Source organism: Echiichthys vipera (assembly GCF_963691815.1).
Source record: "Echiichthys vipera genome assembly, chromosome: 8".
Taxonomy (NCBI): domain Eukaryota; kingdom Metazoa; phylum Chordata; class Actinopteri; order Perciformes; family Trachinidae; genus Echiichthys; species Echiichthys vipera.
In genome coordinates, this window is record NC_139833.1 from 33156729 (window position 1) to 33445086 (window position 288358).

Sequence of the window (288358 nt, forward strand, 5' to 3'; positions counted from 1 at the left end):
AGCTATACAGAAAAACTTGATACAAATCAACACCAAATCTGATAATGCAACAAAATCAGAAAATAAAATGTGGACTTTTAAACATCAGATCTCTGTCATCTAAAGCTGTATTAGTAAACGATCTGATATCAGATAACCATATTGATTTACTCTGTCTGACGGAAACCTGGCTGTGTCCTGAAGAATATGTTAGCCTAAATTAATCCACTCCTCCCAGTCATATTAATACTGATATTCCTCGAGGCAGTGGTCGAGGAGGAGGTGTTGCAGCTTTTTATGACTCAGGCCTATTAATCAACCCTAAACCTAAACTAAATTATAATTCATTTGAAAGTGTTGTTCTTAGTCTTTCACATTCAACCTGGAAAACTGTGCAGCCAATTATACTTGTTATAGTGTACTTTGTTCACCTGTATTCCAACCATGGAGGCCTTGGCCACGGTAAGAGAGCGGCTCACACAGGACAATTCCTTACAAAACCGAACAAATCTCAAACCAGACCATATTTGCCAACTTCTGGATCTGTGCCTGAATACCACATATTTCCAGTTTAATGGCATTTTTTACAGACAGAAACACGGCTGTGCCATGGGTTCACCAGTATCCCCTATTGTGGCAAATCTGTACATGGAGGAGGTAGAGGGCAAGGCTTTGAACTCCTTTAAAGGAGTAACCCCAAGCCACTGGTTCAGATATGTGGACGACACATGGGTTAAGATCAAATCCAAAGAGGTGCAAACTTTTACTGAACATATCAACTCAGTGGACAGTAACATCAAGTTCACCAGAGAGGAAGTTAAAGACAACAGCTCGCCCTTCTTGGACTGTGACGTCCATATGGAGAATGACAGGAGCCTCCACATAGGGGTATACAGAAAACCCACTCACACAGATCAATATCTACTTTTTGACTCTCACCACCCTTTGGAACACAAGCTTGGCGTTATCAGAACACTGCAGCATAGAGCTGATAACGTACCCACTAGCTCACAGGCTCAAGGGGAAGAAAGCAAGCACCTGAGAGGCGCCCTCACAACTTGTGGCTACCCCAGCTGGACCTTTGTTAAAACGGCAGCTGCCTCCAGAAAGAAAACCAAAGTGGTTGAGAAAGAAAAAGATAACAGGAGAAACAACATAGTCATCCCATATGTGGCTGGGGTATCAGAGAAACTCAGGAGGATTTTCAACAAACACTGCATCCCTGTGTATTTCAAACCCGGTAACACACTCAGAGAGAGACTAGTACATCCGAAGGACAGAACACCACACCACCACAAAAGCAACCTGGTTTATGCTGTCCAATGCAACAAGGAATGCAAAGATCTTTACATTGGAGAAACAAAAACAACCACTGCATAAACGCATGGCCCAACACAGGAGAGCTAACTCCTCAGGCCTGGACTCCGCTGTCCACTTACACCTCAAGGAGAAAGCCCACTCCTTTGATGACAGCAATGTCCAAATCTTGGACAGAGAGGACAGATGGTTTGAAAGAGGAGTAAAAGAAGCCATCTATGTAAAAGTGGAGAAACCATCGCTAAACAGAGGAGGGGGTCTGAGACACCACTTATCTCCAATTTACAATGCTGCCCTTTCATCCCTTCCCAGGAGATTCAACAATCTAACCTCAAAGGACAACTGTTCACACATGGCCCGGGTGACCCCAACGACTGTCATTCAGACTCAATAGAGCACTAACGAAGTCGAAACCAACTGCCCACCAACGACTGTCACTCTAACGACGGGCGTGGGCACTTGGAGCACACTGGGTGTCAGTGACATCATCGGCCTTGTGAGAGGTTTAATACCTGGATCTCCACACCAGTTAGTTGGACCAGTCCCAGCCTGGTCAGATGCGTACATATACTGATGAAGCCTCTTGGATGAGAGGTGAAACGTCTTCCTAGACAAACAACCAGTCCAGTTGTTTTTGACTGAAATTGCTTTGAGGATAACTATGACCTGGACGAATGAGAACATTCACAGGCTTTGGCAAGAAAGTCTAAAAACATATAGGAAGGCCCTCCGTAATGCCAGAACAGCCTATTACTCATCTTTAATAGAGAATAAGAACAATCCTAGATTTCTTTTCAGCACTGTAGCCAGGCTGACAGAGAGCCACAGCTCTATTGAGCCATGTATTCCTATGACCCTCAGTAGTAACGACTTCATGACTTCTTTTTAATTTTAGTTTTATCAGGGGGAAACATAAAAAGTCATTTCAGCACTGTTACACACATACAAGGCTAAGTAAAAGCATGCATTTGAGCAATTGTTGCAATTGCTAACATATTCTCCAAGCTGTTTCTAACCCTTTTATTTTATTATGTTATGTTTAAAATAGAAACAAAGAACAAAGAAAGTCACAGTTACTAATTTTCCATCAAGATTAATTGAGGTACTTAAAGCAGTTCAGGTCTCCGTATTCCTATATATCTAAACCATTTTGACCACCAACTTTTAAATTTCTCCGAATGCAATTTTAGAGCGAATGTCAGTCTCCATGTTGTAGATTTCGTGAACAATCCCTTGCCAGTCTTCCAGTGTCGGTGCGTTGGGTTGGAGCCATTTCCTTGTTATAGCTTTCTTTGTCTCAATCAATAATATCTTCATTAGATATTTGTCTGCTGTTGATTGGATATGTAATGCCATGGTACAAAAGTACATCGAGCTGACATCAAATCAAGTCATTTGAAACATATATTCCAGACAATCAAGAATGTCATGCCAGAAAGATGAAAGCTTTGGACAATCCCAAAATAAATGATAATGGTTGGCCACATCTGAGCCACACATCCTCCAACAATCGGTTCCACTACCTTGGTGTCTCTTCTGAGAAGGTGTTATAAAAAATCTTACAATGTTTTCCCATCCAAACTCTCTCCAGTTGTGTGAAGCTGTGGTTTTCCATTGTAATTTACAAATGTTTTCTAGATTTATAAATTGAAACAAAAACCTTTAGAATATCACTTCTTTGATCCTCTGTCAAAATTGTATTTATTCGGCTCCTTACTTGGAGGTATCTGAAAAAATCCTGCCTTTCTAAATCATATTCCTTTTTGAGATCGTCAAAACTTTTCACAGACCCGTTATGCATAAAGCAGCAGTAAGGCATAAGGCCCTTCTCTGTCCACCTTTTAAATCTATTGTCCATCCTATTTGGAATAAAGCATACCAGCGTAATATGTTTTCCGCATCCTTTAAATTGTGTTTCCTAACTACCATGTGCCTGGTTTTCAGTGTTACTTTTATCCAGGGGTTATCCTTATTTACAAGACTGTCTACAGGGTTTTTGTCTGCCATTACTGCCTGTAAGGGTGGATCCACAGAGCCTCCCTCTTCTATTTCCTTCCACCTGGCCCTGAACTGTGAGTCACAGAGATACCACAGGATTCTTATTTGAGCCGCAAAGTAGTAATCCTTTAAGATTGGCAGCGCCATTTCTCCTTTGTCTTTTGATAATTGCATCACTTTAAATTTTACTCTTGGTTTTTTAACCATCCAGATATATCGAGAAATTAATTTCTGCCATTCAATGAACTGGCGATCACTTATTTCAATTGGTAGTGTAGGAATTTTACACACAATACTTTAGTCAAATCAGAAGGAACTCACAGAGTATATAGTGCGTTATTCAAATTCTACAGAAGGCTTCCTGGAGTCAGCAGAGTCGTTGGCAGTTTAGTGCGCCAGCAGGCATTTATTAGCAGTTTTATCTGTCTGCTTTTGCATGCATATGTGTATTTCAAAAGTAGCCGTTCCGATTTCTCCATCTTCCTCCTTAACCTCTGTTTCCACAGGACTTTTCTTCTTTATCTGTGAAAGAAGCACAGCGCGGACGGCAATTCTCTAATCTCAACTAGTTGCCAGGTGCGTTTGTGCAAGCTGGCTATTTCATTGTCTTGTGACCTTGACTGACTGCCAAAAGTTTGTGTGCTGATGTTTTGCAGAAAGTTTGAGCCTGGCAGAGGCACACACTATCACACTTCTCAAATGATTATACTTATTGCGTCTTATTATTACACTCTCATTAATCATTACTAATACACACGCTTACACATGATTATGATACTTCACTCATTGATTATTAATTCTTCAATTCCCCCTGTTGATCACTCACCAGAGAGATCATTCCTCAGAGACCACAAAATCCTGGGTGTCTAAAGGGATGCCACGGACGTGGCCTGCCAGGTTCCATAACTCTAACAAATATCTGACCATGCACATAAAAGATAGGTTACCACTAAAATAATGAATATTACAATAAACACACTAAGTGTTCACACACACACTGTTTGTTTTTCTGCTCTTTTTTTCACGTTTTTTTTTACCCTATTTATCCACTCTATATACTGTGGTGTTTTTACTAATGGTGTATGTGGGTCAATCATAGATTATATGTATTTACAGAAGTCCCTTAACCCTGTTCGGTTAGATCTGTTCTGACTTGGTCTAGGGACCTTTTGGGCTCCTCCTCCTGTCTACACCTTGAAAGGTGGATCCACTTGTCACTTCCCTGTATTTTTACTGCTGTGGAGGTTTACTCCACCACCTTATGGGGTCCTGTCCACCTAGGGTGTGTCCACTTTCTTTTCAACGTCTTTACATACACCCAAGGTTCACCTAACAGAGTCAATGGGGCCGGTACTGGTCCTGACCCCCTTTGGCTTCCTGCCAATGTCTTTACCCAGCCTTGGAGTTGAGTCACGTGGGACTGTGCCAGTCCTGGTGTGGCCCCTGGCTGCAGCGGTTCCTGTTGTCTTGGTCCGGGTATGGTGCGACCTGTAAGTACCTCATAAGGGGTACATTTCTTTTCTCTGTTCACACTAGCCCTCAAGAGTGTAGTGCCATAGACAAACAGTCTAGCCACGATAGACCTGTAGTTGGCGGCTCTCGTCGAGTCCTGTCGTGGCCTGGACTTGGTACTTCAGGTAGCTTGACTCTGGAAATGGCTTGTGGGTTGACAAAAGTTCTGACCGGTTCTGTGGGGCTGGAGTCGCGAGTTCGATGCAATTTGCCGGCCGGACAAAAAGGCAAAGACAGCACGAGGGGTTTAACTATACTTATAAAAGATAAAAAAAAACGTGTTGTAGAAAACTTAAAAAGTCAAGCGATAAAAATAGATTAATAAACGAAAATACTTAAGTAAGAAAACAACTATAAAGTACGTCTCTTGCTAACTTTGGGTTTACAAAGGAACGAACATCAGGAGGGGAGGTCAAGCGAGGTGAAGAGAAGAGATATGCAGAAGAGTAGAGAGTGGGGAGAGGAAACAAGAGAGGGGACAAGAGAGGGGACTAGAGAGAATTTGGACACCTCTGTTTGTTCCTTTATCTCACAGTTGAAAGAAGAGGTGGGGTCTTGGGTTAACCCATCCCTTTGGCTCTGAACGAATCAACTGCTTTTTACGCCGGAATTCTAATTCTGAGATTAAACTATCTGATTTTCCATTATTAAGCTTTCTGATATCCAATTTAACCAAAATCTTTAGGCAGACAGTTTTAACAGATACAGATACTACACATCATCACACTCCCCTGGATATAGTGACAGGCCTATTATTAAAACACAAATTATTTCAGGAATTAGACAGAGACTTTGCACTTCTGAAACCACATAAACATAATCACAACAAGATACAAATAATGCATAAATATATATATGCTCTAATGCTTTTATTTTCTATTTCATGTTTTAACCTCTATGCTTTTATGTTTTAGTCCCCCGTTTTTAGCCTCCACATTTTAACCCTTTATTGATTTAGGCAACAGTTTTCAGTCTCCAGTGTTTCCTCGGGGGGCCTGCCAGTTTGGGAGTTGTCTCTGATCTTGGCCGCGGGGGGTGCTGTCCCGTGGACAGTTCCGGCCCGAGCGGCTAGAGGGCTCTGCACCTTGGTGCGGAGGCTCTTGTCTGCTCGGGTTGGGGTGGTCTCTGTGGCAGTGCTCCCTGTGACCTTGGACTGGGATGTCTCCCGGTGTGGTTGGCCCCCCAAAAGGTAGCTTCCTCTAGACTCCTCTGTACCTCAGGTCTCGCTGCCTGGCCATGTCTCTGTAGTGACAGCTAGCGTTGGTGTAAGTGTGAGTCTGTGTATCTGTGTGCCTGCATGGCTGTGTGTGTTTATGTGAATGTATTAATGAACGTATATACATTTGTGTATGTCTCTGTGCATGACTGTGGGAGGGTTGGGTTCTTTTAACTTTCTTCTCCTGATTTTATTTGTTGTTTCTCTTCTTCTGTACATCTCTGTAAAGCACTTTGCGATACTTTTCTGTATGAAAAGCGCCATATAAATAAAGGTTGATTTGATTTGATTTGATATACTGTGACACACTTGCAAAAATGTCTTTGAACAGCCAGTTGCGATGAAACATCGAACTTTAACTGATTTTCCAAACATCTACACAAAGTTCTGTTTTATTAATGAAAGTCCATCTGTCTCACAGAGACAGCTCCTCCAGTTTGAAGTGCGGTCAGATTTGACGTTGATTTAGGTTAAAAGGGGGTCCTGAGACCTGGAGTTCTAGGTTTTATTACCCCAGGAGGGTCCGAGGTTGTAAACCACCTTATCTCCTATAGACACCAGTATAAAAATGTCTTCATCTACGACTCCCTTACTGGGACACTTAGCAGACCAACCAGACTCAAAGAATTCCTTAAACATCACTTCCCTTGGAGGTCCTACAATTCCCCCCTGTTGTCGAGCAAAGGACTTGGAACCTTTGGCTCGAGAAGTCGTGAAGGGCCTCGTGGAAGGGCTCCGCTGGTCATCGATGGGGAGTTCTGCCCGTCATCGTTGAGGAGGCAAAAATGGTTATGGCACATCTCATGGTTAAACGTTGGTGTTAATTTTGTAAAGGTAAAAGGGAATAAAGAGAGATAGGGCATACCGTTAATAAAGAAACCTGACTATCTCTAGACTGATTTCTTCGGTTATTCGCAATCTGTTAGAAGGCGGAGGGGGGCTGGACAAAAATAACCTCCTGTGACTCATCGCTCCCTTCCTCCACTACACGGAGTCCGGCGGGAGGATAATTTGGTTCTTTCCCTCTGCGTCTAACTATCTTTGCTAACCCACTGGTACACTTGCTGAGCTTGCATTGTAAGCTTTGGGTGCGTTTGAGGTAGAAGAAAGCCATGGCGAAAGTTATAAAATAACCTAATACTACCGCGGCTGCGAGCACTGAGTCAGGGGTCGACCAGGCATACGTGATGGGCTGCATAGGGTCTTTCTTTTGAGAGGAGATTTCTTTAAGTACATCATCAACCGGTTTCAGATCAATGGTCCTAGTCCCTTCGTAGTGCACTTGCTGAATGGTCTCTGGGCTGAGTTCTAGAGAATGTTTTTTGAAGAACTCAGAAACCTCAATCTCGCTCTCGTATTGGTCCGAATCTGAGTAGTAGAGAGCCACGTCATCAACATGTAGGATGGCGTTCTTTGGTACGCTGATCCATAATGTCTGGTCGGGTAGAGTTATGCGGGTGGCAGTGTCATGCTGGTCGTAAGTCAGAGTAGCTGTCCTTACTGGTGTGTTAACCAACCAACGTCCTCCTACAATTTCAGCCTGAGTCGTGGTGATTCGGGATCTGGGTGTACTGGTTGTTGGGCAACGAGAGTTAATAGTCATGGCTTTTAGTCCACCATTTCCGTCTGTGTTGTCCCGTAAAAAGGGCTTACTGGGACAAAGGTAGTGAATGTCCTTCGTGAGGGTGCACATCCTCAAATTTGGGGCCAAATAGAGTTCTGGGTTGTTATCGTGGTAGGCGATGAGTGACGGGGTCTGCACCTTAACGTGCGTGTCGCCCTGCCAGAATCCCACATTCACCACGTCCTTCAATCTGTAAATGTTCTCAGCAGCAATGATAGGGAGGTTGATGATGAACCCTATCTCTCTCTGTTCTGGATTGACATAAATGGGAACAGCACAACCTAGCGAGTATGCTAAATGGGCCTGAAGAGGGGTGACTGCGTCCCTAGTGGTGGTTGCCAGAATGTTCTGCACCAGAGAAAGGGGAATGAGGTATGGGGGAATCTTACCCATTGCTAAGCTAGCCACTGACGATCCTATGTCTCTAAGCATGTCGTTCATCAGCAGGGTAACTAGTTGAATGTGAGCATGATCAACCGAAACAACTGACAGGAGAGAGTTTACGGCGCGGATGGTCTTGTTCAGGGCCTCGCTGTGAGTGTTCACCACGAGGATGGTTCCTTTCAATGATTGTCCTACCACTTGTAACTCGCGCTGTTGTCGGTTAACCTGTGCTCTGAGGTCTGGTATTTCGGCCTGTAATTCACCCACTTGGCGTTTTACCGTGGACAGGCTGACTGCGTTGACTGAGGAAAGTCCCAATCCAAAAAGGGAGCCCGCGACAGCAGCCGCCGTCAGGAGTCCGCCGATAAACTGCTTGGGTCGACGGCTAAACCCGCTCAGTTCAGACTGAGTGATGGTGAACTTCTGCAGCTGCTGCAGCATGTGGGTCACGTCTGCTTCGGCATGCATGACCACATCTTCATTCCATTGTAGACCTGCCCAGCTAGTGAGTTCTACCGTGGTCGGCACGTTTTTCCGACATACGTTGTGGGGGTTTAGTCTGACAAACACTTTCTGTGTGTGCAGACGGCAATTAGTGATCAGCAGCCCCGGTTGTTCTTTAAGAACAATCCCGGAGTTCGGTCCTGGTTCTGTTATCTCAGGAAGAACAGCAGTGGTCACCAGGCCGAGCATCAGGAGTGTCAGCAGCCAGGCCATCCTGGCGAGAAGAATACACATGATTAGATATATAATTTTAGTCTGTCGGCTACCCCCCTGAAGTGTCCAGCACTTCAACTGGGTGGCCTTGAGATTAACCTACAATCAGTTTTCTTTGAATTTGCAAACAACACAACAAAAACAAAATTAATAATAATTCTGAGATTTATTTTTTCTTTTCTACTCGCTATTAGCACCTTTGGTGCTTTAGGTGTTTTTATCCCTTTTTATGACCTAAATAGAGGCGTTGGCGTCCCCTACAAGTCCCATGGGGTTTTTGTGTGGTCTAATCTGGCTTCTATGTACCCATTTAAACCTTGGTTCTTTCTGACCTCTGCTAACCTTGATCTGGTCAACCACGGCAGCAAGTTTGTCTGTGATTACATAAGGACCAGCCCAGTGAGGGATAAGCTTGCGAGTAAGTTTCCTGGCTCCCTGGCTGTCCTTTCTTTTCGGTAGAGCAAAGATGTAGCCACGAAAGCAGAGGAAGTGAGGTCCTTGGAGTCGTGAACGAGTAGTCCCATGACGACACGCAGAGGTGGCCATGCATGGTACAGGTGGCGCAAAACAGGAATCGCGTTAAGGTGGGCGGAAGCGTCAGTCGGGAGCATTCAGCTAATAGCCGGGTCAGAGGATTGAAGGGACACAAGGTCAGGATCGGTGAACTTTGGCGCAACAGGAGCAGCCGCCGGCGCCATAGCGGGGGTAGGAGCTGCTGCCTGGGCCTGAGTGACCGCACAGACCAGTGGGTTGGGAGGGCAGGGAAAAGACTCAGCGTCGAATTGCCATTGCGAGCCGTTTCCAGCGCCCTGATAAGGGGTCAAGGAAAGACCTGTGCCCAGAGTTCCAAACGCTTGTAATCAAGCAGTGGCTCGAAGCGGTTAAGGAGGTCCTGACCGATTAGAAGAGGGATGGACCCTAGATGAGACACGTACACTGGATGGATGAGGCTCATAGGCCCGATGGTGAAGTGGATTGCCGCTTTTGCGGTCACAGTTTCACCTGTGGATGAGTACTGCTGAATCTCCAGTGAGCAGGGTTGTAGGGTCAATTTCCTGTTGGATTGACGCACCTTTCCCTGTAGTTTGTTGAAAAGCGTAGAGGACATTAGGGTGACATCTGCCCCTGTGTCCAGAAGTGCTTCGTGTTCAAGCTCATTTTCAAGGGTGGTTGACAGGTAAAACTTTTTTGCAACCCCCTTTTCTTTCAGGTCACCTAAGAACTGTCGGAAAGGTGGGTCACCCTGAATGACAGAGTGACCTCTGCTTGGGGTGTCATTTGGTTTTACCTGGACCAGTAGGACTGCGGGTGGGACTGGGTCCTCACCCTTCCTTTTTGGTGATGTAGTTGTAGCAGCTTGGGCTACTGGGGCCGGACTTGGCGGAGTCATGTTTTGAGGTTCCTCAGAACCTTGATACAAGTCTTCCTCTACCACCATATCAGGCTGGTTAGGGGGAGTGTTCGACGAGGAGGCAGGGTTTGCAGGCGCAGCAGCCATCACTGTAAACAGTCCCACCTTTTTCCTCTCCTCCTTACTCAGTTCCCGTATTAGGCGTCTTATGCTTTCAATGTCTCTTTCACCCGACTGTGGTTGGTTAGACTTACCCTTGCTTTTGTTTGCTTGTTCTTTTCGTCTGGATTTTCACCGACAGACGGACTGCGGCGGCGTCTTTCCGGGTGTTGTCTACCCCGCTCGGGGTAGTCTCTGGACCCATTTCCGTTGTAATCCCTATAATCTCGGTTTTGCCAGGTTTTCCACCGGTTAGGGGGAGGCCTACCTTGACGAAAATCCGAGGGGTACTGGTTTGAGTCAAACCGTTGTGAGTATGAGTTTCTACCTGACCATGGTGCTTGTGCGTGCTCACGTCCGGAGTCAGATCTTTGATAGGGGTAACCTTTCTGTCTGCTTTCCGACTGGTAAGACTGTGAGGAGTTTGGGGCCAGCCTTGGCTTAGCCCCTGCTGCTCCTTTCAGCTCCAGGTCTGAGGACGGAGTATTGATGTTCAAGACACCAGTAGGTTCCATGGGTTTTACCATTGTTTGTCTTTGTTTGGCAAAACCCTTCATAGCTAGGTCACGTAGCTGTTGACTGTTGAGGGTTTCCGGACATGCCATGATCCCAAGGTGATGACTGGTTGTTGGGTGAAGATTCCTAACAAAAAGTTGCTTAAAGTGGAACTCTTCTTCCATCACAACGTCATTTCTAGCCCCAAAGTAGCCGTATGGAGATGCTCATAGTACTCCAGAGGGGTTTCTTGCCTACCTTGCTTTACAAAGGTTACCATAATCACTTTTGATGTGAGAAGGTTGTCTGTGTATGAATTTGCTGACGCGTTGGTCGCCCTAATCAGATAGATTTTGTCATCTATCGAAGCATTGGGGAATTTTTGCAGATAAAACTCTATATCTTCAAGATAAGAATTGATGTCATGTACGCCACCTGGTTTAGGCTCAAATCGGCTTACATTGCGGGCCATCTTATCCAGGTCTCGGTCAGAGGGTCCACACATGGGGTAGCCGGTTGCAGGTGGGGATGGCTGAGGGGGAGAAACCCCCCTCATATGATCAGCCAACCCTATACCAGTCCGTGAAGGAGGGGCTAGAGCTGAGAATGGTGAAGGATGTGGGACTGTCGCGTCATACGAGTTGTATGAGGCGCCTGTCCTGGGTCCAGCACGATTTGCGTCACTAATCATCGGGTCAATGAAACCGCGAGACTGATACACGTTGGATGGTGGAGCAGGTTGAGGCGAGGGAGAGCACCTACCTTGTTGGAGGGGTTTCAAACCACCTTGAGAATATGAAACAGAGGCTGTCGCCAAGGTGTTTCAGGAATGACCTCAGGGGGTTTGGTTTCTATCTCCTCCTCCCGAAGAGCGGTAGCTAAGGGGTCTTGTCGATACAAAATATGCTCCCAGTAGGACGTCTTTTGCTTGAGGTTTTCAAGCTCAGCCTCTGCTAATTCCTATCGCTGTTGAGCCATCTCGACAGCATGTTGAAGCTTTTCCATGTCAGCGACTCTAGTTTCCTGACGTGTAAGCAAAGGTTCTCTAGCTAAATCAGAAGTTTCCAGCTTTACTTTAGCTGACTCCAGCTGTTTTTTTTATCTTTTCGTGACAAGCGTCAAGGTTTACAACATGGGCTGTTACCTTTTTGAGCTTGTCAACTGACTCCTGGCACTGTTGCTCACGCCACTGAAGGCGCCTAGCGAGCGCTTCAATTTCATCTTTCAGTTTGAGCTGAGATTCGCTTCTTTCCGCTGTGGATTCAACCTGTGGTTGCTCAGGGTGGTCTTTTAACTCGGAAACTCGTTTTTCGGTTTCTACTAAAGACTGCTTCGTTTCCTCAAGTTCCGTTTTGAGGGCTTGGGTCTCCAGTACTTGGAACTCATGTCTACACTTGTCCTGTTCCAACAGGTGGTTAGCCTGTTTAAGCTTGTAAAGCAACGCCACAGCCAAGGATGCCAACATCTGTTCGCGGGCCTTACCTCCCAGTGGTGTCGTTATGGCTTTGCATGAAAGTTCAGACAGAACTCCCTCCAGGCCAGGAGGCGTTGTGTTACGTATCGTGTCTACATAACCAGGTATCACCTCCTGTGTTAGGTCTACCAAGGCTGTCCCCAGGTGGTCCTGGGGGTCTGTCATGCCAATTGGTGATGAACTGCCAGTGCTTTTGTCCCTTTCTTCATTTGCACTCATTTTGTCGAAGTTTTATTTAAGAGTTACAGTCAAAGCAGAAAAATTTAAATAAAATTTAAAAAATTAATTTAAAAAAATTAAAGATAAAAAAATTTAAAAATAAATTCTATCAAGGTGTGTAAGTAATTTTAGCTGTGAGGATCCTAATTTGTTTTGAAGGAGGGCAGGTTTTGATGCCTAAACTTCAAATTTCAATTTAATTTTAAATTCAAATTCATACACCTGACATCAGCTTCACAAGGCAATGCCGTTTCAGTTAAAACCTAAGCAAAGATGTGACGGTGAATGTCAGATAATCCCTAATTCAATCAGTATTATGATAATAGCCAATATCAAATGTGTATTTGCAATTGCTATTTGAATATGTTCTTTTGTTAACACAACACTTTCTTAAAGTGTGTCTGGGTGTTGAAGTGTTTTATTCTTGTTCACTTTTAAGAAATCTAAAGTTTCTAATAGAAGGGAGACAATGGTTCTAAACCTAAGAGGTTTTACAAGATCATTTTAAATCAAACCTTCAAATTAATAATACGGTTAAATTGAAAAAGAAAAAGAAAAAATATTAAAATAATAGAAAACAAAGATTAAAATAAAATTAAAATTAAGAATAAATATTGAAGTGTGATTAATTGAAGTGTTGTTTACAAACTCAATCAATGACTGCAATTTCACACCAAAGCACACCAGTTCAACAATGCATTATGACAGCGTGTCGCTATAACGTTAACTTCAATGGGCGTCACTATTGCCTAGGCTTAAGTTTGCTGACTGCAAAGATCCAGGTTGTAATTACCGAATGTCACCACCAGATGTAGCCACTTCCAGGTTTTACAATTGACTATTCAATTCGGCCACTAGGGGCCCTAATTCCAACTTTAAGACAGCCAGCCACTGGGGCGCTGCCTTAGGTTTGCGCAGTCGCGCCCTCTTACTCCCTGTGTGAGTCTCACTTCGTGGTGGATCTCACTTCCTCCAGGAAGAGGCCGGCTGGAAGCTTCCTTGGCTCCGCCTCCTCTAATGACGCCGCTTGTCACTCAAACTACTTCACGCTAAAGAGTTAACCCTACAGCAGCTTAGCTTTGCAGTAATTCAAAATACACGCAGACCTCGGACCTCAGGATTTTCAAACAGACCTCAGAACGCAGGGAACTTCCACAACGTTCCTCAAGCACAAGTTTTCACTTTTATTCAGATGACCGGAATATTTCCTTCTGTTATGTGGGTTTGTTTCCTTCACATGCAGGAACACGAGCCTCACGCTGCGAGCAGCGGTTGATAGAGTCAGCTGTTCTCAAACAAACGGGCTATTTCTGTCTATTAATTTGTTCTGGCACAGCGCAGCAACAACAATATGATCAGAATTTATTATCCAGAACTTCTGCGCAGTGCGACAGTTCTAACCGGTTTATAAATGTGCACAATCACAGCCTGGAGCATTTACTCACTCGAAGCTCTTCACGTTCAGCGACGTGAAAAAGTTTTGGCTTAGCGTGAAGCTTTACCGTAAAACAACACACGCAGTGTTCAATCAATACTCACATTCAACAAATAAACACAACCTATTCTGACAATAATCGTTCCGTTCTTGCAGACAGGCTGGTTTGCTAGGCCTCACGCGGACGGCACCATAATAATGTAGGAGAGTAAGCCTACTTTTGTTATGGCTAAAATATATCAGTCGCTGAATTAATTATGAATTAACCCGACTTGTTAAAATTTAGGATTTATTTTACCTCTAAGTAAGGGCACCACACCAAATTAAGACAGGATGTTTATTAAACTTTGGTGAAGGTTTAATACCTGTTAGTTATTTAAGTAATTGATTGTTAAATTTTATCAGTCTCGTCTTGAACGCGTTAATTCGTACCACAGCCTTATCAGTGACCAACACTTTCTGCACAGAACGGAAAACTCTCACAACGACGTAAGGTTATAAACATTTATTTGACTACATAACAAGGAGATTATAATACAGTATAGTGCGACATTGCATAGACAAGTGAAAAAGGTTAAATTCAATTCAATTTTATTTATAGTGTCGAATCATAACAAAAGTTATCTCAGGACACTTTACAGAGTAGGTAAAGACCACACTCAATGACCTTTTTATGATTTACATAGACCCAACAATTCCTCTGTAGAGTACGGTGGCAACGAAAACCTTCCCTTTAACAGGCAGGAACGTCAGACAGACCCAGCTCTGTGGAGGACGGCCATCTGTCTTGACCGGTTGGGGAGGAAGAAAAGGAGAGAGAGAGAGAGAAAAGACACACAGATGGACAGAGAGAGACAGACAGACACACTTCCAGAGATGCAAGCAAAGCCTAACAGTAACTATAATAATATTTATAGTAATGTGAATATAACTTATATGTTAAGACGGTTAATACAACAGAATAGTAGAAACAAGCACAGCTAAGGTGACAGAATATGAAAATGATAATAATTATGGTGGCAAACATGATCAATGATGAGTAGTGGCAATAGCAGCTACGATACAGCTACAATTTTTATAGTTTATTAAACTAGTGATAGTATATATGAGTAACAGTGATAATAGCAGCAGGAAGCGTCATGTAGGACCACGGCAGCAGGCACCACCACGATCAGCAGAGACCTGCGAGACGACAAAGCACAAACAACTCCGAGGAAGAAGCTGAATTAGTAACATGCATTGATGAGACATGAATGGTACAGACAGAGAGGAGAGAAGCTCAGAGTATCAGGAAAAGTATTATCCCCCGGTAGACTAGGCCTATAGCAGCATAATTAAGCAGAATAAAATCTTATCGTAAGTCCTAGCAGTAAGCTTTATCAAAAAGGAAAGTTTTAAGTTTACTCTTAAATATGGGGACAGTGTCTGCCTCCCGAATAACACTTGGGAGTTGGTTCCACAGGAAAGGAGCTTGGAAGCTGAAGGCTCTCCCTCCCATTCTACTTTTGGAGACTCTAGGAACAACAAGTAGCCCTGCATTCTCAGAGCGCAGCGATCTAGTCGGGTAATACAGTACTATGAGCTCTTTAAGATACGACGGAGTCTGACCAATAAGAGCTATGTAGGTAAAGAGAAGGATTTTAAATTCTATTCTAGATTTTACAGGTAGCAAGTGTAAAGAAGCTAACACAGGAGAAATATGTTAGATATCTTCGATTTGGTTTAGTCAGTACACGAACGTCAGTACACGAACTGCAACAGACTTATTGGAGCAGCCTGATAATAAGGAGTTGCAATAGTCAAGCCTAGAAGTAACAAATGCATGGACTAATTTTTCTGCATCTTTCTGAGACACAATGTTCCTAATTTTTGCAATATTATGCAGGTGAAAATATAAATGTGGATATAAGAAGCTTGAGGCTTGCGGGGGGCTTAGCCTGCCAACAGAACTCGGATCAGAATCTAACTGTCACCAACGTTTAACCAAGAGTTGCATTAAAAGGCCAACCTTACTTTGCCGTTGATGTTACAGTCGCCCTGGCGTCTTACAGTACCGGTGCAGGTTTCCGTGGGTCCGCGTCCCGGTGTTTGGCGGACCCCGGCTCGGTTTGTAGACTGGGTCAGCTGTGCGGTTGGACTGGCGGCTCTTGTCGAGTCCTGTCGTGGCCTGGACTTGGTACTTCAGGTGGCTTGATTCTGGAAATGGCTTGTGGGTTGATTTTCCATTATTAAGCTTTCTGATATCCAATTTAACCAAAATCTTTAGGCAGACAGTTTTAACAGATACAGATACTACACATCATCACACTCTCCTGGATATAGTGACAGGCCTATTATTAAAACACAAATTATTTCAGGAATTAGACCGAGACTTTGCACTTCTGAAACCACATAAACATAATCACAACAAGATACAAATAATGCATATACTGTGACACACTTGCAAAAATGTCTTTGAACAGCCAGTTGCGATGAAACATCGAACTTTAACTGTTTTTCCAAACATCTACACAAAGTTCTGTTTTATTAATGAAAGTCCATCTGTCTCACAGAGACAGCTCCTCCAGTTTGAAGTGCGGTCAGATTTGACGTTGATTTAGGTTAAAAGGGGGTCCTGAGACCTGGAGTTCTAGGTTTTATTACCCCAGGAGGGTCCGAGGTTGTAAACCACCTTATCTCCTATAGACACCAGTATAAAAATGTCTTCATCTACGACTCCCTTACTGGGACACTTAGCAGACCAACTAGACTCAAAGAATTCCTTAAACATCACTTCCCCTGGAGGTCCTACACATATATACAGTCCGAAGTCAGTGTCCAAAGGGAACCCTCTACTTCCCTAAATCTTTCCTCATACACTTCTTCAGTTTGGGCGCGGTCATAGAGAAGAGTACAGTGGGGACCAGTTCATATGGTTAACACGGTTTCCATTGTTGATACAGTTTCAAAACATTGGTAATTGGCGTCTGGGTCTTCTTCTGGGTCTCGGTCTTCTTTCAATCGAGCCCAGTAAACGTTGGCCGACTGTTGCTGCTGATCAGGATCTTCCCCTAGGATCCATTGTCCATTGTTACATCTTGAAGTAATTGTCTCTGAACAGTCTATTTTTACCCCATTAGGGAAATGAACTTGCACCCCCTGTGGGCCACATAGGATAGATGCTTTCAATCTAACTAGGACATCTCCTCCTAGCAGTGAGATTGGGCATTGCCGCGAATATACATAGCTTTGATGAAACTGGTAACCAGCTATTTTAGTGGGGAGGGGTTCTGTGAAAGGGAGTGGCATTGGCTGTCCTCCAAATCCCACAAGGTCTATGGAATATTTGGAGAGCCGTTGACCGAACTGAGGTTGTATCAGAGTCAAATGTGTTTCTCCTGTATCGACTAAAAAGTTCACTTTTCGTTCGTTCACTTCTCCCCGTAGCAAGGGGTCAGCCTCTCACCTTGCCCTTGACCCTGGGCACCCCTAGTATTGGTCTGGATACCAGGTGCCTTGGGGCAACTGGTTACCTGGGGCCAGTTGTGGTAGCGGTGGCACATGCTGTTGTTGCTGCTGTGGAGGTAGTCCCCCTCTTGATGGCCCTCTCTGGTTAAGTGGACAGTCTCGTGCCCAATGTCCATGACCTCCACACACGAAACACCCATTGTCCCTAGCCCCGGGTGGTCCTCCCCTGCCCCTTCCATAACCTCCTCAAGGATTAAAGCCTCGTCCTCTACCTCCTCTATAATGTGATTGTGGTGGGCCCCATGGTTCTGGCGGGTTCAATGGTCCCTGGGGAGGGGGTCCTGCATAAAATTGGCCTGCAACTGGAGCAAATGGAACTGGGGATTCCCATTGGCGCTGGCTCCCCCTGTTGTTGGCTCATTTGTGCTTGTGTCTTTGCTTTAGCTGCTTGTTTGTGGCTTGTGCCTTCATTTCTTGCTTTTGCTAACTGTAATTTGGTCAGTTGTATTTTCAAATTCTCTACCTCTGTCTTGCTTGCCTGTCTTCTCTCATCTGCTCTACGCATGTGATGTTGGAGTGTCCTCATCTATATGTGTAATGGCTCTGTGTCTGCTCTGGGGTCATCCTCCATCTTTGCCTGCACTTCCTTATCTGTTCCTTTCATAACAGGTATTTATTTATTCTTTCTTCACACAAACTCGTTATCCGGTCAGTGGATCTAGTCCCCAGTGATCCTCCCCTCACTCAAACTTCTACTCTACCGTGATAGAGCGGAGTGAGACAATAAATCACCAGTTTTAATGACCAAAAGCCGAGTGTCACAGCCCCGTTATTTATGTACCCCCAGATAAGAGAAGACCAGTGGTGAGTTTAATCGTCAGGCTTTTCCGTGATGTCTGCAACAAGCTTCTACTGACAGTTTTTCACTATCAGCGGCTCCAGACAAGGGTGTATCCACCATCACAGAAACCTACTCACACTTTTATCTGTTTGTGTTCTCTATTATCCTCGAAACCTCCCACACAACAATCCCACAAATAAACACAACTTTTAGGTATTTCTTATACTTTGGTTCCCAGAACCTTAGGTCCCAGACCTACAATTTTTCTTTGGTTCCCAGAACCTAGCTCCCAGAGCCACAAGTCGGTGGCTTTCTACGCTCACCTAGGGGCTATCCCCCTGTGGCGCTTTTAGTCCTTAATGCCTAATGTATATTCAAGGGTCACAGTCTTTACTTCTTAAGAAGAATAGGTGACTGCTTACCTTTCTTAGTGGTGGGCGCCCATGTGGAGAAGTTCAGTCGGTCCCAGGAGGTTCCCAGTGACTCCGCTTGGTCACCGGTCCAACCTCTGCAGCTCCTTTTACCCACTCCTCCTTGTTAGAATCACGTCCGGGGTCACCAAGTTTCTCTGTAGGAATTTTACACACAATACTTTAGTCAAATGAGAAGGACCTCAAAGAGTATATATTGCGTAATTCAAATTCTACAGGAGGCTTCCTGGAGTCAGCAGACTCGTTGGCAGTTTAGTGCGCCAGCAGGCATTTATTAGCAGAAGGACATCGGATGAAACAGACGTCTGGAGAAATGTTCTATTCTCTATCTAGAGTAACTGTGTGCAACACAGTACCCGTGATCAGAGGCAAGAAGTTCTGATATCTATTCTAACTACTCCAGCATTTATGCTTGTTACAAGGCGTGGTTTATGTGTCTGCTTGTGCATGCATATGTGTATTTCAAAAGTAGCCGTTCCGATTCCTCCATCTTCCACCCCCGCGCGTCGGGGTAACCTCTGTTTCTTTCTTTAATTGTGAAAGAAGCACAGCGCGGATGGCAATTCTCTAATCTCAACTAGTTGCCAAAAGTTCGTGTGCTGTCGTTTTGCAGAAAGTTTGAGCCTGGCAGAGGCACACACTATCACACTTCTTAAATGATTATACTTATTGGGTCTTATTATTACACTCTCATTAATCATTACCAATACACATGCTAACACATGATTATGATACTTCACTCATTGATTATTAATTGTTCAGTAGCAATAGAAAAAGATACAACAGGCGGGGTAAAATCACCATTTTGACTGATTCAATCCTTGAAGTTAGACTGAGAAAAGGTAAGTGATTCCATCTTGCGATGTCAGACTTAATTTTAAGGTTGAGAGGAATATAGTTGGCTTCAAATAATTTTGTAACGTCTTCGGTAAGATTAATTATCCCAGATACTTCATTGATTTTTTTGTTAAAACTCAGGCTGTATTTATTTACCAAATCATCTGGTAGGTTAAAATTAAAGGTCATGACCTGAGTTTTCTGGATATTTATCTTATAGCCTGATAATTTACCATAAGCATCTTTTGCCGACATTTAAGTTGTTGTTGATGGTTGGTATTAAAATATAAACACGTCATCCGCGAACAGGGATATTTTTTGTTCCTGTCCTGCGATATTTATACCCTTGATTTGCTTGTTTTGCCTAATATATTGACTGAGAGGTTCTATAAAAAGGGCAAAGAGAAGTGGTGAACAGGGGCCTTCAGGAACGCTCCAAAACAAAAGAATTTGAGAGGCTACCATTTATTTGAATTCTTGCTGTTGGACTATTGTAAACAGCCTTGAAAGCTTCTATCAGAGTATAGTGAAAACCAAATTTATCTAACACCTTATACAAAAAAGTCCATCTTACTGAATCAAACGCCTTCTCTGCATCCAATACCATTTTGGTATGGATATGCCACATAATATGTAGCGTCCTCCTCAAGCTGTCTTGGGTCTGTCTCTCATGGATAAATCCAGTCTGGTCCAAATGGATAAGAGATGGCATAAGTTTTTCAATTATCCTAGCCAACATTGACATAAATTTTAGAATCTAGGTTTAACACTGAGATGGGTCGATATCGTTTACAATCTAATGAATCTTTGCCTTCCTTTGGTATTCGTGAAATTATAGCTTGCTTCCATGAGGGGAGGATCTCTCCCTTTTTGAGTGCTCCGTTACATATCTGGCACAGTTTTGGAATCAACTGTTCCTCTTCTCCTCTTCATTATCTAGTTTTGGTTGTGAATATAATTCCCTATAATAATTTTCGAAACTCTGCTGAATTTGTTCTGATCTACATTGTATTTTCTTAGTCTGAGGGCATCTTATATTATTAATAGTGGCGTCTGCCTGTTGTTTCCTCAGTTTATATGATAACAATTTCATTGCCTTGCTACCCGTCTCATAGTACCCCTGTTTTAGAAATACCAGTTTCTTCTTAATCTCTTCTGTGGCTATGTCATTGATCTCATTTTGCAGTTGTTTGGATTAAACTCTCACCATACGTCTACTATGCCAATTTCTTTAATTATTGAGTTTATTTTATTAATCATGGGTTTACTATGTCCTGGATTGGAGGTGGAAGATTACATTTTTGATAATTTTATATTCATATCTCCTCCACATATAAGCACACCATGAGCTTCAGCAGACATCTCCAATATTTTTTTATAAAAGGTCCAATCACTCCCAGGAGGAGCATATATGCTAAAGAAAGTTACCATCAAACCTTCGATCCTTCCCTTTATCATTACATATCGGCCTTCCCTGTCTCTGTTCTCTGAAATGTGTTCATATTGGACTTGATTTGAAATAAGGATGGTAAACCCTCTTCTATGTCCTGATTTATAGGATGAATAAAATACATGTTTGTAGCCCCCTCGTCTTAGTTTTGCATGTTCAATTTCAGATAAATGCGTTTCCTGATGCTACCTGAGCACCCTCCCTACTCAGTTTTGACAATATCTTCCCTCTCTTAATAGGATTAAGTAATCCATCTACATTAAAGGAGACCACTTTCATCATATTACCTGCCAGAACCATTACTAAGATTTGTTTTCCAGTTTTTAGATGGATTTCCTGTGACATTTCTATTTCTGTTTTGAACTGCAGCAAACACATGAACAGAACAACAATCAATGAGATTTTGAACTCTCATAAACTCAGAACATTTGTAAGGGTTTCCAAAGGTGGGGTTAAAAGAAAAACCCTGAGTGAGGTGTTTAAGTGCATCCCTGGGGAGGGAAAGCCTCTCTTCTAGGAGAGGGCCCTCATTTGTAATGGACTCAGCCAGAATCTCATCCCCAGGCGCATCCCCGACATATTTATCATCTTAAATTAACTTTGAAAACTGGATGAAATCAAAAAAGGGATGATTCGCACAGAGGATATGGATAATAATGTTAATATTACTAATCTTTACCCTCTCCCACCCATATCCTTCACTTTGAGATAATAGTTATGAGCGTCTATTACATAGGAAACAATTATATTACTTACAAACATAAGCCTAGAATATCAAAATAGGTGAATTATCATCAGTAAGAATCTTACACTCCTTCATTAGACAACACAGAAGTGAAAAGCGAGTCTCTGCTTCTCAGGGCGCACTCACACTGTCCTTCCGCACCGGGCCAAAACCGTTTTTTCAGCTAAAGCCTAGTGTGTTTGAGCAGTGTGAGTGCACCCGCTCCGCGCATAACTTCGGTCAGCGGGCCGTCCACGGCCCGCCTGAGAGAGATGGGCTTTTGTAGAGCCCGTTTGCACATGTACGAGCACGAGCACGCGCATGTGTACGAGCACGAGCACGAGGCCTACAACGGTTCTGACGTAATTTATGTGCGCCTGTTCGGACATAGAAAAAAGAAGGAGGGACCATGCGCGGACATTTAACAACAACAACAATGGCGGCGAAAGGTTCACGTTGGTGTGATGCGGAGGTGGAGTGTTTACTGCAGATTTGGTCGGATGAAAATATTCAAAAACAGTCGACAAGACGCACAAAAACTCAGAGGTCTATGGTAAAATTTGTAAACAAAGAGACGCATAGCGATGACATCAATCAATGCGTGTGACGTGGTACGGCGTGATGACGTATGGACAGCAAGAAGCATTTGCGCGAGGCCCAGGCAGTGTGAGTACAAACGGGCCTGGGGCGCGGGGGGAGAGGGAGGAGGGAGTACCCTAAAGCCTGGGGCGCGGTGTGGAAGGACAGTGTGAGTGCGCCCTCAGAGACAGATGGGCAATGCCCGAGCATAAATCAATGATGTCCAAAACAAATCAAACTACTTTAAGACAATACTTGCGTGGGCATTTTCTACTCTGCCGTATCTTGACCTCTCTGCTCCGCAACCTGGGTGAATCTGTTAAGCTTGTCTTTGACCTTCGGTCCCCCGCGTGTATGCGTCTGTGGACGTTCCCGTCTGCCGCTCGCCAACCATGACAGCCTCCGGACCCACTCCAGCAGCGTCTCGGGTGGTTTCAGCACTGTGACCGGGAGCCCCTTCTCTGCCATTTCCTTCGTTGCTTCCTCGGCTGTGTTGTAGGTGCTCTAAGTCTGGCCGGGAAGGGTGTCTGAAAGCGGATCCCTTTTTCCTTCAGTACCCTCTTAGCTTCATACTAACATACAGTGCATCCGGAAAGTATTCACAGCGTTTCACTTTTTCCACATTTTATTACGTTACAGCCTTATTCCAAATTGTATTAAATTAATCCCTGTTCTCAAAATTCTACACATAACGCCCCATTATGATCACGTGAAAAGTTTTGAGAGTTCTGAAAATTTATTAAAATTAAAAAACAAAGAAATCACTTTATCATAAGTATTCACAGCCTTTGCTTAATACTTTGTAGAACCACCTTTGGCAGCCTCTACAGCCTCAAATCTTTTTGAATATGATGCCACAAGCTTGGCACACCTCTCTTTAGGCAGTTTTGCCCATTCTTCTTTGCAGTACCTCTCAAGCTCTATCAGGTTGGATGGGAGACGTCTGTGCACAGCCATTTTCAGATCTCTCCAGAGATTTTCAATCGGATTCAAGTCTGGGCTCTGGCTGGGCCACTCCAGGACATTCACAGAGTGGTCCTGAAGCCATTCCTTTGAGATCTTGGCTGTGTGCTTGGGGTCGCTGTCCTGCTGAAAAATTAACCGTTGCCCTAGTCTGAGGTCAAGAGCACTCTGGAGCAGGTTTTCATCCAGGATGTCTCTGTACATTGCTGCATTCATCTTTCCCTCTATCCTTACTAGTCTGCCAGTTCCTGCTGCTGAAAAATATCCCCATAGCATGATGCTGCCACCACCATGCTTGACTGTAGGGATGCTTCACCTCGTGATGAGCAGTGCCTGGTTTCCTCCAAACATGACGCCTGGCATTCACACCAAAGAGTTCAATCTTTTTCTCTTCAGACCCGATAATTTTGTTTCTCATGGTCTGAGAGTCCTTCAGATGCCTTTTGGCAAAATCCAGACGGGCTGCCTTGTGCCTTTTACTAAGGAGTGGTTTTCGCCTGGCCACTCTGCCATACAGGCTGATTGGTGGATTGCTGCAGAGATGGTTGTCCTTCTGCAAGGTTCTCCTCTCTCCATGGAGGAACGCTGGAGCTCTGACAGAGTGACCATCGGGTTCTTGGTCACTTCCCTGACCAACGCCCTTCTCCCCCGATTGCTCAATTTAGATGGCCGGCCAGCTCCTGGTTGTTCCAAACTTCTTCCATTTACGAATGATGGAGGCCACTGTGCTCATTGGGACATTCAAAGCAGCAGATATTTTTCTGTATCCTTCCCCAGATTTGTACCTCGAGACAATTTTGTCTCTGAGGTCTACAGACAATTCCTTTGACTTCATGCTTGGTGTTCGCACTCTGACATGCAGTCAACTGTGGGACCTTATATAGACAGGTGTGTGCCTTTCCAAATCATGTCCAATCAACTGGATTTACCACAGGTGGACTCCATTTAAGCTGTAGAAACATCTCAAGGATGATCAGTGGAAACAGGATGCACCTGAGCTCAATTTTGAGCTTCATGGTAAAGGCTGTGAATACTTACGTAAGTACGTGTGATTTCTTTGTTTTTTAATTTTAATACATTTTCAAAACTCTCAAGAAAACCTTTTTCACGTGTTCCTAATGGGGCATTATGTGTAGAATTTTGAGGACAGAGATTAATTTAATACAATTTGGAATAAGGCTGTAACGTAATAAAATGTGGAATAAGTGAAACGCTGTTAATACTTTCCGGATGCACTGTATACTGTTGCCTTTTCTTCAACACACTCGGTGCATAATCATTATCCAAATTAATTTGTTTATTTTTCCACACAAAGCCCTTTTTCTGCCATGCTGTTCGTAGGATCGACTCCTTTGTGTTATAGCTCAGAAACTTAATAATGATGGATCTCGGATGTGCTCCTTCTCGTGTACAGGTCCAAGTGCCCGGTGCGCCCGTTTAATCTGGAGATCCACTTCTTCCGTCAGAGACAAGCCATGTTTCAGCAGTTTTCAGACAAACTCTATCATTGATGAGGACTCGTTCTCTGACCCCTCCGGGATAGAACAGACTCTGATGTTGTTTCGTCTGTATCTTCCCTCCTGGTCGTCCTGCCTCTCTTCCAGGTGTGTTTGGAGTTTTATCAGCTCCTCCGTCACTTCTTCGAGTAACTGCATTCTCTACTCTTTCTCTGAAACACGGTCTTCTACTTCGTCAAGTCTCTTTTTGGTTTTGATGATCTCTTCTTTGATTTCCTGGAGTTGTCATTTGTTGTCCTGTCGGAAATCTTTTATCTCAGTGACGATTGTTTTCAGGTTAGCCTCCATGTTAACTTCGTCTTCCTCTCCGCTATCGTTAGCCGGCGAGCTACAGCTAGCTGGGGACGACCCCGGACTCCGTTTTCCGTGTGGGTCAGTATTCTGTGCAAATTTCCCAAATTTGGCTTTCCTCTGCCTGTCTCGCAATGGAGTCTTGCCCCTAACCATGCTTTTCCGTCAATTTTAAATCGAGTTTGTCGAGTTAATGGACATTTAAATCCTAATAGTCGGGGGAGATTCTCTCTTAAGCTGCCATTTTAGCCACAGCTAAACCGGAAACCCTTCATGACCTTCTTTAATGACAAAATTATAACTATTAGTTAAAATCAACTCGCTTGGCACCAATTTTATTTCAAACCCAGGAACCTTAGAAACAACTGGACGACCTGATATATTCTCAGACTGCTTTTCTACAGTTGACCTTAACAAATTAACCTCTACTATTTACGCATCAAAGCCTTCTACTTGTCACCTAGACTCTATTCCAATTAGGTTACTTAAAGAAGTGTTACCTTTAGTTAGCACTCCTGTAGATATGATTAACATGTCTAGGTTATGTACCACAGTCTTTTAAAGTAGCTGTAATTAAACCTCTTCTTAAAAAGCCCAGTCTTGATCCTGAGGTACTAGCCAAATATAGACCTATATCTAACCTTTCTTTTCTCTCTAAGATCCTTGAGAAATTAGTCGTAAATCAGCTGTGTGACTTTTTACATGGTAATGAGTTATTTCAGGACTTCCAGTCAGGATTTAGAGCGAATCGTAGCACTGAGACAGCACTGGTAAAAATTACTAACGATCTTCTAATAGCTTCAGACAGCTGGTTTAGGTCGTATTTATCAGATAGATCTCAGTTTGTACATGTTAATGACAAATCCTCCATGCACACTATGTGTCACATGTCAGTCACGGACTCCCACAGGGTTCTGTCCTTGGACCGATTCTATTCACCTTATATATGCTTCCCTATATGCAATTTTCTGATGTTAAACTCAGATAAAACTGAATTTATTGTATTTGGCCCTGACGGCCTCTAAAACTCAATAGCTAAAGATATTGTTACTCTGGATGATGTTTTGTTGTCCTCCAGCACCACAGTAAGGAATCTGGGTGTTATTTTTTATCAAGATATGTCCTTTGATTCTCACATAAAATTAACGACAAGGACTGCATATTTTCACCTGCGTAATATTGCGAAAATTAGGAACATTGGCCCTCATTTATCAAACGAACGTACGGCAGAAAAACGTGCGTACGACCATTTCCACGCAAACTTCGGCATTTATCAATTTGGACGTGAGCGGGAGCTACGATCAGGATCAGGTCTGAGATCGTGTACGCAAATTTGAGCCTGTGGATTTGCGGTGCAGCACAGCAAAATCTGGCTGAAAATAATTAACAAACCTGAGCTGTCATTAAGCATAAGCAGTCACATATTAAGAACAGATCAAAACGGATTCTTAAAACAAATTTAAAAAAATAAAAATTGTGGTTGGAGCAATTGATTGTACTCATGTGCGTCTGAAGGCACCATCCATGAGTGATTATGCATTCATCAATCGCAAAAACTACCACTCGATAAATGTACAGGTGATTTGTGATGCCAAGCTATCTCTTTTAAAAGTGGCGGCCAGGTGGCCAGGGGGGACACACGATTATTCTATATTTCAAAACAGCTCCAGCCCCCCGTGACCCCGACAGGGACAAGCGGTTGAAGATGAATGAATGAATGAATGAATGTGTTGGCGCGCGGCTGCAGGAAGGCGCACTGCAGAGCCAAAGTCATCTCCTTGGTAAGTGGCTACCCTCGATAAATCGCATTAAATCAAACAAGGTGTCAGATGATTAACATTTTGGTATGGTTCTTCTTCTCTGGAAGTGTGTCTTTATGTATTTCTTTGTCTCTCTCTGTCCATCTGTCAGTCTTTTTGTCGGTTGCACCGCACTCCACGGGGGAATTGTTGGGTCTGTGTTAATCATAAGTGTGGTCTATACCTACTCTGTAAAGTGTGCTGAGATAACTTTTGTTATGATTTGGCACTATAAATAAAATTGAAATTTGGCTCACAGTGTAGCAGGAGGTCTGAAGAACAAGGTTTGTGATGTCCATCGCGTCTACAGTGGGCAAATTAGATAAATCACAAGAAAAATCCCATTTCAGTTGATATGGATCATAACCAATATGTGCTGCTATTTTGTCACGATACCTCCTGCATGCAAGTTTTGTGTAAAACATACTCCATGTCCTCCATCTCCAATCATTCTGCACATAGAATTTTCATTTCATCTGCCTATCCCCGATGGTCTGCAACCTGGGTGTTGTTTTGGACCCGACCTTTCTTTCTAGTCACACATCAAACACATCACTAGATCAGCTTTCTACCATCTCAAAAACATCTCCAGACTCCTGACCATTACTCACCGACTGTGGCAGAGACCCTCATCAACTTCCGTCTGGATTATATAATGTATATAATTTGTCCAGTGGTAAATGCAATGGAGTTCTGTTTGGGGTATGCAGCAAAACCCTAGACAGGCTCAAGAATGTTCAGAACTCAGCCAGCTGAGGTGGATGAGGGTGTGGGTGAGAACCCTGGCAGCACCCCCACCCTCATCCACTACCAGTTAAGTCCCACATCTCCTACAAAATCCTCCTCCTCACTTACAAATTACCCTTATTCATCAGTACTCCTACACCCCATCTTGAAACCTCTGGTCCTCAGACACGGGTCTGCTCGCTAAACCTCATACAAACCTGAGGACTTTCAGGGCAAGAACCTTCAGTGGCAGCCCCCACCCACTGAAACTCTCTTCAGGGAGAAATACATAATGCCTTGACCATGGACATTAAAAAAAATCCTAAAAAAAATAGGGATGCACCGATCCAATAGTAATATTGGATAATGGCCCTAATATTGACAAGTATGCTAGCTGGGGTATCGGATTATCAACCCGATCAATGGACCGATCCATTTAATGGTCATGAGTGGCACGTGTGCAGCATGCCAGTTGACTCAAAGCCAACAGCAGCAACCACATGGAGTGAGCAAAGACTCAGCTTTATGGAGGTATTTTAACTAGTTCAGTGAACTGAAATACAGAATTAAAGATACACATGTACAAATTATGTGTTCACAACACTGGAGCAATAGCCTGTAATACGATTTTCTTTTAATAATAGATGTGAAAAATGACAATTAGCATGAATGCCAACTTAACATTGAAAATGTCATAGATGGGCTAGCACAGTCAGCATTTGGCCTGGTTCATGTGTATAAAAAATGGACGTAGCCTCTCCGTCCAGGTCGGTTCTCTCAACTTGATCCAGTAGTCCTCGCCTATGGGAGTCGCCATCTTGTCAGACTTTGACTCTGACCAAAAAAGGGCATGTAAGTGCGATGGGGGGAGGGAGATACGTTCATCTGGCTGACGTTTACCTCCGAGTAGAAGTGAGGGACAGAGGCTAGCTGTCACTCAAGAGGCCACGCCCCTAATTATTCATAAACTTTAACCTCCAATAAAATAAAAACTAGCCTGGTACAAAAAATGCACTCCCCTCTGTGTTGTCATGGAGATATGAGCTAAACATACAGACTAGAATGTTTTTTTGTCCCAGGCCTTAAATTAGTTTTATGATGCTGTGAAAACGGCCTGTTTAACATGGGGGTGAATGAGAAAATGCTCTATTGTGAAACCTGCCCCTAGTGGAAACTCAGCTTGGTATTTCCACATGAACCAACAACAGTTTTAATTAAGTTTCACTTGTGGAAATGTTACATATTCAAATAAAATGTAGCGGGTTACGTAGAGACATGCGTTCCTTAATGTACAGCTGAAAAAATAATAGCAAAAGGTAAAACCATAGCTTTGCCTTACAGCCCATCAACTACGGCAAGTCTGAGTGGACAAACAGCACTGCACCTTCAAAACTCTGCCAACTCTCTTATAGGGGCAGCACATTGATTTTTAAGTTACTTTGGTATCAGGCTCAGCTGATATTTTTTATTCCTCTTTGCACTAAATATTAACAAATAAGTTTCATTACTGTTTGTTATTTAAGTTACTTTATTCTCAGGTTCAGCTGTTACATTAAATTTTTATTTTAAGAAGTTTAAGGTGGTGCACAATTGTTCATTTTAATAATAAATGAATTAATAAATAAAGAAGGGAAGGGTAGTAAAGTAATGTTAAAGTCAAGCCTGATGCCTTTAGTTTCTTCCATATGGTGAGTTGTACAGTTTATTTATTATTATTTATTCAACAATGGTATGGTATCGGTATTGAGACTGAAAAAGTTTGATGGGTGCATCCCTGCTAAAAATCCACCTGTTCATCACAGCATACGCACTCTGTTAAACAACAACAGTGTTGGTTTAGTTAACACTCAGAAACCCTGTAAAGTCAAAACATGTGCCTGTATGTTTGAAGTCAAAAAGCTCACATGCTGAGAAAAACTGATGTTTTAACATGCTTAACATTTTATCGGCAGTGCTTTGTCAGAAGACTGTACAATCTGGTCTCTGATGTCCACTAGTGGATGAAATGGAAAAACACATAGAAGGCAGTTATTCAAAGAGGCTAATTGCTTATTAAAAGTGCCTATTTGTAGACAAAAAAAAACAAAACAAGACACATTATGTGTCAATCATTAATATATTTTTCCACTGCTTCTTAAAGTGAAATTCCAGTGTAAAATCATCCAAGGGTCTTTTTAGGCAAATCTAGACATCAAATAAGCCACTATTTAGATAGAATTTTCTTTTTCTAAACCTCTTACCATCTATAATTAACTTATATTTCACCAAACTACCACAACGTTTATGTGTTTTGCTGGAATAAATCATCAATGGACTGCTTCTTCTTGCATTGCATTTGGTAATCGACAGCTTTTACTGGGGCCAGTAGGTAAGTCTTTAAAACACTCTTTAATAAACTCTGGGTTCTCTAACTACATTGTTGGTGCTTGTTTTTCTGTGTAAGGACTCTTCTCATGCTGCTGCAGAGGTTTGCGGTTTTTTGGAGCAGTATTAGTGGTTAAAAAAGACGTTTTAATGCGTCCAACTCGCCGCCCCGAGCTAATCCATGTTAGTCGCAACAGGCTGTTAGCGACTCTCCAGAAAATGTACGTTAATAATTCATACACACAAAAAAAAAGGTCTCGATGGCTTATTTGATGACTCAATTTGCCTTAAAATACCCGGGGATGATTTTACACCGGAATTTCACTTTAAATATATCAATAAAAAGATTCCATCCTTTAAATATTCATGAATCTGAGCCCTTCAACCCCCCAACCTGAATCCAAAAAAGATTAAGAATAATTGATAGAGATCAAAGTCCTAATAAAATCCTACAGTCTGTCCTGGTCTGATTCCACTGGGTTTACCGGTTTTCAGCGAACAACCCTGAGGAGGAGCTAAGGAGGACAATGTCCACGCCAAAGCTGGAGGAGCTTTGCAGGCTCAGCTAGGAGTTGTGATGTAGCTCTGGGAGGTTTGGATGGCAGAGAGCCATATGAGGATGTGTCCGAGCTCCGTCGACTTTGACCTGTGACACTTGCGTTATTTAAATAAATCTTGGAAAGAGGTACTGTAGGAGGAGGACGACTCCCACCACCACAAGGCCACAGAAGAACAGCACTAGCCAGATGGGAAAGGATCCTAGAGAAAATTGTAAACAACAGTATAAAAGGTGAGAAGGTCTGAAGTTATGATACATTGTCTTTGTGGATGATGATGTAGGACTTACTTCGGTTGGGAACAGTGTGTACTTGACAGCGGCTGTCCACAGCTACACTCAACAGGGCAGTTTCATTCATCCCTTTGATATTTTTGTCTCTCAGGGAGTCAGGCAGGAAGGCCAGATCTGTCACAACAATGCCGTGGGACTCTTGTACATAATACAGCTTCTACACACACAAAGAGTTAGTACAAGTTACATTCATACAGTGCTGCTTGGTTGATTAACAGTATGTTCTTGTATTATGAATTAGATTTGTGCCAAAAGCAAACAAACAAAAATAGGAATTTGAGAGAACATAATACTCAAAAATAAAAGTTATAACTTGCAATCAAATAATTTGTCAAATAATGTAAAATATTGAGATTATTTTGTTTACGGTTCCCTCTGCTTCTCTCTCCAAGCTCAGACCTTCGCTCTGACTCAGTTTTGCGGTCTCTCTGCTGCCCTCTCTTGTTTGCCCTCCCTGATTTTCTTTTTTGAGCAGAGCGTCCCCATTGGCTAATTCGTTTTTGACTGACACAGCTCAGTAGGCTCAGTGACCCGGGCGGCTAGAGCTCAGTGGTAGAGTGGGTCGTTCTCCATTCGAGAGATTGGCGGCTCGATCCCCTAGCTCCCCCGGTCCACATGACGAAGTGTCCTTGGGCAAGACACTGAAACCCAAATTGCTCCCCGTGCAGCGCATGGGTGTGAATGGTTAGGTTAGGTTAGATTAGATTAGATGGTATGTAGATGTCCACTGCCTGAATGTCTGTGAGTGGGTGAATGTGACAAGTAGAGTGAAAGCACCTTGAGCAGTCAGAAGACTAGAAAGGTGCTATATAAGTACAAGTCTATCCATTTACCCAAAAGTTATGTGTAGGTAGCTGGCGTGCTACAGGAAAGAAGAAGAGAAGAAGAACAGAAGAAGAAGATTGACTTACGTTACCGTTGGGACAACAGCAAGTAACAAAATATGTTTATCTAGATATAGAAATAAACACACACCCGTCAACCAGGTTGCATGTTTGTCGTTTTACTAGCCACCTTACGCACAAAAATGACCAAAGTATATGTGGATGGGCTGTAGTTTTTTTATAACGGTTGACTAACGCTCAAGTTATTTGTTGTCTAAATGAAAATGACATGAGGATTTAAAGGCTATCCTTTATTCCACTAATTTTATACCCTTACTTATTGGAATACATATGTTTTAACGGCTCTGTTTCTGTGTTATGTAGATGCATCACTTAATCTATGAAGAGGGTATAAACCAGACGAAGATGTAAACTTAAACATTCCAAAAAAGTCCTAGTTTTTTTCCTGTTAATGGGAGAGGAGGTGGTCTGAGGACGAGCGTTTCAACCTTGATGACCTGGAAAAGAGATGACCTCCGGAAATCTTTTAAGTTCAAGTTCTCCAATATCAAGGACACGTGGTTGTTTTGTGATGAGATTATTGACAAACCAGAATACTTGGCATACACTGAATGTATAATGGAGTAGTAACAGTCAATAAAAGCTGAGCAGCAACCACCAGCCTACTTTTGACCTCCACAGGAATGATTGAGGACATTGTGCCAGTTATAGTGTCCAAAACCAGCTGTAAGTTCAAAGATAACCTCTATGTTCTATGTATTGTGATATCACCGTTTTTCATTGACTGATATACAGAGCAGTTTCTGGTTCTAGTTCTACACCTGTTTCTGCAGGTGTACTTTTTGATCATTTGAATCTCTCTAAAGTAGATTGCATTGCCTTTGTGATACCATATAATTGTATATTTTTTGTGTTTACTCAGTGCTTTTGCTTTACAATACGGTATTAAAATCAATTTAAAAATAATTGTTAACTTTTAAGAAGGGGAAAAGAATGCAAATGTGTCATTTTATTTTCATTTTTATTTTTTTTAAGTGAGCACTTCCTACTTAATTTTCATTATACCATTACTTGATTAGTACCTTTTAAGGAAAATAACTGTTTACATATACATAAAAGTGCCACATATATTTATATTATTTGTAATAAACATTTGTGTGTTGAAAACGTGCAAACCAGCTTCTCAGGTTTCCTCTGTGGCTTGGGAGTGAGGAAGGTGTCCACTCATTCATATCATGCCCTAGGTTAGCACAGCCAGGGCATAAGAGATTACTGCAGTATGTACAACCCTCTGAGTAGACATTCATTTGTATCATTAAATACATTTTCCATTAGGAAATACATCCTCCATTAAGCTCAAAGTTTTTATAGGGACTAATGTCGCATAACTACAGGCTATGAATGGAGTTTATTTTGACACTTGATGTAGACGAACACAATAATAATCCTGGTGGACTTATGCAACGTATTAATTCCTGTTTTTCATGTTAGTGTTGATTAATTAAAAATAAATCAACAACAAAGCGGCTTCTTTAAAAGTATGTGCTGACATGAGCGCAGCCTGAGAGTGGAGCCTGCATGCACATGTATTTCATATAATAAAAAGGTATAAATCGAGTGGAATTAAGGACATCAAAACATTAAATCCTCATTTAATTTTACGTTACACAACAAATGAACTGAAACTAATTTATTACTAACATCCACATTCTGGAGGTCGGCAGCCAGATCCTCTTGGAAGAAGACGACGAAGAAAGGAAGAAAAAAAAGAAGAACTGCTAATGAAATGTAAGTATTTATTACATACATACTGTATATTGTCTGTGAGTAACATTTTGTTGTGTTATTAGTTATAAGTAAAGCATTGCTTTGCTTTCACAGGGAAAAAGAGGGATTTCATTTAGCTTTCCTGTCACAAAAGGCTGTAGAACAGCGAGGTAAAGCACTGAGTGAGTGACATTAGTTGAGATACTGATTATAAATGTTATAGTGCTTCTCTACAGCTCCTCTACTTTTTAATCCCTTACAGCCCTGTATGCCAAGTCCAATGCAGCGGTGAAGGTCAATGTGGTGTCTATGGTTATACAAGCAAATGTGATGATGTCATTTGTTAGAAATCTCATAATTTTCCCTGTGAATCAGGGGAGAGTGGTGGAGCTGCCTTGTTGATACCTGAACTGTCACCTTCTCTCTATTGAACAGTGCAACACTGGGAACTGAGCAGGACCTAAACAGGGCTACATGCATTTGAAACCTAGCTTAGCTTTATCTATAACTTACAACACAACAAAATGTTACTCACAGACAATATATGCATGTAATAAATACTTACATTTAATAAGTAGTTCTTCTTCTCTTCGTTAGCGTGCCAGCTACCTACACGTAACTTCCGGGTCACTGACCTACTGAGCTGTCAGTCAAAAATATTTGACCAATATGGACGCTCTGCTCAAAAAAGCCTGCCCACCCCAAGAGATTTGTGCCAAAACTGCAAACAAGAAATCAGGGAAAAACGAGAGAGGGCAGCAGAGAGACGGCAAAGCTGAGTCAGCGCAAAGGTCTGAGCTTAGAGAGAGAAGCAGAAGGAATTGTAAACAAAATAATGTCAACATATAGTTTTATTTTTGAAATAAGTTTTATGTTCTCTCAAATTCCTTTTTTTTGTTTGTTTTCTTTTGGCACAAATCTAATTCCATACTGTATTTGAGACGTGTACACAGTGTATTTACCTGAAGGGAGAAAGCGATGTAGATAGCCACTGAACCTGTCACAGTTCCAAGGCCAAGAAATGTACCGGAGTCACTGTCATGGACAAGGTTCAAGTTAACATCTTGCTTTAAGAAATATATATCTTTTTTTTTTATAACCTTTTCAAAAAAAATGATAAACATCAAAATACTTCTAAGAGAACAATGTACACACTCACCATGCACGGTTAAACATGCTATAACATAAACCAGTTACCTGACAGCCAGACTGGAGATGACCTCGGTGCCACAGGGAGCCGTTAGCATTGGCAGGAAGCTCTTGCCATCCCACTTGGTCAAGTAGCAAGGAGGAGGTTTACGGTCTCGTTTATGGGGGATCTGGACTGTGTAAAGCCTCAGGGCGTCCTTTTGGTCTTCTACCTTTCCAAACCTGAAATTCATGAAAATAAACCAATGTATACAAGGCACATCATTCAGATGAATATGGTGAGGTGAAGAGCTGGGGTACTCTTTCATAGAAAAAGTTTTAGTTTGGTTGTTTTTTTTTACCTGCAAGCCATATATCGATAAGTCTTCTCTGCTATCTGAGGCATGGTTTCCAGCCATTTCAGACTCATAGCCAACTGGCTGCCACTCCATACACTGCAGGAAAAGTCCCGGCCAACAATCACAAGGTGCTGCATGGGAACACAAGAATTATTACTTTTTTGTCTCCTTGGGGAAATTCAATTTTTCATTCTAGATTCAATTCAATTCAATTTTATTTTATTTACAGTGTCAAATCATAACAAAAGTTATCTCAGAACCCTTTACAGAGTAGGTATAGACCACACTCTATGACTTATTTATGATTTACATAGACCCCCGTATAGTACGGTCGCAACCAAAACCTTCCCTATAACAGGCAGGAACGTCAGACAGACCCAGCTCTATCGAGGACGGACATCTATCTGCACCAGTTGGGGAGGAAGAAAAGGAGAGAGAAAGAGAGAAAGAGAGAAAAGACGGACAGATGGACAGAGAGAGAGACAAAGACAGACACGAAGACAGAGAGACAGACACACTTCCGATATTCTTCAGCCTAAATTTACAGGGCTCTAGACTGCAACCACTTTGGAGACAGTGTGACTAAATTTTATTACTGGGAGGAGCAGTGTGACATGCAAATATGTTTATTTTTTAAGTAGTAAAGCAAAACAACTGTTTTACACAACCAGAGCTAGCTTGTTAAAGTAGTGGTGTTCAACATTCAGAACATTATCATAACGGCAAACAAATGTCTGCTATGTAAAGATATAGTGGAGTAAAACTGGCCTGTGTGTGTTTCTGTTTGATAGATTTGATATCGGCTGCACATGCACTTTAGTGTTTTACAGTATAGTACTATAGTAGGAGTAATTGTCAATAAAGAGAAAGCCAAAGACTGCCCTTGTGTTTGAGGGAGGAAGATAGGGTGAGGAAGAAAAGGTGAAAAGGTGTTGCATACATTGTTTCTGGAAGTTAATAACTTTACTACTTTGTCACCTCCTGTAGATTGACTTGTGCAACACTAGGATTGTCAAAAAAAAAATTGATACTTGATAAGTATCAATACTTTTTTTTGCCATCAACAGTGCCATCTGAGCCTCCTCCAGTTGAAGCTTAACGTCACCCAGCAGTAGGGATGTCACAAGAACCGATACTTGTGATACCTTTTGATTCTACAAATGATGCCTATTTTTTTGAGGCATCGGAAGCACCGAGGCACCATACATTTCGGTGCTGTGACTCTTCCAGAACTTATGGGGGCAGTATAGAGTGTTCCAGTCACGAATGCTTTCAGGAGTAGGAGGTCATGAAGAAGTGGATCTTGCGTTGCATAACAAACCCCATGTGGAAGTGAAAAACAGCGATTGCATCGTCCCTACTCGATAAAAAAAGAGTTGTGTATGGAAGTACTTTGCATATGAGGCAGATGACCATGGAGTTATCATCAGTCCACAGAAGCCACTATGCAATCGATGCTACTGTGGTCTTCAGACCAAGGGATACATTCTTTACTTTAGCATTTACAGTAAAACAAACAACGTTCAAAACACGACTGACACATTTCCTCAAACAAAACTATAAAGAGGGATCAGATACATAACGTTATGTTTAGAGAGCTACAGAGCTACAGGCTCAGATGTTGTGGACACAGCTACTGAGTGAGGACATACTTCCTCTCAGGCAGCAAGATTAGTAGAAAGAAGCTATATCACCAAGCAAAAATGGCGGTGCATTGGGTGTATGACACATGAACAGTAAAATCTGGTCTGCAATTGTCATGAGGTTCAATAGGTGGCACACTATCATAGAAAGAGAAGAAGAAACAGACACATGCGACCTGAAACACCGTCAAATGTAGTTTTTGACAATCTCAATGCATCCTGAGTGTTTTCACCTGCAGTTAGAGCTGTCTACTTGGTATCGGATCATTCAGGACGCACGTTAGTACCAGGTCAGAACAGGGTGTGTGTTTTTCATTCTTTCCAAACTTCACTCAGTACTTTAATATTATGAATAAAAAATATAAATAGTCTGGAGCCCTGTATGAAGTATCCACACTAAAAGGTGTCAATGTTTCACCTTGTTCCCTGGACTCATATCCAAGTCTTCAATCTCCCCTTCATGTGCTTTGAAGTCAAACCTCTTCTTCAGGGATGGAAACTGTAGAAGAATCAAATCATACAATCAGAGTCAAGACATCAATGTATGTGTGCAAAGTCCTGTTCATTATCTGACAGACTCGTTAAAAAAACAAAGATATGTCAAACTAGGTATTTTTGTAGTTCCACCCATCATTCCTTTTGGTTCTAACACTTTGAGAACACTTTGCTAACAAATTTCATGGCTAATATCTGGAATGAAGCTTTACAGCACAGTCCAAAAAAACATTACAACACTTTACCCTAATTATTAACTAAATGACTCTGTATGTGAACAGAACTCAAATATTTTACTGTCGCAGGCCCAAGCTGAACTAGGTAGTCATTCAGTTTGCATGCTAACAAAGATTTACAAATGTTTATATAATACATTAAGTCTCCTTTATTCATATTCATATATATTAAGTGGCCTCAAAACTGTCTATGGGCTCATGTGGCCACCCTGTGCACTTCATTATGAAACTGTGTCTAACAGGGCCATCATACCTCCAGAGCGCAGTGCTAATAATAAATAGGACACAAACTACACAAGACCCAGATTTGTAATAAACTGAATTCTCATCTCATCTCATCTTCATCCGCTTATCCGGGGTCGGGTCGCTGGGGCAGGAGCTTTAGCAACTTCCCTTTCCCGGGCCACATTAACCAGCTCTAACTGGGGGATCCCGAGGCATTCCCAGGCCAGTGTGGAGATATAATCCCTCCACATAGTCCTGGGTCTTCCCAGAGGCCTCCTCCCAGCTGGAGGGGCCTGGAAAACCTCCCTAGGGAGGCGCCCAGGGGGCATCCTTACTAGATGCCCGAACCACCTAAACTGGCTCCTTTAAACGCAAAGGAGCAGCAGCTCAACTCCGAGTTCCTCACGGATGGCTGAACTTCTCACTCTATCTCTAAGGGAGACTCCAGCCACCCTCCTGAGAAAACCCATTTCGGCCGCTTGTACCCGCGACCTTGTTCTTTCGGTCATGACCCAGCTTTCATGACCATAGGTGAGGGTTGGAACGAAGATTGACTGGTAGATCGAGAGCTTTGCCTTCCGGCTCAGCTCTCTTTTCCTCACAACGGTGCGGTAGAGCGACTGCAACACCGCCCCCGCTGCTCCGATTCTCCGGCCAAACTCACGCTTCATCGTCCCCTCACTCGTGAACATGATCCGGATGTACTTGAACTCCTTCACTTGGGGTAAGGACTCATTCCCTACCTGGAGTAAGTAATCCACCAGTTTCCTGCTAAAAGCCATGGCCTCAGATTTAGAGGTGCTGATCCTCATCCCAGCTGTTTTTCACACTCGGCTGCGTACCGATCCAGTGAGTGCTGAAGGTCACTGACCGAAGATGTCATCAGGACCACATCATCTGCAAAAAGCAGAGACGAGATCCTCAGCCCACCGAACTGCACCAGGGATTTTGACAATGATTCCCCATCAGCCTCCAGCTCTGCCTCTACAAAAGAGGGCGTGTTAGTCGGATTAAGGAGTTCCTCAAAGTGCTCCTTCCAACGCCCGACTACCTCATCAGCTGAAGTCACCAGTGTCCCGTCCTTACTGTAAAAAGCTTGGACGGTTCCCCGTTTCCCCCTCCTGAGATGTCGAATGGTTTTCCAGAAGCACCTTGGTGCCGCCCGAAAGTCCTTCTCCATGACTTCCCCGAACTCCTCCCATACTCGCTGCTTTGCCTCTGACACAGTAGAGGCTGCAGCCCTTCTGGCCTGTCGGTACCTTGCAACTGCCTCCGAAGTCTTCTGGGATAACATATCCCGGAAGGCCTCCTTCTTCAGGCGGACAGCTTCCCTGACCACCGGTGTCACTGTGGTGGACACCGGTGGTCAGGGAAGCTGTCTGGGGGTTCGAGGGTTACCGCCCCTTGAGGCACCTAAGACCTTGAGGCCACAGCTCACCGCTGCAGCTTCAGCAATGGAAGCTTTGAACATTGCCCACTCCGGTTCAATGCCCCCAACCTCCACAGGGATGCCAGAAAAGCTCCACCGGAGGTGTAAGTTGAAGATCTCTCGTAAAGGGGCCTCCTCCAGACGTTCCCAGTTCACCCGCACTACTCGTTTGGGCTTACCTGGTCCGTCCAGAATCTTTCCCCATCCTCTGACCCAACTCATCAGATGGTGATCAGTTGACAGCTCTGCCCTTCTCTTCACTCGAGTATCCAAAAAATACGCCCTAAGATCAGATGATACGATCACAAAATCGATCATGGCCTAGGGTGCTCTGGTACCACGTACACTTATGAACATCCTTATGTTCGAACATGGTGTTAGTTATAGACAATCCATGACTAGCACAGAAGTCTAATAACTGACGATCACTCGGATTTAGATCAGGGAGGCCGTTCCTCCCAATCATGCCTCACCAGGTGTCTCCACCTGGCTCCAGCTCCTCCTGTAAACACTCCACCTCTGCATCAGACCACAGCAAACTCTTCAGCTGCATCTTTTTAAATGTTTGTCATGGGGCACAGACGTATATAAACAGATATCAGGGTCAATGCTCGCGCTCGTACACGTGCGCACGCTTATACATGTGCATCCTAGTTTTACTAAAGCCCACCTCTCTCAACTGGGCCGCGGCCGGCAAGTGAGCCGTGCCTAGGCGGGAAACAGTTGTAGTCACACTGGTCAAACGAACTAGACTTTAGTCGTGAAGGGTGCTTGGGCACGGTACGGATCGACAGTGTGAATGCGCAAAATCTGAAACTAATTGTAGTGGCAACTACCACAGAGGAGGTTTTGATTATTTTGCCTCGTGTTTCTGTCTATCTGTCTGTAAACAGATTTTGGCACTAAGACAGCATCCCAACCCTGCAAGTTGCAGTCACAAAACTTCAGAAGTGTGGGATCAAAATAAAGGTCTAGTTCAAAGATGGGTGTGGACCGAGCCTTTAGTCCCCTGGCCTGATTTGGCATTGCAGCCTGTGTGATTCCATCGCAAGATGGTCTCTAGTTCCATCCATCCATCTTCAACCTCTTGTCCCTAACGGGGTCGCGGGGGGGCTGGAGCTGATCCCAGCTGACATTGGGCGTGAGGACACCAGTCTATCACAGAGCACATAGACACAAACAGAAACAGACAACCATTCACACTCACATCCACACCTACGGGCAATTTAGAGTCACCAATTAACCTAACACCTGCATGTCTTTGGACTTTGGGAGGAAGCCCGAGAACCCGGGGAGAACCCACGCAGACACGGGGAGGACATGCAAAACTCCACACAGGGACCCACACCCGACCACCGTGCTGCCCTAGTTGAAAAGCTATTATCTGCTAATATCAGTATTCAGCTTGTAAATTACTTCAACTTTATTACTTATCAAAATGTACCATTAATTTTATGTGGATTTCATGGTTTCAGCAAAAGGTAGGACTTTGTTGTGGTTAATGTTAGTGTAGGGTATATTGAACCATGGGAAAATTGCAAAAGGGACCACAATAAGGAGCATTTCCACCGGCTGGCAATCACACATCAACATCGAGTTTACATCCATATTTAAGTTCAAAAGCATTGTCCTGCTCTCCTTAATGAATCAAATTAAAACAGTACATGACACAGAGCCTACATAGACCACTCAAACAGGATGCTCTCAAAGTAAAAAGAACAATTACACAGCCTTTACCTCCCAAACTCGTATGTGTCCATCTGTGCCTCCTGTTAGCAGAAGGCTCAGGTCGGGGCTGAACCTGACCACCTTCTGGAGCGGGTCCTGGGGGTTCATGTCTGACTGCACTTCAGCCATACCAGTCACAGAGATATGAGCTGTCTCATCTTTCATATCTGACATATCTCCAGATGCTGCTGCTTCATCCTGTCCACCTTTGTCTCCTTTCCCAGCTCGTCGCCTGGCATTACCCTGCTGAGAGCTGATCCCTGCTGCACAGATGACACTTATTTGAAATGAATAACAGAAGGGAAATGCATGGGTTTATGGGAGATAAGACATAGGTTTAGATGTATAAGTGTAAGGCTAATATCTGCATTTTTTCTTACAGTCCATGCTTTGAGTCGTTTTGCGTATCCACTGCCATATCTATTCTTAGTGATATTTCTATTATTATCATAGTTGTTATTATTATATTATTAATATCAATGTTATTTTTGTGGTTGCTGTGCATCTCTGGGTCACCACTAGGCTATTTGCTCATGGGGGAATTGTTGGGTCTCTGTAAATTATGAATCAATCAATCGTATGATCCAGTCTTACTCTATATGAGAAGTGTCCTGAGATAACTTCAGTTATGATTTGACACTATAAATAAAATTTAACTGAAGAAATCCTTGCTGTGATTTAGTATCAAAAACAAGATTTGCGGGGCGGCCGGTGGCTAAGTGGTTAGAACAGCCGCCCCATGTAAAGAGGCTGAAGGTCCTCGAGGCAGCGACGTGTGTTCACGTCTCCCCCTCTCTCTTTCTCCCCATTTCTTGTGTGTCCTATATAATAAAGGCTTGACAAACTGCCTTAAAAAAATTGCATTGTATGGTGAGCACTTTTGTTCAGGGAACTTCTCTGTAAGCATGTAGGAAAGCCACACATCCTCTGAATGCTCTTGGTCCCAAGTTTGTGGTTGTAAAGTTTTAAATTATGGGAATCGTCAACACACATGAATACAAGTGCGCTCATTGAATCCACAAGAGTTTCAGCTTTCCCTTTAGACCCAATGTATGACATTTGGGATTGTTTATGTACCCCAGTATGCAGAAATATTCAAGTACATGACTTTAGATGGATTTTAGGTGGAAATAACACATTTGTAGACTGCATCAGGAAAACTGCATGTTTCCCCTGAGTTCAAGTGACCACTTTGAAAAGGGCCATGCCAGTTTTTCCTTCGCCCAAATTAAACCTGACTTTGGAGCGTTATTTAGCCCGCTCCCGACAAGCTTGCATGTAAGGGTTGGTACCAATGGATTCTTTAGATTGTCTAGTTCCAGATAGTAACAACCTATTCACTTTAGCATAGCTTTAAAACTGAGCCCAATACAGACACTGAAGGACAAAGAGTTGGCAGCCTGCCGGCAAGCTGTTAGAGCAGTAAGAAGTTAATGGCTATGATGATGTTGCACATGACTGGGTTGAGACTGTAAACCCGAGCCAGCTGATACTGACAGTTATTCAGGATCACTGATGCTAAGCTGGGTGAAGCCAGATAACCCAAACAGAAACAAACTGAGTTGGACACAAGCCCCAGGTGTAACATTTTCAAGCATCTTTGGTGTTGATTTTTTTTTCCTTCAGGTGGTGGCTCTCTGAAAGCTTACCTGTGAGAGGACTTTACTATGGTTGCCTTCAAGCAAAACCACATTTTTATAAATTTGTAAAAAAAAAAAAAAGAAAAAAAAAAGGAAACTCCTCCCTTCAACCATCCCTATAGTTAGTTAGGGTTTATGTAACCCACTTGAAAACTGGCTAGTAACGGCATATTTGAAAAAAAAAAAAAATTTTTTGCTATTATAGCTAATTAGATAAAGATGCAAACAGATGTACTTGCAATCAACAAATTAATCAGCCACACATCAAATAAATGCAATATATGTAGCATGTTGTTTTTAACAGGCATGTATGTTTCAGATTGCAGCAGTAAGCCTCACCATCTTTAGCAGCAGCTTGGCCTTCTTTCTGTGTGCAGTATTTAAACCTCATGAGACAGCAGGTTCCGTCCTGTCCTGCAGCAATCACACCATTACCTACAGCCATGTTCATGGTGGCTCGTGTGTCAGTATCATGAGAGTGAATGAGACTAGCACTGTACTGGTGTTCTCCAACCAGCCGTAGATCCAGGAAGTGCTGAAACACACAGTCATGAGTCAACTGCTACTGCTGCTGGTTTACACTCAACACTACAACTTAAGAGAACACATGCAAATGGACAAAACTAAAGCAAATGAAGAATATGGCCACAATATTCTGCTGGTTCCAGTTATATTGTAAAATACTTTGGTGAAATTTGATCAAACATTAGGCAAAATAGACAATGTTGTTCACACAGTCTTAAACTTGTACTCCATAAGATTTGAGTTACATTTTTTCTAGCTGCCTCTTTGGCAGTAAGTTGGAACTGCAGGTGAGCCTGTTGCTCTTTTGTAAACTTTATTGAACCATTCACCCCTCTACTTCCGGTCTGTCCCTATATGTTCCCCTCTTAAATCCATTCCGCAACACACACAGTAGTATATATAAAATCCAATGCATAGGTGGCTCCCATTAGAGAGCCCATTTACCATCACATTTCATTTTCACATAATTTAACAAACTGCAACAATAAAGCCAATTAACGTCATAATGCTGTACAACATTTCAGTGTGTGTTTTTTGTTTTTCCCCAAAGGTTTTATAGTACTACTAACCTTAAAAAAAGGCAAAGTGAATGCAGTGCTTTGTGAGCCTCAACGGCACCCGTAACGTGACTTCTAACATCTCATGCCTAGAATCTGTGCTCCGATCACAAGTGAATTCACAGCTTATAACCGTCACCTACTGACAAAACAAAGATATAAACTTTGTCCTCTAAAATCCTATTTTTATCTAGACTGATCTCACACATGGTCCCTCCAATTAACGGAAATAATTTGTGAAAGAGATCTTTAATCTCTGAGTTATCTCTGGGATATAGTCTCTCCGGGGACCTCAGCTCCATCCCTCTCTTAAACACAGTATCTCAGTTCAGGTGTCTGCGGTTTTAGTTTCAGGTGTAAAGCTGCTAACTGTTCTACAGCTAACGGTGTAGCTTAGGGGTGGACGATATGCCAAGAATATATCAATTTTATTTTTACAGTGAAATCATAATCACAATTTCATCACGGTCTTTTACATTAATTTTGAATTATTTTGCAAGTTACAGTGCAACCAGAGTATTTCCCTATGTAAAAATATAGCTCTAAAAGAGAAAATATATAACAGAGCATCGAGGCTAAAGAACCTTTCTGAACAGCTTTTAATAAGTTTGTGAAACTTGTGCCAATGGACACAGTGTTGATGCGATGCGATAGCCTGACGCTCGCGCGCTGTTAGGACTGGTACTTTCACTTCCTTATACTCTTTGAATTAAACATGATGGGGGATGAGAAATCCTCGTCTCTGACAGAAGTTCGCTATGATTGGTTGATCAACGTGTTTTTAGGGCGGGCATGAGGCAGACTAGCCAATAGTGTGATTTGGCTGAGGAAAAAATAACCTGATGCGTCTGAGCAGAGCATAGAACAGCAATAGATAGAATGTGCCCTACAGACGATACAACAATCTCTCCGCTTTGGCAGATCGTCAGCATGTTCTTATCCTTCACCATCTAATACCATCATATCGCCCACCCCTAGTGTAGCTGCTTCTTTGTTCCCTCATGTTGACAGACTGCAAGCTAAAGTGCTACAGTGACTCACTATCTCAATGTTTTAAACTAAAAATCTTGCCATATATTACACATTGCAGCTTTAAAAACAAATCGGTTAAGATGATTACTTTATTTTCTTCTGTTTGCTCAAAACATTTGATCCTCAGTACTTACCACAGCATTTTTTATGCCTGTCTTGGAAGCCCCCCCTCCTCCTGCTGTGATCACCAGGCCTGTTTTAGGGTCCACTTTAATAGAGTATAAGGGAAATGGAGCTCTATACAGATCTGGCACCCTCCTCTTCCCCATTGTTGTTGTGCAAGTCTCTCACACTTCTTCATAAAACTGCTGCATTCAACCACACCTGTGGAAAACAGAGAGTTTTAGTTTATCGATCCCATCCATCTACTAGGGACCAATCAGGTTGCTAAACCCCTGGAACTGTTATGTTAAGGTGTGTTGCTTTAGGACATGTGAGCATGTTAAAACACAGATCCAGATGGGTTGACATTACCAAATACGGACAGCGAATTGTTGACGACCATGTCCTGTCACTTTAACCCCACATTCTCTTTTCCCGTACTTTTACTTCACATACCAATGACATAAATAAGGAATGCAAATCTAAACATCAGAGTACCAACTTCATTGGCAGTCCTACATTTGTTTACATACATATTTCATGCAGTGTCCCGTCATTATTAATCCAGCCAAGTGAGCTAGAGGAAACATGATAATGGTACAAATGTACAAATGAATCAATGACACTGAGTTTGTTATATCGACTACAAAATACAAATAATGCACATCTGTTTTGGAACTTAAGGAATGCAGCGAATTGTCAAGCTCAATATGACTCTCCCTTGATGTCTGAAGTTGTGAGTGCCAGATGCTGCAGAATCAATTTGTTAATGCATACTCTGACACTGTGCTGTGTGGATTAAAGAACATGATTTCAAAGACTATTTTTTATTAATGGCGGCCAGTTACATTACAATGGCTTTAAGTTAGCTAATGTGTCAACGACGATGTCAATATCGTTTAGCTGTAACGTAGCTACAGTTAGCACTACAGCCTGCTACCTCTTGCCTGTGACTTAATATGGAGTCCCCTACCTTTCCAGCTGGCCCGGTGTGTCCTACGTTATTTTATCAGATAACTAATTACCACATCAGAGGATTTCATAGTAGTCATTTAACAGGAAAGGCATGTGATGAAGAGCTAAGAGTTGGTAGCTATAGTCAGTGGCTTCCCATCCACCTCGACAGCCACTTCTCCACGTACACGTCAGCCGCGTGGCGTCAGCAGCGTCCTGACGTCGGCTGCGTCCTGACGTCGGCTGCGTCCTGACGTCGGCTGCGTCCTGACGTCGGCTGCGTCCTGACGTCGGCTGCGTTCTGACGTCGGCTGCGTTCTGAATTCTGGGTTCCTTCTCATAGACATATAAAGAGTAGATGCCGCATCGAACGTTGGGCCGCGAGAAATGCGGCCGCCATCTTGGACCGGTCCTTCTCCCAGATCAGTTCTATGAGTGACTCGTTGAGCCTCTGAGTTGAGCAGCAGAAGGAACAAGATGCCAGAGCACTGTGCAGCGTATTCCTGCTCTAATCTAATATTACAATATTACAATTCATAATCAGTACGGTACAGTACAATTTTAAACAATTATACATAAATCCATGCATTTTTGAATGTTATAGTTAGTCCCTCAGGCTGTGGCAGGTAGATACATATTTAGCTGCCAGAGGAGCTGCTGTCCCTTATTTTATTATTATTATCTTGTCACAGTAGAGGCGTGGAGATTAGCCTCTGTGGGAATGTTAGTTAATTTACCCCCCGGCCAGATGTGTGTGTGCAAGCCTGTGTAGATATTAAAGGAGAAGCAGGGAGGAGAGGGGTTGTCGTACATGTGGTCTAGTGTAAATGGATTGCACATTTCCAGCATTAGGTCAGCGGAGGATGTGCTGGGGTTTCATGAGAGGAAGACACAGTTCATCTCAGGTCACCTCAGATATTCTCAGTTTTGTTTTTTTAAATATTGAACATGACATTGACATGAATTATGAGATCATTTTTCATGTCATGTCACTTTTTTTTTAAAGTTTAGACTATCAAAGGAGAAGTGACAGAATCTGATCAATATCCTTTGCTGTTAAACTGTTTCATCAAACAGGAGCAACATGATGTGGGCTTTATTATAAAGAATGAATTAGAGATTTACGAGGCAAGCGTGAACATGTATTTCCACTCTGTGCCCGATATTCTCACAGCTGAACAAAATGTTCCATACATTTTTACTTGGTTCTCCACATCTCCACTTAAAGCAGGACGAACGTCACATGTTTGTAAACCAGAGCTGATGATTCCAGGCTTTTTTAGTTCAGTTGTACCAGAGAAGTTGAAACAGTCTGAAAAGAAAAAATCATAAATTTATTTAACTAAGGAAAAATCTTAAATGGTTTGTATAATTTAAAATGGATATTACTGAACTATGCCCCGTGTTTTTGTTTGCACATTAAATACAATTACTACATAATTAAAATATGTAATAAAGAAGACATTCACATAATTAGACCTTGCCTAAAAACAAGGACACAGTCATTTTAGATACTATACAAAGTTCTCCTACAACATCACTGTCTTTACCAATTAGAGCTACACTCAAATTGGTAACTGTGCAATAACAAAACAGTGTGAAAATGATCGATTTAACAAAATGTTATATATATTTTTATACCACACACACACTCGCTCCCTCTCCTCTCCACTACCACGACTATGCGACTGGCAGAGCATGGATCATTTCTGAATATTTGTAAACATATAGGGTTCGGCTCTTGGTTTCTTTTTAGTGCTTTAAATGAAAGTGTGTCTGTTTGACTTGTATTTAGATGTGTCCAAAATGTCATCTCTCTCTCTCTGACCTAATTGTATTGATACTCTTGATTTATATGTATTTTAATTTTCTCTGAGTGTGTGTGTGTGTGTGTGTGTGCGTGCGTGTGTTTGTGTGTGTGTGTGTGTGTGCTTGCGTGTGTTTGTGTGTGTGTGTGTGTGTGTGCTTGCGTGTGTTTGTGTGTGTGTGTGTGTGTGTGTGTGTGTGTGTGAGAGAGAGAGAGAGAGAGAGAGAGAGTGAGTGAGAGAGAGATTTATGTATTCATGTATGAAATATAGCCTATTAATCCTCTATAAATGATTTCTCTTGTTGTGTTTATATTTATAGTGTTTGTAAAACACCTATCATACATCACATAATTCATATATCAGAATATTCTATTACTGTTAATCCCACTGTGAATATTAAAATACGCTGAACCGTGTCCTGTCCTTACACTGAGTGGAGCGGGCGACCGGGCCAAGATGGCGGCTCCACCGCTCGTCAGCGCCAATAGGCCCAACGTTCGGTGAGGCGTCTACTCTTTATGTCTATGTTCCTTCTGGCTTCTGCTTCTTCTTCTTCTTCTTCTTCTTCTTCTTCTTCTTCTTCTTCTTCTTCTTCTGCTTCTTCTGAGCATACCGCCACCTACTGTACAGGAGTGTGGAACGTCACATCATTTTACAATGTTCTTATGCTGCATTCCTAAACACTGGGACCTGGTGATTACGAGCTCCGACTTCAAAGCATTCCAGACAATTGAAGTTGAACGTAAGAAGGACCGTCATCAAATACGTTAATAAACATATTGTCCAGCAGTTGATCACATTGGTTGACACTAGATCGGTATTCTAGCTAAAACATCTTTATCAATTAATCTGGAGCCGTATATATAAAAGCTCTGCATATGGATATGAAATGGAACTGGGTACAAATTTCAAAGTGCCTTCAATTATGCAGCACAGCACTGCTGGGAAACTTCAAATAGTAGTATAGTGCCAAATCATAATAAACGTTATCTCAGGAAACTTTACAAAGTAGGTATAGACAACACTCTATGACACTTGAGATTTAGATTTTTATTTCATCAAAATGAAACAATGGGTATAGAAAAATATACTGTCATAGTAAATTATAAGAGTCTGCAAACTTATGTAGCCAATATAATATATATCTATTATAAATGTGAAGAGATTATAACGACATATTTTCACGCCAGAATATTTAAAACAAGTTGTGTTAAAATTCCAGTGTCTAATACAACACTACATTAAGAAAAGTAACGTGTATGTCCTTTTCTTTGAAGTTTTATCTCTCACAAATTGTGTTCTCCGACTTATCTTGGTGAGGTTGGGGTAGGTTGAGCTTCCCTGAGTTCGCAAGTTGGAGGTTCCACTTCGACAGGCATTCCAGTGCACTTTTCCGAGTTTCCCACGGCACTGGAACACAGCATTATATTAAAAAAACCTGGATCAGTCTAACATCAGAATTCACTGATAATATACTTTAAGACAAATCCATGTTTTTTTACAAGAATGTGTGTATACTTTTCAGATGTGTGTTTGCTCTTGTTTCTTTGTTTGACTAGCAGAAAACATGACAATTTGGGAAGGGTGTGAGCCATAGACATAATAATAAATGGACATAGCTTGATCCAATCTCTCCGGGAACCATCACCTTATTGTGGTGGAGAGGTTGTGTGTCCCTGTGAACCTGAGGGCTGTGTTGTCTGGAGCCTAGTGCTCCTGGTAGGGTCTCCCATGACAGATTGGTCTCAGGCGAGGGGTCGGACTAAGAATGGTTCACAAAGACTCAATGGACAAACGACGAAGAGGAAGAGAGACCCTGCCCGGAGGAAACCTGGTGCCTGGTGGCCAGGTTTGCCACAGAGCCCGGCCGGGCAGAGCCCGAATATGTGACGTGGCACCTCCCTCCTCTCCATCCTGTGGGCCCACCACTCGCAGGAGGAAGCACTTGGGTCGGGTGCGCTGCTGCAAAGGTGGCAGTGAAGGTGAGGGGCCTCGACGGACCAGACACAGGCAGCAGAAGCTGGCTCTGGGGACGTGGAATGTCACCTCTCTGTCTGGGAAGGACCCGGAGCTTGTGCAGAGGATGGGGGAAGATTCTGGTTGGACCAAGTAAGCCCAAACGAGTAGTGCGGCTGAACTGGGAACGCCTGGAGGAGGCCCCTGTCCGAGAGGTCTTCAACTCACACCTCCGGCTGAGTTTTTCTGGCATCCCTGTGGAGGTTGGGGGCATTGAACCGCGGAGTGGGCAATGTTCAAAGCTTCCATTACTGAAGCTGCAGCAGTGAGCTGTGGCCTCAAGGTCTTAGGTGCCTCAAGGGGCGGTAACCCTCAAACACAGTGGTGGACACCTGTGGTCAGGGAAGCTGTCTGACTGAAGAAGGAGGCCTTCCGGGATATGTTATCCCAGAAGACTCCGGAGGCAGTTGCAAGGTACCGACAGGCCAGAAGGGCTGCAGCCTCTACTGTGTCAGAAGCAAAGCAGCGGGTGTGGGAGGAGTTCGGAGAAGTCATGGAGAAGGACTCCAAACTGTTTACAGTAAGAACGGGATGCTGGTGATCTCAACTGATGAGGTAATCTGGCGGTGGAAGGAGCACTTTGAGGAACTCCTTAATCCGACTAACACGCCTTCTTTTGTAGAGGCAGATCTGGAGGCTGATGGGGAATCATTGTCAATATCTCTGGCAGAAGTCACTGATGAGTCAAACAACTCCACACTGGCAAAGCCCCAGGGATTGATGAGATTTGTCCAGAAATGCTGAAAGCTTTGGGTTTGGAGGGGCTGTCTTGGTTGACACGTCTCTTCAACATTGCGTAGAAGTCTGGGACAGTGCCAAGGGAGTGGCAGACTGGGGTGGTGGTTCCTCTGTTTAAAAAGGGGGACCAGAGGGTGTGTGCCAATTACAGGGGTATCACACTACTCAGCCTCCCTGGTAAAGTCTACTCCAAGGTGCTGGAAAGGAGGGTTCGTCCTATAGTCGAACCTCAGATTGAAGAGGAACAATGCGGATTCCGTCCTGGACGTGGAACAACGGACCAGCGCTTCACTCTCGCAAGGATCCTGGAACAGGATGTCGAGGCGTAGTCCTGGTGGGGAGGGGTTGTAGTTTGGTGGGCTGAGGATCTCGTCTCTGCTTTTTGCAGATGATGTGGTCCTGGTGGCATCGTCGGTCAGTGACCTTCAGCACTCACTGAATCGGTTCGCAGCAGAGTGTGAAACGGCTGGGATGATGATCAGCACCTCTAAATCTGAGGCCATGGTTCTCAGCAGGAAACTGGTGGATTGCTTACTCCAGGTAGGGAATGAGTCCTTACCCCAAATGGAGGAGTTCAAGTACCTCGGGATCATGTTCACGAGTGAGGGGACGATGGAGCGTGAGTTTGGCCGGAGAATCGGAGCAGCGGGGGCGGTGTTGCAGTCGCTCTACCGCACCGTTGTGACGAAAAGAGAGCTGAGCCGGAAGGCAAAGGGCGCCTCCCTAGGGAGGTGTTCCAGGCACGTTCAGCTACGAGGAGGCCTCGGGGAAGACCCAGGACTAGGTGGAGAGATTATATCTCCACACTGGCCTAGGAACGCCTCGGGATCCCCCAGTTAGAGCCGGTTAATGTGGCCTGGGAAAGGGAAGTTTGGGGTCCCCTGCTAAAGCTGCTGCCCCCGGCGACCCGACCCCGGATAAGCGGTTGAAGATGAAAGCTTGATCCAATTGTACTCGTCTCTGGGAGTCTCCATCTTGTCAGACTGTGACTCCTCCTCATTTCCTCTTACCAAAAAAAAAGGGCATTGATGTGACGTTGGGGGGAGGGAGATACGTCTGGGTCACGTTAACTGAATGAGCCACATTAGCTCACATTAGCTCCACCGCCCGGGAGCTAGGCTAACAGAACACATTACTAGATAAACAGGAGTGGGAGTCAGTGTTGAGATTTTTTCCGGGACTGGGAGGGAAAGGGAGTCACTTTTGGAGACAGTCACATTTGTCCCACCCAAAAATTATAAATTATATATATATTATAAAATAGAAAAATATTCGATTTTGAAATTTTGCTTTTATTTTGAAAGCGCAACACAGCATCCTGTCACCAGCCTGGCCCTGCAACAGCTCAGACTGTTTGGAAGCGTCAGTCTGAGGCCAGCGACTGGTCAGAGATGGAGAGTCAGCAGCTGCTCAGTTTAAGTAGCTTCTTTCTCACTCGGAAGAAAAGAAAGAAAGTGAGTTGCTTGATTTTAGTATTGCACTAGCTTTCCCATCACAATTTTTCTATACCTTATTCACCTAACATTAAAACCTTAGGGTGCTTGTAGTAACTGCAGTCTTGTCGCATTGTGTGACATTGTGACTGTCTTTTAGGGTGTTCAGAGCAGGGACAGAAGACAGAGTCATACGAGCCACACCCAACATTAATTGACACTCAAGTTCTGTCTAACAGAACTCTCTCCTTCCAAGAGCGGTGGTACAAGGACTTTCTCTGGCTTCATTATGATGCAGTGCAGAAGGGGGTTTTGTGTTTTTATTAAATGAGAATTTACCAGGACAAACTCACACCATTTGCTGTAAAATCAGAGGCTGCCTTTAACACTTCTGGATTCAAAAATTGGAAAAAAGCTATTGAAAAATTTAAAGCACATGAAAGTAGTCATACACACCGTCATGCTGTCTCTGTGACTGCACAAGAAAATCACCCTATAAATGCACAGTTGTCCAGTGCTTTGGCAAATAAACAAGCAGACAACAGGCACTGTGTGGGGAAAATTGTGAGTTCAATCAAATATTTGGCACGACAGGGACAGGCCTTGAGAGGGCATGAGGATGAAAACAGTCATTTTTATCAACTCTTGATAGACAAGGCAGAGGATGATGTCATTTTAGCCAAATGGTTGCAGAGGTCACAGAAAGACTACATCAGTCCACAGATCCAGAATGAAATTCTGTCTACAATAAGTGCTGGCTAGCTTGCAAGAGATGGCTTGTGGTGCCTCAAATACTGCATCTACTGCTAATGGCTTGCTGGGGCAGTTTAGGAAAGGAAAAACAGTTTTGGGTCTCATCCTTGTCTCACCAGTGATTCATTAGCTTGAATACCTGAACATCTCTTTTCAGAAGAGAACTTAGACCATTGCTGGCATGAAGGCTGCTGTCAAAGTTGTTAGGACCTCACTCAAGGCCAAAAGAGATGAGGCAAGTTTCCAAACTCTGTTTAAACAGGCGACGGCTGTTATTCAGTCTTTAGATGTTAAACCCATTACCATTCCACAGACCAGACCACCTCCACAACGCTTCATTGAAGGAGCTGAGGCATATTATCCTAAAAGTGCCAAGGACCACGACAGAGGGGATTTTTTAAAGTCCTGGATATTATAGATGCACAGCTCAGTGAGCTATTTAACCAGGATGACTTGCTGACTTTGCAAAAGTTGGAAGAGACACTTCTGAGTGGAGAGATTGATGCTGCAGTCATTGAGAAATTAGAACTTTTTGGGCAAGTAGAAAAACTGGTCAGGTTGCTTTTGGTAGTCCCTGTTTAATCCTCTGAGGCAGAGAGAAGTTTTAGTGTCCTCTGCAGGCTCAAAACTTGGTCCAGGTCCACAATGATTTAAAACAGACTTAACCATGTTGCTCTTTGTCATGTTCATCAGGATAAACTTGACTTACTGGACAAGAAGTCAATTTGCAAGCTATTTGTGGCTGCCAATGACAGGAGAAAAAAAACATTTAGGCTTTTTTGCTTAGTTACAGCCCCATACACATAGTGTAGCAGTAAATAATGAAAGTCACGTTTGAGAGAAGCAGGGTTGTATAGAAGGAAAAACTGTTCACATCCAGATGAGGGGAGACGTGTCGTCCTCACGGAGCTGTGTGGACCAGGGCAGCTACTCGGCTATCTGCCGTTAACAAAGGATGCGTTTAACGCTGTTTTTGCTGAAGTACTTCCCACATAGTCCGATATACTCATCCTGATGTTTAGGTTGGTTGACAACATATCATCTGTCACGCCGTACAGATGCCCTGCATCAAAAATAATCCTTAATAATAGCGAAAGTATCTTCGGAAATACTCATGCTTTGAAAATAGGCTCTTTTCCGGGTTTTCCATCTCTCTCCCTGTTAAAAGACAGACAGTCCGTCTGTCCAATCAGGAGGGTCCATCCTCTGATCAGAGAGACCTACACTTTCCGGTAGAAGTTAATGTTGTTGTGATTTCCAATTTGTCGTTGTGGTTTTGGGATTTGTCGTGGTTTTGGATTTGTCGTTGTGGTTTTGGGATTTGTCGTTGTGGTTTTGGATTTGTCGTTGTGGTTTTGGATTTGTCGTTGTGGCTTTTAATTTGTCGTTGTGGTTTTGGGATTTGTTGTTGTGGTTTTGAATTTGTCGTTGTGGTTTTGGGATCTGTCGTTGTGGTTTTGGATTTGTTGTTGTGGTTTTGGATTTGTCGTTGTGGTTTTGAATTTGTCGTTGTGGTTTTGGGATTTGTCGTTGTGGTTTTGGGATTTGTCGTTGTGGTTTTGGGATTTGTTGTTGTGGTTTTGGATTTGTCGTTGTGGTTTTGGATTTGTCGTTGTGGTTTTGGGATTTGTCGTTGTGGTTTCGGATTTGTCGTTGTGGTTTAGAATGTTGTTGTGGTTTTGGATTTGTCGTTGTGGTTTTGGATTTGTCGTTGTGGTTTTGGATTTGTCGTTGTGGTTTTGGATTTGTCGTTGTGGTTTCAGATTTGTCGTTGTGGTTTAGAATTTGTCGTTGTGGTTTGGGATTTGTCGTTGTGCTTTCAGATTTGTCGTTGTGGTTTCAGATTTGTCGTTGTGGTTTCGGATTTGTCGTTGTGGTTTTCTATTTGCTGTAGTGATTTGCCCCTAAGGGCCACTGTACAACCTGACGTTAATGGTTTGAACAGAAAAATTTCATAAATGAACTACACTGCAAAACATTCACCAACATACTTTATTCTACTAAAAAGATACATTTGTAAAGATATAGTAAAACACATTTTGAATTGCAGTAATGAACTAAATATCAAATCAATTCTTTAATTGCAGGCCTAATTTTTTTTCTAGTTCTGTAGATGGCCAGTGTTTTTCAACCTTTTTTCAGCCACTGAACAGTGCTATCTAACTTTTATTTGTGACAGAAAACTACATAGGAATTGATGTTTATCAGTTCATTACATCCAATCTAATGTCTTTTTTGTTAACCTTTAACTTCACACAACAGTTAGTTAGTGGAAATGTGGAAGGATATCACACTCAAGAGTAAAAACAAGTTGGTTTATATGTTAAAATTCTTGATGCCGTTTTTGCCTTTCACCTTAACCTTTGCATGTCTCTGTATCTGTTCATTAAGACATAAGATACAAATAAAATAAGAAAATGTATTTAGAAAGACAAATTTTGATCAATATATGTTATTTAATAATCTACAGAACTAGAAAAAAAATTAGGCCTGCAATTAAAGAATTGATTTGATATTTAGTTCATTACTGCAATTCAAAATGTGTTTTACTATATCTTTACAAATGTATCTTTTTAGTAGAATAAAGTATGTTGGTGAATGTTTTGCAGTGTAGTTCATTTATGAAATTTTTCTGTTCAAACCATTAACGTCAGGTTGTACAGTGGCCCTTAGGGGCAAATCACTACAGCAAATAGAAAACCACAACGACAAATCCGAAACCACAACGACAAATCTGAAACCACAACGACAAATCTGAAAGCACAACGACAAATCCCAAACCACAACGACAAATTCTAAACCACAACGACAAATCTGAAACCACAACGACAAATCCAAAACCACAACGACAAATCCAAAACCACAACGACAAATCCAAAACCACAACGACAAATCCAAAACCACAACAACATTCTAAACCACAACGACAAATCCGAAACCACAACGACAAATCCCAAAACCACAACGACAAATCCAAAACCACAACGACAAATCCAAAACCACAACAACAAATCCCAAAACCACAACGACAAATCCCAAAACCACAACGACAAATCCCAAAACCACAACGACAAATTCAAAACCACAACGACAAATCCAAAACCACAACAACAAATCCAAAACCACAACGACAGATCCCAAAACCACAACGACAAATTCAAAACCACAACAACAAATCCCAAAACCACAACGACAAATTAAAAGCCACAACGACAAATCCAAAACCACAACGACAAATCCAAAACCACAACGTCAAATCCCAAAACCACAACGACAAATCCAAAACCACGACAAATCCCAAAACCACAACGACAAATTGGAAATCACAACAACATTAACTTCTACCGGAAAGTGTAGGTCTCTCTGATCAGAGGATGGACCCTCCTGATTGGACAGACGGACTGTCTGTCTTTTAACAGGGAGAGAGATGGAAAACCCGGAAAAGAGCCTATTTTCAAAGCATGAGTATTTCCGAAGATACTTTCGCTATTATTAAGGATTATTTTTGATGCAGGGCATCTGTACGGCGTGACAGATGATATGTTGTCAACCAACCTAAACATCAGGATGAGTATATCGGACTATGTGGGAAGTACTTCAGCAAAAACAGCGTTAAACGCATCCTTTGTTAACGGCAGATAGCCGAGTAGCTGCCCTGGTCCACACAGCTCCGTGAGGACGACACGTCTCCCCTCATCTGGATGTGAACAGTTTTTCCTTCTATACAACCCTGCTTCTCTCAAACGTGACTTTCATTATTTACTGCTACACTACGTGTATGGGGCTGTAACGAACCGCAGGAGAGCGAGGACAGAGAGAGAACTCATTTACTATCTTTACTTTATCACATTTTCTAGACCAAGTGAAGCTAACAAACACTGATGCTGAGTGTCCAGCAGCTTTTAAACCGAGGTTTTGTAACAAACATCATGTTTTATATGAGATGTTGACTTATCTCTGAACTTGCAAATACGACTAAATAGATGAATAGTAACATTAAAAGAGGGTATCCTATAAATAACAGTAAATTTAAGACCATTTTAAAACTGAATCTGGGTTATTTTCTGTACTATTTTTTTAGTATGAGATCATCATTACCTATGTCTACCTTTGAAATGTTTCTCTCATTAACTGTAGATATTGTGTCCATATAACCAGGCAGTATTATAACACATCTAAGATGCAGGTCGTCTGCTTGGCCTGTGGCCGGCATAGAAAGCCCTTACCTTCACTAGGTCCAACATCAGGAGACAGTTTCCAGAAGGAGAAGGACTTTAGATTATGAAATGTCCTGTTAAGGTGACAGTCTACAAAAATACTCAGTGTCATACTGTATAAAAACATTTTATGCAGTTAAGATCAGTTACAGCATTAATGTTAGGTCTGCATACAGAAGTGAAACTATTTACCAACATCCCAAAATATACAAACTATTCATGTACTTTTATATTCAGGAACTACAGTTAAAACCATAAGAAACATTTTGCAATACAAATGTAAAATAAGTATAACTGCACCAGCAGAACTTAAAACACAAGACTGGATCTTTTTTAAATATGAATGTGGTTGTGCCAAATGGTCAAAAGTAAAAAAAAAATAAAAATAAAAAAGATGTATCCATTTAAAACTAGAAAGCACTCATTAGATTTGTACGATCCTAAATCAACTATTTTATTATTAGAAAAATGTTTTAATTGATCAAAATACATAGACAATCATGAGTTATATGGAACATTTTACGTAGTAAAATATGCAAACGTGAATAGTGACAAAGGTAAAAACAAACATCTTGCAATGTTTTAGTAAACATTTTTTTTATTCATATGAATTTTAGACTTTGGTCTGACTTTTTCTTGACGAATAATAATCTTAAGCTTAAAACTTTCACACTGATGTCCTGTGTTAAACTGCAAATGTTGTGTGAGAGACAGGCTCTCCCCTGAGGTTCTGGCAGGATGTGGACAGGGCAGGCAGCACGGCTCTCTGGTACAGCAGTCTTTGATGAGGTGATGGTGTGATGTAGACCTCTCTGTGACCCTGTTAGGGCCGACGTGAAGGCTGAGGAGGCAAACACATGCTTTTAGATCACATTCAGTGATTCAGCTTCTCCTTGATAGGGCGATCAGATGTCACCATCACTGGTTTAAAAGCAGGACTGCCAAGAGAAGCCTGGAGAAAAAGTGATGACAATGTGATAATTTGTGAAGAAATACAGAAGTAAAGAAAATATAGTATACAAATAAAATCTAGTATGTAGAACAAAACACATTTTTTTAAGGTCACTTCTGTTTTTGCACTATTTGGTCATATTTACTTATATTTATTTATTCAATACTATATTATTACAAAACAAGAACAACTGCACTATATCATGTGAATATGTAAATATGTCTATTTCTATTTCTTCCCTTTTTAAATTTAACTTTATTGCTTATTTTTGGTATTTTTTTATCTTTTATCTTATTTTGTATTATGTTTCTGCTTGTTATATTGTGTTGTTGCTGTGACAAGCGAATTTCCCCGTCTGCGGGACATTAAAGGTTTTCTGATTCTGATTAGGGGATCACTACCACTCTGATAAAACTGTTGCAATAAACACTGACAATAAATAAATAATGTAGTCAAACACAAGGGCCCTGCAATGAATTCAATATGCATGACGTTTATAATGTGTTTGGTCAAACTGTTATAGAGATGATTTAACTTTATTGTTTTTATGAGTCTGCAGTTGAATCGTATTTGAGGTGTTTATAAGTCCAGCTTTACTGAGATGAGGTCATCCCATTATGTCATTAAGATTATCATATAATATTATCATTGAGGTCAGAGGGACTGGTAGAGTTGTGTCGGGACTGCATTATAGTCAGTGGTGTTATTTTACACAGCATCATGTCAGTGGAGTGGCTATATCTGTTTACTATACAACATGTACAGTCAACAGTTCATGCTTGATAGCAGAGTAAATGCACATGTTTTTGTTCTGAATCTACAACACTAACAGCTCTGTAACTGTAGGTGCATCTGTCTCTAGATTAACGTTACCGACAGTCTCTCCATTAAACTTAGAAACTGACGTTAACACACCAACATCGCTGTTAACGTTACTTGCCTGATAACTCCGTTGGTTTTGGATTTGTCGTTGTGGTTTTGGATTTGTCGTTGTGGTTTTGGATATGTCGTTGTGGTTTTGGATTTGCCGTTGTGGTTTTGGATTTGTCGTTGTGGTTTTGGGATTTGTCGTTGTGGTTTTGGATTTGTCGTGGTTTTGGGATTTGTCGTTGTGGTTTTGGTTTTGGATTTGCTGTAGTGATTTGCCCCTCGGCCACCATTCCGATATGTGTCCCCCCCAATGTTAAACTTGTTTCCTACGCTACGGCACGTGTGTCTAGCAGAGATTACACCGACTGTGCGAGTCGAGTTCAGGCACTCCTGAGTCAGTCTAGTGGAAAACACATCAGCTCCAGGAGTGAAGTGCAGGCAGCATTTCTGATCCCTGATTTAAACTGATATTCAACACAATACCATGCACATAGACAACTTGAAGCTCATAGCGACAGAATCAGTGCGTTTAAACCGAGATATGACGAGACGATTGTAAAGAGATGGAGAAGAATAAGGCAAAAGAAAAGGGTCCTTGTTTGGGCATTGACCCAAACAAGCTGGCTGACATGTTTTGCAGCTTGTATGCTTATTAATGTAAAGTTATATCTTTAGGACCAGGAGGGAAGATCCAGACGAAACAACATCAGAGTCTATTCTATCCCGGAGGGGTCAGAGAACGAGTCCTCATCAATGATAGAGTTTGTCTGAAAACTGCTGAAACTTGGCTTGTCTTTGACGAAAGAAGTGGATCTCCAGATTAAACAGGCGCACCGGGCACTACGCAAGAAGGAGCACCTCCGAGATCCATCATTATTAAGTTTCTGAGCTATAAGACAAAGGAGTCAAACCTACAAACAGCATGGCAGAAAAAGGGCTTTGTGTGGAAAAATAAACAAATTAATTTGGATAATGATTACGTGCTGAGTGTGTTGAAGATAAGGACACAATATATGGAAGCTAAGAAGATACTGAAGGAAAAAGGGATCCGCTTTCAGACACCCTTCCTGGCCAGACTTAGGGCACCTACAACAAAGCCGAGGAAGCAACGAAGGAAATGGCAGAGAAGGGGCTCCCGGTCGCAGTGCTGAAACCACCCGAGATGCTGAAACCACCCGAGATGCTGCTGGAGCGGGTCCGGAGGCTGTCATGGTCGGCGAGCGGCAGACGGGTACGTCCACAGACGCATACACGCGGGGGACCGACGGTCAGATTCACCCAGGTTGCGGAGCAGAGAGGTCAAGATACGGCAGAGTAGAAAATGACCAGGCAAGTATTGTCTAAAAGTAGTTTGTTTTGCTTGGACGTCATTGATTTATGCTCGGGCATTGCCCATCTGTCTCTGAGAAGCAGAGACTCGCTCTTCACTTCTGTGTTGTCTAATGAAGGAGTGTAAGATTCTTACTGATGATAATTCACCTATTTTGATATTCTAGGCTTATGTTTGGAAGTAATATAATTGTTTCCTATGTATCCGTCATCAACGGTACAGAGATAACACACAAAAAGCGGGTGGACCCAATGCAGACACGGACACGGAGTAAAAGTACAAACAAACGTTTAATAATAACTAATAACAAAACGCAAACACTACAGGGAAAAACAAGCAATACAAACAACGAGACGGTAGAGGGAGAACATGAACGGGGAGATGACGGACAAATCAGGGAGACGGACGAGGAAACAGGAACACGGGAAACTACGGAGAAAAAGAACAAACACGATTAGATAAACTCAGCGACGGGAAGCGTGATACCACAACCAGAAAGGGAATGCCGCTCCGGGGGAGGGGGTGGGGGGAGGGGGCGACGGCAGGCGGGTACAACGTGCTGGAGGCTACTGGCTTTAACTGAGAAACGTGAAAGGTCGGATGGATCTTGAGGGACGCAGGAAGCTTCAGGCGGACCGCACTGGGGTTTATGAGGGCTTCAATTTCAAAGGGGCCAATGAAGCGAGGAGAGAGCTTCTTTGAAGTATCATTCTGGGGAATGTCATGTGTATTGAGCCACACCCTTTGTCCAGGTCTGTACTTCGGCGCTGGAATGCGATGTCGATCCGCCATCCTACGATTCTGTTCCGCCGTCCGAAGTAAGGCCCCACAGGTCTCCCTCCAAATCCGACGTACTCTCCGGAGGTCGTGTTGGATGGAAGGAATAGCAATTTCAGCTTCCTGGGCTGGAAACAAAGTGGGTAAGTAGCCCAACGAAGCCTCGAAGGGGGACATACCTGTAGCGGTGCAGGTCAGAGAGTTGTAGGAGTACTCCACCCATGAGAGTTGCGATGACCACGATGACGGATTGCGGGCACAGCAGTCTCAAGGTCCTGGTTAGCCCTCTCCATTTGTCCGTTAGACTGGGGATGGAACCCTGACGACAAACTAACCTTAGCTCCCAACGCCTGGCAGAAGACTTTCCAGACCCGAGAGGTGAATTGGGGACCACGGTCAGATACAATGTCTGCTGGTATTCCGTGGATTCGAAAGACGTGGTCCACCAGGATCTGTGCCATCTCCATGGCGGACGGCAGCTTGGGAAGCGGAACAAAATGCACCATTTTAGAAAAACGGTCCACAATAGTTACAATAGTGTCGTTACCTTGAGAAACAGGTAGTCCATTAACAAAATCCAAGGCAATATGGGACAAAGGTCGACCAGGTACGGGGAGAGGACGGAGAAGACCTGCTGGAGGGCCAGAACAAACTCCTGAGTATCCGCCCCCATGGTCTTCCACCAGAAGTGGCGACGAAGAAGGGATAGGGTTCTGGTGATTCCGGGATGACAGGTGAGCCGAGAAGAATGACCCCACTGGAGCACCTGGGAGCGGACGCTGGCAGGGACAGCACCAGGGTTAGGGTGAGCGCGCTCAGCCTGTCTGACTGTGGACTCGATCTCCCAGGTTAATGCTGCCATCACACCAGACGCGGGGACGATGTTATCCATGCTGGTGTCTTCCTCCTCGGCTGGTCCAAACTGCTGAGAAAGGGCATCGGGTTTGATGTTCTTGCTGCCAGGGATATAAGTCAGAGTAAAGTTGAATCGCCCAAAAAACAAAGCCCACCGGGCTTGACAGGAATTGAGTCTCTTGGCGGTCTGAATATAGGCCAAGTTTTTGTGGTCAGTCCAGACCACAAATGGGACTTCTGCCCCCTCTAACCAATGTCGCCACTCCTCTAATGCTAGCTTTACTGCTAGTAGCTCCCGGTTCCCAACATCATAATTCCTCTCTGCAGGCGACAGTTTCTTAGAAAAGAATGCACATGGGTGTACCCTATTGTCGGACACTGCCCGCTGGGACAGAATCGCCCCTACTCCCAGATCCGAGGCATCAACCTCGACAATGAATTGAAGGGCAGTATCAGGTTGGACTAACACGGGAGCAGACGAGAAACGCTTCTTAAGATGGTTGCTCCATGCAACGGCTCGAATGCAGATTTGATCAACGGGAGGGGGTATTTGTTTATATGTATGTAGTCAATACAGGGATGTAGCGATTTTTCCTTCTTGGCTACAAAGAAAAACCAGCTCCCAGTGGAGAAGAGGAAGGACGAATGATCCCTGATTTAAGTGAGTCATTTATGTATGTCTCCATAGCCTCACGTTCGGGACCAGAAAGGTTCTAGAGACGACTAGTAGCAAAAGTTGCCCCGGGCAACAACTCTATGGGACAATCATACGGACGGTGAGGAGGTAAGGAAGAGAGGAACTGGGGACACCAGATCTAGGAGGAGCTGAGCGAAGACAGGAGGAATGGCAATTGCTACTCCAGCTCACTACTCTACCAGTTAACCAATCAATAACCGGGTTGTGAGTGATGAGCCAGGGAAGACCAAGAACCACGGGAGCATTAGTGGAGGGCATAACGTGGAAAGCAATGGATTCCGAGTGGTTACCAGCCAGAGACATGGTTAAAGGTAAAGTCTCTGCGGAAATCTGAGCGAGTTCGCTCCCACTAAGACTATTAACATTTAAGGGAGTCTCTAGCTGGTTCACAGGAATTACGTTAGCCCTAACAAACTCAAGATCAGTGATATTAGTGTCAGCTCCAGAGTCAATTAATGCTTGCAGGGAAAATTCCCTGCCCTCACAACTCAACACAACATCCAGATTAATGCGTTGACGGGGACTATTTGGGACAACTGAACGACTCACCAGGACCCCGCCTGTGCCTGGTGAGTCTGACAGTTTAACTGTATGCGGGAAACACAGACAGTAAGAGACAAACTCACACAAAAGGAAGAGAGGAGGGTACTGACAGAACCGAGTCTTGACAGTAACAGACGCTCATAACTATTATCTCAAAGTGAAGTATATGGGTGGGAGAGGGTAAAGATGAGTAATTTTATTGTTATTATCCATATCCTCTGTGCGAATCATCCCTTTTTTTATTTCATCCAGTTTTCAAAGAGCCTAATTTAAGATTATAAATATGTCGTGGGTGCACCTGTGGATGAGATTCTGGCTGAGGGAAGAAGAAGAAGAAGAATTCCTTTATTAGTCCCACAAAATGGAAATTCGATTTTTTCACTCTATTATTATTTTTCATGTTACACACACACAGGCCCGAAATACACACACATGCACAAACAGGACCTATCTACATGCAAAAAATATTTGATATTATGTCTGCTGAAGCTCAGTGTGTGCTTATATGTTGTGGAGATATGAATATAAGATTATCAAAAATGGAATCTTCCACCTCCAATCCAGGACATAGTAAACCCATGATTAATAAAAATAAACTCAATAATGAAAGAAATTCGCATAGTAGACGTATGGAGAGAGTTTAATCCAACAGGCCCTGACTACACTTACTTCTCTGCACCTTAATATACTTATTCAAGGATTGACCCTAACCCTTTCTTTTAATTTAAGAGAGAACGGTTGAGAATTCAGTCATGTGATATTGGAACAATTGATGTGTCTGACCACGCACCGATAATAAAGACAGTTGATATTGGAAATAACCTGAAGTCTACTCTGTGGAAATTGAACTCAAGTTTATTGAATAATCCTCAGGTTGAAAAAGAGTTAGAAAAGGAAATAGATAACTATTTCAAAGAAAATGACAATGGAGAAGTGTGGGATTCATTTAAGGAGTCCTGAGGGGGAAAATAATCTCCATTTCCTCATCACTAAAAAACAGAGACAGGAGAGGCTTAACTCTCTATACATCAAACTCAAAGAATTACAGAAAGACCATCTAGCTAAACCAGGGACCAAAGAAGTTTCAATTAAAATTAAACAACTGCAAAATGAGATCGATGACATAACCACAGAAGAGATTAAGAAGAAACGGGTATTTCTAAAACAGGGGTACTATGAGGCGGGTAGCAAGGCAATGAAATTGTTATCATATAAACTGAGGAAACAACAGGCAGACGCCACTATTAATAAGATAAGATGCCCTCAGACTAAGAAAATACAACGTAGATCAGAACAAATTCAACAGAGTTTAGAAAATTATTATAGGGAATAATATTCACAACCAAAACTAGATAATGAAGAGGAGATGAAGAGTTTTCTCAGATTCCTAAATCTTCCCACAATCACACAAGAACAAAATAAGGTCTTGATAGCGGATATTACTGAAATAGAAGTCAAGGCAGCAATATCGAGACGGACAGCTTCACAGCCGAATGTTATAAGTCTTTCAAGGAACGGTTGATTCCAAAACTGTGCCAGATATGTAACGGAGCCCTCAAAAAGGGAGATCCCCCCCTCATGGAAGCAAGCTATAATTTCAGTAATACCAAGGGAAGGCAAAGATTCATTAGATTGTAAACAATATTGACCCATCTCAGTGTTAAACCTAGATTCTAAAATTTATATGTCAATATTGGCTAGGAGAATTGAAAAACTTATGCCATCTCTTATCTATTTGGACCAAACTGGATTTATCCATGAGAGACAGACCCAAGACAGCTTGAGGAGGACGCTACATATTATGTGGCATATCCAGCAAAACAAGACACAAGCCATGTTAATGGGATTGGATGCACAGAAGGCGTTTGATTCAGTGAGATGGACTTTTTTGTATAAGGTGTTAGATAAATTTGTTTTTTTACTATACTCTGATAGAAGCTTTCAAGGCTCTATACAATAGTCCAACAGAGAGAATTAAAATAAATAGTAGCCTCTCAAATTATTTTGTTTTGGAGCGTTCCTGTAGGCAGGGTTGTCCCTGTTAACCACTTCTCTTTGCCCTTTTCATAGAACCTTTCAGTCAATATATTTGGCAAAACAAGCAAATCAAGGGTATAAATATCGCAGGACAGGAACACAAGACGTGACAAAATTATTTTTATACAACTATATTCCTCTCAACCTTAAAATTAAGTCTGACATCTCAAGATGGAATCACTTACCTTTTCTCAGTCTAACTTCAAGGATTGAATCAGTCAAAATGGTGATTTTACCCCGCCTGTTGTATCTTTTTCTATCGCTACCAATTGAAATAAGTGATCGCCAGTTCATTGAATGGCAGAAATTAATTTCTCGATATTTCTGGATGGGTAATAAACCAGGAGTAAAATTTAAAGTGATGCAATTATCAAAAGACAAGGGAGCAATGGCGCTGCCAAACTTAAAGGATTATTACTTTGCGGCTCAAAAAAGAATCCTGGGGTATCTCTGTGACTCACAGTTCAGGGCCAGGTGGAAGGAAATAGAAGAGGGAGACTCTGTGGATCCAGCCTTACAGGCAGTAATGGCAGAAAAAAACCTTGTAGACAGTCCTGTAATTAAGGATTACCCCTGAATAAAAGTAACACCTAAAATCTGGCACAGGTAGTTAGGAAACACAATTTAAAGGATGCGTAAAACATATTACGCTGGTGTGCTTATGACATGGATTTTATTCCAAATAGGATGGACAATAGATTTAAAATGTGGACAGAGAAGGGCCTTACAGCTTACTGCTGCTTTATGCATAATGAGTCTGTGAAAAGTTTTGACGATCTCAAAAAGGAATACGATTTAGAAAGGCAGGATTTTGCTTTTTCTCCAGGCTTCTCTTGGCAGTCCTGCTTTTAAACCATGATGGCAGCTGAGAGGTTGATGGACCAGTGATGGTGACGTCTGATCGCCCTATCAAGGAGACGCTAAATCACTGAATGTGATCTAAAAGCATGTGTTTGCTTCCTCAGCCTTCACATCAGCCCTAACAGAGTCACAGAGAGGTCTTCATCACATCATCACCTCATCAAAGACTGCTGTGCCAGAGAGCCTTGCTGCCTGCCCTGTCCACATCCTGCCAGAACCTCAGGGGAGAGCCTGTCTCTCACACAACATTTGCAGTTTAACACAGGACATCAGTGTGAAAAAGTCAGATCAAAGTCTAAAATGTTTTCTAAACATTGCAAGATGTTTGTTTTTACCTTTGTCACTATTCACGTTTGCATATTTTACTAGGTTGAGAAAAAAATGTTGCATATATGTCATGATTGTCTGTGTATTTTGATCAATTAAAACCTTTTTTTTCCAATAATAAAATAGTTCATTTAGGATCGTACCTCTTCGGGAACCATCACCTTATCGTGGTGGAGAGGTTTGTGTGTCCCTGTGAACCTGAGAGCTGTGTTGTCTGGAGCCTAGTGCTCCTGGTAGGGTCTCCCATGGCAAAGTGGTCTCAGGCGAGGGGCCGGACTAAGAATGGTTCACAAAGACTCAATGGACAAACAAGGAAGAGAAAAGGAGACCCTGCCCGGAGGAAGCCCGGGGCCCCCGCCTGGAGCCAGGCCCAGACGGAGGGCTCGCCGGCGAGCACCTGGTGGCCGGGTTTGCCACGGAGCCCGGCCAGGCACAGCCCGAAAAAAGTGACGTGGCACCTCCCTCCTCTCCATCCTGTGGGCCCACCACTCGCAGGAGGAACCACTTGGGTCGGGTGCGCTGCTGCACGGGTGGCAGTGAAGGTGAGGGGCCTCGACGGACCAGACACGGGCAGCAGAAGCTGGCTCTTGGGACATGGAATGTCACCTCTCTGTCGGGGAAGGAGCCGGAGCTTGTGCGGGAGGTGGAGCGCTACCAGTTAGATCTGGTGGGGCTTACCTCCACACACAGTCTCGGTTCTGGAACCGTACTCCTGGATAGGGGTTGGACCCTATTCTTCTCTGGAGTTGCCCAGGGTGTGAGGCGCCGGGCGGGTGTGGGGATACTCACAAACCCCCGGCTGAGCGCCGCGGTGTTGGAGTTCACCCCGGTTGACGAGAGGGTCGCCTCCTTACGCCTGCGGGTTGTAGGGGGGAAAACTCTGACTGTTGTTTGTGCATATGCACCGAACAGCAGTTCAGAGTATTTGGCCTTCTTGGAGACCCTGAACGGATTCCTGCATGGGGCTCCGGTAGGGGACTCCATAGTTCTGCTGGGAGACTTCCACACCCACGTGGGCAATGATGGAGACACCTGGAGAGGCGTGATTGGGAGGAACGGCCCCCCTGATCTAAATCCGAGTGGTCGTCAGTTATTAGACTTCTGTGTTAGTCATGGATTATCTATAACTAACACCATGTTTGAACATAAGGATGCTCATAAGTGTACGTGGTACCAGAGCACCATAGGCCAAAGGTCGATGATCGATTTTGTGATCGTATTATCTGATCTGAGGCCGTATGTTTTGGACACTCGAGTGAAGAGAGGGGCAGAGCTGTCAACTGATCACCATCTGGTGATGAGTTGGATCAAGGGATGGGGGAAGATTCTGGACAGACCAGGTAAACCCAAACCAGTAGTGCGGGTGAATTGGGAACGTCTGGAGGAGGCCCCTGTCCGAGAGATCTTCAACTCACACCTCCGGCGGAGCTTTTCTGGCATCCCTGTGGAGGTTGGGGGCATTGAACCGGAGTGGGCAATGTTCAAAGCTTCCATTGCTGAAGCTGCAGCGGTGAGCTGTGGCCTCAAGGTCTTAGGTGCCTCAAGGGGCGGTAACCCTCGAACACTGTGGTGGACACCGGTGGTTAGGGACGCTGTCCGACTGAAGAAGGAGGCCTTCCGGGATATACTATCCCAGAAGACTCCGGAGGCAGTTGCAAGGTACCAACAGGCCAGAAGGGCTGCAGCCTCTGCTGTGTCAGAGGCAAAGCAGCGGGTGTGGGAGGAGTTCGGAGAAGCCATGGAGAAGGACTTTCGGGCGGCACCAAGGTGCTTCTGGAAAACCATTCAACATCTCAGGAGGGGGAAACGGGGAACCGCCCAAGCTGTCTACAGTAAGGACGGGGCGCTGGTGACCTCAGCCGATGAGGTAGTTGGGCGGTGGAAGGAGCACTTTGAGGAACTCCTTAATCCGACTAACACGCCCTCTTTTGTAGAGGCAGAGCTGGAGGCTGATGGGGAATCATCGTCAATATCCCTGGCGGAAGTCACTGAGGTAGTCAAACAACACCACAGTGGCAAAGCCCCAGGGGTTGATGAGATTCGTCCAGAAATGCTGAAAGCTTTGGGTTTGGAGGGGCTGTCTTGGTTGACACCCTTTTTTAACATTGCGTGGAAGTCTGGGACAGTGCCAAGGGAGTGGCAGACCGGGGTGGTGGTTCCTCTTTTTAAAAAGGGGGACCAGAGGGTGTGTGCCAATTACAGGGGTATCACACTACTCAGCCTCCCTGGTAAAGTCTACTCCAAGGTGCTGGAAAGGAGGGTTCCTCCTATAGTCGAACCTCAGATTGAAGAGGAACAATGTGGATTCCGTCCTGGACGTGGAAAATAGGCTCTTTTCCAGGTTTTCCATCGACAGTCGAGCTGTCCAATCAGGAGGGTCCATCCTCTGATCAGAGACCTACCCTTTCCGGTAGAAGTTAATGTTGTGTTTTACGATTTGTCGTTGTGGTTTCGAATTTGTCGTTGTGGTTTCGGATTTGTCGTTGTGCTTTAGGATTTGTTGTTTTGTTTTATGATATGTTGTTGTGCTTTCGAATTTGTTGTTGCGTTTTTCTATTTGCTGTTGTGATTTGCCCCTCAGGGCCACTGTAGCTTAGGGCCTGATCCTGGGGCAGACCGGACGTGCCACAACTAGACGGGCGGGACACTTTTTTTTCCTCTCTCAACTTTGCAGTGGAGGACTGCAGACTGCATCGTATTTGTGATTATTGGTAAGTGCATTATAAAAGTAAAATGCATTTAAAATGTTGTTTAAATGTTGGTGTCATGTTAGTCTGTTAAATGTTTATATTAAACATACAAGTTTATTAACTTACAGTAATAGTTTACACTGTCATTATGCCTACCACCCGCAGACAGTCAGACAAGTTGTGTGTAGGTGAGCTAGACTACAGTTAGATGATAGCATTAGGTTCTTTTGAACATCCACAACTAATGGGGATTAACATATGATGAATCAGTGAGATGTGCTTGTTATTCACCTAAATTGATGATTACTTCCGAAAATCTCAACTGCCTGCTTTATTATCGTTTGTTAGCTGCAAAAATCTTAGCCATGTTAGCACTATCTTAGCCACTGCTTCAAGCTTTAGTCTGTAGCGTAGCACTGGAGGTATGCCGCAGCAACAGTCTTTGAATAATATAAGTGATGGATTTAAGCATGGACATAGAAAAAAGAAAGGACAGAGGACCAAGAAAGGGGCCCCATTCATTCCTATAGAAAGCTGCTCCCCTAAGGACAGCGCCATTTTTGCTTCTCATGAACGCAGGAGGACTTACCGGATGTAGAAATGCTCCAACGCAAAGCACGAGCGAGTCTGTCTCGATCGAACAAAGCCTCTTATTCTTTAACAGTATGATATTTTCGTATTTTTTTATGTCCATGGTATCTATGGCTCGGTAGTTAGTAGATTGAGTAAATGTTGTCTATAGACGTAGTTGGCATATGTTTATATATTTATTTAAATTAGCTGAATGAATATATACTGTATAAACGGTTTGAATCAAGCAAAGTGATGTTTGTATTCTTTAGTGAGCTTTTTTAAAATTCCAATCCCCTTTCTAAAATGTGCCAAAATACCATCTAAAGAAAAGAGAAGTATTCGTTTTACTTCCCTGTCCTAAGCACTATCTTGAGCACTATCTCTATACCAGCATGGAATCCTACCCAGAATCCTCTGGCCTTCGCTCATCTACGAGGTTCCTATGACAGTGGTTGAAGGGTTCGAGCAAATGGTTGGGTCTACCATGCAGCTTAAGTAGCATTGGGCTGTATGGGAACACCAGCAAGATCAGGCTACCTTTCAGCTCTGTCAGGGAAGAGTTTATCGTGGCCCGGGAACACCTGCAGTACTCAGGATCCAGAGACGCCAAAGTGTCCGGGGCAGGAATGGTGGTGAGGACAGGGAGGAAGTGGAGGGCAGCAGAGGAAGTCCAGCAAGCTGTAACTCATCTGAAGCACAAGGCTGTCCTCAGTACAGTGGCGCAAGGCAGACCTGGACTTGGGAGCCTAAGATCAATAGGTGCGAGTCTGCCAGTTGGACGGAGAGGCAGGTGCAGAAGGAGGTGCGAGCTTCAGTTGAGGAAGGGTGAAACATCAACCAAGGGCGAATCGCTGAGGCAATCAAGGATGGGATAAAGGCCAGTTGATACGCCCAAGCTACCACTAAGGCCATCCAGTTTGTCAAGGAAGGACAGAAGCCAGAGAGACATCTAAGAACTGCCTGAGACTGGGCGATGATAGTTGATCTGGAGAGGCAACTAAAAATTCCATCACACATTGCCCAGTCCAAGCTGAGACCAGACATCATTCTGGTCTCTGATGCTACAAAACCACTGGTCTTTTTGAAACTGACAGTTCCATGGGAGGAGAGGATGGGGGAGGCACTGGAAAGGAAAAGAAAAAAGTACCAGGAGCTGGTGGAGGAATGCCGGCGGAACTGTTGGAGGACCAAAATGCATGCCAGTGGAGGTGGGCACTCAGGGATTTGCTAGCCACTCCCTGAGCGAGGCCTACAGCATACTAGGCATAACAGGGGCAAACCGGAGGAGAGCCATGAGGAGCAACGCTGAGGCTGCAGAGAAAGTGTCCAGATGGCTCTGGCTGAGGAGGGAAGAGCGGTGGTCACCTGGAAGAGGGAGTCTGTTGTGAGATCTGAAACACTCGGTGACTACTGAAAACAACACCCGGTGACTACTGAAAACAACACTGATGATGTGTCCAAGTCAATTCAATTTAATTCAATTTTATTTATAATGCCAAATCATAACAAAAGTTATCTCAGGACAATTTACAGACTAGGTATAGACCACACTCTATGACTTATTTATGATTTACATAGACCCAACAATTCCGGGTGTAGTACGGTGGCAACGAAAACCTTCCCTATAACAGGCAGGAACGTGGAACAGACCCAGCTCTGTGGAGGACGGACATCTGTATTGACTGGTTGGGGAGGAAGAAAAGGAGAGAGAAAGAGAGAAAAGACGGACAGATGGACAGAGAGAGACAAAGACAGACACAAAGACAGAGACAGACACACTTCCAGTAACTATAATAATATCTATAGTGTGAATATGACTTATATGTTATGGCAGTTAATACAGCAGAATAGTAGTAACAAGCACCGCTAAGGCGATGGATTATAATAGTAGCAGGAACGTCATGCAGGACCATGGCAGCAGGCACCACCAACATCAGCAGAGACCTGAGAGACGACAAAGCACAAACAACTCCGGGGAAGAAGTTGAATTAGTAACATGCATTGATGAGACATGAATGATACAGACAGAGAGGAGAGAAGCTCAGAGTATCAGGAAAAGTATTATCCCCTGGCAGACTAGGCCTATAGCAGCATCATTAAGCAGAACAAAATCAGCTGAAAAATAACATTGCTTAGCGCTCGTAAGCCCTAGCTGTAAGCTTTATCAAAGAGGAAAGTTTTAAGTTTACTCTTAAATATGGGGACAGTGTCTGCCTCCCGAATAACACTTGGGAGTTGGTTCCACAGGAGAGGAGCTTGGTAGCTGAAGGCTCTGCTTCCCATTCTACTTTTGGAGACTCTAGGAACGGCAAGTAGCCCTGCGTTCTCAGTGCATCAGAAGATGTTTTGAAAACTGAATATAACTGGAACTATTATATTTATATATCTTTATTCATATATTTATTAAAAATAGTACGTCTACCAAGTATTAACTAAATAAAATACCACAAGTAGCCCTATTTAGTATGGTAAGGTTTCACTACCAATATTTTAATACACTTAAATTGTACACTGGCATAGGCTACATAGCTAAAAAAAAATAAATAAGTGTAGCGTATCAACTTATGTTTATATTAGCCTACTAACAATGTTATTACGTACCCTCATCTCCATTACTGTACCATATAATCAATATATCCGTGCCTAAAACAACATATATCAATTTCATGTAGGTCATGCATGCTAGAAAAACCTTCTACTGTGTCAATGAGATAAACTATAGAAAAAGCACGGGACACAATGTTTTAAAGTGTGAGCAGCAGAGTTGTGTCTCTGCTGGAGCCTTGCACTGGTATTTTCCGGAGACGGTAACTAAGCTGCAGAATGTGTTTCACTACGGCTCCTTTTAGCCACGCACCCTCCTTCTCTTGCCCATCACTCGAATTTGGTCGGGTCTAAAATGATAAAAATGAAAAAAAAAAAATTCTGAATATAATTATAAGCCTTCCTATTTGTATCTAGAAAAAAATTTCGGTAGAGATCTCCTCTCCCCCGCATGTATGGGAGTGAATGGGCAAATATAATATTTAAACAGGAGAGTGCTGCAGTACCGCGCTTGGCCGCTAAGCCCATGGTGACATACGACGAGAGTGCCAGTCCTGGGTACCTGGATTTAAGGCCTCTACATATGATCCGTGGTAAAAACACTTTGCGCTGGCCGTTCCATTAATTTCCTAAGTAAGAGGCGGCATTCTCATTGTTTGTGTGTCAGAGTTTCCCAAACTATTTAACATTACATTAAAGTCGTTTCACGATCTGGGAAGAAGACGTAATGATGGAGTCCTCAAAGCAATTTCAGTCAAAAGCAACTGGACTGGTTATTTGTCTAGGAAGACGTTTCACCTCTCATCCAAGAGGCTTCATCAGTTCATGTACGCATCTGACCAGGCTGGGACTGGTCCAACTAACTGGTGTGAGATCCAGGTATTTAACCTCTCACAAGGCCGATGATGTCACTGAAACCCTTGGGGCTCCAAGTGCCAACGCCTGTCGTTAGAGTGGCAGTCGTTGGTGGGCAGTTGGTTTCGACTTCGTTGGTGCTCTATTGAGTCTGAACAACAGTCGTTGGGGTCACAGGAGGCCATGTGTGAACAGTTGTTCTTTGAATCTCCTGGGAAGGGATAAAAGGGCTGCATTGTAAATTGGAGATAAGTGGTGTCTCAGACCTCCTCCTCTGTTTAGCGATGGTTTCTCTACTTTAACATAGATGGCTTCTTTTACTCCTCTTTCAAACCATCTGTCCTCTCTGTCCAAGATTTGGACATTGTTGTCAACAAAGGAGTGGGCTTTCTCCTTGAGGTGTAAGTGGACAGCGGAGTCCAGGCCTGAGGAGTTAGCTCAAAACAGACCAGGTCAGAGGACAGCTGAGGAAGCTCCAGCCCAGGAAAGCAGCAGGCCCGGATAAAGTGTATCCGAGACTACTGAAGACCTGCGCTGTAAAACTGGGGGAACCACTACAATGGATCTTCAACCTTAGCTTGCAGCTAGGGAGAGTGCCTCCCCTCTGGAAGACATCCTGCATTGTTCCGGTTCCCAAGAAGAACAGGCCCAGCGAGCTGAATGACTTCCGATCAGTGGCACTCACTTCACACCTGATGAAGACGTTGGAGATATTGGTGTGGAGGATGCCATCCTCAACATGAGTCCACTCCCAGGTAGATAAGGGAAGTGGCACAACAAGGATTTTGGGAGGTCCAGACCAAGTCCGTGACCAGTCCTGCTAGAGGGAGCTGAGGTGGAGGCTGTGGACTACAAATACAAATACTGTGGCTGGACAATAAACTGGACTGGACAACACACACCAGCCCCCTGTACAGGAAGACACAAATCAAGTTGTACTTCCAGGACTGCAGTCCTTTAACATCTGCAGCAAACTGCTGTGGATGTTATACCAGTCTGTGGTCACCAGTGTCATCTTCCACACTCAGGCGGGCTGGCTATGCAGTCGGCATGAAACTGGACTCGCTGGTGACAGTGGCAGAGAGGACGACACTGGACAAACTGCTGGACATTATTGACAATGCCAGCCACCCCCTGCACACCGTCATCAGCAGCCAGAGGAGCCTCTTCAGTGGAAGGCTGCTCCTGCCCAAGTGTAGGACCAATTGGCTCAAGAACTTCTTTGTCCCTCAGGCCATCACACTCTACAACTCCTCACTCGGGGGGAGGAGAAAATAAAGAAGACAGAAGGGAAGGACTGGGGGCCACTCACTGTGCAATTAATAATCTACTCTTACATACCTGGACACTAATCATCTTTTTTTGTGCAATAGCTTTATCCACCACTTAAGTGCAATAATTTTATCTTACTGCTCATTTCTGTCGTATATAGTCATACATACTTTCTTATACATTTCCTCTACATGTAAATTATCTGATTTAATGTTCTGTGAATTTTATTTGACCTGTATTGTTACATCTACCTCATATATATTTGACTAAGAGTTTATTGCCTACTGTTTATTGTTTTTTATACTTTCTGTATTTATTTAGCTAAGAGTTTATTGGTTATCCTATACTGTATCTTTTATACCTCCCTTGTGTTTTTGTAAGCTGCTGGAAACTCAATTTCCTTGTGGGAGTCATTCCAAAGGATCAATAAAGAGAAGTCCAAGTCTATCTATCTATCTATCTATCTATTTTTTTTTATTTTTTATTTTTTTTGCACCACACTATACAGTATTCTGACAGTAGGTGTCAGTGTTTACCAAGGTTGAGGTTGTAAAACAGCACAGGGTATTTATGCTTTTTCTTGTTACCACCTCAATAGAATTTGGGAGGGTGCCTGGTGATATCCCTTGGGCAATTTAATATATTTGTCTTCAAAGTAGATTTTCCCATTGGATGGATGGGATTCTATGGATTTAGGCAGTAAAGTTTTATAGCTAAAAGTCTATATTGTAGCCTGTCCCATTAGGGAACTCTGATTCAACCATATAAACCATATACTTTCTGGAAGCATATGGATGTAATACATCACAGGAGACCTGTTATGTTGCCTATAGAATTGGTATAGGTTAATTGTGTATATATGGCTAATAGATCTTTGACCTGCACAACTTACGGAAAACTGATTCAACAACCATATATTTTCTGAAAGTATGTACCCTCAGAATGTGATCTAGCATATGTTTTTTCCCCACTCTCCCCTTCCTTCACTGTCCATGCAAGCTAGGCCCAGACAAAAGGTTGCCGGCGAACGCCTAGTGGCCAGGTATTCTACGGAGACCGGCCGGGCACAGCCCGAAAAAGTGATTTGGTTGACCTCCCCCCCTCTCCATCCTGTGGGCCCACCACTCACAGGAGGAACCGCTGGGGTCGGGTGCGCACTGGTGACAGTGAAGGCGAGGGGCCTCGATGGACCAGACACGGGCAGCAGGGGCTGGCTCTGGGGATGTGGAATGTCACCTCTTGGTGGGGGAAGGAGCCGGAACTTGTGCAGGAGGTGGAGCCAGTTAGATCTGGTGGGGCTTACCATCACGCACAGTCTCGGTTCTGGAACCGTACTCCCATATAGGGGTTGGACCCTATTCTTCTCCAGAGTTGCCCAGGGTGTGAGGCGCCGGGTGGGTGTGGGGATACTCACAAATCCCTGGCTGAGCGCTGCGGTGTTGGAGTTTACCCCAGTGGACGAGAGGGTCGCCTCCAGAATATCCACAACGCAAAAAAGAAATGAAATTTCCTCTTAATTATGATCCTCTAAATTATGATCCTTATTTGTTTTACATATTAATTATTTAACAAACATTTTCAACTCATCACAAAGTCCATTCCATAGTTTAAAAGCTCCAAAAGCTGAAACATCTCTATTTAACATTTGTTCTCACTTTATATGTTTCAAAGATGCACAACCCTCTTAAATTATAACATCCTTCTCTTGATTTAAAAAAACGTTGAATAGTAACAACTTTTATTCCTAACTCAAAACAGTATATCCATTGATTTTAAATACACAATTTCTAAACATTTTAAGGTACATGACTCAAACAACTGGTTAGTAGACTCACGATAACCAGCTTTATTTATTTTTCTAAAAACTATTTTCTGAAGTTTATTAAAGGCTCTATATTCGTTTTATATACTGTGGCAGTGGGGTGTGGTTAAGGTGTCGACTGCTGGAGGAGAGGGAGGAGTGGCTCGGCCGGTGATCAGACAGCTGGACAGAATCAGGTAATCAGTCAGCTATATAAGCACGTTTGTAACCTGGTTCTGTCTCTTGCAGTAGGCTGGGTCCTATGAGAGGACCAGAGCGGCGACGACCGAGTGAGAAACAGCAGTCACCTCCCTCCAGGCTTTAAGGAGGTTGAGGTGGTAAACCTGTGTGGCTCCGCCCCTGTCTGAACGTACAACCTCATAGTCAACATCCCCCACTCGCCGTGTGACCACAAAGGGCCCTTGCCACTTGGCGAGCAATTTGGAGCTAGATGATGGTAGCAATACAAGCACTTTATCTCCCGGTGAAAACTGTCTAAGTTTTGCCCCTCTGTTGTACAGACGCTGCTGACGTTCCTGGGCCTGGAGCAAATTCTCCCGTGATAACTGACCCAGTGAGTGGAGTTTTGCTCGCAGGTCCAGGACGTGCTGCACCTCGCTCTTGCTGGTGCTTGGACCCGCCTCCCAGTTTTCCTTGACCAGGTCCAAGACACCCCGAGGTTTTCGGCCGAACAGGAGTTCGAAGGGAGGAAATCCCGTGGAGGCCTGGGGAACCTCCCGCACTGCAAACAACAGAGGGTCCAACCATTCATCCCAATTACGGCTATCCTCGTGCACGAACTTACGAATCATGTTCTTTAGCGTTTTGTTAAACCGCTCCACCAGGCCGTCGGTCTGGGGATGGTACACACTAGTCCGGATTGAACGGAGGCCCAGTAATTCGTATAGTTCGCGTAGTGTACGTGACAAAGGATGTGCCCTGATCAGTCAGGATCTCTTTCGGGATCCCAACTCGGGAGATAACTTGAAACAGGGCCTGTGCAACACTCTTTGCAGAGATATTGCGCAGAGGCACCGCCTCGGGATATCGGGTTGCATAGTCCACTAGGACTAACACAAAGCGATATCCCCATGCACTCCGGTCTAATGGCCCGATGAGGTCCATGGCAATTCTATCAAATGGGACCTCCATTAGTGGTAGTGGGCGCAACGGCGCTTTTGGGGTGGCCGGCAGATTGACTAACTGACATTCGCGGCAGGATGCACACCACCGACTTACATCTGCGCGAATGCCCGGCCAATAAAATCGGGCCATGATCCGGTTCAGTGTTTTGTCATAGCCTAGGTGGCCCGCCATGGGGTTATGATGAGCCGCCTGGAAAATTGTTTCCCGACGGCTTTTGGGCACCAACAACTGGGTGAGTTCTTCGCCTGTCCGAGCGTCACGACTCGCTCTGTATAACCTGTCCCTAATGACAACAAAATATGGGTGAGTGAGTGCTGTGTTAGGGTGGACCTGGCAACCATGAATTTTCATCACTTGGTTAAAGGCATGACGGAGGGTCTCATCCCGAGACTGCTCAAGTGGAAAATCTTCCATGGGGGCTATCTGCAGGGCCCCCGGAGCCAGCCCGTGCTGGCCCCGCCGGCCCCACGCCCCGGCACCCCCCGGCACCCCCGTCTCACCACTAAGCACGGCACACCACTCTCATTTCCCTGACGTACGTGACCGCACCCTCATAGTTTCCCCCGCTAGGCTAGCAAACCCCGGCCAATCCGTGCCCAAGATTAGAGGGTGCGTGAGGCGAGTACTAACTCCAGCCCTAACTCTATGCTTTTTCCCTTTAAAAAGAATTTCTAGAGCCACCACCGGATAATCGTGAATATCCCCATGCACACACCTCACCTTCACCCACGATGCCTCTAGCAAAGCCCCCGGTCGAACCAAGCGCTGGTGGATCATGGTCTGTTCACAACCAGAGTCTAGCAGAGCTGTCCAGAAACGCCTCCGGATCATCTTCTGCTGTCATCCTTTGAAGGGCAACAGGCGGAGGCCGGCCGCGACTGGGCTCCGGGTCGGGCTGGGTGGCCGGCGCTGCAGCAGCCCCTGCAGGAGAGCACGATCTTCCCTCTGGGCCGCCGCAATGTCGGCCAGGGCACGGGACTGCTGCTGCTGGAGAGTGGTAGTGCTCTCCTGCATCGCGGCGAGGTGCTGGAGGGCCAGCGCCAGCGGACTTTGGGCTTCCGACATGGTCCCTGTTCAGGCGCCAGATGTGAGCCTCCCTGCTCAAAGGACAGACGGTGAATGAGGGAGAGACAGCGTTGTCAGCGGTTAACCGTTTATTCCAGGCTTCTCCCCCCCCAAACGTGACTCAACGTAACACAAGACTACACGGACGAGCAGCCGTACCTCTGACGGCTGTGGTCAGGCGTCTGCTGCCTCTCACTCGGTCGTCGCCGCTCTGGTCCTCTCATAGGACCCAGCCTACTGCAAGAGACAGAACCAGGTTACAAACGTGCTTATATAGCTGACTGATTACCTGATTCTGTCCAGCTGTCTGATCACCGGCCGAGCCACTCCTCCCTCTCCTCCAGCAGTCGACACCTTAACCACACCCCACTGCCACATATACATTTCCCCAAACTTCAACAAAACATGACGTACATTATATGGCATTAAGTAAACAATACAATATATGCAAACATTTCTTATTCAACAAATCTCTTGTTTTGTAAAAAAAAAAAAAGGCAATAGATTTAGATCATTTCCATTTGGTATATTCTATATGTGGCTTCCAACAAAGTTTATAATCTATGATCACTCCCAAAAATGTTATTTTATATAATCAATTTCAACTCCATTTAAGTTCAGTTTTATTTCATAATTAGCCCTCGCACCACTGAACACCATACTTTGTTTCATCTTCATTTAGTGATACCTTATTCACATCAAACCTTTTTTTTTTAACATAATCAATTCCCTTTCCACTGTTTTTAACAGTTCTTTCATGTCCTGTCCTGAACAAAATAAATTTGTGTCATCTGCAAATGTAACAAATTTTAATTGACTTGATACTGTACAAATATAATTTAAATGAAGTATAAATAATTTAGGTCCCAAACTGAACCTTGTGGAACACCTCAGGTTATTCTTCTAAAATATGATTCAGTATTTTTCATTTTTACATATTGGAACCTATTATTTAAATAACCCCCGCAAAAGTAAGGAATGATTGTGTCAAATGCTTTATGTAAATGAATACATATACCTACAGTGTGTTGTTTATCTATTGCTGTTGCTATATTTTATACAAATTCCATCACTGCTAAAGATGTTGAGCGATTACTCCTAAATCTATATTGGTGGTCACTCAGTAACTCATATTTCTTAATAATAGTTTTTCTAGTATTTAAGCAAACTGAGGTAGCAAAGACACAGATCTATAATTTGATACATTGTTTTTCACCATTTTTATAGATTGGAACCACCTTAGCCATTTTCATCTTGTTAGGAAAGATAGCTGTTCGAAAAGATTTATTGCATACATAAGTAAATGGCTCAATGACACAGTCAATTACTTCTTTTATAAGTGACATATCAATCGTGTTACCGTCAGTGGATTTGGAAGCTGGAAAATAAGCTCCAGCGTAACAACATGAGGGGCGTGTGGAGTGCCATGAAAACCATTACCGGGTACTATAAGAATGGTAGCACAGGGTTGGAGGACCGTTTGGACCAGGCCAATGAACTGAACCCATTTTTCAATAGGTTTGATACTGTGGTCCATCCCCCACATGACTCTCCTGCTGGCCGCCCTTCAACGATTGCCACTTAACCTTCCCCTACTCCTCCTCCTTACAGACCCCTTACAGCCCTCCCCCAACGGACACCCCAACCTATCCATTACAGTTCGCTTACCAGCCCCGCCTGGGAGTTGAGCACTGCATCACCTACCTGCTGAACAGAGTCTACAGTCATCTGGACAAGCCTGCGAGCACTGTGAGAGTCATGTTCATTGACTTCTCCAGTGCATTCAACATCATCCGTCTGGCTATACTGGGTGAGAAGATGGCCGCGATGCAGGTGGAGGCCCCCCATCGTATCCTGGATTGTGGATTACCTGATGGGCAAACCACAGTATGTAGGCCTACAGAACTGTGTCTGACAGGGTCCCCACAGGGGACTGTCCTCTCTCCCTTTCTCTTCACCCTCTTCACCTCAGACTTCAACTATTGCACTGAGTCCTGCCACCTTCAGATGTTTTCTGATGACTCAGCAATAACTGGCTGCATTGGAAAGGGGGATGAAAGTGAATACAGGAGTGTTGTGGGCAACTTTGTCACTTGGAGTGAGCTGAATCATCTGCGGCTCAACGTGACTAAAACAAAGAGCGCGTAGTGGATCTGAGGATGGTGAAAACACCTGTGACCCCTGTCTCCATCCAGTGTAGAAGAGCATAAGTATCTGGGGATGTACTTCAATAATAAGTTGAACTGGTCTAGAGGCTGTCTACAAAAGGGGCCAAAGTCGACTCTTCTTCATGAGGAGGCTGAGGTCCTTTAACATCTGCCGGACGATGCTGAGGATGTTTTACGAGTCTGCTGTGGCCAGTGCGATCTTCTTCGCTGCCACAGGCTGGAGGGGTCATACTTTTATCTGTCAACATTGACCTGACTGTCCGGTCCTGCACCACAACCACCTCCTGACTCACTGCACCAACACACAGGCCCTGTGCACCACACTCACTTTTACCCCTGTGGCAGGCCGAATTGTGCCACAATTCAAAAATTTTTCAAAATTCATGGGTAATTTTGGGCGTTCTGACCGACTGCCCGTCCCGCAATGCGCCCAAAAACGCTGTGTATTAGCCATAATTTGCATTTCCAATGCGTTTGACGCATTGCATATTAAAGGTGCTAATAATGTCCTCCCCTCAATTTTCTCAGCCAATAGATGTTTATCCGGGGTCGGGTCGTGGGGCAGCAGCTTTAGCAGGGGACCCCAAACTTCCCTTTCCCGGGCCACATTAACCAGCTCTAACTGGGGGATCCCGGGGCGTTCCCAGGCCAGTGTGGAGATATAATCTCTCCATCTAGTCCTGGGTCTTCCCTGAGGCCTCCTCCCAGCTGGACGTGTCATATGGCAGGGAAAACAGACCACACCAGTCAACGCCAGATCTCCTTTGGAAATCTTTCCTGTTGCAAAGTTTGCGCAAACTACTACTACAAGCCTACTTGTTTATGCTGTTTGTTTAGTGTAGTGTGCTTGAGAAAAATCTCATATCTAACATTTGTGGATATTTTGTGTTATTTTAAAAGATATTTTTGCAATTTAAAGCATTTTGACATTGAGAAGAACTGATAGTAGTATGGTTAGAGTGTCAGTTTGTGAGGCAGTTACCTACTGAGGTGTAGCTTCAAATCCCAATTCCCAGCACACTATAGCAGGAAATATAGGCCTATATGTGCATCAGGAGACCACTGTATCATATACCATAAGAATATGGAAGAAAACATAGTCAAAATCTTCAGTTAAAAGTTAAAATCTTAAAAGTGTCCCCTTACAAAATAAGAAGAAATATGTGAAAAGAGGTTTGAATCCTTGTTCGGGCAAAGTACATGTGACATTTTGGGCAATTAGTGTTTTTTAAACAAGAGATGTAAATATCACCTTGATGTTGGTCTGCTCTTTTGATTATGGTAGATATGACTTGCGGAGGTGTGCGATGTTTTCTTTACATTATTTCTGAAGCATTAAGAAAAAAGTAAAATGCAGTATGTGGACTAAAATACTAAAGTAAAACACAATTTGACATAATTACATTATTATAAGTCCTTGATATACTTATGGATCTTTTGATTCACTTATTAAAATGACAGTCTTCCGAAAAAATAAACAGGGAAATTTAACATCAAGTCAAGTTGAGACGCTGCAGGTGAATAGGGTAAAATATTTCACTTCTAGATATCCTCATGAAACTTTGATTAGTGACAATAAAACTGTAATTTTTTTGTATTACACACCTGGTTGTTGGGTGTCTGTCCTTTTTCTCTTTTGCTGTCCCCTCTCCTCCACCCGTTTAATAGGTATATAGACAAAATGGTTGTGGTGTGTGGGAAAGACACCAGTCACTGTCTTTTATCCTTCTTTCCTCAGTCTCTCCTTCCATTGTTCTTCTGTGTGCTTCTTCAGTGTGGTTTTCCCCCCATGTGTTGCTGCAGCTTGCAGGCTGTAATTGATTATAACCATCTGCAGCCTGTTGGGCTTGATTGAGTCAAACACCACATCCCTCATGTATGCACATGTCAGTCTCATCCTGTCAATCAAGCAATCAAGACCCTGAATGAACATAACGGTGACAAATGATGAATAGCAGCTGGATATACAGTGGATGCATGGTTTCCCAGCACCAGATGCTGTCTTGCAGTTACTATCCTACAAGTGTGTGAGGTCATGCAAACTACCAAAGTACACGTCTCAACAATGGGCTGACGTGCACAAACCTGTGCAAATAACTGGAGACTTGCTCCATGCGCGCAGCCACAACGCTACGCACTCTCCCGCTACCCTTTTCTTCATGGGTTTCTGAATCCTCTTGGCAACAGCTCGCTAAGCTCCGCTCTGTTGTTGTTCTCAATCGTTTCTGTGTGGTTAAATCACCACATCAATGTATCTTTCTTCTCTGAAAAAGAAAGGTTGACACAGCAAACCGTCAGTTCACCAGAGAATGGACGGAGAAGTTTTTGTTTCTGTCACTGTGAAGCCTGTGTTTACTCTGCAGCCATATCGGTGAGTAAAGAGGATTGAAGTTGATAAGGCATTTTCAGAAAATCATGCTACTCTGCATTTATGTTACGTTAATTTTTGTCAGTCCAGTTTTTGATGAATAAACTAATGTTTCATATGTGCTTGTAAGCCTGGTAAAGTAACTAGTAACTGAAGTAATCAGATAAATAAATGTAGTGCAGTAGAAAGAATATTTCCACTGATTTGTAGAGGAGTAGAAGTATGAAGTAGCATGTAAATAAAATACTCAAGTAAAGGAGAAGAGCCTCAAACTTTACTTTGGTCCAATAATTGAGTGAAAACCTCTGGTTAACAGGTTTGTTCATTTGACAAAGATTGTTTTTTGATAAGGCTGTTGCACTTTGAGGCCTATGACTACTATTTACATTGAGTCATTCGTTACATAAAGTCAATATATGCACTCTTATGTCGCTGCATTGTTTTACAATATCCATTAATGTGATGCTCATATTTTTCCAGCCCCTCATTTTGGCTCATTTTCGTCAACCGGCCCCAATTCACTCAATAAAACAGCCATGATGTAGCCTATTTCAGTCAGTTCAGTGATTGCTGTTCGTGCGTAAGGTATAAGTGATTATATTCTTACCTAGAAGGCAAACAATTGTTTACCTTTTTGCCAAATAAATATATTAACGCGTAAATGCAGCAATGTCTCTCCTAGTGTTTCACAATCTCACTTCACTTTAATCTAAGATTGTTACAGTAATCCCTAAACAACCTGCTTCATTATCAGAATCAGAATCAGAATCAGAAAACCTTTAATGTCCCGCAGACGGGGAAATTCTTTTGTCACAGCAGCAACAGAATATGACAAAATAAGATTAAAAAAAATAGCAAAAATAAGCAATAAAGTTAAATTTAAAAAGGGAAGAAATGGAACTTGACATATATACATATTCACATGATATAGTGCAGTTGTTCTTGTTTTGTTTGTTTTGTAATAATGTAATATGGAGTGAATAAGTATGATTAAATATGTCCAAATAGTGCAAAAAACAGAAGTGCCCATAGTACAGGCATATTGCACAGTGCAGGGTACAGGATGAGGTCAATAGTCTATTGGGAGCAGTGCTGATTGTAAAGTCTGACAGCAGCAGGAAGGAAGGACTTGCGGTACCTCTCCTTCGCACACTTAGGGTGTATCAGTCTGTTGCTGAAGGAGCTGCCCAGTGCTGTGAGAGTGACCTGCAGGGGGTGGGACTCCTGTACCAGCAGGGATGACACATTGTCCAGCATCCTGCTCTCTCCCACCACCTGCAGTCCACAGGGCATCCCAGGACGGAGCCGGCCCTCTTGATAAGTTTATCTAGCCTCCTCCTGTCTGCTGCTGACATGCTGCTGCTCCAGCAGACTACTCTGTAGAAAATGGCTGATGCCACCACAGAGTCATAGAAGGAGGTCAGGAGTGCCCCTTGCACTCCAAAGGACCTGAGCTTCCTCAGAAGGTACAGTCTGCTCTGACCTTTCTTATATGTTGCTGCAGTGTGGTCAGACCAGTCCAGTTTATTGTTCAGGTGAACTCCCAGGTACTTGTAAGATGTCACCATCGCAATGTCCATTCCCCGGATGTTCACCTGTGTGCAGGGTTGTTTGTGCCTGCAGAAATCCACCACCAGCTCTTTGGTCTTCCCGGCGTTGAGCTGGAGGTGGTTCCGCCGGCACCAGTCCACAAAGTCCTGAATAAGTTCTCTGTAGGCTCCGTCGTCACCGTCCCTGATGAGGCCGACGATAGCAGAGTCGTCAGAGAACTTTTGTAGATGGCAGTGAGGGGATTGGTGGTAGAAGTCTGCGGTGTACAGGGTGAACAGGAAAGGAGCCAGGACCGTTCCCTGTGGGGCCCCCGTACTGCAGATTATTGTGTCCGACACGTAGTCCCGAGTCCTCACATACTGTTATATCAGTTTTTGCATGACTGCATGACATGTCCTTAAGAATATCTGATTAAAAAATAATCTAATTATGAGGCTATAGATCTGATTTATGGTATTTTTAGAATCTAAAAGAAATAGAAAAAAACAACCGAACCGAAAACCGTGATATGAACCGAAAGGCCATATTAGGCCATAATTTGCATTTCCAATGCGTTTGACGCATTGCATATTAAAGGTGCTAATAATGTCCTCCCCTCAATTTTCTCAGCCAATAGGTTAATCCGGGGTCGGGTCGCGGGGGCAGCAGCTTTAGCAGGGGGACCCCAAACTTCCCTTTCCCGGGCCACATTAACCAGCTCTAACAGGGGGATCCCCAACAATCCCAGGCAAGTGTGGAGATAAAATCTCTTCCCCGAGGGGGCATTCTTAATAGATGCCCGAACCACCTCCACTGGCTCCTTTCAACGCAAAGGAGCAGCGGATCTACTCCGAGTTCCTCACAGATGGCTGAACTTCTCACCCTATCTCTAAGGGAGACTCCAGCCACCCTCCTGTGAAAACCCATTTCGGCCGCTTGTACCCGCAACCTCATTCTTTCGGTCATGACCCAGCTTTCATGACCATAGGCGAGGGTAGGAACGAAGATTGACCGGTAGACCGAGAGCTTTGCCTTCCGGCTCAGCTCTCTTTTCGTCACAACGGTGCGGTAGAGCGACTGCAACACCGCCCCCACTGCTCCGATTCTCCAGCCAAACTCACACTCCATCGTCCCCTCACTCGTGAACATGATCCCGAGGTACTTGAACTCCTTCACTTGGGGTAAGGACTCATTCGCAACCTGGAGTAAGCAATCCACCGGTTTCCTGTTGAGAGCCATGGCCTCAGATTTAGAGGTGCTGATCCTCATCCCAGCCGTTTCACACTCTGCTGCGAACCGATCCAGTGAGTGCTGAAGGTCACTGACCGACGATGCCATCAGGACCACTTCATCTGCAAAAAGCAGAGAGGAGATCCTTAGCCCACCGAACTGAAACCCCTCCCCACCACGACTACGCCTCGATATCCTGTCCATGAAAATTACAGACAGGATTGGTGACAAGGCGCACCCCTGGGCGGAGGCAAACCCCCACCGGGAACGAATCCGATTTACTGCCGAGGATCCGGACACAGCTCTCGCTTCGGTGTACAGAGATTGGATAGCCCACAGAAGTGACCCCCTCACCCCATACTTCCGCAGCACCTCCCACAGTATCTCCCGAGGGACCCGGTCATATGCCTTCTCCAGATCCACAAAACACATGTAGACTAGATGAGCATACTCCCAGGCCCCCTCCAGGTTCCTTGCGAGAGTGAAGAGCTGGTCCGTTGTTCCACGTCCAGGACGGGATCCGCATTGTTCCTCTTCAATCTAAGGTTCAACTATAGGACGAACACTCCTTTCCAGCACCTTGGAGTAGACTTTACCAGGGAGGCTGAGTAGTGTGATACCCCTGTAATTGGCACACACCCTCTGGTCCCCCTTTTTAAAAAGGGGAACCAACAACCCTGGCTGCCACTCGGTTGGCACTGTCCCAGACTTCCACGCAATGTTGAAGAGACATGTCAACCAAGACAGCCCCTCCAAACCCAAAGCTTTCAGCATTTCTGGACGAATCTCATCAATCCCTGGGGCTTTGCCAGTGTGGAGTTGTTTGACTCATCAGTGACTTCCGCCAGAGATATTGACAATGATTCCCCATCAGCCTCCAGCTCTGCCTCCACAAAAAAGGGCATGTTAGTCGGATTAAGGAGTTCCTCAAAGTGCTCCTTCCACCGTTCGATTACCTCATTGGCTGAGGTCACGGCTGTTCCATCCTTACTGTAAACAGCTTGGAAGGTTCCCCGTTTCCCCCTCCTTTTTAAATAGGGGATGGTTTTCCATAAGCACCTTGGTGCCGCCCGATAGACCACCTGCAGGCGTAAGGAGGCGACCCTCTTGTCCGCCGGGGTGAACTCCAACACCGCGGCGCTCAGCCGGGGTTTGTGAGTATCCCCACACCCGCCCGGCGCCTCACGCCCAGGGCAACTCCATAGAAGAATAGGGTTCAACCCCTATCTAGGAGTACGGTTCCAGAACCGAGACTGTGTGTGGAGGTAAATCCCACAAGATCTAACTTGTAGCGCTCCACCTCCCGCACAAGCTCCGGCTCCTTCCCCCACCTAGTGACATTCCACATCCCCAGAGCCAACCTTTGCTGCCCGTGTCGAGGCCCCTCACCTTCAGTGCCACCCGTGCAGCAGTGCACCCGACCCCAACGGTTCCTCCTGCGAGTGGTGGGCCCACAGGAGGGAGAGGGAGGTGCCACGTCGGCCTGGTGGCCGGGCTCCTTGGCAAACCCGCCCACCAGGCGCCCGCCGGAGAGCCCTCCGTCTGGGCCTGCTACTACGAAGCAGGATTAGTGGGTTAGCGAGGTATGTTGCACTCAAAGCCTGGGTCAACTGTGACAGAAAGTCGCTCTTAGCGTTGGTGTATCACCATGGTAACTGGTGCTTTCAACATAAACCTGGTCAGTCTAAGACCTAGACTTTGGCGTTAGATTGGCTCCTTAAAGCTCAGAGCAGCTTTTTAGACTTGTTTGATGAGAGATATAGGTTCTCATCAGAGGGTATTCACTATTTGATCGTTCTTGTTGGACCCTATGTTGGCATAAGGCGATGCTACACAAAGAAGCCGTGCACTTAGTGTTGCGCAGTGTGTCTCTGTTTCACTGCGATTCTTTGCCACAATACATGTTTGCATGCAGTTATTAATGCCGAAAAATATGGTTTGCCCTGCTATCAGCAGGGTTGTATCTGCCCTGTATTCATTGCTCAATATGTTCATAAAGTTTCAGAATTTTTCGCCCACTCAGACTGTCAGGAAGGATTTTATAGTGTTTCAAAAAGTAAAAGAAAACCACCAGCTCCGTGAGACAGTGGTAGAGTGGAGGCAGCACGTTAGTTTTGTAACTGTGTGCAGGGTTTGTCTCCCATGCAATGCGCATTAATGTGTAGTTTAGAAAAATCCAATTCTTATGTCACATGGAAAAGTTGTTCACTAAAGGTTATGGAATTATGGCCAGTGAGGTGTAAAAAAAATAGCATGGTGTAAATCTGTAAGTGAAAAGATTCTGTATATTGTCTTAAAATAACTAGGCCAAATGCAAAGCAACGTCCAACCTGCTTTATTTTATATTTCAGGCAATGCAAAGATGTAATTACATAATTCGATAACCTTTAGTAAATAAGGTGAATTTCCATGTGACATAAGAGTAGGATTTGTTTTAACTACACATTTATGCGCATCACATGGCAGACGACGCTCTTCCTCTACTCTATAAAATCCTTCCTGACAATCTGAGCGGGCAAAAAGCTCTGAAACTTTACGAACATATTGAGCAATGAGTTGAGTGCAGCTACAACCCTGCTGATAGCACAGCATGCCGTATTTTCGCTCAGAGTTTTACCATCACTGGCATGCAAACATGTACATTCACAGTGAAACAGAGACACACTGTGCAACACTAAGTGCACGGCTTCTTTGTGTAACATTGTCCACATAAGGTCCAACAAGAACGATCAAATAGTGAATCCATCTGATGAGACCCTGTATCTCTCATAAAGGAAGTCAAGGAAGCTGCCCTTAGCTTTAAGGAGCCGATCGAACCTAAAGGTCTACGTCACTTAGCTCTAAGTCTGAGCTGAAAACCTCCTCAAGACCAGGTTTGGTTGAAGGCATCAGTTACCATGGTGATACAGCGACGGTAAAAAAGAGCAACTTTCGTGTCACAGCTGACCCTGGCTTTGAGAGCAACATACCTGCTAACATACATAATATACCAAGTCAAGCAAGACTTCTTTTTTCTTTTTTTTAACATCAACTAGTTTTACAGTTAAAAGAGTTCCAATATGTCAGAATCCCATTCCTGGCAGTCCTTCCCTTCTCCCTTTTGTGCTTGTATTTGTCCCCCCCCCCCCCCCCCCCCGACACTGTTTGCATATAGTTTTGTCATTAAACACTCGTTAAAATCTAACTCTGTTCCCATGTCTGCATTTGGGTCCTGTTTCTGTGTTACTCCCAGTACCGATCATGACACAATATCAATCGAGAGGTAGGCTAACAAGTATTTTCACAATCGTCAGAGCTTTTAAGTTCTTAGAATATTTTATGTAGTCTAAATATTAATTGACTTCAATCTTAAACACAGGAACTAATGGTTTGAAACTATTGTGTGTAATTTAGTATATTTACAGTATATTAGTACATCCTGTCTCTTTCTGTCTAATTGAAAAACGGTTCTTCTTCACTAAGAGGAAAAATAGAATAGAACTATTCCTCAAATTTCCTCACAAGAACATTGTGAAAGTCAATAGGCTACATTATTTACTTTTTCATCGTTAATTCTTTAATTGCATTCTCGTTCCGTGTTGACTTGTTTTGTTAATTATTGTTTCTTTGTTCCTTTTCTTTTTAGTTTCCCGAGATCCCGTTCCCTCGTCTGCATCCCCGACTGTTCGTCTGTTATCCGTTCCTGTCTACCCTCGACCGCCTCGGCGCCTTTTGTTTTGTACCTGTTCCCCTGTTTTTGGATACCCTTGTTTTCTTTGTTATTAAATATTTAATTAAACCTTACTCCGTTTCCTTGTCTGCATTTGGGTCCGGTTCCTCAGTGTTATTCCCTGTACCGTTCATGACATGCAGTCAGGAAGACATGAGAGATAAGATACATATTTCAATGCAGTCGTTGCTTTTAGTTAATTTTATTGCATTATAAGTGTCATGATCTGGTTCTGTCAGTACCTTCCTCTCTTCCGTTATGTGTGAGTTTGTCTCCCCCTGTCTGTGTTTCCCTGCATGTTCTCTCCCTCGGCTCTGTGTAGGTCCGGTAGGCGTTCCCCCAAGCTGCAGCCTGTTATGCTGATTAACCCAACACCTTAAATACCTGAAGCTGACAGGCATGCAGCGCCGGACCGTCGTCGACCCTGTATTGGTAAAACTATTCCCCCAGGACTGGCATTCCCTTTCTCGTTGTGGTTTTCACGCTCCCCGTAGTAAGTTGATTAATCGTGTTTGTTTTCTGTTTTTCTCCGTAGTTTCCCGTGTTCCCGTTTCCCTTTCGTCTCCCAGATCTTCTGTCGTCTTCCTGTTCCTGTTATTCCCGTGTTCGTTTAGTTAGTCTTTGTATTTGTATGCTCTGTAGTGTTTTTGCGTTTTGTCCGTCTATTATATTAAACGTTTGTTTTGTAACTTTACTTTTTGTCTGTGTCTGCATCGGGTCCACTTTTTGTTTTATACCTGAACCGTTCATGACAATAAGTTACTTATTGGCCATACAATTGTAATCATAGGATGAAAAAAATTAATTAATTTCAATATAGAGCATTGCCCTCTATGGTTCAGCTGCCACTTGACAACTGTGTTTGGCTTTGCTTGGAAGTGGCAGGGACATTAGCAGAGCTGTGTTATCCTGTGTATTCCCATAAGCACTTCCTCATCAGGGTTTTTACCAATATGTGTTTTTGAACACAGACACTAAATTATTGGAATGACACTGCCTTCCCCATTGCACATATATGCTGACATTTGAGTCTAAACATTTTACCATTTTAACACGACAATTAGACAAGCCTCAAGTTTCATACAGCACTAATGCCTCAATGCAAAATTTCAATTGAAACCATAAGCGGCGGCGTATTTGGGCCAAGTATGAAAAAAAACCCGGACCCGGGGGAGGGGGGTAATATTTCGAGAAAAATGTTGCAGATTTATGAGATTAAACTAGCATATCTACGAGAAAAAACTTGCAGATTTACGAGTTTAAAAACTAGCAAACCTACAAGAAAAAAAATCGCAGATTTACAAGTTTAAAAATGAGAAAATCTACAAGAAAAATGTTGAAAAATTATTAGATTCAAAGTCAGAAAAATTGTGTTTTATTTTTCTCCTCCAGTGTTTTGTTTTTACGGTCCGAGTTTCTTTAGGGTCCATGTCTTATGATCACAAAAAATAAAATCACTAAAAGAAAAAAGAACTTTTTTCAAATTCTGGGAGCAGAAGTTTCCATTTCCCCAGTAAAGCAGCTGTGAGGACAGTGCTGTGTGGGAGAGGGATTTCTGCTTCTTCTTTGATATTTGAACTTGTAACAACAAATGGTTAAGGTCCTGAGGGGTTTGACTGTTGGGAGTTGGGACTGGTTTTGTTCAAAAGTCCCGTATCTATCTTTATGGCTTATTGTTGTTGTTGCCATGGCTACGGTAAACATTCAGGTAACGTCAGTGACAGAGTGTGATCATTATATGGATAAAATACAGAAGGACAACCCATAATACTTTATTGATACACTAAGAGCTATAATTAACATTATATATAAGGCCACAGAAGCTGTATCGTTGCCTTAGCTTATATTAGCTTATCTTTAATCTTCCAAACAGCAATAAAACCGGCATTTCTGAACAAAGCCTATTACAAATAGCAACAGTCAGACCTGTTAGAAGAACTGTAACAGATGTGTTATAAGTTATTTTGTCAAAGTTGAACGGCTGTTTATCTACAGTCTGTCACTGTATCACCAGTGGCCGTTCGCTGGTATGGTCCCTATCTGGACACATCCCATCTGGTGCAGTTTCCGGTCTTTTCTTGGTGCTTTTAGAATTCATTTACACACTTCTAAGAATATACAAGTGATATTTCATGTTTTCAATTCAATTTTATTTACAGTGCCAAATCATAACAAAAGTTATCTCAGGACACTTTACAGAGTAGGAATAGACCACACTCTATGAATTATTTATGATTTACATAGACTCCCCCTATAGTACACAGTGGAAACACAAACCTTCCCTGTAACAGACAGGGACATCGGACAGACCCAGCTCTATGGAGGATGGACATCTGTCTGCACCGGTTGGGGAGGAAGAAAAGGAGAGAGAAAGAGAGAAAAGACGGACAGATGGACAGAGAGAGACATGAACGGTGCAGGGAAATAACACTGGGCAACTGGACCCAAATGCAGACATGGACACGGGGTAAAAATTACAAACAAAACGTTTAATATCAACGATAAACAAACGTGAAATAACGACAGGGGATACAGAAACACAGAAGACTAGACGGTCGGGGAAAAAAGGAACGAGGAAACGACGGACGTTCAGGGAACAGGAAGAGGAAACAGGAAGGCAGGAAACTACGGAAAAAACAAAGAGAACAACGATTAATAGAACAAACGAGGAGCGCAAAAAAACAACGAACGAGTAATGGGAGCCAATCCGACCGTTGCCACCAGAGGGACACGCCTAGACAAACAAAACACAGAGGGGAGACACATGCATGGAAAAACAGACAGAGGGAGACAAACTCAAACAAAAGGGAGAGAGGAGGGTACCGACAGAACCAACTCTTGACACAGAGAGACAGTCCCAGAGATGCAAGCAACCACAAAAGTAACAGTAACTATAATAATAGCTAAAGTAATGTGAATATGACTTACATGTTATCGCAGTTAATACAGCAGAACAGCAACAAACAGGCCCAGCCAGGGTGACAGAACATGGCAATGATAATAACAATTATGGTGGTAAATAGGAAGTTAAATTAAATGTTCTACATGTATTTAATGGTGTTTAAACTAAAGTCTAACTTCTTACTTTTGTAACCATATATTGTTTTAATGGCCAAATTTAGCTTGTACATGGACATTTATACGTCTAATTAATAAAGAAAGTGACTTTGATGAGAGAAAAGAGTAAGAACATTTGGGCGATGCTCAGCCTGAGCGGCTCAGGTGGTGGTTTACTTCACTGTGTATTTTCGAGCTTTTAAAGCAGGTCATTCCTTGTGAAGGACTGAAGTGTGGTCCTGAATGTGTTGACAGACTTGTCTGGAGCTCCCAGTGTTAACAGCGAGGAGAGGACACGGCTAATGTTAATTCACCAGTGTCAGCGTCCTTTTGAACCTCCACTGTAAACACAAAGCTATATCAGGCCGCTAAAACAGTATATGGTTACAAAAGTAAGAAGTTAGACTTTAGTTTAACACCATTAAATAAATGTAAAACATCACACATCATTCATATTTGTAGGTTAAACAGACAGAAGGTTTGATAGAATGTAAAATTGTCCGACAGATGGTTTGATAGAATGTAAAATAGTCCGACTGGTGACATTAATCCGTTACATAGTGCTGTTCAAAGATACTCAAGCAATCTAATGTTAATAAATAAACTGAACTCAACCATAAAGACACGCTACCATAATAGCAAATGTAATGCTAAGGTAACATCTACCCACACAGGTAAAATAATATCAGGACCTGGTGGCTAATTTACATTTCTCTAACTTATAACACATCGGTTACAGTTCTTCTAACAGGTCTGTTACTGTTTGTAATAGGTTTTGTTCAGAAATGTCGGATTTCATGACTTATAGTTGTTTGGAAGATTAAAGCTAAGCTAATATAGGCTAACACAACGATACACAGGATGAACTCCCGCAAGGAAATTGAGTTTCAAGCAGTTTACAAAAACACAAGGGAGGTATAAAAAATACAGTATAGGAACACAATAAACTCTGAGCTAAATAAATACAGAAAGTATAAAAAACAATAAACTCCTAGTCAAATATACAGTATATGAGGTAGATGTAGGAATACAGGTAAAATAAAATTCACAGAAAATTAAATCAGATAAGTTAAATGTAGAGGAAATGTATAAGATAAAATGTGTATGACTATATGACAGAAATGAGAAGCAAGATTAAATTATTGCACTTAAGTGGTGGATAAAGTTATTGCACAAAAAAAGAAGTGTCCAGGTATGCAAGATTAGATTATTAATTGCACAGTGAGGGGCTCCCACTCCTTCCCTTCTGTCCTCTTTAGATATATAATAATAATAATGGTACTTTGTCACTAACGTTAGCTGAATGTTTACCGTAGCTATGGCAACAACAACAGGCTAACATCTCAACATCAATAATCCATAAAGATAGATATGGGACTTCTGATCAAAACCAGTCCCAACTCCCAACAGTCAAACCCCTCAGGACCTTAACCATGTGTTGTTACAAGTTCAAATATCAAAGAAGAAGCAGAAATCCCTCTCTGACACAGCACCGTCCTCACAGCTGCTTTACTGGGGAAATAGAAACTTCTGCTCGTAGAGCGCGAAAAAACAACAAAGAAAACACAGACCCACGGACCATAAAACAAAAGACTGGAGGAGAAAAATAAAACACTATTTTTCTGAATTTGAATTTAATACATTTTCAACTTTTTTCGATATGCTAGTTTTTAAAACTTTTTTCCACTTCAATCTTGTAAAACTGCGACTTTTTCTCATAGATTAGCCACTTTAATCTCATAAATCTGCACCATTCTTTTCATGTAGATTTTCCACATATTACCCCCCAGTTAATATTTCTACTTCATAATTGGCCGTGTAGCTTTTAATTCAAATTTCATGATATATTATTTTATAAAGTGATAATGTATAGCTGTCAAATAAATGGAGTAAAACGTATGTTTCCCACTGAAAGGCAGTGAAGTTTATACTAAAAGTACCTCAATTTGAATAAATGTACTTTCCTCTGACAACAGCAAAACATTTTCCATCAACTCATTTCAGCAGTAAATATGACAGTCCATCAGTATAAAAATGTTTCCAAAGAGAAGACAAAAGAGCAGTTAAGAAAGTGTGAATGGTTTGTATCTAATAGATTGATTTATTAATTCTTGTTACACGACACAATTGTGCATCCCCACACAGAAGAGCCAGGCTTCATTAGAGACAGCTTCACTGTTGGACCTCTGTGATCCAGTCAGTGAATGTGGCTGCATACATCGAGTCACCTGTGTAAAAGAGCCGCTCGAGTTCTAACATGCAATTTCTACGGAGGCTAAGGAACACAGCAAATTAATTTACAAACAGGAGAAAACAAAAACACTACCAAAACCTAAACAATTATATACAATCATACAAACCAGAAATATTAGCTAACTATACACTATTGAATGTGCTTTTTCATTTCACGTAAATATAGATTGATTTTTATGTTTGGTGGGCCACCAATTAATGTTACTGTAGTCAAATTTGCACTTATCGAACAGTCAAGTCACGAAACAGGGCGAGACAAAAGGAGGAATAAAACACTGTGCTTCCATCTTATGACACAAAAAACAGAACTCAAAGCATAGAGGTTCAGAGGAACAAACCTCCTCAAAATAAAACTAAAAGCTTGCATAAGGAGAAGCAGTGATGGACTAATATTAAGACTGGATATCAGCCAGGAAACAGAATTGCATATCACACCCTTCCATAGCCACTTAAATACTTTCTTTACACTTTCTTACATGTATATATAATATACAAACCCTCCGAGTCAGTCAACAAATTCCATCAAATCAAGAAAATGATTGCAGCCAGAAAAAAACATATTTAAGGAATATAACGTTAATTTAGAGGGACAAACTAGGAAACAGAACAAAGATCTAATTTAACTAGCAAGATTGTTGAACATTCTTTATCATGGTTACATAGACAGCACCCCTCTCTCCCTGATACTGCTTTCTGAAGTAAAGCGCATTTAATATAAGCAGCAAAAACAGTAGTAAGCAATCAACACTGTTGCAAAACAACTCTTGCCAGCTGGCTGGTTACATGATGCAGGAATCCATTGCCTTCAGTCAGAGGGTGGAGAGAAAGAAGAGTTCCTTCTCTGCTCTCATAGGACAAATAAATAACAGAGCCCGAATCAAATAAAGTTTTTTGAATTGAATTGAATTGAAATCTGCAGGTGCTCATCAAGTCCTGCTAAATCGTCAGGAGAGGAGATAAACCCAGAGCGCATATGCAGCTGCTTCAGACTTGTGGCAACAACAAAACGTACAGTAGTCTTGTACTACTACAGCCACTTCAGTCTTGGCCAGGTCAGTCACTCAACCCTGTATCTGAACGCCACAGATTTTATTCACCATTGGATTTCTGCAATAATTAAAGAAAAAAAAATCTGTCTAATGCGTTATCTGTTCATTTAGGGTTTCTCTTTTTTTCCTTGCTTGCTTTCATTCGGTCCCTTTTTTTTTTGGAACTGAAGAGGTAGTTTCAGGTTTAAAAAGAGTTTTAGTGGATGCTGACTTGGAGACACCAGTTTGTGGAACACAAATATGAACATCATTTACAAAGATAAAAATATTATCACAGAAAGTCAAATGGGCATCATCCTGTAGCACTAAAGAAATAAATCAGTTGGCTTTTAATCGCATAGACATGGCATTGAACCAGCAAAGCTGAGCCCTCCATTCATGCTCCCGCAGTCTCAAAAAGCATCCATGAACCAAACATGCTCTCATTTTTGACCTCCATATTCACACATCTCTCTGTGCCTTCCCAGAGGACGTTGGAGGATGCTGTGAGGACATAGTAGAAGTGAAAGGAGGAGGAGCTGACCCAGCAGAGACAAAGTTAGGTCTCAGGAGACTTGGCAGGCCAGCAAGCCACTGTCTCTAGCAGAGACCACAAAGAACAAAGGCCTGTGAGGGTGAGGTGGGGTTAGAGCTGAAACCCCTCCATGGGTCCTTCCTGTTGCTGGAAGACAAACTGGCCTTGACTCTGGTCCACCTGTGGAGCCAGGCTAGCATCCTCCTCCTCCACACCAAAGTAGTGTTCAATCAGGTCGAAGGCCTTCTGGTAGATCTCCTGGTTCTCGTGGCTCTGCAGGAACTCGATCTTGTCCAGGCCTGAAGGAGTGCAGCCACACAGACAAAGCATATTCTATTTCAGTACTACACTTCACACAATTATGCAAAAGGCAAAGTACAACATTCATCGACTGAACTGTAAATGATAATGCCACAACTTTAGCACAGAGTTTCAAAAATTGTATTTTTTAATTACATATTTCCTAAATTACATTGACATTTTGTCAATTTCAAACGAAAAAAGATGATAAAGAAATGCTCACTGAGCTGGTTCAAAGCTGCATTTAAATTTACTATTAAACCAGCTGTTTGTATACCTGAAACTATGATTGTTTGCCAGTTATCTGTAACTACTAGCTAATTTCAAACTAGTGAATATGCATCAGAAAAAAGTGACGTCTTAGTTAGCCTTTAGTAATGTGTAAATTGCTAAGTACCCCCTGTTGCAGCATCCAATCAGAAAGCATTCCATAATGGAAACAAAGAACTCAACTGCAGCACCACGTTTCCAGCAAAGAAACCATCATTACGTCTGATAATGTTGAAGCTGAAGGAGGCAGAATGCAAAAAAAACCCCAAAACAGTAGAATTTAAAGTGGAGATCTCTTTTCGGTTCCGGGTCGCTGCTCGTGTGGTCGACCGGTCGGAGCACAGAGCAACCTTTAGCGTTATTTGGCATTTATTACGTTTCTCTACTTGTTTTATGTATATAATTGTTACTTTTTAGTTTACCCTTTGCATGCCACACACGCCGAGTGTGTTTTTCTAACTTTTCAACTACGTTACATAGACGTAGCACACTTTTTTTTTTCCTGCCCGCCCCCTCGTGACGCTCTCTTTGTTTACCTTCCTGTTAACCCTGTGACTGCTGGACAACGCGGAAGTTCTTCTCCTTGTTTTTCTTTTCCTATTTCACCCGGCACTTTAATTCTCCACTCGGCATGGATATACCCATGTTTTTCATGGCCATTCTTCAAGTGTGGTTTCTCCTGGAGTTTGTGACGGCGAGCAGAAACAACGACCAGCGGAACACGTACTCCAGAAAGACCCTACTGCAGCTCGGACTCCATCCTCCACACGCCTTCGCTGTAGACTTGCTACCGAAGGAATTACTGCAGAGTAACTCAACCAGCCATGACAAGTCCACACACAAGAATAATAAGGTAACCAGAAGGGGGAAGAGAAAGAGCGGAATCAGGGCCAGGCTCAAACGGGAGACTTGTAAACAACGGCCGCTTCCATCTATCGTCCTAGCTAATGTTAGATCCCTCCGGAATAAAACGGACGAGCTACAAGGTAACGTTAACCACATGCATGGGTACAGGACTGCCTCGGTTCTTGCTTTCACTGAGATGTGGTTAAATAAGAACGACGATGACAATGCCCTGCACGTTGATGGCTTCGGCCCCCCTCTAAGACTTGATAGAGACAGTGAGCTCACCTGTAAACAACATGGCGGCGGCGTGTGTCTGTATGTAAACACACGCTGGTGCTCAACGATCGTCGTGAGGGAGAAACTGTGCAACCCGGACATTGAGCTTCTGGCTGTCTCCCTTCGCCCTTTCTACCTACCCAGAGAGTTTCCTCAGATCTTTGTCATCCTGGTTTACATCCACCCCAGAGCCAACGCAGTCACAGCCACTGAACACATTACAGACTCTTTAAACAAACTGGACCACATTTCACCGGACTCTCCCAAATTCATCTTGGGTGATTTCAACCACTGCTCCCTGGACAAATCATTAAAAGGTTATTCACAGTATATCACATGCCACACACGCCAGGAGAAGACACTGGACAAGTGCTATGGTTCAGTACCGGACGCATACAGATCTGTCGCCCTCCCCCCTCTGGGCTCTGCTGATCACCATGCCATCCTGCTTGCTCCGGCTTACATCTCTGTCATGAGAAGGGTGAAGAAAGTTGTCAAGAACATCAAGCAGTGGATCAACGAAAGCATCATCACACTCCAAGGATGCTTTGAATCCACTAACTGGGACAACCTCCTGGCCCCCTCTGATGACATTAATGAACATGTGGACACTGTGTCATCATACATTTCCTTCTGTGTGGACAACATCATCCCCTCCAAAACGGTCACTATCTACCCAAACAACAAACCCTGGATCACCAAAGAGCTCAAGGAGATCCTTAACAAGAAGAAAAGGGTCTTCTTCACCGGCTCCGAAACGGAGAAAAAGGAGGTCAACAGAGAGGTCAAGCATGCCAAAAAAACTGCCAAGCTGGAGTACAAGAACAAAGTGGAGGAGTGCTTCACGCAGGGTAACCTACGCTCAGCCTGGCAGGGACTCAAGAACATGGCTGCTGTGAACACTGCTGCCAGCAACACTAAAACCATCCAGTTTTCAGGCAGCAGCTCTTCATCTCTCCCCAACGACCTTAACTCTTTCTACACAAGGTTCGAGCAGGACAACACCACCCAGCTGGAAGAAGAGATGTCCAAGCTCAAGCCCAGTGACTCAGCAGCCTTCACCTTCAGTGCAGAGGACGTGGTGAAAGCCCTCAGGAAGACAAGGGAGAACAGCTCACCTGGCCCAGACAACATCAGCGGCCGCGTCCTGAAGCACTGTGCTGAGCAGCTAGGGGGCGTGTTTCAGACCCTGTTTCAAAGATCCATGGACAGCAGCATAGTCCCCCAGCAATGGAAACACTCAACAGTTATCCCCATCCCCAAGAAGAGCGCCGTCAAATGTCTGAATGACCTCCGGCCGGTGGCCCTCACCTCTCTTGTGATGAAGGCCATGGAGAGGATCATAAAACAACACATCATCAGGGAAACCCACCCCCAGATGGACCCGCTCCAATTCACTTATCGAGCTGGCAGGGGCGTCAAAGATGCAAAAACATTCATAATAGACACTGTTCACAAACACCTGGAGCGCCCCAACACCTCAGCCAGACTCCTGTTTGCAGACTTCTCCTCTGCATTTAACACCATGCAGCCCCACATCCTGGCTGACAAACTCTCAGCCCTCTTTCATCTGGACCAACAGCTAATCCTGTGGATACTGGACTTCCTGACCAACCGTTCACAGAGAGTCCTGGTCAACAGCACTTTCTCCGACCTCTAACACACCTCAACAGGCTCCCCTCAGGGCTGTGTGCTCTCACCTCTGCTCTTCATCCTCTACACCGATGACTGCAGAACCACACAGCCTAACTGTCATCTGGTGAAGTACGCTGACGACACCGTCCTCCTGTCCCTGCTGTCAGGCCCATCTCTGCACCATGGACCAGCTCTTCAGGAGTTTGTGGAGTGGTGTGACAGCTCCTGCCTGGAGCTGAATGTCAACAAAACCAAAGACATGGTGGTGACCTTCTCCAGCAAGCAGAGGGAACTGGCTGCATCAGTAAACACCGTGATCCACGGGAAGCCTGTTGAAGCAGTTGAGGAGTACAGGTACCTGGGCACCATCTTCGACAGCCTGCTGAAATTCTCCTCCAACACAGAGGAGATTCTCAGGAAATGTCAGCAGCGGAAATACCTCCTTAGGAAGCTCAATTCCTTTGGAGTCAGCAAGAACATCCTCCTGACCTTTTACTACTCCTTCATCGAGAGCATCATCACGTTCTCCATCACATGCTGGTTCTACTCCACCAGCCTCCAGAACAGAAACTGCAGAGCATAGCCACGGTCTGCTCTAAGATCATTGGACTTCCTATTAGAACTCTGTCCACCATCCATGAGCAGCGGACACTCAGGTTAGCTGGTCATGCAAGACCCCTCTCATGCTCTCTTCTCAGCGTTTGAGTGGCTCCCCTCAGGACGCCGTCTTCGATGTCCCTGCTGCAGGACACAGAGGAGAAGAGCAACCTTCATCCCCAGGGCTGTCCAGCTCCTCAACTCCTGACCCCTCTGACCATCCTCCTCCCCACTCTTGACACCCTCCCCTGGACACTTCATCCCCCCCCCCCCATCCCTGGACACCATCACATTTATTCTGTTATTATGTTCACACCGGACTTATTCTGTGACTATGTTCTTACTGGTCTACTTGATTCTGTTAGTTATTTTTAATTGATGGTATTAATGCACTACTCCACTTTACTCTGTCTATCAGGTCTTATATTGTATCACAGCACTATGGTCACTTTATTTTTCAGTATTCATCTGGTTACACAGAGCTAGCATATACTTAGACTGCTGTTTTCCTGCCATGCACCACTATCACTTATTATTTAGTATCTGCTCATAGCTTATAGTTATATATTATATTTATACTCCATTACTGCACTATAGTTCTGTTTACGTCTGCTCATTACATATATATCATGTCTGACCTCATCTGAACCCAATCACTGTCCACTTTTATCTTTTGTGCACTACAGTTCTGTTCATACCTGTTTCAACAGTCTACTGCATGTTAACATTGTTTACATCATATACACCCGTTCACATGTCTGCTTACATCTGATACACGCATGTCTGTCTACATCTCGCGCCGACGATGTTCTCCTTATCTAACCGTACTAACACACTAACTAACATCCTGACACTTATTCTACCTGTACTAACATACTAACATCCTGACACTTATTCTTCTTTTACACTTTATTCTTGTTGTTAGGTTAAAATGTTTTTGTATAATTGCACTGTCGTTATTTGCTGCTCTGTGTGCCCTGAATTGCCCCCCGGGGACAAATAACATTTTTTTTTTAATTGATTTGATTTGATTCCTGCAGCTCTCCCTCTCCCCTCTCTGCCCTGAGCTCCTCTCATCATACAAGCACGGACTTTATACAGTAATCAGAACGAGTAGTCATTCATTTCATCCCCAGGCTGTTATATAGCAGCATTTCTGTGCTCTTCTTACAAACTGGACCTGTGAAGCTCTTTGAGATGACAGACTGTGATCCAAGGCTCAACAGAAACATGAACTTGAACTAGCTGCTGCTGGGAGCCTTTGGCTACAGTTAGCAGCAGAACTTTCACTGAAGGGATGTTCACACATTTGTAGAACATCCAATAGGAACACAATCTGATCCCTAATCCTTATGAGCTGCTCATGCCTGAATGGATAACAGGCAGAAATATTTATGTCATCGTAAATATTGAGTGTGTATAGTCAGTCAGGTATAAGCTGCTGATGGCCTAATTGCTGTCAGTTTAAATTAGCTTCAGAGCTTTCCATGTCCATCTAAAACAAACATTACAAGTGTTCAGCTCTGTTCACACCTGGCAGCAGCCTGTGTATCCACGTGTCTTTAGTGACCTGTTGTGATCGGATTTCACATGACTATGTGAAGAGTGTTTTTACCTGTACTGTAGTTAGAGCTGTCCACTTGCGATCAGATCACTTAGACCACATGTTGATACCAGGTGGTAACAGGGTGTTTGTCATAAACATATCTTCATACTTCACTTTGCAGGCTGCTTAGCCCTGTCCTACTGGGCTGTCATGGGCCAGTAGTCCACGTGTCCTTGTGATTGGATGCTATGCCAAATTACGAGTGACAACTCTGCTTGGATTATTTTAGCTAAATTAGCTCAATAGTTTGCTGATTCCATCAAGCTCATGCTACGGTGGAGAGTGGAGACAGACCTTCAGTTAGCGGTTGTAGCAACTTGAATTCCATTGGGTCTAACCTGTGTAACAGCAGAACAGACAGTTTGCTGATCTGGTGGGGAGTCCAGAAGCTGATGCCCAGCGCTGGGTTATGCGCTGGCTGAATTCAAGTTGCACCAGCTGCCACATGCCTGTCTCGAATGTCATTTTTTGTTGTTGTTGCTCCAACATATGCATGTGTGTGATGTTATAGGTTGCAGGCCTGTAATGTGAACGTAGCGTAATGTAGTGTGCAACCCACTTTATTTCCCATGTGTAAATTTCGACTTTCATAAATGCGTCTGTTATAAATAGGCTAAGTTTGAAGTGACAAACAGCTGGCCCCACTGGCTCCTGAAGTCACTATCCACTACATTACAGGATGTAAATATTTGTAATGGTGAGTTAGGGTGTGGGTGTGAAGTAGATAGAGAAAGCCAAGGTGAATGACAGTTAGTACCAGTGTGTAAGAAGTTTCATTTTATGTGAGAAGAAGGGTGGTGTCACTGGCTCTCAAACACATGAAGCATTGGCTCTAAATGATCTAAAGCTGCCATCAGTTACTGCATTATTTCATTAATGTCTCGACACAAGACAAGTTCAAGTCAAGTTCAGGGTACTGTTGCAAGACAACTATTAATTATGGATAATCTATCTGATAAGCCAGAATGAATGCTTGTCTTGGATAGGGTTATCAGTGGATACTGATACCAAGGAGTCGATACCATCTTCAATACCATAGGGAGAAAATAACAAAAAGTGAAGGCAGGATTTCGAAATAAAAGTTAGAACAATTAACAGTGTAATCTAGGGTTGACAAAAAACTATAGTATAAGTATCGATACTTTTGGATTCAACGCTGCAGCCTCCGCCTCCTCCAGTCGACACATAATGTCACCCAGCTAGTTTCTCTCTAGCAGCTGAAGACCTGAACGCTCATGTTCATCACATCAACAACACTGAGCTGACTAAACACAGTTAGCGCTGCTGCTGGAGGACCTTCACTACAAGTTTAAGTTGATAATTAACATAGCAAAAGTGCTGTATTTAGCACACAAGGCTAACGACTAGGGAAAAGCTAAGCATATTAACAAAGCTAAAGTGGTCGAGTAGCACAACAAAGTTGGTGAAGCGTCTTAGCCTGTGCATCTAGGCCAGTCTTAGGGCGCACTCACACTGTCCTTCCGCACCGCCACCCCGGACTTTAGGGTACCGCCCCCCTCCCACCGCACCGCCCCCCTCCCTCTCCCCCCGCGGCCCAGGCCCGTTTGTACTCACACTGCCTGGGCCTCGCGCAAATGCTTCTTGCTGTCCATATGTCATCACGCCGTAACACGTCACACGCATTGATTGACGTCATCGCGATGCGTCGCTTTGTTTACAAATCTTTCCATAGACCTCGGAGTTATTGTGCGTCTTGTCGACTGTTTTTTAATATTTTCATCCGACCAAAATCTGCAGTAAACACTCCACCTCCGCAACACACCAACGTGAACCTTTCGCCGCCATTGTTGTTGGTGTTAAATGTCCGCGCATGGTCCGTCCTTCTAATTTCTATGTCCGAACAGGCGCACATAAAGGACGTCAGAACCGCCGTAGGCCTCGTGCTTGTACACGTGCGCACGCTCATGCTCGTACATGTGCAAACGGGCTCTACAAAAGCCCACCTCTCTCAGGCGGGCCGTGGACGGCCGCTGTCCGCAGTTATGCGCGGAGCGGGTGCACTCACACTGGTCAAACGCACTAGGCTTTGGCTGAAGAACCGGTTTTTGCCGTGTGCGGAAGGACAGTGTGAGTGCGCCCTTAATGCACAGGCTGGCCTAGGCTGCAGCCTATGGGGCGCAGGTGTGCAGGGGCCCCGGATTGGCCAGATTATTTAAATTCTTTTTAATTTACTACACTGGGAAGAAAAACTTGCCTTCATTCGGGCCCTTAAAAATATTTAAAAAATGAAGACACTGACTGGATAGATATGGGACACATTTACCCAATCAGCTGCCATCATGTGTCCAGTTTCATAAGGTCAGCTCATCAAATGATACATCACTCTCTGTTACTAGTCAGTATAGAGGACAAATGTCAGAAAGGAAATGTGATAGTGGAGCACAAAAAAGAAATGCACAACTACTGAAAGAACAACAAAGAAAATCCTAAATTGACAGGATTTTTTAAGGTCGCGGACTCTTCTTCTGTTCTAGCAGGTTTTTTTCTGATAAAGCATGATTAATAATGTTGGGTGCCCAAACAAACAGAAGCCTAGGGGCTTCCACTGTATTTATGTTGGATTTAGAGTCAGTAGAGTGTCCATTGAAGTATTAAACGGTTTTATCTGTTATCATTAAGCTAGTGTCTAGCATCAAATAATAAACATTAATGTTAACGGCAGAGCTAAGCAGCTAAAATCAGTCCTGTCCGTCCAACGTTCAGAGACGTTAATTTAACAGGACACAATAACGTGTGTGAAAGGTCAATGAGACAGAAACTGGGACAGCTGCTTTGCCGACTCTATTTAATCAGCAGAGATAACATGGAGCCAAGTCAGCAGAAACAGAAGATAAACAGGACTGTAGCTGAAGACATTAGCATGGAGCAGATCCCTGTTTGCACTGTGGAGAAACCTGACTAACAACAGCTGTTTCACCAACTGAATCCAAGGTTTAACCTTTAATTTAATGTCCACAGAAAACCCTGAGCTCTACAACATAATGAAACAAATAAGAGTTTGAAGGTATTTGTCATATTTAAACCCTACAGTTATGTGTTTTCTTTTTTTTTTTCACTACGTCAGACAACTTTTTAAAGTGTTGGTATTAATGTTTTTATTGTTCTAATCTTTATTTTTTTTAAATTCTGTCTTCATTTTGTCATTTTCTCTCTGTGGTATCGAAATTGGTATTGAGTATTTTCCTGGATATCAGTATCGATTTGAAATTCTCATATCGTCACAACCACAGTGTAAACAGGGGTCTGCTCCATGCTAATGTCTTTAGCTACAGTCCTGTTTATCTGCTGTTTCTGCTGACTTGGCTTCATATTAGCTCTGCAGATTAAATTTAGTTGGTAAAGCAGCTGTCACGGTTTCTGTCTCGTTAAATTTTCAGACACGTTGTGTCATCCTGTTAAAGGAGCAGGACTGATGTTAGCTGCTTAGCTCCGCCGTTAACGTTACTGTTATTAGATGCTAGAGGCTTGTTTACATCCTTAGCCTGTCCCTCGTCTCGTATGCTAAATTCTTCCAGAGGCATTTTTGCTTTGTTTATTTTCTACTTAAACTGGTCTTGAAGGTCCTCCAGCAGCAGCTCTAGCGGTGTTCAGTCAGCTCAGTGTTGTTGATGTGATGAACCAGTGTTCATGTGCTCAGAGAGACGAGCTGGAGCTTCTGTCTGCAGTGATGCTGGGTAACGTTACGTGCCAACTAGAGGAGGGGGAGGCTGCACTGTTGATGGCAAAATCAATACTATTGCAAGTTAGTATCTAATCCAACACTAACTTTTAGTAGGGATGGGTGTGAGTGATCAATTCCTCAAGTAGTCCTCGTTTCAAATTTACTCGATTGGTGAACAACAGCACCCAATTTTTTTTGTGTGCTCACATAGCACCTCTTGCTTCTGCGCTTGACCCTAGACACAAACACCTTAGATATTTGGAAGCAGCTCTTTGCCTCATCGTATGAGAGAAGTTGTCTGACATACATGCCGGGGTTACTGGGCAGGGCCCAGACGACATTGAGGGGGAACACTGTGACGTTCAGGGCCGCAACGTCGCAAGCACAGAGTCACTGGACACCCTCTTCGGACAGGACTAGTTTGAAAATATGGATGTCAACGAGCTAGAAGCTCGAATGAGTGAGCCATGCATTGGTCCTCAGAACAACCCAGTGGAGTGGTGGAAGTCCAAGACGCAAAAAAGTGAGCGTTGTGTCATAGAAGTTCTCCACAGCAGGATTGATCATTAACAGAATGAGAATACTGATCTAATTACATTTTGTAAGGAAACAATGTTTTGAAGTTGTGGTTGTGAAAATTCTATCCCTAAAGTGTTATTGTGACTGTTTTGATTGAGAATAACATTAGGTGTTGGTTTGCTGTATTGCCGTGCATCATTAGTCCTGCAGGAAGATGTGTTGCATTCTAAAAATAGATTCGGAAAAAACGAGTCATCAATTGGCCCTCGAGGAATTGACATGATCCCTCAAACTTGGAGTTTTTTTTGACCAACCCAGTCTTGGTTGTCTTGAATCAGATATGGGAAAAAAATACAGCTGGATCAGCGTTCACTGGATTAGTTTGAGTGTGAAGCGGCTGGGATGAGGATCGGCAGCTCTAAGGGTGAACTCACACTTGCAATTTTTACCGTGCCCAAGCAAGAATGATGGCTAAAGTCTAGTACGCTTGACCAGTGTAGTACAATTGTTCCGTGCACGGTCATGGCACCCTTCCCAGCCACAGCCCGGTTGAGAAAGGTGGGCTTTAGAAAGGCACAGATGCACATGTACGAGCATGAGCATGCACATGTGTATGAGCATAAGCACAAGTATGAGCATTGACGGCAGACGGACATTTAAAAGATGCTGTTGAAGGGTTTGCGTTGGTCTGACGCAGAGGTGGAGTGTTTACTGCAGATTTGGTCAGATGAAAATATTAAAAAACAGTTGGACATTTCAGGAAATGTGAGTACAAGCAGGCCTGGGCCATGGGGGAAGAGGGAGGGGGGGACAATCACACTAAAGCATGGCATGGATCATCTGGGCCAAGTGTGAGTGCAACCTGGAGTCTCCCTTAGAGATAGGGTGAGAAGTTCAGCCATCCGTGAGGAACTCGGAGTAGAGCCACTGCTCCTTTGTGTTGAAAGGAGCCAGTTGAGGTGGCTCAGGATCATCTGGTAAGGATGAACCACCTCTCTCAGATATTGGTACTTTCACAAAATTTGAGACCTTTGATAATTATCAGCAATATATAACTTCCTGTCACATGTGTCCAAGAAGGAAATTGAATTGTCCTTGTGAGTGCGGTGAGCATGTTAGTTGTGTGCTGTGTTGCAGAGCTCTACCGTAAGCCTCCTCAATGAGAGCACAGTATGGGTTGATGCCTGTTCCGTTCTGTTTAGCCTCTTGTTCTCCCAGTCTTAGGATGTTCTCCAGACCATTCAGAGAAACCTGCACGATCTTTGAGTCCATCACTGTCAGCAGATCACACATGGGTTTGATGGCATACAGAGACACCAAATACCTGTCCACAAAAGGAAATGTTGATCCCATAAAGTATTTAAATTTATATTCAATTTCTTTTAGATAAATTGATTGGTAGTGTGTGAAAAAATAATCAGTGTGCTGTATTACTATAATGGGTCAGTGTTCTCCTGCCTTCAGTAGATTGTAGAGAACCAGAGTGTTCAAGTGGTAAACATACCTGATCTGTGCAGGAGTGCCCCCAGAGGTGGCATTGGTAATAGCCCACGCTGCCTCCTTCCTCGTGCGGAACTCGGCCTTCTGAAGGATCTCAATCAGTACTGGGAAGATGTTGGCATCAATCACATTCTGCCAAAACAAGAAATGTTGTCAGGTACTTTAATGGTCGGCACTTAGTTTCAGAAAAAGAACACATTTTATTTACAACAACAAAGTGAAATAGTCACAAATTTTGTAAATGTTTTATCTAACAAGCCAAATGATCTGCAATTAATTAAACAAAAGACATGATGCCAAGAGGAGATGGAGCCACACGACTGGCAGGGTGGAGCGGGTTAAATAGGAAATGAGGGCACCACACAGAAGACGTGTTTCCATCTACTACACCACTGGACAAACGTGTCTACGCTACTTCGCCGTGTTGTAGTGTGTACAACCACACATCACATCCCGCTTTCTCAGGGGAGAAAAAAGTCCCTGCTGTCCCACAGGGAAAAAAACTCAAACGGCAAAGACTGCTCAAACGGCTGCTCGAGTGACACATGCAAATTAGGGGCGTTTCGGCAAGATAGACCCGCCTCATTCAGGGTATTCGAGCCCTAATGGAAACGCACCTAGGGAGAGAGGCAAGGGCTCTGGGGCCGTAACAGCTACATAGACACACAACAGCAGCATTTCTTCAGATGACTCACTAACCCAGGTGAAGCAGCACTTCTACCTGAATTTGAGCTCGGTTTCCTGCTGTGATGTTAGACACTGTCCAGCATGCCTCTTTCTTGATGGATTCCTTGGGACTGCTGAGGAGATGGAGTAAACATGGCAAGGCTGAGCAGTTTAAGATCACCTGAGGGGACAAACATACATACAAACATCAGACGTTTACATTTAACATTGTCCCTTAAGTGCAGGTCTGTAGTGTTCTGAAACCTGCCCGTTCAGACCAATGAGACGAGAGAAGACAGTGTATCATCTCCATAGCAATGCCTCTCTGTACTTCCATTCTAACCTCTGACTTTTCAGGCTTTTTTTCGTAGCTGGAAATAATTTGCATCATTGTAAAATATCAATGAGGACAGAGACAGTGAGATACTTTCTACAGCTGCATTATATAGAGATGAAATAGAGAAAATACAGTTTTATTTCCCTGAATCACTGCTTTGTTCTGAATTACTGCGCTCACTCTCAATATCTCATATTGCCACACACGCACACTCGTTGAGCCCTTTTCAACCAGCTGACAGTCTCTAGTTGACTTGACCAGCGAACTTTGCTCAGACTTAATTGGCTGTTGAAACAGGTGACGTGTGTTACGCTCATAAACCAGCTGCTGGTGATTTGACAAGTTGAATCGCTGACGACGACATCAGCCTGTTAGATTCACGAGTGGGTTCAGTTCACAAACAAAGTTCAAAAACAGTTTTGTTGCGAATCTTTGGTCTGAACTGGGCTTTACAAATACTTGTTGAAGAGATAAAGTAACTGGGCCTCTACCTGTGTCTGGATGTCATCTCCTGTTACAATGTTGCCCACCGCACGCAGAGCCGGAGAAACAACCTTATAGTCACTGTGCCTATACAAAACAACAAGAAACATTCATTGACGGTAAGAATTTTTCCCTGAAATTAAATTTGTTAAATGTTGAAAGCATAGCGAAACGTAGTAGTTAATTAAGCTTCAGTTAAAAATAAAAGTACAAAATGACTGTTGCCTGTGACTGCCTGTCTCACACATTTCTCAATGGATGTCCGCACACCACCTGAAACTCAACCTAGACAGGACAGAGTTGCTTTTTCTTCCTGTAAAAGGCTCTCCCACCCAAGACCTTACTATCACCCATGACAACTCTGTGGTAGCCCCCACCCAGACTGCAAGGAACCTGGGTGTGACACTTGACGACCAACTCTCCCTTACTGCCAATATTGCTGCAACAACCTGGTCGTGCAGATACAGTACATGTTGCAAAAGATCAGGATATTTCAGGTTCTGGTCCAGGCTCTTGTCATCTCACGCCTTGAGTACTGTAACTCCCCCCTGGCTGGTCTACTGTAACTCCCTCCTGGCTGGTCTACTGTAACTCTCTCCTGGCTGGTCTACTGTAACTCTCTCCTGGCTGGTCTACTGTAACTCCCTCCTGGCTGGTCTACTGTAACTCCCTCCTGGCTGGTCCCCCTCTCTGTGCCATCTGACCTCTGCAGCTCATCCAGAATGCAGCGGCTCGACTGGTCTTCAACCTACCAAAGTTCTCTCACACTACAACGCTCCTCTGCTACCTTCACTGGCTTCCTGTAGCTGCTCACATTTGTTTCAAGACAATAGCATTTGCTAATCATGCTACTAACGGATCAGGCCGAGCTTACATCGAGGACATGATTAAACCGTACACCCCAGCCCCATCATCTCCACTTTGCATGGGCAAATCGGCTTGCCACTCCCTCACAGAGACCAACACAGAGTCACTCGACTAAGTCACGACTGTTTGCTGTCCTGGCTCCTAAATGGTGGAACGAGCTCCCCTTCAACATCCAGACAGCAGAAAGTCTACACTTCTTCCTCTGCAGGCTAGAAACCCATCTCCTTCTACTGCACCTTGGCTAAGAAGATGAATTATTTGAAACGGAAAAAAATTCACTTATTGGATAAACACATCAACTAAATGAAATGTATTGTAATGTCATAACAATTATAATAATATTATTAATAATAATAATAACAATAAATGTTCGTTTTGTGTCCCAAAAAATGTATACACACTTAAGCAACTGATTGTACATTTTTGGACTAATTTGAACTTCCAGTTTGATTATGAAAAGGCCTCAAATGATCAAACTAAGACAAGACCTGAAAGTCTGTCGCACGGCCCTTTGTTCCTGAACACATGGTCAGAGACAAACACAGTTTACATCCAGGTATAAAAACTCTCAAAAGATCCTTACTGTCAGCCCATTTGCTGACCTGACCTCCTGAACCACGACATCACCATGTGTTTACAACTGGAGAACAGCCATTTTCTCTCTCTCTCTTCTTCTGAACTCTCGTACTGGAACACATTTTGGAACAAGCGCAGGCCTTCTTGAATCCTGGAGCCTCAATGGCCTGCACAGAGCAGAGCGGCCTGACGAAACAACAGACTGGCAGACACGTGAGCGCCTGCCGTTTTCCCTGCCAATAACTGGTCACCTCTGCACCACACGAGTGAACTGTTTTTTTTTCCAGTGTCCATGTCCAGTTTCACATGCGCGACCAGATGTACAACTAGATGTCTCCCCATATCAATCTGTAAGAAACTAAACACCATCAGAGTGACAGATAAGACAGGAACAATATGTAAGCAGTGTAAGAAAAAAAGTGCTGTCAGCACCGTAACACAAACACGTAAGCTCCAGCAGCTTCATTAACGTCAGGCTACAAGTTATAATCAGTGTCCACAACTGACGGACTTGAAGCCTCCATATGTGACGACCTGAGCCGAGTGACAGCAGAAAGTTATTAAACCAAAATAGTTTGCCTGTCGGCTCTATGGGAAGAAATCAACAGTGTTTAACTGATTCATTGACTTTGTTTTTCCGCCCAGAGCAGTGAGTGAGGCAGCAGGTGACACACAGACTGATCTGATCAGTCAGTGTAGATTCGGTTCATATGTTTAAACACATAAACAGACTGATCTGATCAGTCAGTGTAGATACGGTTCATATGTTTAAAAGAAAAACAGACTGATCTGATCAGTTAGTGTAGATACGGTTCATATGTTTAAAAGACAAACAGACTGATCTGATCAGTTAGTATAGATACGGTTCATATGTTTAAAACACATATACAGACTGATCTGATCAGTCAGTGTAGATATGGTTCATATGTTTAAACACAAACAGCAGGAGAAAATTTGTGGGGGTTTTTTCCTCCCAGTTTTTAACCCTTAAAAGTGGGGGACTTCTTTGACACAGCTTCCTTTGTCCCTTTTCAGTGGAAACATGATAATGCACATCAAACAGGATATGACTACTCCCCAATAATGTTGACCTGACAGTTTCTTACATGAGCAGCTCCACCAGTCTGCGGCACACCCCGGAGTCAATGACAGTCTGGATCTTTTCATTTGGGCCATCTGACAGGTAGGACAGAGCCCAGCAAGCGTCAGCCAGCACATCTGGATCACTGCTGAACAAAAGCCTGGACAGCACGCTGAGACAAAGAGACACCTGACACATACGTGAGACATGGACAACAAAGAGTCTGGGCCATTAAAATACATGTGCTGGACGAACAATTCAAGAATTAACGCTGCAAACGCAAATAAGGCAAATGGGCGTCAGAATCCCATTTGAGATATGACGCATTGACTCACCTTGGCAAAATCCGGTGGTGGGTTCTTGCCTCGGCACAAGTTGGAGAGAGCCCACACTGCATTACGTGTTGTTGTGAGACGGTTGGATTTAGCGAGTAGCCTGGACATGACAACAAGGTTCAAGTTGCTATCACATAATGTTGGGCACATTCAGACAAAGGAGAAACACTTACTGTTGTAGAAACGGCAGGATTCCACAGTTGAGCACATAGTCTCTGCACTCAGCATTATCACCTGCTATGTTCCCCAGCGCCCACACCGCCTGAAATATCACACCATCAACAGATTTCAGTCGTGGAGTGTCAATGTACCAGACGTTAAGATTATGATGTGACTCACTACCTGTCAAAACTCCTGATCCTGGCATGAAGACTAGGAAAACTAGATACTGAAGATATACAAATGCATGTTTCACTCAAATGCATCCTGAATAATGAATAATTAAGGCTAAGCATGTTCATTTTCTGTAAATCTAATCAGAAACTGTAGAAACAGGAAGGTCTGCCTTTGTCAAATCAGCAAATTCAGTAACCGACTAATTATGGTTCTAAATCAAGTTCAGTATTACCATCCAGTGTCCTGCTTATTGATTTACAACATGGTTTATTAAGACAATTCATTCAGACATTCTTTCATGGTACACACACTGCCACTTTTTCACCTTTTGGTATGTCGCAGCCTCATGCTGAATCATTTTAATTCATTTGTTCCCCTTATCGGTCTGCACTCAGTATAGCCTGGCAACACCAGTGCAAATCATAAATGCAAATTAGTCTGGACCATCTGAGTAATTGTTGTCAACAGGTAATCAACATGTGACTTAGCACTGAGCAACCACCCACCAGGTTGTAGATGGCCAGTCACAGGACAGAGGTAACAGCCAATAACAACACATAAGGGTGGGAATGGGTGTAAAGTGGGTGGGGGAAAAAAATGCCTGAGTGATGGAGAAATGTAAACCGACTACAGTGTGCAGGGATGAGATGGTATAATATGAGTTGGTATATTAAACTTTTACCAAATCCTGCCATCTGGTTCTGAGGCAACAGTACCCCATAAGGACCAAAACACAGGGTTTTAGATTTTTTTGCAAATTTATTCAAATGAGAAAACTGACAGACCCTTAACTCAGTACCTATATGAAGCACTACAGTAACGCAGCAACGCACCTGGTTTGGGGATTTTCTGCCATTCTTCTCTGCAGACCGTCTCAAGCTCTGTCAGGCTGGATGGGGGCTGTCGGTGGACAGAGATCTTCAATTGGGTTCATGTCTGGGCTCTGGCTGGGCCACTCAAGGACATTCACAGAGATTCCCTAAACCACTCCTGCGTGATCCTGGCTGGGTGCTTAGAGTCATTGTACTGTTGTTAGATGACCTTTAAGCCCAGTCTGAGCTCCATTGTGCTCTGAACAAGGTTTTTAGAGATGCACAATATATCTGCCATCATATTGGTACCGGCTGATGTCATTTATTTTATTTTTTTTACACATTTTTTATACATCGCCATTGGTCCAATGAGCATTACTACTCTGATGTTAACTGACAATTATTTCCAGCTAGCTGTCTTTGTGTGTGTTAGGGCTGCGCTGTTGCAGCACAGGATTTAAATTTAGCAAGGACAGCACAGAGGCGAAGTCGATCACAAATAAAATAATGGGGATGATTGCTCTTGACGACCAACCATTTTCCATAGTGGAGGATCTAGGACTTCGCAGGTTGATAGAGAACACTGAGCCCAGCTACAGCCTTTCCAGTCCGCGCTGCTTTTCTGACATCTCCCTTCCCGCTTTGCATGACATGGTAGCTACACAAATCAACAAATTGTTCAGACAGCAGAGTGCATGACATTAACTCCACGATGGATATATGGAGCCTCACTGCTCAATGGATCGATGATAATTTGAAATAACAAGAGCAGTGCTGCATGCGGAAGAGTACCCAGGCTCAAACAGGGACTGCCATAGCTAGTGCACTTTCTCAGTGGAAAATACCAAAAGATAATGTGCATGTTATAGTTCTTGACAACACCTGAAATATGAAGAAGGCGATGGACGGGTGTGGTATTAAAAACCTGGGCTGCATGGCTCACACACTGCAGCTAGCAATGGATCTGATTAGACTGGAATTAGGGGTTGTCATCACAAATAGTGTCCCCTTTCTTTGATGACGACATATAGGGAAATATTTCCTAAACCTTCTACAACACTGGATGGAAACAAACTGTTGTTGGTTTTATGGTTCTTGTCATAGAAACTTCATCCTGCTATATTGCGCATTCATGTGTGAATTCACGAGAGCCGGTGGGGGTTGACAGATGGCAAGGCACTGAGCCAACACGCAGCACAGCTGTTCTGCAACAAATCTGGTGGAAATTCTAGGTTACAATTAAGGCCAGACTGTTCAGTCTTGGTTTATCAGACCAGAGAATCTAGTTTCTCATGGAAGGAGTGTTCTTTAAGTGCTTTTTTTTATTATCTCCAGCCACTCTGCCATAAAGCCCAGATCAGTGGAAGGTTTCAGAGATGGTTGTCCTCCTAGAAGTTTCTCCCATCTCCTTACAGGGTCTCTGGAGCAAAGCCAGAGTGACCAGCTTGTTTTTTGCCCTGCGTAGTCAGCTCTTATACAGTATACATACAGGTTTGCCCTTCCAAATCATGTCCAATCCATTAAAATGGATGTGCCAATACAATGGACTTAAGGGAGTTCTAGTGTGCAAACCTTTATTTATGTTTCCAATCAATTTACCACAGATGCAGTCCTATCAAGGTGATGATTGAGAGAAAAAGGATGCACCAGGACTCAATTCCAAGTGCCATAGCAAAGGTCTGAGTACTGATATTTCCTTTAAACGTGTGACAATACTGAGTGAAGGTTGATGAGGGGAACAAATGAATTTTAAAGATCGTATCATAAGACTGCAACATCACAAAATTTGAAAAAAGTCAAGGGGCCTGAATACTGTATGAATGCACTGTATCGTGTGTTTGTACAGTCAGATGCATAAAGTTTTTATGTTGATTCTGAGTAAAGGAGAGAGCTATCAGCCATCTAGTAAAGGCTAGTTGATGTCTGTTCCAAGTTCATTCCTTTTTGTGCGTTACTAGTAGGGATGGGCACAAGTAGTTAATTCCAAGCTCGAGGGATCACGTCAATTCCTCGAGGGCCAATCGAGTACTTGTTTTTACCAAATCTATTTTTAGAACGCAACACATCTTCCTGTAGGACTAAAGATGCACAGCAATACAGCCGACAAACACCTAATGTTATTCTCGAACAAAACAGTTTTTTGTCCCGTTGCCTGTTGGACTTCCAGTGAGTTGTTCTAAAGGACCAATGCATGGCTCACTGAAACAAGCTTCTAGCTCGTTGACATCCATATTTTCAAGCTACTCCTGTCCAAAGAGGGTGTCCAGTGACTCTGTGCTTGTGACGTTGCGGCCCTGACCGTCACTGTGATCCCCCTCCATGTCGTCTGGGCCTTGCACAGTAACCTCTGCATGTATGTCAGACAACTTCTCTCAGACGGTGAGGCGAAGAGCTGGTTCCAAAAATCGAAGGTGTTTGTGAGATACGTGAACAAGGGTGCTGTAGTTCACCAATCGAGTGAATTTGAAACAAGGACTCCTTGAGGAATTGATCACTCACACCCATCCCTAGACTACTACTGTGTACTACAATATATGCATTTCAATCATCTCTCATTGTGAGGTCAAATCTTCAACTGTTTTAACAAAGACATATTTCAAAGAAGTACGGTTTCGTGGTCTATAATGACACTTACGCCCATATGTGATTTGTTGTCTAGTAGGCTCTCACCTGTTCCTGGACGTCCTCGTATTCAGAGTTCAGCAGCTCAATGAAAATGGGAACAGCTCCTGTTTCAATCACTACCTTGGTGTGCAGGAAGGTACCTGAGGCGACGTTGGTAAGTGCCCAGGCTGCCTCAAACTGTCGGAAAACAGACACATCATACAGACAAAACTGGCATTTCAGGCAATCCAGTCGGATTTTACGTCATGGACCAACGCAAAACATTAAGAAATCAAAAACAATGACTTTGACTCGTTAGTTATTCTCGATGGGAACATTTGATATGTTTCACATCTTGGAGAGCCAGAAACCCTAGCCACTTTCCCATCTAAATGAAAAACCTTGTTGTTCCCCTGTGCCTCTGATTAATTGGTTTCTCTACTGCTCTTTTATTTAATGTGTTGCATTTGGGTCAACGTACCACTTATTACTGCACTGTAACTGTGTTTCTGGTCCACTACTAATGCTTTCCTTTACTAAGTCAAGTTGCTCTGATTGGTTGTAGGTCATGTTTGTTTGCTCTGATTGGTTGTAGGTGAATCCGGAGGCATTTTGCTCTGCACTGTTGATAACACTCCAAAATAAACTCAGAGGTTCCAGACTAATATGCGTTTGTGAATAAGTCTGTTGATGCCAGGCTACAGATGTTCCTCCTTTAATACTACCGCCCCCCTGTCACTCCCAAACAGGGCCATCGCGGCAGTGGGGGGAGGGCTGCACTCGATAACCTTAGACACTAGGGGGCAGCAATATGCTTGAAATCTGTTGACAGGCTTTAAGGACAATACACCCTACCAACACAAAGTGGTTTGCAACGACAGAGTGGCGCTGTCCGTATTTCTGCACGTTGACTCCACAGGAAATAAGCAGCTAAAGATGATGCTGACAGCTATAGTTAAGAGGCTACAGCTGAAAACAATAACCAAAATCTGAGAGAACCGTGTCTTGCCATGTTTCTGGTGAATGAAACTCACTGGACTTGATGTTGACCGGTGGACTGATATTCATCTTATTTATTCAGCCAATTCTCCACTGTGGAGCCAAATCAACGGTAAGACATGACCGTCCTTCCTTTCATCATTGTTTACATGTGTTTTTAAATCAATCTGTCTATCCACCAATATGGGCTCTACAGCTAAAGTTAATGTGGCACAGAGTAGATTAAAATGCATTTGCTCAGCGGTTTTTCTTGATACAATATAGGCTTGTATAGACCTCTTTCCAGATACAACAGTATATGTGTATTAACTGATTTTTATATACTTTTTAATTTTTTCTACATTAAATGAAGTTCTCATAGGTGAAAACTGGCATTGTTAGTTTACTCTTAAGCACGCTGTTGTTTAGCTTTGAAAATAGCACTATAACTAAAAAATATTGTTCTTATCCTTATCCTTATTATTTTTACTACAACTTGTATTTGTGAGACAGATATGCAGTTATGCATGTGGAACAGCAACGTGTGTGCACAGCTGGATCCTACCTTTATTATTGCAGCAATAAAGATAAAGTGTTTATTATCAAACGAAAATAAAGCATTTATAGAAAACGTTCACATTCCTGTAACAATCTGAGGGTTCCAGAGCAGACAATCGGTGCTACAGTAGCTAATAAGTAAAGACAAAGAAATCATCAAAAATTATGAAATCCTGGTTTTCATGCGTTTCCAACGCACTGTAGCGGATTGCCTCAATGTTCTTTTCTTAGGTTGGCAGTCTGTGTTTAATCAGACAATTTAATTGTTAGGTTTGTATTAAAGGTCATCCCCACATGGATAAATTAATCAGTGTTAAAAGGTGTTACAAATCACCAGACAGAAGGATTACAATTATACAGCAATAATCAGAGCCACAATGCAAACTCAGTTTAAATCAGTGTATTACACAATGAGCTACACAGCATCAGAAAATATTTGAAAAGGTCCAAATAATGTTCTCCAACAGAAACAGAATAAAGTTTAATCAAAAATCACTTTTCGGTTTCAAATACAACGGACTAAAGAACAAATTTTGGTTTGTTTAATTCTGTTTTAGTTGTTTTTTGTCATCTTCTCGAACTAAACAATACAGGATCTCTGATAAGTTTCAGTTTCGTTTTTCCCATTAGGAGTGGAGCCTCTTCCGCAACAATTAAACAAATGATCTTTAAACAAGTGAATCGCCAACGCTGTCGGAGTTTTCTGAGAATTATAAACATGCAGCCATGTAGAGACAGAATTTACATGCTGTCATGTAAATAAGATGAATAACATAAGGCTGTTTAGTTTGTTTACTTAAAGGACAAGTTACAGAGCTGTTCTATAGGAAAAGGGTCCTTAAATGACTCCTGTTGGGATCTGACGCTATTCAGAAAATACAATTAACTTGACTTTCAAGGGGGTTGGGGGTGCCCTAATATAATGGTAGGGGAAACACTGCTCTCAGACCTGGAAGCACGTCTGTCTGCATATTTTTTATACCGTCTCTGGACACATAACATGTCCACTATGATAAAGACTCTGTAATGTGTAAGTATACTGTAAAAAGTCCAGCAGATAGTTTGATAGAGTGCACCTGAATAAATCATGTTTGACCCCCTTTAATGATACTACGGCATTCATGCAGAGCTAAAGTTAAATAAAAGGAGGATTATTTGTACATTGAATTTCCTGTGTTTGAAATGTGCTATATAAATACAGCTGCCTTGCCTCATTTGCATAAATTTAGACATTTCCAGCTTTATGATGCTATTGATTAAGCCCACCAAGGCTACCAGCCACTTGCATGTTTACAGCTGATGTCAGAGATATAGCTTGTAGAGTTAGGTATCTGTATTGCTGCTTCCCATTCAGATACTCTGTGGACCCCACTCAGGGAGCAGAGAGTGAGAATCCTGACCTATATAGAGGACTGAATGATTTTCACCTTGTCATGCAGACAGACCCTGTATGAAGCTCTTACCTGCAGTGTGCAGTTTTCACTCCGCTTTAGGAACTCCACAAAACGATTCACAACACCGGTAGTGGAAATGACCTCATCTATGGGCGGGTTGGGCTCTGCACAGGAACAGGACTCAATATCACATATCACAAAGTTGCCTTAGGGTACGTCCACACGATCAAAAACAATCTTTTTTTCTCTCCATCGTTCTTAAAAAGTTTTCCGTCTACACGGCCTCGACCACGCGAAACCGGCTAAAAACGCTGTAGTACACATGCCAGGCCTGGATGTAGAGCTGTAACTGACACAGAAATAAACCAACAACAGCGACTTTCCAAATCCTTTTTTTTTGTCAAAAGCGTCTAGAGACAAATCTAGCGACTGTTCCTGGTGTTATTGGAGACTTTTGTGGTCTCTGATGTAAAAAAATCAGGTATCACTCTGCAGTTGCTGTCACACTTTTCAGACCTTTTTAGTAACTTTATTTATAAAGAGATTGGCGACAAATTTAGCGTCTTATTCAGACCATCAGGGAAGCATCCTTTCATCCCATGCACGCCGCACAGTACAGTTCAGAATCTATGTTCAGTAAACAGTCTATGGGTCCGTCGCTCTCCTCTCCCGCGGAAGCGTCGTTGTTGTTGTTGTTGTTGTTGTTATTATTGTTGTTATTGTTGTTATTATTATTATTATTATTATTATTATTATGTGACGGCCCGGGGTTAGACGTCATCGTTCAACAAACACAACGCGATCGGGGGCGTTTTCAGATCTATCCACTCTGCGACCCGTTTACAAAAGATATGCCAGCTCCGTGTGGATGGGCTCTTAAGGGGCTTCAGTTAATCACAGACCTGCAAACTCACAAGAGGTAAAAAAGGTGACAACATATATTAAAATATGCGTGTATCTTGGTCATTGGATTTTCAATTCACAAACGGATATTAAAGAACAAAAAAATTAGTGGTTATTTGATTTTCGTTTTAAAATACTAAAATCAAAATTGAATTACAAGGCGTTTTATTTGATTTCCGTTTTCTAGTTATGATAACAAAATTAAAATCACTAGAAGAAAAAAAGACAACTTTTTTTTTCATATTCTCGGAGCAGAAGTTTACATTTCCCCAGTAAAGCAGCTGTGAGGACGCTGCTGTGTCAGAGAGGGATTTCTGCTTCTTCTTTGATATTTGAACTTGTAACAACACATGGTTAAGGTTCTGAGGGGTTTGACTTTTGGGAGTTGGGACTGGTTTTGTTCAAGTCCCGTATCTATCTTTATGGTTTATTGTTGTTGAAATGCTAGCCGGTTGTTGTTACAGAATGACAACCCATAATACTTTATTGTAGTGCTAAGAGCTATAATTAACATTAGATATAAGGCCACAGAAGATGTATCGTTGTGTTAGCCTATATTAGCTTAGCTATAATCTTCCAAACAACAATAAATCAGGAAATCCGACATTTCTGAACAAAACCTATTATAAACAGTAACAGTCAGACCTGTTAGAAGAACTGTTACCGATGTGTTATCAGTTATTTTATCAAAGTTAGAGAAATTTAAATTAGCCATCATGTCCTGATATTATTTTACCTGTGTGGGTAAATGTCACCTCAGCATTACATTTGCTATTATGGTAGTGTATCTTTATGGTTGTGTTCAGTTTAATTATTAACGTTAGATTGCTTGAGTATCTTAGAACAGCACTATACTTTATAACGTACTGTAGATTAATCAAAATAACGAAGAAAGAAAGAATTGTGAATTGAAGTTCAAATGACCAAAAGATACACAGAACAAAATGAGCCATACCTTTATCAGCTGCAACATTAGATATTTACCTTACATTAATCTATTATAATCTAATATTCTGAAACAGGAAACTCTGCATAATGACTACTTTTACTCTTTGTACTTTAGGAACATTCTGATGCTGGTGTCTGTCCTTGGACCTGGCATGACGTGCACGTTTATTTCTTCCTACAGCCGTTTAACAGCTTGCTGCAGTTCCATATCTGACCAGATTTACATGGGGGCGCAGTGGCTCTGCCCCACATGAAACCTACTATATTTGTCAGGATCCCATTCCTGGCAGTCATCCCCTTCTCTCTTTTTTTGCTTGTGTTTGTCTCCCTCTGTCTGTTTTTCCCTGCATGTGTCTCCCCTCTCAGTGTTTGTCTGTCCGGAGCTGGAAGGCGTGGTTCTGCCGAGCTGTATCCAGTTCCACTAATCACCTCCCAGAGTATAAGAAGCCGGATGTGGGACGCAATCGGCGCCAAACCATTTTTCGCATTTACGTGGTACCATGTCTTGCTTTGTTGGCTCCCATTCTAATTTATGATTGTTTCCTCGCTCTGAGTTTACTTGTTCGTCGTTAATTGCTTCTTTTGTTTTAGTTTCCCGAGATCCTGCTTCCCTGTCTGAATCCTCGCCTGCTTGCCTACCCCCCGTTCGTGTTTTTCCCCTAATAGCCTCGTCATCATTTCTTCACCTGCACTTAGACCTCATTCGTTTTCCCCCCGCTCCCTGGACACTGTTTGTATATAGTTGTTTGATTAAACACTCGTTTATTTCCTACTCTGTGTCCGTGTCTGCATTTGGGTCTCGTTCCTCTGAGTTATTCCCTGCACTGTTCATGACAATATTAGTGAAGCAGAATTGAATTACATTAGATATCATGGAGGTGAACCTCATTAGCAAATATAACACAACCGTTGTTCAGTGACTTAGAAACATGGGTCTCGTCTCATACTGTGTTTGTTATTATTTCCCTCATAAGTGGTCGTTGAGGTAACTCAGAACTCTGATTCATTCTTAACCCACGTTGGAAAACATGGGTGTCAGCTGAGAGACATGCTTTCTAACAGCCCAAAATAAAACCTCTTTGGATCTACAGTATTCTCGTGAATGACACGTTTTGACTAAAAACGGCGAATTTGGCTGAAAAGCGACTAGTTTGCAGGTATGTTATCAACCAATGTTTGCATAGCCCTCAAAATACTGCTTCACATTGGTTTTCTTTACTTTCATTTAAACAGTTTCTGACGTGGTCATTACTGTGGTGTTTTTACAGAGACTATTCATTTGTTTGACAAATTATGTTCATCGATGAAAGAGCGGTACAACACATACTTAAAGCTGTGAAAAAATGATTTTTTTCAAATTTATAATGTAAATATCTGAATCCTGAGAGCAACACAAACCTTTGGATAGTAATTTCCTAAATTTCTGTGTAGCTATCAGCTGCTGGTCTGGGTCTTCAGAGAAGATCATCTGAATCATATCTGGAGTTATGACCCCATCCTGCACAAATGTCAACATTAGATAAGTATTCTAAAATATATGTTCAGATCGTAGCCAAGCACAGTTATGGAAAAACATTGAAAGTAAGACACAGATACGTTTGAAAATGGGGTTATAGCTTTACATACACAACATTAAACTTACACCTGGAACAGGTACTGTGGAGCTGATGTCTGGATCCTGAATTGGACATTCCAGCATTGATTCATCATTTAAAGGTACGCATACATTTCTCCTCTTGAACAACTGTGGGAACAGAGTCAATGCCACAGAATTAACTGGCGGCATTTTTAATGCTTAAACTGATTATGACAATGAACACACCAGCACATATGAAAGAAATGCACAGACATTTAATTATAATTGAGACATAAAAGGACCTGGATTAGGAAAACGCAATGCAAAGCATCTTAAGACCTTCAGACACTTGAATAGATACAAGCAGTTACACTTAAATAAATATGGCAGGCATAATAATCAATTCCACTGATGTCCCTTCCCAAATCAAACCTGACATGTCTCCCTGTTTATGTTTTCAGACAGAACTACGAAAGGCGGTGCGTTTCCAGACACCAACAGTGAGCTGGGAGGATATCTGGGCATTTAACATTGCTACAGCTAAATCAGAAAGTGTTTCTTTAATGCACTGGTCGACTCGTCAAATTGCTCAAAGATGTTTCAAAGTGTAATGTACAGGGGTGTGTAATCAAGTGGCTCACGATGAAACAGTTTACCTGCTCCTCTCTTTTCTGTTTGCGTAGCTGGATTCCTTCCTCCTCTCTCCTTCGACGCATCTCCTGAGGATTCAGCGCTTTGTTCTTATAGCTTTTCATCCTGTAGTTGTCTTTCCCCGGACTCGCCATTGTGTCTGAGCTGTGGTGAAGGACAGGCATTTATGATCACAGTGGATCGCTCACCAGATAAACATAATTAAATAAAGGATCTATGACAACATTTGGTTCAAGAGGGCAAAACTTTAGTATCAAACATAACTTTCCACACAGAACGCTTTTACAGGCAGGTATGGGGCTCCTATTGAAAAGTGTCTCAACAGTGACATGTAGGTAGCTTTGCAGATAATTATTTTATTATTAAATTATCATAACATTTCTATGTAGAAAAAATGTCAATCTCAAACAAGAGGCACTTTTGACAGATTTACCAACTATCGACTTTCCATCTGCAATCTTTTAGTAGGAAGACAATCGCTATATCTCCGCAGATCAGGTTCAGACTGACTTCCCACATGGTGTGTGTGTGCGTGCGTGCGTGCGTAAAAGTGTCTAAACAGGGCTGTACAGTCCACATGCTCCATCAAAACATGCCTGTGCTAAGAGTTAATCTGCCCTGTAGTGTTAGGTGCTATGGGGGCAGATTTAGCTACAACAAAAAAAAAAAATTCCAGACGAATCGCACTGGCCACAACAAACTCATAAAACATCCTCAGCATCATCCAGCAGATATTAAAGGACCTCAGCCTCCTCAGGAACAAGAGTCGACTTTGGCCCTTTTGTAGACAGCCTCTGCGTTTTTAGTCCAGTTCAACTTATTATTGAAGAACACCCCCAGGTACTTATGCTCCTCTACAGTGTCCACAGGGACCCCCTGGATGGAGACAGGGGTCACAGGTGTTTTTACCCTCCTCAGATCCACTACATAAATCCTTTGTTTTAGTCACATTGAGCTGCAGATGATTCAGCTCACTCCAAGTGACAAAGTCGCCCACAACAGTCCTGTATTCACTTTTATCCCCCTTTCCGATGCAGCCAACTATTGCTGAGTTATCAGAAAACTTCTGAAGGTGGCAGGACTCAGTGCAATAGTTGAAGTCTGTGGTGAAGAGGATGAAGAGAAAGGGAGAGAGGACAGTCCTCTGGGGGGCCCCAGTGTTGCTGACCAGCCTGTCAGACACACAGTTCTGCCCATAAGGTAATCCACAATCCAGGACACGATGGGGTCATCCACCTGCATCGCAGCCATCTTCTCACCCAGTAGAGCCGGACGGATTGTGTTGAATGCACTGAAGAAGTCAAAGAACATGATTCTCACAGTGCTCGCAGGCTTGTCCAGATTACTCTGTTTAGCAGGTAGGTGATGCAGCGGGGCTGGTTGGCGAACTGTAGTGGATCAGTGGACTTCTCCTATTGCCTCAGTGGTGTATAGTGTCCTTGGGTACTCGGTTACCCTTTTTCGACCAACCCAGACCTGGTTCTAGTGTTAGGCTGGTGCTGGTTCACTGTTGGTTCAACTTGGGAACCTTCTCAGAACCTCTTCAGTTTTTCACAGGCTAGAGAGCCCAGAGAGCCACGGCATTACGTTACTGTCTGAGGTTTCCCCAGAAATGCCAACGCCCACTTCAAGCACAACAACAACAACAACGGTGGACTACAGCACACTTGTGCTGCTCGTCTTGAATACAACGGATTTACTTTTTTTTAGAAGAAATGTAGTTGTCTAACATGTTTTGATTCTTATCAACACTGAATGTAGATATTAATTTTAGCCTTTGTTGGAAGCTAAAGTTTGAGCTAGCCCGCTGGCGCTAACATTAGCTAGCCTTACCTAGCACAGATTACCTGCAATTGATTACATTGCAGTTCAAATTAATGATCCATGTCTTTACAGACAACGTCAGAATCAAAAGACTGCAGCTGGAGCTGTGTTCAATGCAAACTGCTGTTACACCAGCCATGTACATGTTCATGTTCATTTTAATGTTCTTTGATTTTCTGAAAGGAACTGTGTAGAATCAGTGCATAACTGTGAATAAACGTTTTTTTAAACTTTAACCGTGTTTCTCTGTTGATTAGGCATATTAAAGGAGATATGTCTCTGTAGAAAAGTTGTTTATTTTGACAAAAAAACAAAAACAATAAAAAAGACAAATTCTAAAGTCACATAATTTTTTAAAGCATGCAAGAAGTGGTGCCGTTTCAAGACCAGCAAAGAGTTGGTGCTGATCTGGAACCAGTTTTCCTGGCCCAGAGCCGGTTCTTCGGCTGTGGAAACAGAAAGAACCAGCTCCGGTTCTCGGGCACCGGCTCTGAACCGGCTCTCAAAGTGTCTTGGCCGAAAAGGGGTATGTGGGGAGCATTGATCCTGCAATGTAGTACTTGATGGGTACATTTTTTAATATGAAGATTTGAATGATTCAGAAAATGCGTCACCGTCTGGAGCAAAATCCTCTTGACCGACAGCTAAGAGACATCAAGACCGTCTGAACAAACTGCTGCTTTTTTGCCCGTGGCCAAATAGTGGAGAGTTGTAAGAACTTTAATCTGCGGTGATATTGGTGGTTTTTATTGGTTGGTGATGTGATAGCATTACTGAACAACTGTACCATAGATCAATTCTATTCCTAATGTCTTCTTTATCCATTTGAAAGTTAAAGTTTCTTCTAGTCAGACAAATTAGTTGTATGGTAAGGATGTCCTCTTCCCTTTTCTTAGCGGACAGTTTCGGCTGTACTCCAGCCTTCCTCGGAGCTGCTGTTTTCTTCCGGGTATGACGCGTTTTATGAAACAGCTGACCGGGCCGGGAAACTTCAAAATAAAGTTCCCCAACCCGGTTGTGTACGTACGTCAGGGGAACAACAGAATCCATACAACGCAGCATGAAAAAACATCAGATAAACACAGCCGTAAAACCATACAAAAATCGTGCAATAAAACATACATTGGAGAAACCGGACGAGCTTTCAGTACAAGAAAAAAAAAAACATCAGAGGGAATGTGAGCAAGAGACACTAGGCAGGCTTACCAGAACAAAGAAACACACAGCAGAACAAGAAAACAAAAAATCAGCCAGAACAGACCATTGCAGAATAAACAACCACATCATGGACGGGGGAAAAAATCATCACATCAGAAACAAACAGATACAGAAGATGGATAAAGGAGGCCATAGAAATAAGGAGGCATGAGGGCAACACCAAGAACAGGGTCGAGGGGGCATACTTGCTCCCACACACCTGGGACACCATTCTCTGCCAGCGGCACCAGGGCGAGGAACGGACACAACCGGGTCAGGGAATTTTATTTTGATGTTCAGCCCGGTCAGCTGTTTCTATAAAACACGTCATTCCCGTAAGAAAACAGCAGCTCTGAGGAAGGCTGGAGTACAGCCGAAACTGTCAGCTAAGAAAAGGTAAGAGGACGTCCTTACCATACAACCAACTTGTCTGACTAGAAGAAACTTTAACTTTCAACTGGACCATGTTCATAATGCCGTCTCCATTAAGTTGATACCTTTTTAAAGCTCACGATCATTTAATCTCTCCAAAATGTTGACTGCAGCAGCCATGTTAGCTCCGTCCTGATTTTTTTTTATAGATTTAGGAGCTACTTTTAGCGCTAATATGCTCTTTGAGGGATTCATTCCCTCTCAGACAATCACTGTGGGCATAGAAGGGATGAACATGATGTCATCCATATCAACGAGGTCAACCCCGCCCTCTGCTCTTATTTTAGGAGTCCGTCCCACTCCTGAGGAAGAAGGTGGTCTCAGAGGCTCTGGGAACAGGTTTGAACTCAGAACTTTTAGTGCTCCTAAGGAGAACTCTCAGCGCTGAGATCAAATGTTTTGGGAATACGACCCCTAGGATCTGAATGCTTCTAAAAGAATATAAATTAGCTCTCACATAAAGTGTGTGGCTCTTAAAAGAGCTGTTGTTATTAAGCTTGTTATTCATTTATTACATTATTTTATTATTATGTAATATTTAGTGTTTAATAAATAATCGTTCAATGTAGTAGAGAGTCTGTAGTCTACATCACACAAACATGACCCCCCCAAAGTCGTTGTTTTTTTTACCATACATTGTCCAGTCTGCTCAAAATGTATCATGCATGACAAGAGTCCAGGCCTGACATCACAATGTTGTCTCATCGTGAAAGCGCCCCTGCTAGCATCCTCTAAATACAGCCCCTACTCCAAGCTTTTCCTACATTTATGAAAACTTGGAGGTACCTCCAGAGGCACAAAAAAGACTGAGAGTGATGTGCTAAAGTCAACAGGAAGTCAGCCATTTTTGCAAATTTGCAAGTATTATTATACTTTAATAATAATAATAATAATAATTTATTACTATACTTTAATAAACTTCTCCGTCAGATTTAACACGATCAACTTCAAAATCAGTCAGTATCATCTAAAGACATGTCTGAACAAAGGATTCACAACACTTCTTCATTTTTTAGCTCCCTGTCGCCGTGGCATGGCGCCCATGTTTGGCCTTTTGTGATAAAACAGGAAGTTGTAAATTGAGCATACATTGTCCATTTTGCACCAAATTTCTCATGAATGACAAGAGCAATGACCTGACCTGAATAGAATATTAGATGACAGAACATGGAACTTTGATTAAAATAAGGTCAGGATCTCACCATTCAATAAAAATAAGATGTACAAGACAATATTGTAAGGAGGCATTTGAGTTTAAACTAGCTGAACAGGATGGGTGTACAGTTACTGAAAGTAATGAAGCAGACCTGACATGGGAACTGTTTAAGGGGAAGCTCTTAACAGTATTGGATATGGCTGCACCAATAATAGAAATTAGAGTGAAGCAGAAGGGAGCCAAATGTATGACAAATGAAATCACTGATTTAATTAGACAGAGAGATCACTATTTCAGGAAGTATAAGAAGTCTAATCTAGAAGCTGATTTTGATCATAATGTGTATAACCAAAATCAAGCAAGATACAGAAAGCTAAGGCTGATTATTACTGTATGCTGAAGCAGTGACAGAATATTCACCAACCGAAGAAATTATGGAAAATCCTTAAAGCCATAGTGTGGGAAAAACCAATAGCAACAGCTCGAACACTGTGATTGACATTGATAATGCTATTTGCTTTGACAAAAAGGTTATTTCAAATTATTCCATTATGTTTTTTACCACCGTTGCTGCCAACTTGGCTTTGATCTACCAACAGGATCTGGAAAGTTTGGGGTATCCTTTCTGAACTGTGTCACCAGATACATTTGACCTGAAGGACAGTGCTAATGTTATAGGTGAGGTCATTGCACATATCATGAATTTTTTCCATAAAACTAGGTATGGTTCCAACTAAGATGAAACGGCCTGGGTACTCCCTTTGTTCAAGAAGAACAGTAGGAAAGATTTTTAAAGAAACTATAGACCAGTGTCAATACTACTGATTTGTGATAAACCAATACATCGGCGGATATTTGCGTTTTTTTTCCGTGTATCGGCCGATGCGGGCTGCTGCGTTCGCAGATAGTTTTTTCTGGCAACTTTCAAAGCATCTTTGATCTGTTTAAAACTTTGCTGAAATATTGCCATGCACTTGCCAAGTTGAAACACCAATGCCAAATGCATGCTCTATATGTTTTTGGCCTGAAACTACGGCTAAGCAAGTTTGCGAGTCCAAATGGTTAATGGGAATGCTGAATGCCTCGTCTAGAAAACTGCTGCCACTGTCTCTATGTAATTATACGGTAGCTGGTACCATCGGATTAAGTAATGCCAACGTTGTGCCGGGGTTCGTGCAGTGTTGCAGGGGTTTTATTTAGCGGGTGGTTACATGCAGCAAAAGGGCCACAGGTGGGAATCGAAACCGGGCCTACCTCACTTGTTGTTAATATTTGTTAAATATTGTTTACTTGTTCTACCTCACCTTTCTTAAGTTGAATAAATGTTGCTTCTTTTAAAAATTTAGACTCGTAACATTTGTTATCATTGTGTCAGTTTTATGATTTAAATTGAGGGGAGCAAAAGTAGAATCGGCTTCAAATATTGGCTTAAGAAAATCGGCAATCTGTACCAGCCAAGGCTGATAAAAAAAAATCGGCATTGGCCCTAAAAAAAACATATCGGTCGATCCCCACTCAGAAGGGCTGTGTGTGTTTGCATGTGTTGTATGTCCTGTCCTTTTCCATCAGGGACCATGTTGGAAAAAGGAGTTAATTGCATTCACATGTTATTCCTTGGATACTTTTGGTCTTTCTCCAAAAATGAACCAAGTCTAAGCAAAACCATAGACCACACCTACATCTCAATATTGACCCACACTGATAACGCCCCTATTTGGCTGGATGAAAAATAACAAACAAAATTGGATTTACATGAAATTTCCATTGTGGGTTCTGTACTTCATGTTTGGAAACATTAGGCATATTTTGTGCATGTTGCTTAATGGCATGGCAGCCATTTTGTGCTTCTAGTCATGAAACTGGAAGTCGCTCTAACTTCAACATACATTGTGAAAACTGCACCAAATTTGCCAAACAGGATCAGAGTCCAGACCTGAAGACAAACACATGCCAAAATTTACCAACAGCAACAGCGCCACCTACTGGCAACAGGAAGTCAGTTTAATATGGCCGATTTACATCAAATTTTCAATGTGTTGTCCTACACTTGATGCAGAACAACACAGGGCGTGTTTAGTACACACTTTATTAACACACAGCAGACGCAAGGGCCGGTTCATCACTGATTGCATCTTTAATTGTTTTTTTTACTGAAAATGTGCTATATCGTGATATCGTTATCGGATATGAAATGACCTAGGCTTATATCGTAGGGGTGGAACGGTTTATTTAAAAAATCCATCCTGTTCGGTACGCTTGTCACGGGACACGTGTGTACTGTTCGGTTTATGAAGTGCAACGTAGCGTTAGCCTTCATGACCACTGTCCTTTCTCGTATCTCGTATTTGCGCGTCCCGCAAACACAGCCACAACGCTAGGCTCGCTCGCGCTACGCACGCTCCCGCTACGCACGCTCCCGCAACGCTCTTCTTCGTGGGTTTTTTGGATCCTCTTGGCAGTAGCTCGCTAAGCTCCGCTCTGTTGTTGTTCTCAATTGTTTCTGTCTGGTTAAATCTGTGGTTAAATCACCACATCAATGTCTCTTGCTACTCTGAAAAAAAGAAAAGTTTTCACAGAAAACCGTCAGTTCACCAGAGAATGGACAGAGAAGTTTTTGTATCCGTCTCTGTGAAGCCTGTGTTTACTTTGCAGCCATATCAGTGTAAAGAGGATAAGTTGAGAAGGCATTTTCAGAAAAATCATGTTACTCTGCATTTATCGTACGTTAAATTGTGTCAGTCCAGTTTTTGATGAATAAACTATTGTTTCATTTGTGCTTGTCAGCCTGGTAAAGTAACTAGTAACTGAAGTAATCTGATAAATGTAGTGCGGTAAAAAGTAGAATAGTTCCACTGATTTGTAGTGGAGTAGAAGAATAAAGGAGCATGTAAATAAAATACTCAAAGGGAGCCTCAAACTTTACTTTGGTCCAATAATTGAGTGAAAACCTCTGGTTCACTGGTTTGTTCATTTAACAAAGATTGTTTTTGACAAGCTTGTTGCACTTTGAGGTCATGACTACTATTTACATTGATAAAATAAAGAAAATATACTGTATGCACACAGTAATTCCTAAACAAGCTGCCATATTACTTCAGTTTTTGCATGATTGCATGACATGTCCTTAAGAATATCTGATTACATTTTTTTAGGCTACAGATCTGATACATGGTATTTTTAGAATCTAAAAGAAATAGAAAAAACAACTGAACCGAAGTGAAAAACCGTGACCCCAAAACCGTGATATGAACCGAACAGTGGATTTTGTGAACCGTTCAACCCCTACTATATCGTGATATGAGATTTTGGGCATATCGCCCAGCCCTAGCATCAACTACTGTATTGAAGTCCATATGTTTATGTACTGCACGTAGTGTTGATGTGTATTCCTCTGTATCTGTGTGTGTCTATATGTCTGATCATGTTTGGTCAATGTGTGTTTTTCTAAGATTAACTGGGTTTGTGTGTCTGTCTGTGTTCATGTGTGTCACAGTGTGTGGCATGTCTGAGTGACTATGAGACTGCCTACAATACATCATCATCGTTCACATCATCGGTGTGTGCCACTTTCAAAGACAGGCTACATTTGGGCATGTACGGGTCCATGTACGGGCTCATGTAAGGGTACGGGCTCGGGTACGGACTCATTGGGCTTTCACTTTTCCATAAGAGTACTTGCTTTCTACGGGCAATATACTAGTGATTATTAATGAGCAGTTCTGGATCTTTAACCAGCAGCACAACTAGACATAACTTACTTAATTACTTATTAAGTCACTGTTAACGCCTACTCAAGTCATCTGATCAGTTATGTCATTTGACAGAATGACAGACAGCTTAATATCTGGGACCTTACACATTTGGTAGATGTCTCCGGTCTAAATGACGTTGTGTTAAGCAGCTGAATAAGTTAGCAGTCGTTTCCCAGTAACGTTAAGTAAGGAGGGCATGCCAAATTCCTTTCCAAAAACTAGCTCAAGTTAGCAGTACAAGCTAACGTTTCTCTGCAGACGGTTAGGGCACTCATCTAATAGAGCATCACCTGGATTGAACCCATTGAAGAACTGTCTGACGTTAATCCATCCAAATCGCACATTGCTTTAATGTGTTTTAGTGGCATCTCTCCATTTAACATAACGAAATGTATTTGGGTCATCCCTGTCCAGTTACTAAACTTATCGTTAGCTAGCTTTGCGGCTAACGCCGTAGCTAATGCTGCGTTTTTTGCAGGTATCTCAAATGTAATGCTATTTTGCCGCAAAGACAACATCATCAGTTCACACTACATATCCCAATGAGAATGTAGATCTAACGTTAACGTACCTGAAAATGAGTACGAGTAGTGTCTGCAACCTTTGCTGCTCTCTCCTATTTCGATGGATGCTAGAAGTTAGCGAGTAGTTGCCGAAAGTAACTAACGTTAGCATTGACATATAACGTTAGTGTAGCTCTTCTTCTGCCGTGTTTAATGTCGGATCGTAAACCATCTTTAAGTTGCAAAGCGCCACCTACTGTATCAGACTGCCACAACTTTCATCGATCTGAATATCGAAGTAACGCACACAAGCACACAGAGAAGTAGTGTATATATATATATATATATATATATACACACACACGATATATATGACAATAATATATATATATATATATATATATATATATATATATATATATATATATATATATATATATATACATTTTTTTTTTGGGGACGTGTCCAGACTTTTTTGACTGGGGTGGCCCAAGCGGGGCACTGAGGTCAGGTGGCTATGGCTATTCTATCATCTCGGCTTTTATTTTGAATTTTTTAAAAACGTCACTTCCGCTTCCTGTCTGGCCATCGTTTTACCAACCTCTTTGGTAGTTCTAATATTCGTGACGGGACCATGTCGCTGCTGTGTGAATGCCCCACCGGGGTAGAGTACTCTTTGGAAATTGTCAAAAGCTGTGTTCATTCTCAGTCATCAAACTCATCTCCTCCGAGTCATGGAGGCCTTTTGAACTCTACCTTACTGAGTGACAACACAAACTGACAGAGTCCCAATCTCAAGGCTACAACAGAGAGAAGTCAGAGGCCTTTAACAGCCAGGAGTCAAAAGAAATGATTAATATGCTGCATACACATTAAGGGTTCAGTTCTGACTCTTGTATTATGATGTTGAATGTGGTGCATTCAAGTCTGTGTGTTCACACTCTTGTTTTAAACGAAGAAACAACCGGGCAAAACGTACAGGGACCGGGTCGGCTCTTCAATCATTGGTCATTTTAGTTGTCTGTCAAGAACGTTCTACCGTGGGATTGGGTGTCTGCGCCCCTCTTGTCTGTACCTGTCTCAATGTGACAGGCTGACAGCTCTTCCTGCTGCACGCGCAGCTTCCGCCCCTTCATCCAGCTCCAAGGAAGGAAGGAGGAACTGCTCGAGCCGCATGTGACGAGTTTGCTGCAAAACCCCGCTGCTATGTGACTCTCTGGGATTATGTAGCTGCTTTTGCTGTTGGTGGGAAGTAAGGTTAGAACGTTTTTGATTCCAGACGGTGTTTTGGGGCTGCGGGCTCGTAGGAAAGGCGGTGCAAGTTGAGCGTGGCAGTGAAAAGGAGAAAGGGGGGCTTTTCTTTCCTGTGTAATACCAGATAGCTCGCCTGCTTGCCAAGACGGGTCTGACGTAGAATATGGCGGAGCATCAACCACTTTCCGACAACAAACACAAATCCTCACTTAACTCCGGAGCGTCGTACTCGGGGAACGGACGCAACACTGCAGTCGCGGAGAGAGGAAGCAACGCCGGGGCAGAAGGAGGAGGGGGTCTGTCCGGCGGCCTGTCGCAGCCAGCTGGGTGGCAGTCCTTGCTGTCTTTTACCATCCTGTTTCTGGCCTGGCTTGCCGGCTTCAGCTCCAGGCTCTTCGCTGTCATTCGCTTCGAGAGCATCATTCACGAGTTTGACCCCTGGTGAGTTGGTCTTCCCCAGACTCCGAGCTTAGTCGTGCTGTTTGAAAAGGCGACTGTTCCACTGGCACAGTGAGCTGCATTGTGAGGACGTTTCTTTTAAAACATGTCATGCTCCTACATTCACAGAAACGATGTCCTTGCTTTTTGGTTTGGCCAATAAGAACATGGGATACTGGGACAAAATGGAGCAGGGGTTACAAAGCTTTGATTGACTTATTGTTTTTGATAATTAGACTGGAGCCAATAGACAATCCTCTTTAATATTTTGTTGAAGGCACAGTGTTAAAATGCACTTCTTCATGGTTGATCTCTATCTTTCCTGATCATTATGTTGATTTAAAACACACCACTTAATGTGGGCTCAGCTTTTCAGTAACACATGCATATCTATTGTAGGTAGTTCTAAAGTGCAAAGATGGGGCTGTCACAGAAAAGTCAATGAGGACAATGGTGACAGCTTCATCTGAGCGGCTTGAACCCGGAAAGGGCTAACTGGCTGAAGTTCTTCCCAAACAGATTTGTTTCCTTGCAGGCTGCAGCAACACTGGAACTGATTGCAACCATGTGCCACACACACATTTCAGTAGGAGTCAGATGTCATTGCTCTCAATCATTGCTTAATGAACTAACATTATGTGCACAAAACCACGTCCATCTGACCTTTCTCATTCATACAACTGTGTCACCCACAGCCCAAGAACCAAAACACCTCCCTTCAAAATATCACTCACTGTTTACATTATTATTGGAGCGTCCCTCAGTGATCAGACGGTGACACTTTTTCCACTTTGTTGCAGCTTTATTTCTGACTGAACACAGGCTACTGTGGGCCGTAGCCCGCACCAAAACAGAACAACTTCATTGTATTTTCTGAATAGCGTCAGATCCCAACAGGAGTCATTTAAGGATCTCTTTCCTATAAAACAGCTCTGTAACTTGTCCTTTTAGTAAACAAACTAAACAGCCTTATGTTATTCATCTTATTTCCACGACAGCATATCAATTCTGTCTCTACATGGCTGCATGTTTATAATTCTCAGAAAACTCCGACAGCGTTGGAGATTCACTTGTTTAAAGATCCTTTATTAAGTTCGAGAAGATGATTCACTCCTACAAAAAGCATCTAAAACAGAACCAAACAAACTGAAATTCTTTCTTTAGTTTGTTGTGCTTGAACCTGAAAAGTGATTTTTGATTTAACTTTGTTCTGGTTCTTTTGGAGAACATTATTTAAAAGACATTCTCTGATGCTGAGTGTAGCTTATTGTGTGAAACACTCATTTAAAGTGAGCTTGCATTGTGGCTCTGATTATCGCACCTATAATTGTGATTTTTAATAAACGGGTTTATTATGTTTACGCTGATTCTTTTATAGATGTCGGGAGTGACCTTTATTACGAACCTTATCATTAAATTGTCTGATTAAACACCGGCTGGCACGCCAAGAAAAGAACCTCCATCCTGGGGGAAACACTGTAGTCCAAGAATGTACTGGGAAAACGTCCTTTGCGGTTTACCTTTATTAATAGCCTAAATTAAGCAAAATCAAAAAGAAATTATGATGATTTATGTGAAATAATGTGATTTTACATAAACTACTCATTCATTTGATTTACAGATAAATAAAGAAGTGCTATATCTGGATTTATATCATTATTGGGATATGAAATGACCGATATGGTGAGACGAGACTTTTGGCCTATCGCCCAGCCCTAGTTGTGACTGCTATATTTCCTGGACAGGCGAACTGGGACTCGATCACCTGTCTGTCAGTTAATGGTTAATGATCAGTTCACACTGGTTGGCTATTGGTCAGAAAAAAGAAAATCTAAATTGGCGTACCTACTCTACGAGTGAGACTTCTTACAGATACTGTCCAATCTTTTGATTTGTATACAAAGGGACAGTTCTGTAAATCTAACTAGCTGGCAAATAAAATGGAGACTCGACTGGGTAAAAAAAAAAAAACTTTCACTTAGCAGAAAATCTCCCGGTAACATCACAAAAAACTTGTCTCTCTGAAGTCACGCAGCCACAACAGGAATTTAACCCACAAAGAATTGTGTGTAACATAGTTACTTTTAACTCATGAACTCACTACTTGGAAAATGACAGTATTATCCACATGTAATAATGCAAATATGCACATTTAAATGCCTCTAATGCAAATACCCTTTTAGGAAAACTCATCAGTATTCAAATAATTAACTCAAAGTGCTTAATATGCCACATGTTAAACTTAAAAGTACAACAGAATGTAGCAGGGCTGTAGGTGAACTTTTCTAGCACATTGCACTCGTGCTACAGAGGCTGACCGTTTTTTAGCACAGGACCACAGAGTTGTAGCACACCTTAAAAATGCCTTTCACCTCTACAGAGCACAATTACTGCAGCATCAGCAAGTGTAATTCATATGTACAGAATATATTACAATTCTAGAATAATAACCCAAAATGTTTTCAGATATAGAAGCATCATTATTATACTTTCAACAACTCATCTTTACATAACAGGCAGATATTAATATATTTTATTTTAGAAAGTGAGACAATAGTCTGGAAACAACACAAACATTTTTCCAAACTCTTTTCCCTTTTTCTAAACTTAAATTAAATTCTATACTTTTTCATTCTGAACCTTACAGACAGACAGACAGACAGCTGCCTATAATGCGTTTAAACAACTTTTTCAAGGGCTGCTTTGTCTGCCCGGGCGTCACCGGTGGGGAGCGGTTCCGGGCCGCTCCGGGGTTTGCTGGGTTTTGCTGAGTGAGATCGGCATCTGGAGCCAGGATGTGACGGTGGGATATGTTTTGTTTTTGCGCGTTGTCTTTCTTGAATATGTGGTTGTCCACAACATAGGGATTCTCCTTTCTTATTTTACGCGGTGCTGTCTGACAATAGGAGCAGCACGTTACTTGCTTCTTCCAGCTGCTCCCTCTCGGTTTTGTAGCTGTACGTTTTAGCTTTCACTTTTGTCGTTGCCGCATTTTGGGTAGGTGTTGGTGGGTCGTCGTTACCTTCATTTACGTTGTTGTCTGTGTCGTCCGGGCTGACTGGGGTCTCTTTAGTTCGTTTCCTGTTCTCAAAGCAGACAGGTTGGAAAAATCCCAAGTCGACTCGTGAGAGTAACGTTGGCCAACCCTGCCGCACGGGACAACGCGTGAGTAAAAGCTGCGACAGTGAGGAATTGTGGGAATTGGCATTCAATATACAAGACATAACATTTTATCATTGACGTGTGTGTGCGTGCGTGCATGTGTGTGCGCATTAGTTTCTTTGACACTTCCTCCTGACATCTCCTTGGAAGTGTGTGTTTATCAGAAACAGTGGACACATTTCTCTCTAGGATGGAGGAGGATTTGGGAAGTCTCCAGATTTGGAGAGAAACTCTCCGGTGTTTATATTCTCTACAGCATCTCCCCGTCTCTTCTTCTCCGTTGTTGGTGTATTTCTGTGACAGTTACAGCGCCACATCCAGGCCTGGCATTTGTACTACAGCGTTTTTAGCCGGTTTCACTGGTTTTGTGTGCACGCAGATATTTCTTGAGTCCTGTCCGTGTGGACGGACAACTTTTTGAGAACGATGGAGAAAAAAAAAAAAGGTTGTTTTCGTTCATGTGGACGTACCCTCAGTCCTCCTGTGTGGGGCTCCCATACATACCATCTGAAACCAGCAGGGAGCGTAATCACCCTGCAGAGGCTGTCACTACATTTCCTGCTCATTAAAAGGTTACTCAGCCCTCACTTTGGCTGCTCTTTGGCCACGTGTAAAGAGGCATCAGAGCAATTGTCAGTGTGCACACAGGGACAAGACAGGGTTGGCAAAGGGCTTGTTATCAGAAATGAGACATCATCTTGTCCTGAACAGTAGACCACAGACATCAAATTATAGAAAGGGTGATTTTATTGCAAAGTGGACTGATTCTTAATCTGCACTGATAAATAGATACATAAAAATAATGTGCTTGGTGCACTGCAGCAGCTTAGAATTAAAGAAGCTAATTGCCAAAAGGGGCACTAAAATAATTACTGTTATAATTACATTAGGGCTGCATGATTATTGCCAAAATGATAATCAAGGGGATGGCCGGTGGCGCAGTGGTTAGAGCAGCAACCCTATGTAAAGACTCTGACCTGCGGCCCTTTGCTGCATGTCTCCCTCTCTCTCACCCCATTTCTTGTCTCTCCAATCTAATAAAACGCTTGACAAACCAAAAATAATCTTTAAAAATGATAATCAAGATTAATTTTGATCAATATTGGGCTTATGATTATAAATGTTTTTTTGGAAGTTTTTTATGCTCTAACATTTAAATCAACAGTCCACTGCTTTCACTAACTGCAAAAAAACCTTGCATTGGGGGTGTACGGCATACACGGTATAGACAGTAGGGATTTACGCTACAGTATGGATTTTTACTTTACAGCTCTGACGTTACCACACAATGTGTGCAGGCAAAACAAAAAACGGATCCGGCCTGCAAGGGAATATTTGGAATATACTTTTTTACATAGGATTCTACTCATAATGTCTGATGTTGATTGCCATCCTCTCTTACATTTATGCGAGTGCGCCCTTACAGCGTGCTCACACTGTCCTTTTGGCCGCGGCCAAAACCGGTTTTTCAGCTAAAGTCTAGTACCTTTAAGTAGTGTGAGCGCACCCGCTCCGCGCTCAACTGGGGCCAGCTGGCCCTCCACGGCCCGCTTGAAAGAGGTGGGCTTTAGCGGAGCCGTTTGCACATGTACGAGCACGAGCGTGCGCACGTGTACGCGCACGAGCACGAGCCCTACGGCAGTAGCGTTATGTCCGCCTGTTCGGACATGTAAATAGAAGGACAGACCATGCGCTGACATTTAACAACAACAACAATGGCGGGGAAATGTTCACGTTGGTGTGATGCGGAGGTGGAGTGTTTACTGCAGATTTGGTCGGATGAAAAGATTCAAAAACAGTCGACAAGACGCACAAAAACTCCGAGGTCTATGGAAAGATTTGTAAACAAAGCCACACACGCGATCAATGCGTGTGACGTGTTACGGCTTGAAGGCGTATGGACAGCAAGAAGTATTGGCCGAGGCCCAGGTAGTGTGAGCACAAACGGGGCTGGGGCGCGGGGGGGAGAGGGAGGGGGGACAAGTACCCTAAAGTCCGGGTCTCGGTCCGGGAGGATAGTGTGAGCGCGCCCTGAGTCTAAGGGCGCGCCCCAAAAGGATAGTGTGAGCACGCTGTAACTAAGGCTGGCTGCCCACTAACTGCCTCGTTGCTCCAAACCTGTTGCTTGATCATATTTTATCATCGAGCAACATTTGTACCATCAAGCAACACGTTACTCGTGTTTCAAACGTTTTAATCACATCAGGTCTGAACGCCCCATACAGGCTTACACGCTGTGACACTCAGACCTTTTAATTTGTTCTATAATATATAACATAATAATACCAAATAATATAACAACATATAAATTCGTTATAAACAAAGTGCACTTATATTAACACACCAACACTTCAGTCAAGGTTTAGATGACGGAGTTAGCATGCTAATCCTGACAAATAGCCTTCGAAGAGAAGTGACGGCCAGCGGCTAACTGTCACTCAAGAGGCAGCGCCCCCATTTATTCATAAACTTTAACCTCCAATAAAATAAAAACTAGCCTGGAACAAAAAAAAATCACCAGACAGAAGGATCACAATCATACAGCAATAATCAGCGCCAAAATGCAAACTCAGTTTAAATCAGTGTATTGCACAATGAGCTACACTCAGCATCAGAAAATGTCTTTGAAATAATTGTCCAAAAAGTCCAAATAATGTTCTCCAACAGAAACAGTCCAAAGTTAATTCAAAAATCACTTTTTTGTTTTCAAGCAGAACAAACTAAAGAAAGAATTTCAGTTTGTTGAGTTCTGTTTTAGTTGTTTTTTGTAGGAGTGAAGGGGTCTCATCTCATCTTCAACCGCTTATCCGGGGTCGGGTCGCGGGGGCAGCAGTTTTAGCATGGGACTACAAACTTCTCTTTCCCGGGCCACATTAACCAGCTCTAACTGGGGGATCCTGAGGCGTTCCCAGACCAGTGTGGAGATATAATCTCTCCACCTGGTCCTGGGTCTTCCCCGAGGCCTCCTCCCAGTTGGACGTGCCTGGAACACCTCCCTAGGGAGGCGCCCAGGGGGCATCCTTACTACATGCCCGAACCACCTCAACTGGCTCTTTTCAACGCAAAGGAGCAGCAGCTCTACTCTGAGTTCCTCACGGATGGCTGAACTTCTCACCCTCTCTCTAAGGGTATCCCATTTTGGCCGCTTGTACCTGCGACCTCGTTCTTTCGATCATGACCATAGGTGAGGGTAGGAACGAAGATTGAGCGGTAGATCGAGAGCTTTGCCTTCCAGCTCAGCTCTCTTTTCGTCACAACAGTGCGTTAGAGCGACTGCAACACCGCCCCCGCTGCTCCGATTCTCCGGCTAAACTCACGCTCCATCGTCCCCTCACTCGTGAACATGATCCCGAGGTACTTGAACTCCTTTACTTGGGTTAAGGACTCATTCCCTACCTGGATTAAGCAATCCACCGGTTTGCTGTTGAAAGCCATGGCCTCAGATTTATAGGTGCTGATCCTCATCCCAGCCGTTTCACACTCGGCTGCAAACCTATCCAGTGAGTGCTGAAGGTCACTGTCCGATGATGCCATCAGGACCACATCATCTGCAAAAAGCAGAGACGAGATCCTCAGCCCATCGAACTGCAACCCCTCCCCACCACGAAAACGCCTCGATATCCTGTCCATGAAAATCATTAACAGGATTGGTGACAAAGCGCACCCCTGGCGGAGGCCAACCCCCACCGGGAACAAATCCGACTTACTGCCGAGGATCTGGACACAGCTCTCGCTTTGAGTGTACAGAGATTGGATGGCCAACAGAAGTGACTCCCTCACCCCATACTCCTGCAGCACCTTCCACGGTATCTCCCGAGGGACCCGGTCATATGCCTTCTCCAGATCCACAAAACACATGTAGACTGGATGGGCATACTCCCAGGCCCCCTCCAGGATCCTTGCGAGAGTGAAGAGCTGATCCGTTGTTTTACGTCCAGGACGGAATCCGCATTGTTCCTCTTCAATCTGAGGTTCGACTATAGGACGAACCCTCCTTTCCAGCACCTTGGAGTAGACTTTACCAGGGTAGTGTGATAGTGTCCCCCTTTTTATAAAGAGGAACCACCACCCCAGTCTGCCACTCCCTTGGCACTGTCCCAGACTTCCACGCATTGTTGAAGAGACGTGTCAACCAAGACAGCCCCTCCAAACCCAAAGCTTTCAGCATTTCTGGACGAATCTCATCAATCCCTGGGGCTTTGCCACTGTGGAGTTGTTTGACTACCTCAGTGACTTCTGCCAGAGATATTGACAATGATTCCCCATCAGCCTCCAGCTCTGCCTCTACAAAAGAGGGCGTGTAAGTCGGATTAAGGAGTTCCTCAAAGTGCTCCTTCCACCGCCCTATCACCTCATCGGCTGAGGTCACCAGCGTCCCGTCCTTATTGTAAACAACTTGGACGGTTCCCCTTTTCCCCCTCCTGAGATGTCGAATGGTTTTCTAGAAGCACCTTGGTGCCGCCCTAAAGTCCTTTTCAATGACTTCTCCAAACTCCTCCCACACCTGCTGCTTTGCCCTTCTGGCCTGTCGATACCTTGCAACTGCCTCCGGAGTCTTCTGGTATAACATATCCCGGAAGGCCTCCTTCTTCAGTCGGACAGCTTCCCTAACCACCGGTGTCCACCACAGTGTTCGAGGGTTACCGCCCCTTGAGGCACCTAAGACCTTGAGGCCACAGCTCACCGCTGCAGCTTCAGCAATGGAAGCTTTGAACATTGCCCACTCCGGTTCAATGCCCCCAAACTCCACAGGGATGCCAGAAAAGATCCACCAGAGGTGTGAGTTGAAGACTCAGAAGAAGAGTGAACGGGTGTTCTTCTCAAACTAAATAATAATTTAGGTGCCCTAATATAATGGTTGGGGAAACATTGCTTAAGTTATCAGATAAATGTAGTCGAGTAAAAAGTAGAATATTTCCCACTGACTTGTAGTGGAGTAGAAGTATAAAGTAGCATGAAAAGAAACAAAAACAAAAAACAAGAGCCTCAAACTAGTACTTTAGTACAGTAATTTTACAGTATTTCAGAATCATCTATATTGAAATTTTAAGATGAATGAATATACCCGGATATAATACCGTTACCGTCTATGCTTCAAATTATATTGTGATATAAGTTGTGGGCCATACCGTACAGCACTAACATGCATTCAAGCTTAAATTGTGGCTTTTTATTTGTTTGTTTTTCAGGGTGGAGGAACTCCACTAGCTGCTTAGCCAATTTATACAGTATAAGCACCGAGACTCTGCAGCGCTGTGTCGCTCATCTCAGCTGAGGACAGAGAAATGTCTTACTGAATGGAGTTATAGCTGAGCATCCTGCCCTGCTGTGAGTAACATTAGACCTCTGTGTAGTGATACTGTAGCAGTCTGGAGTCGTGGAAGGTGATGTAATGAAGATAAATGCAGTGAATGGCTGCTTGGAGTACCATTGTTTGCACGGTGCTGGCTGGCTGAGTCATGCTGTTAGTTTAGGAAGGGCTTGATTTGATATGCAGCAGAGTTTTCTGAGCGCAGCACTCGCGTTGGTATCGCAGTCAGTCATGTTCATTTAATTGTGGGAAGCCCAGATTGTGATCACAATGAATATTCTGGATTCATTGTGCAGCCCTAAATGACATATTCGCACAGATAAATGTGCATTCATAAAAAAGGGGACCTGAGTTCAGGGATATGCATCACACTATGGTTTTCTGTATACAATGGCAGGATGCTACAAATGTTGCCATGGTGATTAGTCCAAATGATGCTTGCATTTTTATTTTCATTCACAGCTTGAGAATACTCCCCCTGGGGGCCAGAGCATGTGTTGCACTGAGCCCACATGGAGTCTGTTGTAGAGTATACAGGCTCTGTCACATGGTTGAGTTTCAGTGATCTGGATGTCTGTAGTGAGACAGAACTTCATCTCAGAAGAGGCATCATCCATAGAGTGGAGTGTGGATGGCAATCTAACACTCCCTCCTAAGGGGGCTGAACAAGCTGCTGTGTGTCAGCACAGTGTCTGTAGGCGAAGGGCTTGGTGCAGGATTTGTACAATAGCAACTCTATCTCCAGGCCTGTGTAATCATTAACAAGGCTGTATTTGGACTTGTTTACAGTCTTGTGGCTGTGAACAACTTGAGAAATTGTGTTTCATAACAACCTGTCTGTTAGTGAGGGTTTTAATAAAGGACTGTATAATAGTTGTTCGCTGATCCTGTCTCTAGCTTCACCCCAGGTATGTCTGCCAAAACACAGATGTTGACAACTCTTCTTATTGTGACTTTTTAATCAACTCAAGCAACAGTACAGAACATGGGCATAGCTTTGTGTGAGTGGTTCTAACCAAAAAGGGAAAACATTATCAGGTCTACATTACATACACAAACATATATTGGCATGTTCACCTTAATATTTGTAATAAACACACAACTTCTATAGATTATATGCAGTGTAACTAATTAGTATAAGCAGCACACTCACTAGCTTAAATACAGAACAAATACGTAGCTACACATCCACTTCTAGCTGACCAATTAACTGTCATGTGCTGTGAAGTTAGCTAGGTGGCTATAATTATCAACTTGTGAAAACAAAGGATAATGAACAAGTAACATAAATAATAGGCCTTACAGTAATACACTAATAAAATGTAGCAGATTAGTCTCTGACTGGCAGCCTCCGCTCTCTATCTCTCCTCTCTGCACTTTCTGCCGTCTTCAGGCTCGCATGTGCTCGCTCCTGATGCACCGCGCGCATTCCCGCGTATCCGCCCGCATTCCCGCGTATCCGCACGCTAATCACTGTCACGCGCATCCGCGTCTAATCACTGTCACGCGCCCAGAGTAAATAATAACGACGTACGTCCCTTTCGTACACTGTCAATTAACATTGAGTGGTATTTCAGCAGTGGTTTTCTCTAATTTCCCTGGTCACCTGTAGGTCTGACCTGACATGAACTGACTTCAGTGAAAAGATCTAAATGTATTTACGATCTCCCCTCACCTCACTCTGGGCCTCTCAGTCAGATCCAGTGCATACCGCCCTGTACTGATGGTATCTCAAGAACCAAACTGTAAAAAGCTTGATTGCTGAGCTACAGGAGCCGTCTTTCCACTACCGCACCACTGCGACCTGGGGCTAGCTGCCAGTCAGCCAGTGGCCCTGGACCACTAGACGGGAGAACATAACCCATGTGTCTTTCCATTATTAACATCATAAGAAATAAACAGACTTTTGTTTGACTCTTGATTTAATTGTGTTGGCTTTTGAATTAATACTTAAATTACCCTGCTTCCGAATTACAGACGGAGTCCACTTGGAAGCAGTTTATTTAGACTGCTGTAAAAACTGAGTTTGTTTGAAGCACACCAAAAAGTGAGATGTACACCTGAAAATGTGCGTGGATTACAAATATGTAAGACCATAATCAAACTTAAGTGTTGCATGAGGACACGTTTGCATTTAATCTGATTTGATACATTTGATGTTGAAGGTTCAGTTGTTCGATTGAAGTGGAGTGACCTAAAGTCAGACCTGAGCTTACTCACTTCAGTGACACTAATGCCCTCTCTGCCCCAATACAGGTTCAACTACAGGTCCACTCACTATCTCACCACCAATGGCTTCTATGAGTTCCTCAATTGGTTTGACGAAAGAGCCTGGTACCCTTTGGGAAGGATAGTAGGGGGCACGGTGAGTTTTCACTAGTCTGTTGGTGTTTGTGGGTATTTGACTGTGTGAATATACTCTTTGTGTGGGTATTCAAGGTTGGGTGAGGATTGTGCAAGTGTACCTTCTGCCTTTGTCCGTATTTCTCAAGAGACACTTCGCTGTAATGGATCTTCAATCATTCTCTTAAAATCACTCCCAGCTGCACACATACACACACACAAAATCTCATATCATTTCATACCCCGATAACAATCAATAAAGGCAGACTGCAAAATATGTTTCCCCCGTACATTCTTGGACTATTTGTTATTTTTAATTGCACTGTGAACGTAATAAACCCTCTCATTCTGGGAGGCGAGCGTTATGAGTCAAGTGCTGCCGCAGGTCACACCATTTGCTAATGGAATTATGTGATTATTGATTTCTGATACTGGCATCTTAAGTATTGTTGTAACATAAATGTGTTTTGTTTGTTTTCTTTCTTTGTCAATAGCTGACGGTATATTGAGGGCCTGAGCAGGAAAATACTAAAGGGGTGGGGGAAACGTTTCGTTTTTGGTTAAATTATTAGGGCCCGAGCACTGACTGAAAGTCGGGATAGCGAAGGCCCTTTTGAAATTGCTAGAATTATTTTTTTTATTTTCTCAAATGAATTGCATTTAGGAGGCTTTCTCATATTCAAAAACTCCCCAAACTTCACACAAAATTCAAGCATTTTCTACATTTTTTGAGATTAGCATGTGTGATATTTGAACAAACTCCTCCTATAGATTAAACATGATCAACTTCAAGATCGGTCAGTACCATCTAAAGACATGTCTCATCGAATGATACTCTGCGTTTGCGTTCTAACTGCACCGTGTGGGCGTGGCTTAGCGCCAAAGTTAAGAAACAGGAAATAGCTGTAATTTCAGCGAATATTGTTCAATCTGCGCCAACTTCATGACAAAAATCCAGGCCTGAACACACCTACATGACAATATTGACTCACAGTCATGGCGCCCCCTGCTGGCACCTCCTAGAATACAGCCCCTATTCCCAGATTGGCGTAAATTTATGAAATTGGTAGGCATATAGAACTCTTCCAGACTCTCGGAGTGATATCATAAATTCAACAGGAAGTTGGCCATTTTTTATTTTATGGCCATTTTTCCACTTTTGCACGTGTCATACTTTACAAACTCTCCTATAGATTTAACACAATCAACTACAGAACCATGTAAACACATGTCTGATCAAACGATACTGGGACGTGGCGCCAAATCAGCCGTATTGCCAAACAAAACGAAGTTGTTGAAAGCCTGGGAATGTTCTCATTTGTCCAGGTCATCATTATCCCAAGAGCAGCTGGACTTGGTTATTTGTCTAGGAAGATGTTTCACCTCTCATCCAAGAGGCTTCATCAGTTCACGTACGCAAATGACCAGGCTGGGACTGGTCCAACCATCTAGGTTGGAGATCCAGGTATTTAATCTCTCACAAGGCGATGATGTCACTGGGACCCTTTGTGCTCAAAGTGCCAACGACCGCCGTTGGAGTGGCAGTCGTTGGTGGGAAGTAGGTTTCGACTTCGTTAGTGCTCTATTGAGTCTTAACGGCAGTCGCAGGAGGCCATTGTTAACAGTTGAATCTCCTGGGAAGGGATGAAAGGGCAGCATTGTAAATTGGAGATAAGTGTTGTCTCAGACCTCCTCCTCTGTTTAGCGATGGTTTCTCTACTTTTGCATAGATGGCTTTTTTTACTCCTCTTTCAAACCATCTGTCCTCTCTGTCCAAGATTTGGACATTGTTGTCATCAAAGGAGTGGGCTTTCTCCTTGAGGTGTAAGTGGAGAGCCGAGTCCAGGCCTGAGGAGTTAGCTCCCCTGTGTTGGGCCATGTGTTTATGCAGTGGTTGTTTTTTTAGAGTAGAGATCTTTGCTTTCCTTGTTGCATTGGACAGCATAAACCAGATTGCTTTTGTGGGTGTGTGGTGTTCTGTCCTTGGGATGTACTAGTCTCTGTCTGAGTGTTATAGGTTTGTAATATACAGGGATGCAGTGTTTGTTGAAGATCCTCCTGAGTTTCTCTTATACCCCAGCCACATACGGAATGACTATGTTGTTTCTCTTGTTTTTTTTACAACCACTTTGGTTGTCTTTCTGGAAGTTGCTGACGTTTTCACGAAAGTCCAGCTGGGGTAACCACAAGTTGTGAGGGTGCCTCTCAGGTGCTTGCTTTCTTCGCCTTGGGCCTGTGAGCTGGTGAGTACGTTATCAGCTCTGTGTTGCAGTGTTTAGATAACTCCAAGCTTGTGTTCCAGGGGGTGGTGGGAGTCAAACAGTAGATATTAATCTGTGTGAGTGGGTTTTCTGTATACCCTTATGTGGAGGATCCTGTCAATCTCCATATGGACGTCACAGTCTAAGAAAGGCAAACTGTTGTCCTTGACTTCTTTGGTGAACTTGATGTTTCTGTCCACTGAGTTTATATGTTAGGTAAAAGTTTGCACCTCTTTGGATTTGATTTTAACCCATGTGTCGTCCACATATCTGAACCAATGGCTCGGGGTTAATCCTCTGAAGGAGTTCAGAGCCTTGTCCTCTACCTCCTCCATGTATAGATTTGCCACAATAGGGGATACTGGTGAACCCATGGCACAGCTGTGTTTTTGTCTGTAAAAAGTTCCATTAAACTGGAAATATGTGGTGTTGAGGCACAAATATAGAAGTTGGCAAATGTGTTCTGGTTTGAGATTTGTTCGGTTGTGTAAGGAGTAGTCCTGTGTGAGCCGCTCTCTTACTGTGGCCAGAGCCTCCATGGTTGGAATACAGATGAACAAGGAAGTCACGTTGTAGGATACCATGGTTCATCTGGATCCATTTTTAAGTCTCGGACTTTGTTCACAAAGTCTATGGAGTTTTGGATGTGGTGTGGGGTGTTGCCCACCAGTGGTGCCAGAACATTGGCAAAGTGCTTGGCAATGTTATAAGTGACAGAGTTTATGCTGCTGACAATGGACCTGTGTGGGGCCCCTTCTTTATGGATTTTTGGGAGTCCATATAAGCAGGGGGTTGAGTCCTGGGGGTAGAGCCTGTAATATTGTGATTTGCCAATGACTCCTTTTTGTAGTTGCTATAGACACTCTATAACCTTCTTTTTGTAACCACTGGTAGGGTCTCACTTCAGTTTCATAAGTGTTAGAGTCACTGAGTAATGCAGAGATCTTTGCCTGGCAATCAGTCAATTGTATTGAGAACAACTGTGCATCTACCCTTGTCTGCTGGAAGGATTGTGATCTTGTGGTCTTTGCTCAGTGCTGTTACTGCTTTTCTCTCCTCCATGTTGAGGTTGGACGAGGGGACCTTAGCTTGGGACAATGTTGCTGACACTTAACCTTAGCGGTTCAGCCTCAGTTCCCGATTCCGTGGGACCCATCTTCATCCCACCACCTGGTACCGTCACATCTCCACCCGGCGCTGGTACTGAAAGCCGGTTGGCCGTTTTACCGCGGGACAGCCGAACACCTGGCTGGGAATGCCCTCCTGTGAAAGAAATTCTCTGGAGTCCTCAGGGTTTCTCAAATCATGTCTTTACTAAACTGCATGCATACAGGAGAGACTCTACCTCAACCGGGTCTCAAATGATCTCTGCCTCTCTCCAAGTAACTTCAGCATATATACAGTCCTTTCAAAGCACCTTACAAACACAATGACATCAAAGTAACAAAAACACACTACCAAATGTTAATGACCCCAGTGGATGTTATCAGTGTTTTACGACCACCAAATGTCATCCTTGTGACCCCCATGTGACTTCTTATTCACAGCTTGACTGTTAAGTTAATCAACATACAGAAACCAAGGACCAAGATCATAGACTAAGAAACACTTACAAAGAAAGAAGGAAAACTCTGGTTATTTCCCACACTTCTCAGCTTTAATAATTATTATTAACATTTGCATGTGTTGTACTTTAATGAACTCCTTCCAAGGATTTAACACAATCTGCTTCAAAATCAGCCAGTATCATCTAAAGACATTTCTGATCAAACAATACTCAGCACTTTTTCTATTTTTGCTCCGAGTGGCCATAGCGTGCCGTCAAAGTTAGGCCTTTTTCAATAGTTAAGAAACAGTAAGTAGCTGTAACTTGAGCATACATTGTCCAATCTGCACCAATTTTCTCATGCATCCGAGCTCCGCTCTGTTTGTCCGTTTCTATCTGGTCAAATCCGTGGTTAAATCAACAAATCAATGTCTCTTTCTACTCCGAAAAAAAGAAAAGTTGTCCCAGAAAACCGTCACCAGAGAATGGACAGAGAAGTTTTAGTTTCTGTCACTGTGACGCCTGTGTTTACTCTGCAGCCATATCTGAGTGTAAAGAGGAGAAGTTGATAAGGCATTTTCAGAAAAATCATGCTACGCTGCATTTATGTTACATTACTTTTTGTCAGTCCAGTTTTTGATGAATAAACTAATGTTTCATATGTGCTTTTAAAGCCTGGTAAAGTAACTAGTATCTGAAGTAATCAGATAAATAAATGCAGTGCAGTAAAAAGTAGAATATTTCCTCTGATTTGTAGAGGAGTAGGAGTAGGAGTATGAAGTAGCATGGAAATTTTACTCAAGTAAAAGTAGAAGAGCCTCAAACTTGTCCTTTACTTCAATAACTGAGCGAAAACCTCTGGTTCACAGGTTTGTTCATTTAAGGATTGTTTCTTGACAAGCTTGTTGCACTTTGAGGTCATGACTAATATTTACATTGATAAAATAAAGACATTATATGTACTCCTATGTCGCTGCATTGTTTTACAATATCCATTAATGTGTTGCTCATGTTTTTTCCAGCCCCTCATTTTGGATAATTTTCGTCAACCGGCCCCAATTCCAAATTACTTGAAATGATTGCTGCTTGGTCGTATTTTAGTGAAAGAAAACCTATTTTCTTCATTTTTTTAAAGATTTGATATTGTGATAACCTTTTTGCCAAATAAATATATAAATGCGTAAATGTAGCAATGTGTCTCCTACTGTTCAAAATCTCACTTCACTTTGATTTAAGATTGTTACTGTAATCCCTAAGCAAGCTGCCTTATTATTTCACTTTTTGCATGATTGCATGAAATGTCCTTAAGAATATCTGATTACATTTTTTAGGCTATATATCTGATACATGGTATTTTTAGAATCTAAAAAAAATAGGAATCGAAAAACTGTGACCCCAAAACCGTGATATGAACTGAACAGTGGATTTTGTGAACCGTTCCACCCCTAGTTTGTATGTATTTTTGATCATAAAAAATGTGTTTATTATTGTGCAGCTGATGCAGCATCTCAGCGATTTGTAGTCACCCACAGTAAATCTAAGTTTTAAAACGGGTTGCAAACAGCTTTTCTTTGTTGGAAACCAGTGAAATAACAAAAACGGGTTGAGTGCATGAACAGTGGTCACAAGTTAATCTGGCTGCCTCCTGGTTTTAAGATATTGGCTGACTATGTAGTTGGTTATTTGTTTTTCTTTACATTATATGTCACAGTTTGAACATCAGTTTGAATCCCGTGAGGATAAGACCTCTAATTATTATTTGTTTACGTTTAAGTCTGAATAGCCTGATCATCTATTCTACGTAACATGTTTACTCAATCATACTCCAAAGTCAAATAGAATTTAGAAATTGTATTAGAGATGAACATTTAAGTTAAAAGTTAATTTAGTTCGTCAAGCACTTAAAAAAACGTTTTTTTTCACCGGAGTGCTTCACAGAGACAAACACAAAAAACCTATAAACTGTGGAAACAAAGCTTTCATAGCAACTAATTCACCGGAAGAGCAGCTCGCTCTTTTCCTGTTTTCCGTCACAACAAGCACCATTTAATAAAATCACGCCTGACACGTTTCCTCAAACAAGACTCCAGGGGAGGATCAGACAGCCACAGTTTTAATATTGTGATGAAAGACTAAACAAACAGGCATACAGGAGGACAGCTACGCTTTCTCTCGCCAGTTAACATGGTCGGTAAAGGCGAGTTTGGAGTTTACTGTTTAGTGTATTAAATGATGTGTTAGATTAGTAAGTATTTATTAGATGTAATCATGTAGGTGTAAGTGTTTATCAGTGTATATAATGTGTATAATGGGGTATGTAAATATTTAGGATTAGGATTTATAATTTTTATACATTAGAAAACTCCAGTATATTTTGTATGTGCCAGCCAATAAGCTTGCAGAATTGGCTTTATAAGGCGAGGTCTGTGTATACTGTATATGTGACTGTTATATGTGGCTACTGCACACTAAGGTAGAACATGACAAAGATATGTTTTGCACGTCATTTTTATATCCTCTTATTGACAGCATGCTCAAATTGAACAGACATTTCTCCAATACCAATTGTGAAGTCATGACAAACACAAAGTCTCTCAACCCCCAGAGTGATGCCTTTTTAAAGGAGCGCAATGTCTTTTCATTTGGCCTATTGTATCATGCAGAAATTGATGATTAAGGGCAGAGCTTTGGACAGAAAATTACAGAGTGCTGCAGTTAAAAAGCTATGCAGTACAGTTGAGATGGTTTGTTTTATGAGCCATACAGGGAAGTTTTCTTTGTGCTCTGAGACTGTGACAGATCGCTGTAACCCTTCCTGTAAGCTCTGTCTCTGGGAACACAGTTTCTCCACATTGAAACTGATCCAAAAAATAGGAAATGGCACATTGTTGCACCCTTTGTTGTACTGAAGTTTTGTTCACATTGTTGACACACTGTATTTTTACCCTATACTGTATTTTCCATTTTTCATTTTTTATGGCTCTACGTCTCTTGCACTTGCAACCACTCTTGTAAAAAATCAAATGGTAATATGATTTTGATGATTTAGGGCATGAGCTCCATCCATTGAGAGTGTTTTGGACAGAAGAATAAAGAGTGGTGAAGTTAAAAACTATTGTACAAATTAAATGTTTATATGAAATTAAAGTACAATAAAGTTTTTAATCTCTTAATACAATTTGTTGCCATTTTTTTCATGTGCCCCTCTGTTTAAACACTGTCCCCTCGCGGCCCCCCTAATAAAATTTGTCTAGAACTGCCACTGGTCGAGGTCATGATGCTTCTCTCCAGTACCTCTGTGAGCTAGCGGCAGTGAGCTTGTAATTTGATGCATATAACATGGAAATGAAAACAAAATCACTTAATATTTTTATCAAATATACAGAAACATTAGATTTGGGTTGTCTGCCTAATTCTACCCTTGTCTTTCCATCTGCTTCACCATTTGTCCCAGGTGTACCCAGGCCTGATGGTCACGGCGGGCCTCATCCACTATGTGCTCAACCTACTGCACATCACCGTCCACATCCGGGATGTGTGTGTGTTCCTGGCTCCGGTGTTCAGTGGCCTGACCTCTATCTCCACCTTTCTGCTGACAAGGGAGTTGTGGAACCAGGGGGCGGGGCTGCTGGCGGCCTGCTTCATCGCTATCGTCCCTGGCTACATCTCTCGCTCTGTTGCTGGCTCCTTCGACAATGAAGGCATCGCCATCTTTGCCCTGCAGTTCACCTACTACCTCTGGGTATGCCAAAACACAGTCTTCACGTAGTCCTGACCCTCCATTCTGCACTTATTCTTGACACTTCTCATTGCTGGTTCAGATGGCTGTCCTTTGTTTGAAGTTGGGGAAAAGAAATAAGTCCAGCAGTAATACCAAACTCATGTATTTTTCCTACAATGACTTAAAGCTGTAATAATCCATATTTTTATATTAACAATGACTTAGATGACTGTGTGTAATGTGAAAGTAATTGTGATATCATAGAGAGTGGAGCATCCCTCCACAGCCGGCAGCTGTTATTGAGAGAGCCTTCATAAATCCACTGTCCAGTAACCGCCCAGCACCAAATGGACTAAACAATTAGCTGGTGAATACAGTGTATTATCTAGCAGCTGTAGAGCCAGATATTTTCCTCACGATTTGATGGAGACCAAACCAGAGTGAATATTTGACTTGTCAGAGGAGCTGAAACACAATAGATGTGAAATAGGCCATTGTTTGCTCCCATGATTTTGAAGTTGATAATGTTATGGATGTTATTTTCTGTTTCGCAGCCCCCTAGTAGCTAAAAAAAATGCCTTCAGATTTAACATAATTTAATTTTACTGCAGAGAGTGGAGGAACTCTTGGGAGAAATAGCAGAGTGTTGATTTGAGATGTTTCCTAATATAATAGTCAAATATATTTTACTTTATTCAGGATAGTTTCACTGACATCAGTCACAAAAGATAGGTTCCAATAGATCATAGACATGACATATGCATTTTTTAAGGAAGACTTCTTTCCTTTCACCTCAGATGTAACCTTTTCTATCTGCGTCTACAGATTTATTCAGCTCACTGCTAATGTTATTCTTAGTGAACAACTACGATACTTCATTTAAAGAAAGAATCCACTATCCCAGTTTTAAGGCCACTTCTCTTAACATAATGTTCATTGCAGTAGGCTTTAAGGTTCACTCAGACTGAACTCCACCGCTCTGTTGGTGACTCCTTTGCTTCATGTACACGGCCTGTCAGTAGCTCTAAGCTCACAATTTCCAGGTACATGAGAACCCCTAAGCTAAAAAAGGGAGGGAGGGGGGTGGCCTCATCCTGCCTGTAGTACCCTTTTTTTTGCTGCTGTAAGCCTGTGTATGTTGAATTTGAGCAAGTTAAAAATATATTGTTTTAATTTTATACATTGTATTTTGTATCTGAGTTTGGTATATTGAATTTTTTAACATTAAATTTTTGATTCTGAATTTGTGAACATTGAAAAACAAAGGTGAAAAAGAGTTGTTCAAAATTTGAAGAGCTAAAGTTATATTTATACTTTCCTCTATTTGTCTGTTAAGTTTCTATCTAAGTTGAAACAATGGTGATTCATCATATGACCCACTAATGAAAGCACTTTTACTTGCTTTTTTTCTGAGTATTCCAATCTGCGACATTCCCTCTCTAGATGGAAATAAGCCGCCATGTTAGTGAGTCTGCTAACAGCGGTTGGTCTGTCGGCCCAGCGTTCACTGAGTCATGCTTGTAGTAAGGGTGTGTGTGTGTGTGTGTGTGTGTGTGTGTGTGTGTGTGTGTGTGTGTGTGTGTGTGTGTGTGTGTGTGTGTGTGTGTGTGTGTGTGTGTGTGTGTGTGTGTGTGTGTGTGTGTGAGAGTGTGTGAGTGTGTGAGTGTGTGAGTGTGTGAGTGTGTGAGAGTGTGAGAGTGTGAGAGTGTGAGTGTGTGTGTTTTTGTGTGTGTGTGTGTGTACATAGGGGACGGACTGGATGTAGAGAGGTGAATGTGTTTCAATAAAGTTTACAACAAAAAAAAATACATCAACACACACAGTGACTGTGAATGTGACAAGATGGAGGCTCTGAATGAACAGGCTCACCTGCACATATCTCAGTACAAGCTAATCAGATGCATAAATATTCAGATACATTATTTCAATGCATATGTGTGTGTGGGAGAGAGTGTTTGTTAATTCTTTCCTTGGTAAACCTACAGGTGAAGTCTGTAAAGACCGGCTCTATCTTCTGGTCCATCGGATGCTGCCTCTCCTATTTCTACATGGTGAGAACACATGCATAAACATTTGTTTTCTATCGTATATTCATTCAAATCTGACACTTTAACCCCTGACCCAGGACATATTTGGGGTTTTAAAACAAGCCTGAAATAAAATTTTACTTCATAAACCATTAACATATATTGTCTTTATCTCAGTTTCATGCAATAGAGATAACATACTGTATATATGTTTAATTACTGCAAGCAGTCTCTACTAGAACACAGTCATCCATGGAAATGTGATTCATTTTCTGGGGTGGATACATGGCAGAGGGTAAATAGTGGGGGACAGTGAGAGAAAAAAGCTTCTCTGTGCTTAGATCATAATAATGTAACATTATCTGTGTGTCAGCCTGTGAATGTTCTCATTTGTCAAAAGCATCTGGACTTGGTTATTTGTCTAGTAAGACGTTTCACCTCTAGTCCAAGAGGCTTCATCAGTTCATGTACGCATCTGACCAGGCTGGGACTGATCCAACTTTCTGGTGTGGATATCCAGGTATTTAACCTCTCACAAGGCCGATGATGTCACTGGAACCCTTTGTGCTCCAAGTGCCAACGACCGCCGTTGGAGTGAAAGTCGTTGGTGGGAAATAGGTTTGGACTTCGTTATTGCTCTATTGAGTCTTAACGACAGTCGTTGGAGTCACAGGAGGCCATTTGTGAACAGTTGTTCTTTGAGGTTAGATTGTTGAATCTCCTGGGAAGGGATGAAAGGGCCGCATAGTAAATTGGAGATAAGTGGTCAGAAACATCAAGTTCACCAAAGAAGAAGGCAAGGACAACAGTTTGCCTTTCTTAGACTGTGACATCCATATGGAGAATGACAGGAGCCTCCACATTGGGGTTTACAGAAAACCCACTCACACAGATCAATATCTACTGTTTGACTCCCACCACCCCCTGAAACACAAGCTTGGAGTTATCAGAACACTACAACATAAAGCTGATAACGTACCCACCAGCTCACAGACCCAAGGGGAAGAACGCAAGCACCTGAGAGGCGCCCTCACAACTTGTGGTTACCCCAGCTGGAACTTTGTGAAAACAGCAGCTGCTTCCAGAAAGAAAACCAAAGTGGTTGAGAAAGAAAAAGAAAACAAGAGAAACAACATAGTCATTCCGTATGTGGCTGGGGTATCAGAGAAACTCAGGAGGATCTTCAACAAACACTGCATCCTTGTGTATTTCAAACCCGTAACACACTCAGACAGAGACTAGTACATCCCAAGGACAGAACACCACACACCCACAAAAGCAATCTGGTTTATGCTGTCCAAAGCAATGAGGAATGCAAAGATCACTACATTGGAGAAACAAAACAACCACTGCATAAAGGCATGGCCCAACACAGGAGAGCTAAATCCTCAGGCCTGGACTCGGCTGTCCACTTACATCTCAAGGAGAAAGCCCACTCCTTTGATGACAACAATATCCAAATCCTGGACAGAGAGGACAGATGGTTTAAAAGAGGAGTAAAAGAAGTCATCTATGTAAAAGTAGAGAAACCACCAACTCTTCTCCAATGTACAATGCAGCCCTTTCATCCCTTCCCAGGAGATTCAACAATCAAACTGTTGACTGTCTTTAAGACTCAATAGAGCACTAACGAAGTCAAAACCTACTTCCCACCAACAACTGCCACTCTAACGACGGTCGTTGGCACTTGGCGCACAAAGGGTTCCAGTGACATCATCGGTGCAACGTCTTCCTAGACAAATAACCAAGTCCATTTGCTTTTGACTGAAATTGCTCTGAGGATTATCTGTGTGTGTTTGTGCATGTGTGTGGGCATGTTTCTGTGTGTCTCTGTGTATCTGGGTCAAACTGACCCCAAGACCATATGAAGGATGTAAATGTGTGGAAAATAGTAGCATGAATGCTCTATTTTTTTTGTTTTGTTTGTAAAAATGTATCTAAAATAAGCTTTAAACATAAAATAAGCTAATGAAACGACTCAGTTTGACCCGAATACCAAACAGGTAAACTCAAGCCTAATGCTATCGTTCAAATATGAGTCATAAACTGGAGGGAGAGCAATGTTTACATCACACACTGACAGTGAAACACAGAAGTACCCAACAATGAACACCATGCCACTCAAGATGGTTAACTTGGAGCATTTTGTGCATGTCTATCCATCTGTGTTTGCCTCACATCACAAAAGCTATTTCCATTACACAAAAACAGATGTTTTGGGAAACCTCTTACTCACCTTTCACTGGGCGGTATGACCAAAAACCCATATTTTTTAAGATTCTGGTTGTTTACGATATACAATGGCAATCACGCTAAGTGTGAGTAGACTCTTAGACGATAAGCGCAAAGCTTGAACAGAGGTGCGTGTGTGTTTCTGTTGTAATGAACATGTGTAGTCTGACTGCTGCAGCTCATAACAATTTCACCGCTCTCAGCTGGGCTGAGGAGCTGGACACCCTTCCTCTTGTTGTTAGCCGTCTCATTGTGGAAGTGTGTGTGTTGTGAATAAGAGACAAAACTCATCCACCCTTCAGTTCCCAGCCTACAGGGACCCGTGGACTGGTCACAATACTAATGATCTGTTGTTATTACTGCAGTTTGAAGCACTGCACAGATTCTGCAGGGTTTACAATCCCATTGTGAGGACAAGAAGCAGTAATATAACTGTGTATTTAACTGCGCATTCAAAGATCGATGTGCATGAGCATGTGTGCATCCATATTCCAAATAGTCACACACCCCTTCATTAATCACTACTGTTGCTAAAGCTCTAAATGAATAAACTGCTCTTATTTTGTTTGTCTCACAGGTGTCAGCTTGGGGTGGTTACGTGTTCATCATCAACCTTATTCCTCTTCATGTATTTGTCCTGCTTCTCATGCAGCGCTTCAGTAGGAGAGTCTACATAGGTGAGATGCAGCAACACACACACATTATGTATCAACGCTTGGAGATGATTAACAATAATAATAATAATAATAACATCCACTAGCAGCTGATGCTCTATCTGTGATGAGCCAAAGATCAGGTTTATAAAAACCTCCCAGAGGAAAAGTCAAGGAATATGTGATCAAAAGAGATGGAAAGGAGACATGCAGGCAGGAAAAAAGATGAAAGCAGTCTTCCCTTTAAAGACCTTACCTCGCACAATCCGAACTCGCCTCACTGATCTTGAAACAAGTCCTGACTGAAGGCTCACATCTCCCTTCTGATCCCGCAAAACCTACAATTGTTTCAGATTCAAATCCATAACCCATATGGACTGTACCAGATGAGGAAACATCCTGTGGAAATTATGACATAAATGTGGAATCAAAGAGCCCATTCTGAGGACTGCTGAGAAGAAATGGGAGAGGAGACAGGGTTACCTGTGGATTTTACGTATTCAAACAGAGGTAGAGAGCAGGTCTGAGGTGATATAAATCATCTGGAAGCTGGGCCTCGAAGCCAGAGGAGCGCCTGTGGTTGGGTTGATATCACTTGTTACACAGATTTGGTGCCAAATTTACCCATGTTTTACCACTCGAGGAATTGATTAAATTGTACTCTAGACTAGATTTTCATCGAGTTAATTGTCTGTTAATCTCTATCTATCACAGAGTGAGTTGAAAAGAATGGTGACCCACTAATGAAAGCACTTGTTGCGTTTTTGCTGAGTAATCCACTTGTGTTTACTTGTAATCAGAAATCGGGAACGTGCGTGCGTGCGTGCGTGCGTGCGTGCGTGCGTGCGTGTGTCCTTTGATGGCCCACCTGTGATGGCCCACCTGTGATACAGATTATTAGTGTAATGCTTATTCAGACCTCGCCTGGTTGAAACAACTGTATGTGTATCACTATTCTATACATTACATTACTGTGCAAAAGTTTTAGGCAGGTGTGAAAAAAATGCTGGGAACTAAGAAGGCTTTCAAAAATGTCAGTAATGGGGCGGCTGGTGGAACAGTGGTCATAGCAGTTGCCCCATGTATAGAGGCTGAAGGTCCTCGAGGCAGCAGTCGCGGGTTTGACTCCAACCTGCGGTCCTTTACTGCACCCTCTTTCTCTCACCCCATTTCCTGTCCGTCCTAAATAATAAAAGGCTTGAAAAACTGTATATATATACTGTATATACATACATATATATATATATACATATATATTGTTTATTTTGATTAATTTAAAAAATGCAAAGTGAGCGAACAAAAGAAAAATCTAAATCAAATCTTTATTTAGTGTTACTGCCCTATGCCTTCAAACCAGCATCTATTCATCGTGTGCGTGCGTGTGTGCGTGTGTGTGTGTTTCAATAAAGTTCACAAAAGAGCCAAAAAATAAAAGTCAACCCATAGCAACTGTCAACGTGACAAGATGGAGGCTCTGAAAGAACAGGCTCACCTGCAGTTACATCTTACTGCCACAGAGGCTGCTAGAAACAAGGGATCTCAAATTTACTGCAGTACAAGTGTAAATGGTGAAAAATCTCTCAAAAAATCCCACATTAAGACACCCAGTCCTTGAGGAACACCGTAGAAAATTCATGCTGTCATTTGGAGATTTCTGAAAGAATTTGAAGGTGAGCACTAATGTCGTGTAAACTGCTCTGAAACCTTCTTGCTGTCAGTTTCCATAGGACAGACATCCATCCTCTGAATGCTCCATGTTTGTGGTTCTAAAATTTCATGAGGCTGTGATGATCCTAGAGGTCACAACAACTCAGTTTAGACAAAAATGCTTTCACTACTATGAAGACTAACACCATCACACATGAAGACAGTTGAGCTCATTAAAGCCACAGGAGTCTCAACTTTACAGTTAGACCCAGTTTATGACATTCAACACTTTTGATGGACCCCAGTATGCAGAAATATTCAAATACACCATTTTTGAATATAAAAATAACACATTTGTACTGTCTGGATTGTCATAAAGTGGGTATGTCTGTAAAGGGGAGACTTGTGGATACGCATAGAACCTATTTTCTTTCAGATATCTGGAGGTCAAAGGACTCCTTTTAAAAGGGCTAACCAAGTTTTCCACTTGCCAAAATTAACCAAACTTAGCCCCTTATTGTCAGTAATGGGAATAACGGTGTTAAAAAATGACGCCGTGACTTTTCCAATAAAGAGTAATCCAATTGATCACTTTTCCCATCATTATAACACTGTTACCATTACTATAATTTTTTTATTAATTTTATTAGCTCATTGAAGCTGTTTTCATCAGAGCAACTAGATCTCTAAGCCAAGCGTCAAAGACTGTTCTTCCTTGGTGAGGGGGGAGGAGACAACCGCATAAATGATGATGACTGGCTGAGGTAGAGTAACATTTCATGGTAAGCCAATCAGATTTAGAGTTGGGCAGGTGTTGTTGACACAAAATCAAAAGCATGGATGGTTGCACACACAACGACAAAAGTGTCTCTTCTTCTCCATTGCTAGTGTATTTCTGTGGGCAGAGTTACAGCGCCACATCCAGGCCTGCCATGTGTGTTTTGGGTCGGTTTTAGTGGTGTGGACGCAGATATTTCTTGAGCCGAGGCCGTGTAGACAGAAAACTTTGTAAGAACGGGGGCTTGGAAACGGATCGTTTTCATAGGCTGTATTGCTGTGCATCATTATCCCTGCAGGAAGATGCGTTGCGTTCTAAAAATTGATTTTGAAAAACAAGTCATCGATCGGCCCTCAAGGAATGGATGCATTCCCCCGATCATGGAATTAACTTCTCGTGCCCATCCATAGTCCCGTCTCATGAGCTGAGGGTCTTGTCTCATGCAACTTTCTGCATTACATCCTGTCTTTAGTTGAAACAGCTGTCACTGTGATGCAATACACCACCAGTAGTGATTACAGAGTCAAATCCAAATCTGACACATTGTCAACATTTCACAAAGGTAAGATTTATTGCAGGTCTAATTTGATCACATAAGATTGCTTGGTATATGTAAATTGGAAACTGTACATTAGGACTGGTGGGGAACGATTTCCTGGCATTAATGTAACAGCCATTTTTCACAGAGCACTTTGTGACACAGGCAGCAAACTTTTTCTATTTTGCTCACTCTGGTATTTCTAATAATATTGTCATCATCAACTGCTGCTTGTAAACATAAATAACATTCTGGTCTGTGGGCTTCAAGAATCATCTCTAAAAGACTGCAGGAGTGGAGAGCAGAAGATTTGAACAAAATATTCCCCCCCCCCGGTTCCATACAACAAGCATGAAAATCACTCACCTTTCGACGAAATTCGCCGTTTTGAAACAAAAATAGGTGACCTACATGAATCGTGTAGATCCAATGAGAAAATATTTTTGTGGGGGTGGGGTGGTTTGAACGGGACATGGAGGAGATTATCAGTGAACTGCGAACGAACGATGGAATATTTTCTGGCCCTTTGAGTAGAAGCATAGACTGTATAAATGAAGCCTATGTGAAACAGTGATTCATGGCCCTGGTGGCCGAAGTTGACTGCTGTCGTCTGATCTTAGCATGCTGGTGGATGTGCTCTATGCGCGCCCTGTCAGTGCGTGGCCACAAAGCTCCCGCTACGCTCTTCTTAGTGGGTTTCTGAATCCTCTTGGCAACAGCTCGCTAAGCTCCTCTCTGTTTTTGTTCTCAATGGTTTCTGTCTGGTTAAATCTCTTTCTACTCTGAAAAAAAGAAAGGTTGACACAGAAAACCGGAAACTGTCACTGTGAAGCCTGTGTTTACTCTGCAGCCATATCGGTGTGTAAAGAGTATAAGTTGATAAGGCATTTTAATAAAAATCATGCTAACTTCAACACCACTTTCCCACTGAACTGTAAAAAATACTCTGCATTTACATTAACGTTAATTTTTGTCAGTCCAGTTTTTGATGAATTAACAAATGTTTCATATGTACTTGCAATCCTGGTAAAGTAATTAGTAACTGAAGTAATCAGATAAATGCAGTGAAGTAAAAAGTAGAATAATTCCACTGATTTTAAGTGGAGTAGAAGTTTAAAGTAGCATGTAAATTAAACACTCAAGTAAAGGACAGGAGCCTCAAACTTTACTTTAGTCCAATAATTGAGTGAAAACCTCTGGTTAACAGGTTTGTTCATTTAACAATGATTGTTTTTTGACAAGCTTGTTGCTTTGAGCCGCCTATCACTACTTGTTTCGATCAGCTGTTATGCTGTTTCACTCTGAGGCCTATTGCTACTATTTATATTGATAAAATAAAGGCAATATATGCACTCCCATGTCGCTGTAGTGTTTTACAATATCCATTAATGTAACACGCTTATATTTTCCGGCCCCTCATTTTGGATTATTTTCGTCAACGGGCCTCAATTCCAAATTAATTGAATAGCCCTGCTTTGATATACTGTATATATTCATACTTTTCCTCTCAAAATGCATCAAATTGATGCTTGTCGGGGGAGCATGCCCCCCCCCCCCCCCCCCCGACCTCTTTCACCCCTGACCTGTTTTCATTCCTGATACAATCTTCTTAAGATGATTAGGTCATCAGGATACAAAACCATTTGACAGGATTTGGTGTTCCAACAGTACATCAGGCTATTTTCACAATCTCTTGGTGTAATCATGACTACTTGTGAAGACAGCAGTGGAGATAGTTGAGGTTTGATTCTATGCCCAGACCCAAATTGGCACAGATTTTTTTCCCCTCGCCATATTCTTTTTGGTTTAATCTGGTGAGGTTTCAGCCTCCAGATGAAAAGCAAAGAACGAGGATTGGAGTCCTCATCACAGAGTGACCACCGTGTCATCTATCCCTTCTCTCAACATGAACTAAGAATTCCATTGAATGTTCTGCTCTGACTCATCAGTGATTTAGTGCATTTGGAAAATTTCACCTGTTGAATACACAACCAGAAATATTGCACTTCTTGTTTCTGCTTGGTCTTATGCTGTGATGTTTAGATGGCAGTGATAACCTCTCAATCATAATTCTTGTTTTAATGAAGCATTGCGGACCGACCAACCATGACTGCTGCTGCAAACACAGTGAATCCAGTGGTCAGAGTCAAGACGTCTAGCTAGTTCAAGTGTTTCCAGTCTGATTTGCCATTTCTCTGTCTACATTTCTCAACGTGTAATAAGACTGCAGCTTGTTCAACAGAATTAACTGTTTGTTCATTGTAGGGTTTTCAAGATACTAAGATTTCAAGAAACTCAAACTCAGTACCCAGTAAGGTACTCGATACCATTTTTGATAAGAACAAAATGAACATAAAAAACAACACCAACCAGCAACAATGACAACAGTATTGTTAAATTACCTGAGGTAGTGTAAGACCACTAAATATGTAGACATCTGATAAAAAAAGGTTAAAAAATGAACTTGCTGGGACTTCCAGTGTGGCTGAGATGGAGTAGACACGGGTCAAGCCTTACTCCCGCGACTTTTGATCATTTTTACGTTTCAGGAACCCGAAAGTCACAACAATAGTAATATTCTTCTCGTTTAACGGATACACCACCTATGCTGACACATTCGACCAGACAGACTGTAAGAGACCAGGGGGCGAAGGCTAGGCGAGATTAGAATGGCGTCCATTACTAACCTCTTGGAGCATCACAATGAAGCCCTCTCCGCCAAGATCAAAGCCCTCTCTGCCCTCTCTGCTGGCTAAAGTCAGCGACCTGGAGTCCCGGAGCCGGCGCAATGACAGAGTGATTGGATTACCAATATCTTTTGAAGGTCTGTGGCCCACAGCCTTCTTCGCAGAGCTGCTCATGGAGGTTTTCGGAGAAGGCTTCCTGGAATCCCCGCCGGAGTGAGACAGGGCTCACCGCACACTGGCTGAGAAACCGAGGCCTGCAGCAACTTCACGGGGGTGTGATGTTCCTGCAGGAAACACATCTCAAATCAGCTGGCACCCCACGTATTAAGAGGGCGTGGATGAGCCACTTATTCCACTCGAAATTAACAGTTTTCGAATTAGAAGGGGCAGCTATCATCATTCATAAAAGGGTCCTGTTTGAGCCAACAAATGTAATCCTAGATACTGACGGCCACTATGTCATAGTTTCGGGCACACTCCAGAACGCACCAGTGGTCTTAGTTTCGGTTTATGCGCCCACCTGGGGTGATGAACAGTTTTTTACAAGGCTATTACCCAAAATCCCAAATGCTGACAGTCATCGCATTATCATAGGCGACTTCAACCTGGTGCAGGATATGACTCTTGACAGATCTTCTCATACACAGGTTACGCTGTCCAAATCAGCACACACAGTAAAACCATATGCATCACAGTTGGGAATTTCTGATCCCTGGAGGTTTAAAAACCCCTGTAGGTACTTAAGGATTAATTTGATCAAAAGTGTGACTATCAAATGAAACATTTGAAAAAGAAAATGAATAAAGAAAAATTACTAAAAATTAATAACTTTAATTTATTAAAAACTTCACACAGTGAACCAATTAAATGTAGGGCCTTGACTCACTTTCAGATTAGGAGATTGAGTATTATCAATAAACTTGATTAACTTATTGTTAATCAAGTAAATATTAGCTATCACCAATAATTTTCAAAGATAATATTAAAAATTACTCTAGTTAAACCAGAGTTTCTCGGGGCACCACCGTCATAGACTAATATAAAAGTCTCATTAAATATATTAAACTACTAATTAAGGGTTGAACGCCGATAAATGTAATAGTTTAATCAGTTGAAGGATTTAAAAGTTCTTTTCTTAGTAGAGGCTGGCTCATTCATCTTTGTGTAATATTAAATAAACATACATATGGTAAACACAAACATTTATTAACAAATTAATAAATGCAACAAACAAACAATAAACTAACTAAAGCTAACAGCAAGTGTGCGTGTGTGTGTAAGACAAAGAGAGAGGCAGGAAGGGCGTGGGCTTGGACCCATGCAGAAAAGGTGTGAACAATAAGTTACACGAAAAGCCAGCAGGCTGAAGATCTCAGGAGTTCTTATTCAGGTTATACCAAAGTCACAGTTCTATGCTTAGCCGTTCATACAGTCTTATAACATGTAGTAATGCCCAGTTGGTGATTAGTTACCAGTCCATGAGATGGGAGATTTCTTGGTTGTTGCTCTTAGACAAAAGATTGCTCTTTGTTCTGCTCAGTTGAGTTGGTAACCGGTTGGTTAACCTGGCTGGTGAACCTACTCCATACGGGCCATGTTCAGGGCCTAGGAACAGCAGGAGAGGGTCGAGTTGAGTGTGGAGATTCGAAGTAAGAGTCAGAGGAAGAGATCCAAGAGAAAGTCCAAGAGAAAAGAGTGAGCAGAAAGTGTCCTACAGTTTTATAAACACTGATGATGATGTCATCACCAGAGGTCAGGTCAGCCAATGGACTGACAGTTTTGGGGTCCCTTGGAGAGTTCACACCTGGGTGTGACCTGTTGGGGGAGAGTTGCACGACAGGCCTTTGTCTGTGACCATGCCCTCAGGGACAAAGGCAGCCCTTTGTTTTGATCAGGCTGAGGCCTTCAAATTCAATCCTCATAATCAAACTGAAAGTTCAAATTCATCCAGAAATGAGCAATCATCTGTGGAATGCTGGTTGCACCTACAGCCCCATGGGAAAGCTTTCTTCCTTTGTACACCACACATTCTCTCGAAATTGATTTCTTCTTAATGGATAACAACCTCCTCGACTGTGTGAATGCATGTGAATATCACCCAATAGTCACTTCTGATCACGCTCCTACCACAGTTGACATTAGTTTTCCACAAGATACAATTCCACATTCACCAAGGAAGTTCAGTTCACACTTACTGTCGAAAAGTAAGGTTAAAGATTTTGTTTCGATTCAAATCTGCTCTTACATAGTTTATTGTCACCCCTGATGTCAGCAGTGGCACTTTGTGGGAAGCGCTTAAAGCTACTGTTCGAGGACAAGTGATATCCTATATTTCTCAAATGAAAAGGACTGAATGAGCTAGGCTGGTGGAAATTGCGGAAGAACTGCTAAAACTCGATGGAACTTACTCCATCTAAGGCGTACTCGATGCTATTAGCTCCCATCCTTGTGAGAATGTTCAGTGACTCCTTTACTGAAGGCAGACTGCCAGTGCCCTTGTATGAGGCATCTATTTCATTGCTACTGAAGAAAGACGGGGATCCTACATCATGTGGCAGCTTTAGACCGGTCTCACTTTTAAACATAGATTGTAAGATTCTTGCTAAGGTCCTCACGCTCCGCCTCTAAAGTGTGATGTCATCGCTAATTTCACAAGACCAGACAGGCTTCATATTAGGGAGACATCCATTCTTCAACATCAGAAGGCTGCTCAACATCATATTCTCACATGGATTGGACACTCCTGAGGTCGTAGTGGCGCTAGATGTGGAGAAAGCCTTCGACCGGGTAGAGTGGGGCTTCCTCTGTTTTGTTTTGGAGAAATTTTGCTTTGATTCTAATTTTATTTCTTGGGTTAAGCTTCTGTATGGAACCCCCTCTGCATCTTTAAACACTAATGGCGTCTGTTCAGCATGTTTCCCTCTCATGCGTGGGACCCGGCAGGGCTGTCCGCTCTCACCCTTGTTGTTTAACATAGCCATTGAGCCATTAGCCATCTGGCTTAGAACCCAGAATGAGTTTGAAGGCATCACTCGTTTTGGCCTGGTCCACAAACTCTTCTATTATGCCGATGACCTTCTCTTATTCACCCCACAACCTCCCTCCCCCCAGTTTTATCAATCCTGAATCAGTTTGGACACCTATCGGGGTATGAATTGAATATTCAGAAAAGTGAGTTGTTCTTGTCAACAACTTGGCGAGATCACTCCCACAATCCATATTCCCCTTTAAAACAGCTGACGAGGGGTTCAAGTATTTGGGGGTGTTTGTCACCAGCTCCTTCAGGGACCTTTTTCAAAAGAACTTCCAGCCGCTATTGGATAAATGCAAGTCAGACTTGTCTAGATGGGCGGGCCTCCCCCTGTCCCTTGCAGGCCAGGTTAATTTTATTAAGATGGTAATTTTACAAATGTTTCTGTACCTTTTTCAACACCTCCCAATTTGTCTTAACAAATCATTCTTCACTAACCTGGACCAATAACTTAATGCCTTTATCTGGCAAAATAAACCAGCCCGTATCAAAAAACATATTCTCCAACTCCCTAAACCTGAAGGGGGACTAGAACTCCCTTATTTCCACCACTACTTCTGGGCTTGTAACATTAATAAACTTTTATATTGGCTCTGCGGTGAAGTTGCAGACGTCTGTCGGCCATGGGCTCATACTGAGATAACATCTTCCTCCTACTTTTTGCACTCTACGATTTGCTCACAGCTCCCCATAACTGCCAACAAGGTCTCATCCAATCCGATTGCAGCAGTATGGCTTGCAAAGGGCTTCGGTCCCCATCCCAGTTTTGAATAATCATGCATTTCTCCCTTACTGCACCTACCCTGCATTCCGCATATGGTCGAATAAGGGCCTCAAAACGGTTAATGACCTGTATGAGGAATGGGTTTTTGCGTCCTTTGCATCTATTTCGACAAATACCTAACAACCACTTTTTTCGGTACCTTCAAATGAGACATTTTATTCTAAAGCAATTCCCACATTTTCCGAACCGTCGCCCTGAAGCTGAGATGGACCAATTCCTGTCTCTCAACGTACAACACAAACGACATCAGTCATTTATAGTAAGATTGCTCTTCTGAGCCCAGTCCCCACTGCATCACCTAAAAACACGTGGGAAAAGGATTTGAGGGTAGACATTACTGATGACCAGTGGAGGGACATTCTGAAACTGGTCCACTCATCTTCGATTTGTGCCAGGCATGGCCTATTACAGTGGAAGGTGCTTCAAAGAGCCCATTTCACCAACGCTAAATTGGCTAAGATATACCCTAGTCACAGTGATGCATGTAACCGCTATAAGCAGTCCCCAGCTGACCACGCACACATGTTCTAGACGTGCCCGAAGCTTGCTGAATTTTGGTCAGATATATTTCTAACCCTCAAATAGGCTTTTAACACAAATTTGGAAACAAATCCCCTGACTTCTCTTTTTGGGCTCCCTCCATCTAAAAATCTGCCCATTACTACACAATGTGTCGTGGCCTTTACCACCCTGCTCGCCAGACGTAACATTCTCATTAAATGCAAACATGTTTCTCCACTGACTCATAATAGTTTGATTCGTGAAATTTTACAATGTCTCCGGTTGGAGAGGGGATCTTTGGAGGCATTCCACAAAACCTTGGACCCGCTGCTGGCTTTTATGAGCAGTAGTATTACTGTTATTTCTGACGATGCTGAGGACACCTAGTGCCGGAAAGGAACGAGACAGCCCCCCCTTTATTTATTTATTTTTGTTGTCTTTCTCCTTCTTGAATTACGTTAATTATTTTTGCCATTAGTTTGTGTTTTTTTTTCCTCTTTCTCTTCCTTTTTTTAAAAATGTTTTTTACTTTAACTTACTAACTTTACTTTAACGTTATCTACTTATGTTACATGTTATTCGGTTACGTTTTGTTTTTATTTTGTTTTATTGTGACCGTGTCTGATGTGGGTTGTTGGGAGGGACAGCAGGATTCATGTTGGGGTTTTTCTGTTTTGGTCTATGATCTTCTTTTTTTTCTACATGTTTTTTTTTTTTTCAACTTATTTTTTATTTAAGTTTTCTTTCAACAATTACAGTGTCAAGTTTTACACACTCCATAAAGCAATAAATCACATATCAATGTCATTACTGTCCAGTAGTATTGGTGGTGTCCTCCTGCTGTGTTCTATAATCTGTCCATTTTTCCCATTTTTCCTGAAATTGTGTCTCTTGAAGTCGTAGTTTATGTGTAATTTTCTCCATTACATATATTTCTTCCACAGTGCTCACCCCACTGCTCCTCGGTCGGTGGTTCAGTTTTATACCATAACCTTGTAATGGCTTTTTTACTAGCAGATAGCAGAACTTTAACAAGATACTCATCTTCTTTTCATATTATGTCTTGTGTTAGATTTCCCAAATAGAGTATCTTACATGACTTTGGTATCCCGTATCCTATTATTTTTCTTAAACCCCGCCATATTTTATCCCAATATCCTATTATCCCTTGGCAAGACCAAAAATTTGCATATGGGCAACATTCATGTCTCCACATAGTCTCCAGCATGGTTGATCGTTACCTGTAGTTTCCTTCCTAATGTTTGGGGTTATAAAAAACCTGACCGTATTTTTCATATTGAATTCGCTCCAACTCCTGGAGCTGGTGGCCGTGCACTGCGTTTTACAAATAACAAACCATTCCTCCTCAGTAATTTGTTCCCTCAACTCTTTTTCCCATTTTTCTTTGATATAAAGAGAGGAGATCTTTCTGTAAGACAACAAACCTTTGTATAGGGTTGAGATTACTTTACATTTTTTCCCTTCATAGGCTTTCAAAAACACATTAATAACTTAATTGTCAGTGTCAGTTTTTATCTCCTTCTCATAATAATCCCTTATCTGTTGGTATCAAAATAGTTCATGCTCATCTAAACTAAATTTATCCAGTAGCTTTTCAAAACTCTGCAGCTTCCCCCACTCAACCATGGTGCAAAATGCTGTAATGCCTTTTTTTGTCCATTGTTTAAACCCTTTATCAATCACACCAGGTACAAACCTTGGGTCAGACGCAAACCAACTCAGAATCTTTACCTCTTTCTCCCATTTATATCTTTCAACAACCTTGTTCCACATTTTAACTGTAGTCTTGGTTATTGTATCCAATTGGTTACCTAACTCGTGCAATAGTCCTTTGTGGGCTATTAAGTTTCGTATTTCAATGTCCTTTTGCCCTAATTCTATACTTTTCCATCTTGCGACAAACTCATAATTACACCAATATATCAGAAGTCTTATTTGTGGGGCGTAAAAATATTCCCTAAGGCTTGTTAAAGCCAGGCCTCCTTTGCCCTTTGGGTGCTGCAGAGTTTTGTATCTGATCCTGGGTTTCTTTCCTCCCCATATAAATCTCGATATCCACCTATTCCATTCAATGAATTGTTTTTGTGGGATCATCACTGGCAGTGATTGTAACAGATATAGAAGCCTTGGTAAGGTATGTATCTTAACTATCTCTATCCTTGAGCCGAAATCAAAATTGGTCATTGACTATCTCTCCAAGTCCCTCATAATTTCTTGATTTATTTTTGTGTAATTCGCATCATAAAGCTTGTCTAGTCCTTTTGTGATATTTACCCCTAGATACTTTATTGACTTAGCATTCCACTTGAGCTTATATGTGTCCTTTAACACTTGAGATGGAGAATAGTTTATTGACAAAATCTGTGTTTTTGGGAAGCTTTCATTAGGTTGTTTTAGAAAGATTAATATATCATCCACGAATAGCCCTATCTTGTGCTCCTCCTGTCCTATTGTCACCCCTTTAATTTCTCCCTCCTGCCTAATCATCTGAGCTAATGGTTCGACAAACAGCGCAAAGAGACTTAGTGAGAGGCAACAGCCCTGCCTCGTTCCCCTTCCCAGGTTGAATCGCTTCATCAAACTACCATTTATTCTGATCCTTGCCATTGGTTCCTGATATATTGACTTAATACAGTTTACAGAAAGCTCATTAAATCCCAATTTTTCCAAGACCTTATACAGAAATGCCCAATTCACACTGTCAAACGCCTTTTTCCGCATCTATGCTTACCAAAATTACACTATCTCCCTCCTTTTGTACCTTCTCAATGACATGTAGAGTCCTTATTTAATGAAGCCAGTCTGATCTTCATCAATCAAATCCTGCATAAATGTCTCTAATCTCTTGGCTATAATGGAGGTGTAGAGTTTATAATCTATATTTAGTATTGATATTGCTCTGTAATTACAGCAATACTCTTTATCTTCCTTTGGAATAACAGTGATAATAGCTTCTTTCCACGAGGGAGAGATTCTTGAGACTATAGTTAAATGAGTTGCATAATAGTGGGGTTAACTCCTCTTTAAATGTTTTGTAAAAGGAGGTGCCCAATCCATTAGCTCCTGGGGATTTCCCTGATTTAGCCCGACTAATTGCCTTTTCAATCTCTTCTGCTGTTATTTTGGAGGTCAACATCGCATTCTGCTTTGTACCTATTGTTGGCAGATCTAACTGATCTAAAAACTTCCCTAAATCCTCTTCACCCACTGAGGTAGGCTGTGCATATAATGTACTGTAAGGGCGCACTCACACTGTCCTTCCGCACCGCGCCCCGGGCATTAGGGTACTTGTCCCCCCCTCCCTCTCCCCCTGCTGGCCAGCCCCGTTTGTACTCACACTGCCTGGGCCTCGCGCAAATGCTTCTTGCTGTCCAACGTCATCACGCCATAACACGTCACACGCATTGATTGACGTCATCGCGATGCGTCTCTTTGTTTACAAATCTTTCCATAGACCTCAGAGTTTTTGTGCGTCTTGTCGACTGTGTTTGAATATTTTTATCCGACCAAATCTGCAGTAAACACTCCACCTCCGCATCACACCAACGTGAACCTTTTGCCGCCATTGTTGTTGTTGTTAAATGTCCGTGCATGGTCCGTCCTTCTATTTTCTATGTCCGAACAGGCGCACATAAATTACGTCAGAACCGTCGTAGGCCTCGTGCTCGTACACGTGCGCACGCTCGCATATGTGCAAACGCGCTCTACAAAAGCCCACCTCTCTCAGGCGGGCCGTGGATGGTGCGGAAGGACAGTGTGAGTGCGCCCTAATATTCCACAAATATTTTCTCTAATTCTTCTGGTTCATATAGGCTTTTATTGGTTGTAGGATCTCTTATTTTATGTTTATTATTTAATGTTTGTTGTTTCTATCCGTCTCGCAGTATTTTTTTTGGCTTTAGAACCTCCCTCATAGTAAGTTTGTTTTATATACCAGCTTTCCTTTCCACCTCTTCCAACAGGATATCGTCTACTTTTTTCCTAACTTCTTTTATCCGATTAAGTATTGTCAAGTCTTTTGTCTGTTTATGATGGTGTTCCAATTCACTCAATTCTTCAATTTGTTTCTGATACGTTTCTAATCTGGCTAATGGCATAAGCTGTGTATGAAATCAGCCTCCCCCTTATTACAGCTTTAAGGGCATCCCACAAAATTCTTAGGTCTACTTCCCCATTATCGTTTTACTCCCTATATCTAATTATTTCCCCTTTTAATTCTTCAACTAATCCCTTGTTGTTCAGTATACCTTCGTTAAGTCTCCATACTGTATTTCTCCGAGTAGTGAGTATAATCCCGATCAACTGGGTGGAGTTCTCTCCATACATCTAACATATCCATTTCTGACAACACCGTCTTCATAAATCTATTAACTTGCTTTTTATTTCTCTTCAGACTTGTTGTGTCCAACCTGTAGTTTAATACCACATTGAAGTCCCTGCCGCATATCAATGTCCCTTCCGTTTCCAAATTTATGAGATCAAATATTTTCTGAAAGAAAGCTTTCCCGCTTTCCGGAGGGGCATACACATTGAATAGTGTCACCAGTTGATTTTCTAATTTCCCTTTAATCATGATATATCTTCCCTCCTTATCAGCAACTTCCTTGATCAATTCAAACTTTATGGTGTTAACAATCAATATTGCCACACCCCTCTTATGGTTTTGACCAAAAGAACTGGCAAATTAATTCCTGTATCCTAATTTTTTTAACGTTTCGTGCTCCTCTCGCGATAGGTGTGTCTCCTGTAAAAAAAGAATCTGCATCCTCTCTTTTCTAAACTTAGTTAAAGCTTTACCTCTTTTTTTTATTGTTCAGGCCATTGATATTTAGTGACACCACCTTGATATCATTATATTGCATTAAGCCTGTGAATGTTCTCATTCGTCCAGGTCATCGTTATCCTCAAAGCAATTTCAGTCAAAAACAACTGGACTGGCTGTTTGTCTAGGAAGACGTTTCACCTCTCAGATATTTTCCGAGCCAACCTTTCATGTCCTGCACCCTTTTTAGGGTTGCCGACCCAAATTCTTGTGCAATAAGCCTGTGAATGTTCTCATTCGTCCAGGTCATCGTTATCCTCAAAACAATTTCAGGCAAAAACAACTGGACTGGTTGTTTTGTCTAGGAAGACGTTTCACCTCTCATCTAAGAGGCTTCATCAGTTCATGTACGCATCTGACCAGGCTAGGACCGGAAGTCCCTGTCTGTACATGTGTTTTACCTTTTTCTGCGTTCTGGTCTGCAAAAATCAATTAAAAAAAAAATGAACTTCCTGAAAAGTGTATAGAATATTAAAACACAGAAGGTATTAGGGGTGGAACGGTGTACCGGAAAAATCCGTCCCGTTCAGTACGCATGTCACGGTTCAGTACACGTGTGTACCTTTCGGTTTATGAGGTGCAATGTAGCGTAAGCCTTCATGACCGCTGTACTCTCTCGTATCTGTCTCATCGCGTCAAGTCCCGGCGCGCTGGGAGGCTTGCTCCACGCTCTCCTTGTAGGCACACGGCCACAACGCTACGCACTCTCCCGCTACGCACGTTCCCGCTACGCACGTGTCCGCTACGCTCTTCTTCGTGGGTTTCTGAATCCTCTTGGTAACAGCTCGCTAAACTCCGCCTTGTTTGTTCGTTTCTGTCTGGTTAAATCCGTTGTTAAATCACCACATCAACGTCTCTTTCTACTCTGAAAAAAAGAAAAGTTGACACAGAAAACTGTCAGTTCACCAGAGAACGGACAGAGAAGTTTTTTTTTCTGTCTCTGTGAAGCCTGAGTTTACTCTGCAGCCATAGCTGCGTGTGAAGAGGAGAAGTTGATAAAAATCATACTACTCTGCATTTATGTTACGTTCATTTGTGTCAGTCCAGTTTTTGATGAATAAATAAAGTAACTAGTAACTGAAGTAATCGGATAAATGTAGTGCAGTAAAAAGTAGAATATTTCCACTGATTTGTAGTGGAGTAGAAGTATAAAGTAGCATGTAAATAAAATACTCAAGTAAAAGACAAGAACCTCAAACTTGTACTTTAGTCCAATAATTGAGTGAAACCCTCTGGTTCACAGGTTTGTTCATTCAACAAGGATTGTTTTTTGACAAGCTTGTTGCACTTTGAGGCCTATGACTACTATTTACATTGATCAAATAAAGACAATAGGGATGTCCGATAATATCGGCCCACCGATATTATCGGCCGATATTGAGTAAAAAATTTAATATCGGGAATTATCGGTATCGGGTTTTTACAACCGATGTTAGTTCTGTAGGCTTCAGCATTTCCGAGTGTACCTGAATGCAACACGGGCCGTTTACAGGCGCGTGCTTGATGACGTATAACAACAACAACACGCTTCACTCGTAGGTTGCTAACCGTGGCTAGCAAGCTTCAGCTCTCCCGGTGCATGAGATGTCCGTGGTTTGGAAGTATTTCCAAGTGTCATCTACTAACAGTGAATGTGCGCTTTGCAATGACTGCAAGGCGTTGGTTATGAGAGGAGGAAACAAGGCGTCTTCCTTTAATACATCAAATTTGATCATCCACCTCAAGAAGAATCATGCGGAGTGATACGCTACATCTGTGCAGCAAAGTGATGAAAAGAAGCAACAGCCGACACCGAGAAACAAACTTTTTCTATCTTTCAAGATGCCGGATTCACCAAACTTGTGGAGCCACGTTATGTCATGCCCAGTCGTAAGTATTTCTCAGACCAGTGTTTACCCGAACTGTACAGCATTGTTTACAGTCACGTCGAGAAGGTAATTTCTGGTGCTGTATCCATTAGATCCAATACAGGTTAGCATGTTGAGCTTAACTGCTAATTTATTGATTGTATTATTTGTCAAGTTACGGCTCTGTCGTTACTCAGTCTGGGAAAAGAGAACTATGTTTGTTTACTACTCTGGACTGAAGCTATGCATCTTCCTTGTTGTGATGTTGTCTGTAGTGTTGTTTGAGGCAAAATATTCTCTCTAAAAACACAAACAAATAAATGAATGGCACTTTTTTCAATAACTTATTTTGTACGGACTGTGTTTACATTTGAAAAGCCGTGTTGCATTTATGTATGCATCCAGTGGGGCATCACAATAACATTAGGCATAATGTGTTAATTCCATAATAGGTGATATGTGATGAATTTTGGTGTAAAAAGGCTGCATATATCGGTATTCGGTGATATCGGTATCGGAAATTAAGGGTTGGACAATATCGGAATATCGGATATCGGCAGAAAAGCCAATATCGAGCATCCCTAAAAGACAATATACTGTATGTACTCCTATGTCACTGCATTGTTTTACAATATCCATTAATGTGATGCTCATCTTTTTCTTGCCCTTCATTAATTGAATAACCCTGATGTAGCCTTTATTCAGTCAGTTCAGTGATTGCTGTTTGTGCGTATTTTGGTGATAGAAAACCTATTTTCTTCATTTTTTTCTAAGATTTGATACTGTAAAAGTGTTTATATTCTTACCTAGAAGGCAAACAATTGTTTACCTTTTTGCCAAATAAATATATAAATGCGTAAATGCAGCAATGTCTCTCCTACTGTTTCAAAATCTCACTTCACTTTCATTTAAGATTGTTACAGTAATCCCTAAGCAAGCTGCCTTATTATTTCAGAACCGAACAGTGGATTTTGTGAACCGGTCCACTTCTAGAAGGTATCATAATGCAGTCCACACTCTTCACACAGGTGTATGAACATTTAGGTGGCCTTACTGCCACTTCCAGTCTGGGACTCTAACAGAAAAATAATACTTCAGATACATATACTTGTGTTAACCTGTTAAACTGACGTCTCTTAACATTAGACAGATGTTAGATGCTTAGATCCGCCGTTAACAGTTGCGTTGTTATTATCAATAGCTGCTAGCCGCTAACGTTAGCTTAATGATCACTTAACAGACAAAACGTTAAGTGTTTAATGCCTCAATGTTGTTGCAACTGAGCTTTACTCATCTGCCGGTCGTGACGGTGTTTCACCAAGTTTGATGTGCTACTCTACTTCGTCGCAACCACTTTGTAGCATTGTTTACATATTGGCTCGTCCTGTCCTTAGCCTTTCCCTGGTCGCTAGCCTCGTATGCAAAATTCTTCCAAATGGCACTTTTGCTTTTTTCCTTTTCTACCAAAACTGTTCGTGAAGGCCCTCCAGCAGCAGAACTTGCCATGTTTATCCAGCTCAGTGTTGTTAGGGTGGATAAGCGTTCGCTGTCGTGTGCTCACCTGCTAGAGAGAGACGAGCTGTGTGTGTCTGTGTGCTTCCAGCACTGCTGGGTCATGTTGCTTGTAAACTGGAGGAGGCAATGATGTCACTGTTTGTATCCATACTTTTGCCACCTAGTATCGTATTCGATTACTTATTTTTAGTATGGATATTTATGATAACCCTAGTTCATTGGCAATTTTCAACCAGCAGAGCTTGTTTAGACACTTTTGTTATTGAAACTTTCTTTCAGTGTCTCTGACCCCTATGGGCTTGTTGTGGTGCTGATTACCAAGTGTGTAACTCTGAGGCTTAATCCTCTTAAGCCCATTTCAGACCAAAGATTTGCAACGAGTCAAGTTGAAACTTGCAACTACTTGCACAGTGCAGGTCTGCAACGTTCTGAAACCTGCCCGTTCAGACCAAGGAGACGGTTTCCCCTGCTGCTCAGCCAAAAGTTTGGCCAGAAAAAAAACCTCCCTCATATAATATACTGTACAGCATATACTGTGTATGTATAACCAATGGAGATCAAAATTGGAAAACAATTTAGAAATTCTCGATTTATTCTGAAATATTGTTATTTTTTATTGGTCAGAATTTGATAGAATATCAACTGTGGCTATACCACTGCTGTACTAGCATGTTTTTAAAAAATAACCAAGGCACTCTAATATGCTGTGAAGGTATTTCATGTTGCTGAAGAAGGTTCACATAAACATTTGCATTCACCCTGACATGTAGCTGAACAAGAGGCCCAACTCCTGCTGCAGAAAACTTCCCCCAAACCATGACACTTCCTCCTCCAAACTGAACTGACTTCTTTACACAATTTGAGTTCAGTCTTTCCCCATCCTATGTCCAACATAATATTTCAGACACAAATAAACTGAACGTCCTCTCATCACTGAAGTCCCTCTGGACCAGTTCTCCTCTGACATGTCCACTTTATAATAATCCAGAGAGTTTTGGTGAAAAACATGCAGTTTTTCACATGCAGTACGTACAAATGTTTTATTTTGTGTTATAATTGTATTCAAGTGTCATGATGTTAGTCTCCATAGTAGCCATTTCATTGTAGTGAGAGCATTTTTGAAACTTGAGTTCACTCTATAAAATGACCTCTAAGATAATCACATCCAGGATCCGATTGTCAGTGCTAAATGACTCAAGGTACAGCGAGAAGAGTAAAGGGGAGTGCGTAGGTCCATCATTTTGACTTTTATTAGGACTCAACAGATGCAACAATGCATGTGATGAAGTAAGTCGTGACAGTATGCAATCCCAGGAGCAATTGTGGTTCTCTGCCATAAAACGAAAGCAAGATGAAGCAACTGTGTAAGGTTGAAACAGGAAGTCCATGACATTTCCACCATAATCTGATGCAGAAAAGGCACAAATTGGTGCTTACAAATTCACCAGAAGGCAGATAAAGAAGTGTGTGATGCTTGGGGGAGGAACACAATAAACAAAGCCATGCCGTAGTAAGACATCCATTCCCTTTTTCACGAGTGTAGGTTTCCTTGTTTATATAACAGGCCATACTCCTATTTTCACTTTGCATTAAATTAATTTACATTATGGCGTTGGTCCACTGTGTTTAAGTAAAAGAAAAATCCTTTCAAATAAACCACTGCTGACAGATATACATTGGAGTGTTTAATAAGTATTTAGTGATAGCAGTTGAAGTCATCTGTTTCTACCTAAAGATATAATCTGTAGGATTCTCATCTAGTTAATTGCCTTTTAAGTTCCTACCTATCACAGAGTGAGTTAAAACAATGGTGATTGATCATGTGACCTACGAATAAAAGGTCTTATTGCCTTTTTGCTGATTATTCCAATAGTTGTATGTCTGTGGAGACATTGCCTCTCTAGATGGAAATTCACCACCCTGTTAGTGACACTAACTCAGGAGTTTTAGAGGTCCGTTTCAATGGTTAAGTGATTAAGATGTGTGCTTTGACTGTAAATAAGGTAAAAATGAATTGTGGACCCCCCCCTACAGAAGTCCAGGCTAAGCCCATAATGTCCTCAAATCTTAGAAAACCCTTGGTGTTAGGATGAGTTCATGGGAGTTATTGACAGTAAGAACATCACCAGACATATCCTTTAAGATGGACTTCTCTTCTACAGGGTGCTAGTTTACAGTTGGATTCATATTGTTTTAGGTCTAAGGAAGAGTGGATGAATAGTCACATGAATGTAAGTAAGTTGTGAACTGGTCTTAACTGTTTGTTTGTCCCTCCAGCCTACAGCACCTTCTACATCATCGGCCTGGTCTTGTCCATGCAGATCCCCTTTGTGGGCTTTCAGCCAATCAGGACTAGTGAACATATGGCTGCTGCAGGTCAGTAACCAATAACCTGTGGTCTGGTTGGAAAGTTCTTATAATGTGTGTTGTGCAGGCCTATGGAGTGAGTTTTCATTTATAAAAATCATTGCAAAAGCGTGTGGAAGCACAAAGAAGGTTTTTCCTCGTAAAACAACATAATCTTACCTACTTGATTTAACTCTGACTGCTGAAGCCTCATTTTAGTTTCAGATGAACTTTTTTTATCATTAAATTGAAGCGTGAGGTATCTAGAGATTCCCCACACTAACATGATACATGCATGTTATTGTTATAGACAGATTTTTTAAAAGTCTTTATTTTTAAAGTATCAATGAAGCTTTTTTTTTTATTTCCACTGCTACAAAATGAGATCCATAAATTAAATCTGTGTTTGAACCTTCAAGACCAGTTTGTCACCATTGACCTGAGACAGTTGTTTATACCAGCCCCATCAGGCAGTGCCACTGTGGCTGTGGAGGACAGTGAGAGTACAGTGTGCAGTGAGCTTTAAATCTTTTACACCTGCACGGTACTGAAACGCGCAAGTGAAGTGGATGTGATGTACTTCTTGTTAAATGCTCATTTCTTTAACAAAAGCACTGGTTCAATTTTAAATGACATGTAAAGCATGCTGACAAAGGTTTTATATAATTGATTTACAGTGCATTAGAAACTAAGTTTGAGACACTAACAGAAAATCATACAAAAGTAAACAATAAATACAATCATTTATTGACAAGACAATAAAAATAATCTAAACTGAACCCTTCATCTTGGTTTTAAAATCCAAACTTGTTTGTTCTTGTCACTGTTTTGGCCCATGTAAAACAAAGATTTAATACCTCTGCAGGAGTGTTTGTGCTGCTGCAGGTCTATGCCTTCCTGCAGTACCTGAAGGACAGACTGACCAGGCAGGAGTTCCAGACTCTGTTTTTCCTTGGAGTGTCCCTGGCTGCAGGAGTGGTTTTTCTCTCTGTCATCTATCTGACGTACACAGGTTAGTGCACACACAGGACGGTGCACTTAGTTCAAAGTAACTAATTTAAACTTTCAATTAAGCGAGCACATTTTGGTTTATTCTTTTGTGGCAAGATGACCTACCACCTTAAACATTTAAGTAACGTTAGACGAACATGACCTACCACCTTAAAACATGTAAGTACGTTAGACGAACATGACCTACCACCTTAAACATGTAGGTAACGTTAGATGAACATGACCTACCACCTTAAACATTTAAGTAACGTTAGATGGACATGACCTACCACCTTAAAACATGTAAGTAACGTTAGACGAACATGACCTACCACCTTAAACATGTAGGTTAACCTTAGACGAACATTACCTACCACCTTAAAACATGTAAGTAACGTTAGACAAACATGACCTACCACCTTAAAACATGTAAGTAACGTTAGACGAACATGACCTACCACCTTAAAACATGTAATTAACGTTAGACGAACATGACCTACAACCTTAAAATATGTAAGTAACATTAGACAAACATGACCTACCACCTTAAAACATGTAAGTAACGTTAGACGAACATGACCTACCACCTTAAACATGTAAGTAACGTTAGGTTTCTCTCTGCTCCAACACACCGGAGTCAAATGCTCTGCTCGTTATCAAGCAGCTAAAGTGACAGAATTGATTGAATGCTGATTACTGACAAGGAGAGATTTGTGCCACATAGAAAATAAGACTCAGGTGTGTTAAAGCAGGGAGAAACCTATAACATGTAGCAGGATTGGACACCCCCGTAGCAGACTAACACTTAAGAAATCTGTCCAGACAAAGGATGTGATAGCATTTGTGGCAACAACACTCTCTTGGCTAAAAATTCAAAAGTTGTATTGAAAAACCTATTTTCCTGTGAACGAAAGGAGTCTTTACTGAAGATGCTGACTATAATGTTTACATCAGCCTGATACAATATAAAGTTCAAGCAAAAATACAAAGGACCAATCAGAGATCTATTGGAAATGTCAAATTAGATTCGTTCTGTCTGATTTCTGAGCAACTGTTAAGTCATTGGGTCAGTGTCTCCATCAATCAATTTCACTTGTCACAGCCCTGGTTTCCATGGGGACAGATAAATCTGAAACAAAAATGTGTAGAAATGCTTAAATGCTGAAGCTACACTGAAAAAAAGCTTAATGTTTGCAAAAGTATAAAAAGTTTAATATTTGAAAAGAATATAAAAAGCTGAATATGTAAAAAGATATGAAACTGCTGAATATTTGAAAATAATATTAAAACTTAATAGCTGCAAAGCATTTAGAGAATGAATAATACCCATAATATATATATTTTTTATTTTTATACTTGAAGCATTGTCTAAAAGCTGACACTAATCTGCATTGCTAGTGTGTTTGGAGAAGCAGTTGATGAAGAATGGATACGTTGGAAATGTTGAAAAGGGTCTAATTAGTATGAATGGGATTCAAAAGAGGAATAATAGCACTAATGTAGGAAATGTGTGTAATGTGTAGATAAGAGTGAGTCTAGTCAGTTAGACAGACGGAGTAAGACAGACAGACATGCAGACAGACAGACAGAGAGAGTAAGACAGACAAGCAGATAGACATACATGCAGATAGACAGAGAGAGTAAGACAGGAAGAATAAGACAAACAGACAGACAGACATAGAAAGTAAGACAGTAGATGTCTCCAAGACCCACACACACACACACAGCTTGAGTGTCAGACTGCAGTGATGATGTCAGTCCTCTTTGACTCATGAGGCAGACAGAGACTCATAGAGAATGTATTGGAGGGCACCATTCAAACTCAGTCTTCTAGATCAAAGACCATAACTCTAAGCGCTTAGATCTCTGGTGGTGAGAGTAAAGACACCCTGGTGGACATTTAGTGTAAGATTTGTGTGGTGTAGTCCAAAAACGGTGAGTGTGAGAGCAGTTTTTACAAAGACCCAGAAACTGATCAACTCTTGTTCCGTTACTATTGGAGTCAATCTGGCAGTTGGTTGACTTTCTGTTACTTGGAGGCTCCCTGTGCCAAATATATGAGTCTGATTGCTTTCAAAGCTACATCTTTAGAAAGGGCACAAGTGTTTCTACATTTTAATATTGAAATGATGTAGGAAGAGTAAAAATTGTGGACACAATAGCAGTTTAAGAGAGATTTTCTTTCTGTTGCTCTCCACTCTGACGGTTGAGACTCATGCTCTGTGGCTTAACATTCCCTCCAATACACACCCATTGAAAACTCAAAAAAAGATCATTTAAAAACTGTAAAAGATATCAAAAACATCTGAATGAAAATTGAATTATTCAAAATCTATTAGGTTGTTTAAAATTTGTATGGAGTCTGTAGCTGAAAATTTGTGGAAGTAGATCCATTTCCCAGTGGAGTATGTTTAAAAGGACTTGCCTTAAAGCATTCCAAAAATAAACAAAATGGCCAAACAGGATAACAATAGTTGGAAATGCTCAAAGCATTTCCAATAATAATAAAGATTAGAATAACATAATAAGCATTTCCACCAAATAACAATAAAGCAAACAATAAGCCCGAGCAGTAATAGACCGTGTGCTTTTTGAAAGCCCACGCAATAATATCTATAGTAATGTGAATATGACTTATATGTTATGGCAGTTTATATAGAAGAAAAGTAGAAACATGTCCAGCTAAGGTGATAGAATATGACAATGATAATATTTATGGTGGTAAATCTGATCAATGACATGAATAGTATTAATAACAGCGTTGATACAACGAGATCAGGGGTTGACACCACGGTTTCAAAAGCACGTGCCCATCGGGCAAGTACAGGTCATATTCTACTTGCCTGAATGTCATGTTCACTTGCCCGAATAAAAACAAAAGTCTGTTAAGCAATATTGAGTTTATTTATACCTTTTAGAAAGTGATTTCTCTTACATGCAAACACTCCTTTACTAATCACATCCTGACCACATTAAATCAACTTGAACTGAAAACTTTGCACAGGAAAACACCATCTCCTGCTTTATGCTGCTCCCATGGAAGTTCACCGTTCCAGTCATCAAAAAGTGTGTGCTTTCTTAATTTGTATTTTTTTGTAGTGCTTGGTCCTGCTCCAGAATGGTGAACAGGCCTCTTTTTGCCAGGTACCTGGTCTGGTTTTGGGGGGCTCCGAATTCTAACTCAGATTTAAGCTGTATGTTAGCTTCAGCCTGTTAAACCTATATCACCCAGTTTTATGTGTACTGCTTTTATCTGGATCATAATATGCAAATAGACATAACTATATATCTGTGGGTATAGCAAACGTTTCTTGTAAGTGAATAATCACAATCGTGTTTGCGGTTTATAACGTGATCAGGCTGACATTTATGTGTGTAATTCATCTATTTAATTCTATTTATGTGAGACAGAATAGAGCCACCCAGTCCCCTTGATCTGCAGAAATATCTCTTTATTTGACTTAAACAACTTTTTGGCACCACGGCGGAAATGACAGACACAGTTGCCTTTTCATTTGCCTTATTAACCTATTTGTTTGGACAATCTTTAACCAGGCCAGCGGCCTGACAAATAGAGGAACTAACAATACTGCAGCTGGACCAGAAACACAAACAAAAGTGGGCAACTGTTAGTGTCATTGCCTTGAGACATACCAGTGATGGGTTTTTTTTGGCTACTAATTTTATAATTTATAAAACTAGTGATAGTATATATACCGTAATTTCCGGACTATAAGCCGCTACTTTTTTCCCTCGTTCTGGTCCCTGAGGCTTATACAACGGTGCGGCTTTTCTACGGCTTACGGTAACCAGGGGCGCGCACTACCGAGGATGCGCGAGACCGAGAAAGACATCTGGCGCCAGGTAACGAGAGCAAAACAAAGAGTAGGAGAGCTTCAGCGACAGTTTGCGCGAAGGAAGTGTTCATGCAAACACCCTCAACATGGAAAACAAACGGAGAAGTGCATATGATGCTGCTTTTAAGTTAAAGGCAATCGATCTGGCTGTCACAGAAGGAAATAGAGCTGCTGCACGTACCCTTGACATCAATGAATGGCTGGTTATTTTGATAACGTAAACGGCCGCGGGACTGCACTTTTACTGCCGTGTTACAGGCGAGCACTTTGTATTACTTTGCACCGTTGTATTATTTGTACTCTGCACGAATGCTGTTCGCCATGTCAAAGATGTGAAAGTTTGATTGAATGATTGAAAGATTCATTGTTAATAAATGGGACGCTTTGCGTTCCCAAACAGTCATCTCTGTCCCGACAATCCCCTCCGTGGTAGCAGGAACCCCTATATACTACGGTAATTACACATCAAAACGCCTGCGGTTTATAGTCGGGTGCGGCTTTTATATGGAGCAATCTGTATTTTACCCTAAATTTAGCTGGTGAGGCTTATAGTCAGGTGCGCTTTATAGTCCGGAAATTACGGTAAGTAATAATAATAATAGCAGCAGGAAGTGTCATGCAGGACCACGGCAGCAGGCACCACCACGATAGAGGTAGAGTGGGTCGTCCTCCATTTGAGAGATTGATGGTTTGATCCCCGGCTCCTCCGGTCTGCAGACACTGCGTTTCTACTATGGTTGACTACCCTGAATGAGGCGGGTCTATCTTGCAAAACACACCTTATTTGCATGTGAGTTACTCAGGAGGCCGTTTGGCCGAGTATAAAATGTCCCCTGACATTTACCCGGTTGCTGATGTAGCTCTCAGCGGGATGTGACGTGTGGTCGTACAGACGCTAACCCTAACAACACAGTAAAGTAGAGTCGACACGTCTATGTGGTGTAGAAGAACACAGCACAGAAAATGATTCTGCCCGGATTCTGACCTGTGGTACTTTGCTGCATGCTCCATATCATATATACACTCAACAAAAATATATACGCAACACTTTTGTTTTTGCTCCCATTTTTCATGAGATGGACTAAAATAAAAGATCTAAAATTCATACCAGATACATAATATTGCCATTTCTCTCAAACATTGTTCACAAATCTGTCTAAATGTGGGATAGTGAGCACTTCTGCTCACAGGTGTGCCACATCCAGATGCTGATCTGACATCATGATTAGTGCACAGGTGTGCCTTAGACTGTCCACAATAAAAGGCCACCCTGAAATGTGCAGTTTTGTCTCACAGCAAAATGCCACAGATGCCACAAGCATTGAGGGAACGTGCAATTGGCATGCTGACAGCAGGAATGTCAACCAGATCTGTTGCTCGTGCATTGAATGTTCATTTCTCCACCATAAGCCGTCTCTAAAGGCGTTTCAGAGAATATGGCAGTACATCCAACCGGCCTGACAACCGTAGACCACTTGTAACCACACCAGCCCAGGACCTCCACATCCAGCAGGTTCACCTCCAAGATCGTCTGAGACAGGCCACTGAGACAGCTGCTGAAACAATTGGTTTGCATAACCAGAAACCGTCTCAGGGAAGCTCAACTGCATGCTCGTCGTCCTCATCGGGGTCTTGACCTGACTCCAGCTCGTCGCCGTAACAGACTTGAGTGGGCAAATGCTCACATTCGATGGCGTCTGGTACGTTGGAGAGGTATTCTCTTCACAGATGAATCTCGGTTTACATTGTTCAAGGCAGATGGCAGACAGCGTGTGTGGCGTCATGTGGGTGAGCGCTTTGCTGATGTCAATGTTGTGGATCGAGTGGCCCATGGTGGTGGTGGGCTTATGGTATGGGCAGGCATCTGTTATGGACGAAGAACACAGGTGCATTTTATTGATGGCATTCTGAATGCACAGAGATACCCTGATGAGATCCTGAGGCCCATTGTTGTGCCATACATCCATGAACATCACCTCTTGTTTCAGCAAGATAATGCACGGCCCCATGTTGCAAGGATCTGTACACAATTCTTGGAAGCTGAAAATGTCCCAGTTCTTGTTTGGCCAGCATACTCACCGGACATGTCACCCATTGAGTATGTTTGGGATGCTCTTGATCGGTGTATACGACAGCGTGTACCAGTTCCCACTAATATCCAGCAACTTCGCACAGCCATTGAAGAGGAGTGGACCAATATTCCACAGGCCACTATTGACAATCTGATAAACTCTATGCCAAGGAGATGTGTTGCACTGCATGAGGCAAATGGTGGTCACACCAGATACTGACTGGTGAGTCCCCAGACCCCCAATAAAGCAAAAAAATGTACTGTACATTTCAGGGTGGCCTTTTATTGTGGACAGTCTAAGGCACACCTGTGCACTAATCATGATGTCAGATCAGCATCTGGGTGTGGCACACCTGTGAGGTGGGATGGATTATCTCAGCAAAGCAGAAGTGCTCACTATCACACATTTAGACAGATTTGTGAAAAATGTTTGAGAGAAATGGTAATATTGTGTATCTGGTATGAATTTTAGATCTTTAAGTCCATCTCATGAAAAATGGGAGCAAAAACAAAAGTGTTGCGTTTATATTTTTGTTGAGTGCATATACAGTACATATATACTGTTTTATATTTCTGTTTATCCAAATATATGATATCTGCATAATATTGTTGTTGTTAAATATGTTAAATATGTTGTTTGTGTAGCTGGAGTTTGAAACGAACAACAATTGAAACGACAATTAACTTTCAAAATCACAATTAACAATATATTGCTGGTCAATATCCTATCTCTCAATATCCTATCTCTCTCTCTCTCTTTCTCTCTCTCTCTCTCTCTCTCTCTCTCTCTCTCTCTCTCTCTCTCTCTCTCGGAAACACAGCAAGTCCATTTACCTGCAAGACGACAAAGCACAAACAACTCCGTAGTTAAATTAGTAACATGCATTGATGAGACATGAATGCTTCATGAATGATAGAGATAGAGAGGATAGAAGCTCAGAGGATCAGGAACAGTATTATCCCCCGGCAGACTACTTTTAACCTATGACCCTAATTCTGCTAGCTAATGCTTTTTTCTCTGCATCCTTCTGTTGAATATGGACCAGGCACCTGTAATTGTAAATTCAGCTTACACAAACAGAAAATATCCTTTACCCACATGTTATTTACTTTCTGAGCTTTGCCTCGACGCTGTTAGTACGTCATACGCTTTGTGATCTGATTGATTGATTTGGCCCATATGTTGGTGATAGACAGATGGTTTATCCAATCAGCAACCAGTTTTTTTTCCCCTTCCCAAAAGACCTCCAAATGAGAGTTCTCAGATGGATATGCGAATCATCCATCTGGCAAAGGCAGGTTAGCGGGACAGCTCACTGACCGTCAACAGCAGTGTATTGACAGTATAGACAGTATGGAAAGATGGACACCTCTCTCCACTGTACAAAAGTGGAACCAAAATATCCGTAATAAGGGCACCCCCAGTTGTTGTTTTGCAACCATGGTGGACATCGGGCAGTGTCAAAGTCCCGCCCATACACACTCCCAACCAATCGCGAGTTGATCAAGGCTGTCAATCATGACGTTTCACCCTGTTTTCATAGCATTAAATAACTCATTAACTCAAGCTTACTAACAAAGTCAGACGCTAGGGGGGGTGATCCAGATGTTTTGGCCTCACTTTCAGGGAGCTGTCAAGACCTCCATCTTTATACGCAGTCTGTGGTGCACACGTTGGTTTTTGTGGGCTGGTGGTTTCAGTGGACTTCTAAGTATATCCTAACTTTTCTTTATGGTTTGTGTGTGTGTTTCACCTTCAGGGTACATTGCTCCATGGAGTGGACGCTTCTACTCCCTCTGGGATACTGGGTAAGTCATCTCAACTGATATACTGGACTGGATTAGGTACCTTACAGCAGTGCTGATAATTAGATTTAAATTATGCATACCACCACCTATAAATCTGCTAAACTGTACAATTCTGGGGTGGGAACAAGTTAAATCTATGGTTTATTCCGTCTTCCACTTGAAGTCCAACCTTTGATTTAGTCCATCTGCTTGGAATAATGATTTTGTCTTGTGCAGGGTGGAAGTTGGTATCTGTTTCTACAACTGAAAATGACTTGACTTTCATTTAAACATTCTCACACTAAGATTATAATACTGCACTCTGTAACCGCCAAAACGTGTTTATGGTCAAGGTCAGTGAGTCAGTCAGCCACATCATAAATTCTTAGACAGATAATGCTCCCTTTCTTCTATTCCAGATCTTGGTTTACAGCAAACTGCAATAAAACGTGCTTCTGGAAAGTTTACAGAATTTTTTTCCGTCCCATTGCAGCCCTAGTCCTGAGCAAAGAATGTGTGTGAGTGTGTGTGAGTGTGTGAACTTTCTCTGTTCTTTGTTGTGATAGATGATCCGGCTACATGTGCATGTTAGTGTTATTTCACATGATGAGTTGAGAGCCATGTCGAGGCAATCACAGCCCGCTTTCTTCCGTTATTTCCAGTAGAGCAACTTTAAAGGAAGTTAATTTTTGCCTAAAAGTACTGAGGTCATTATCAGACCCAACTTAAATGAAATACTGAACTATTATGCTTTTTCTCTTGAAGAGAACGTTTTTTGACAACAATGATACAGTCACAATGTAAGACTGTCATTATAAAGAGCTTACTTTTTCTGTGGTGTCTTACTTCTTTCTGTCTCCCATGTTATCCACAGTTATGCTAAGATCCACATCCCCATTATAGCATCAGTATCTGAACACCAGCCCACCACCTGGGTGTCCTTCTTCTTCGACCTTCACATTCTCATCTGTACCTTCCCAGCAGGCCTCTGGTTCTGCATTAAGAACATCAATGATGAACGTGTCTTTGGTATGGGCTGTGTCATGGAATAAGTACTTTTTCTTTCAAATTCAGATCACCATTTTTGACAAATGTCATGTTAATGTCGTGGTTGTCCTTTAAATACAGTCAGACTGTGATCTGATTTTGTAAGCATAACTGTCCACTTAAGTCGCACACAAATGTGACTTTCGTGTCTGCGCGTGTGTGTGTGAGTGTGTGTGCGTGCAAGACTTGAGACTCTTCTTAGACTTGGGTTTGGGACTCGTGCACAATATTTAAAAACTATCAACGTTAGCTTGTTACTAATGTTAGCTTTGTGAGAGATTAACTTTTAGACTGGCGTTCATTAAATTACATATTTTTGAAAAGTCTTTTCTTGCTGGTGCTGCCTCCATCTGCTGCTAACGCCGTTAAACCGGGAGAAAACATGTTAATTATTAATGTCAGCTAAAGGCAAGTTTACGTTACAGGTTTATTGTTGACCACATAACATTAATGTTTCTGCGTTATTAGCTTTACCCATTACACTGCGTTTGAGAGGCCGGAGGATTTTTATTTATTAAACAGGAAGAGCTGCTGACATTAAACATCTCTTTTTTCAGAGTGCCCTGAGACAGACAGCAGCACGACTGACAACGTTTGTGACAAGCAGAATGAGCAGCCAATTCAAAATACATAATACTATAATACAATAAAAAGATATCAAATAAGTGAAAACAGCAAATATACATCAAAATACATGACTATAATACAATAAATGTATATCAAATAAGTGAAAACAGCAAATTTTCATCAAAATCGAGCATAATCCTGAATACATCAGTCAGAATATCTACAGCCAGATCGTCTGCCTCCAAGTTATTATGAAATGTCTTCAAATCCTCCAATGAGAGCAGGACCTGGAGTTTCAGGTGTGTCTAAAATTAGTTCAGGTAAACTAGATTATAAACTGTCATTAGTTGGGATACGATTGAACTTCAACTCTATTTTATTATTTATTATTTATTAAGAGATTTTTTTGAAATTTAAAAGGACCTTTATTTCAGATTCATCCAGTCAACATAAATCCTCTCCCATCACAAAACTAATTCATCCAAAGACCATCAAAAAAAACAAAAAACTGAAACAACAAAAAGAGAAGTTAAAAGTTCAGCACCAAACAATCGTCTCTGACTGAACACAGCACGTCTTTCACAGCCCACATTTTCACAAACAGGTCCGTTTTTTTAACCAGGCTGTAGAACGCAAAGTCCACTCTGAGCCGAGCTGCCAGCTGCCCGCTCAGCACCTACACCACGTCCTCAGACCCCTCCCCCTTCACACGGTTCTTCCTGGTTTTCCATATTGTGAGTTTGGCCAGACCAGAGATGAAATTTATCAGAGTGTGCACTACCTTCTTCTGTGCAGAGTAACGTGGACCGTAAATGAAAAGACTAAAAGAAAAAAGTTCTCCCAAACCCTGAAACCATGACCGCAGCCTGTTGAAGAGCGGACTCAGCCTGGAACACTCCACAAAAAGGTGCTGGATGGTTTCAGTCTGTTGACAGAAGGGGCAGCTGTCCCCTGTGCCAGGATTCAGGTGCACCAGATACCTGTTCGTAGCTATGGCCCCATGTACAATCCTCCACTGGAGGTCACCCGTCCGTTTGTCAACGGGGGGTTTGTACATGGACTGCCAACAGCCCCCCGGGGAAGATCCCCTGCCAAAAAACTCAGTCCACCTCGATAACTTCACCCCTGCCAGAGCGCGTAAGTTTAAAACCTTCACACTGATGTTGTAGGCTGCTTTATTACTCAGAGTCTCAAAGTCTCCCAGTTGTGGTGTTTTGAGAGACAGCAGAAGGTCGTCTTCATCCTTCCACTGCCCCACAGCAGGAGAGACAGCCAGGGAAGGAAAAACATACCCATGTTCATCATTCCATTTGTCAGATAGAGTACGGTCTACAGCATACGCTCTGAGGGCTCCTGGCAGGGAGGCACAGACCTCCTCCACCAGCCTGAGGAGCAGTCGGTTGGACCGGACGTCCAGTAAGTCAGCCAGTTCAGTGATGGAAAGTTTCATGAGGTGACCCAGCTTCACACAGCCGGCCTCTCTCATTCTGGATCTCATGCTAGTTGAGGACAGGACCTGAGAGGTGATGAAAGCACTGGAGATCAGGGGCTCCTCAAAGAGCCACATCCCTGGATTCACCACAGACTTCCTCTGAACCGTGAGGAAGAAGAGGAAGAATTCCTTTATTCGTCCCGCAATGGGGACATTCAATTTTCACTCACAGGACCTGTATACATGCAACTAATAGAGAGATGTTAGAGCGAGGGGGCTGCCAGTGACCGGCGCCCCGAGCAGTTGGGGGTTCGGTGCCTTGCTCAACAGCACCTCGGCAGGGACTCAAACCAGCGACCCTCCGGTTCCCAGCCAAGTCACCTATGGACTGAGCTAATGGTGCCCAGATGATCTGCCACGCCTGTAAAACAGTCTGATAGAAAGGGTTAGACCAGTTAGATCGAGGGATTGCTGCTTCAGCAGGAATAGGTGCTTGTTATATCCCAGCCGTCCAGCCCTCCTCAGCAGCACACAGGCGATGTCGATCCATGGCGAACCAAAGTTGTAGAGCAGTTTCTGGGCCGTCTGCAGTCTGAAGGCTTTGATTCGAGCTGTAATGTCTATCAGGCCCTGCCCCCCTTCCTGAACCGGCAGGTGTAAAACTGCTGACCTCAGCCAGTGATGTCCCGACCAGAAAAAGTTCACAACTGTCCTCTGAATGCCCTCAACCAGGCCTCTGGGTGGGGGTAAGACTACCAGTCTGTGCCAAAGGGGCGAAGCAACCAAATTATTGACAATTAGGACCCTGCCCCTATAGGAAAGCTGAGGTAGCAACCATTTCCATCTAGACAGTCTGGCACACAATCTCTCCATGGCACCCTCCCAGTTCTTCTCCATGAAAGCATCCGTCCCCAGAAAAACACCCAGCACCTTCAAACCTTGCCTGCCCCAGCTGAGGTTTCCTGGCAACTTTGGCACCATACTTTTAGCCCACTGCCCAACCAACACAGCTTCACTCTTACCCCAGTTCACCCGTGCAGATGATGCCCTCTGGAACAAAGATAAAACATCCCCCAAGTGCTCTAAATCCCTCTGACTCCTGACCAACACAATGACATCGTCAGCATATGCTGATACCACCAGTGGGGGCCGCTGCGGCATACCGGGCAACATTAGCCCTGATAACCTAGACCTTAAAGTATGGAGCAGAGGCTCAATGGCTAAAGAGTAGAGCTGTCCAGAGATCGGACAACCCTGTCTGATGCCCCTCTGAACCTCCACTGGACAGCTTAGGCCACCTCCCACCTTCACCGAACACAGTGCATCTTCGTACAACAAGCCCAACAGTGAAAGAAACCCGTCTCCAAAGCCAAAGGCCCTTAATGTGGACAACAGAAAACCATGGTCAACACGATCAAATGCTTTCTCCTGATCCAAGGAAATGAGACCTGCATCAATGTTACAAAGTTTACAGACGTCCCAGAGGTCTCTGATGAGAAACAGATTATCAAAAATGGATCTGTCAGGTATGCAATATGATTGATCTCGATGAATAATCAAGTCCAGGAAGATTTTTAGTCTGTTGGCGAGCACCTTTGAAAGTAGTTTATCATCAGTGCAAAGTAAAGCCACTGGTCTCCAGTTCTTCAGAAGAGCTCGGTCTCCTTTCTTAGGAAGGAGAGAGAGTACAGCATGTCTGCAGAATGGAGGCATCAGACCTATCTGAGAGGACTCCTGCAGCACCTCCCACAGGTCGGCTCCTAAAACCTTCCAAAAATGTTTATAAAAGTCTGCCGGCAGTCCATCCAGACCAGGAGCTTTACCAGACGCCATCTGAGTCACAGCAGCAGTGAGTTCCTCCATGGAGATGCTGGCAGCCAGCTCCATGTCCCTGCTGCAGGGACTTCCTCAGAGCTGAGGAAGTCCCTGCAGCAGCTGGCCCATGCTGTGCCCGTCACCGTCCTCCTTCCTGAATAGGCTGCCGTAGAAGTCCACGGCATGCTGTCTCATCTCCGTCGGGTCAGTTGTCAGTCGACCGTCAGGGAGCCGGAAAAAGACCATCTGCTTGTTCTGAGAGACCGACTTCTCCTGATTAAAAAAGAAGGATGTGGGAGCATCCATGTCCTAAACACTGGTGAACCGTGACCTGACCAAAGCACCTTTAACCCTTTCTTGTAGGAATGACCTGAGTTCCTGTCTCTTCTGATGAAGCCTGTGACTGTCTGTGCTGCCATCAGTGGCTATGCTATCTTCCAGATCCTTAATCCCTTTTTCCAGATCATGGATGACATGTCTCACTTTGGTTGTGGAATGACTCGTATATTGCTGACAGAACACTCGTATGTGTGCTTTTCCCACCTCCCACCACTGACTAATGGACTCAAAGTCCCCCCTCCTCTCTCTCCAAAGAGCCCAAAATGTCTCAAATCTCTGGCAGAAATCTGCGTCCTGGAGGAGTCGGACATTAAAGTGCCAGTATGAGCTGCATTTAGTGGTTTGTGAGGTGTGAAAATCTAAAGTGACTAAGTAATGATCTGTGAAACCAACTGGATAAATTAAGCTGTTCAAAAGTCTATTACTGAAACTGTGTGATATGTAAACCCTGTCTAACCAGGCTGCACTCATGTTCCCATCCACCACCCTCACCCATGTGTACTGCCTAGCCTTAGGATGCTTAACCCTCAACACATCGACCACATATGTCTCTGACACCACTTGTGATAACGTGGAGGGTGAGAGTAAATGAGGCTCCTGTCCTGTTTGGTCTAAAGTGAAGTCTGTGGTGCAGTTCCAATCTCCGCCCATCACTACACACTCACTCTGATCACACTGTTTAACTGAGTCTCTGATTTGATGGAAAAAGTTGACCCTGTCAGAGGAGCGAGTTGGAGTGTAGATGTTATAGAAACAGAAAGAGATGTTGCGTATTAGTGCTCTGATCAACACAGCTCTGCCTGCAACCAGCTCTGTGGTGGAGAGGATGTCCACATGGAGCCGAGGAGAGAACAAAACAGCGACTCCAGCAGACACGTTCGTCCCATGACAGAGAACATGCTGTCCTCTCCACCACAGACGGCAGTCTGTCTCATTGTGAGTGTCACTGTGAGTTTCCTGTAGGAAAACAACATCAAGGGATTTCTGTGAAATCATCTCTGAAATGACTACCCTCTTCTGTCCATCCCTCCCACCATTTATGTTTAAAGAGCTGACCCTGAACTTAGCCATGAAGAGCTGAGAGAGGAGAGCAGAGACAGTAGGAAGAAGATCGCTTCACACACAATATTTATTATCATTTTTAGTTTTTAACCTCTTGGATGCCTTTCCTCTGTTGACTGCTTTCATCTTTCTCAGACTGGTCATATGCTTCTTTAGACGGAAACGCTTCTTCTCATCTAGTAAATCAAGTCCCACTAATCTCTGCAGAGTCAACACACTTTAAATACATTTTTCACCATGTGGAAAATAATCAGCCACACTGACAGACTTTCCAAACGTCTCATCTAAAAAATCATTAATCTCATGCAGTGTGTAAAGCTCTGCACTGCCCAACTGTGAGCCATCAACGGACACCAAGTCAGAGTCATCCTCCATGTCTTCATCCTTCCCCTCACCTGGAACACTCTCCACAGCACCTGTCTCCTTTACCTGTCCAGCAGCAGACAGACTGACGTCAAATTTACCTGCTGCCTCTCCTTCCCTGATCTCCTCCACTGTCATCACCTCCTCTGCTCCTCTCTCCATCTGTTTTTCTCCTACCTGTCTATTTGCCTGTCTGCTGTCGTAGCAGCCCCTTTGATAGCAATCAACAAAGATGGCTGTGGGGCATGAACAGCGGTTGTTGGAAACTGCTTTGGCATCAACTCTAAATGACTTGAACTTTGTTTTTTCTTTCAAAAATGAAAAGAAGACAGAACTCAAATCTCAAGAAAGATGTATTTGCTGTTTTGTCGACCGGATACAGCAAAAGTTGAATTCACCAGTTAGCCCCGCTGGTGGCTAAACGTAGATATGTCACCTTATTTTTATGCATTTTTTTCATTAAGAAAAAATACACAGTTACTATTGCTTAACACTTTGATTAAAGTTTTAAATGAACAACTGAACACAGAACCACAGCCACCACAGCAAACCAATAAAATAAATTAAGGCCAAAGTCTTAACATTATGACACTTTAGATAAAAGTCTTTAGTGCAGGTTGGCATTCAGGAACACCAGCTTGGATGGGCTATGCTCTGTGTGTACCTGGCCTGTACCACTGCACTCGCTGTCCTTGGAGTGTCTGGAGCGTTGGTGTGTGGGCGTTTGTTTGTTTGTCTCCTTCAATTTCTTTATCTCCATCGGTGTCTCTCCCTCCCATTTCCTTCTCTGTTTGTCCCACTGTATCATTATCTTTGATATTACCACACAGATGCTTTGCTAATACATCTGTCTGTTCATTTAAATCTAGTAGTAGAATAATTAGTATAATAAATATATAATCAAATATATAAAGACTAAATGAAATTCCATAACATATCTTTGGTGTTTCTGTACTGTAATTCCTTGTTACTTATCAGCCGACACATACACCGATGATCTGTGATCAGCTAAAGTTGGCCAATGATTTAAAGTTCAGGCCCTACTTGTTCACAAGTCCATCTTCTACTGACCTCCCTTAGCTGAGTGAAGCCTCTCCTGTCTCCCCCATCTCTCCCTCCTCTGCCTTCTACTGCTGCCTTGTTTTCTTGCCCTACCTATTTCCCTTTGTCTCAGTTATATCATATGTGTTTGTTTCTTTCATGTTCTCTGCCTGTTTCTACCCAACCATTTCACCATGACTCTTTGATCTCAGTTTGGCTGAAAGCAGTCCTCTGAGTTTGTGTTTTATTATGTGGTGTACTTTTCTGTCTTGTTACATTTTCTGTTTTGACCATGTTTCCACCTGCGCGTTAGACATACTCTAAGCAGTGACATAGTATTGGACATGGGGAAAAGAATGCATGACAGCAGGCCGCAGAGTGGGGAGCAGCATACCTGTAATATGACTTAACAGCATCCATTAAAGTGCACTGAGTGAATGAAGTTATATATCAAATGAAAGCTGGGGTCGTAACATCCTGGTTACATGTCACCTCCTTGTCTCTCTCTCTCTCTGCTTTTCACGCACCAGTGGCCTTGTATGCCATCAGCGCTGTTTATTTTGCTGGGGTAATGGTGCGTTTGATGCTGACTCTGACTCCGGTGGTGTGTATGCTGTCAGCGGTGGCCTTCTCCAGCGTCTTTGAACACTACCTGGGAGACGACATGAAGAGGCAGAGCCCGCCTGCAGAGGACAGCAGCGATGAGGATGACAGAAAGAATGCAGGAAACCTCTATGACAAGGTAAGCAGTCATCTGAACGTGTGGGATGTCATGTTGGTTGAACTACCAAAGGTTTTCCTGTACAAAAGTGCTATCTCTGTAGATTGATGTCCATGTTACAGTTGAAGATTCATTGGCTCAGGTGCACACAAGCCTCCTGCCAGAGGGAGGTTAATTTTCAATCGTATTCAATTTTATTTATAGTGCAAAATCATAACAAAAGTTATCTCAGGACACTTTACAGAGTAGGTATAGACCACACTCTATGACTTATTTATGATTTACATAGACCCAACAATTCCCCAGTAGAGTATGGTGGCAACTAAAACCTTCCCTTTAACAGGCAGGAACGTGGGACAGACCCAGCTCTATGGAGGACGGACATCTGTCTGCACCGGTTGGGGAGGAAGAAAAGGAGAGAGAAAGAGAGAAAATACAGACAGAGACAGGTCGAGGTCACTGTGACCTCACAAAACACATTTTTGTAACCTGTAAACTTTTGTATTCCTGCTCTTATTATGACAACATTTCACACAAACGTGTAACAGGATGAAATTAAGTAATGACATTTTCTATCCAAAAGGTCAGAGATCAACTTCTCTGTGACCCAATAATGTTTCCTGACTCAGGAACAGAAGGGACATTTGGTCAGATACTGAAATAGTGACACTAATGTTGAAACTGTGCTGATTGTAGAGATCTGAAGAAAAATACATTCATTCCTTTTTCCTACAAAGTCTTCACTTCTTATATTCTGTAAGTCAGGACAGTTTGGATGTAAAATGCAACTTGACTGTTTGGTGGACACAACCACAAGGTTGTAATTCTAGTTTCTGGTGTTCCAGCTTTAACTGCTTTGATTTAATGCTAACCTGCTGAACTGGCATTTTTTCATTGACACTGGTAAATTCAAAAGAAAACCGAAGGGTGTGTGATGGTGTGTTCTGGTACACCGTTGTCTTCACTGAAGCTGATACAACCTACTCATCCAAACTTGGCAGTCCTAAAAATATCCCAGTCTGTACAGACTGATAAAATACTTCTTGCCAGATGTCATTATTTCTTACATAACATTTATTTCATATTCTCATGAAAAACCAATGTTGTAGCTTATGGTAGAAAAGTATTCAACACAAGAGGCAAACCACATCACAACACATCAAGTGTAGACACATGGTCATCATAATACAATACATAGCTATTATGATATCTGGCCAGCTGACCACAACGTATACGGTATATAAAATAACTACATAACATCTCAGTATCCAATTCACAACACTACATTGTCACCCATCTGAGGTGAAAATATTGTGTTGCGATATCTCTGATCAAAATAAAAGTTCATGTTTTATCCTTATTGCTTTCCTTTTCCTTCTTCCTCAGGGAAACCAAATAGCATTGTCTGTTTTTGACCTCCTTTTGCTGCTTTTCTTACAAATGGATACAGTGGGAGTAATGCCTTACCAACCAATCTATCACAGGTGTCCTAAAGGCAGTGACTAAATGAGACACCATAAAAGAGAGTGTAATTAACTTTACAAATGGTGTCCATTTGCTGTGTGCTCTCCTCTGCAGGCCGGTAAAGTGCGTAAACATGTATCAGAGCAGGAGAAGGCTGAGGAAGGACTGGGCCCCAACATCAAGTCCATAGTCACCATGCTGATGCTAATGCTGCTTATGATGTTCGCTGTCCACTGCACCTGGGTCACCAGCAATGCCTACTCCAGCCCAAGTGTAGTACTGGCATCATACAACCATGATGGGTGAGAGTATTACAACACACTCACACACACACACACACACACACACACCCTGGGAGAATTTATGATTTCATGAGAAATATTCTTCAGAGAATATGAATGATTACACAAAAACCTTTCCTCAACTCATGGTTATTGGTTGGCAAACATCCGTGTCTCTTTTTAAATCAAAATGACAAAAGAAAGTGCCCAAATGACCCTGATCAAAAGTTCACATACCCCAGTTGTTAATACCATGCATTGTCCCCTTTAACATTAATGACATCTTGAAGTCTTTTGTTGTAAATCTTTGCTGGTCTACCTGACTGTGGTTTGGTTTCAACAGAATCCCTCATTTTCCACTTCTTCAGCGTTTGAACACTGCTGATTGGCATTCTCAATCTTTTTATACCCCTTTCCTAATATATGCAGTTCCTTTTCATGCAGATCCTTTCTATTCCCTAATTATTTTGCTTTCTCCATGACTCAGAATCCAGAAACATCTTTGCAGCACTGGAGTAAAGATGCAATGGTCTGTCAGAAGCACAGAAACTCACTAACCTTTTATACACACAAACTAATTACAAACAAACAGATCACAGGTGAAGATGGGAACATTGATTAGCCATTCAGACCTGTTTGTGTCAACTTTTGTGCATGTTATCAGGTCAAAGTCACTGGAGTATGTGAACTTTTGATCAGGGTCATTTGGGTACTTTCTTTTGTCATTTTGATTTTAAAATGGTAAACACAGTTGTTTGCCAATAAATAGCTTCACCCTTAAGAAAGGGCCAAGAAATTATAAATTCTTCCAGCGTATGTAAACTTATGAGCACAAGTGTATATGAATGGATTCAGGGGAAGTAGTAGTAACATGCATTAATAGGACATGGATTATACAGCTAGAGAGAGGATGAGAGAGAAGCTCAGAGTATCATAGGAAGTCCCTCAGAAGACTAGGCCTATAGCAGCACAACACCTCTTTTACATCAAGGGCTCAACTAGGGTTGAACCAGAGTAGGTCTATTGTTGGAAAGGGTTAACTTATGTCAACTGACGCACCTTCACAACCCTGGTCAAGAGGTGGGTTAGATAAGGGTCAGATAATTGCACACTACCAGGGTTGCTAACTACAGAGGCGGGACAAGTTATTTCATTGGTTGCAAATGTGGGCACACAGTTGTGACACAGTTGTCACTCAAAGGACACTGTCCATAGCCATGCCTCCATGCAAACAAACAGGATGAGGAAGTAATTAAAGTTATAATCTCTAAGATTTCCATCTTCAATCCCAATTTACATGAAAATGGGACGTAAATAAAAAAAACAGAATACAATGATTTGCAAATAAGCCTGTGAATATTCTCATCTGTCCAGGTCATCATTATCTCCAAAGAAATTTAGGTCAAAAGCAACTGGACTTGAATATTTGTCTAGGAAGACGTTTCACCTCTCACCAAGAGGCTTCATCAGTTCATTTACACATCTGACCAGGCTGGGACTGGTCCAACTATCTGGTGTGGAGATCCAGGTATTTAACCTTTCACAAGGCCGATGATGTCACTGTAACCCTTTGTACTCCAAGTGCCAACAACCGTCGTTAGAGTGGCAGTCGTTGGTGGGAAGTTGGTTTTGACCTTCTGACGACAGTCATTGGAGTCACAGGGGGCCGTTTGTGAACAGTTGTTCTTTGAGGTTAGATTGTTGAATCTCCTGGGAAGGATGAAAGGACAGCGTTGTAAATTGGAGATAAGTGGTGTCTCAGACCAACCTCTGTTTAGCGATGGTTTCTCTACTTTTGCATAGATGGCTTCTTTTACTTCACTTACATCTCAAGGAGAAAGCCCACTTCTCTGAGGACAACAATGTCCAAATCCTGGACAGAGAGGACAGATGGTTTTCATTGTATTTTGTTTTTATTTACATTTTACACAGCATCCCAACTTGATTGGGGTTGTAGAAGGTCATTAGTATTTTTTTACCAGTGCTGTCTCAGTGTTTTAATTCATTTTAAATCCTGAATGGAAGTCCTCAAATAACTCATTGTTATGTAAAAACTGACACAGCTGATTGGCGACTAATTTCTCAAGGATTTTAGAGAGAAAAGGAAGGTTAGATATAGGTCTATAGTGGGCTAGAACCTCTGGATCAAGACTGGGCTTTTTAAGAAGAGGTTTAATTATAGCTTTCCTTTGAAGGTTTAATTGTGTGGCTGGTTCAGATGAATTTATTTCACTACTCAGTGGAGGAGTTCACATTAAGGCTGTAGAATATGTGACCAGAGTGGGTTCTCTGTGGGTTATACAAAGAGGTACAGGAAACACAGGCTAAACAAGGTGTGGACTGGACCAAACTAGTCAAAAGTCCGTCTGAGGGAATTAACATGGGCTCAGTATTAACATAGGGCGCACTCACACTGTCCATCCGTACGGTGCCCCGTGCTTTAGGGTACTTGCATGCGCAATGACACCAAGCTTCCTGTCTCCTGGCTATATCCATGTGTTTCCTTACTGTCCATCCTGTTTTCCCTACCCATGTGATCTGTCTAATTCAATACATAACATCCCTCCTTTCCTTGGAACTTAAGATATACCTAAAACTCTTTACTCTACTGTACTGTATAACAGTGGCTACTGTGTTATTTAGCTTTTTATAACACCAGTTTTCCTAAACTTGAAACTAATAATCACCATACAACCTTACAAACTGTCTCTTTTACAATATATATACACAACTATTTCACCATGCATCCCCGCCATGCATACAGTTCACTTTAATACAAACACTAACATGCTCCTGCTGGAGATTCAACCACAACTTCATTTTCTGTTTTACTCACAACTTTTTGTGGTGTTGCTTTGAATGGTGTGGTAAACTTGTCCACTTTGTACTGTTGTTTAACTGTGTCTCCAATGTCCACCTTGAGTATTGAGCTCCTCTTTGTTCATCAGCACATACTGTTGCTTTTCCTTTTTTCTCTGCGTCTATCTCGTACCTCCAGCGCTGCTGTGCTTGATTCGCTGACGTCTGTTAGCTTCCCCCTTATTTTTGGATTAAAGAGAAGTTCAGCAGGGCTTTTTCCTGTGGTGGCATGTTCATTGCTCCTGTACACAGTCACATATTTTCTCAGCTTAAATTTTCAGTCTAATCCCTCCCTTGAGCAATCTTTTTTCTCTTCATCAGTGACGAATTTTGGCGATCAACTTCTTTATTAGCTTGAGTCCATTTTGGAGCTGTCTTTGTGTTGGATTCCATTATTTTCACAGTACTCCCCAAATAAGTAAGATTTGAACTGAGGTCTGTTATCTGATTTACATGTGACAATTAATCCATGTCTGCTGAAGATTGACTCCAGACTGTCAGTGACTTTCTCTGTAGTTGTAGAGGTCAGAATAGCATACTTATACTAGCAACTGTAGTAATGGACTACCACAAGTATTGAGTGATTGGTTGGCAGCGGTCCTAACAGATCTATTACAATATCAGGTAAGGGTGTGGTCCTCAGTGGTTCTGGCGGGCCGGGTCTATAGTTTGACATCCATGACATGCCTTACAATATCTCTCGGCTGCTTTGTCCATGCCAGGCCACCACAACTTGGTTCTGAGGTGTTGGTTCCTACTATCCCTAAGTGTCCTTAGTTAGCTAGTGTGAGTGCTCGTGCCTGTAGATTCTGTGGCAGCACTATACGATTCCTTCTAAGCACTATGTATCCCACTACACACAGTTCATAATATGCAATTGGTGCATATGGTTTACAGTTCTCAAAGTGTCCAGTTGTGATTTCCTTGCAAATCTCCACGTGTCAGTAGCAGAGGCTTCCTCCACTTCTCGTGTAGTAAGTAACCTTAGGTGTAGTGCTCACTGCTACAAATTTCATTTGTGTATCACCTCATGTGCTGTATCCCTCAGCAGCCATGCGAGTGGGTCTGCAATGTTGTCTTTACCAGCTATGTGTACCACTCTGAGTTTATACGGCTAGAGCCTGAGGACCCATATCTCTATGCGTGCACATGGTTTGGAGCGGGGACTGTTTATACTGTTTATAACTAATGATTTATGGTCTGTGACTAGATCAATCTTTTTACCATACACATATGGGTGTAGCCTCTCACAGGCCCACACCAGAGCTAAGGCTATTGCTTTGATTTAACCTCCGTAGCTGTAGTGGGTGCTGACCTGCCTCCACGACTCTCCTGTAGATCAGACCAGTATACACTTATGGCATACGCTTCACTCTGCACTGACGTCTTTCTTCTTCTTCTTCTGGATGACCTACAACCCAGACACCATGACTCTAGCAAATTCGCTATGAAAACTTCTCATCAGCAAAAGAATCAGTTGACTTCTACAATAACACCCTGAGCAGGATCCTGGACCTCCAAGCCCCTGTCATAACAGTCACCTTCGCACACTCAACCCCCTGGTTCACTTAAGAGCTACGGACGATGAAACCACCTGGGCGTGTTCTTGAGCAAAATCTGGACTGACTGTTCACAGAGAGGCCTATAAAGAACACCGAAAGGCCTACTTAAAATCACTTACAAAAGCACAGTCACTATTCTACTCCAACATCATAAAAATCCTGGAAACTCAAAGCAGCTTTTCTCCACCATAAATCATCTACTCAAGCCACAGACCTTTTCACACACAGAGACCATAGTAGAGCATTGCAACAGCTTCATCACATTCTTCACGACAAAAAAATCGACACCAACCGCTCTCGTCTCTCCAGCTCTTCTGCTCTGTCTGTCCCTCCTGCCAACCCACAGCCTGGGACCTTCCATCCTCTGTGCTACTTTGCTGACATCTCTGAGCAAGAGGTTGAGGAAATCATCCGCAGGATGAAACCTTCTACCTGTTCCCTGGACCCTTTTCCCACAACCCTGGTCAAATCAAACATCTGCACTCTAAGTCCTCTGATTACTAAAGTCATCAACCTCTCACTCCAGGCTGGTTATTTTCCTTCTGCTCTCAAATCTGCTGTCATGAGACCCCTGCTCAAGAAACCCACCCTAGACCCAGAAGGTCCTCACTAACTACAGGACCATTTCCAACCTCCCATTCCTGTGAAAAGTGCTGAAAAAAATAGAAAGTTTCAAGACCACCTCAAGACCATCTCCCAGTCCAGTTTCCGGTCAGCCCATAACAGCGAAACAGTTCTGGTCAGAGTTACAAATGACCTGCTGATGGCGGCTGACACTGGCTCTCTATCACTACTCATCCTCCTGGATCTGTCTGTGGCTTTTGACACGGTTGACCACAACATCCTCCTTCAACGCCTCCACCACACCATCCGGCTCTCTGTCTTCACCCTGAGCTGGTTCCAGTCCTACTTGTCTGGAAGAACTGAGTATGTCCCCCTGGGAGTTGCCAAATCAAAGACACACACTGTCACCTGTGGTGTCCCTCAAGGGTCGGTTCTCGGCCCCACCCTGTTTACCTTCTACATTCTTCCCCTTGGCCACATCATCAGTCAGCATGGAGTGGCATTCCATTGCTACGCTGATGACACACAACTAAACATAAAAAGCGGCCCATTCTCATCTGCAGAGTCACTATCATCATTGCCAGCATCATCATCATCATCTTCATCGTCATCACTGAGTACCTGCCTTGAGGAGATAAAGGCGTGGATGACAAACAACATTCTTCAGCTCAATACCTCCAAGCCGAAGCCATTTTAGTTGGCACACCACACCAGGTCCGGTCATCTCCCATAACACACATCACCTTCTCTGGTCAAAACATGCCCCGGTCATCTACAGTCACCAACCTGGGGGTAAGATTCGACCCTCACATCCAACATCTCTGCAAGACCTGCTTCTACCACCTCAGGAACATTGCCAAACTCCGTCCCACACGGTTCACGCCTTTGTCTCCTCAAGGCTGGACTACTGCAACGCACTCCTCATCTGGACTCTCAACAAAGGCCTACAAAAACTGCTTTACATCCAGAACAGTGCTCCAGGATGAGTCTTTCCATGGTCTTCAAGTGGTGGGACCTCAGGGCCATCGGTCTGTAGTCCTGAGGGCCACTGGGACGCGCCGTCTTTGGCACAGGCACGAGGCAGGACAGCACAGAGACCCGCTGGAGGTGCAAGCTCAGGCTGAAGACTTGCCTCTGTAATCCAAACAGCTGTGGGGCACAGGCTTTAAGCACTCTGGGAAAAACACCATAGGGGCCTGCAGCTTTGCCGGAGTGGAGTCTTGTCATATATATCTGATATATTTGACTAAGAGTTTATTGTTTACTGTTTATTGCTTTATATATATATATATATATATATATATATATATATATACTTTCTGTTTTTATTTAGCTAAGAGTTTATTGTTTACTGTTTTGTAAGCTGCTGGAAATTCAATTTCCTTGCGGGAGTTCATCCCAAAGGATCAATAAAGAGAAGTCTAAGTCTAATGCATCCCTTGGAGAGTCTGTCACCCCCTCTGTAATATGAACTCAATCACAAACAATTGTTCTTTTGCATTTTTTTACAGTACTTTTCACATTATTACAGTCCTTTTGTATATATTACTATTGTAAATTTGATATTTTATATATATATATATAAACGTATATATATATTGTTTTATATTTCTGTTTTTCTAAATATATAGCATATTGTATGTATATGTGGTTATACAGTATGTATTGTATATTATGTTGTTAATAGGTTAACAAGTATAGCTGGAGTTTGCAACGGAATTCATTTCCCCCTGGGATTATGAAAGTATTTCTGATTCTGATTGAGAGATCTGATGTTTAAAAGTCCACATTTTATGGTCCACAGAGAAAATGTGTTGTCGTCACTTTTCAGCACAGCAGGTTTCATTGAGGGATTTATAGATATCATCTAGCCAATGTACAAATGCACGTATTTATGACTTATCCTCTTCTTTCTACGTGTCGTTCCCCTGCCCATCTGTAACTTTCTCCATCCAGCTCTAGGAACATCCTGGATGACTTCAGGGAGGCCTACTATTGGCTGAGGCAGAACACAGACGAGCATGCCAGAGTGATGTCCTGGTGGGACTACGGCTACCAGATAGCAGGCATGGCAAACAGAACGACGCTCGTAGACAACAACACATGGAACAACAGTCACATAGCACTGGTGAGAGCTGCTGTCCCCTCAACACTATTGATTACACAACAGCTTTAATAAAATAAATCTTTGATTAAAGCTGTATTCCAATTTTACACATGTGGATCCATTTACTAGTTATGTTGAGTACTACACAGCCTGTGAAAACTGTTGCATAATGTCTTCTCTGGCTCTTCTCTGGGTTTTTAATGTGTGTCTAAGGGATGTCTCAGCTTGAGCTTAGAGATTATAATTGTTATTAAAGTAAAAACGAATAAAGCTTCATTAAGCATTAACCCAGACCAACGATTCGCAACGCAACAAAACGGTTTTAGAACGTTGCAGGACAAAGCTGCATGGGTGTGAACTGACCCGTCTCCTTAAACCGGCTGATGTTGTCGTCAGTGATTCAACTTGTCAAATCTCCAGCGGCTGGTTTTAGACACCACCTGTTTCAACAGCCAATTAAGTCTGAGCAAAGTCCACTGGTCAAGTCACTGACAAACTGTCGACTGGTTGAAAGTCTGTTTTGGACGAGTGTGTGAGAGAGAGGGAGGAAAAAGTGATGGAGAGGGAGAGAGAAAGAGAGAGGGTCGAGTGAGCAATACAATGAATGAGAGCCAGCGCAGTACAAAGCAGTGAATCAGGGAAATATAGCTCCCCAATCTATAGAAATGCAGCTGTAGAAAGTATCTCACTGTCTCTGTCCTCATTTATATTTTATGATGATACAAATCATATCCAGCTACGAAAAAAAGCCTGAAAAGTCAGAGGTTAGAACAGAAGTACATAGAGGCGTTGCTATGGAGACGATACGTCGCCTCCCCTCGTCTCCTTGGGCAGGTTTCAGAACATTGCAGACCTGCACGATGCAATTAGCTGCAAGTTTCAAGTTTCTCGGGTCATTGCAAATCTTTGGTCTGAACTGACCTTTTGTTGTATTTGTTGAGTCCGCTAGATGGAGCTCTTGGTTTAAAGGGCTCATTGAATGGTGATTCAGTGTGTTTTCAACCCTTTGTTGAACAGAGAGCTCTATATAGTGGAAAACAATGAAAATGCTTCATGAAGCTTCATCTGGACATCCCTAGTAAAAACATGCTACAAACCTGTTAGCCAACAGTTGTTTATTTACACATTAAGCAGTTACAGAATAACATGATCATATATATTGAGTCGTGTTTGTGTCTACCTGATGAAAGTCTGTCCAATATTCACTGTCTTTTAGCTTTGGTTTTGGCCTTTACCAACTCCACTATGTTCACCAGCTAGTCTCTAACTGTGTCTTGTTTGCTGCCGAGCTAGAGTACGATAGAGTACAGTAGGTTTGAAAAGATGATTTTGCTGAAAACGACCTTATGAGAGCGCTGAGAATAAACCAGAACTGGACAGCTAAATGACACAGTGGGGCTGGCCCATAGAGGGCATCGCCCCTCCTGCTCTACATCGAAAATAATTTTTTATTGATTTTATTTATTCATTATTGTCACCCTTTGGTTGCAATTGTGTGGTCAATAAGTAGCGTATAATGCATTTTCTGCAATAAAATTAACTAAAAACAACAACTGAATCATATTTAATTATTATATTTATCTTATCTTTGGCCTCTGCCGTACAACGGTGCATTAAGTATGAAAAGAGATACAGGCTCATGGGAGGGGGTTAATATTTCAAGAAAAAAAGTTGCAAGTTTTTATATAAAAAGCTGGAAAATAGTGTTTTGTTTTACACCTCCAGTGTTTTGTTTTACACTCCCTGTTGAAGTAAATCGCTTCGGGATCAACACAGACGCTGCTGCATGACCTGCAGGCTCCTATGTCTGCAGCAAACTGAAAAATACTGTGTTTGAAGCCTGTGAATGTTGTCATTCGTCCAGGTCATCGTTATCCTCAAAGCAATTTCAGTCAAAAACAACTGGACTGGTTGTTTGTCTAGGAAGACGTTTCACCTCTCATCCAAGAGGCTTCATCAGTTCATGTACGCATCTGACCAGGCTGGGACTGGTCCAACTAACTGGTGTGAGATCCAGGTATTTAACCTCTCACAAGGCCGATGATGTCACTGACACCCTTTGTGCTCCAAGTGCCCACGCCCGTCGTTAGAGTGACTGTCGTTGGTGGGCAGTTGGTTTTGACTTCGTTAGTGCTCCATTGAGTCTGAACGACAGTCGTTGGGGTCACACAGGGCCATGTGTGAACAGTTGTCCTTGGAGGTTAGATTGTTGAATCTCCTGGGAAGGGCTAAAAGGGCAGCATTGTAAATTGGAGATAAGTGGTGTCTCAGACCTCCTCCTCTGTTTAGCGATGGTTTCCCCACTTTTACATAAATGGCTTCTTTTTCTCCTCTTTCAAACCATCTGTCCTCTCTGTCCAAGATTTGGACATTGCTGTCGTCAAAGGAGTGGGCTTTCTCCATGAGGTGTAAGTGGACAGCAGAGTCCAGGCCTGAGGAGTTAGCTCTCCTGTGTTGGGCCATGCGTTTATGCAGTGGTTGTTTTGTTTCTCCAATGTAAAGATGTGCGCACTTGGAGCACAAAGGGTGTCAGTGACATCATCGGCCTTGTGAGAGGTTAAATACCTGGATCTCACACCAGTTAGTTGGACCAGTCCCAGCCTGGTCAGATGCGTACATGAACTGATGAAGCCTCTTGGGTGAGAGGTGAAACGTCTTCCTAGACAAACAACCAGTCCAGTTGTTTTTGACTGAAATTGCTTTGAGGATACTGTGTTTGAAGTTTAGAATGAATGAAGGACGCTACAAGGTCCGATGACGTCATAAGCCACCTTTGGAATAATAGTGGTGTTAAAGTTTTATTGCACTTATAACCTTATAAGCACCACAATGCAGTCTCTCATCCACAAAAACAGTACGCTACTCTGCAGATAGTGAAATATTGAAAAAAGTTAAGATGAGAGCTGTCTGTATCTGTTCTAATTTTTTTTCTGAGGTTACCACAATTCTTTGGCTCAGTGCTATAAAGGAGCTCCTGGCTGAAACAAACCAGCACCTGTCATACATGATGTCATCGGACCTTGTAGCTTTAATTTTTGTAAACTTCAAAAAAGTATTTTTAAAATAAATTTTCTTATAGATTTGCCACTTTGTTTTCATAAATTAGTGACTAATTCTCAAACTATTACCCCCCTCTCCTGGGTCCATAATTTTATTTATTTTTTCATACTCATTCTCAGACGCAATTGCATCGGTTCCACATACACACTCAATAAGAGGTTGCGCACGCAGCTTGCTTAGCTCTATGGACGAATACCAAGCCCCAACCACAGAGACTTCCTGGTTGATCCAATCAGGAAGCTCCAAAAATGTCAGTTCTCTGAGTGTCCACTAGGGGCATGTTTCATAATAGAGCAGTTTCTCATTGACCCCCATGTTAAACAGGCCATTTTCACAGCATAATTAAACCTATTTGGTTGCATAATTAAACCTATATGGTTGCTATGGCACCGTACTAGGTGTCAGCCTGTAACAGCAGCACCCGTGGGTTTTTATGTTTTTAAAAAGTTTTTGTTGTGTTTGTGTTCTGGTTTTTGCTGAACTTTTGGCAACTCTTCTCTGGAGACTAGGAGAGGACGAACACCTTTCTTTTTTTTCTTTTTTGAACTTTTACAGCACTTTTTGTGATGTTTTTGCTAACCCTAGCGACGGAGGGTCAGGAGCGCATCACTGAGCGCATTGTTCACACACACGACCAGCTGATTGCGCTGTGTGAACCTGTACTGCTGCCTGGAGCCAGACCTGAGGTCCTGAAGGAGCTGCGGAGGAGACGCCGTGGCTGCAGAGCTTGAGTGAAACGGAGGGTGAAGAGGAGGAGACACAGACCGGCTGTACCGGCGATCGTCATGGGAAACGTGAGGTCTCTGGGGAACAAGACGGACGAGCCCACCGCGCTGATAAAGGCTCAGAGGGAATATCGTGAGTGCAGTGTGTTGTGTTTCACCGAGACATGGCTTCACTCACACATCCCGGACCACAGCGTGGCGATTCCCAGCTTCAGCACTGTTAGGACAGGGACGTGACTAGCAGCGGAAAGAAAAAGGAGGAGGGATTGCACTGTACGTGAGTGAGAGGTGGTGTAATCCCGGACATGTTCACGTGAAGAAACGTCTCTGTACCCCGGACATTAAACTGTTGACTGTGGGGATGAGGCCTTATTATTTGCCCTAGGAATTCACGTCTGCCATCATTATCGTGGTGTACGTTCCTCCTTCAGCTGATGCAGCGCTGGCCTGTGACATCATCCACTTCGCTGTTGCCCAGATACAGACACTGCATCCTAACACATTTACTGTCATCACTGCTGAATTTTAATCACGTCGCACTGGATAAAACCCTTCCAACAATTCACCAGTATGTTGACTGCCCCACCAGAGACTGTAACACACTGGATCTGTTGTATGCACATGCTAAGGATGCATACAGTCCCACAGTCCTCCCCCCTCTTGGAAGATCTGACCACAACCTTGTTCTGCTGATCCCTAAGTATATTCCCCTTGATCCTGAAGACATGTGCCAGCCAGCTGTCTCCTGTCCTACAACACCTCTACAACCTGAGCCTTGGTCAGGAGAGAATACCAGTGCTTTGGAAGACTTCCTGCCTGGTTCCTTTTCCAAAGAAGTCGACACCATCAGACCTCAATGACTATTGACCAGTGGCCCTCACATCTTACGTCATGAAGGTGCTGGAGAGACTGGTTTTTGTCAACCTGAGGCCGCAGGTGAGAGCCCTGCTAGACCCTCTGCAATTTGCTTACCAGCCCCACTTGGGAGTTGATGACTCTGTCATCTACCTGCTGCAACGAGCCCATTTGCACCTGGATGGTGGAGAAGGTACTGTGAGAATCACATTCTTTGATTTCTCTAGTGCTTTTAACACCATTCAACCACTGCTGCTGGGGGAGAAGCTGAAGGTGATGGGAGTAGATGACACAATGATCTCCTGGATTACTGACTACCTGACAGGCAGGCCACAGTTTGTCCGTATGGGCAATGTTCTGTCTGATGTGGTGGTTAGTGGTACCGGAGCTCCACAGGGGACTGTACTGTATCCTTTCCTGTTCACCTTATACACCACTGACTTTCAGTACAACACTGGGTCGTGTCACCTGCAAAAGTTTTCTGACGACTCAGCTGTTGTTGGGTGTATAAGTGAGGGACAGGAGGAGGAGTACAGGGCACTGGTAGACAACTTTGTGAAATGGACTGGACAGAATCACCTGCGGCTGAACATCAGCAAGACCAGAGAGATGGTGATAGATTTCAGGAAGAAGAGGAAGGCGGCTTTCTAACCTGTGCATTCTGGGAAAGGATGTGGAGGCGGTGGAGGATTACAAGTACCTGGGTGTTTCCATCAACCACAGACTGGACTGGAGATCTAACACTGAAGCTGTTTACAAGAAGGGGATGAGCAGACTTTACTTCCTGAGGAAGCTGAGATCCTTCAACATGTGCAGCAAGATGTTGGAGATCTTTAATCAGTCTGTGGTGGCCAGTGTACTTTTCTTTGCTGTGGTTTGTTGGGGAAGCATCATTGGAGCCAGCGACACCAACAGACTCAACAAACTGATCAGGAAGGCTGGCTCTGTGATTGGCTGCAAACAGGACACTCTGGAGGCTATGGTGGAGAGGAGGACACTGAATAAACTGTTATTCATCATGGATAATCCTCTCCACCCTCTCCAACTCACACTGGTCAGACAGCGGAGCACCTTCTCCAGAAGGCTGCTTCAGCTTCGCTGTTGTAGCAACAGATTCAGGAAATCTTTCCTGCCACAATCCATCACTGTATATAATCACTCTCTCACCTCTGCCTGACAGAGAACTGTTTTGTTGTATATATTATTATTGTTATAGTATATTTTGCATATTTTTTTGTATATATTATTATTGTTTGTTTATAGCACACTGTACACTGTATATATACACTATGTATATATTGGATTCTATTTATGTTATGTACAAAGTGTTTATTTTGCTGACCCACAAAATAATTTCCCAGTCTGGGATCATTAAAGTAATTCTATTCTATTCTATTTAAGGCTTGGTACAAATGACCAAATGTTTAGGCCATATCCTCCATGACAACACTGAGGGGGGGTGAATTGTTTTGTACCAGGCTAGTTTTTATTTTATTTTATATATTAAAGTTTATGAATAATTAGGGGCATGGCCTCTTGAGTGACCGCTCGCCTCTGGCCCTCGCTTCTCCTCAGAGGTAATGGTCAGCCAGATGGATGCATCTCCCTCCCCCCAACGTCACATACATGTCCTTTTTTGGTCAGAGGAAATGAGTCAATGTCTGACAAGATGGCGCCTCCCAAGATTGGAACAAGGGACCTTGACAAAAATGTCTTTGGTGAATACATGGGACCTCGGTACCACTCCCCGAGTCACGCCCGTTGTGTTTCTGATGGTGACCGAAACGATAGTTGTAGTGGGAGGGACCACAACATGGAGCCGACTGGTGTTCTTCACTGTCAAATTTCTCAAACTTAATCAGATAAACAACTTGGACTGCATCAGCGGGATGTTGCAGTTGTCAGGACAACCAGTGAGAGAGGAAAAGAATACGATTGAGGGTTTAACAAGAGGTTTGTAAAAACTTGACAGCTAACTGTTGTGATGCTCAGAAATTATCCGGCTTTACTTTCCACCTTTTCCAAATCAAACTAACAGATAAAGTCTGGATAATACTGGAGCAAGTGACCTAAAGCACCTTTTTGAAAAATATAGATTGATAGATATTTGAGAAGAAAAGAAAATCCTCATTGAAAATTCAGTAAAGTTTTTGCAAAATGAAATATGGAAACATTTAAAAGAAAACAAAGTATGTTTAGTTATGTTCACTTCAGTAACAACGACGTGTTTATCCTTATCTTAAAAGTATGGTTTTGAGGTTATTGATAGGGACAATATAAACTGTGTCTGTGTACCTTATAGTGACACAAAATCTTCTCACTGTTTCTGAACACAACAGGTTGAATATCTTATTTTTTACATTAATATACGTTATAGCCAGTTTCAATATAACTTGGCTATAATGATTTTGTTTCCTACTACTGACTTTTTTGCCTCCAGGGCATTTCTCCATGGTTACATAATATAACAGCTCCTAGTTGAGCTATGTGGAACTACACTGCACTCTACCCCGATAAAGGTAGGATCTCAAAAACCTGATGGTGGACACTGGATGGGCGTACTCTGTGTGTATTTAATGGCACTCCTAATGAATTAGTGCTACATATTCAGCCTATATATATATACCTGACTTTGCATCACCAATGGGGAAAGCTCCGAGATAACCCCATCACGATGATGCTATCAGGGTTATTCTCTCACACTTGACAAAGTTCCTTCAAAGCTCTACTGTTTTCAGTGCCCCTTCCCTATCCATGGAGTTTCCTACGGTAGTTCTATTGAATGGAAATTAATGAACTGCTGTATCTTTGTTCCCTCAGGTGGGCAAAGCCATGTCATCCAATGAGACTGCAGCCTATGAAATAATGAGGTCACTGGATGTTGACTACGTCCTGATCATCTTTGGCGGGGTGATTGGCTACTCGGGCGATGACATCAACAAGTTTCTGTGGATGGTGCGCATCGCAGAGGGGGAGCACCCCAGGGACATCAGGGTAGGAGAGGTTACACACACTCAGTAGCATTAGTGGGTAGCTTTTGTCACCAGAGACATGAGAGAAGGTGAGCCCACTGCAGTAGTTCCACCCTTAGTGCAGAGATGATGGATGCATGCTTAGGGGAATTCATATGAATGTTTGATGTGCCTCCTGAGGGAAATCAAATTAAATCATACCCTGGAAATCTAGACCCTCCACCAGCAAATTTCAGTTAGCTCTGCCCTTGGCTCTGGCCACTCTCTGGGAGCTCATTAACTATGTCAGAAAATCCAGAATCACCAGTCAAATCATGCTGTGTGTTATGGGCTGGCGTACCTGATGATGACAGTCATGTTCTGTCGTAGCAGCCCCTTTGATAGCTCAGTTGGAAGAGCACAGGACTGTAGAGCAAACAACAAAGATGGCTGTGGGGGATGAACAGCGGTTGTTGGAAACGGCTTTGGCCTCAACTCTGGTGGCTAAACGTAGATACGTCACCTTGTTCATTGCTCTGATTGGTCATAGTGTATATCCAATTGCGTGCAGTGGTATTTTGAACTGCCGCCCGCTGAGTTGGGAAGGTCTGTTGATCGTTCCCAGACCCTACGTCTGGATAGATGTGGGTCTGGATTTCCAGGCTAATGAAATCATGGATCAAAGCATGTGAGTTCACTTTTTCTTTCTCCATCTGTCTCTCTATCTCACCTCTCAACCCAGGAAAGTGACTACTTTACCCCGCAGGGAGAGTTTAGAGTGGACAAAGCTGGTTCCTCTACCCTACTCAACTGCCTTATGTACAAAATGTCCTACTACCGCTTTGGAGAAATGCAGGTACCAATATTCATTCTGCACAACATGTACCCCTCCTCCACTGAGAAAGTATCTGTATCGTAGGTTATACTGACAAAACTGACAAAAGAATTGATGGCATGAGTAACATTAAGCTTGACAAAATAGTTTCAAATGGACAAATAGAATTCAGACTTAAACAACTTCATCTCTTTTAATTTCTGTACAGTTGGACTTCCGGACGCCACCAGGCTTTGACAGAACACGCAACGCTGAGATCGGCAACAAGGACATAAAGCTGAATCACCTGGAGGAAGCCTTCACCTCAGAGCACTGGTTGGTCAGGATTTATAAGGTCAAAAAGCTGGAGAACAGAGACCGCATAGAGCACAAGCTGCGAGACACTGACACCATTAAGCAGAAGTACACCTCCAAAAAGGTAAGCTGGATCCTCCTTGACCACTGGAGTGAGTCTTGTCCACAGTAGGCAGAAAGTAGTTTTATGGTAGGGTTAGGGCAGGCTCGTCACTTTTCTTTACAAATACATGAGCAAAATAAAGGCTGTATTATCAGTTTTATATATGTATGTATGTATATATATATATATATATATAGGTTTTATCATATATATATATATATATTTGATTAATTTAGGTACATGCTGTAATTATTATTGTATATATTTTGTGGCTGGCTAAACCTATACATATAATGGTGTATAATAGAGGTCAGTAGGAGAAAAAACACAGAAAATGAAGCCGTTATGTAAGTTACAGATATTTTTGTTGCATAGACATAAAGAGTCTTACAGTCTGACTTTTGATCTAATTGAAAAAGTTTGTCCTTGTCATGTAGCACGTGTATTTGTGTTCTGAAGCTGCAGTGGTTACTGAAGAGTTTTAGAGCCAGGCTTGATTTTGAACCTAGAATGATATGATTCCCTCTGCAGACAGCCAAGAGGAAGCGTGGCTACATCAAGAACAAGCTTCTCCTCAAGAAGGGCAAGAAACAGACCAAGAAATCTTTATAGAAAGTCCTCCACCCACAGGCACATTGTTGATGGGAGAGAAACAAACACAAAACTTTCAACAAAAACATGCAGCAACAGTAAATCACCAATCAACAACAGAGCTTTTCCAGACCCCCGTCATCCCTCACCTGGAGGTCCAGGCTGGAAATGTAATCATCACCTTAGAGAATGTGTGGAAGCCCAGCTGACCTTTGAACCTAATAAGCAGGGTCCAGGAGATGTTGGCTAGTCCCAGATCCACCCTACACCGGTTCTAACGTGAGGAGCTGAGAACTTTGACCTGCTTTTCTTTTTCTACTTGAATGTGATGGGAGAGAGCAAGATAGATTAGCTGTCCTTAACACAGGGACTCAGTGTGGGACTGCTCTATGCACTGCATCATTCAGAGGAGAGGAGGGAAATCCACCACACCTAGCTTTTTTCCAACTACTGTAAAGCCCAAGTAGCCACGCCCTTACCCCGCCCCTGATTTTAATGATCCCTCTGGCTGCATGTTTACTAAACCGTCTGCTTTGGACTGAGAAAGATTGAGTGCCATGGAATGTGAGGTTAACTGCAAATCATTTGGGAGTCAATGCCACTGGAAAGTACTTTCCATTTGTTGCTAGTAGCATATGGTAACAAGGGATGTGTGTCATGTCTGCCGGTGTGATCATTAAAGCTCAGCTCAGACACTTCAGCTGTCGGTGCCCAGGAGCATTTGAACACACTCTTCAGTTGGTGTCTCCACACACCTCGCTGTCAGCAGGGCTGTCACTCTGTCGTGAGTCCACCGCTGTATCTGATCTCCGGTCAGATCTTCCACTGCACTCTGATAGATGTCCCCCCACCCTCATTTAGAAAAAGGTCTCTGAGCTGACGAGCCTTTCACAGGATTAAAAACATTACACTCTAGTGCTTCTTTCTAATTGGCTGAGTTTCCACATTTTTTTCATTTTGACCTTTATAGTTCTGTCATGCAACCAGTGACATAACATTTCTTCCAACATGTGAAACATTGTGATTTGAGTGTCATTTGATCCCCCTGTGATATAAAATGTTCCCTACAATTGAAAACTCTTTATTTTTGAAGATAAGAAAACCATCCACTCTGCTTAAGCTGACTTTGATTTTGTTGTGAGGTTTTGTCAGAACACCAACTTAAGCCAGCCCAGGTGAAGAGCACAACATTGGCCTTAATAGAAATAAATGGCATATTTCCCAAAGTTCAGCAGTCACTGAGTGTATTTATGACATGGACGATGGAGGCTGCGGTGACTGAAGGCCATGTCCCAACAAGCAAAGCAAGAATTCTGTCCAGTTTGGATTTTCTAAGTCAAGGTTTCTTCCATTAATTGTAATGATCTGGATGCTGGTGTGAGAATAAAACATGCCTTTTTGAATAAATAGGTTGAAATAACACTCTTGTTTTTATTTCCATTGGCTCACACAGCTGGTTAGGTTAAAATGGACTTACTGTATATTCAAAATGCATCTTTCAGTTCCAGTTAAGTTAGCCTCGTGATCCTTTAAGGTCTGCAGTGCCTCATTCACTCCTTGTGTGCAACTGATGTGTATGTCATGTTATTGCGACCCAAGTTACTACTTTAGAAAGAAAAGCTGATTTGCTTTCTCAAGTGTGATCCCACTCTTGTGTTTGCACAGTAAAGATGGAGTTCCAGCTGGTTGGCTTAGCATAAAGACTGGAAAGTGGGAAACGGCCTTGCTCTGACCAAAGGGAATTAAAACGATCTCTGACCAACCAGGGATGAAAGTGGCAGAAGCAGCTTGAGAATAGAACAAAGACTTGATCTGCAGTAGATGAAGTTAGGCCGTTCTCTCATGTGGCTCTCAGGACATTAACAATTCAGTCAGTTTCCTCTCGACCAGTCACTGTAAAGTCAGTACGACCTGAACAAGCTACAGTACAGCACAACTGTGCCGGCCCAAAAAGGGTCCAACACAGCATGTTGTACAGTATATTTAATGTTTTATTTTTCAAATGTTACGCGGTCATTCTCTGAAAATACACACAAATTTTTTTTTTTAAATGTACAATTGCATTAACAAGAATGCATGGTTTCTACATCAACTGTTCCAGTTCCTTTGTCGAAGCTAGAACATATTCATACATCAATAAATGACACACACACATTCTACAATAAGCACTTGCAAACACTGTTCTGAAGACACCACAGGGGATACAAAGCTATTCAGTATGAGAAGCATCTTTAAATGTGTTTGGACTGCAGTTATGGAGAGTCTGGAGCCATGTCACGTCCCCAGGAGGGGGTGAGTGACCAGGAACTGGAACGTGTTCTTTTTGGATGGAAAGGATGGTGAAGGGACCAAAACCAAGGGGGAATTGTCATCAAAAGTGTGTCACTGGATTCAACAACAGAATACCTTTTCTTTTTTTTTGTAAGTGCATTCTCAAAAAGAAGATTATTGCTAACAATTGTATTCACCCAGGTCAGTGTACAATCTTATTATTTAACTACCAATAATCTCCCACATTTTGTACCTGGGGTTGCTTCATTTCCATTTATCAGAATAAATTGCATAGTTTACCAACCAGATGTTTGGAGGAGCACCTTGAAACCCCAGAAGTACAGCTTCAGCCTCGCTCCTGTTGTTTTGGACTACACAAATGTGTGGAAAACATGCACTGATTTCTTAGCCCTGTTTCATTAACTGCTGCTGATGTTCTCTTGCCAGATCTTTGATGAAAAAGGACATGTTATACATAGAATCACACTGTTGCTTTTCCATTTATTCAGCCCATTAACTACAATTTGCATACATCTGTACTGTTGGCCAAAGGTTTTACTATGGGGGTCATTTACAGAGACTTGAAAGTTGTTTGAGGTAGGTAAACAAAGTTTTGGCACTGTACGCCACTGAAGTGCTGAGCTGTACCATTTCTGAAGACTCACTGCTGGTGCACTTACGTGACAATACAGGCACATGTGCGTTGGGACTTTGCAGACAGCTCAATAATACAATGGGGTTCATAAGGCTGAATGGTTCAGGGGTTTTATTATTAGTGACCTTTGCCCTTATTACCATACGTATGCTAGCCGTTTTCTGTAAATATGATTCATTTGACTAATTTCATTGAATAATGTTAAACAGACAATGTTAAAGGAGAATTTCAGTAGTTTTTAACCTGGACCCTATTCCCCCATGTATTTCTGTATAAGTGCCTTTTATTTAAAATGTATCCAGTATTGAGCGTGAACACTGCGGTCTGGCCCGTGTAATCAAACGGGGCACCTGCACACCCACTGTATCCATCCACCTCAAGTATTTGTTTTTGCCACTGACAGGATTAAGGAAGTCGCTCCTGTCTGTTTCTGTTCAGCAGACTGAATTTGAGCTTGTCTCAGTGTCCCTGGGGTGGAAATCATCCCTGTTCTCATATACAGTGATGATGAAAAAAACAAAAAAGATGCCTTCAAGAAGTTCATTCTTGATGACAGTAAACAGTAAAAATCAAGTGTAGACTTTTTGGAGTCCCTGGGCTTGAACATGCAAAAACACCTGCACTGTCATTTAAAAACTAGAGTGGACAGGCTGCACACTGTTGATGGACTCCGGACAGAACTCATTTCAAGATTGAGATCATAAAACATTTTACCATTAATATTCAAATGTCACTTTGACTCCTTTATATCACAGGGGTCAATGACAGTCTTATATTCCACCAGCATAAATTATCCAACATTTAGTCCTCCTCTTCCTCCTCATCCCCTCCAAATGACAGCAGGCTGTTATTTTTGACTTTCTTTGCAGACTTCACCTCCTTCTTCTCCTCCTCCACTCCCCCATCACTCTTCTTCTTTTTGCTGGAGCTGGCAGTGATGCCCTGGAATTTGTCAGAGGAGCGCTTGGCTGGTTTCTTGAATAGGATTTTACCATCAGGAGGGGGTCCATCATCTGTGGACAAGACACATTTCCTCTTATGAAGTCTGGACAATGTCAGCAGAAACACACACCTTCATTTGGTAAAACACAACTGAGTTACTTGCTGTTCATTGAATTTGTCTGATGTTTTCAGTGTCGCTTCTTACTGACACAAGTTCCTGAACCTCATCCTCTCCCAGTTTTTTACCTGTGGGGGTCACGCACGCACGCACGCACGCGCGCACGCACGCGCGCACACACGCGCGCACACACGCACGCACACACGCACACACACACGTGTGTATATATATATATATATATATATATATATATGTGTATATATATGTGTGTATATGCGAGAGAGAGAAAGTGTGACACCGCTGCTGCAGCAAAAGACAGAGAGACTGCGCGAGAGAACATTGCTGCTCGGGTCAGTGCGTAAGTTCAAATGTAGTCCTTTGCAATCACAATAATCAATTCAAACTTTATTTATATGCCGCTTTTCATACAGAAAAGTATCGCAACGTGCCTTACAGAGATGTACAGAAGAAGAGAAACATCAAATAAAATCAGGAGAAGAAAGTTAAAAGAACCCAACCCTCCCACAGTCATGCACAGAGACATACACAAATGTATATACGTTCATTCACACATTCACATAAACACACACAGCCATGCAGGCACACAGATGCACAGACTCACACCTACACCAACGCTAGCTGTCACTACAGAGACATGGCCGGACAGCGAGACCTGAGGTACAGAGGAGTCTAGAGGAAGCTACCTTTTGGGGGGCCAACCACACCCAAAAGGATAGAGGCTAAAACATTAAATAGAAAATAAAAGCATTAGAGCATAAGACATGAGCATAGAGCATAAAAGCATGAAGGCTAAAACACAGAGATTAAAACAGTAAAAAAGGATAAAAAGTGCTCTGATTAGCACTGCCTAAAAGAAATCAATTAATTAAAAGCCTGGTTAAAAAGATGGGTCTTAAGCCTCTTTTTAAAAACCTCAGCAGTCTCAGCGACCCTGAGGCTCTCCGGCAGGCTGTTCCACAGTCGGGGCCCATAATAACTGAAAGCCGCCTCCCCGTGCTTTTTTGAACTTACCTGTGGTATGGTTAAAAGGCCGGTGCCGGAGGACCTCAGGGTCCGCATCGGCCGATAAGGTAAAAGCAAATCAGATAGGTAAGAGGGCCCAAGACCTTTAAGACACTTAAAAACTAGTAGAAGAACTTTAAAATCATTCCTGAAACGCACGGGGAGCCAATGCAGCGACTTTAAAACTGGTGTTATGTGCTCCCGCCCTCTGGTCCTTGTCAGCACTCGTGCAGCTGAGTTTTGTAATAATTGTAGATTCGACATGCTCTTTTTGGGAAGGCCAGAGAGCAGGGCATTACAGTAGTCTATACGACAAGAAATAAAAGCATGCATCAGCACCTCCGTGCTGGCCTGAGAGAGAAACGGGCGGACTCTGGCTATGTTCTTAAGATGGTAAAAACCTATTTTGTTATATTTTTGATGTGTGGAATAAAACTGAGCTCAGAGTCAAAAATCACACCCAGATTTTTTACAGATTGTGATAGTTTAAATTTCTGTAACTTTGGTAAAAGTTTCTCTTTCTGGCCCTCAGGACCAATGAGTAAAATCTCTGTTTTGTCCTGGTTGAGCTGTAGGAAATTTCCTGCCATCCATGTCTTGATATCTAAAATGCAGTTAAAAAGGACATCAATAGGTCCTGTGTCATCAGGAGACACGGCGATATACAGTTGCGTATCGTCAGCATAACTATGAAAGCTGATGCCGTGCCTCCTGATGACGTCCCCAAGGGGAAGCATGTAAAGATTAAAAAGAGTTGGACCTAAAATTGACCCTTGGGGAACACCACACTTTATTTTGTGGGTTTCTGAGGAACATGTATCCATACTTACAAAGAAGTGTCGATCTGTGAGGTAAGAAATGAACCAGTTAAGAACAGTACCAGAGAGGCCGACCAGGTTTTTCAGTCTATCTAATAAAATGTGATGGTCTACTGTATCGTAGGCGGCGGTTAGATCCAGTAGTACCAAGACTGTGAGTTCATTGTTATCCAAGTTGCACCTGATGTCGTTTAAAATCTTTAAAAGGGCTGTCTCTGTACTGTGGTTCGCCCTGAAACCAGACTGACACTTCTCAAAAATGTTGTTTGCAATTAAAAAGTCATTTACTTGATTGAAAACAAGTTTTTCCCAAATTTTACTTAAAAACGGTAAGTTGGATACAGGCCGATAATTATTAAAGATGTTGGGATCTAAATTGCTCTTCTTCAGAAGGGGCTTCACCACCGCCGTTTTAAAGGAGGCGGGGAAGACCCCCGTCTGAAGAGAGCAATTCACCATGTATAAAAGCTGATCCTCAAAGAATCCACAAAGTGTTTTGAAAAACGGTGTGGGAATCGGATCTAATAGGCAGGTTGTGGACTTTACTTGGGAGAGGACTCGACCAAGTGTCCCCGCATCAACCAGGGCAAAACTCTCCAGTGTTTCCTCGGGTAAAATCAATGATCCAGGTGTGTCAACATTGGAAATCTGTTAGGGTAAAAGACTCAATCTGATGTCATTGATTTTATTTCTGAAGTGGTCTGCAAAGTCCTCACAAAGGGCGTCAGTTGGTGTTTTGGAGGATCTATTAAAATTTTTGTTTGTTAAAAGGTCAATTGTGGAGAAGAGGAATTTGTGGTTGTTTTTATGTTCGTTGATTAGTTTATGGAAATGGGAGATTCTTGACTGTTTGATTGCGTTATTGTATGTTTTGAGATGTTCACGTAAAATTTTATAGTGAACTGTAAGTTTTGTTTTTCTCCATCTCCTCTCAGCACTCCTGCAGTCTCTCTTTAGTTTTCTGGTCCGGTCTTGTCATATTTCTTTTTATTGAGAGTGGAGCCACCAAGTCCAGTGGTGATTTCATTTTATGGTTAAAATTGTCAACAATAAAATCACATGGTGCTGGTAAAATTTCTGCAGGAGTGCTCTGTAAAATCTGGATAAAATTTGCAGCCACTTCAGAAGTTAGGTAGCGTTTCCTCACTGTTCTCACTGGGGCCTCCTGCTGGTTAAAACTGATGATTGTAAAAAAACACACAAAAATGGTCAGACACAGCCAGGTCCACAACAGAGGGTGCACCAATGGACAGGCCATAGGTTATGACCAGGTCCAAGGTGCGCCCCCTGCTGTGGGTCAGCTGCGTGACATGTTGATTAAAATCAAGGCAATGGAGAAGGTTTAAAAATTCTCTCGACATAGGATCTGAGGAATTATCTATGTGTAAATTAAAATCGCCGGTTATTAGTATTCTGTTATAAGTGCTATATGTTATTGACAGTAGCTCTGAGAGTTCACTGTTAAAAGAGGTGGAATAGCGGGGTGGTCTGTAGACTGTCATACAGAGGATGGGGGGGCTGCTAAAAACAAAGGCATGATACTCAAATGATAAATATTTGTTAAAAAAGACTTCATTTGACTTCAGTCTTTGGTGATTGACGCAGTTCCGCCTCCTCTTTGTCCCCCTCTGGTAGAAAATAAAAAGTTAAAATTTGGTGGGGAAGCCTCAGTGAGAACAACAGGTGCATCAGTGCCAAGCCATGTCTCTGTAAGGAGAATGCTGTCTAGGTTGTTATCTAAAATTACATTGTCAATGATAAAGGATTTGTTTAAAAGAGAGCGCACGTTCAGTACAGCTATTTTAATGTCTGTGTTGAACGTGCGCTCATCATGTAATATCACAGGGGAAACTGCTTGAGTGGTAGCCTATTCATTTATTTAATTTAGGTGCATTCCCACAGGGGAGAAGCGCACTTGGCAGCAGCTTGAGATGAAACATAAAAACATTGTTCAAACAGGTAAAACATCGGCACAATCTCATGGTGAGCATGTTTTACATTGTAAAGTAAATATTACCGTAAGTGGCTGTTTTATATGTTGTATAAAAAAAACTCCCATTTGCAAAAAACACAGCGCAACACACAATATCTGCTGGGATGTGAGAGCATGACTTTGGTTGTTAATTTTGGAAATGAGGGACGGATGAGGTGTGTATGTAAATGATTGACTGTGACATGAAACGGTGTTGTGCCGTATTCAGCACCCCTGCCGTGAAATGCACCCCCTCGCATTATAGGTGATATTCTGGATCAGAAGGCTATATAGGAGTAGTTTATATACCAGTAACCCAATTAAAAGCACACACTTTTGAACCTATGAGTTGCACGAAAAGCTGGGATTATATTTAGGAAACGCTAAGTCAAATACATTCAACTTCAACTTACTTCATTTTGTAATTATTATTATTATTATTAATCATAATTGTAATTAATTAATCATTTTGCTGCAGTATATTAACGAACGTCTGATAATCGTTTCCCGACGAATATTTAATTCTCTGTGCAGTAATGCCACACCTTCATCCACGGGATCGTTATCAAAAGGATGGTAGTGAAATAGTCACCACCTAATATAATTTCTAATGTAGGCCTACTGAATGAATTTTATAAGCTGTATAAAAAAACTCCCTTTTGCAAAACAAACGCAGCGCAACACATAATATCTGCTGTGATATGAAACGGTACCGCTCAAAAAGATAATTGCCTGGAAATGCAAGAACATCTATAATCAATAGTTTGATAATCATCTCCCGACGAATATTTAATTCTCTGCGCAGTAATGCTGCACCTTCATCCACGGGATCATTATCAAAAGTACATGCCATGGTAGTGGAAATAGTCGCCACCTAATATAACTTCTAAGGACTGATTTTTGCAATGATTTTCTGAAAAAACAGACGACAGAACCATACTACGCCAAAACTCGCCTGCTGACTGAATGAATGAGGAAATCAAACACTGTGTGTGGCTGAAAGAGGGCGGAGACAGAGAGAAACTCAAGGTTTTCTGAGAAAAACCTGGTCCCGACCAGGTTAGGTTCAGAGAGCATGTTACCATGGTAACTGACCGAGAGTTTAAGTTACCTCTCTCTGTGAAACAGGCTAGAGTTACCCCTCTTTCTCGGGTTTGAGTTACCTCCCTTTGTGGAACGGAAAACTCAGTTTCCCTCATTTCAGGGTTAACAGACTCAAAGTTTTCACTAAACCTGCTTTGTGAAACGGACCCCTGGTCTCGTCTGGGCCTTCTCTGGTCTCGTCTGGACCTGCTCTGGTCTCGCCTGGACCCGCTCCGGACCAGGCTAACAGTACAGAATAATTCTCCATCGGAACTTTGGTGCCTGTGCTTTCATGCAACCGGATTATTGATAAAGTAATAAAGTAAACCAGGATAACCGGAATATCCCGGCTCAATCCCTTATTTAGGTTTCATGCAACAGCCCTCTGACCTCTAAATAGTAGGCTGTGTGTTTGTAATCCTGTACCTCTGCATTTTTGTATTTTCTTTCTTTTGACCAGGAACACCTAACCAAATTGTTCTTTTGTAGTATGACCCCTTGTAGCAGGTTTATAAATACAAACTTAAATTACAAAAAATAAACTGGACCACAGCATTCTGCATGTCTAGTAAGAAAGAGGGCCGCTAACATAAAGAGATGCTTCCTGCTCATTCAGTCTGACCTTTCTCTGCAGCACCACCTCCAGGGCGGACTCGGTCCTTGATCTTCTTCACGTCCTCCGCGGTCAGATCTCCTCCTTTAAGAACCACAACCTGAGGGAACTCATCCTCCCGGTCACTGCCGCTGTCATCCTCCAGTGTTGGCAGCAGCTGCCTCTGAGCGGGAAACAGGGCATAGACAGAGGTCTTGTTTATCAGAGAACCAACAAACGCGTTACAACATTCACACATGGATCCACTTCCGTCAGTCACGGCGCAGCGGCGTTAACGGGACGTGGTTGGAACGAACCTGTTCCGTGACAGTGAATGACTGAATCCGACTGTCACAAAAACCCATAACAGACCCACAGAAGGCTGCTCAGACACACGGCTAAAGCTAATATTTCTCTTAAGTGTTCTTCTGGTCTGTACTGCTAGCTTAGCGTAAAGTTAGCAACAGAACGTTACCTTCGTATCAACAGTCGGCCCTTCCTTATAACCGACATCAGTTTTAAACTTCTTGAGAAAGGACGGTTCCGCTGGTTTCACCCACGACACGCCGCTGGCCTTGTTTTTGTTCATGGCGAAACAGTGAATGGCCTCCAACACAAACACGAAGATGTCCCAAACAGATCTTGCGATGAGCACGGCTTCAACATGTACGTCATCTTTTTTCTTCTTCTGGATTAGATTGGCGGCTGGCATCCAGCTTATAGTTGCATTGCCGCCACCTATCGGACTGGAGTGTGGAACATTATGTACGTCATCTTTTTTTTTCTTCATAAAACTTTATTCAGAACATTTCGGAATCAACAAAAACATTACGCACATATTCATACGCACACATTGACAACACACTAAAGTACATCCAGAAAACCAAAGACAAAACAAAAATGAAAATAGAAATAAAATAAAGTACGCAGTACATATGTAATAAAGTAAAAATATTTTAGGCCTTCTTTTTTCCTTTTTTAAACAAGAGGGAAAACAGTGTAATTAGTGAGCGGACTATCATTTTTGTGCTTTAGTTCCATTCATCAATTTTAGAGATTAAACATATATTTTAAATTCATTCAGGAAAAAAAAATAAAAATTGGGGGAAGATTTCATAATTCTATTTTTGTGGATGAAAAATTTACACCAAATAAAATTACGTTACAACAGAGTTCATGGTTTTTGTTTTGCAGAATAAAACCAAATGTGATATTGTCTCTGGAGATAGAAGGTGGAAATTAAGAGATATTTATTTTCATCCAGTTGTGGATGTCAGAACAAAATGTCTGTATTACCCTGCATGAGAAAAATCTATGGTCCGTCATCTTAATATCACTTTCACAGAGTGAGAACATGTTCTGATTCTGATATAATAGGATAGAATATAAACACATTGATGCCACTTCTTTCCCCTGGTTATCAGTTGCCCTTCTGAACTCTCTGTGGTCAATGAGGTGGAAATACATATCTTGCACCATACAGGATAATGGTCACTGCCCAATGACCCTTCATTATATACTGACCAGTTACAAGATGGCAGGGGCGGAGTGGGACACAAAAATCCACTGGGACAATTCTGACTGCACCAGCCCACAACGGGCCCAACCCATCCCCTCCACCAGGACAGGGGGGTGTCTCTGTGTGTGTGTAAAACTCTCGGTGCAGACTGTGATATGACGACACCGCCCCACTGAGGAGGAACTATGAAGAACTCAGCTTAAATGTTTTGCTACAATGTCAAAGCTTGAGCTAACCGTTTTCCTCAACTCACCTGCATCACTAGTTGATGCCTGGTTGTTTCGGAATAAATCTGTGATTTTTGACCATTTTGATGCACTCTACTCCAGCATCTGCTTCTTCTTCATTCTGGCCTTTTCAGCCCCTCCTTTCTCCTCTTCTTCTTGCCCTCCATCAGGTGTAACTGAGCAAATCAAACACGTAAATCCGGTTCCTTTTCGACTGTAAGAAAATCCACTACTCCAACCTTGCCCGCTTTCTCTCTGTCTGACAACCGCTCATTCATCCCCATTCATTCATTGAACGCGGAGCGATCATTAGAGCGATATGCGGTTCCCATTTCCCGTGCGAGTGTTACTTCCATCATTCAATTCAATTCAATTCAATTTTATTTATAGTGCCAAATCATAACAAAAGTTATCTCAGGACACTTTACAAACTAGGTATAGACCACACTCTATGACTTATTTATGATTTATATAGACCCAACAATTCCCCCGTAGAGTACGGTGGCATTGAAAACCTTCCCTATTACAGGCAGGAACGTCAGACAGACCTAGCTCTGTGGAGGACGGCCATCTGTCTTGACCAGTTGGGGAGGAAGAAAAGGAGAGAGAAAGAGAGAAAAGACGGACAGATGGACAGAGAGAGACAAAGACAGACACAAAAGACAGAGACAGACACACTTCCAGTAACTATAATAATATCTATAGTAATGTGAATATGACTTATATGTTATGGTAGTTAATACAACAGAATAGTAGAAACAAGCACAGCTAAGGTTATAGATTATAATAGTAGCAGGAAGCGTCATGCAGGACTACGGCAGGCCCCACCACGATCAGCAGAGACCTGCGAGACGACAAAGCACAAACAACTCCGGGGAAGAAGTTGAATTAGTAACATGCATTGATGAGACATGAATGATACAGACAGCGAGGAGAGAAGCTCAGAGTATCTGGAAAAGTATTATCCCAAAATCAGCTTGAAGATAACAACATTGCTAAGGGCTCGTAAGGCCTAGCTGTAAGCTTTATCAAAAAGGAAAGTTTTAAGGTTACTCTTAAATATGGAGACAGTGTCTGTATTCCCAATAACACTTTGGAGTTGGTTCCACCGGAGAGGAGCTTGGTAGCTGAAGGCTCTGCCTCCCATTCTACTTTTGGAGACTCTAGGAACGAGTAGCCCTGCATTCTCAGAGCGCAGCGATCTAGTCAGGTACGGAACTATGAGCTCTTTAAGATACGACGGAGTCTGACCAATAAGAGCTTTGTAGGTAAGGAGAAGGATTTTAAATTCTATTCTCGATTTTACAGGAAGCCAGTGCAAAGAAGCTAATACAGGAGAAATATGTTCTCTTCGATTTGTTTTAGTCAGTACACGAGCTGCAGCATTTTGGACCAACTGGAGACTCTAAACAGACTTATTGGAGCAGCCTGATAACAAGGAGTTGCAATAGTCCAGCCTAGAAGTAACAAATGCATGGACTAGTTTTTCTGCATCTTTCTGAGACACAATATTCCTAATTTTTGCAATATTACGCAGGTGAAAATATGCATTCCTTGTCGTTAGTTTTATGTGAGAATCGAAGGACATGTCCTGATCAAAAATAACACCCAGATTCCTTACTGTGGTGCTGGAGGACAACACAACATCATCCAGAGTAACAATATCTTTAGCTATTGAGTTTCGGAGGCCTTTGGGGCTAAGTACAATGACCTCAGTTTTATCGGAGTTTAACATCAGAAAATTGCAGGTCATCCAGCTTTTTATTTCCTTAATGCACATTTAAAGTTTATCTAACTGATCGGTTTCTTCTGGTTTCATCGACAAATATAATTGTGTATCATCAGCATATCAATGAAAGTTTATGGAGCGCTTCCTTATATTTCCTAATGGCAATTAGATCCTCCAGTCTCTGTAGCAGGATGCAATGGTCAATCCTGACTGGAAGTCCTCAAATAACTCATTATTATGTAAAAAGTCACACAAGCTGATTGGCGACTAATTTCTCGAGGATCTTAGAGAGAAAAGGAAGGTTAGATATAGGTCTATAGTTGGCTAGTACCTCAGGATCAAGACTGGGCTTTTTAAGAAGAGGTTTAATTACAGCTTCTTTAAAAGACTGTGGTACATAACCTGTTGATAAAGACATATTGATCATATCTAATACAGGAGTGCTAACTAAAGGTAACACTTCTTTAAGTAACCTAGTCGGAATAGGGTCTAGGAGACAAGTAGAGGGCTTTGATGCGTAAATAGTAGAGGTTAATTTGTTAAGGTCAACTGTAGAAAAGCAGTCCAAGATTATATCAGGTCGTACAGTTGGTTCCTGGGTTCCAAGCAAGTTGATTTTGTCTCTAATAGTTATAATTTTGTCATTAAAGAAGGTCATGAAGCCGTTACTACTGAGGGTTATAGGAATACATGGCTCAATAGAGCTGTGGCTCTGGCTCTTCAGCACTGTCAGCCTGGCTACAGTGCTGAAAAGAAATCTAGGATTGTTCTTATTCTCCTCTATTAAAGATGAGTAATAGGCTGCTCTGGCATTACGGAGGGCCTTCCTATATGTTTTTAGACTTTCATGCCAAACTAACTGAGATTCCTCCAATTTAGTAGAGCGCCATTTACTTTCCAATTTTCGCGATACTTGTTTAATTCACGGGTTTGTGAGTTATACCACGGAGCTAACTTCCTCTGTTTCATTATCTTCTTTTTTAACGGAGCAACAGATTCGAGTGTTGTTCGTAGTGAGCCTGCAACACTGTCAACAAGGTGATCAATTTCAGAGAGACAAACGTTAGTGCAGGAATCTTGAATATAAGGATAAGGCATTAAAGTAAATGCAAATGGAATCGCTTCCTTAAATTTAGTTATAGCACTATCAGATAAACATCAAGTGTAGAAACTTTTGCCCAGAGGCTCTAATATAGAGATAAACGCAATACTAAGGCTATTGTTATCAACGTCCACGTGAATATTAAAATCTCCTTTAATGATTACTTTATCAGATTTAAGGACTAAATTTGACAGAAACTCTGAGAATTCAGATAGAAATTCAGAGTACGGACCAGGAGCACGGTACACTATAAAATGTTTAATCGGCTGCACAGTTTTCCAGGTTGAATGTGAAAAACAAAGAACAAGACATTCAGATTAACTATAGTTTAGTTTAGGTTTAGGGTTGATTAATAGGCCTGAGTCATAAATAGCTGCAACGCCTCCTCCTTGACCACTGCCTAGAGGAATATGAGTATTCATATGACTGGGAGGGGTGGATTCATTTAGGCTAAGGGTAATAAATCTACCAGCGATAATCCTCCCTGGAACATACTTGGGGCAAAGCCAAAGAGAAGACCGACTCCCTGCGACAAGGGAGAACGGACAACCGGGAGGACCCAGCGCCCCGATATCTCTGATCTGACGGGTTGGCCTGCGCTACCATCTCTATCCAGGCATAGCGCTTCATCAACTCCCATGCCACGGAGGACACAGCAGCGGACAGCTGAGAAGAGGAAAAGTACCAAGAAACTTCCCCAGCAAGCAAGTGTTCAACTAAAGAACAGGTTTGCTCCACTGTTGTCGGACAATGGATCCCCCTCTGATTGCCTGAATAACCCACCATCACCACGCAGAAGGGTAAGACCTGCTAACTTAAAACCACCGAGAAAGCTAACAAGTGGGCCTGAAAATCTGATTGTGGGTGACTTTTCTGTAAAAGATATGAAAAGCAATAATAACACCAAAGTACTCTGCTTTCCGAAGGACACGGTGTCTGACTTGGAAAAAAGAATCCTGGATATTGTGGCTGCACACCCAAATGTGAAAAATATCATTCTGCACATTGGTTTTAATGACATTGAAAAACAACAATCAAGTGAGCTGAGAGAGCACTACAATAAACTCTTTGAAACAGTCAGCGCTGTGAATGCTGAGGTGTTTATCAGTGGTCCTCTACCTCCGATCAGGAGAGGAGCTGAGAGATTCAGTCGACTTTACTCGCTGAATGAGTGGCTCTCCAGCGTTTTTCTTGCTCGTTCGATGCATTTTATTGACAATTTTAGCTTTTTCTGGGACCGCAGGCATCTTTTTAAGGCAGACGGACTTTGTCTAAATAAGCTGGGAGTAAAGCTTTTCATGACCAACATGTCTTACTTCCTGCGTCATCCATCTATTAACACTGCCAAGGACAAGAGACAAGAGGAACCAACGGAAAAGACAGACACAACACAGCTTATCATGAACGTCGAAGGAGGACCGCCATTGCAAAAGGAGAGCGCTGACCATGAGAGACACCGGAGCAAAGAGGAGACGTGTCCATCCCCCTCTACCTCCCCTTTCATTTCAAATGGGCTTGAAGATCCCTCCCCCACACCCCCCAAGCCTAAATCCAGGTCTCCATCCTTCTCCCTCCCTCAAGTAAGCCTTTCTCCCCCCTTATCCCCTTTGGAGTTCCGGGAGCTACCCCCACCCACTCCCCGCCCTACTCCTATTTTTACTCCCCTTGACCGACCTCAGCGATCCCCCCCTCAGCGTTATCTCAGTGGCACCTCCCTCCCACCTCCTCCCCCCCCTCCACGAAAGTGTGCTTCACAAACCCTCAGCCCTACTCCGCCCCTCTTACGTAAACCCCCTCTACTCCCTCAACGTCCACTTCCAGTAGTTCATTCCAGCTCTGACGCTGCCCACTCCTCCCCCCCCCCCCCTCATGGCCACCCCCGCCCCGCCCTGACAGCAGTCCTGAATATTATTGATACAAAACAGGGTTCAGCAGTAGACCACATTATCAGCTGGGCCCAAGGCTGCCTACGTCAAAGCTTGGCACCTTCTGCATTCCTGTTGTGACGACCGAGAGAGTGAACATTGGGAAACGTAGACACCCTGCTAACCTGAACAATCTCATTCCTATCCTCTCCAAATCAAAGTCAACATCGAAGCCTGTCAATAACACCATCAGGATGGGTCTGCTCAATGTTAGGTCTCTGAATAACAAATCATTTTTAGTCAACGATTTTATTACTACTTCCAAACTTGATTTTATGTTTTTAACTGAAACATGGCTGGAGCAATATAACAGTGCAAGCATTCTGATCGAGACATCACCCCCCAACTATAACTTTATTGATGTATGTAGATCTGGGAAAAGGGGGGGAGGGGTTGCTGCTATATTTAAAAACATATTTCAGGGGAAACAGATGTCACTTGGTGATTTTACATCATTCGAATACCTGTGTGCTGTGTTGAAATGCTCTCCCAAAATTCTTCTGTTAATTATTTACAGGCCACCTAAATACTCAGCAAATTTTTTCGATGATTTTACCGAATTATTGTCTAGTATCTCCACTGACTTTGACTGCCTAGTTATAACTGGTGACTTTAATTTTCATATTGACGATTCGAATGGCAAGGGTGCAAAGGAACTTTTTACTATTTTAGATACATTTGACCTGTCTCAACATGTGAAAGAGGCTACTCATTGTAAAGGACACACCCTGGACCTGATTATCACAAAAGGTCTCAATGTTTCTGATGTTCTTGTGACTGATCTTTCATTGTCTGATCACTTCTGTGTTTTCTTTAATATTTCTTTAATTCCGGAGACACAAACAGAATCAAAGAATGTCAAAAAGCGCTACATCAATGAACATGCTAATGTACTCTTTAAAAATGCCATCTCCTCGCTACCACCTCTAAACCCATGCCATGCTGATGATCTTGTAAACAACTTTAATTCCAAAATTGTGAATATCTTAGATGTCATTGCACCGGTTACAGTTAAAACGATTTCTGGTAAGCAAAAGGCACCCTGGAGAAAAGCTGCTGTTGTAACAGCCCAGAGAAGAGAGTGCAGGAAGGCTGAACGAATCTGGCGAAATACAAAACTTCATATTCACCATGACATCTATAAAGAGAGGCTCCAGGCCTACAATTTAGTCTTAAAAAGTGCTAGAGAAACATTCTTCTCCAATATCATAAACAGCAACACTAATAAGGCCAAAACCCTATTTGCAACTGTCGACAGACTGACCAACCCCCCAACACAAATACCAGCCGAACTCCATTCCACACAGAAATGCAATGAGTTTGCATTCTTTTATACTAATAAAATTGAAGGCATCAGACGTGCCATCAATATCTCAAACAAAAAAGTTGGATCACCACCCCGTTTAGGCCAAAATAACACAGCAATGATGGCAAGCTTTAATGCCATAGACTCTAAAACTCTAGTGGAAACAGTGACGGATCTAAAGCCAACCACCTGCTGTCTCGATGCTTTACCTACCAACTTCTTTAAGAATGTTTTTGACTGCCTATCAACAGACGTATTGCAAATAGTTAATAACTCTATTCAATCGGGCAATTTCCCAAAGGCCTTCAAAACTGCAGTCATTAAACCTCTTCTAAAAAAGCGGAGCCTAGATGCCTCTATTATCAACAACTACAGACCAATTTCAAATCTACCATTCATAAGTAAAATAATTGAGAAAGTTGTACTCCAACAACTAACTCACTTCTTGGCTTCTACTGGCTGCCACAACAACCTCCAGTCAGGATTTAGACCTTTTCATAGCACAGAGACGGCCCTTATTAAAGTTATAAATGACATCCGTCTTAACACAGACTCTGGCAAAACTTCAGTACTAATGCTATTGGACCTCAGTGCTGCATTTGACACTGTCGACCACTCAATACTTTTGGACAGGTTGGAAAACTGGGTGGGGCTCTCAGGCACAGTCCTAAACTGGTTCAAGTCATATCTACAAGATAGGAACTATTTTGTTTCCATTGGCGACTTTGTATCAGAACAAACCAACGTAACGTGTGGAGTCCCCCAAGGTTCAATCTTGGGGCCGACTTTATTTAATATCTATATGCTCCCACTAGGACAAATCATGCAAAATAATAACATTGACCACCATTGCTATGCCGATGACACCCAAATCTATGTAGCGCTATCACCAAATGACTATCGCCCCATAGATCTTCTGTGCCAGTGCATTGAGCAGGTCAAACACTGGATGTGCCAAAATTTCCTTCAACTAAATGAGGATAAAACTGAGATAATTGTTTTTGGTGCTAAGAAAGAAAGGTCTAAAGTCATCCAACACCTTCAATCACTGTCCCTGAAAACCTCAAATAAAGCCAGAAATCTTGGGGTTATTATGGATTCTGATTTACATTTCAACAGTCACATCAAATCAGTAACAAAATCGGCCTACTATCACCTTAAAAATGTAACAAGACTTAGAGGGCTCATGTCAGCTCAAGACTTAGAAACACTTGTCCATGCCTTTATAACCAGTAGGCTAGACTACTGTAACGGTCTCCTTGCAGGTCTTCCCAAAAAAACTGTCAGGCAGCTACAGCTCGTTCAGAACGCTGCTGCTAGAGTTCTAACAAAGACCAAAAAATGTGAGCACATTACACCAATTCTTAAATCATTACACTGGCTTCCTGTACGTCAGAGAATTGATTTCAAAATCCTCCTGCTCACATATAAATCACTTCATGGTCTAGGGCCGAGGTATATCACTGATATGCTCCCACTACATAAGCCTTCTAGATCACTAAGATCCTCTGAGACCAATCTGTTAGTGGTTCACAGAGTAAACTCAAATCAAGGGAAAGCATCTTTCAGTCATTATGCAACAAACAGCTGGAATAAACTTCCTGAAGATTTGAGACTTTCACCCACTCTGACCACTTTTAAAACTAGACTGAAAACTTTTATGTTCACCTTAGCTTTCTGCTAAATCTTGGCACTTTTAACGTCCGCACTGTTTTGATTATTGTCTATGTTTTTATTCTCTTTGTCTTCCTGTAATGCATTTGAATTCATGACATGTTGTGCTGTGAAGCACTTTGAGTCTGCCTTGTGTATGAAAAGTGCTATACAAATAAAGCTGCCTTGCCTTGCCTAATATATTCTTCATGACACAGCCAGGTTTCAGTCAGACAGAGTAAATCATATGTTCATCTGATATCAGATCGTTTACTAATACAGCTTTAGATGACAGAGATCTGATGTTTAAAAGTCCACATTTTATTTTCTGATTTTGTTGCAACATCGCAGATTTTGTGTTGATTTGTTTCAAGTTTTTCTGTATAGCGCCTCTTCTGTTCATTTCTGATCTGGTTAATTTAGATGACCGTGGGGCACACAGCGTCTGTATAGGATACTGAGCTGGAAAATGCTCCAAAGGGAGCGCAGAGAGGTGTGTAAGAGCCTACTCACACTGTCCTTTTGGCCGCGGCCAAAACCGGTTTTTCAGCTAAAGCCTAGTACCTTTAAGCAGTGTGAGTGCACCCGCTCCGGCCACAACTGCGGCCAGCGGGCCGTCCACGGCCCGCTTGAAAGAGGTGGGCTTTAGCGGAGCCGTTTGCACATGTACGAGCACGAGCGTGCGCACGTGTACGAGCACGAGCACGAGCCCTACGGCAGTAGCGTTATGTCCGCCTGTTCGGACATGTAAATAGAAGGACGGACCATGCGCGAACATTTAACAACAACAACAATGCCAGTGAAAGGTTCACGTTGGTGTGATGCGGAGGTGGAGTGTTTACTGCAGATTTGGTCGGATGAAAATATTCAAAAACAGTCGACAAGACGCACAAAAACTCTGAGGTCTATGGAAAGATTTGTAAACAAAGCCACACACACGCGATCAATGCGCGTGACGTGTTACGGCGTGATGGCGTATGGACAGCAAGAAGAATTGGCCGGCCCTGGCAGTGTGAGTACAAACGGGGCTGGGGCGCGGGGGGGAGAGGGAGGGGGGACAAGTACGCTAAAGTCCGGGTCGCGGTCCGGGAAGTCAGTGTGAGTACGCTCTAAGACTGCAACTCTGCTTCCTGGGCATCTGTGATAAGGGCAGTGCAGAGAGGTGTATTAAACTGCGACTCTGCTTCCTGATCCCAACACTGGGTTGGCATGGTTTTAGACCGCTAAAAAGTGCGTCCAGGTTATGAGAGCGGCACCCTCCAAAGTAGGATGAATACCATCTCTCCTAATAAGACCAGGTTTTACCCAGAAAGACTGCCAATTATCTACGAAGCCCACATTATTTACCGGGCACCATCCAGACAACCAGCGACGGAATGATGACATGCGACTATACATGTCATCGCAAGTCAAGTTGGGCAGGGGACCAGAGAAAATTACGGAGTCCGAAATAGTTTTTGCATATGCATACGCCGACTCCACATTAATTTTAGTGACCTCAGATTCACGTAATCGGGTGTCATTACCACCGACGTGAATAACAATCTTACCAGTAGAACAGTAGAGAGACCAGAGTTCTCTGTCAGGCAGAGGTGAGAGAGTTATTATATACAGTGATGGATTGTGGCAGGAAAGATTTCCTGTATCTGTTGCTACAACAGCGAAGCTGAAGCAGCCTTCTGGAGAAGGTGCTCCGCTGTCTGACCAGTGTGAGTTGGAGAGGGTGGAGAGGATTATCCATGATGGATAACAGTTTTTTCAGTGTCCTCCTCTCCACCACAGCCTCCAGAGTGTCCTGTTTGCAGCCAATCACAGAGCCAGCCTTCCTGATCAGTTTGTTGAGTCTGTTGGTGTCGCTGGCTCCAATGATGCTTCCCCAACAAACCACAGCAAAGAAAAGTACACTGGCCACCACAGACTGATAAAAGATCTCGTACATCTTGCTGCACACGTTGAAGGATCTCAGCTTCCTCAGGAAGTAAAGTCTGCTCATCCCCTTTTTGTAAACAGCTTCAGTGTTAGATCTCCAGTCCAGTCTGTGGTTGATGGAAACACCCAGGTACTTGTAATCCTCCACCGCCTCCACATCCTTTCCCAGAATGCAAAGAGGTTGGAAAGCCGTCATCCTCTTCTTCCTGAAATCTATCACCATCTCTCTGGTCTTGCTGATGTTCAGCCGCAGGTGATTCTGTCCAGTCCACTTCACAAAGTTGTCTACCAGTGCCCTGTACTCCTCCTCCTGTCCCTCACTTATACACCGAAAACTTTTGCAGGTGACACGACCCAGTGTTGTACTGAAAGTCAGTGGTGTATAAGGTGAACAGGAAAGGAGACAGTACAGTCCCCTGTGGAGCTCCTGTACCACTAACCACCACATCAGACAGAACACTGCCCATACGGACAATCTGTGGCCTGCCTGTCAGGTAGTCAGTAATCCAGGAGATCATTGTGTCATCTACTCCCATCACCTGCAGCTTCTGCCCCAGTAGCAGTGGCTGAATGGTGTTAAAAGTACTAGAGAAATCAGAGAATGTGATTCTCACAGTACCTTCTCCACCATCCAGGTGCAAATGGGCTCGTTGCAGCAGGTAGATGACAGCGTCATCAACTCCCAAGTGGGGCTGGTAAGCAAATTGCAGAGGTTCTAGCAGGGCTCTCACCTGCGGACTCAGGTTGACCAAAACCAGTCTCTCCAGCACCTTCATGACGTAAGATGTGAGGGCCACTGGTCGATAGTTATTGAGGTCTGATGGTGTTGACTTCTTTGGAACAGGAACCAGACAGAAGGTCTCCCAAAGCACTGATATTCTCTCCTGACCAAGGCTCAGGTTGTAGAGGTGTTGTAGGACAGGAGACAGCTGGCTGGCACATGTCTTCAGGATCCTGGGGCTGATACCGTCAGGGCCTGCAGCCTTATGCTGGTGGAGTCTCTCCAGCTGTCTCCTAACCTGGCCTGCAGTCACAGTCATGCGGGGGAGGCTATTGGTGTCTTCAGTGGAGGACGAGGTAAAGGTGGAGGAGGAGGACGCCGAGGAGGAGGAGGTGGAGGAGGAACAGGTGGAGGAGGAGGAGAGGTGCTGCACAGGAGAGCTCACAGCAGGGGATTGAGGGGGGAGGGGAGGAAGCATTTGGGGCGGTGAGGGTGTGTGGGGGTCAGGAGGTGTCATGGAGATGACAGAAGGCTGTGAGCTGAACCTATTGAAGAATCTGTTCAGCTCGTTTGCCCTCTCCAGGCTGCCTGATGACTGTCTGCCGCTCATCTTACACCCAGTGATCTGCTTCATACCAGTCCACACATCCCTCACATTGTTCTGCTGGAGTTTGGCCTCCAGCTTCCTCCTGTAGACGTCTTTACAGGTCCTCAGCATATCCCTGAGTTCATGCTGCACTCTCCTCAGTTCTTCCCTGTCTCCATACCTGAACGCCCTCTTCTTCGTGTTAAGAAGGGTTTTCAGGTCATTGGTGATCCACGGCTTATTATTAGGGAAGCGGCGTACAGTCCGGGTTGGCATGGTGGTGTATTCACAGAACCTAATGTATTCTGTAATGCAGTCGGTCATGCTGTCTGGATCCTCTCCATGTGGCTCAACAAGTGCATCCCAGTCTGTCGACTCAAAGCAGTCCTGTAGAGTCCACCTCCTCTCTACCCCCTCTTCCAAGAGGGGGAGGGCTGTGGGACTGTATGCATCCTTAGCATTTGCATAAAACAGATCCAGTGTGTTACAGTCTCTGGTGGGGCAGTCAACATACTGGTGAAATGTTGGAAAGGTTTTATCCAGTGAAACGTGATTAAAATCCCCAGTGATGACAATAAATGCGTTAGGATGCAGCGTCTGTATCTGGGCAACAGCAGAGTGGATGACGTCACAGGCCAGCGCTGCATCAGCTGAAGGAGGAGCGTACACACCGATAATGATGGCAGACGTGAATTCCGGGGGCAAATAATAAGGCCTCATCCCCACAGTCAACAGTTCAATGTCCGGGGTACAGAGATGTTTCTCCATGTTCACGTGGGATTACACCAACTCTCACTCACGTACAGTGGGATCCCTCCTCCTTTTTTCTTTCCACTGCTTGTCACGTCCCTGTCCGCCCGAACAGTGCTGAAACCGGGAATTGCCACGCTGTGGTCCGGGATGTGTGAGTGAAGCCATGTCTCCGTGAAACTCAACACACTGCACTCACAAAATTCCCTCTGAGCCTTTATCAGCGCTGCGAGCTCGTCCGTCTTGTTCCCCAGAGACCTCATGTTTCCCATGACGATCGCCGATACAGCCGGTCTGTGTCTCCTCCGCTCCAGCTCTGCAGCCACGGCGTCTCTGCAGCTCCTTCAGGACCTCAGGTCTGGCTCCGGGCAGCAGTACAGGTCGCGTGTGTAAACAATGTGCTCAGTGATGCGCTCCTGACCCTCCATTGGGTTGGCAAAAACATCACAAAAAGTGCCGTAAAAGTTAAAAAAAGAAAACAAAAAAAGAAAGGTGTTCGTCCTCTCCCAGTCTCCGGAGAAAAGTCGCCAAAAGTTCAGCAAAAACCAGAACAAAAACTTTTTAAAAACTTAAAAACCCACGGGAGCTGCTGTTACAAGCTGCCACCTAGTACGGCGACATAGCAACCAAAAAAAATAACCAGTGTTGTTTCCTCAGCAGGTGTGTCGCTGAGTGGAGAAAACTTGTTTGAAGAGTGAACGGGTGGATGGTTAACCATGGGCTACAATTTAGAGCTATGCTTTCCTCTCACAGTCACCCAAGAGGACCCTGGCTGCTCAGGAATTGCCGGGGGACGGTTAGCAGAAGCTAACGCTACACTATGTGACTTTGCACCGGCTTAAGTTATAGGTGGCCGGCTAGCTACCGTAGCACAAGACTGAGCTTCCATGGTGCGGAGCCGTGCCTCTAACTCACTGAGCCTCGCCTTAAGTGCTACAAATACACTACACTTATTACATTTACCATTATCACTAAAGGAGGCAGAGGAGTAGCTAAACATAAGACACTCTGAGCAAGAGAGAGCAGGAGAGAGAGTGGGGGTAGCCATCACCAGCCGTGAAGCTAACTGCTATGCTAAAGTGGCTAACAGCGTGTAACGTTAAACACTATGGAATTAGCGAGAAAGCGGCTGAAAGAAGGAGAGCTGTGAGTGCTTGAATAGAACAGGTGGATGTTTAAATGTTAAGTGGTTACTCTCTCTCTTCCTGTTACCGTAACAACAAGCAACAAACAAAACGCGACTGACACATTTACTCAAACAAAACTATAAAGACTGATCAGATAGGTAACACCGACATGAAAAACTAAACATAGAGGCATCCAGGAGGACAGCTAATGTTACCCAGTCTCTTCCTGTTTATCCGTCACTACGGCAACCTCGTTATTGATTTTTATGAATGTACTAAAAGTAGATTTAGTACATTGACCAAATTAATTTAAAAATAAATAAAAATCAGATTTAGTACATTGACTAAATTAATTTAAAAATGAATAAAAATCAGATTTAGTACATTGACTTAATTAATTTAAAAATAAACAAAAAGCAGATCTAGTACATTGAATAAATTAATTCAAAAACAAACAAAAAGCAGATTTAGTACATTGACCAAACCAATTCAAAAATAAACAAATAAAAAGAAGATTTAGTACATTGAATGAATCATTTCAAAAACAAATAAAAATAAAAAGCAGATCCAACACATTGTCCAAACTAATTTAAAAATAAACACACAAAAAGCAGAGTTAGTACATTGACTAAATTAATTTAAAAATAAATAAACAAAAAGCAGATTTAGTACATTGACTAAATTAAATTAAAAATAAATAAAAAGCAGATTTAGTACATTGACTAAATTAATTTAAAAGTACATTAATAAAAAAGATAATGATAAAGTAATCCTGTGTTTCCACTGCAGCTTTGATACACACACTTACAAGCGGCCTCTCCTGGTCAAGGAGATGTCTGCAGGATCTAACTAACTGTAGAGTGATTGGCGCATAAGAGTCCAAAACATCACAAAAGTCTCCACTAACACCAGAAACAGTGACACATTTCTCTTTAGGATGGAGGAGGATTTAGGAAGTCTCCAGATTTGGAGAGAAACTCTCTGGTGTTTGGATTCTCCACAGCGTTCATTCAGACATACCAAGTTCTTTTCATAAGCTCCTCTATTATTTGACCTGTTCAGACATCGTATGTGTAATCCAGGACAGATAATAACTGGGACCAGAAAAGAACTCTTCCATTTCATTAGACACCAATGTACATTTTTCTACCTGAAGCCGTATTACAGGGGCGGGACTGACCAGCCCTACATCTTACAGCCAAAGAGGCCGCTAGAAACAATGTCTCTTAATACTTATGGAGTCCAACTTTAAAAACAGGAATTTAATCAACTGGTTTTAAAATCCATTAACCACTCTAATATTAAATAGAGGAACTAAAAAAACATTTCTTAAACTTTAAAACAGTAAAAACATAATTTAAAAATACATGAATTGATTTCTAAATATACAAGAGCATTTATAAAAACATTTGACAATGCAATTTTAAAAACAGGAATTAACTGAATTCACAAATTGAATTAAGAGGACAGCTTTTGAAAAAAAAAAGAGCATTAAAAAATCAATTTGGATATGCACATGATTTATTGGTGTTAATCTCAAACCCTTCAAAATCAATGCCTGCCATATTGTCAACCTTAGGAAATCTTGGCATAGTAGCTGCATTCAAGCGAAACCTTCAAAAAATAATCCCAATTAATCGAAAAAGCCTGACCAGGCATACATACTCAACTCTCTTTCAAACCAATTTAAATTTAAAAAATACTTTTTTATTCGTATTACAAAAGGTGTACCTCAGGGATCAATCCTTGGACCTGCTCTATTCTCCTTGTATATTAATGACATTGTAACTCCTTCTACTGGCTCCAACATTCATCTTTATGCGGATGACACTATTTTGTATTGCATTTTCTGACTCTGTAACCTCTGCAATTGAATCTCTTCAGCACTGTTTCAGTGACTTACAAGTCGTTCTCAATAAGCACAAACTAGTTCTTAATGCAGGTAAAACCAAAATTATGCTTTTCACCAAATCAAAATATATCACTTACCATAATCAAATCATCTCCACTAATAATACAACTATTGAAAGAGTCTAAGTACAAATATCTTGGAATTTGGATCGATGACAAATTTACATTTAAACATCATGTGTCAAATCTGGTGACAAAACTAAGAAAAAAATAGGTTTCCTTTACAGAAACAAATCATGCTTTCCTCTTCACTGCAGGAAGAAACTTACTGAGGCAACTTTATGTCAGGTTTAGATCATGGAGACATTTTATACATGCATCAGCTACAACTCTACACCCACTTGACACCTTTAGGATCTTTCAATGCAAGTCTCCATCATACATGCTCAAAGGACTGGATCACGCTGTAGGTTCCCTCTGTTAACACCAAATTAGGAAAGTCTTGCTTTTCTTACTGCGCACCTGGAACACTCTGCAACACCACCTGAAACTTACCACACTCTTATTAGGTCAATTTAAATCCATAACTGCATTTTTATTCTTCTGTGTCACTTAATTTTTCTGATATTTCAGATTTGCTCATGTATTTTTCAAATGTTTTGTTTTTATCTCGGCTATATTGCAAATGACGATGCTCCTCAATGTTTTCCCCGGGTTTAAATAAAGGTTATAAATAAAAAATATCTGGGAAATAAACATTCCCGAAACTTTCTGATTTATTTAAACATAACTTCTTGAAAATTGTATGACCAAACAATGCATAACTTTGACAAATGGGCAAACCTTTCAATCTTCCTTGTGGGTCGAATTAATTGTGAGAATGATTTTACCAAAGTATTTATTTCTCTTTGAGTGGATTCCTATTCTCTTTAACAAAGCCTTTTTTGACAAATTCGACAGCCATATCTCAGGGCGCACTCACTGTCCATCCTTACCGTGCCCCGTGCTTTAGGGCACTTGTCCCCCCCTCCCTCTCCCCAGCGGCCCAGGCCTGTTTGTACTCACACTACCTGGGCCACATGTCACATGCGTTGATTGACGTCATCGCGATGCGTCACTTTATTTACAAAAGCATGCGGTCTTTTGGCCAATAATGGAAAGCAGTGCGTCTCGTCCAACTGTTTTTGAAGATTTTCATCTGACCAAATCTGCAGTAAACACTCCACCTCCGCATCACACCAACGTGAACCTTTCGCCGCCATTGTTTTAAATGTCCGCGCATGGTCCGTCCTCCTTTTTCTCTATGTCCGAACAGGCGCACATAAAATGACGTCAGAACCGCCGTAGACCTCGTGCACGTACACGTGCGCACGCTCGTGCATGTGCAAACGCCGTGAAACGTGCTTGGGCACGGTACGGATGGACAGTGTGAGTGCGCCCTCACTTTATCTGGAGAAAAACACGAAACAAGAAAAAAAAGTATAGGATAACCAATAAACTCTTAGCTAAATAAACACAGAAAGTATATAAAAAATAAAGAGCAATAAACAGTAAACTCTGTCAAATTTATATGAGGTAGATGTAAGAATACAGGTCAAATACAATTCACGAAAAATTATATCAGATAAGTTAAAAGTAGAGGAAATGTATAAGATAAAATATGTATGACATAAATGAGCAGTAAGATTAAATTATTGCACTTAAGTGATGGATAAAGTTATTGCACAAAAAAGAGGCTAAGTGTCCTCAGGTATGTATGAGTAGATTAGTAATTGCACAGTGAGTGGCTCCCAGGAGCACTTTTTCTGCTCAACCAACGCCAAAGTTGAAAATTAAATATTTCGCTCTTAAATGAAATTTGTTCCCTAATACAGAGGCATTTTGGTTGGAAGAATTGTTCAGCAATATTAAAAAAAAAATCCATTTCCTCCATCACTTTCCGATCAGTCATTTCGCAAGAGGACAAGGAATATGGACAATTCAATTTTATTTACCATGCCAACTAAAAAGTTCAAGACACTGCAGCAACAGGTTTTGCTCTCTAATAAAAGTAATAATCTATACAGTATTAATCCAGCAATCTTGTGCAACGAAAACCTTCGTGGAACAGACTCAGCTCTATGGATGACGGACATCTGTCTGCACCGGTTGGGGAGGAAGAAGACAAAAAAAGACAGACAAAGACAGTCCCAGAGATGCAAGCAACCACAAAAGTAACAATATCTATAGTAATGTGACTTACATGTTATGACAGTTAATATACCAGAGTGATATGAATGGAAATCAGTACAGCTAAGGTATATAATAATAATTATGGTGGTAAATATGATAAACAATGAGTAGTGATAATAACAGCTATGATACAATGCAAAATATGACTGAACGTTTTCATGGTCATTGTAGGAGCCTGCATGTCGTGATTTAGTCTTGTACAATTATTTTTTCCCAAGTGGAAAGACCCAAAAGATACTACGAAGGCTTCACAGAGAAAACAGCCAGAGGGCCCTCCGAGAGGCGGGATGGAAGAAAGGCCCACCAGGATGGATAAACCGGTAACGACTGCAAGGACAACGACCAACGATTCAAAGATTCATAGGAAGTGCGGGTGCGGATGGGAAAAGGTAACAACACTCAGGGGGCTGCACATCCACATGGGGAAGATGAAGTGTGGAGGCAGGGGTCAAAAGCAACCTCGCGCTGCTCAGACAGGTCAGACAAGCGGGATCCAAGGCCGGGTCAAAAACCACAGTGCTAGCGGGCCCAATGTTGCAGAGGCAGGAGAGGATGAGACGAGAGTGGAGGTGGATGACCCCCAGGAGTTGACCCATGAAGCACCCCCAAGCAACCCAAGAACCGAGTCAAACCTGGTTGAAGAGATTCTCTACGAGGAGTGCAGCGATAGATATGGGGAGGTGACGAGCAGGAAAGCAGGCGAAAGAAGGAAGGGAAGGAGGGAGAAGGAGATCGAAGACCTGGTAGCAGACAGAAGGCAGCTTCGTAGGCGCTGGAGGAAAGCAGAGGCTGCAGAAAGAGAGGGCCTGAAAGTCTTGTGGGATGACATAAGAAGGAGGCTTGCCAACCTGAGGAGGGCAGAGCACATTAGGCGGCGAAGGAAGAGGAAAGAAAAGGAGAGGGCAAACTTCTATAAGAACCCATTCCGATTCGCACGAGGGCACCTTCAGGAGAAGATCGGTGGATCGCTTGAGATCTCTGAGGAAGATCTGGAGGACCACATCCATGGTCAATATAGCGATCCTGCAAGGAATGAGCCTCTGGGCCCACCAGGCTACGTGCCAAAGTCAGAAGAACCATCTGTGCTCTTCGATGCTTCACCACCCAAGCTCTCTGAGATCAAGTGGGTAGTGCAGCGGGCAAGATCCGCATCTGCTCCAGGGCCAAATGAGATACCATACAAGTTGCATAAAAACTGCCCAAGAGTGTTGCAGCTTCTATGGACCCTGATGAAAACAGCTTGGACCAAGCAGACCATCCCCTCACAGTGGCAGAGGGCAGTGGCAGTGTTCATCCCAAAAGAACAGAACTCCAAGACCATCGAGCAGTTCAGAAGTGTAGCCTTGCTGAATGTTGAGGGGAAGATATTCTTCTCGTGATGGCGAGAAAAATGACTTCCTACTTGATGGCGAATGGCTACATTGACACCAGCTGCCAGAAGGCCGGGATCCCAGGTTTACCTGGGTGTGTAGAACATGCCACCATGATTTGGGAGCAGATTCAGTCTGCCAAGAAGGAAAAGAAAGACCTGCATGTGGTGTGGCTGGATTTGGCAAATGCCTATGGCTCAGTGCCACACAGCCTGATTGCATTCGTCCTCGACTTCTTTTACATCCCACAGAACATCAGGGCCATGGTGAAGAGCTACTTCCAGGACCTGCACATGTGCTTCACATTGCCGAATTCCACCACAGTCTGGCAACAGCTGGAAGTTGGGATCGCGATGGGATGCTCCATCTCCCCCATCCTCTTCATCACAGCCTTTGAAGTCATCCTGATTGGAGCAAGACAGGTGGTGGGAGGAGCCCGCCTACCTACAGGATGGAAGCTCCCCCCACTAAGGAGCTACATGGATGACATCACATGCTTGCTCCAAACTGCCCCGTGCACATCCAGGCTTATGAAGAGACTGGACGAGTTGATCATCTGGGCCAGGATGAAGTTCAAAGCTAGGAAGTCAAGGAGCCTGTCCCTGCGGAAAGGGAAGCGGAATGACAGGGTCACATTTACCATTGGCGGGGAAGACATTCCACTCATCGCGGATCAGCCTATCCTGAGTCTGGGGAGGCAATACACATCCAGCCTCTCAGACAAGGAGATAGGAAAGACCATACTGCAGCAGCTCTCCTCTGGCCTGGCTAAAATCAAGCCAGTTGCCTGGAAAGTAAAAGGTCTGGTGTTTCAACTTCACACTGTACCCAAGGGTAATGTGGCCTCTGAAGCTGTGTGAATTTACTTCGTCAACTGTAAGCAAGATGGAAGCAAGAGCCAGCTCATTCGTCCGCAAGTGGCTAGGGCTCCCAAGGTGCCACTCATCCGCCAGCCTGTATGGGAACAACACACTTCAGCTCCCACTGAAATCGATCACCGTAGGATACAGGTAGGAGAAGGCAAGGCTGGTGATGGAGCTGAGGGACTCTGCAGATGAGATGGTGAGGGACATGAAAGCCTGTGTGGTGACTGGAAGGAAATGGAAGGCTGAAGAGGAGGTGCAGAAAGCAGTGGGCAGGCTCAAGCTCCAAGAGGTGGTGGGCAGAGTCCAGACTGGACGTGCTGACCAAGATGTGGTCCAGGGCTAACAGAAAGGAGAGGAAGGACCTTGTGGTCGCTGAAGTGACGAAGATGGCTGAGGAAGAGTATAGGGTCAAGGCAGTGGCACAAGGGCAGCAAGGTCGCTGGACAACATGGGAGGGGGTCGTGGGTCGGGTTGTAAGCTGGGCGGACATTTGGAAGCTGCCACAGGGCAACTTATGACACTCTGCCCTCCCCTCAAAACCTCCAACAGTGGCTGGGCACAGAGCAGGCTTGCGACCTCTGTCCGACCATCAGTGCTTCCTTACAACACACCCTGGCAGGATGCCCTGCTATCTCAGGGCAGGTACAGATGGCGGCACGATCAGGTGCTGAGGAAGCTGGCGGAGGTGGTGGAGAAGAGAAGGCAAGAGGCGAGCAACGGGAGCCAAAAGGGCATGCAGCGGTGGACCCAGTTCCTGAGGGAGGGGGAGGCAGGGGAAACTGTCCCTAGGAGACCTGCACCCACCCTTCTGTCGCCAGGTGTGGAGTGGAGAATGGAGGTGGACTTGGGCAGACAGCTCCATTTCCCAGGAGAGATCTGCAGCACCACACTTCGGCCAGATATGGTGCTGTGGACCAAGGCAGGGAGGTCGGTGCTGCTGGTGGAGCTGACGGTGCCATGGGAGGAGGGGATGGATGGAGCCTACGAGAGGAAGAGAGCAAAGTACACCGACCTAGTCGCTGAATGCAGGGAGAACGGTTGGAGGACACGACTCTTCCCAGTGGAGGTGGGCACCAGGGGCTTTGTAGGAGACTCAACAACTCGCCTACTGAAAGATCTAGGGCTGAGGGGTAAGGAGCTACACAAAACCACCAAAGAGCTGGCTGAGGAGGTGGGAAAAGGTGTGGGGAGTGAGCAACTCCTGAGGACAGCCAGCCGCAGGGGGTGACTGGGAGACGTCCCTGTTCCCTGCCCCGCCACCAGGAGATGTTCTGGGTTAAAGGGCGAACCATCTGTGAATGGTGGTCCCCAGCTGATGACCCCGCAGCTAACGTAAAGGGAGGTGCGGCAGGCCTAGAGCCTAGCAGGTGAAAACACCTACCTGTTCAAACAATTTGGACACATGGTGGCAGTCATTGGGAGCACAGGGTTGTATGAATAGGGCCAAAGGTGACAGAAAGGGGCAAGCACAAATAGTTCTCCGCGGACCGGCAACAGAGGAACACCACAACAAGAATTACATTATCTGGTACGCTTTACTCAACTACTTCAACAACCCAAACTCCATATAACTCAAAGACAATGGGCCTCATTTATCAAACTTGCGTGGAAACGGGTGCAGATCTGAGCGCATAAATGGTCGTAGGAAAGGACCCACGTGTGATTTATGAAACATTCGTATCGGACCAATCTCAGGGTATGAATGAGCGGGCCTTGATAAATGCGGCGGCTGAATTCGATCGTCATTAACATGTTACGCCCTTAAATATTCCTGTTTCGGAGGCCTCGCCCACTGAGGTCAAACATGGAGAGGAAGAACGCTGGTTAGAAAAGAAACTTTTCCGACACACAGATCGGCATCCTGACATCCGAGATGGAGCAAAATAAGGACGTGCTTTTTGTCAGTCTTAAGAGTGGAATAAAAGGGGCCCATAAAAACGCTGTATGTAAAAGAATAATGGAGGGAGTCAAACCGAAACAGCGCTCCACTGTGACCCGAGTGCGCGTGTGCGCACTGTTGGACAGGTGTGCCGTATTCAGCACCCCTGCCGTGAATTGCACCCCCTCGCATTATAGCTGATATTCAAAAGATTTAATTTAATAAATTGTATAATTATGGCTGCAGTTTATTTCCACAGAACATACAAAAAGGTGTTGTTTTGTGTTCGCTATTATCCAAGTTTGGGATTTAAACTCTTTAAAATAGTTTAAAGACTGTAAGTAACCAATGTTCTGACCGTTGTGGGTTACCTGTATATAAATTACTCCTACAGGTGGAAACAACAGCCTTCTGATCCAGAATATCACCTATAATGCGAGGGGTGCATTTCACGGCAGGGGTGCTGATTACGGCACAACACCGGCGCTACCGGTGGGTTATTAGGTATTCCGTAAGAGGATACCTTTGTCATCTAGAAGAACCATACCAAGATGTTAATCATCTGATACCTTGTTTGATTTAATGCAATTTATCGAGGGTAGCCACGAACCGAGGAGATGACTTTGGCTCTGCAGTGCGTCTTGCTGCAGCCGCGCACCAACACATCCATTCATTATTTCATTGTCGGGGTCGCGGGGGGCTGGAGCCGAGCTGAAGAATTGCGTGTGTGTGCCCACCGGCTCCGTGGCCACCACGTTTAAAAGCGATTTCTGAGCATCGTACATCACCTGTACATTTATCGAGTGGTAGTTTTTGCGATTGATGAATGCGTAATCATTCACAGATGGTGCCTTCAGACGCACGTACAATAAAACGCTCCAACCACAATTTTTATATTTTTTTTATCCGTTTTAAGAAACCGTTTTGATCTGTTCTTAATATGTGACTGCTTATGCTTAATGACAGCTGAGGTTTGTTAATTATTTTCAGCCAGATTTTGCTGTGCTGCACCGCAAAATACACAGGCTGAAATTTGCGTACACGACCTCAGACCAGACGTGAGATTTGATCGTAGCTCCCGCTCACGTCCATATTGATAAATGCCGACGTTCGCCAGGAAATGGTCGCACGCACGTTTTTCTGCCGTACGTTCGTTTGATAAATGAGGCCCAATCTGTTTAGCAGCGTCTATAAGAGATCACTCCAACCACCTGCGTGTTAATGGCAACTGGACAAAAACATAAGATAAATATCCATTAGAGCTCTGAATATTATCAATAAAACTATATGAACGATGGTAATAGCAGCAGGAAGCATCATGCAGGACCACGGCAGCAGAGACCTGCAAGACGACAGAGCACAAACAACTCCAGGGAAGAAGTTAAATAAGTAACATGCATTGATGAGACATGAATGATACAGACAGATAGGCGATAAGTTCAGAGTATCAGGAACAGAATTATTCCCTGGCAGACTAGGTCTATAGCAGCATCATTAAGCAGAACAACTGATCACCATCTGGTGATGAGTTGGGTCAGAGGATGGAGGAAGATTCTGGACGGACCAGTAAAGCCAAAACAGGTAGTGCGGGTGAACTGGGAACGTCTGGAGGAGGCCCCTGTCCAAGAGATCTTCAACTCACAACTCCGGCGGAGCTTTTCTGGCATCCCTGTGGCGGTTGGGGGCATTGAACCGGAGTGGGCAATGTTCAAAGCTTCCATTGCTGGAGCTGCAGCGGTGAGCTGTGGCCTCAAGATCTTAGGTTCCCTTAAGGGGCTGTAACCCTTGAACACCCAGGTGGACACCGGTGGTCAGGGAAGTTGTCCGACTGAAGAAGGAGGCCTTCCGGGATATCTTATCCCAGAAGACTTCGGAGGCAGTTGCAAGGTACCGACAGGCCAGAAGGGCTGCGGGTGTGGGAGGAGTTCGGAGAAGGACTTTCGGGCGGCACCAAGGCGCTTCTGGTAAACCATTCGACGCATCAGAAGGGGGAAACCGGGAACCGTCCAAGTTGTTTACAGTAAGGACGGGACGCTGGTGACCTCAGCTGATGAGGTAGTCGGGCGGTGGAAGGAGCACTTTGAGGAACTCCTTAATCCGGCCAACACGCCCTCTTTTGTAGAGGCAGAGCTGGAGGCGGATGGGGAATCATTGTCAATATCTCTGGCGGAAGTCACTGAGGTAGTCAAACTCCACAGTGGCAAAGCCCCAGGGATTGATGAGATTCTTCCAGAAATGCTGAAAGCATTGGGTTTGGAGGGGCTGTCTGGGTTGACACGTCTCTTCAACATTGCGTGGAAGTCTGAGACAGTGCCAAGGGAGTGGCAGACCGGGGTGGTGGTTCCCCTATTTAAAAGGGGGGACCAGAGGGTGTGCGCCAATTACAGGGGTATCCCACTACTCAGCCTCCCTGGTAAAGTCTACTCCAAGGTGCTGGACAGGAGGGTTCGTCCTATAGTCGAACCTCAGATTGAAGAGGAACAATGCGGATTCAATCCTGGATGTGGAACCACGAACCAGCTCTTCACTCTTGCAAGGATCCTGGAGGGGGCCTGGGAATATGCCCATCCAGTCTACATATGCTTTGTGGATCTAGAGAAGGCTTATGACCGGGTGGCTCGGGAGATACTGTGGGAGGTGCTGCGGGAGTCGCTTCTGCGGCCCATCCGATCTCTGTACACCCAAAGCGAGAGCTGTGGCTGGATCCTCGGCAGTAAGTGGGATTCATTCCCGGTGGGGGTTGGCCTCCGCCAGGGGTGCGCTTTGTCACCTATCCTGTTCGTGATTTTCATGGACAGGATATCGGGGCGTAGTCATGGTGGGGAGGGGGTGCAGTTCAGTGGGCTGAGGATCTCATCTCTGCTTTTTGCAGATGATGTGGTCCTGATGGCATCGTCGGTCAGTGACCTTCAGCACTCACTGGATCGGTTCGCAACCGAGTGTGAAACGGCTGGAATAAGGATCAGCACCTCTAAATCTGAGGCCATGGCTCTCAGCAGGAAACTGGTGGATTGCTTACTCCAGGTAGGGAATGAGTCCTTACCCCAAGTGAAGGAGTTCAAGTACCTCGGGATCATGCTCACAAGTGAGGGGACGATGGAGCATGAGTTTGGCCTGAGAATCGGAGCAGCGGGGGCGGTGTTGCAGTCGCTCTATGAGATTTTCGAACCAGACTGGCGACGTATTTGGTGACTAAACAGTCATTTGTCGTCATGTCTTTGGCCGTAGCTATTATACTATTGTACCAATAGTTCTGTGCGGCTCTGGCCTCAAGCTCATCTTTAATCTCTCTATATTCTTTTGGCCGTACCCACTTGGGTTTAAATGCTCCTTGACCTGCCACAGGAAATGCTCTTGGATTTGATTTGTTATAGCCAGAGTGTACATAAACCTACTCACTGTTTTAATCACACCCTCGACCTTGTTTTGGCTTATGGTGTGGAAATCAATGACTTAATAGTCCTTCCACAGAATCCTATTTTATCAGACTTCTATTTAATAACTTTGAATTCATATTATAGGACTACTCACCTCTGGGCAAAAGTTTCTACACTAGATGTTTATCTGATAGTGCTGTCACTAAATTTAAGGAAGCGATTCCATCTGCATTTAATTTAATGCTTTATCCTAATATTCAAGATTCCTGCACTAACGTTAGTTTTTCTGAAATTGATCACCTTGTTGACAGTGTTGCAGGATCCCCACGAACAACAATCGACTCTGTTGCTCCTTTAAAAAAGAAGATAATGAAACAGAGGAAGTTAGCTCCATGGTATAACTCACAAACCCGTGAATTAAAACAAGTATCGAGAAAATTGGAAAGTAAATGGCGCTCCACTTAATTGGAGGAATCTCGCTTCGTTTGGCATGAAAGTCTAAAAACATATAGGAAGGCCCTCCGTAATGCCAGAGCAGCCTATTACTCATCTTTAATAGAGGAGAATAAGAATAATCCTAGATTTCTTTTCAGCACTGTAGCCAGGCTGACAGACAGCCACAGCTCTATTGAGCCATGTATTCCTGTAACCCTCAGTAGTAACGGCTTCATGACCTTCTTTAATGACAAAATTATAACTATTAGAGACAAAATCAACTAGCTTGGCACAGATTTTTCTTCAAACCCAGGAACCTTAGAAAAAACTGTACGACCTGATATTTTCTTGGACTGCTTTTCTATAGTTGACCTTAACAAATTAACCTCTACTATTTCGGCATCAAAGCCTTCTACTTTTCTCCTAGACTCTATTCCAACTAGGTTACTTAAAGAAGTGCTACCTTTAGTTAGCACTCCTGTATTAGATATGATCAATATGTCTTTATCAGCAGGTTATGTACCACAGTCTTTTTTTAGTTTTAGTTTAGTTTTTTTTTAGTTTAGATAGTTTATTTCGAATATGTGAAAAAACAAAATTGTCATACATTCATGGGCAATCATATAGAAAAGGAAAAAAACAGAGAGAAAAATAAATGTACAATAACAAAGTTTAACAAAGTAAACTGAAAAAATATAAATTCTGTTTACATATCCGAAAAGGAGTGGGAAGAAGTTGTAAACTTATTTAATTCCACCCCTTTTTAATAAATATTACTGAAATAACACGTACTGAAATATTTTGCCTTTCTATCTATATAGTAATAATAACAACAATAATAACTTGTCATCAATAATTGACCATTTGTCATTCTTCAATTATCCTTGTTTTATATCTAACAAAGCATAATTCTATTACAAAGATATTTATCTTAATAAAATATTATATTGTTCTTTATATTATTATAATATATAACATACATACATACACACGGACGTACACACACACATATATATACACATATACATACATACATATTACATACACACACACATACTGAAGATAACACATAGATACATAAATAAAGTAAATAAACAATATACACACAGTAATAATCACACACCCTCCTCATTTCTGTACCTTGTAAAAATCATCTCCTTATATATATTTTTAAACTGGTTTATGTTTGGACATTCCCTAAGCGTTCCCTCCAGACTGTTCCATAATTTAACCCCACATATTGAAATACAAAAAGTTTTCCTTGTTGTGCGTGCCTTCAGTGTTTTGAATTTAAATTGTCCCCTTAGATTATAACCCCCTTCCCTTCAAGTGAATACTGTCTGAATGTTTTCTGGTAGTAGATTATTTTTTGCTTTAAATAGTATTTGTGCTGTATAAAATTCCACCATATATTTTAATTTTATTAGTTTTGAATGTAAGAATAGTGAATTTGTGTGATCCTTGTATCCAACCCCATGAATGATCCGTATTGCTTTCTTTTGTAAAATTAAAAGTGGATGTATTGTAGTCATATAGTTGTTGCCCCAAACTTCTACACAGTAAATAAGGTATGGCAGAACTAATGTACAATATAGAGTACGCAGTGATTTATGATCCAGTGCATGTTTTGTTTTATTTAATACTGCGTTGCATCTTGACATTTTGGTTTGTACATGTTTAATTTGTGATTTCCAACTAATCTTCTCATCTATGATCACCCCTAAAATTTTGATTTCACTTACTCTTTCAATACTAACCCCATCTAATAGTATCTCTGGTTGTACATTATTTCTGTGATTTCCAAAAAGTATTAGTCTTGTTTTGCTAAGGTTTTATGATAATTTATTTTTGTCCAACCATTCTTTTCTTTTATTCAATTCAGTATTGATCACTTCTGTTAAAATTTGTAGATCACTACCAGAACAAAAAATATTTGTATCATCTGCAAACAAGACCAACTTTAACACTTTTGATACCTAACATGTAAGATGGCGCTGCGTGAGTGGCAGCCTGTTACAGCTTTTTCCTCTTTTTATATTTCTTTTGCACTTTTTTTAACCATTCTTTCTTAACACTCTTTTGAGCTCTCTCTTGGGCAGTATGGAGACCAGACTAGCCTACTTCGTTCTGGTCTCAATACTTATTTTTTCAACTTTTTCAGGGGGGGCCCCACAGGCAACGGTCCTGGCTCCTCTCCTGTTCACCCTGTACACCGCAGACTTCTACCACCTATCCCCTCACTGCCATCTACAAAAGTTCTCTTATTCAGGACTTTGTGGACTGGTGCCGGCGGAACCACCTCCAGCTCAATCCCGGGAAGACCAAAGAGCTGGTGGTGGATTTCCGCAGGCACAAACAACCCTGCACACAGGTGAACATCCGGGGAACGGACATTGAGATGGTGACATCTTACAAGTACCTGGGAGTTCACCTGAACAATAAACTGGACTGGTCTGACCACACTGCAGCAACATATAAGAAAGGTCAGAGCAGACTGTACCTTCTGAGGAAGCTCAGGTCCTTTGGAGTGCAAGGGGCACTCCTGACCTCCATCTATGACTCTGTGGTGGCATCAGCCATTTTCTATGGAGTAGTCTGCTGGAGCAGCAGCATATCAGCCGCAGACAGGAGGAGACTTGATAAACTCATCAAGAAGGCCCGCTCCATCCTGGGATGCCCTGTGGACCCAGTGCAGGTGCTGGGAGAGAGCAGGATGCTGGACAAGTTGTCATCCCTGCTGGTGCAGGAGTCCCACCCCCTGCAGGTCACTCTCACAGCACTGGGCAGCTCCTTCAGCAACAGACTGATACACCCTAAGTGTGCGAAGGAGAGGTATCGCAGGTCCTTCCTTCCTGCTGCTGTCAGACTTTACAATCAGCACTGCTCCCAATAGACTATTGACCTCATCCTGTACCCTGCACTGTGCAATATTCCTGTACTATGGGCACTTCTGTTTTTGCACTATTTGGTAATATTTACTCATATTTATTCACTCCATGTTATATTATTACAAAAACAAACAAACAAACAAAACAAGAACAACTGCACTATATCATGTGAATATGTATATATGTCTATTTCTTCCCTTTTTAAATGTAACTTTATTGCAAATTTTTTGGCATTTTTTACCTTATTTTGTAATATTCTGTTGCTGCTGTGACAAAAGAATTTCCCCGTCTGCGGGACATTAAAGGTTTTCTGATTCTGATTCTGATATCATTGATATAGAGTATAAAGAGTTTGGGGCCCAACACTGACCCCTGAAGGACGCCACAGGTAATGTCCAAACACTTTGAAGAAGCCTCACCCAATTTCACAAACTGCTTCCTTTTTGTCAAGTAGCTCTCGATCCACTCTAATGCTTTCCCCTGATTCATTATCGGTCTAGTTTCTTAAATGATATATCATGGTTTATTGTGTCAAAAGCTTTTTTTAGGTCTATGAATATCCCAACTGTATACTCTTTTTGATCTGTTGAGTTTGTAATTTCCTCAACTGAATCGATTAATGCCAGTGATGTTGCTCTGTTGGATCTAAATCCATACTGACTTTCAGTCAGTAATTGGTGTTTATTGATGAAATTGTCCAGTAGGTTATTGAAAAGCTTTTCTAAAATTTTAGAGAACTGAGATAGTAAAGACACAGGTCTGTAGTTTGTGCACTGGTGTTTGTTCCCAGTACTTTGCTATTTTCATTTTGTCTGGAAATGTACCGGTTTGGAATGATTGGTTACAGATGTATGTTTATGGTTTTGAAATCCCCTCAATCACCCTTTTCACAACAGTCATATCAATATCATCACAATCCTTAGATGTCTTATTTGCACATTTGGTAACAGTATTTATAATTGATTTCTCATCCACTGCTGTGAGGAACATTGAGCTCAGATTCCGGTCTATTAAACTGTCGCTCTCCTCCACAGATGTTACTGAATCTGGGATTTGTTCTGCTAGGTCAGGTCCAACACTAACAAAGAATTTATTAAAGCTATCGGGTACTTCATTCATGTCATGCTTTTCAGTGTTATTGATAATAAAATACTTAGGATAACTTAATTGTTTAGAGCTATTTTTATTACAGTGTTCGGTATGTTCCATATACCTTTAATGTTGTTCTTGTTATTATCTAATAGTTTGTTATAGTATTATTTCCTTGCTATTCTTATAATGTTAGCTAACTTGTTCTTATATTTCTTATATTTATTTTCTGCCTCCTTGGTTCTCTGTCATATACATTCTCTGTATAGTGTATTTTTCTTTTTGCAGGCATTCTGCAAACCCTTTGTGATCCAAGGATGATCAGCATATTTTAGTTTCCTATTAATTTTTTCTACAGGACCGTTTTTATTATACAGTATTTCAAATATTTTTAAGAAGTCATCATATGCACTATTTGTATTATTGCTATTGTATACAATATCCCAGTTTAGGTCATTTTTGAACGTTGTTATTGATCCTTCTGTTCTCACTCTCATGTACAGTTTTATTGTCAGGTCGATTAGTCTTGTAGTCATTTTCATATACTGTAAAAACTGGCAGATGGTCACTGATGTCACTGATGATCAGCCCGCATATTCTGTTGTGAACAATGTCATTTGTGAATATATTGTCTATAAGAGTTGCACAGTGGGAAGTTATCCTGCTGGGTCTGATGATTTTTGGGTATAGGCTCATACTATATACTGTGTTAATGAAATCATCAGTCATTTTATGTTTATTTGGATTAAGGAGATCAATATTGAAGTCTCCACAGATAAAAATTGTTTTATGACTCTTATTTGTGAACATTTCCTCCATCCATTCCTTGAACAGTTCAATATATGAGACCGGTGTTCTATATATACAACTAATGATTACTGGTCTATTTTTTTCTTTGCACAGTTCAATTGATATGCATTCAAACATGTTGTCTACAACCATTGACATATTTTCCAACACCTTAAAGTTAATGTTTCTGTCCACATATATTGCGACTCCTCCTCCACCTTTATTTTGTCGATCCATATGCACAAACTCATAACCTTCCAATTCACAGTCCACCCCTTTTCCTGCGTTAATCCATGTTTCAGATATTGCAATGATGTTGAATGATTGTTTAAACTGATTCACGTAATCCTTGATACTTGTAAAGTTTGCATACAGACTCCTGCTATTAATGTGTATAATTTACAGTTTTCCATCCTTACTGATTTGGTTATATTGTTCATCAGTGTAATAGCAACAGCTATTATTGATGGTGTTGAAGAGGTAGTTGTCCGGGTCTATGTCATGTTCCATATCCAATAAGTTGTGTTCCGTGTATTGAAAATGTTGTAGTTCAGGGTTATCATGATCATTGATCCTCTGTGTTGTGTTGCTGTTGTCTCCAGGACTAAATAAGTGAGTTCTTTCAACGTGCATCATATTTTTGTGTTTGTTACCTTACAGTCCAGTCCAGCCCATGTCGATCATTGGTATTTGTCCAGGTCGTTAATACTTTTAACCATCAGTACTTTTGCATCTTCTGGCGTTCAGTTGAGTTTGATGAATACTTTGCAGTTAGAAGTCCAGGTATGTTGAATTCTTTTCTGTTTCTTCAGGTAGCGTGCTTGTTTGGCGAGGTCTGCGTTGTGTTTGGTCAGGTGTTCGTTGATATATACGTTTTTACCTTTCAGTTTCCTCCCCTGTTTCAGCAGTGCAATCTTGTGCTTTCGGTTCACAAACCTCATGATGACAGCTGTTTTTTATTTGGTGTTTCGTCTGGGCAGAGTGTGGCAAGCCTCGATGTTTTCACAGTCAAACTCAATGCCTCTGGTCTGCAAAAATGCGGCCACCTGTTGTTTCGTGGAGCTTACATCCAGGTCTCTGCACTCTTCCCCGTTGGTGATGGCCACCGCACGAGCGTATGACCGGGGTTTAATATCGAGTCCAGAGATTATGATGTCATTTATCCCGGTGTATTGCTCCAGGTCTGCAACTCTGTTTTCAAGGAAGGCCATTTTCCTATCCTTCTCCTCATTCTGGATACGAAGGGCTTTTACCTCCTCCACCAGTGTCAAGATCCCCTTCTGCTGCAGCCTGACAGCAGAAACTTCTTCTACTAAGAAGTCTAGCGACTTTTTTATGTCGTCGACCTCTGGTAGCTTCTTTGGACCCATTAATTGTCCATTTGCGCTAGTTGCTAGCTGTAAAACAGCAGCTGCTGTTAGCTAGACAGCTCACAGTAGCTGTGTGACAGGACGTCAGGTGACCGTGTGACAGGTCTGAGGGTGGATAGCAGTATGCTACAACTTCACAGCCATCGAGGCAGCAGTGTGCCTGCTCTACGGAGGAGCAAATCAGGTTTTAAAGTACCTGTAATTTAACTTCTTCTTAAAAAGAACAGTCTTGATCCAGAGGTTATAGCCAACTATAGACCTATATCTAACCTTCCTTTTCTCTCTAAGATCCTCGAGAAATTAGTCACTAATTATTGAGGACTTCCAGTCAGGATTTGGAGCGAATCATAGCACTGAGACAGCACTGGGAAAAATTACTAATGATCTTCTAATAGCTTCAGACAAAGGACTTGTCTCTGTACTTGTTTTACTAGATCTTAGTGCGGCCTTCGACACTATTCACCAATGCATCCTGCTACAGAGACTGGAGCATCTAATTGGCATTAAAGGAACCTGCATTAAGCTGGTTTAGGTCGTATTTATCAGATAGATCTCAGTTTTATACATGATAATGACAAGTCCTCCATGCACACTAAAGTCAGTCACGGAGCCCCACAGGGTTCTGTCCTTGGACTGATTCTATTCCCCTTATATATGTTTCTCTTATGATACACAAGTATATTTGTCGATCAAACCAGAAGAAACCGGTCAGTTAGCTAAACTTCAAATGTGCATTAAGGAAATCAAAAAAAGCTGGATGACCTGCAATTTTCTGATGTTAAACTCAGATAAAACTGAAGTAATTGTACTTGGCCCCGAAGGCCTCCGAAACTCAATAGCTAAAGATATTGTTACTCTGGATGATGTTGTGTTGTCCATCAGCACCACAGTAAGGAATCTGGTCGTTTTGATCAGGATATGTCCTTCGATTCTCACATAAAACTAACGACGAGGACCGCATATTTTCACCTGCATAATATTGCGAAAATTAGGAACACTGGCCCTCATTTATCAAACGAACGTACGGCAGAAAAAACGTGCGTACGACCATTTCCTGGCAAACTTCGGCATTTATCAATTTGGACGTGAGCGGGAGCTACGATCAAATCTCACGTCAGGTCTGAGATCGTGTACGCAAATTTGAGTGTGTGGATTTGCGGTGCAGCACAGCAAAATCTGGCTGAAAATAATGAACAAACCTCAGCTGTCATTAAGCATAAGCAGTCACATATTAAAAACAGATCAAAACGGATTCTTAAAACGAATAAAAAAAATAAAAATTGTTGTTGGAGCAATTGATTGTACTCATGTGCGTCTGAAGGCACCATTACATTACGCATTCATCAATCGCCAAATCTACCACTCGAGAAATGTACAGGTGATTTGTGATGCCAAGCTATCGCTTTTGAACGTGGTGGCCAGGGGACACACACGATTCTTTTATATTTCAAAACAGCTCGGCTCCAGCCCCCTGCGACCCCGACAGGGACAAGCGGTTGAACATGAATGAATGAAAAGGAAAGCGCACTGCAGAGCCAAAGTTATCTCCTCGGTTAGTGGCTACCCTCGATAAATTGCATTAAATCAAACAAGGTATCAGATGATTAACATCTTGGTATGGTTCTTCTAGGTGACAAAGGTTATCCTCTAACGGAATACCTAATAACCCCGCTGGCAAACCCCGCTACAGAGCAGGAGCGCAGATTCAGCAGTGGGCACACACGCACACGGGTCACAGTGGAGCGCTGCTTCGGGTTGGATGCCTCCGTTATTCTTTTCCATACAGCGTTTTTATGGGCCCCTTTTATTCCACTCTTAAGACTGACAAAAAGCACATCTTTATTTTGCTCCATGTCGGATGTCAGGATGCCGATCTCTGTGTCGGAAAAGTTTCTTTTCGTACCAGCGTTTCTCCTCTGCATGTTTGACCTCAGTGGGCCAGGCCTCCGAACCAGGAATATTTAAGGGCGTAACATGTTAATGACGATCGAATTCAGCCACCGCATTTATCAAGGCCCGCTCATTCGTACGCTGAGATTGGTCCGATACAAATGTTTCATAAATCACACGTGGGTCCTGTTCTACGACCAATTCTGCGCTCAGATCTGTGCCCGTTTTTACGCAAGATTTATAAATGAGGGCCATTGTGTCTCAGAAAGATGCGGAAAAACTAGTCCATGCATTTGTTACTTCTAGGCTGGACTATTGCAACTCCTTATTATCAGGCTACTCCAATAAGTCCATTAAGAATCTCCAGTTGGTCCAAAATCCTGCAGCTCGTGTACTGACAAAAACAAATCGAAGAGAACATATTTTTCCTGTCTTAACTTCTTTGCACTGGCTACCTGTAAAATCTATATTAGAATTTAAAATCCTTCTCCCTACCTACAAAGCTCTTATTGGTCAGACTCCGTCGTATCTTAGCAATGTTGTTATTTTTAAGCTGATTTTGTTCTGCTTAATTATGCTGCAATAGGCCTAGTCTGCCGGGGGTTAATACTTTTCCCGATACTCTGAGCTTCTCTCCTCTCTGTCTGTATCATTCATGTCTCATTAATGCATGTTACTAATTCACTTCTTCCCCGGAGTTGTTTGTGCTTTGTCGTCTCGCAGGTCTCTGCTGATCGTGGTGGTGCCTGCTGCTGTGGTCCTGCATGACGCTTCCTGCTACAATTATAATATATATCCTTAGCTGTGCTTGTTTCTACTATTCTGCTATATTAACCTCCATAACATATAAGTCATATTCACGTTACTATAGATATTATTATAGTTACTGGAAGTGTGTCTGTCTCTGTCTTTGTCTCTCTCTGTCCATCTGTCCGTCCTTTCTCTCTCCTTTTCTTCCCCCCCTAACCGGTCAAGACGGATGGCCATCCTCCATAGAGCTGGGTCTGTCTGACATTTCTCTCTGTAAGAGGGAAGGTTTTCGTTGCCACTGTTCTCTACAGGGGAATTGTTGGGTCTATGTAAATCATAAATAAGTCATACCTATTCTGTAAAGTGTCCTTAGATAACTTTTGTTATGATTTGGCACTATAAATAAAATTGAATTGAGTTGAATTGACGGTGGTGTAGTGGTTAGCACTGTTGCCTCACAGCGAGAAGGTTCGAGGTTCGCATCCCGACTGGGGATGATGATCATTGATCCTCTGTGTTGTGTTGCTGTTGTCTCCAGGACTGATTAAGTGAGTTCTTTCAACGTGCATCATATTTTTGTGTTTGTTACCTTACAGTCCAGTCCAGCCCATGTCGATCATTGGTATTTGTCCAGGTCGTTAATACTTTTAACCATCAGTACTTTTGCATCTTCTGGCGTTCCGTTGAGTTTGATGAATACTTTGCAGTTAGAAGTCCAGGTATGTTGAATTCTTTTCTGTTTCTTCAGGTAGCGTGCTTGTTTGGCGAGGTCTGCGTTGTGTTTGGTCAGGTGTTCGTTGATATATACGTTTGTACGTTTATATACGTACTGTTTCAGCAGTGCAATCTTCTGCAATCTTTGGTGTTTCGTCTGGGCAGAGTGTGGCAGGCCTCGATGTTTTCACAGTCAAACTCAATGCCTCTGGTCTGCAAAAATGCGGCCACCTGTTGTTTCGTGGAGCTTACATCCAGGTCTCTGCACTCTTCCCCGTTGGTGATGGCCACCGCACGAGCGTATGACCGGGGTTTAATATCGAGTCCAGAGATTATGATGTCATTTATCCCGGTGTATTGCTCCAGGTCTGCAACTCTGTTTTCAAGGAAGGCTATTTTCCTATCCTTCTACTCATTCTGGATGCAAAGGGCTTTTACCTCCTCCACCAGTGTCAAGATCTCCTTCTGCTGTCGCCTCACAGCGAGAAGTTTCGAGGTTCGCATCCCGACTGGGGGCCTTTCTGTGTGGAGTTTGCATGTTCTCCCTGTGTCTGCGTGGGATAATCTTGGGATGTCCTTGATGTATTCTGGGTATTTGGTCCCCAGTATCTCAATTGGTCGTGCAGTCATTGTTGTGTTGCCGTGTTATTATGGCGATGCTAATCTTTGATAGCACTTTTGCAGAGGTGAATGCTATTTCTATGTTGTACTGGTGGTAAGTTTAGGCCTAGCTTACCTTGGTTATGCTCAGCTCGTCTTAGTGATACTTGAAATCAATTGAAACATCAATTCTTTAGCTTTAATGCTAGCTAGTTTAGCCTTAGCTATATTGGTTATGCGAAGCCTAGCTATGGTAATAGCTAAAGTCTAATTTTAAATGCTAGTTTTTTAGCTCAATGCGAATTAGCTTAGCCTTAGCTATCTTAGTTATGCTAAGCTAGGCTATGGTAATAGCCAAAGTCTAATTTGATATGCTATTTTCTTTAGCTCAATGCTAATTAGCTTAACCTTAGCTATCTTAGTTATGCTAAGCTAGGCTATGGTAATAGCCAAAGATTAATTTGCTATGCTATTTTTTTAGCGCATTGCTAATTAGCTTAGCCTTAGCTATCTTAGTTATGCTAAGCTAGGCTATGGTAATAGCCAAAGTTTAATTTGATATGCTGTTTTTTTAGCTCATTGCTAATTAGCTTAGCCTTTGCTATCTTAGTTATGCTAAGCTAGGCTATGGTAATATTCATTCATTCATTCATCTTCAGCCGCTTATCCCGGGGTCGGGGTCGCAGGGGGTGCTGGAGCCGATCCCAGCTGACATTGGGCGTGAGGCGGGGTACACCCTGGACAGGACGCCAGTCTATCGCAGGGCACATAGAGACGAACATAGACAGACAACCATTCACACCTATGGGCAATTTTAGAGTCATCAATTAACCTAACACATGCACGTCTTTGGATTGTGGGAGGAAACCGGAGTACCCGGAGAAAACCCACGCAGACACGGGGAGGACATGCAAACTCCACACAGAAAGGCCCAGAAAGAACCTGGAACCTTCTTGCTGTGAGGCGACAGTGCTAACCACTACACCACCGTGTAGCCCTACTATGGTAATAGCTGCAATCAATTTTAAATGCTAACACTTAGCTTAGCCTTTCTGGTAGCCATGCTATTTGGGCCTATAGCTAACTGCTAGGTCCTCTCAGCTGGTGCTATCTGTTGCACTCTTCTCTTGTCTGGCGGTCTTCCATACCACTCCTGGCAAAAATGATGTCTTCCAAAATGGCAGGCTTCCAAGCCCTCCTGGCAGAAATGACGCAACGTTGGATTCAAAATGGCGATTAGGCTTTAATATGGCCGGCCTCCAAGGCACACCTAACTCCTAAATTTCAACTGCGCCACAAATTCAAAATGCCGGTTGATAGCACAACCACACCTATTTCCAATTTTATTCTGCTCCACTGCTTCAAAATGGCGATTGGCCTTTATAGTCACACCCAACTTCTGAAGTTCAACTGCACCACAACTTAAAAATGACAACGCCCGCAAAACCCAACTTGTTTAACTCGCAGCATGTCTCCGCCCAATTTTATTTTGCTACTTGTCCTCTGAATTTGGATCACACCTGAGCCATATTAACTTTTCTACTTGGAACCCTGTGAGCCAGCTGCTCAACATGCAGATAGCAGTTTGCCAACGCATACAGTATGTCTATACTCCTCTGCCCAGTCAAAACACATCTCACACACACACACATACACAAAGGCCTTTAACACTCACTCCCACACGAACATCCTTGTTGAAAGTGGGCCAGTCAGTGATTAACCCGTTAAGTCAAAGATTTTCTAGAATTCAGTTTTATGGATCTACATATATATTTATAGGTTATAGATAGATTTTCACAGATCTGTATATAGATTTTATTATTTGTTCATTTGTTTATTTATTTTTTATGTTATTTTGACACTTTTTTCCTGTTTAGAAAATAGTAAGACAGTAACTTTCCCTTATTAATTGGTGCTTTACATATCGTACATGCAGTGGTTATATGAGTTCATATATATTTCTGTGGGAGTTTTCATGAGCAGTGTGTTCCCCTTACCAACTGCATTACTTCATTTGTGAGCCTTCCAATAGACCTTATGAGACACTTTTTTCTCTTTGCTGTGTGTGTGTGTTTTCATATCTTTATCCAGTGCTCAAACAGATCCTGCTCAATTTCTAGTGAATTTCCTTTCACGTATATATAAATGATTTAGTTGTAGTACCACGGCGATCAGCCCATGCAGGATCGGTCAGCATGTGCGTTTGGCCTACATAGACGGACTATAAAGTGCACGCCCTTCCATATTTTATTCCCAAACTCTTTGGAAATATTCTCTGAAGTCAATTCCACAATTCAGTCTTTTTCAGTTTTTTTCTTGAAACACTCATCCACTCTCCCTATAAATTAAAAAAAATGACCGGTCATCACACAAACACACAATTTCCCACTTTTTCTGGCCAGTATCCTTTTTTCTTTTTGTATCACAGCTGCTGACACAGTCCAATGTTTCAAAATTCTTGTTACATTATAGCAAATTTTAAAGATTTACAGCAGCTGTCCTGCACGCAGGAACACACAAGACAGCCAGAGGCCTCCCAGCTGACTCAGCCTCTTCAGCTTGGAATGAACCTCAAAAACACTACCCTGAGTCGAGGCTGAGCATCAACAGGCATACAACTGTGCGAGATAGGAAAAAAGTTCCTACCTTTTTGGCGCCTTCTGCACAGCCCCTGCAATGGTGAGCTCAGCCGTCGCCCCAGCGAGCAGGTCCAAACCAATTGAACGTTCGGGTCACCAATTTATAGTAGAACAATGTATCATAAAATAGAAAGTTCTACAAAAGGAGTCAGCAGAGATGACTCACAGCCATCGAGGGGAATTTATTGAATCAAGATCAACACACTCTCATCACAGAATTCCAAGTGTCTCTTAACAGAACTTCCCCTCTCATACTGAGGTTCGTGTTTACACGCCCCATCGGGTCTTTCCAATACACACTCATAAATTTACCATTAGTAGCGTCTACTTTGTGTTCAGACGTCATCATGCGCAAACAGTTCTGTTATTCTCAAAATAGAATGTGTGCTTATCAGGCCTATGTCCCAAGTACATTGTGACCTTGTTGTTCTGAAATAGTTTACTGTTATTCTCCCTCTCAGTCATGTTTTCTCCACAAGAGCAGGGTCAAAGATGTGCTGTACAGTGGGCTCTGCATGGAAGGAGAAAGTTTCTGTTTAGTCATTTTAAAAACTCTGGACTTTTTCACAAGACCAGAGGGAGGCAGTAATGCCACTTGTAGGATGCTAATGTGTTCACATTTGTGTTGTTTTGTTTTTGTTTTAGCCTAATGAATAACCATTATGTCTATTTTCGACATTGTCTTAATGTATAATTTATTTGAATTATTTTTTGGTAATGAGATTCTTTTATTTTTTTATAATGTGCGCTTACAAGAAACGAGAGAAGTTCACTTGTATGAGGCAGCAGTGAGCAACGTTCGAGTTTTTGCTGGTTGCTGCGGGGACTGATAATAGAGCGGCACTTACGCTGTTTTCTCAGTTGCAATCTGGAATGACATGAATGAGCTGCTTCTTCATTACTTCTCCTTTTATACAGGAAATTATAACCCATTCACCGGGTGCCAGTCAGCCCGGAACACTAACTGTCGTAAAACCCTGAAGAAGAAGAAGAAGAAGAAGTGTGAAGAAGTGTGTGTGTGTGTGTGTGTGTGTGTGTGTGTGTGTGTGTGTGTGTGCGTGTGCGTGTGCGTGTGCGTGTGCGCGTGTGTGTGGCACGGACTGCAGTCCTGGTGATGTATCAGTCAAATGTGGTTCCAGGGTCGGTGTTCGCGGGGCCGCTGCCTCTCTGTGTGCCAAGCTGTCCCTCGGTGCAGACTACCTGGCAGAGATGTGTGAATCTGGGCTCAGCGGCTGGACTGAAACACCCCGTGGAAGTCCTGGGTAAATATCCCACCTCTCGTCTGTTCCTTTACTTTTCCTTCTGCCTACTATTGGCGCTGGGCAGGCGCGTCGTTAGCTTGGAAAACAGTCGGGGCTGTAGCCCAGAAGTTAGAGACAGTTTGAGAAGGAAAGGAAAGACCTGTGGTCATATTTTCTCTAAGTTTGATTTTGAAGTTATCAAGTCAGTCTGCTTTAAGTTTGATTCTGAAGTTATCAAGTCAGCCTACTTTAAGTTTGATTTTGAAGTTATCAAGTCAGTCTGCTTGAAGTTTGATCCTGAAGTTATCAAGTCAGTCTGCTTTAAGTTTGATCCTGAAGTTATCAAGTCAGTCTGCTTTAAGTTTGATCCTGAAGTTATCAAGTCAGTCTGATTTTAATTCTGAAGTTATCCAGTCAGTCTGCTTTAAGTTTGATCCTGAAGTTATCCAGTCAGTATGCTTTAAGTTGGATTCTGAAGTTATCTAGTCAGTCTGCTTTAAGTTTGATACCGATTATCAAGTCAGTCTGCCTGAAGTTTGATTTCTCAAGTTATCAAGTCAGTCTGCCTTAAGTTTGATTTTGAACTTATCAAGTCAGTCTGCTTTAAGTTTGATTTAGAAGTTATCAAGTCAGTCTGCTTTAGGACAAAAGGAGAGAGAAAGAGAGAAAGACAAAAAGATGGACAGAGAGAGACAAAGACAGACAAACAGACACACTTCCAGATATGCAAGCAACCACAAACGTAACAGTAACTATAATAACATCAGTGTTTCTCCTACCATTTTTATTAGGGGGGGGATGAGAACATTCACAGGCTTACTTAACAGGAATCATTTGAGGATCCCTTTCCTATAGAACAGCTCTGTAACTTGTCCTTTAAGTAAACAAACTAAACAGCCTTATGTAATTTATCTTATTTACACAGCAGCATGTACATTCCGTCTCTACATGGCTGCGTGTTTATAATTCTCAGAAATCTCCGACCAAATGGAAAAATGTTAAGTGGTGTAACCACAAAAGAATAATAAATGTTGAATATTTCATCCACCTCATTTTATGGGAGTGTAATCACCAATAATGACTTATATTTCAAAATAAAACCCCCAAATAGATCCTGTAGAGCAGGGGTGTCCAAACTTTTTGCAAAGACGGCTAGATTGGATAAAGTGAAGATGCCCGGGGGCCAGTAGTTCATTCTGATGTTTTTTTAACAACAGAGTCGCATGCAAATGAGCACTATTATATCTTTATTTTTTAAATGGCAGTGTAAACAAATATAAGCCACTCAGGCAGAAGTGAACAACTCTAAAAAAACAATTCTGCCTTTAATTCACATCTGGAGAGTCAGATAACATTGAACATTGAACTGTACGGAATACCTTCATTTTCCTTGAGTTTGATAAATATCTTTGCTTCATGACCATTTTAAACAAGAGTTATATGTAATGCAAAGTTGTCTGTTATCATTAAAGTTAAAAACAACTTCTTTTTGCTCTTGTCTTTTACAAGATCTTTCAGAGAGTACACATCTACAGGTAGACAACATCAACAGTTATAACCAAATCTCATTCAAGATGTTTAATAAAATAAAAAAAAAGTGGCATGGGTCCAAGTGCATAAGTATGCTTTTGGCTTTTCACTGTTAATAGTGACAGATTTAAAACATTCAATTTCAGATTACTTGCTGTCACTAATGAGAAGGGTGATACTGAGATCTGGATTTCAGTAAGGAGGTGAGGTCTGGTTTGAGGGAACTCGTTGAAATTGTTTAAGTTCATGACAGAGAATGTTTGCTCACAAAGATATGTGGAGCCAAAAAAGCTCAGCATTTTCTTAGCAGATGTTCGCATTTCTGGAAACCTGCCTTTATCCAGCTGCCTGTAAAAGTCAACAAGAGTACGCTGCTGGTGTTTACCGCGCTGCTCATCATCACACTGCAGCTCAATGAGCTCCAGCTACAGCTGTGAAGGAGCATCGTCAGGGTCCACGGAGAAGGGAGAAGAGAAAAGCAACATGTCCTTTTCAATAGTAGCAAAATGCCGAAAGCGTCTGTTAAATTCCATAGAAAGAGATGCGATAGCTGTTGCATATCTCATCATTTGCGCACCGATGTTGTCCTGTGGGAAACTGTCCATGACCTCTTTCAAAGCTGGGAAGTGCGCAGTGCAGGGCTCTGTTTGGGACAATTGTCTTTGGAAAAGTTGCAGCTTGGCTCTAAAGGCCTTGATGTGAGCGTACAGCTGGCTCACCACTGCTTCCTTGCAGATTAACATTCAGCGCATTCAGATGCTTCGTTATGTCAACCAAAAAAGCCAAATCTGCCAGCCTTACAGGATCGGACAGTTCTCCCATCGGTTGCATCTTTTCACATAAACAACGTCCAATTTCCTCTCTGAGAGAGAAAAATCGCTGCATTGCGGACCCCCGACTTAGCCACCTCACATCGTTTTGATATATTACGTCTCCATATTCAGCCTGAATGTCAAGCAAGAACTGCTAAAACTGTCGGTGGTGTAGAGCTTTAGAGCGAATAAAATTGATAGCCTTTAACACGGGTTTCATAACATGGTCAAATTGGAGACGTTTGGCGCAGAGAGCCTGCTAGCGAATTATACAGTGAAGTTTAATGGCGTGACCTCCTTCTTCGCTGACTTTATTGCAGATCAGCGTGGACAATACACTTCGCTCACCAGCCATGGCAGGCGCACCATCGGAAATGATCCCAGAAACTTTACTCCATGGTAGTTTCAGATCATCAACAGCTTCACAAACAGAAACTAATAAATCTGTTCCTCTGGTTTGGCCTTTGAGGCTCTGGAGGTCAAGCAGCTCCTCTGTTACGTTCATGTTGTCATCAACTCCTCTTAAAAAAATCAAGAGCTGTGCAGTGTCAGATACATCGGTGCTTTCATCACAGGCTAATGAGAAATAATCAATGATTAGGTCCTCGACTCTCCGTGCCACGGTGTTATGTGCCAGGCAAACATTCATAAATTCTTCCTTCTTTTCGGGGCAAACGTTCTCCACCATTTTCAGGAAACAGTCTTTGATAAATGTACCTTCAGTGAAAGGTTTTCCATGTTTAGCTATTAACAGGACCACTTCGTAGCTTGCTTTGGTGGTACATTCCTTTGACTCACTGGCCCGCGTGAAAAATCGCTGTTGTGATGCCAGAGCAGCTTGCAGTTGTTTCACTTTTTCAGCGCGGTCACTCCCTGTTAGTTTGTCGTATATGTTAGCATGTTTAGTTTGGTAGTGTCTCTGTATGTAAACAAGGCAACAGTCCCCCTCTATCAACTTTCCTCTTTTTCTTTGCAGTCGCCATGGCAGTAATGACCGGAGAAGGGTTTGCCACAAGGATGCATAGCCAGGAAGCATTATTTGGTGGTGCTGCCACCATGTGGTGAAAGGAGAAATTACATTTTAAAGTTTTGTGATTTATTTATTCTGTTAGATAGTGCTAGCGGGCCATAAATAATATATTATTAGACCAAAGTTGCGGGCCGTATGACATCTTACCGCGGGCCGTGATTGCCCCCCGGGCCGGACTTTGGACATGCCTGCTGTAGAGGATTAAATTTGATCGATCATTAATTTACTGACACATGATCATATTTCTAACAAAAATATTTCCCTATTTGAAAAAAATCAGTTCCATCACCTGACCCTGTGTTGCATCTACAGACTAAAAAGTTATTTACAGTGACACTGAAATCAAACACTTCAGTCATGACAGTGACTTGATGTTTCATTTGATTTCAGTGTAGGAAAACATTGGACAAATAATTTCATGAAGGTGACCATTCATTAGTAGATAACTCATTAGAATCATTCTCTGTGATTAACCACTTTTTCTTATTGAAAGTGGCATCTATTGAAAGAAAAGTGACTAAACTATTATTATTATTATTATTATTTTAAAAATGAAAAGACTTCAATTTGATATTCTTTTAACAGCAATGTTATTATTTAGGTACAATTTTATACTATCCTTAAATAGTTTGAGGTGTTTTAAAGCTGCTGTTCATGTCCCACAGTAGGGGTCACCTGCTTCATTCTGCTTTGTAATTAAATATTTATGAATTGCGAGACATTCAAAATTGCTTAGAATTGCAAAGGAATGATATACAAATTAGCATTAAAGCTAATTAAAAAACAAACATACACCAAGGCCTTGCCACATATTGATTTTATCATAGCCTTAACCAGCTTTGATCATAAAGTTTTACCTTTAATTAAAATTACCTCAACTTTTAGAAAACAGAAACAATAAACACCTAAAAATAGTTCCTTACAAGTTACTAGTTACTTACAAAATTGTAAGTGATCTAATATTACATCTTAAACCAGTATTATTGACTGATATTTGAAAAGATTGGCCAGAAATTGAGAAGCTTTTAATAGGAGGATAGAAATGCCAAATGGTGTATCCAGTTACACCATTTGACATGTCAATTTAAAATCTAATTTGACAGGCATTATCATGGGCACATACTATATCAGCACATGGTCTCCCCCTCATCAGGGGTCTTTTTCTCTGATGACATTTCATCAGCACATGGTGCTGGAAATGATTCATTTAATATCCAAGGTTTGGAAATGAAAGTCAAGTACATCGGCAGCTCTACAAACGCCCACTGCAGTCAAGTGAGCCGCCACTCGCTTCTCCGTAGTCAAACCAGCCGGCATAATAATGTTTCCATCAGACCCAAATAAACTGAACGTCCTCTCATCACTGAAGTCACTCTGGACCAGTTCTCCTCTGTCCACACAACATGCTCCTCAGCAAAGGCAAGTCTAGCCTTTTTATTCTTTCTGCTGATGAGAGGTTTGGTCACTGCAGTGTGGCTTTCACTCCAAAAAGTCTTAAAGATGAGACACTGTGTGCAGAGACAGATTCATGTCTTCTCATAATCCTGTCCTCTTGTGCACTTGTTTTACGTGGATGACTGGCCTTTTTGAGGGACTTAAATTAATTTAAATATCCTTGAAATCACAGACTGTGAATGCCCAACCTCTCTCTGATGGCTGAGAGGGTCATCACTTTGGCCTTCATCTGGACAACCTGCTGTCTCAGGGTTTCAGTCTCGTTAGGGGCCGTCCACACAAACTAAGGTATTTTTGAAAGCGTGTGTTTCTCTGCCCGGTTGGCCTTTCATCCACATGTAACCACAGTTGTTGCTCCTGAAACTGGAGTTTTTTGTAACTGGAGTCCAGGGTGAACTTTTTTGGAAAAGTCCGGTTTCAGCAGTCATGTGTGCGAAGGAAAACGTTCCACTGTGCGACGGTAAACAGTCAGTTGTATCCATGGAGACTTGTTAAGCCCTCTAGACGTGACCAGGTGTCCGTTTCACAAAGCAGGTTCAACAAACTCGGAGTCTTACCCTGAACCCTGAGTTGATCTACTCTGTGACAGGAAACTCTGAGTTTTCGGTTCAAGAACAGCTGATTTGAATTAGTTTTATCAACTCAGAGTAGTTTCACCTGGAGTTAAGCTTGTGCACCACAAGTATAAAAAGACAACATCAATGGAGCCCCGATTCGACGAGTCACCATGGCAACGGGGAAGAGGAGGGCTACCCTACCACTGGAATTGGAAATATTAATGGGCTCATATGGTGAGTTTGAGCACGTTTTTCGCCAAAACACCCCTGCAGCAGCAAAAGAGAGGGAGACGGCATGGGAGAACATTGCTGCACGAGTCAGTGTGTAAGTTCGAATGTAAACAGGTAAGGTGTAAATATTAAGGGGCTTTTTGAATGTACAGTTGTTTTATCCCTAACATAATTGTTTTCACACACATACATGTCTTCTCATCTATATCATGTTCTGTTAATTAACTAAGCCTGTTTAAACACAAACTTCTACTCAGCCAACAGAAAGAAAGCAGATCATATAATATACAATTATTATTATTTTTCTTTTAGCCTATCCCTTATTTGACTTTTTTTTACTTTTGTCCCAACAGATTCTGATGGTGCTTTCTGCCTGGTGGAGCCTCCTCACGCCACAACAGACCTTGTAACTGTAAGTAGGAAATACTCCGAAGATTTTGTCAAATGGTAGTTTAAATATACTGAAATCTATCACTCATGTAGGATGAAGAGGAAACTGTATCCGCTGCCTTTACAGAGGGGGATCCAGAAAAGCATACCGAGGTATCATCTTGATATGTTACTGATTGTTTTTCCATTTACATTTCTCAACATTCTGGTGGAATATAGAGTGACATTTAGCCTACACTGAATTATTAACACATTGTGAACTAGGCTCTTAATTCAATTAAATTTTATTTATAGTGCCAAATCATAACAAAAGTTATCTCAGGACACTTTACAGGGTAGGTAAAGACCACACTGATGCCTTATTTATGATTTACATAGACCCAACAATTTCCCCGTAGAGTACGGTGGCAACGAAAACCGTCCCTCAGGCAGTAACATCAGATAGACCCAGCTCTGTGGAGGATGGACATCTGTCTGCACCGGTTTGGGAAGAAGAAAAGGAGAGATAAAGAGAGAAAAGACAGACAGATGGACAGAGCGTCGCACAGGACCACGGCAGCAGGCACCACCACCACCTGAGACCTGCGAGACGACAAAACACAAACAACTCTGGGAAAAGAAGTTGGATTAGTATTTTTTTTCCTAATTTTAGGAATGACAAGTAGCCCTGCATTCTCAGAGCGCAGCGATCTAGTCGGGTAATACGGTACTATGAGCTCTGTAAGATACGACAGAGCCTGACCAATAAGACATTTGTAGGTAAGGAGAAGGATTTTAAATTCTACATTTAGCACACGTTTTGGCTCTTAGAGCCTACTCACACTGTCCTTTTGGCCGTGGCCAAAACCGTTTTTTCAGCTAAAGCCTAGTACCTTTAAGCAGTGTGAGTGGACCCGCTCCGCGCTCAACTTCGGCCAGCGGACCGTCCACGGCCCGCTTGAAAGAGGTGGGCTTTAGCGGAGCCGTTTGCACATGTACGAGCACGAGTGTGCGCACGTGTACGAGCACGAGCACGAGCCCTACGGCAGTAAATGTGTAAATAGAAGGACGGACCATGCGTGGACATTTAACAACAACAACAATGGCGGTGAAAGGTTCACGTTGGTGTGATGCGGAGGTGGAGTGTTTACTGCAGATTTGGTCGGATGAAAATATTCAAAAACAGTCGACAAGACGCACAAAAACTCAGAGGTCTATGAAAAGATTTGTTAACAAAGCCACACACACGCGATCAATGCGTGTGACGTGTTACGGTGTGATGGCGTATGGACAGCAAGAAGCATTGGCCGGCCCTGGCAGTGTGAGTACAAACGGGGCTGGGGCGCGGGGGGGAGAGGGAGGGGGGACAAGTACCCTAAAGTCCAGGTCTCGGTCCGGGAGGACAGTGTGAGTACGCTCTTAGAGGGCACTATAGCATGTGTTTTGGCTCCTAGAGGGCACTTTAGCACACTTTTTGGCTCTAAGAGGGTACTTTAGCATGCGTTTTGGCTTCCAAGTGGGCACTTTAGCACACGTTTTGGGTGCCATCAGGGCCCTTTAATGCATGTTTTGGCTCCCAGGGGGCACTTTAGCTCACTTTTCGGCCCTTAGAGGGAATTTTAGCATGCGTTTTGGCACCCATGAGGGCACTTTAGCGCACGTTTTGGCTTCCAAGAGGACACTTTAGTATGCGTGTTGGCTGCCATGAGGGCACTGTAGCACAGGTTTTGGCTCCTGGAGGGCACTGTAGTACATCTTTTGGCTCCAAGACGGCACTTTAATGCGTGTTTTGGCGCCCAGGGGCACTTTGGCACACGTTTTGGCCCCCATGAGGGCACTTAACGCAAATTTTGACTCCCAGGGGGCACTTTAGCTCACTTTTCGGTCCTTAGAGGGAATTTGAGCATGCGTTTTGGCCCCCGTGAGGATACTTTAGCACATGTTTTGGCTTTCAGAGGGCACTTTAGAACATGTTTTGCCTCTTAGAGGGAACTTCAGCTGGAATTTTGGCTCCTAGAGGGCACTTTAGCACACGTTTTGGTTCTTAGAGGGCACATTAACACTCGTTTTGGCTCCTAGAGGGCACTTTACTACACGTTTTGGCTGTTAGAGGGTACTTTAGCATGAGTTTTGGGTCTTAGAGGGCACCTTAGCACGAGTTTTGACTCCAAGGGGGCACTTTAGTACACGATTTGACTGCCATGAGGGCACTTTAGCGCACGTTTTGGCTTCCAAGAGGACACTTTAGTATGCGTGTTGGCTGCCATGAGGGCACTGTAGCACAGGTTTTGGCTCCTAGAAGGCACTCCTAGTACATGTTTTGGCTCCAAGATGGCACTTTAATGCGCGTTTTGGCTCCGAGGGGCACTTTGGCATGCATTTTGGATGCCATGAGGGCACTTTAGCACCCATTTTGGCTTCCAAAAGGGAACCTTAGCACACGTTTTGGCCCCCATGAGGGCACTTAACGCAAATTTTGGCTCCCAGGGAGAACTTTAGCTCACTTTTGGCCCTTTGAGGGCATTTGAGCATGCGTTTTGGCCCCCATGAGGACACTTTAGCACACATTTTGGCTCTTAGAGGGCACTTAAGCACACGTTTTGGCTCCCAAGAGGACACTTCAGCACACGACTTGGCCCTTAAAGGGCACTTTAGCTCACTTTTTGGCTCTTAGAGGGCTCTTTAGCACGCGTTTTTGGCGGCTTGAGGGCACTCTACTACATGTTTTGGCTGTTAGAGGGCGCTTTAGCATGCATTTTGGCTCCTAGAGGGCACTTTAGTACGTTTTGATTCCTAGAGGGCGTTTTTAGAATGCATTTTGGCTCCTAGAGGACACTTTAGCACATGATTTGGCTCTTAATTCAATTCAATTCAATTTTATTTATAGTGTCGAATCATAACAAAAGTTATCTCAGGACACTTTACAGAGTAGGTAAAGACCACACTCAATGACTTATTTATGATTTACATAGACCCAACAATTCCTCTGTAGAGTACAGTGGCAACGAAAACCTTCCCTATAACAGGCAGGAACGTCAGACAGACCCAGCTCTGTGGAGGACGGCCATCTGTCTTGACCGGTTGGGGAGGAAGAAAAGGAGAGAGAAAGAGAGAAAAGACACACAGATGGACAGAGAGAGACAGACACACTTCCAGAGATGCAAGCAAAGCCTAACAGTAACTATAATAATATTTATAGTAATGTGAATATAACGTATATGTTAAGACAGTTAATACAACAAAATAGTAGAAACAAGCACAGCTAAGGTGACAGAATATGAAAATGATAATAATTATGGTGGCAAACATGATCATGATCTTAGAGGGCACTTAAGCACATGTTTTGGCTCCTAGAGGGCACTTTAGTAATGGTTCTGGCTCCCAGGGGGCACTTAAGCACGCGTTTTGGCTGCAATGAGGGCACTTTAGCACACGTTTTGGCTCCTCGAGGGCACTTTAATGCGTGTTTTGGCTCCCAGGGGGCACTTTAGCTCAGTTTTTGGCCCTTAGAGGACATTTTATTATGTGTTTTGGCCTCCATGAGGACACTTTAGCATATGTTTCGATTCCCAAGAGGGCACTATAGCACACGTTTTGGCTCTTAGAGGGCACTTCAGCACGTGTTTTGGCTCCTAGAGGGCACTTTAGCATACACTGATGTGCAGAGGTGACCTTTATCAATACAGCATGTACATTCCAACACAGGGTGGACGTTGGGTTTCGTACAGGCAGGCATTCTATTTGACTTATCTGATAAGATGTAAAGAAATACCCTCATGGCCAGCCTTCCCTAAAGCATCTTGGCACCCTCTGCTGGATAATTTAATTTATTGTCTGTTCTTGAAATATGTAGGAGATTAAGCCTACTTTTGTTATGGCTAGAATATAGTAGTCACTGAATTAATTATGAATTAACACGACTCGTTAAAATTTAGGATTTATTTTACCTTGAAGTAAGGGCACCACACCAAATTAAGACAGGATGTTTATTAAACTTTGGTGAAGGTTTAATACCTGTTAGTTATTTAAAGTAATTGATTGTTAAATTTTATCAGTCTCGTCTTGAACGCATTAATTCGTACCATAGCCTTATCATTGACCAACACTTTCTGCACAGAACGGAAGACTCTCACAACGACGTAAAGTTATAAACATTTATTTGACTACATAACTAGGAGAATACAGGACAGTGCAACATTGAATAGACAAGTGAAAAAAGGGTTAAATGTGGATATAAGAAGCTTGGGACTCGAGGGGGGCTTGTTTATAATATCACTGGCGGATACAAAAACTTGCTCTAATTAGCCTGCCAACAGAACTCGGATCAGAATCTAACTGTCACCAACGTTTAACCAAGAGTTGCATTAAAAGGCAAACCTTACTTTGCCATTGATATTACAGTTGCCCTGGCGTCTTACAGTACCGATGCAGATTCCGTGAGTCCGCGTACCAGTGTATAGCGGACCTCGGCTCGGTTTGTAGACTGGGTCAGCTGCGCGGTTGGCTCGGCGGGTCTCGTCGGGTCATGTCGTGGCCTGGATTTGGTGCTTCAGGTGGCTTGCCTCTGGAGGTGATTTGTGGGTTGACAAAAGTTCTGACCGGTTCTGTGGGGCTGGAGTCGCGAGTTCGATGCAATTTGCCAGCCGGACAAAAAGGCAAAGACAGCACGAGGGGTTTAACTATACTTATAAACGATAAAAAAAAAAAAAACGTGTCGTAGAATACTTAAAAAGTCAAGCGATAAAAATAGATTAATAAACGAAAATACTTAAGTAAGAAAACAACGTCTCTTGCTAACTTTGGGTTAACAAAGTTAGACAAAAAAACAAAGGGAACGAAGAGGGGAGAAGAGATAAGTGCAGGAGGTGAAGTAACAGAGGGGGGTCAGAGGTGCAGAGGTGCAGGAGAAAGTTGCAGAGAGAGGAGACAAGAGAGTTTTTGGACACCTCTGTTTGTTCCTTTATCTCACAGTTGAACGAAGAGGTGGAGTCTGGTTTAACCCATCCCTTTGGCTCTGAGCGAATCAACTGCTTTTTACGCCGGAATTATAATTCTGAGATTAAGCTATCTTTGGTTGATTTTCCATTATTAAGCTTTCTGATCTCCAATTTAACCAAAATCTTTAGGCAGACAGTTTTAACAGATACAGATACAACACATCATCACACTCTCCTGGATATAGTGACAGGCCTATTATTAAAACACAAATTATTTCAGGAATTAGACAGAGACTCTGCACTTCTGAAGCCACATAAACATAATCACAACAAGATACAAATAATGCATATACTGTTACACACTTGCGAGAATGTCTTTGAACAGCCAGTTGTGATGAAACATCGAACTTTAACTGTTTTTCCAAACATCTACACAAAGTTCTGTTGCTTAGATTTTATTAATGAAAGTCCATCTGCCTCCCAGAGACAGCTCCTCCAGTTTGATGTGCGGTCAGATTTGACGTTGATTTAGGTTAAAAGGGGGTCCTGAGACCTGGAGTTCTAGGTTTTATTACCCCAGGAGGGTCCGAGGTTGTAAACCCCACCTTAACTCTTATCAAAACAAGCATACAAATGTCTTATCTATGGTTGTCTTCCTGCGACGCTGAGCAGACAACCAGACACAAAAACTCCTTAAACAGCACTTCCTCATGGAGGTCCTACAAATATTATTAGTAATTTCTTTTTTTTTTAACTATTCTTCTCACGTGACTCAAGGGGTCAAACATTGTTAGTTAAGGGAGGAGACCCCTGAAGTAAGCTGCGAGCTGGAGAGCTTAGAAGGTTTTTTTTAACCCTCAGATTGGTCACAATTGTATTCGTTTCAGTTACCTTTTTATGTTGTTTTGCTCTGTTTTTTTGTGTGTCTGCCCCCCCCCCCCCTTTTTTTATTCTGTTTTACCCTTCCTCCCCACTCTCTTCCTCCACTACTACAGAAGACAGTCATGCAGTACCATTCTAACTTACTATTATTGTTCCTATGGCTAATGCTGTAAAGACAGGTACTGGAGTGCGTCTGATTTCCTGGAATACTAAGGGAATGAACAAAGCAATCAAAATCGGTAAGGTCCTGACACAGTTACAGCACCTTAAGGGGTATGTGATGTTTCTGCAGGGAACACATCTCAAAACAGCCGACACCTCACGTATTAAGAGGACGTGGATGAGCCACTTATTCCACTCAAAATTAACAGATAGAGTTAGAGGGGCAGCTATCATCATTCATGAAAGGGTCAACAAATGTAATCCTAGATACTAACAGCCGCTATGTCATAGTTTAGGGCACACTCCAGAACACACCAGTGTAGGAAACATTGCCTTTATACCATACGTCGTCATAAGAATGGGGACACATTTTGTTATAATGCCCCTAGATTCCAGTCTGATCCGAAATCCCTGATGCCTTATCAAAACTCTCATCTCTCTCCCTCTCTGGCCTGCCTTTGCCTTATCTCTGTTCCCTCCCTGCTCCACTCTCAGGACCTTTTGACCTTTGGGAGGAACCTCAAACGCATTGAAGAGTGAACAAAATTACTTCACAGTCATTAAATGAAGAACCATGTAAGACCAATTTATAGCCAAAGTTACAGAAATGCGGTGACATTTAACCTAATCATGTAAGTATTGATATTAAGAATCCACCAAGGATTATATTTTAAGTTTGTCCCAGTCTGTATGCATGTATCATTCAATCATACTATATATTATCATTGAGGATCTTATTTTAACACATTATCAAAATATACCTAGACTACTATCCAAGATTGATTATTTTAACATATGAAAATGCTATTATTTTATGTTACTGTGTCACTGACACTTCCACAGGATTATTAACTAAGGCATGGGTGTCATGGGTGTCCCAGTGGGCCAAATTAAAAAACTGGGACAAAGTTGCGGGCCAAACTCAATATTTACTAATAAAAAATTAAAAAAAGACTGCAACTGTGCATGTTTTCCCTTCTCTCCAGATATGTAATGTTGAACCTTTTCAGTGCAGGTCCTTGTACTTGTCGTGGTGTTTCTTATGTTTATTCTTTCGTTACAGTCATGGTGGCTCTGCAGACAAGACAAACAGGTCTTTACATTCATAAACAGATAATCTGCCTCCCACCTGTGTTGAAAGCTCCTGTTTTCCATCTTTCTTTTGGCCATTTTTTGGGAGCTTTAGTCAACAGCGCAAAGTTACTCTTTCGAAGTTTATATCAAAATCCAGTTTTCACCAAGAGCTCACAAGAAGAGACCAACTGACTCTCATCCACCTAACTCAAAGCTGTCGAAGCTGTAGAATCCAGAAAGACTCTTTTTGGCTTAAAGCTGAAGATTCAGGGTTCACAACGAAAGTGACCCTTTGACGCTGAATATCTGTTGTTATGGTGAAGTGTCCCCTATCGAGATATATTGCATGTCGCCCTGTTGGACAGCACGTCCACCCCCTTTTTGATGAGTGTAGGAGATTAAGCCTACTTTTGTTATGGCTAGAATATATCAGTCGCTGAATTAATTATGAATTAACTCGACTCGTTAAAATTTAGGATTTAATTTACCTCGAAGTAAGGGCACCACACCAAATTAAGACAGGATGTTTATTAAACTTTGGTGAAGGTTTAATACCCGTTAGTTATTTAAAGTAATTGATTGTAAAATTTTATCAGTCTCGTCTTGAACGCATTAATTCGTACCACAGCCTTATCAGTGACCAACACTTTCTGCACAGAACGGAAGACTCTGACAACGAAGTAAGGTTATAAACATTTATTTGACTACCTAACAAAGAGAATATAATACAGTGCAAAATTGAATAGAGAAGAGAAAAAGCGTTAAATGTGGATATGAAACAGTTTAAGACCAGAGTGATTCTGACCTACGGGCTGACATATAATATTACTGGCGGACCGAAACTGGTTCTAATTAAACTGTCAACAGAACTCGTATCAGAATTTAACTGTCACCAACGTTTAACCAAGAGTTGCATTAAAAGGCCAACCTTACTTTGCCGTTGATATTACAGTCACCCTGGCGTCCCACAGTACTGCAGGTTCGTAGGTCCGCGTCCCGGTGTTTGGCGGACCTTAGATCTGGTTCTGTAGACTGGGTCAGCTGCGCGGTCAGATCTGCGGGCCTTGTCTGCTCCCGTCCTGACTTGAATTCAGCTCTTCAGGTGGCTTGCCTTGTGGAGGTTGTTTTGGGTTGACAAAAATGTTCTGACCGGTTCTGAACTAAAGTTTGATGCAATTTGTCGACCGGACAAAAGGGAAAAGACGGCAGGAGGGGTTTTACTATACTTAGGAAAAATAAAAACGTGTCGTAGAAACGTATAAAGTTGCGTGTTAAAATAGATTAATAAACGAAAATACTTAAGTAAGAAACAACGTCTCTTGCTAACTTTGGGTTAACAAAGTTAGACTAAAGAACAAAGGGAACGAAGAGGGGAGAAGCGATAAGTGCAGGAGGTGAAGTAACAGCGGGGGTCAGAGGTGCAGAGGCGCAGGAGAAAGTTGCAGAGTGAGAGTGTGAGAGGGCAAGAGCTGTCCCTCTCTTATCTACGTGGGTATTGAGAAGGTGGCTCTTTCTGACCCAGCCCTCTGGTTCTGAGTGACTTAACTGCTTTTTATGCCGGAATTCTAACAGGGAAGATTAAACTAACTCTGGTTGATTTTCCGTTATTAATCTTCTTGATATCCAATTTAACCAAAATCTTTAGGCAGACAGTTTTAACAGATACAGATACTGAGTGACGGGCCTATTATTAAAACACAAACAATATTTCAGGACTTAATATGGAGACTTTGCACTTCTGAAACCACATAAACCTAATCACAACAAGATACAAATAATGCATATACTGTTATACACTTGCAAGAATGTCTTTGAACAGCCAGTTGCGATGAAACATCGAACTTTAACTGTTTTTCCAAACATCTACACAAAGTTCTGTTTTATTAATGAAAGTCCATCGGTCTCACAGAGACAGCTCCTCCAGTTCGAAGTGCGGTCAGATTTGACGTTGATTTAGGTTAAAAGGAGGTCCTTAATCCTGGAGTTCCAGGTTTTATTACCCTAGGAGGGTCCGAGGTTGTAAACCACACTTTATCTCTTATCGAAACAAGCATACAAATGTCTTATCTACCGTTGTCTTCCTACGACGCTAAGCAGACAACCAGACACAAAAACTCCTTGAACAGCACTTTCCCATGAGGTCCTACATGAGGAATAATTAACTAGCCTAATACTTAATACGGTGATAAATTAATTTATTATAATGTGTAATTCTCTCTTCTTATCCTACACCAGTGGTCTTAGTTTTGGTTTATGCGCCCACCTAGGACGATGAACATTGTTTACAAGGCTATTTGCAAAAATCCCAAAGACATGGGTGGAGACATCAACCTGGTGCAGGATGTGACTCTTGACAGATCCTCCCCTACACAAATTACACTATCCAAATCAACACACACAGTAAAAACATATCCATCACAGTTGGGAATTTCAGATCCTTGGAGGTTTAGAAATCCTTTCCCATGTACACCACACATTCTCTCAAATTGATATCTTTTTACTCTATAACAATCTTCTCGACTGTGTGAATGCGTGAATATCAACCAATAGTGACTTCTGACCATGCTCCTACCCCAGTTGACATTAGTTTTCCATGGTATACAATCCCACGTTCACCTTGGAGGTTCAGTTCACACTTACTGTCGGACAGTAAGTTCAAAGATTTTGTTTTGCGACTCAAATCCGCTCTCACATAGAGTTTAATGACACCCCTCACGTCAGCAGTGGCACTCTGCGGGAAGCGCTTAAAGCCACTATTCTGGGACATGTGATATCCTATGTTTCTCAAATGAGAAGGGCTTAACGGGTTAGGCTGGTGGAAATTGCAGCGGAACGGATCTGTTTGAGCACTGGATAAAGATATGAACACACACACACACACACAGCAAACAGGAAGAAGTGTCTCAAACGATCTATTGAAAGGCTCACTAATAAAGTAATTCAGTCGGTAAGGAACACACTGCTTATGAAAACTCCCATAGAAATATATAAAAACTCAAACACTGCATGTATGATATGTAGAGCACCAATTAATAAGGGAAAGTTAACATCGAAAATAAAATAAAATCTCTATATATAGATCTGTTAAAGTCTATCTATAACCTTATAAATATATATGTAGATCCATAAACTTTCTAGAGAATCTTTGACGGAGCGGGTTAATCACTCACTGACTCTCTTTCACCAAGGATGTTCGTTTGTGTCTGAGATCTGTTTTGACTGAGCGTGGAGTATTGAGCTACTGCATACGTTTTGAGAAACTGCTATCTGCATGTTGAGCAGCTGGCTTTCATGGTTCCAAGTAGAAAAGTCCATGTGACTCAGCTGTGATCAGAGAAAAAACAGCTAAATAGAATTGTGTAAATACATACTGTGAATTAAATAAATGAGGTTTTGCAAGCGTTGTCATTGTTAGGTTGTGGTGCAGTTGTATTTCAGAAGTTGGGTGTGGCTATAAAGGCCAAGCGCCATTTTGGAACAGTGACCATAGCCTAGCTCAGCATAACTAGCATAGCTAAGGCTAAGCTAATTAGCATTGAGCTAAAAAACTAGCATATTAAATTGAACTTTGGGTGTAACCATAGATTAACTTAGCATAACTAGCATAGCTAAGGCTAAGCTAATTAGCATTGAGCTAAAAAAATAAAAATAAAATAAAAAATTAAAACTAGCATATGAAATTATACTGTGGGTATTGCCATAACTTAGCTTAGCATAATCAATATAGCTAAGGCTGAACTAGCTAGCATTAAAGCAAAATAATTAATGATCCAATTGATTTCAAATATCACTAAAGACGAGCTAAGCATAACCAAGGTAAGCTAGGCCTAAACTTACCACCAGTACAACATAGAAATAGCATTCACTTCTGCAAAAGTGCTATCAAATATTAGCATCGCTATAATAACACAGCAACACAACAATGACTGCACGACCAATTGAGATAATGGGGGCCAAACACCCAGCATACATTAAGGATATCCCAAGATTATCAAAGAAATGGCCAAAGCGCACGGAAAAAATGCCTGCACCGTGGCTGAAGGAGGGCACATTTGATGTGGGAGCCTGCGAGGACATGGAGGGACAAATAAAAAACTACAAACCAAAAGATGGGAGTAAAAAAAGGAAAGGGAAAAGAGAGCTTGAATTAAAGGTTTTGAGCTTGTTCAAAACAGAAGGTGAAAGATACAGAAAAAATTCGTGATAAATCACAGTCAAATTAAAAAAGAGGTGTACTGACAGCAGGCTGCAGGAATCTACCCTAGCCTAGCTGGCATGGTCAAGTTTACTGGAGACTTTGACCTGCTCAAGGAACAAACACCTACAACAGTGGCGACACACGCCCGGACACCTGCCTCATCACTGGCCACTGTGAGGGATGCCTCACCACAGGCCCCGCCGCCTTATGCACACCCTGAGCCAGGGGAGATGGAGGAGATAAGTGGAGCTTGACAGATTGACAACACAGAGACAATGTGTGAGCGATGACATGGACCAAACTCCGACAGCAGCTAATTACCAATCAGGCCTGGTGCCAAAGTTTTGCAGCACAGGGAAAAGGACATCCATATTGGACTGCTACAAGGACCTAGATGCAAGCAAAGCAGGACAGTCCTACTGGCTGAACATGGATACTGCAGGCACTAACCTACACAGAGATTTGAATCGATCTTGAATACAAGACTTGGAGGAAGACATAGATGTATACCATGGAAGAGCACAGGACAGACAGACAAATGGAGAACTCCAACAGTGGCCAGAGGTTCCCCAGCCACCAAAAATCAACAGACCACAGACAAGAGAATTTGACCTTAGATACAGGCCAAACATACGTAAGCCAGACAGATATGAGGCAGACCAGTATCCAATTTTAAGGGGCATTATGTGCCCTGGCAAACAGTCGACCTTGCAGGTCTTGTCTCAAGACTACCTGACATTCACGAAGGAGCCAGCAAATGGATAAGAGCATTTGAAGAGGAAACTGTGGGGAAAATGCTAGCCCTCGGTGACATAAAAGCGATATGGGCAAGATGTTTTGGGGCGGCAGCAATAGAAAACCTTTTCAAACACAGACAAAATGAATGGATGTTAGTACCAAGAGCAGATGGAACCGAGTTCAACGCATATCGCACCACACTGTGGACGGAGCTGCGAAGTGAATACCCCACGAGAGTTGATCCAAAAGCTCTTAAGGGGGAGTTGCTCTCAGAGATTGAGAACCCAGCCACGTACATCACAAGGCAGATGAAAAGGTGGAAGCAGGAAACTGAGGAGGAGATCGAGAAAAGCCCAGTGCTGATGACACTGTTCAGGAACGCCATTGTGGAGGCCATGCCAACCCCAGTCCAGAGTAAGCTGGAAGAGGTGGTAGGGCTGGCATCAATGTCACACCAACAGTTTCGGGACTTGTGGTACACGCGATAGAAAAACATTGTAAAGACATAAAAAGAGAAGGGGAAACTGAAAGAAACTTGCAGCGGAAACTGACACAGTTACAATTCAACAAGCTGCAAGGAAAGAACAAAAAGCACCAAGTGATGGTGGTACAGGAGATACAAGAAAATCAGACCTGAAAACCAACCACCTGCACAAGCATTAACACCAGCGCAACAACCTCCAGGAGCTGCCAATGGATACCAACAATCTTGTGGTGCACAGGGTGGATATGGAAATGCATATCGTTCAAGGGGAGGTCCCTACAAAGGACAAGGACCATGGCGAACCAGTGGTGAATGCTGGGAGTGTGGCATGCCAGGACATTTTACAGACCGATGTCCAAAGAACAATGCATTCAGAGGGGGCAGAGGCAGGACAATGCAACGTGGAGCTAGAGGCTCGGCAGGCCCCTGGGGAAGACCTAATTTTGGATACTAGGGGTGCCCAGAGAAACCTAAAGGGGAGGGTAAGTTTCCAATGAAAGCGGTGGAGGCTGATGAAGAACCTATGCTGCAGGTTCAAATTGAGGGTAGACAACTACCAATGCTAGTGGACACTGGAGCCACTCACACATGTGTGGGTCCAAAGTTTGCGAAGCACCTCTCCATGTCAGACAGATTTGTTGAGACAGTAGGCTTCTCGGGACAAAAGCAGCTAATTCAAATGACGGCTCCAGTGAAAATATACACAGAAAACGAAGAAATTAAAATCCCAAATCTGGTTTCGAAACAAACACATGCCAATTTGATTGGAAGAGATGCATTGTCCAAATTAAACATGACAATTTTGTGCTCATCAAAAAATATGCAAAATTCAGTAGAAAACACCCTTGATGGTCAAATGGCCGTTCAATCAGAAAGTGCTAAAGTGTATTAGCTGGGGAACATCACAAAGCCAGTGTCAGAAGCACTCCAGAAGTGGGGGAAATATTTAAAAGTACAACTCCCAAAAGCAAAAACACCAACACTAGACTATCACTGCACAATGTTTTATGATGTGGCTAGAAGCGAAGAGTTCGAAAGAAAGTGGAGAACAGAAACGGAAGGAACAGACACAGACGTAGAAGTAACAGAAAACAACCTGTTGGAAGAGATGTTGAAACAAGTGCCAGATCACTTGTGGCCAAGGAACGATTTTGATGTTGGACTGGTAAAGTCTGCCAGGCCAGTAAAGGTGGATCTTAAACCAGAGGAAACCCTCCCCAATCGCTGACAATCCGCTGAAGCTGGAAGCGGATGAAGGAATCAGTAAGACTTTTTCTGGTCTGCTAAAAGCAGGCGTTCTGATAGAAACACATAGTCCATGTAACACTCCAATATTTCCAGTATTGAAAGCTGATGAGTCCAAATAAAGGTTAGTGCATAATCTAAGGATTGTAAATGACCGAGTACAGGGCAAAGAAGCAGAGGTACCAAACCCCCACACACTGCTCACAAATGTTCCACCGGATGCAAAAATTTTCACGGTCATTAACCTGTGTTTCAGCATTCCCCTACATGAAGATTCACAGTAACTATTTGAGTTCACGTACAGGGGAAAGCAGTACACTTACACCAGAATCCTGCAAGGATTTCGGGAATTGCTGAACATTTTCAACCAGATACTAAGACAAGACTTGGAAGGACTGGAGCTCAGTGGCACACTGTTGCAGTACGTAGATGATCTGTTGCTCTGCGCATGACAATGGAGGACTGCCACAAAGACTCCATCAAAATCCTCCAGCGATTGGTAGAAGGAGGACACAGAGTTTCAAAATCAAAGCTTCAGTACTGCAAAACACAGGTTGAGTATTTGGGACGGAAAATCTCACAAGCAACCATAGCAATCTCCCCATCCCAATTGGAGGGTATAGCTAAAGCTCCAAAACCACGTACTGTAGGACAAATCAATCAATCAATCAATCCTTTATTTGTTAGGGACAGTGCACATTAATGAACAACGATAAGATATCACTGTAAAAGTGCCGGATTATAGCAAAGATGCTAATTTGCATCGGTAAAATTTGAAAAAATACAAATACTACTAAATAAATAAATAAAATACAAATAGAAGAGACAAGACACACCGCACAATACATTACATACTCAGGAGGACACCAGACCCACACAGGATGAAACAATGAAATAAAATGTCATGTGCAATATGATACAGACAATTCAGTGGTCACAGATTTGATTTAAGCCACTTTTTGAGATGACCTTTAAATGATGAATATGTGGGGCATTCCCTTTTTGTGGAGGGAAGACTATTCCAGTTGCAGTGCGCCTGTGGGGGATCTCACAGTCTCCTCTAACACAAGCCCTGGTTCTCATACCTTCCAGAGCAGTGCTAGTGGAAAACCTGCAGCTGGAGGGGTCTGTGTCTGTTTTTGTCTGTATCATATTTGTTTGTTCTACAGACATGGCAGAAGGTTTGCCCATTTTTCCAAGGAGGCAGAAAGCATGCTGAATGGTCTTCTTCCACCAGTCTTTAGACTAAAACGAAAGAGAGGTGAAGTGTCCGATATTATAAAAGTCTATGTATGGTAATCACCAAAACTGATTGATTTCTAACAGTTTGACAAGGTTAAAAATTAAATACTTTCCTCAAAAGGACACAGCTGTTTTTAATGTCCAGGAGGAGGTGACAAGCCAAGCGGAGGACAAAAATGGAAAGGTTTGAGACATTATTTGTTTAAGAAACTAATGTTTTATTTACAATTTTAAATAGTGGTAGTAATGTAAATTTTCATGACATTGCTATAAGTTCATTATATTATAAATGTGGCCAACAGGAGCTAACACAGGATGATCACATCATCAGGGAGCACAGTGACTTAAAGAGGCCATGCACAATCAACCTGACTGAGTTGGTTAGTATGTGATTTAGTTATTAGTATCAAGCATGCTATCTTGTTTCCCCAATTTATATCAAGCATTTACTAAACATAACTACATTTCAAAATGTTTACTTTTAGGACGATGGATCTAAGGGAGCATGAAAAGACTAGAGGTCAGTAAAAAGCCATCTAAGTATGTGGAATTAACTGCGCTTAGTATAATTTTAATATTTGCTCTATGAAATTACAGGAAATGGTAGATGAGGCACAGGAGAAGCGGAAACAGCAGTGTTGAGTACTGATTGACTTCATAACAGGGAAGACTAAACTAAGACAACACCTTGAGGTATCTATATGGCACTAAATTCATTAGCAGTTATGGCATTCACTGGATGTCCATCTTAAAGCATTTATCAGAAGATGATCAATGCCATGTCATTTTAAAGTGATGTTTATTTGCAGGCCATCACCACCGGCTATCTGCATTCGCTGCTGGAAGGAAAAAAGCAAACGGCCACCATCTACTTTGATGATGACATGCAGCTTGATGAAGTGGTCTCTTTTCTTTTTGGAATCCTTAAAGACACACCAGGAGCGAGACAACCTATAGATTCTGTTGCCTTTGTCTTTAACATGCTTTTGCCTGAGGTAAAATGTCAGTGTTCATCATTCAGATCCAGATTGGTAGAAACTGGTATATTGCCTTACCATACATGACTATTGGTGTTAAAGATTTGAACGGTATAGATGTGAAACCAGTGCAGGACACCCCTGTGGCCTCCAGAAAGGAAGACACCTACATTCACTCCAGTGTGACGTGGAGATCCAGAGACATGTGGAGAAGTTACCAGAAGGAGCAGCTATCTTCTTTGAATTCAAGCACTACAAACCTAAAAAGAGGTTCACCGGCACTAAATGTTTTGCCTTGGGGCCCATTGTCATGGAACTGTACAAGCCCACAGACTTCAAGAGGAAGAAACTGCAGCTTCTAACAAAAACACCTCTATCTCCATCTTCACAGCCACTGCCTTGATAAATAACACGCAAACCGCATCATGTTTTGATCCATCCTGCCACAAAAAGTCCCAGAATTCTGTCCAGAATGGTTTCAGTGTGCCATAAAGACTTTTCTGATGTTTAATTATTACCATTTAAATAAAAAAAAGCTAGATCGGCTCCAGCTTTGTTTATTAAAGTTGCATTTAATTTTCGTTTCCATTAAAACTTTGCAGATGTTTATCTTCACTAAAACATCCACATTGTAATATTTGATTTTAAATTTTGTCTTTGTAATGTCACAATATTCAGGACTACATTAACTGTAAGATACACTAACTGTGTATAAGGACTGAGACCTGACTGAGGGGAATTGTATGTTCTTTTTCAAAAAAACGAAAACTTATTTTTTCAATAAAGTTAAAAAACGATTTCCTTTAACTTGCTATGTTTTTTTTGCTTTTTCAAAAAAGTTTAAATAACCTATTATAAAAACTTATTTTTTCAATAAAGTAAAAAAAAACGAGTTCCTTTAACTTGCGATGTTTTGTGCTTTTAAAAGTTTAAATAACCTATTAAAAAAAAACTATTGCGTGACTTTGCATAAAGTAAAAAAAAAACTATTGCGTGACTTTGCATAAAGTAAAAAAAAACTACATTTTCACTTCCGGCAAGCAAGGGGCTTTGTCAAGTGAGAGACCTCTGTCAAGTGAGGGGCTTGTACTCCGGGTCTGCAGCTGGATGCTATTGGACAATTGTGGACTTACTGAAAGGAACAGGTGAGCGCATCCAGGGAGGGCTTCTGGCAGAGCGCTTCGTCTCCCACAGCCTCCGCAGCCGCTTGTGCTGCAATGAGCGGAGATCACACAGACGCACAACGGAGGACTGGCAGAGAGCATTACCTGAATGAGGAGGATTGTACACCTGCAACGGCCAAGCTGAACCACCGCAATGGACAGGCAGCAGCCACCGGAGGAAAGAGGAAGAGACAGGTGTGTCTGCACCTCTATATGTAAGGATGCACTGTACCGCCACTCATTTAGGATGCCCAGTAAGTTGGCACAGTGCCATATAGTGGCAGGGAGGGAGACGGCCCGTCACACAGGCAAGATGCTTACAGTAAATGACGTTGCTAACGTATCCTGACTTGACCATAAAAAGATGCAACACAACAAACCCAGCTAATTTCATGCCGTCAGAGGAAGAGGGGGAGCCCCATGAATGTGTTGCTGAGACTATGAAATATACCAGACTAAGACCTGACATGGAGTCTACACCATTGTTACAGACTGACGTTACATATTTTGTTGACGGTTCATGTTACAGAGACCATGTAGGCCCGGCGGCTGTGGCTTGGTGGAAGAGTGGGTCGTCCTCTGTTCGAGAGATTGGTGGTTCGATCCCCATCTCCCCCCGGTCCACATGTCGAAGTGTCCTTGGGCAAGACACTGAACCCCGAATTGCTCCCCGTGCTGCGCATGGGTGTGTAAATGTTGTGTGAATGATTAGATCAGATTAGATGGTATGTAGATGTCCACTGCCATCAGTGTGAATGTCTGTGTGAATGGGTGAATGTGACAAACACTGTGAAGCGCCTTGAGTAGTCAGATGACGGGAAAGGCGCTATATAAGTACAAGTCCATCTACCATTTACCATGTAGGGACCCATGCAGGCTATGCGGTAGTCAAACAGGAGGGTAGAGAGCACATAACAGAGAAAAATAAATTAGCAAAAGGAAAAATTGCCAATATATATACGGACTCAGCATATGCACATGGAGTGTGTTTTTTGTGGAACGTGTGGAAACAAAGAGGGTTCCGGAGAACCGATGGGACCCCATTTCAACATTGCAGCCAAATTAAAGAGTTAATTGCAGCAATGATGCTTCCATTAAAGGTAGCAATAATAAAGTGCCAGGCACACCGGAAAGGGAATGATGACGTTATCCGCGGTAACAATGCAGCTGATGAAGCAGCAAAGGCAGCTGCTAAGAATCAAAATGCTATTTTGGCCCCAATGGTGACATTGGAGCCTGTGGCCACCCCGCAAGACATCATTTTGATAAAAAAAGAAGCGGCTGAGGATGAACGAGACTGTTGTCAAGTTTCTGATAAGAGAATAGAAGAGTATTACAACACCAGCTAAGACGACTACTACAACTAAGAGTACTACAACACCAGCCAGAACCACGACCACACATAAAAACATTACAATCAGTACAACAACCCAGAGAACCACCACAGTAAAACCAAAACAAGTGACCACAAGGCTAATCAAGACCACAAAAGTAGTAGTACAGAGAATGTATAGAACAGACAATGCAACTAAAAATAAAGTAGAGTGTAACGATCCTCAAGGTGGGCTGGAGGTATTGGTGGACGTGACGTGTAATGAAGACGGCCCCACGGCCGGTCCAAGAGCATTTCCTGTGTCAGGTCAGAGAGCATTTAAACCCAAGTGGGTACGGCCAAAAGAATATAGAGAGACTAAAGATGAGTTGGAGGCCCGAGCCACACAGATTTATTGGTACAAGAATGTGTGGGCTACGGCCAAAGACCTGGTGACAAATGAATGTTTAGTGTGTTCTAAAAGTCCCGGAGCGAGACCTACGGTAATCTCATAAAAGTATAACTCTAGAGAGTGTGCAGAGTATCAGAAACAAGTCTGTAAAAAAGGACAGTTTACTAAGAATAAACATGCACCGATGTTCTTTCGCCATCCTGTGTGGTCTTGGATGTAGATTACTATATGGTTCCCAGAGAATACATTCATATTTGAGGTTTGGAGACAATAAATACGACATAAAATGTGCCGATTGTAAGACACAGACTGTCGAAGATGACACCCCCCTGACAAATTACAACATAGACCGAGAGGCTGAGTACGAGTGCTTCGCGAGCGGAGCCTTTAGGGATCAAGGTGGTGTTGAAGTAGGAAACACCACCGTAAAGTGTAGTGTTACATGGGTACTATCCTGGTTTCCACATGTAAACAAGACATCAATTACGTCACAAGTGTGGGTCGAAAACCCTTCAGAGACTTTAGAACAGAATTGTGCTAATGTAACCATGACTTTGCCCACATTATTTTTTTTCGGTGACCAGACCTTTCCCATCACAGACAGTTATTGGATGTGTGGGGGGGCTAGAGTATTAAATGTATTACCAATAAGGTGGGTTGGGCTGTGTACATTAGTAAGGTAAAAGGTGCCAATAACTGTGATATATTCAGGAGTGGACGAGTTAGTTGCAGGAAAGACCCGAATGAGAAGAAGTCTTATGGAGGACAGGGAAGTGTACTTGGATGTGATAGGACAACCACAAGGAATTCCATACGAGTTTAAGGCCCGAGATGAGATTAAAGCGGGTCTTGAGTCTATCATACCTTGGATCACCATTAACAAGATTGTAGAGTGGATAAATTACGTATACTATAACCAACAGAGGCTGCTCAATTACACCTTAGAGGGCTTTGAAGTATTTGGTGCACAGTTACATGCGACCTCTGAAATGACAAGACAAAACAGGCTGGCGTTAGATTGGCTGCTAGCCGAACAAGGAGGAGTATGCTACATGTTTGGGGAGCAGTGTTGCACATACGTACCAAATAATACGGCCGCTAATGGAACTTTTTCTATTGCTATGAACAAATTGAAGGGGCTGCAGGCCGAAATGACAAAAATTGCTAGCAGAGATGCACGTGAGTGGAGAGGACTAGAAGCAATAGCCGGAGAGTGGGGAGCGTTATGTATAAAAGCTATTGCGGTGATTTTCATAGTGTTAATTATTGTAGCATCCCTACACTGAAAAGGTGGATACAGGGAATGTTGTATAAGCGGGCAGTGGAAGATACAAAACTACAAATGGCTCAACTGGAGTTGGTCAACTGAACCACTAACCAGGGCAAATGAACTATGGAATGTCTGCATGGCTTCTGATTCTTTCTTTTTCTCTTTTGGAGCAGTAAGGAGGATGGTGAAATGGACACAAACTAACTGAGAGAGAGCTCATCAGGACTGTGCCATGAGACATCCTCTCACGCTGAAATATTGCCCAACTGAATCTTGGTATTGGCGGAGTCTGCGACTTCCAGGACTAATGATGGGCGATGCCGACACATATTAACCCACATATTATTCCATTATTGTTTAAGACTGTACAAGAATGTTCATTAATTTCATATGTGTATGCTATCCAATATTAGAGTGTAAGTTGCAGTATAAAGGTTAAATCATAATCATACACTAGAGAATAGTTACAGGTTTTATGTTAATAAGACAATCAAGGTACATCACATATAGTGACTTCAGGAGGGATATGGTATGGTGGATGTAAACACACACACAGATTAGATGATTATAATCACCAGATCACAGCGGATGATCTGCATAGTTGAGAGTCAGGAAAGTCATTCATTATACTCAGTTAGATTAAGATTCATTTTCATGTATTGTTCAGTGTTTTCATTCATTAATTTTTATTCTAATCAAAACATGATTTAATAACTATGCACAACGCAGGCAAGCGCTAATCTAAAGTTGCTCAGGCTTACACTACATTTGTAACTCAGTTGATAGTTTTACAGGTAATGAAAGATTATGATTCAATTTCAGATATAGACACATATATA

At 42.7% G+C, this 288358-nt stretch overlaps 4 protein-coding genes across 6 annotated transcripts; 1 reads left to right on the forward strand and 3 right to left on the reverse strand.

Moving 5' to 3' along the window:
* Positions 1-28122: 28122 nt before the first annotated feature.
* On the reverse strand, positions 28123-45530 carry preb (prolactin regulatory element binding). 2 transcript variants are annotated; one of them, XM_083918248.1, is made up of 10 exons: positions 45384-45530; positions 44443-44632; positions 42534-42729; positions 40564-40814; positions 36860-36940; positions 34802-34929; positions 34509-34682; positions 34274-34346; positions 30697-30856; positions 28123-30608 (listed from the first exon to the last, which is right to left on the reverse strand). In XM_083918248.1, the coding sequence occupies exons 2-10, from the start codon at positions 44575-44577 to the stop codon at positions 30514-30516; spliced, it is 1293 nt and encodes a 430-aa protein (XP_083774374.1). In that variant the 5' UTR covers positions 44578-44632; positions 45384-45530; the 3' UTR covers positions 28123-30513. The 2 variants fall into 2 exon arrangements, with proteins under 2 accessions (XP_083774374.1, XP_083774373.1); XM_083918247.1 differs by having other exon boundaries at positions 40564-40817.
* Positions 45531-93728: 48198 nt separating this feature from the next.
* Positions 93729-130782, reverse strand: kpna5 (karyopherin alpha 5 (importin alpha 6)). The gene is made up of 14 exons (XM_083918906.1): positions 130671-130782; positions 121744-121882; positions 121154-121255; positions 120910-121009; positions 117730-117824; positions 114797-114928; positions 111152-111240; positions 110979-111078; positions 110669-110832; positions 108128-108206; positions 107355-107480; positions 106638-106765; positions 106279-106457; positions 93729-95701 (listed from the first exon to the last, which is right to left on the reverse strand). Exons 1-14 carry the CDS (start codon positions 130778-130780, stop codon positions 95514-95516), a joined length of 1731 nt encoding a protein of 576 aa, XP_083775032.1. The 5' UTR covers positions 130781-130782; the 3' UTR covers positions 93729-95513.
* A 973-nt stretch (positions 130783-131755) lies between these two features.
* Positions 131756-212928, forward strand: LOC310950731 (dolichyl-diphosphooligosaccharide--protein glycosyltransferase subunit STT3B-like). Its single transcript, XM_083918690.1, has 16 exons — positions 131756-132297; positions 143024-143132; positions 150372-150659; positions 152624-152689; positions 155475-155574; positions 175999-176097; positions 176933-177079; positions 184746-184794; positions 185648-185802; positions 192970-193181; positions 194739-194926; positions 201847-202018; positions 209458-209631; positions 210331-210444; positions 210632-210841; positions 211352-212928. Exons 1-16 carry the CDS (start codon positions 132020-132022, stop codon positions 211430-211432), a joined length of 2442 nt encoding a protein of 813 aa, XP_083774816.1. The 5' UTR covers positions 131756-132019; the 3' UTR covers positions 211433-212928.
* A 472-nt stretch (positions 212929-213400) lies between these two features.
* Positions 213401-221544, reverse strand: kiaa1143 (KIAA1143 ortholog). 2 transcript variants are annotated; one of them, XR_014593315.1, is made up of 4 exons: positions 221361-221544; positions 220916-221069; positions 213726-215350; positions 213422-213503 (listed from the first exon to the last, which is right to left on the reverse strand). XR_014593315.1 is itself a non-coding variant. In XM_083919110.1 (3 exons), exons 1-3 carry the CDS (start codon positions 221472-221474, stop codon positions 215139-215141), a joined length of 480 nt encoding a protein of 159 aa, XP_083775236.1. In that variant the 5' UTR covers positions 221475-221544; the 3' UTR covers positions 213401-215138. The 2 variants fall into 2 exon arrangements, 1 of the variants encoding a protein (XP_083775236.1); XM_083919110.1 differs by having other exon boundaries at positions 213401-215350.
* Positions 221545-288358: the final 66814 nt, after the last annotated feature.

Bases quoted from the DNA above. Each gene is read 5' to 3' on its own strand.
- kiaa1143 (XM_083919110.1), bottom strand. From the start codon at position 221,474: ATGAACAAAAACAAGGCCAGCGGCGTGTCGTGGGTGAAACCAGCGGAA. The intron at 221,070-221,360 runs GTAACGTTCTGT...TTTCCCGCTCAG, and splicing joins GGCCGACTGTTGATACGAAG to AGGCAGCTGCTGCCAACACT. The intron at 215,351-220,915 runs GTCAGACTGAAT...TCTTGTCCACAG, and splicing joins AGGTGGTGCTGCAGAGAAAG to ATGATGGACCCCCTCCTGAT.
- preb (XM_083918247.1), bottom strand. From the start codon at position 44,577: ATGGGGAAGAGGAGGGTGCCAGATCTGTATAGAGCTCCATTTCCCTTA. The intron at 42,730-44,442 runs GTAAGTACTGAG...TGTGTGTTTCAG, and splicing joins CAGGCATAAAAAATGCTGTG to CACTTCCTGGATCTACGGCT. The intron at 34,683-34,801 runs GTAAAAAAAAAC...CATGAATTTCAG, and splicing joins TATCGATATATGGCTTGCAG to GTTTGGAAAGGTAGAAGACC.
- kpna5 (XM_083918906.1), bottom strand. From the start codon at position 130,780: ATGTCAATGCTAACGTTAGTTACTTTCGGCAACTACTCGCTAACTTCT. The intron at 121,010-121,153 runs GTAAGTTTAATG...ACATTTGTGCAG, and splicing joins CCACAGTACCTGTTCCAGGT to GATGGGGTCATAACTCCAGA. The intron at 111,241-114,796 runs GTGAGAGCCTAC...GTGATATTTCAG, and splicing joins ACGAGGACGTCCAGGAACAG to GCGGTGTGGGCGCTGGGGAA.
- LOC310950731 (XM_083918690.1), top strand. From the start codon at position 132,020: ATGGCGGAGCATCAACCACTTTCCGACAACAAACACAAATCCTCACTT. The intron at 132,298-143,023 runs GTGAGTTGGTCT...GCCCCAATACAG, and splicing joins ATTCACGAGTTTGACCCCTG to GTTCAACTACAGGTCCACTC. The intron at 150,660-152,623 runs GTATGCCAAAAC...GTAAACCTACAG, and splicing joins AGTTCACCTACTACCTCTGG to GTGAAGTCTGTAAAGACCGG.